Source organism: Schistocerca americana, chromosome X (genome assembly GCF_021461395.2).
Source record: "Schistocerca americana isolate TAMUIC-IGC-003095 chromosome X, iqSchAmer2.1, whole genome shotgun sequence".
NCBI classification, from domain to species: Eukaryota; Metazoa; Arthropoda; class Insecta; order Orthoptera; family Acrididae; genus Schistocerca; species Schistocerca americana.
The window spans coordinates 479590139-479878496 of NC_060130.1; the positions used below are offsets into that span (position 1 = coordinate 479590139).

General features: G+C 38.8%; 1 protein-coding gene across 2 annotated transcripts; it reads left to right on the top strand.

Moving 5' to 3' along the window:
* The first annotated feature begins 37273 nt into the window (after positions 1-37273).
* On the top strand, positions 37274-229529 carry LOC124554808 (uncharacterized protein DDB_G0271670-like). Of its 2 annotated transcripts, XM_047128464.1 has the most exons (9): positions 37274-37590; positions 80539-80715; positions 80793-80971; positions 99459-99577; positions 116616-116760; positions 178798-179100; positions 191398-191846; positions 222682-223184; positions 228276-229529. In XM_047128464.1, exons 5-9 carry the CDS (start codon positions 116749-116751, stop codon positions 228278-228280), a joined length of 1272 nt encoding a protein of 423 aa, XP_046984420.1. In that variant the 5' UTR covers positions 37274-37590; positions 80539-80715; positions 80793-80971; positions 99459-99577; positions 116616-116748; the 3' UTR covers positions 228281-229529. The 2 variants fall into 2 exon arrangements, 1 of the variants encoding a protein (XP_046984420.1); XR_006968457.1 differs by lacking the exons at positions 178798-179100; positions 191398-191846; positions 222682-223184; positions 228276-229529 and adding an exon at positions 146203-146552 and having other exon boundaries at positions 37287-37590; positions 80807-80971.
* Positions 229530-288358: the final 58829 nt, after the last annotated feature.

Sequence of the window (288358 nt, forward strand, 5' to 3'; positions counted from 1 at the left end):
GCTGACGTGCAAAACAAAATGAGGAAACGTTCCTGCTCGAAATAAAAAAAATATATCTGAGCTGCTAGCAACAGATAAAGATGCACCTAAACAAGGGACAAAGAAAAATGAACTTTCGTCTCCAAGAAGAATTTTGATGATTCGAGAAACAACTAAGCACTTGCGAGATGAGTCATTAAGTATGAAAAATAAGGAGGGAGAAATTTACGTACTTTCATACAGCCATGGAAGGGGCTTAGCAGGTTTTATGACGATGACAGAAACGAAATTCAAAGTAAGTGGCATTACCAAGCCTGGCACCTCACTGCATGGAATCAGCAGCAGTGTCATGGAGAGACTCTTGCAAAAAGCCAGCACCAGTGCCATGGAGGGACACTTCCAGAAAGCCAGCAACAGTGTCACTTCCATGAAGACCATATGGTCCTGCGTAAGGAAAGGTAGCAAAAGTGTAGACATGAAAAACAGTGGGAACATAACTGTCGAGAAGAATAAGAGTAATATCATGGACTCATACAAAAAATTTGTAAAGGTGTTACTATTGGGTGAGGAAATGACATCTACAGGAATGAAAGTAGCAATGGGACCAAGGTTCTAAGAGAACTTAAGAACGAATCCCGCATTCAGGTGCTTTTGTTGTAAGTACTTCACAGAGGCACAAACTAATTGAAGCCTCAGTCTTAATAAATAAATGGTCAGTTCAAACAGAAAATTCAAAAAGATATTTAGCTGTTATCAAACTAAGAATTTTATTGAAGCTGTAACCTCAGTGACGTAACATTTCACGAAACGTGACTGCACAGAAATAATTTTGATGAAACAGTTCTGTGCAAAGAAATACTGAAAAACACTAACTGCACCAGATAAGAAATATACAACCCAATTCCATTGTCAACAATGTAAGAAAAAGAAATGATGTCACTATCTGCAGGAAAAGAAGGACCTTCATAGTCTCAAGATGAAACAAAAAAGAAACATCGATGTGCCCCAGAAAAGAAGAACACACAGCACTGATCGCACCAGAGGAAGAATCAGGAAATCCACCAGCAAATTTGAGGATAGGGAAAGAATCAAGAAATGCAAACTGCTGAAGGACCAGGATTTTTTGTACAAAAAGCTGAGTAAGAAGGTAACATGAAAAATTTAGAAACAAAGACAAATGTTTCTACTTCAAGAACTATACACCAGGATTTACTGCATGCCTCAAGTAAATAAGATGAGATAGAAGTACTAGAAGCAGAAAAATTGCCACTATTTTTATAATCGCAGAGCATGGGTTACAAAAGAACTAAATTAGTGTTTGTAACACACAGGATTATAAAAAAAGTGGTTTACTACCAGGAAAGGAAAAACTTATTGCATTAATTAAATAGAATTTTGATAGTGTTTGTTTTGAGGATTTCTATAAATTATATTGACCAACAACTGAAACATATAGAAATAAAATTGTTGAGTATATTAAAAAGAATAATCTGTATAATAATACAGAATGGAAATATATAATATATTAATACTATGCCATGATTAATATGAAGATTCTATTAGAGAGATTCAAGATAAAATTAACAGGTATACTTTATCATAGACACGAAATTAAACTGAGGATTTTATGAAAAAATTTCAGAACAAATTACATTGCAATGCAATATCATATCGAACGTTAACTGAAAATTTCATAAGAGAATTTCAAGCTAAATTAGATTGGAGTGTTCTATCAAATAAAGAAAATTATCTGTAGATGTTACTAGTGAATTTCAATTAAAATTTAATGTCATCCTATTTCAAACAAAGGAAAATTATCTGTAGATCTAATTTGAGGATTTCAAGCTAGAATAAACTGGAATAAAATATCACAACGTAAGTTGACTAAATATTTCATAAGGGAATTCCAAGATAAATTAGAATGGTCTTATATTCCAAGGAAACAACATCTGAAAAATTTATATAATTAAATCTGATGAAGACTAATTATATCATTAATAAATTGTTCATGTGTGTAGTCATCCAAAATACAGAAATTATTGTGCCAACAAACAATGCTTAGTTTTCTCTTATTCACGGGTATAAATTTATTGAATTAGGGTTATAATGTAGTCTTAACATTTTTTCGAAATTTGGAAGTCTTTTTTTGGTTCTATAAAATTACCTTTGTAAATTTTTTCGTTGCGCCCTACTTCCATAGTAATGATATTCATATTTAAATATTATATTTTAGTAAATAAATGTAAAGGAAAATAGTTGATCTTAAATGCTAATTTATCTATTTCTCCAGTTCTTTCTTGTACTGTTTCTAAAGCATTATCAATTATTTCAATTAAATTTTCTATGAGTTCATCATTAATTTTGTTTATATTTTCGAAATGAATTATTTGACCTAAATGCAGCTGTACAATTTTATATCCTCCACATTTACAAATTGATAGTGAAACTTATTTGTAAACCCAATTTTGGAAATTTTCTGCAAAAGGTGTTTTGGATGTCATAGCTGAAGAATGTAGACAGGTCTCATTCATATATTTTATTGATTTTTGTATGTATTTAGGTAGTCTCATTTTAGCAAGGTCAGAACTTTCATATATGGTCTTTGATTGTTTTGCTAGGTTTTCCATGTGCCAAAAGAACAGAAAGGTGATTAGCAATAAAGCATATTTTATTCTTTTCATCAATAATCATACACACTTGCTTACTATTATACATAATCTAGTTGTTGATAGGTTCAATGACTGACTTCATTTAATAAAAATAAGTTTAATAGAATTTTTCATAATTCAATTAATAATTGCTGGGTTAACTGCTAAAACTAGAAGATTTTAATTTTTCTTTGTAAATGGAATTCATCCAATATAAACTGTGTAAATATTCCAAAACACGGAAGTAAACTGATAGTTTTACTTTACAGAAATATACCAAATATAGTTATAGGACTGTGTGCAGACAATGCAAAAGTGAATAATGTATAGAGTATACAGTAGTAAACGAATTTCTTCTGTATGAAAAAAAATTTCTCTGTATATAATTATAAAAATCAAGAATTCTTTGTGAAGAACATTTGAAGATACTGTTGTCTGTGGAAAAAGTTGAACAACAAAATAAGACAGATAACACACAAAAGTATGTGTTGATTGACAATAGGTTAAAGAAACATGATGTTTTTACTCGAATTTATCGTGTAATGGCAAACATACAAGTAGATGTAAGAAATATACTCGAGAATATATCGAAAAAAAAATGTGGCTGCTCTTTTTTTAAAAATTCGTAATATATTTTTATATTAAATTAGTGACTAAACTGGAAGTATTCACGATTACCCAACTACATGATTATTGTAGATGAAATAATTTAACTGGATATAGTGAATTAAATAGAGCAGATCTGATAGTGTTCATTAATAGACTTTGGCTTTGAAATGTTATGAAACAATTACCTTATCCCAAAGCTGGAAATGATGATGGAATTTTTCAAGGTAATGAAGCTAAACCAGTGGAAGAAATATTTCTATTTCTAAAGACATAATTGAGAAATTAATAAACAAAAGAACAATAAGAGATTATCTCACAGATAAAGCATTTAAATACAGACTATAAACTATACATTTTGACAGCAATCTCAAATTGCTTGACCAGAACTTCTTCTTGAATGTCTCTAAAACAAAAATTATGAAAATTCTGAAACATTATCTGGAAGTACATCATGGGTTAAATTGCTTTCACATTTTTTTGCGAGTACAGAATACAGACAAATGAAAATATTACAGAATTTATATTTCAAGCAGAAAATTACAGAATCACTAGAGAAAGACAGAGTTAATAAAAAATGTAAGAACGGAAAACTAAATGTTTTTTCACATGTGTCTAATTTTCAAGCTTGTGGTTCTGGTTGGTCATTAAATAGAAATTTGGCTTGCAGTTAGCAGTTATATATAAATATGAGAATAATAAATAGTACATATGTTAAATATTTATATGGACACAGTACAGTTTTAGCTGTGCCATTATGAGGTTCATCTTATATTGACTTCACAGAAAAAAGAAAAGAAAGCTTGTATTATTGTAAATATAATGATCAAAAAAATTGTCTGTGAGCTATAAAATCTGCATTACATCCTATAAATAAAAATGTGAATAGAGTCATAGTATAGAAATGTTGGTCTTGATCTTGATCAGAAACTCGAAAATTTTGAATTTCCCGTAGTGGTTGATAATGTTCCAAAAATTGAAAATAAAGTTTCAAGTGTACCCATTAAAAATAACAAAATATAAAAGTGAGAATCATGTAAATCTCCTTTATTTTTAAAATGAAGGTAATTCACATTTTTTTATACAAAAAATTATTTATTCTTGTTTCAAGTAAAATTAGAAAACACGAAGAAGTAAAATTTATTTGTGATATGTGTTTACTCCACTTCAATAATAAAAAAATTTAGATAGTCACACACGGAAGTCCCTAGTTAATAACCCAATAAAAGTTGAACTACCGAAGAAAGATGAATGCATTAGTTTCAAAAATTATCAGGATATTTAAAAAGTTCTGTTCTTTATTTATGCTGAATTTGCCTTTTTCCTGTTGAAGATGGATACTACATAACCTGATCCAAAAAATTCATATATCATCAAATATGAGCCAAGTGGTTTCTGTTATTATACTGAATATAGAAATCAGCACTGTAAAGTTCGAGTTGCTTATAGTGGGTCAAATTGTCATAAAAATTTATCAAATGTATGAAAGAAGAGGTTGAAAGAATTGGAAGAATGTATTCTGAAACTTAAGAAATGAGACTATTTATATCTGAAGAACAATCAAGACACGTAAGATCAAAAATTTGTTCATTATGCAGATGTCAATACTCAAAAACAAACAAAACAGTTCGTCAGCTGGATCATTTGACTGGAAAATATATAAATCGATTATGTAATCACTGTAATTTACATTTAAAACACCCAAATTTTGTACCTATTTATCTGCATAATTTATCTGGATATGATCCACATTTCTTTTTAAAAGAATTGGTTGGGATGAAAAGGATGTAAATTTCATACCAAATAATAAAGATAGATTTATTAGTTTTCACAAAATAATGAAAGCAAATAATAAATATATAAAGGAAAGCAAATAATAAATGTATAAAAGAGTACAATGTAAAAAAGGTGTCAAATTATTTAGCATATTTAGACACAAATATATTATATGGCTGGGCTGTGAGTCAATACTTAGCATATGGAGGATTTGAATGGGACGATCCAGATTCATTTAGTTCTACAAAAATAGCTGAAATTTCTAGCACATCAGCATTTGGATAGATATTTGAATTAGATCTAGAACATCCAAAAAATTTACATGATTTAAATAAAGATTTACCACTTGCTCCTGAAAATAAAATTGGGCCTGGAACTAAAGAAAGCAAGTTATTTACTACTTTGGAAGACAGGCATCATTATGTAGTTCACTATAAAAACCTTAAACAGTATCCACCTCTAGGAATAAATATTTAAAAACATATACAAAGTTTTAAAATTTAAACAACCTGATTGGCTAAAAAAATTATAGACTTTAATACAGAAGTGATAACTATAGCCAAGCCGCATCATCTCCAATTCCTCCCAAATTATCCAATTTCCATCAAGTGATACCCTACACAAGTGCTGCCTAATTTGGTGTATGATCCCCAGTGTTGACAGAGTGTTTTACCATGGGCCACTTCGTTTATCTTTCTTCCACACCAGATTTGGAAGCACATAAAAATTGGCACAGAATGGCAAACAACTACTGACATTGTTCCTCAATCAGTCCTTCTATTGATAGTTCAAGAGAAGCTTCCTACTGTACATTGTCTGTAATGGTATCGGTTGTCAGCATTAAGTTGCTCTTCTTGTGCTGTTTCAGCTGTCTGTCCACACATATCTTTGGTATGAGTCGTGGTTGCTCATGAAAATTAGTGATTCAAAGTTTTCCTTGTCCAGAATATGCTTATGATCGTCATCGGCATGTAGATTCCTTTTGTGAACCTGAGTAGCTTTTACCCACTGACAAAAGCTTCATAGTTTAAGTGAGCATCTGGACTAACAACCGGCACTCATGATGTCGACGAGGGGGGCATATCAAGGCCTTCACCAGCAAACAACTGCCCATTACAATCTATGTTATGTGTACTTGCTGAATGGTTTCAGCGTGGAACTCAGATCTTCCATAATCTATGATTGCAATAAGTCCCAGCTGAGAATAACATTATGACTACATCCTGAAAAAACAACAAATTCGATGGGCTGTGCTCTGTTATTGATAGTTATTCTTGCAGTACATGTTCCTCTCAGCTGTCCCAACTTTCAACAAAATCGTTTACATATCACAGAACATAGTCTTCTCTCATTGGTGATAACACACAAACAAAGTTGTAACTAACAAAATGCTGTGTACATGAGGTAAAAAGGTATTCTGCAAGTTTTTGTAACCGTTATTAGACAGTTGATTATGTTACCTTTGAAAAAATAACGCTATTTTTTATTTTCCTGGACAAACAACAAATATCTGCGCAATTACAACTCTGTGCTTCTGAAACAAACTGCTTTTTCTGATTGTAGAAATGTAAACCATATTTTGAGAAAGTGCACAGACAGGTCAAAATACACAATGCTTATTGCAATACAAATCTGCACATGTAACAGGGGAATATATGGAAAAATTTAACACTGTTCTTGTTACATTTACACTAAACAGGAATGGACAGACAAGCAAATGCATTATTCACTTGGTAGTTGCTCAGAGAAATTTCGTTTTTCAGCTGGGATATACTGCCGCATGCCACATAAGGCTTTCTTCTTGGCGGAGGTTTATCATAGCAAACAGGGAAACCTGAAATGTTATCCAGTGGCAGTACCTCTCAACTTCTTTGCAATGCTTAAAACCCGTGGTTGCAGGATGTTATGATGCTTACTTCCCCTTAGTGTCATAGCGTCATCAGATGAAATTTGTAGCTTGACATGTCAGTTATTTTGAATGAGTTGCTTTGCGACCATGACTCTAGTGCACTACAAGCCCAGAAATTCCTTGCTATTATCTTGCAGACAAGGAATCGGTTGTCCTTGGGGTTAGGACTAACTGAAATCGTCGTATGGATGACATACTTGAAAGGATCTTCCGTTCCTCCCAATAAAGGCAAAATCTCTATCACACAGTAGGAAACTGTGCCCTGTGATGAGGAATTTCTGGTTTACAGCAGTGAAATACACTATGTGATCAAAAGTATCCGGATACTCCCAAAGACATACGTTTTTCATATTAGGTTCATTGTACTGCCACCTACTGCCAGGTACTCTGTATCAGCAACCCCAGTAGTCATTAGACATTGTGAGAGAGCAGAATGGGGCGCTCCGCAGAACTCAACAGACTTCGAACGTGGTCAGGTGATTGGGTGTCACTTATGTCAAGCGACTGTACGCCAGATTTCTACGCTCCTAAACATTCCTAGGTCCACTGTTTCCGATATGATAGTGAAGTAGAAACTTGAAGGGACGTGCACAGCATACAGGCAGACCTCGTCTGTTGACTTCCAGAGACTTCTGGCAGTTGGAGAGGGTCGTAATGTGTAATAGGGAGACATCTATCCAGACCATCACACAGAAACTCCTGTCTGCATCAGGATCCACTGCAAGTGCTATGACAGTTAGGCGGGAGGTGAGAAAACTTGGGTTTGATAGTCGACCAGCTGCTCATACGCCACACATCACTTCAGTAAATGCCAAACGACTCCTCGCTTTGTGTCAGGAGCATAAACATTGGACGATTGAACAGTGGAAAAACGTTGTATGCAGTGACGAATCACGGTACACAATGTGGCTATCCGATGGCAAGTTGTGGATATGGCGAATGCCCGGTGAACGTCATCTGGCAGCGATTGTAGTACCAGCAGTACAATCTGGAGGCGATGGTGTTATTGTGTGGTCGTGTTTTTCATGGAGGGGGCTTGCACTCCTTGTTGTTTCGCGTGTCACTATCACAGCACAGGCCTACACTGATGTTTTAAGCATCTTTTTGCTCCCCAATATTGAAGAGCAATTCGGGAATGGCGACTGCATCTTTCAACACGATCGAGCAACTGTTAATAATGCACGACCTGTGGCGGAGTGGTTACACAATAATAACATCCCTTTAATGGAATAGCTTGCACAGTCATGACCAGAATCCTATAAAACACCTCTGGAATGTTTAGGAACGCCGGCTTTGTGCCAGGCCTCACCGACTGACATCGATACCTCTCCTCATGGCAGCACTCAGTTAAGAATCAGCTGACATTCCCCAAGAAACCTTCCAGCACCTGACTGAACGTATGTCTGCTAGAGTTGAAGCTGTCATCAAGGCTAACGGTGGGCCAACACCATATTGATTTCCAGCACTACCGACGGAGGGCTCCATGAACTTGAAAGTTATTTTCAGCCAGTGGTCTGAATATTTTTGGTCACATGGTGTATTTATGGACGATCAGATTTTAGAAAAGTGTCCTCATATTTTGAACACCTGTCACTAATCTGCGATATTTAGGCTTACGTTCACATGAAAATCATGTGAATAATAGGTATTATGATCAAAACATTTTAGTTTCGACTATATGTTACACCGCTGCATTAGAACTCTCAAATATTTAATGTATAGCTACAACGTTTTTGGTACATGACTCACGAGAAACTTTTTTTCATTAAGAGTAGCGGTAACACTATTGTTCCACTCACACCAGCAGGGGCCAGTTTTTCAGGAACAGGACAGTTCCTGCTTTAAATAATGAAAACCGCTCCAGTTGTATAAATAAGTACAGTTTTCATTATTTAAATCATGAATGACACAGTTGCAGGTTTCCCACATCATATAATATGATGAACGAAATTAAGGACAATTCCTTCTTCATATATCAGGGCATTCACTATGCCTCACTGCCTCATGTTTACTGTCCTTCCACTCACTTACTTTATTCAATTGTTTTTGCGCTCCACCTGTTGTTTGCCCAAACATAGAAGTTTGTAGTTCGACAACGCTAGTACACCCATACCGTGTCTCTCTAACAGCGCCACTTCAGTGTGCACTACTTATGCCATGCCCACACAACGTCCCTACCTCGCCACCACCAGGCATTCGTGCCATGGCATTTATGTGCCAATTGGTCCTGCATGCTTCAGCACAGAGGACGTAGGAAGGAGGAAGCGAGCACAGCGCCATCGCTCTCAGACTAGTCACACTCATGGAACTGCAGCAGGAAGTAAAGAAGCTGAAGTAGGTGTAGCTCTGATGTTACAGTGATGCCTTGATTTCTAAGGTATGTAGCCCTCAACGTTAGACTCATACTCGCTCTGTTTTTGGTAGCTAGTACTTGGTTATCGTTTGATGGCTACAGCATGAGTCCTAACTGGCTAAGTTCACTTTTGTTGTTGTGTTTGACTAGTGGCAGAGATTGGGGCTAATGACTGATGAACATCTTGTTTAACATTTTATGTTAACTTCTATAATAGGGGATTGATATGATTGATATTAATTTCTCCTCTAAAACGTATGTTACAGATTAGATAAATCTAAAAATGGGTGAGAACAGGATTTTAAAGGTTGTTTTCAAAGTTTTTGAGTCTTCTTACAGAAATCAAACTTAAGTGGCACAACCATATTAAATATCTGTGAAAAAAGTGAAGCGCAGCAACGTTTGCCTTAAGAGTCGTATCTGAGAGTATAGAGAGGAGCACAATAAAAACAGCACACTTTGGCTACTTTCATCCACTTATGGTCTATGGAATAATATTCTGAGGAAATCAACTACTAGCAAACAAAAGGTTCTATGCACACAAGCAAGCTATAAGAATAATGTGTGGCATCCAGCCTAGGTACCCATGCAGAAATCTGATGCAACTGATGTGCTTTGTTATTAAAAATAGCAATTTACTCAAAACCAATAATTCATACCATAATTATAACACCCAGAAGAAACTTGATATTCCCCATAATCTAAAAAATATGTTAATGCAGAAGGGGGCTCTGTACAGTTTCACCAAAATTTTAATGCACTTCCACCACAACTTACAGATCTTGCCGAAAACATCTCCAAATTTAAGGAAAAACTATGGCAGTTATATCTAAATCTATTATGGTGAAGAAGAATTTCTTAACCATTTATATATTCCTTGTGAAGTATTTGCATGGTAGCTAATATGTTAGCTTGTATGAGGAACTTCTTCACAAGTGTTTGTTATTCTTACCATATTATTCATGATGTAAGTTCAAAGTACTTATGTGTTAAACAACAATTTGTAAAAAATGACCTATTCCGTATCCAGTGATCTGTTCACACATGGATTTAAGGAACTTGAAATAAACAAATAAAATAATACACATACTTGCTATTTCTTTCTTACACAGTCCAACAGTTCTGGCTTTCATAAAATGCTGAATCTGTTCTTGTACAACCTCCCACATGAGAGAGATGAGGTCATGGTGGTGTTCTTCGAGTGCCACGGGGACCACGTTTGGGAGTTAGTCGTACACTTCGCCATTGTTTTTCTCAATGTGCTAACACCACTTATTAATTCTTCTGTTCTTGACATCATTTGCCAGGAGAACTTGGTGCCTATCCCCTGCAACTCGTTTCAAGTGTGAAATGTTTCAGCTTCTGTAATATTTAGATTCACAGTGTTGCACAAGACCACAACATTCTGTATGTAGGACTGTGTCATATCCCCATGACGTTTGACCCTTTACTCCAATTGTTCTGCTAAGCACACATGCTACCTATTGTCGCCAAACATTTTCTTCAGTTCCGCCTTCACTTTATCCCAGCTATTTAATAACTTTAAAATGTTGTAGGCACGCTTTTTATTATTTCCAAAATCTTCTTCTCATTTCGACATTCCATCATTTTCAAAGACTATAAAATACAACACAAAACTGGTATCAAACGATATGAAAATATGTCACATACCACCATTGATTAGAGACATAATGAGTGGAATATAGTTTTCTAGTTTACCAGTCTTGTATGTACCATACAAAATTTTTTAATAGATATGCTGTGTTTGGTCAACATCCTAAGTTACAGGACATATCTATCTTCTACCGAGGAACAAATTGGAAACCAAGTCGACTAAACTTCCACTTGGCACTGGATATGTAGTACATACTCCATTTGTTTGTTCACAACTACCATTTCATCGTTACATGGTATAAAACAGTGTCATCAGTAAACAGGCTATGGAAATCTCTCTACAATGTTTTACAAAGAGATATTTTTTACAAAACAATGTGTAACAGATCTTTTCAATGGTCGAAAACACAGTGGGAGAGTCCGCTGAATACCGCTAGGGTAGATGAGGCAAACTGTATGTTAACAAACAATTCTTTTGACAACTTACAGTGTATAAATTACTAGCATCAGTAAAAGCTCACAAATACTGTTTTATAAAAATTTACAAAGTAAAGAAGTACCAGTTGAGGATGTAGCACTCACCTATGAAGATCTTTTACCGATGCTGTTACTTTATTCACTCTAAGTTGTAAAAAAAAAAAGTTATTTGTTAACAGACAGTTTACCTCATGTGTCCTAGTGCCACTCAGTGACCTCTTTCACTGTATTATTTTCGAACATTAAAAAGATCTGTTATGCATGGCTTTGTAAATATACTTTTTTATAAAACATTGTAAAGTGATTTCCAAGACTTATTTATTGATGATTTTTTTACGATGTAATGATGAAACTGCAGTTGTGAACAAACGACTGTAGCAAGTACCACATATCCAGAGCTGCCTTTCCTGAGAATGTTGACAGGATACAATGTATCTACTGAGCAATTTTATATGATTGACATAACATTGTCCATTTTATATGATTGACATAACACTGTCAAGCTAGAAAATCACATTCTACTCGTTTCACTGTTTAACTAATCAACTGTGAAATTTAATGTATTTTCGTATTGTTGATACCAGATTTGTGTTGGGTTTAATAGCCTATGAAAATGCCAGAATGTCGAAACGTGTAGAGCGACTTTGGAAATAACGAAAAGTGCTGTCAAGACATCTGAAAGTTACTAAAGTGCATCCAAACAACCACTTCATCCCACAGCATTTTCGTGTAAATTGCAGTTTATTCCAGCTACTGAGTTTCTCTTTGTTGTTCTAAAACCACTGCTAAGATGTGACATCCAAGTGAACATACATATTTGTTAAACATGTTATATCATCCCACAAGTTATGTTTAGCAACTTGGTCAAATCGTTTGAGCCATTTTGTCGCGGCCTGACCAGAGTCTCTGGAAAACACTGATGGCTGTCTGATGTGTACCAGACTTACTGCTGTTTTTCAGTCCTTTGTCCTCCTGAATATATGGGCCATGGAAACGATTCTCTGCCCATATTCCAGTCCCTATCCATGTAGATGACGGCTTTTACATTGCCTAATTGAGACCATGTGGCGCAGATGTTTGGAAGTACCTGGCATCTGCACTAAACAATGTTACATTGTAACCATAACTAATTCTGAATCTGAAAGCAGGGTCATCAGTGAAGTACACTGAAACCAGGTTTAGTACTAACGCCAACGACAGCCGAAAAAGAACAGGATTGATCACGTGGGTGGAGAATGCTGCTATTTGTACAAACACAGAATATTCCAGAAATTACAAACATAAGAAATTTCTAGAGCCTTCCAGACACGCAGATACTAAGTAACTAGTAACTGCTGAGGATTGGATGTGAATAGACGACCTGCAGTATGTCGGCTAACGACACTGAATGCTACATTCCACATTGCACTGCTCATAGCAATATTTTAAACTAACATTATGTTGAAACAGTGGACAAAGTTAGATATAGTGGGAATTAGTAAAGTTCGATGGCAGGAGGAACAAGACTTTTGATCAGTTGAAAACAGGGTTATAAATACAAAATCAAATAGGGGCAATGCAGGAGTAGGTTTAATAATGAATAAAAAGATATGAGTATGGGTAAGCTACTACAAACAGCATAGTGAACGCATTATTGTGGCCAAGATAGACACCAAGCCCACACTTACTACAGTAGTACAAGTTTATACGCCAACTAGCTCTACAGATGATGAAGAAATTTATGAACTGTATGATGAGATAAAAGAAATTATTCAGATAGTGAAGGGAGACGAAGATTTAACAGTCGTGGGTGACTGGAATTCGAGAGTAGGAAAAGGGAGAGAAGGAAACATAGTAGGAGAATATGGATTGGGGCTAAGAAATGAAAGAGGAAGCCGCCTGGTAGAATTTTGCGCAGAGCATAACTTAATCATAGCTAACACTTGGTTCAAGAATCATGAAAGAAGGTTGTATTCATGGAAAAACCCTGGGGATACTAGAAGATATTAGACAGATTATATAATGGTAAGACAGAGATTTAGGAACCAGGTTTTAAATTGTAAGAGATTTCCAGGGGCAGATGTGGACTCTGACCACAGTCTATTGTTTATGAACCGTGGTTTAAAACTGAAGAAACTGCAAAAAGGTGGGAATTTAAGGAGATGGGACCTGGATAAACTGAAAGAACCAGAGGTTGTACAGGGTTTCAGGGAGAGCATAAGGGAAAAATTGACAGGAATGGGGGAAAGAAATACAGTAGAAGAAGAATGGGTTTGACGGATGAAATAGTGAAGGCAGCAGAGGATCAAATAGGTAAAAAGACAAAGGCTAGTAGAAACCCTTGGATAATAGAAGAAATATTGAATTTAATTGATGAAAGAAGAAAATATAAAAATGCAGTAAATGGAGCAGGCAAAAAGGAATACAAACGTCTCAAAAATGAGATCGACACGAAGTGCAAAATGGCTAAGCAGGGATGGCTTGAGGACAAATGTAAGGATGTAGAGGCTTATCTCATGAGGGGTAAGATAGATACTGCCTACAGGAAAATTAAAGAGACTTTTGGAGAAAAGAGAACCGCTTGCATGAATATCAAGAGCTCAGATGGAAACCCAGTTCTAAGCAAAGAAGGGAAAGCAGAAATGTGGAAGGAGTATATAGAGCGTCTATACAAGGGCGATGTACTTGAGGACAATATTATGGAAATGGAAGAGGATGTAGATGAAGATGAAATGGGAGATATGATACTGCATGAAGAGTTTGACAGAGCACTGAAAGATCTAAGTAGAAACAAGGCCCCCGGAGTAGACAAAATTCCATTAGAACTACTGACAGCCTTTGGAGAGTCAGTCCTGAAAAACTCTACCATCTGGCGAGTAAGATGTATGAGACAGGCGAAATAACCTCAGACTTCAAGAAGATTATAATAATTCCGATCCCAAAGAAAGCAGGTGTTGACAGATGTGAAAATTACCAAATTATCAGTTCAATAAGTCACAGCTGCAAAATACTTTACTGACGAATGGAAAAACTGATAGAAGCCGACCTCGGGGAAGATCAGTTTGGATTCCGTAGAAATGTTGGAACACGTGAGGCAATACTGACCTTACGACTTATCTTAGAAGCCAGATTAAGGAAAGGCAAACATACGTTTCTAGCATTTGTCGACTTAGAGAAAGCTTTTGACAATGTTGACTGGAATACTCTCTTTCAAATTCTGAAGGTGGCAGGGGCAAAATACAGCAAGCGAAAGGCTATTTACAAATCGTACAGAAACCAGATAGCAGTTATAAGAGTCGAGGGGCATAAAAGAGAAGCAGTGGTTGGGAAGGGAGTGAGACAGGGTTGTAGCCTATCCCCGATGTTATTCAATCTGTATATTAAGCAAGCAGTAAAGGAAACAAAAGAGAAGTTCGGAGTAGGTATTAAAATCCTTGGAGAAGAAATAAAAACTTTGAGGTTTGCCAATGACATTGTAATTCTGTCAGAGACAGCAAAGGACTTGGAAGAGTAGTTGAACGGAATGGACAGTGTCTTGAAAGAAGCGTATAAGATGAACATCAACAAAATCAAAACGAGGATAATGGAATGTAGTCGAATTAAGTCGGGTGATGCTGAGGGAATTAGATTAGGAAATGAGACACTTAAAGTAGTAAAGGAGTTTTGCTATTTGGGGAGCAAAATAACATGATGGTCGAAGTAGAGAGGATATAAAATGTAGACTGGCAATGGCAAGGAAAGCGTTTCTGAAGAAGGAAAATTTGTTAACATCAAGTATAAATTTAAGTGTCAGGAAGTCATTTCTGAAAGTATTTGTATGGAGTGTAGCCATGTATGGAAGTGAAACATGGATGATAAATAGTTTGGATAAGAAGAGAATAGAAGCTTTTGAAATGTGGTGCTACAGAAGAATGCTGAAGATTAGATGGGTGGATAACATAACTAATGAGGAGTTATTCAATAGAATTGGGGAGGAGTTTGTGGCACAGCTTGACAAGAAGAAGGGATCGGTTGGTAGGACATATTCTGAGACATCGAGGAATCACCAGTTTAGTATTGGAGGGAAGCGTGGAGGGTAAAAATCGTAGAGGGAGGCCAAGAGATGAATACACTAAGCAGATTCAAAAGGATGTAGGCTGCAGTAGGTACTGGGAGATGAAGAAGCTTGCACAGGATTGAGTAGCATGGAGAGCTGCATCAAGCCAGTCTCAGAACTGAAGACCACAACAACAACAACAGTGGACAAATTAATAAATCAATACTCTTCTGTCAAAAAATGGATATGTAGTATTCCTCATAAGACAAGATCTTTATTTCTTTCCACAACAAGTAAATTTGAGTAAGTACAAAAAAAGGGCCAAATGGCTCTCTCTGAGCACTATGGGACTTAACATCTATGGTCATCAGTCCCCTAGAACTTAGAACTACTTAAACCTAACTAACCTAAGGACAGCACACGACACACAGCCATCACGAAGCTAAGTACAATAACACTCAGTTTATAAACAAAAAATACTGATGGCCTACATGGTACATCGACTAAAATAACTGAATGCTGCCTGCAGTGGGCACTAAGGCTTCTAACTCTTCTTGTAAACTAGGTTTGGCAGAAGGAATGTTTACAAGGTGTTTAAAAAACGGTAAAGTGATCCCTATATATAAAGGAGGCAGCAAGGAGTTCCTACGAAATTACAGACCAATAACTGTTTCATTAGTCTTATGTGAAATGGTAGGGAGTGTAATTAAAGACAATATTACATTTTAGTGGAAAATGCATAATTTCGAACAACGCAAAACATTGATTTAAAAATGAGCAATCTACCAAAACAGCAGTTTAGCTTTTAGTGTTTCTAACTAAGACACTAGATGAATAGAAGTAAGTCTGTGGTATATTCCTTGACATTTTAATAGCCTTAGATTGTGTATGCCATAACATAACAGCCGGCCGCGGTGGTCTAGCGGTTCTAGGCGCGCAGTCCGGAACCGCGCGATTGCTACGGTCGCAGGTTCGAATCCTGCCTCGGGCATGGATGTGTGTGATGTCCTTAGGTTAGTTAGGTTTAAGTAGTTCTAAGTTCTAGGGGACTGATGACCACAGTAGTTAAGTCCCATAGTGCTCAGAGCCATTTGAACCAACCATAACATAACATTAGAAAAATTCCAGTGTTACAGTATAAGAGCAGAAGAACCTGTAAACATTACTGGATAATAGAAAAGAGCGTGTAGAAATAAAACATAAAGCTAACAATATTATTACAAATGTCCACTTAAATTTTGAATTTGTTAAAATGGTGTACCTGGAGAAGCAGCGTTTCATCCACTACTTTCCATTTATATACTTAAATGATGTGCCCAAAATAGCAGGTCGATATGCTGTCACATATGCAGATGGCATTACATTCGTAATAAGTAGTATTTCAACAAGACAGCCAAAAGAAAGCTTCTCTAAATATAAAATGATGGAAGGATTACTTAGCGAAAATAGTCGTTTTATGAACATCAACAAAAGCCCATATATGCAAAGTATGCAAGAAAAAATGTAACTTGAACGAGATTGCTGTCAAGCTTGAAGACTGATATAAAAGATGCAGAAAGTCATAACTTCCTGCATGTGATCGTGGATAGATACTTGACATGTGAAACTCTTGTAAATAAAATTTGTCATAAAATAATGCGAAAAAAATTGAGAACAATAAATGTACAAAACCCACTTGACAATGTACCATGGGCTAAAGCATTCACGAATATCATATAGTACCATGCTCTGGGGAAATGCTGCAAATGTACAGATACAGCAAAATTATCGCCTACAGATTTCTGCAGAAACGAATTCAGAGAACTAAATATGTTAACAAAATCGTCCCTATGTGTATATGAAACACAAGGTTGGATGGAGGGGGGGGGGGAGAGGGGATGATTGCACTCCTCCCCTGAGAGGTGAAACTAAATTAAAATTTTCTAATCTGTGTGAAAGTTAAATACACAAATTTAGAGGGTCAGTATACTTCCTGTATTCTATTGTATTTTACTGATCCAAGAAATCACAGTATTGTACAGTTTACACATATGATACTAAACAAGTCAACTGTACATTTTACAAGGAATTTTTACAATTAATTTGTTGCAAGTTTAATTTGTTACATGAAAGTCTGTGCAATATTACAAGCTGATAACTGTATTATCACTTGTTAGGTGGGTTGCAACTTCTTTTTACACTCTTATTAAATACAATGTTACATGGGGGGAGCAAAACAGGAATAAATACAGATCAATACATTACATACTTTAAAGATGTATGCACTATATATAAGTATTAGGCTAAGTGATCTTTTGTTACATTAGTTAGCATTTATAACCCTTTACAAAATTATGATTCAAAGTGTTAGAGTTTTTCTTCAAAAGATTTTTTTAAATTTGTATATGAAGCACGTAGCATTTCTGTTCCTTTAATTTCATCTGGTAAATTATTTAACATCCATATCCCAAGAAGTAGTACAGTCTCTGGTAACCAGTTGTTCTGGACTAAATCATGTATTGGTCAGATTGCTGTCTGTTTAATAGCTATGAATGTGTTCATTTAATGTTAATGATCTATTCTTGTTTAGTACATAGATCCTAACTAATGATATGATGCTATAAGTGGAAACAGATGGCAGTGTCATAATGGCAAATCACTTTACATGTTTTCTGCACGCTTTGTTATGTTTTCGGATTGCAGTATTATATGCATTGCCTTTTTTTGCATTTTCAAGATATCTGTGCTGCAGGGTGATTTCCCCAAAAACATCTACATCTACATCTACATCCATACTCTGCAAGGCACCTGACGATGTGTGGCGGAGGGTACCCTGAGTACCTCTATCGGTTCTCCCTTCTATTCCAGTCTCGTATTGTTCGTGGAAAGAAGGATTGTCGGTATGCTTCTGTGTGGGCTCTAATCTCTCTGATTTTATCCTCATGGTCTCTTTGCGAGATATACGTAGGAGGGAGCAATATACTGCTTGACTCCTTGGTGAAGGTATGTTCTCGAAACTTTAACAAAAGCCCGTACCAAGCTACTGAGCGTCTCTCCTGCAGAGGCTTCCACTGGAGTTTATCTATCATCTCCTTAACGCTTTCGCAATTACTAAATGATCCTGTAACGAAGCGTGCTGCTCTCCGTTGGATCTTCTCTATCTCTTCTATCAACCCTATCTGGTACGGATCCCACACTGCTGAGCAGTATTCAAGCAGTGGACGAACAAGCGTACTGTAACCCACTTCCTTTGTTTTCGGATTGCATTTCCTTAGGATTCTTCCAATGAACCTCAGTCTGGCATCTGCTTTACCAACGATCAACATTATATGATCATTCCATTTTAAATCACTCCTAATGCGTACTCCCAGATAATTTATGGAATTAACTGCTTCCAGTCGCTGACCTGCTATTTTGTAACTAAATGATAAGGGATCTATCTTTCTATGCGTTCGCAGCACATTACACTTGTCTACATTGAAATTGAATTGCCATTCCCTGCACCATGCGTCAATTCGCTGCAGATCCTCCTGCATTTCAGTACAATTTTCCATTGTTATAACCTCTCGATACACAATCGCATCATCTGCAAAAAGCCTCAGTGAAATTCCGATGTCATCCACAAGGTCATTTATGTATATTGTGAATAGCAACAGTCCTATGACACTCCCCTGCGGCACATCTGAAATCACTCTTACTTCGGAAGACTTCTCTCCATTGAGAATGACATTCTGCATTCTGTTATCTAGGAACTCTTCAATCCAATCACACAATTGGTCTGATAGTCCATATGCTCTTACTTTGTTCATTATATGGAGTGAAACAATGAATAATATACTTGTAGCAGAATTAATTTAGTGACTGATTTACTGAGTACTCTCAGAATATATCATACAGTTGACAGCTTATTTGAGATGTAACTGACATAAGTGTTCCATTTAAGACTTTTCTGGCCATATACCAATAAACTTAACAGAGTTCACATTGGATAGATGTCAGCTGTTTGGTGCATGTCGGCGATTTCTAGCTTTTGAGATGAGAGGCTGAAAGTAATATAAGTTGTTTTTTGTGCATTCATAATGAGATTGTTACCACTGAAGCATTTGCTCAGTGATGATGTAAGTGGTTCAATCTTTTGGTGATAGTAATCTTTGTCTATACTTATTATCAGAATACTTGTGAAATCAGCAAATAGCGTTGTATGACCTGTAGTAAGCTTCATGCGTATGTGATCAATACATACATTGTGAAAACAGCATGGGCCCCAGAATGGAACCCTGTGGTTCACCACACCTAAGAGGCATCACCTCAGAGGAGTGCACAGTACACAGACGAGCATTATAATTTTTTTTCGAATTTCTTTTCAACTTTTTGCTCTCTGACAAACGTGATTGTAACCACTGGTTTGCATTCCTTCTTGCATCTTGGATGGGGCCTCCTGGCCAACAATGCCATACACTCATTTCATTTCACTTCTGAATCCATGTTGATGCTTCGACATTAAAGAGAATCTGTTAGGAAAACTTTCGAGTCTAGGGAAAAAGACTATGTCAAATATTTTTGAAAATGTGCTGTGTTGTACAACAGGCCTGTAATTAGCTACATCATTTTCAGGTCCCTTTTTATGGAGTGGAGTAACTTTAGCAATCTTCGGCGGTCAGGGAACACTTCATTACTAAAGGATGCATTTATTGTATGAGTTAGTGGTTCTACAGTGTATTCTCCACACTTCTTTACAATTAGCACTGGAATGGAATGTTGTCATTGCCAGTGGAGAATCTATTTTTAGTCATGTCATAGCTGTGAGCATTTCAGTGTTTGAGGATTTGTGGAAAAACATTGATGCTTTTATGGTTTCTGCATGTGCTGGGTGTTGAGTACTGGCTCTATGGCAGTTCTCCTTTAACAAATTTCCAGGTATTTTACTGACTTAGTCATTAAAGGCATTTACTATTTGATCTGGTTCTGGTGACAACTCATCATTTAGATTTAGTTTTAAAGTTTTGTTTATAGCATGTTGTTTGTTGTTAGTTTCATTTTTCACAAGTTTCCAAATATCTTTCATTTTATTATTAGATTCTTTTTTTAAATTCATTATTAAATAATTGTTTGCTTCTCGAATTACTTTTTTATAGCTAGCACAGTAATACTACTAGTATGGTCTAAACTTAGATGTAATTCTTCAGGTAACCCTTATTTTGGTTAGAGATTTTTATCCCTGTTATCACCAACGAATCTGTGGTTTTGTTTCCAATTCTCCTTGACTTCAGTGGAAATTCAGCATCGAAATAGTGGAGAACTGTTATATGAAAGTAATTAAACATGTTGTCAGTGTCATTGTCTTCTTATAGCTCTGTCCACTTCTCAGTTAATTAGTAATATTTAGCCACTCATCTTTGTTTTTTCAGGTTTATGGAAGCCAATATTAAACTCTCCACATATTAGCAAAGTTTTATTGAGTGCATAAAGTTTATTTAGTGGTGCATCCAGGGAATGAATGACAGTCTGGAGATTTCCAGTAGGAAATCTATACATGCAGTATTAGTATGTTAGAGGCTGTCAAGGCACTTATAGAAAACTTTAAATTTTTTCCATTAGCGTATCATTGTGCATTATGACGAATTTGTAGTTCAGATTCTTTTTTACATAAATAGCGATAACATTTCCCTTACTTTGATTTCGAAAACGATAACTTGCTAGATTATATTCTCCAACTGTTGTTTTTCAATTTTTCCTTTTGTTTGCCAGTGCTCAGTGATACAGGGAACAAGTAATTGCAAATTAGTTTTCAGGACTAGCTCCGTTTCTAATCATTTATTAAACATCACCTGTACATTACAGTGTTAATATTTTAAGAGGTACTAGTTTTTGTTTTCCATTGGGTCATATGACTTTGTTATGTGCTTTAGACTGTAGATAGGTTTCGGGATGCTACTCACCAAGTTCTCCTCTCATTTTGGTTTATGGAGTATATTTTCTGCATCTGTTGTATTTTGGTGGGCTGCTATTTTGGAGCTGTTGTCGTTCCTGCCCACAGAAAATCCTGGTTATAGGCTGTAGGCCTGTATTTTCATGTAGAAGATCTTGTCACAGCGTCCAGTGATGCTGATCCAAATTTCAATTGCACATTTTTTATTGTTTTGTCTTGAGCATATCTTGACATAGAACTTGACTGAGTTTCTTTTGCTCGACTAGGTACTGGTATCTCTTCCTAGTTTAACTCTTGAGACTTTTGTTGCGCTTTGTCTTCTTTAAGTGCCGATGGTGTTCTATGGTTATTTCTCGTGGCTCCTCGTTTTTCTTTCATTACTGCCGACTTGGATAACACTGTTTTCATGGTGAATTTTTCTTGTGTTTTCACTTTCATGTTTTCTGAATTGTATATTTGTAATGCTGGTATTTGCAAACTGGTCTCTACTGCGTTAAATGGCTGCACAATTTCTTTTTGCCTTCCATTCGTATGTGAAATCCATACTTTGTATAACCGATTCCGCTGGGAAACGCATTGACGTCCATCACCGTTACATGCTCGTAATTTTCGACAGTGCTGATTGAGAATTCGTTTGCAGCATGGATTTTATTCTTCAGTTTTTGTAATTCGCATCTGTGTGGAATTGTGCACACGATTACTTTTGTATGGATGCCTTTTGAAGAGAATCTGTTAGGGAGCATTTGACATCCTCAAGTTTCTCGGTGATGTCGTTCGCCCGACCTAGAATGATGACACTGTCATTTTGCATATTCTTGCGTCTTCCCGTCTATGTTACAGACAACATCCTTTACCTCAGTGGTAGGTCTTATAGCATAAAGATGTAGTATTCTGAGTTATGAAAATTATTCAGAATTTTAGCGTACTGACGTCTATGACTGTCAGAAAGAATTAATACATTCTGACTCTAGTTATGGCTGTGTATCTTTTTCGAGATTCTGGACACCCTTTTTTTTATAATTTCCACCTGTAGTAATACCGTTGTTTCTACCAGGTCACTTCATAACACAAACACTTGGGTCCATTGCTGTAGTATTTTTGCTTGTGACACCTATTATTCTCCGTTTCTTCCTCACTATTTAGAGTTTTTGTTGGTTTAGATAACCGAACAGTTCAGCATTTTCATTTCGAAGTTTCATTGCATCACTCTTTGGAATACGAATCGCTGATTATATAAGATACATTCTTTTGAATGTTCAGTATTACTTACACATTTAGTACCACATGTATTTTTACCTTCAATCGCTGTATTTTCATTCGGTGGAACATCGTGCACATCATACACATGAGTAATATCACTTTAGTTCATATACATACCAGTAGTTCACTATTTCTGCACCTTTTTTTCCGACACTTGGGTTATAATGTTATACTCACTGTGCTTAAAATCACAATAAAAACAGATTTTTGCACATACACTATTGGCCATTAAAATTGCTACACCACGAAGAAATTCAGATGATAAACGGGTATTCATTGGACAAATATATTATACTAGAACTGACATGTGATTACATTTTCACGCAATTTGGGTGCATGGATCCTGAGAAATCAGTACCCAGAACAACCACCTCTGGCCGTAATAACAGCCTTGATATGCCTGGGCATTGAGTCAAATGGAGCTTGTACAGGTACAGCTGCCCATGCAGCTTCAACACGATACCACAGTTCATCAAGAGTAGTGACTGGCGTATTGTGACGAGTCAGTTGCTCGGCCACCATTGACCAGACGTTTTCAATTGGTGAGAAATCTGGAGAATGTGCTGGCCAGGGCAGCAGTTGTACATTTTCTGTATCCAGAAAGGCCCCATACAGGACCTGCAACATGCTGTCGTGCATTATCCTGCTGAAATGTAGGGTTTCGCAGGGATAAAATGAAGGGTAGAGCCACGGGTCGGAACACATCTGAAATGTAACGTCCACTGTTCAAAGTGCCATTAATGCGAACAAGAGGTGACCGAGATGTGTAACCAATGGCACCCCATACCATCATACCGGGTGATTCGCCAATATGGCGATGTCGAATACACGTTTCCAATGTGTGTTCACTGCAATGTCGCCAAACACGGATGCGACCTTCATGATGCTGTAAACAGAAGCTGGATTCACCCAAAAAAAGACGTTTTGCTATTCGTGCACCCAGGTTCGTCGTTGAATACACCATCACAGGCGCTCCTGTCTGTGATGCAGCATCAAGGGTAACCGCAACCATGGTCTCCGAGCTGATAGTCCATGCTGCTGCAAACGTCGTCGAACCGTTCGTGCAGATGGTTGTTCTCTTGCAAACGTCCCCATCTGTTGACTCAGGGATCGAGACGTGGCTGCGCGATCCACTATAGCCATGTGGATAAGCTGCCTGTCATCTCGACTGCTAGTGATACGAGGCCGTTGGGATCCAGCACGGCGTTCGGTATTACCCTAATGAACCCATCGATTCCACATTCTGCTAACAGTCATTGGATCTCGACCAACACGAGCAGCAATGTCGCGATACGATAAACTGCAATCGCGATAGGCTACAGTCCGACCTTTATCAAAATCGGAAACGTGATAGTACGCATTACTCCTCCTTACACGAGGCATCACAACAACGTTTCATCAGGCAACGCCTGTCAACTGCTCTTTGTGTATGAGAAATTGGTTGGAAACTTTCCTCATGTCAGCACGTTGTAGGTGCCGCCACCGGCGCCAACCTTGTGTGAGTGCTCTGAAAAGCTAATCATTTACATATCACATCATCTTCTTCCTGTCGGTTGAATTTCGCTTCTGTAGCACGTCATCTTCAAATGGTTCAAATGGCTCTGAGCACTATGGGACTTAACATCTATGGTCATCAGTCCCCTAGAACTTAGAACTACTTAAACCTAACTAACCTAAGGACAGCACACAACACCCAGCCATCACGAGGCAGAGAAAATCCCTGACCCCGCCGGGAATCGAACCCGGGAACCCGGGCGTGGGAAGCGAGAACGCTACCGCACGACCACGAGATGCGGGCACATCATCTTCGTGGTGTAGCAATTTTTATGGCCAGTGGTGTATAATAGGTATTTTGCTCAGTTTACGTCTATATTTGCAGAGCTAACACCCTCGCAATTTATACTGCCCATTTAGTTATTTATTTCGGTATTCTCCAAGCCACCACACTTTGTGTGCCTGGGAGAATGTACTAACTGTACTAGTGTCATCTACTTCGATCCTCTTCAGCCCTCCAATTGTGTGTGCCAAAGATCAGCAGCATCTCCCCATCTGTCATAGCAGTGCACTCTTAATGTCACCCTCACAGCATTAACTGCTTTGCCCCACTATTGTCAGTGTTACTGTTGTTACAGAGCTCGACCAGAATTCAGTACACTATCCAAACAGTTGGTCTTGATGGTATAGTGCTTTTCAGTTTTGTGTAACATGTAACAAGTTTCAAAAATAACACTTTTCTTCTCTAAAAAACAGAAGACAACATCTAATTTTGTTACAACATAAGACTATTGTTCCTTACGTATTATGTGGACCAGTGTTTTTTGTTCCTATATTGCCTAATTTCGGAAATTAGATTGTTAAAGTAACATTATTTGAGATTACAAACCATTCTTAGATCTTCTCATCCATAGTAGACTGTTCTCGACATGGCACCTGTAAAGCTAAATTAGAAACTAGAGAACATGTCTGCTTCAAGCACTTCACTTATAAAGCATAAAGTATTTTGATGGTCATCATCTTTAGACAGTAAGTCGATCAGACTAACTGATGAAATTGAACTAATTTTATTTGCCTGGACAGCAAAATGTGAGCTTTCATTAGCAGACATATTTGTTAATATAATGAGTCTTCTTGAGCCAGACGTAGCATATCCTTCCTTCCATATTTCTGAACAAAGATTTGGCTGAGCATTGTTTAGTGTGCTGTGGGTATATGATTTTATTTAAATAATCATCATAAATACAGTTGCATATAATTACATAAAACAGAGGTATTTTCCTTGATTGTTTCTCTTTTTCTGATAATTTCCTTTTTTTCCATAGGTGTACAGAAGTTTTCTGGCACACTTGTATCAGAATCTCCTTACATCTAGGTATGTTCTGTCCATGTCACTCTATAACAGAGCAAGTCTCCCTTTACAATCACATTACTATTTTCTCTCTTTGTTTAATTCTGAGGTTACATATACATAGGCACCATTTAAACAGTTAGCCTTGAGTAATCAGTTTAACCACAACTTTCATTCGAATTCAAAATTAAATTCTGTCCTCAAGCATTGGTATCGTAAACAGCAAAGTTAAGTAGTCAACGACTTTTTTTGTACAGAAAGCATAATATTCACAAAAGGTGCAAGGCGTAGAGTATAGTTTTTTAATCTCCTCCACATATTTGGTGTAGGATTGGTCATTCATAGTAAACTGTGGGCATTCCTACAGGCCTGTGGGGCCAGAGGCTAACTGTTTATTTACGCCAATAGCTGTTTGGACATGCCAACTGCAGTGTATACACTTCAGAATCACTGGGAACCTCCTGCTGAATACAAATTACCGCATTCTACACACAACAAGGGAGGAATGCCTAAAAAACGATTTTTGTAAAAAGAGCATTTAGATAAAGACAAATCACAGTTAGCATTATCACCATTTAAACAATGCCTATTTTACAACATATATCCTTTTTTTGTGCCTGCTCTTATGGGTGTTCATCACGGAGGAATGAAACTAAACCCATTAGTGATCGTATGACTTACAAAGTTCTGTAAGTTGCTAGGAAAAGATTGTGACTTGGAATGCCACAAAAAACGATTTATTATCAGCAAGATTTAGAACATGCTAACTACTTTCTGATTTCTTAAAACACCGTGAGAAATACACTGGGAGTCAAGTGGATACATACAGAATGAAAACATCAAAAAGAAACTGAAAACATTTCTGCTTTTCTTTGCAAAACGTTATATTTCTCGAGATGCGGAACATATATTTTAGAAGGCATTGTGATGATGGCTCTGTTCTCTCAAAAAGAGTCCAAAGCATCAATAAAGGTAACTTCAAAGAACTGATGAAATTTTGTGCTGCCAAATGTGGGGAAACTGAATTAGTTCCAGAGTACAGCTCTAATAATAAAAGAGGTACATTACTTAACTAAAACTGTGCAAAAGATTTGATTGAATGCTGTGCCAACAAAATAATTTCGCAAATATTACACAGAATCCAAAACAGTAGGTTCTACGTTACTGGGTTTGGTGAGGCTGCTAATACTGGTCACAAAATTCATATAGCCAGTTATTTCAGATATATGTCCCAATAGATGGTCAGAGAAGATTTCATAGGTTTTATCAGTCCGTGGAATCCACAGAAAAATCTGTGGAAGCAATCTCTCAAATTTCACTACAGATGTGAAATAAATGAATGTTTCTGATTCAGCTTCTGAAGGTGACAGTGATCAACAAGATTCTTTTGAAGATGACAGAGATACCAATACTGGCGACAAAAATAAAGCAGATGAAGAGAATAAAAATCCATGAATCAATGGAAAAAATAGGTAAAATTGTGTTAAAGCTTGTGAGAAGTCTTATTCTCAATCTTAGTAAATACAATTGTATCGCAACAGATGCATGCTCTGTTATGAGTTCTAAGGCTGTGGGAGCAGGCACTAAAATAAGGAAAGAATGAACTAATTTTGAATGAGCCACTTGTTTTTATGATTTCCAAATGCTCTTACATGCATTCAGTGTGTAATTCAATTGGTATCATTCAAGAGGTTGTGTCTTTGTTACAGCTTCATGAAATAGAAAGCTGTACTTGTAAACATGAAGGGAATCAGCTAGTAGCAATATGTGGAACAAGATGGGTAGAAAGACATCTGTCTCTGCCGTCTTTTCTAAAAATAAAACTAAAAAAACACATTGAAAAAAGCTGTATCATTCCTTGAGGAAATTTCGCAATGGTCACATTTTTCAAAAGAACCTACAGTGTAACAGCTTTCAGATGCACTCAGTAATGGAGAATTAATCATGACTCTTGTGGGCTTTGCTGGTGTATGCAGGCAAGCAAGACCTCTAAGCAGGTTTTTCCAAAAAAGGACTATTAATATTATTAAATCAACTGAGATCTTGACTGATACTTTCTCAGCGTTAAAAATAAAACGAGAAAATGTGGTTGCAGAATTCAGCCTGCTTTATAATCAAGCCAAAAAACACTGACATTTATTATAGAAAGCGCCATTCAAACATCGAGAATCACATCTCAACAAGTTAACATGATTAATGTCGCTTCATCAAGTGCAGAACGTTATTTCAGGGTGATTGTCTTTGTCCCTACCTTTGGCACAAAAAACAATGATTTAGAAAACAGATTCTTTAAATTTTCAATCTGAAGACAGAAATCAAGCTGTGTGTGACAAAGTGGAAAATCGCTAGGCAGCTGAGTGTTTACAGCTTCGTGCTCCAGAAATTTTCCCTTCAGTTAGATCTTCAGTGTTGATCTTTTCTTCACTTCCTGTGTCAACTACAACAGCAGAAACATCTTTCTCCATACTGTACTTCATTAAGGTTTGGTTGAGAAACTATTGTGGTCAAAACTGCTTAACTGGACTTGCCTTATTGTACATCCATAGAGACATCATTATTAATTAAGAAAAAATTGTAGATAGGTATTTTGATAAGGAGAGAAAGAAAATAAAATATGTTATCTCGAGTACATTAATTAGGAGTCACACACTTAAATTACTCTTTGCGATTTTATATAAAAACTGCAAACAGTGCAAATCAACTGCTAATATGCAGGATGCATGGAAAATATATACTGCATGAGTAGAGAACTAATATGAAATATATAAACATGATAATTTTTTGTAAAATGTCTTCTACATCTGATTTTATGCTCTCTGTGCATTAAAAAAATAGAAATTTAATTCAAAACTAAGTTTTTATGCATGTTAAGTAAGTATATAAGTTCTTGTAATACTGTAATATCATTTTAATTGTTTACTTTGTACTTCTTTGCAGATGTTAGTGTCAAATGAATTGTTTTTCTAATATTATTCAAATGAATATTGCATTTTTTTCCTACTATATTTGTTTCAAAATTAGTATCATTGTAATTTCTAATGAAAGAAACTTATAAAAATATTTAAGAATCTTTTTAAGACTTAACAAATAGTATTTAACAAATATGTATGAACAAAACTGACAAAAATGTAACTTTCAACAAATTACAAATTATTATTTTAAAAATATTCTGTTCGAATCTCAGTTTAGTATCTTTTAATTTCCTTATCAGGACTGTGTTGACAAAAGTCTTACAGAGTTGGTGGTTTTCGTGTTAACGATTATATATTTGAAGATACATGTGAATGGTATGCATTTCAATATATTTGATCCACGTATGTCAAAAATAAGGCACATTTTTGCACTTCTTTGATATTTTAAAGTATCAGATCAGCTTAGAGTAGCACTTTCTGGAGTTTTTTCTTTACCTTTTAAGGGGATGGCTTATAGATCTTCCTTTTCCATTCAACTGCCCCCTCCCACAAAGTTTCATTAACCTGACACTTTAAACAAATATTTATATGAAAACAAACCATGCTGCATTGTTTAACAGACCTATACGATTATAGCACAAGGAGTAGAAATGCTTATCAAACTGAAGGAAATCACCTCAAATTAACTGACAAAGTGTTTGCAAATGTAGGATACTTTCTGTTGAACAGTTTTTCTCATGATATGAAGGTGATAGGGTGTATGGCTGTTTTCAAAAGCAAATTTAAATCTCACTTGGTGAAAATTTGGCCATGTAGTGTTAAAGAATATCTTCAAACGAAAATTAAAGTAGTAGATTTAGATGTTACAATATATATATATATATATATATATATATATATATATATATATATATATGGAATTTTTTCACATAAAATGTGAGCTATATGTATTTATTTTTAAGTTTGTTATTTTAAGATGTATAAGCATTTCTTCCATTGATATGTAGTTGTGTAGCTCCATGCAACATACTAACAAAAATCTGTGTGTATATCAGTAATTTTAGATACTTACATTAAGATAATCATTCATTTTACTGAAATATTTTTGAACTCCACATAAAGATGACACATCTAGTACTGTTGTGCAGAATAGTTCACAAACATATTATATAGTCTACAGACGTGTTCACAATAGTAGCACTTAGTGAATCACTGAGTCTACACTTCGATTTTACATAGTGTAAATTATGACATTGTCAAAGTCGGTATATATAAATTTTTTGCTATTACGGTTCTCGAAATTCCAGAAGAATGCTTTTCAAATGCTATAATTTTTTGAATTACAGTTTCTTGATCTTATGCTAAAGTGAAGTACTAAGCATCACTCTAAACAAAATATTATTATTATTTCTTTCTTTTCTCAGACGTTATGTCTGGTCAAAAATGGAAAGTGACGCAGACCTTGAACAAGCGTAACTTCCTTTTGACTGTACGGTATACGTTATATTGCATTTAGGAACTTTCGGGTAATTGAACATCTATCAATAATTACAGGTTTCTGTAGTTGTATATATAATTTTAGATGTAGCTGTATTGCATTGATGTACTGGTGGATATTTTGTGGTATGACTCCTGTAGTTGATAGTATAATTGGTATAATGTCAACTTTATCCTGATGCCACATGTCTGTAACTTCCTCAGCCAGTTGGCTGCATTTTTCAATTTTTTCTCCTGTTTTCTTTTGTATATTTGTTGTATTGGGTATCGATATTTCGATTAGTTGTGTTAATTTCTTCTTTTTGTTGGTGAGTATGATGTCAGGTTTGTTATGTGGTGTTGTTTTATCTGTTATAATGGTTCTGTTCCAGTATAATTTGTATTCATCATTCTCCAGTACATTTTTGGTGCATACTTGTATGTGGGAACGTGTTGTTTTATAAGTTTATGTTGTAAGGCAAGCTGTTGATGTATTATTTTTACTACATTGTCATGTCTTCTGGGGTATTCTGTATTTGCTAGTATTGTACATCCGCTTGTGATGTGATCTACTGTTTCTATTTGTTGTTTGCAAAGTCTGCATTTATCTGTTGTGGTATTGGGATCTTTAATAATATGCTTGCTGTAATATCTGGTGTTTATTGTTTGATTCTGTATTGCAATCATGAATCCTTCCATCTCACTGTATATATTGCCTTTTCTTAGCCATGTGTTGGATGCGTCTTGGTCGATGTGTGGCTGTGTTAGATGATACGGGTGCTTGCATGTAGTGTTTTCTTTATCCAATTTACTTTCTTCGTATCTGTTGATGTTATGTGATCTAGAGGGTTGTAGAAGTGGCTATGAAATTGCAATGGTGTAGCCGATGTATTTATATGAGTGATTGCTTTGTGTATTTTGATAGTTTCTTAAATTGTCTACCTGTCCATAATGTAGGTTTTTTATGTCGATAAATCCCCTTCCTCCTTCCTTTCTGCTTAATGTGAATCTTTCTGTTGCTGAATGTATGTGATGTATTCTATATTTGTGGCATTGTTATCGTGGAAGTGTATTGAGTGCTTCTAGGTCTGTGTTACTCCATTTCACTACTCCAAATGAGTAGGTCAATATTGGCATAGCATAAGTATTTATAGCTTTTGTCTTGTTTCTTGCTGTCAATTCTGTTTTCAGTATTTTTGTTAGTCTTTGTCTATATTTTTCTTTTAGTTCTTCTTTAATATTTGTATTATCTATTCCTATTTTTGGTCTGTATCCTAGATATTTATAGGCATCTGTTTTTTCCATCACTTCTATGCAGTCGCTGTGGTTATCCAATATGTAATCTTCTTGTTTAGTGTGTTTTCCCTTGACTATGCTATTTTTGTTACATTTGTCTGTTCCAAAAGCCATATTTATATCATTGCTGAATACTTCTGTTATCTTCAGTAATTGGTTGAGTTGTTGATTTGTTGCTGCCAGTAGTTTTAGATCGTCCATGTATAGCAAATGTGTGATTTTGTGTTGGTATGTTCCAGTAATATTGTATCCATAATTTGTATTATTTAGCATGTTTGATAGTGGGTTCAGAGCAAGGCAGAACCAGAAGGGACTTAATGAGTCTCCTTGGTATATTCCACGCTTAATCTGTATTCGTTGTGATGTGATATTATTTGAATTTGTTTGTATATTAAGTGTGGTTTTCCAATTTTTCATTACTGTGTTTAGGAACTGTATCAATTTAGGATCTACTTTGTATATTTCCAATATTTGTAGTAACCATGAGTGGGGTAAACTATCAAAAGCTTTTTGGTAATCAATGTATACGTAGTGTAGCGACCTTTGTTTAGTTTTAGCTTGATATGTCACCTCTGCATCTATTATCAGTTGCTCTTTACATCCTCATGCTCCTTTGCAACAGCCCTTTTGTTCTTCATTTATAATTTTGTTCTGTGTTGTATGTGTTATTAATTTCTGTGTAATGACTGAAGTTAATATTTTGTATATTGTTGGTAGGCATGTTATGGGGCGATGTTTAGCTGGGTTTGCTGTGTCTGCTTGATCTTTAGGTTTCAGATACGTTATTCCATGAGTAAGTGTATCAGGGAATGTGTATGGGTCTGCAATGTAACTGTTAAATAATTTAGTTAGATGTGAATGTGTTGAGGTGAACTTCTTTAGCCAGAAATTTGCTATTTTATCATTTTCAGGGGCTTTCCAATTGTGAGTAGAATTAATTGCTTGGGTGACTTCATGTTGCAAAATTATCACTTCAGGCATCCGCAGTATCATCTTGTATGTGTCTGTTTCTGCTTGTATCCACCGAGCATGCCTGTTATGTTGTACCGTGTTTGACCATATGTTGCTCCAGAAGTGTTCCATGTCTGTTATGCTTGGTGGATTGTCTATTTTAATGTGTGTGTTATCTATTGTCTGGTAAAATTTCTTTTGGTTTGTGTTGAATGTTTGGTTTTTTTCCCTTCTATTTTCACTGTTTTTTTATGTTCTAAGTCGTTTGTCCACTGCTTGTAATTTCTGCTTCTTTTCATCTAATTGCTCTATCGCTTCTTGTTGTGAGATTTTACCTAACCTTTTTCGTTTTTTTTCTGACATTTCATTTCTTATAAATTGTGTTAGCTGTCTGATGTCTTTTCTCAGTTTTTCTATTCTGATCTGTAGCCTGTGTTGCCATGCTGGTTTTGTGGGTTTCTTCTGTGTGTTGGTTGGTTCTGATCTCTGCCTAGTGTGTATATTTAGTGTAGTGAGTGCTCCTATATAAACCAGTAGTTGCAACTCTTCCATAGTTGTGTTTTTATTTATTTTGTAGTGTATGATTGTGTTGATAGTTTTTATTGTTGTTTCGACTTGTGGGTTAATTGGCGGGCTATGCAAGAATGGTCTAATGTCTGTATTTGTGTCTTTCTATTCTATATATGTCAGCTGAAATTTCTCTTCTATATCTAACATGTGTGTCACTTCGTGTTCTATTTGTGCTTGTTCTGGTTGCTGTCTTAAGATTTCGTTTTCCTCGTGTTGTTTAATTGATGCATGTTGGTCTTTGTTTGTTTGCTCTGGGATGTTTGAGTCCATTACTGTGTTTTCTTCTTCTTCTGATTGCACTTTATTTTGTTTCAGTATTTGTTGTACTTGTTTGATGTTTTCTAATTCTGACTGGGGTATCCTGTTATTTTTGATTATTACACGGATCTGATCAGCTAGTCGTTGTTCTGTTTAAAATTTTAATTCTGGGTATTTGGTAATAAATGTTGTGTATACTTGTGATCTGTATCCAGTTGTGTTGGTTCCTAGGTTTGTTGCTTGGTAATAACAGAACATGAGGTGTCGATTAACTTCGTCTGACCATCTCATCCTCTGTCTTTGTTTTCCTTCTAGGGTGGTTGCAGGAAGCATATCCTGCAAAACACCTCTCTTTGGAATTAAATCATTTTCCAGTTGGCTAGCAGTGTCGTTACCATAGTGGGCGGGCATAGGGTTCAAGTGTCATCCCCGACCATGACGGCGCTTGTCCGAGGCTTCTTTATTTCTGTCCTGAACCAAGTAATCACACTAAAAGGGGGGTTAGCCCCATTAGTGGTTTGTTCTTTTCGTCGCCTTTTACGACTGGCAGGACATACCGGAGGCCTATTCTTTTCCCGGGCCTCCACGGGATTTATTATTATTATTATTATGTTGAAGTACTTAATATATTTCATTATTATTAAAATCGTTGGCTTATCATGTATTCTAAAAGTGAGCATTGCAGCAAGTTATATTCTGTGAGGTCAGAGAGAAGAGAGAGAGAGAGAGAGAGAGAGAGAGAGAGAGAGGGAAAATGACATCCCATTCCTCCTGCAGACTGCAGAACCATACCCTGGATCCATATTTGCTGATGACTATTTAAATAGCGTCAGAAATCTTTGCTGTCCCGAGACATCGCACTGTCTCTCACTCTGCTTCTTGATTAAGTAGATTTTAGCAGCTGCCTTCGAAGGGCAGTTAATATGGAGCATTCTGATAGCTCATCTACCCATCGTTTAGGATATAAAATGCCTTACAAAGACCAAATCATATAACGAAGTACATTAGTTATAAATTCTATTTGAAATATTCACAATTTTTTCATGACTAACTTAATCTGAGATCTGTACTTAGCAGTTTGACACATGGATTAATAGACTCATACCAGGAATAGCCTTAGTATTCATTCTATGGACAATGTTAGAACACCTGTCTTCTCAGCCAAGGTACACTGTTCCAACATCAGTAGGTCTGTAACATTTGAGCTTTGAGTTAGACGTGACAATGGCTCTGATTTCGTCAGACTGAATCACAAATACTTCAGAAACAACAAGAATGGTGAACTAATTGGATAGTTTCATGTTTCATGGATCATTTTGCATGGTACATCATAATAATGTAGAATGGGTCATTTTACTATCACATTGCTAATTAATTTGTAAATATGCCTACATGCTGTACATTCATAAAGATTTTTTTCTTTTTTTGAACATATATGTGTAAGTTAGCAAGTCCTACCCACCACATATTACACATCACAATAATAGAATTTCTTCAATGGAGTAGAAGGTGTTGCCATGAAGAAACTTTCACTGTTTGTTTTCAAATTTTATTTTGGTCTTTGTAAGGCATTTTATATCCTTGGGTAAGTGATAAAACATTTTAGTTGCAGCATTGGACACCTGTTTTTGTGTTTGATCCAATCTTAATGAAGATTAATGAATGTCATTTTTCCTTCTGATATTGTAATTATGGATATCATCGTTCCTTTTGAAGTACAGTACAGTGGATTATTTACAATAGACTTCATGAGACAATAAATATACTATGAAGCAAAAGTCCGAATGCCCAACTCCTCAAACAGATGTCTGCAAAATAATTGTGGGTGGGCACCATATATTCTTACAGCACGTTTTTGAACTATGAAGACATTCTTTCTTAAAGATGTGTTAGACCAAAACATTATTCCACCATGACATTACTGAAAATATGCAAAATATGTCACCTTACTGATTTGTCTATCCCCTAGATTTACAATGATTCTAAAGCCAGGTTCACACACACAACTAATGTGGTGCGACAGCTTGTGACTTTCTATAGTGACATAGTGAGTCACCATTCACACAGGACGCCACAAATTCTATGTAGCTGCAAAGCTTTCAACACAGTGTCGGTTGAAATCATATGGATGAGTATGAATGTTATTGTGCATGTTATGGGATTAAAGCTGTGACAAGAGTTAGATATAAGGAAGACAAAACCCAAATGTTTCATCTGAAAATAGATTTCGCATACGGATAAATCAGGGGCCACAAAAACATTTATAAAAGAAATAACAGTTGGAGACGAAAATGCTGTCTGCAGTAGCAAGCCAACCAAAAGCTGGCATGTAAATATCATCTGAAGATATGTAACTCTTCCAAGATTTTAGAATCTTATTATATTCGTCGATATAAGCATTTTGAATAACTAATTTTTAGTTTAACAGCTGTCACATCACACTTGAGGCGCTTCATGCATATAAGTAAATAATCCACAATTGATACAATGCTTGGATTGCAAATCATGAAGTTTAAGCAACTCGCTTTTTTGGTTACGTATATTAAGTTTATTTATTTATTCATCCAAAAATCTTTTAAGGTTGTGGGATACATCATTAGTTCGCAAATATTGCCCTCACACACACACACACACACACACACACACACACACACACACACACTGCTGCAGGAAATCAAACACAAGTTGCTGTTCTTGTGGCGCCAGATGCTGTGAAAATGTAACTGCCAATCACTGTTTTCATTTTTTTCGGTAATAAAATGAAAACACATTGAAATCGAATGGAGTACAGCAGCAATTACTTCACAACTGTGACAGGATGCTCTTGTTCGAAATATTGCCACCAGGGAGCAGTGGCGGAAGGGAAGTGCCGCAACAAATTACAACCAAGCTGAACTTTTTGTGGCGTTGCGTCTATGAAGTTGCATCACTATAACCTGGGAGTTCACACAGGTAACTGCATCGCATGTTTGTATAGCACTAGCTGTGGCGACACTTTTGTTGCGTGTGTGAACACGGCTTACGCGCAAATGCGGCTGGACTAAATTGTTTTAATCATTACTTCTGCCTTCATGCTGACTGGGTCGCAATGGTAAAAGTCAAACATCAGGCAAAGAATGACTTTATTGCTCATATGACGCATTTCGGACTTTATCGATCATCAGATTTGCAGGACAATTGTTGCACTTAGGTATAGCATTTCCAGTTGTGTGTGAAACAATCCTTCACAGACTCGTTTTTAAAATTCAGAACCATACACAGAAAACCAATCAATGATACGTTTCGTAACATTGTTTACCATTTCCTCCATTTCTGTGTGTGTGCTTCTGTGAATAGTTTGCAAATGTTGGTTTCACATAAACTGGAAACACTGTTTCTACATGCAGCAATCGCTCCTGGATATCTGATGAGCAATAAATTCTCAAACAAGTCATACGAGGAATAAAGTCATTCCTTGCCTGATGTTTGACTTTTACCATTGTGACCCGGTCAACCTGAATGCAGAACCACTGATTATTATAATACTGGTTGTCTGCCGCATGCATGGCACATTTACAATAAATTGCTTTAGAAGTTCCAAAGTCTGCATTTCCCAGTTTAAATTCTCATCTGTGTGGACTCCTAAAAATTTGAAGTATCCGCCATATTTATTATTTCCTGACCATGTGTTACACTTAGCATCTGTATTATCCCAGACGAGCAGAACTTAATATACTGTGTCTTTTCAAATTAAGAGGAAGACCTTTCACAGGAAACCATTCAGTGATACTTATAAGAACATTGTTTAGCATTTCTTCTGTTTCTGTGTGTGTGCTTGAACTGATTACTGCTAGTACCATCTGCAAAAAGAACTAGTTCTGTTTGTTGTATGTTAGAAAGAAGATCGTTTACATCTATGAGGAACAATAGTGGACATAAGATTGAGCCTTGGGGAACTGCATACATGATTTCTCTCCGATCAGAATAACGTCACCGGAGTATATTGATTGAATTACTAAGTACAATTTCTATTATGTAGGTGGGTCTAAGAATGAAAATGATGTAGAAAGTACATATTGGAACAGCTACAGAGAAATCAGCAAAAAATTAAATCTATCAAGGACAAAACGATTATGAGAGCTGAGTTCATCACATTACTAGATTGATATTCAAATATCGGATATAAAATGATCATCTGTCTACGCATTCTCTTTGCTACAGGATAACCGCCCTGATAAAATGAACCCGGAAACAGAATTAATGTGACTGTTATACTTCGGTCCCAACGGCAGCACATTTTTGATCGTCGAGCCTATGGAGGAGTTATTCCAATGTAGTCTAAAAAGAAATCAATGTTGACCATACTGCGAAGGACAATTTTGGCAAGGCAGTCCGATCGCATAATATTGATCGCAAGTTTCATCGCGTGTAGTATCTTTCTTGCTTTGTTCTCTATGTGTTTTGTGTTTAGTCTTCCGGCGTAGAGTGGGATGTCATGGCCGGCGAATTTATTTGGTGTTTGAAGTATCGCGTTATATTTGTAATCGGTTTTTTCGGGTGCCCGTATGTGCCAACTTGAAATGTTTGTGCATACTATGCAGGTCAGAAATATTGTGGACAGAAGAATTGGGCGACTTGTTTAGCGAGTGCACTTTTTCGCTACCACAGATCGTAAAGTGAATTTCGGATAAAGTGCTAAAAGCAGCTAAGCTCTTCAGTCAGTTGAAGTTTCATTAGTCCCTGGGGCCAAGATTTGAGGTAATTTCCATATATCCTTCTCGTAGGAACAGAATTACTATAAAAGTTTTCTAATTACCGGTTCAGCTGTGACATTTGTCATTAGACGAGAACTTTATTATTTGATTACGATCCATCACTCCCACCTTCGCTCTGACGATTTCGTTAATACTTTAAGAATGTTTATTTTTCTTTAGTGATTACCAGAACTTGTAAACGCATGTTTTACCCCTCGATGACGTTTTAACTTTTTTTTGCAATTTTCCTTCCTTCGCTTACTTGGTCAACAAAATTTTACTCTCGGCCCATATGTCGTTGATAAAAGTTATGTTTTCTTATGCGACGAAAATAATAAGGAAGAAACGTAACTGTTCGTAGCTGTTACCGTTGTTAAATTACGTGTTTGCACTCGACCTTGTTTACATATAATTGGTGTGTTCCTCCGAATAGAGGAATGCACAGGCCTAGGAAACTAAATTAAATTGTCGATAGTAGATATTGTCAATTATTCCAAATAGAAACAATAAATGAACAGACGTAACGTTTCCAGTTAATGTTGTTACATATAATAGAAAGTCGTCAGTGGAAGTTAAAGTAAATTGGACACTGCAACAAAGGTATTATTGAACAGGCCTGGTACATGCTTTGTGAGCAGTGGTTGGTAGTTGCATTCTTATGGCATGGTCACTGTACTTTTAGTTCCTCTCCTAACCCAACCATATTGTAGAAATTCGTTATATTAAAGTGAAGTTATACAAACAACTAGATCATCCCTGCAAAACAAGTCATATCAAATGTAGTCAGAAGTAAATCAGTGTATATGCTGACAAGTTTTGAAAACTTGTGTATGTGTGTTACTATCTGTGACAATATTATATTGGAGATAATATGGAGAAACTGTTTTCCAAGTAGTATGTTGGAATTGACACGTGAGAATAGACATAAACATTATCAGCCTCTTTAGTTTGGCAGAGAATGTATTCCTTGCTGGAAAACTGGTTTAGTGAAACATTTTGTAACAGTTGAATTTATATGCAGTATTAACATATTTGTAATATTCATTTTATTTAATGGTGGAGCATTAATTGGTACTTTTTCTGATTGTGGTTGATCACAAACAGTTCTAAAAGAGATTCGGTTCCTATTCATGCTTTCTACTGTATGACACATTCATGTGCTCTTTTTCCATCCCTCCTCTTCTCACTACCTTGCAAATGGATAGGTGGATTGATTGACTAAGTTAAACAGATGGTGTCTAGGAAAAAGTTGTTGCAGGAGGGTGCCAGATTGAAGATTGTTTTTTTTTTTTGTCAAGACCTGCAAGAGAAATGTGAGCTGAAAATAGGGTCTGGCTCAGCAGCAAGCACCCGGGAGGGTCGGGGGCACATGCTGCCCCCCCCCCCCTCCCCGAAATGTTTGGACTTATGCTACATGCAGTGGAAATTTTCTAGTACCAACATGCTTTCTTAATATTATTGATTCATGATTATGGCTGAAAGTAAAGTGAAAGAAGTTTCAGGTGTAAAGAGATTGGTGAAAAACTGCAGAGGAAGATTCACGGAACTATGAGAGGCTGCAACTGTCACAAAGCGGAGAAGGTGGTGAACAGTTTCATAATGTCACCATGTCTGTATTGTGTAAAAATTTCCATCTAGTTGAAAATGGATCATCCCAAGCACAAGTTTGAGTTAATTAGCTTCCTTTGTGTCCTCAGCCATACAAGGAAAAATTAAGTTCAACATGGCTGTGTCTGGGCTGTTTCAGAACTAAACAGAATAGACTCAAGGTTAATATCTTTGTTCGAAAACTTGTGTAAAGTAAGTGGGTGCCTTTCAGGGGGGGGGGGGGGGGAGGGAGGGGGGGGGGGAGATAGCGATTGATTTTGAAGTTATTTTTGTAACCTTCTGTTAGTTCATTTGAATTTTGCGAGGTATTTGCTTTTCTATATGAGATTGATACCTCAGTAACACTGCTGTAAATTAAATATTTATCTAGTGGTTTTGAGAAATTTGAGCTTTTAACAAGTTTAAGGATCATTTAAGGTGAATGAAAACAGCAAATCAATTCTTGTCCACGTGTTTGGTATATTAAAAGGTTTAATCGGAACTTTATTTATGTATTTATACTATGAGTCACACAAAGTAAAATTAGCTTTCTGATATCCCCCGCCCCCTCTGTCCAATAAATAGTCCTGTGTGTGGGCCTGGCAAGCACCAGCCCATTTATTTTGTAGCAGAGCATGTGTTTGACTCCAGAAAAATCATTGGTGTGTTGAATATTTATCAGGTTATTTCAGTTTTATGTCATGGTACCTATTGCTGTTGCCAAAACATTGTCAGATATTTAGATGAAAAGGTGAGAGTCTCAGTTTGACAGAAGCTCTGTAAGCAGTTGTGGGACTAAAATAGATACGTGAGATTAGTTTCACTCCACTGCCGTTGTTAAAAGATGGGTGCCATGAGAGAGCATTGACTGTTGGGTTAATGTGAGTTGACGGGGGTGTTACAGAGATTTGTATCTGGCTATCGTCAGTATAATAATTATGACACAAATTGATGTCTTTAATGTGTCATGATATTCTTAATGTTATTTCTAAAAATATAACTTGTTGTGTTAAACGTCTTTATCATTAGAGCAGTAGATTATGTGTCAGAAAAAATTGCATTCATAAGTTGAAGACTATGCATAAAATAAAAATTGTGACAACCCTCAAGCATTCGTCAACTATAAATTACACTTTGATTAATAATTATGTTTGTTGTCACATCTTTAGTGATGGTTCACTTACACTGTGGAAGGAATACTGAGGCTCAATCTGCCTTCCCTACAATGTGATTTATATTCGTTTTTATGCCCCCCTGAGACTCTGTCTTAGTGGTAAGTGCCAAACTATGGAGTCATCTGGTTTGATTTCTAGTCAATCCTAGGATTTTTCTGTCACTTATCACTTATTTCACTGCTGGCTTTATTTGTCAATGTGATAAATGCAGAGTTGCACCATGATTATGAATTCACACTAAACTATAGGTTCCCTTATAGTGGCTGGGTAACTGTTTGGAGGTCAGGAGAAGGCAATGACATGATATCTAACAGCTTTGTGCATAGTAGAGCATTGTGTTGTTCAAACCAGCCTTTGGGTTGATGACAGCTTTACCTCCTTGTCACACCAAATGGATACTCCCAGGTAGTTAATGCTATTGCTGATTGTACTTTAAAGTAGACTACAAACAACATTGCAGCTTAGCATTTTTCACATCAATAAACATTGCCAAAGGTGAAAGACTTAATAATTGATGGACAAAAGTCCTAGGACAGACCGGGAATTGAATCTGAGCCTTTTGTATTTTAGCTTTAATGTTTAGATTGTTGTGTTGTAAATTACATGTTGTTGAGAAATGAATTAAGCAATAGTTTTAGTCTTGATATGTGGGCCATACAGTTTCTGTTCCTTAAAATAAATTAGCACCTAGAATGTGTATGGTTAATATTCTATCTGTTGACAATAATTAAAATTTGGATTTCCTAATGCCTACAGTTTGACATGAATAGTTGTCATTTGATTAAGTTTAATCAAGGTATTTGAGAAACTGTTATGTCTAGCAAAAACATAGTTGGTTTATTGTGAAGTATTAACAAAAAAGACTATTAAAATATCAGAACCTACTTCCAAGAGCCATTTCTCTGCTTCTTTCCCTGTGTACTGGTATTTTACGGTGCTGTTCGCATTGCTTAAGAATGCATGCTCATTATTTGACATCAAAATTTGCTGGGTAAAGAGGTTTATTCGATACTAGTAGTCAGCTTTGACCAGTGATGTGTGGAACATGTGACAAATGTCTTAAACAACATAGTGATTGTAACGTAATATTAGTGGAGATTTTTTGATATGGCCGAAGTTACAGACCAGTGTCACCACAGCAAGGATTTTTGCTTTTACATTCATTGCCTTTGTCAACTAACAATCAGACAGTGAAAATATGCAGCAAAATGCTATGTGACAGCTGCCATTAATGTTACATTACTGATGAAACCTGATGATGAGTATCGAATACTAATCCTTATCCTATTTGCTTAATGCTGACATATGTTCCTGCAGTGCTTACTTATCATGTATGTGAAAGTTTAGGAGTACTGATAGTTTTTACATTTGCTTATAAACTTTTCAGGAAATGGAAATTGTGGCAGCTCAAATACCGGATTTTGAATTAGTCATATAATGTATCACTTTTATAACATAAACAGGAATGACTGCAGACTGTTGTTTGGTAGTTGTTAGTGGGCAGTACTCGTTCAGCGAAAGGGCCATTATAGCACACTGCAAGGGAAGGAGTATGTGCTTAAAGATAACAACCATAATATATGAGCTGAAAGTTGTTTCATAAATAGTATTCTTTAGCCCACATATGCCTTTCCCGTGTTGCTAAAGGCCAAGAGTGGATGATGTGTTAAGTAAAGCAGATTGTATTCACATAGACATGACTGAGAAATTGCTTCCACACATAAGTACAAAGGCAGTTTTGCATAGAGTTTTATGTTGTACAGAATACTTAATTGTGAATGGTTCATCTGGAATTACAGAGATTCAATTATTTTGGCATTATCCAGGTATGTTTTTCTCTGATTGGATGGTTTGTGTGATACCATATCTGTTCATAGTACCAAACTGGGCTCTCACGCTGTTTTGAAAACTGTTGATCAGCTTGCTCTTTAGATGCAAAAGTTTGAGATCAGATCTCAACACGAACTTTTCAAGAGTATATTGAATATTTCTACATGCCAAATGTGCTTTTTTGTCACCAGTTTTCTGACTGGTTTGATGTACCCCACCACAATTTCCTTTTAGTTCACATTGTTTGTAAATTATGATTTTGATTGTAGATTCTCCAATTTTTGTTTCATCTTGTTGTGTAATATAACACAAGAAATCTTGTTTGCAAGTTGAAGAAGAAAAAGTATCTCTCTGTGTGTGTGTGTGTGTGTGTGTGTGTGTGTGTGTGTGTGTGTCAGTCAGTCGTCCTTCTCAGCTATCAGAAATTATTCATAAGATTAGTTCCATTTGCAAATGTGCGAGGAGGATACTATTGCAAGCTCTTGTCAGTAGGTAAAAATGTCTTGTTCAGGCTATAATTAAAAGTAAATACTCTCTGTGTGACCTTCCAAAGAAAGAAGGAAATTGCATGGGGTGGTGATACGAAAAAAAGAGTAGTCTGATCAAATCATCAAACCCTTTTGAAATCTGAGCACTGATGATAGGGTGGATGTATGTGCCATAAAAATAGATATTTGGGTGAAGAAACTTGTACAATCCTCTTTTCTTCCCACACTTACCTGGTTATTATGTAAGCATGCGGAAAAATGTAGAATAAAGATTTCACTAACAAACTTTTTCTCTTCAGTGTAATCCAAGTGGGCCCAAGCGGCCATGTAGAACAATAGTTCAAAGGATAATATTAGTTTGCTACAGACTTTGCTGTTACTGTGACTGGTGCACATGCTTGCATATCCGTGGCATTACTGTGTGTGAGTTTGGCAAATGTAGTGCTCTCAAGCTGCTTAGTGCTGTTATTTCTCTAAAACCATCACTGAACATGCTTCACTGACCACCACTAGGTGGTGGACTATTGAGTGTGATGGAGGAGGAACCTTGGCTTCACTGTCCTGATCAAGGGGATGCTACAAACCTCTGTTAGGAAATTTCAATGTCGAGGTCTACATGAGTTGATGGGATTGATGATTGTGAAGCTGGATGGTATTAAGCTGTGCTTTTCCTGAAACTGCACAAATCTTGAGAGAAGCTTACAGTTACTTCATAATATTTAAACCTGCTCTAGGGCCCTGCAGCAAGTGAATGTTAGGGATATTGGTCTATAATTCTGCATTTTTTACCTTTTTATGAAGAGGAATAGCATTTGCTGTTTTCCCGTCCCCACAGGAGTATTCTCTGCACGATTAATAGTTCAACTTTGTCTTCATTGTTTAATTTCACAGTTTCCTCATCATGGCAGGAAGAGATGGAAAAATACCAAATAAAACCTCATTTGTAAGGTGATTCCTATTTTAGAGTAGAATGTAAATGGGTTCAGGTGGCATTTGGAGGAAGAGAGACATGTTTGTAACTGTGTGCTACAGGAGTGTTCCTTCATCAGGTGGGATTATCTTAGTGTGGTAACGGCTAAAGAATGGTTACGTCATTTTTGTATAGGTGTACAAACATTTTCCTCTCTCTTCCACCACCACCACCACATGCCACCAACCTGTGAACGGTTGTTGTAAAAATAAAGGTGCATTAGAAGATAGCAGTATGTTCCCCTATCTAGCAATGCATGAAACAATTGACCAAGAAGGTCTCACTAAATACAACCTTTTTTATTCAGTCATGCACATTGTAGGCAAGTGTCAGCTTCAGATAAACAGTTCTATTAGTTTTATTAGCTGACTTCAGCGGAAAAGCCCTGATGCAATGGTCTCACTTTTTACAGAAGTACCTTTAGTGGATTCATCTCATCACGTACAGGTCTGAGGCTGACAAGTGTTGTCTGAGCACGCACTCTAGTACATGAGTTGTGTTTCTTCAAACGAGTGAGTTTTTTTAATTGCCCCCCCCCCCCCCCTCTCTCTCTCTCTCTCTCTCTCTCTCTCTCTCTCTCTCTCTCTCTCTCTCTCTCTCTCTCTCTCTCTCTCTATATATATATATATATATATATATATATATATAAAATCTCAGTCTCCAACTTTTTGCGGGAGGATATTGAGGACTGGGCACTAGACTCAGCCATTTAAAACCTACAATATTCTGACAGTACATTGAAGGTGCGTTTATAGTTTGGTCTCATGATTTGGACAGCTCCTGCGAGTTTCTTTAACATCTTAACTCCATAAATCATGACATTAGCTTACCATGGAATAGTGTAAAATGGGTGTTTGCCAGTTTTAGATATATTGGTGTGACGTGAGGCGGTATTCCTGGACATTGAGTATATTGAAATCCCACTCATAATGATCTGTATTTGTAGCCAAGCATTTGCCACCACCCGTTATGGACAGTGAGCATTCTTAAGACCTGCAGATGGAATTGGAACATCTGCAAATTAGGTTTGTAGAAAATGGATGATCATCCTGTCGGATACACATCGTGCTACAGTTGTACAAATGCCAGCACAAGGCTCAGGATGAGGCGGTCAAGACATCTTACCTGCCATATGTCTAGAATGTTTGTGCAAAAATATATAATTTACTGAGGAAACATCAGGTTAAATGGTATTTTGTCCTCCAGCAAATATCTTACTACTTCTGTGATCAGTCAAAGGTGACTTAGTGCTAGGAAAAGTAGGGTTATACAGGATTCTTTGCTAGAGATGTAGAGCTTATATTGGGTCAACAACATAAACTATTCAGGAGCACAGTGTAGAGCACCTCAAGCGTACTCGTTTCGTACATGCCAGCCTGAAAATTACTTATTGCCAAAAACTGTATTTCTGATTGTCATTTTAATGTAATATAACAGAATGAAAGTTTTCGCCTATAAGTCAAATATGTGTGGTTCCATTAGTAAAGAGTCAGTGAAAATATGACTGACTGAGTATGTGATCAGTTAGGATGGTTGTTTTGAGCTGGACACCGCAAGGAATACTGCCACTGTGGAACTTTCTGCAATGTGTAACATAGTGATATACACAGCAGATAATTCTTTATTATAATTGAAAATATTTTAAAATGTCACGTGGCACCATGGCTTGAAATATTTGTGTAGATTGTGTACTGTTTTGTGTGCACCACCACTTACTACTGTTTGTTAGTTCGCATGTGCGTCATCCTTGGGATAGAACAGGGTTCAGAATAATTGATTAAAGTTGTTGTCATATAGATTGTGTTTAATGTGACTCCTGCCTAAATATACTGCTTATCTGAATTTTACACTCACATCCCAAGATAAGGTTTAACATGTTCCACTTGAACATACTTTGCAATTATTTTCAATTAAATGGACTAACTAGTTTTTATTCACATTCTTAGTAGTAGATTACTCAGTTCTGTATAACAATTAATACTCAGTTTAAATATATTTCATCAGTCTGTTTCAAAACCAAAGATACCATTGCTTAGAACAATTTTTCTCACTGCTTGGATGTCAAATTTGGTTTTGATGTCATTAGTTATTTGTAATCATAACTTACAATATATTACTTCAAAAAATATTGACAACTCTGAGAATTTGTTTTTTATTTTAGCAAACACTAAGCTGGTTTATTTATTACCACAGAGTACAAGTAATGGCGCACATTAAAAAGCTTTTGGTACTTCTAAACATACATGTGAATTGTACTGTGGCCACAACACAGCAACATTAAAAATTTTTAAGCACATTTTTGTTTCATTGCCAGTAATAATAGCTGCAAAAGATTTGACATGGCTTGAGGATTTTTGCAGTAGACAGCTGTAGACCCAGTGAAGATCCAATCCAATGTCATGAAATTCCCGTGCTGCATTAAGAATAGCCCTCAGCACTTGTTGAATCTCTGTATCACTCATGCAACAAACAATGAAAAACAAAAACTTGATGGTCTCTACTATAAAAGTCATTAACATTCATATGTAACACATTATATACCATACTTTACTCTTTGTTGTAGAGGCGGAGTTCAGTCATACAATCCAAATTCCATATCACTACAGCAATCAACTTCCTTCTGTGATTTTACCAAATGAAGACAATATCATTTATATGGGCCAAGCATTTGCTGCTGAGTGTACTCAGATCCATGCACAGACGTGCAACAGAAGCACGTTCACTCAAGTATTGAATGCAAACTGACTGAAGTGTACACCATGCTTGTAATGGCTGGGTCTTAAATAGAGCAGCTTAGTGTGTCTTCACAAATACATACCTAAACCTGACCAGAAAATGCTCCAAAATATCGTGGCAGCGAGATATTGATGTCCGGCATTTCTTCCAGAATTACATAGAACAAACCAAAAATTCCCAGTCAAGATTGTAGCTCCAAGATATTATTGTACTTGCCTCCCATTTAAAAACGGAATTGAAGGGGCAAGTAGGAAGAACTATGTTGTTGGACATATTCATTAGTGATAAGAAATCTAAAAAGTAAATTCCTCCGAAAAAGGCCATGAAGGCTCAATGGTACCGACCAGCCGCTGTGTCATCCTCAGCCCATAGGTGTCACTGTATGTGGATACGGAGGCGCATGTGATCAACACACCACTCTCCCGGCCATATGTCAGTTTCTGAGACTGAAGCTGCTACATCTTAATCAAGGAGCTCCTCAGTTTGCCTCACAAGGGCTGAGTGCACCTCGCTTGACAACAGCACTCGGCAGACCAGATGATCACCCATCCAAGTGCTAGCCCAGCCTGACAGTGCTTAACTTCGGTGATCTGACAGGAACCAGTGTTACCACTGTGGCAAGGCAATTGGCTTAGTAGTAAGAACCTAACAGCTAAAACAAACTAGGAAGGCTAAATACAAAAAGTTCTGGAGCCGCCTGCATTGTACCACTGTGCAGTGTGACCTTTCGTGATATTGAAGATCGTGCCAGTGGAGGATGGGCTATTGAATTTGAGAGACAGTGAATGCAAACTTGTGAAGTTGATAATGTGACAAAGTGTATAATCACATGTCACTCAAAGTTGTTTTTGTCACAATGGTGTGCACTGGATGTGGATACGGAGGGGCATGTGGTCAGCACACCACTCTCCCGTCTATATGTCAGTATCTGAGACTGGAGCTGCTACATCTTAATCCAGCACAGCTTTGACTGCTCCAGGAAAAGGCAGTACAGTCCTCATACCATTTTCAGTGTACATATTAACTACAAATGTTTCAGTTCATGCCATAATATAAGGCCCTCGTTTGGCCTTGAATTGATTTTGTCAGGAGTGTCTGCCTTTTAAAATGTCATAAGTGCTGGCTGGTATTCTTTCTTACATGAAGCAAGGGTTCTACTGCTTCCCATACTTGTTTAATATCAGCTGGTACTCTGTTGACTACTACCACCACCACCACCACTACTACTACTACTACTACTACTACTACTACTACTACTACATTTTATTAGTTTATTTTATGTAATGAACTCCACCACTCATTTTTGCACCCAATTCGCGTTCAACAGTTAGCATTTTAGCTGGCTTTGTACTGTCTTATTACTTCATCTCGGGATTTGACAAACACAGTATTTGGCTGAATTCTTCATACATCTGTTGTTTAAGGACTGAGGAAGGTAAGAGACGATGAAAGTGCACAGATAGTGTAGGGGGATTTAACATGTGACAATGTACTGTAAGAGGAAATGACACTGGATTTTGCAGCTTGTGGGGCTTTTGCTACATATTCTGAAACTAGACAGAAGGTACTTTAGAAAGACATTGGAGTAAATGCACAGTTTCTGCTGATGAAATGAAGCTGCTAAAGAGAAGAAAAAATTACAGGATGTGTGTGTGTCTGTGAGTGTGTGTGGACTTAGATTCAAGGGGACCAAGGACTGAAAAAATACACACTATTAGACTAAAAAGGAACTTTACTGTGAAAAACAAAACATAAACCAAAATAAAGGCAGTCTGCTCTTAAGCACAGACCTGTGAAATCAGAAGCTGCTGCTCAGTAACATCTAAGACTGAGCTGTTACTACATTGTGTGCATTGTAACATACTTGAATCCTTCTTAGAATGCTGTCTGAAAGGTGGAGATGTTGCTGCTCTAGCCTGTCCCACTCCACGACACTTGAGGCCATTCTGTGTATGGGGTGGTTTCTGTGAAGACACCTTTCTAATTTCAAGTGCTCCCAAACATACCAGTCATGTTGCTGTCAGTAGATACCACATGTTATTGTGCTCCTGCTTTCAGGAGGAAGATGTTAATGAGGTGGGCATGGTGTGCTCATGCGTCTGCTAAGACATATACCCACGACTATGTGGGGGCTTTAGAGCAGGAAAAAAAGTTGGAGAATTGTCTCTTCATACTGCACAGCCTTCAGATTACCCTCAGTAGTGGTGAGAGGCGTCTGTCTCTGTATGTGATACTGGCTCAAATCATTATAGACCCACATCCATGATGAACCCATGGGTCTGCGTGCCTGGGATCTCCATAGTTAGTTGGCAACAACCACACTATTCTGTGGCAGTCATCAGCTGTCAGACAAATCCCACTCTTGTCAGTGAAGAGAACCCAACACCATTAATCCAGATTCCATTTAAGACCATAACTTAGAGCACCATGTGGTGGTATGGTTTGTCCTGTGATAGATGTCTAGATCATGTAGAGATCATTGCAAGCATTCTGTCGACAAAGACCTAATTGCCCCCAAATAGGCAGCAAGCATTCTGTCGACAAAGACCTGCTAGTTGCCCCCAAATAGGCAGCGAGCATACCCCTCAAGCTACCTGTAAGCCATAATTTGTAGGTAACGGTGGTGTGGTGTTGTTGACTGCAGGCCACCAACAGTAGGCACGTCTTCATTGTTTAGTCCTTAATGATAGTAGTTGAATGTTCAAATGGTTAAACTGTGATGTATGCCATTTTGATGGGCAACATCTGGTGCTGACAACCCTTCTTGCTGAAAAGTGACAACATATGTACGTATGTAAATGAAGTGAGAATGTGCATTTAAATAGGGGCTGGCTCTGCTTAGTAATATGCTGTGGTCAAAAGAATATTTCGAAAGATGTTTCCAATAGGGGGGAAAACTGCAAACTATGCAGGGGATGGTGCAGAACTTCTATTAAGCAGTTAGTCTGTAGTTATGTTACTTTGATTTTCATATTGAAGTCCATACCTTTAAGTTCCCATTAGTTTAGGAACTGTGACTGATTGTGGAACTATCTGAAGGTGTCATTTTTGTATCCTGGATGATTGTGGAACTAGCTAAAGGTGTCGTTTTTGTATCCTGGAGTTTTTAGCCTACAAAAATATTTATTTTGGACAAATTATCTCTGTTTATTCCTTTGTACCCCAACAATGTTTCCAGTATTATGTGACTGCATTAAAATAAAATCGTTTAAGTACTCATCACGTCGATTATGTTGATGGTACAGTACTGCTAATAATGATAATAATAATAATAATAATACCAGTACAATTGTAGTAGTAGTAGAACTACATGAAGTGTTAGTACCTGAAGCACTGTGATACCATCCATCATGGGGGATGTAGGCTGACCAATGCTGCCTACAGGGCCAATCTCACTCACACCTAGCATCTGTGCTGAGGTGGGGGCACTACCTTTTGCAGTTTGACAGCAGCTCTTGTGTTTCATGAGATGTCCAGGTTCTTGACTGCTTCCAAATCACGAGCATTCCAAACCGTGTGCATCGTACCGTGCAGTTGATTTTCATACATTGACTGAGATCCAGAAGGGATTTTACTCTTGAATATGTTTTTGTCTTAATGTTTTGTGACATTTTAAATGAGCACCAATATATATGATAGTCTTTGCACATGCTTCTCAGAAGGGGAAAACTCTTGGCCACTTGAGTTTTGCCTCTGACTCTGAGAGCCATTCCTAGTATAAAGTGCATATACTCTGCATATGAACACATCCAAGACTTCCCTCTGTAACTAAAAGGGCTGGGCAGGTGTCATCTACTGGGTGCCAGACTGCATATGGGAATTTGGATAAACAAGCTGGCTGATGTGGGAACCAGTGAATCATGTATGGCAAATGAAGTGGCCATCAGCTTACTTTGTTTCGTCACTGTTGAAATGCATTATTGTGTTAGAGGTAAGAAAAATGACAAAAAGAGACAAACCACTGTGTCTGGTCAAGTCAACTACTTGATTGTGGCACTCCTTTTAACCCCTCACGTGAGATGAGCTACATCTCAAATGTCTATCTGTAGGGCACACTCGGATAATGCATACCTTCCTGCTATGACAAAAGGACTCTCCTATGTGTGGTGCTTGAAACATAAAGATTTCAGATGCCATATATTAATAGCTTGTATTTTATATACAGACAAGTAGGTAGAGGTTAGTTTACCTGGTGATATGTGATCTACATTTGCAGACAGGTGACCTATGAAAGGACATGAAATTTTTATCTCTGAGGGACTGTTTTGGCAGATAAATGTGTGTTTTTATAATAATAGAATCTAGATATTCTTCATTATTTAAAACTGAAAAGGGAAATTGGTAGGTTGAAGTTAGATATACTGGAAATTAGTGAAGTTTGGTGACAGAAAGAACAAAACTTCTGGACATACAAGTTCAGGGTTGTAAATGCAAAATTAAATAGGAGTAATGCTGGTGTAAGTCTGGTAACGAAAAAGAAAATAAGAATGTGGGGAAGTTGTTATGAGCGGCATTGTGAATCCATTCTTGTACCCCACATAGACATAACCCAACACCTACTGCAATAGTAAGAGTTTAGTACTAGCTCTGCATGTCATGAAGAGACTGAAAGACTGTATGATGAACTAAAAAGAAATGAGGTGGATATTTAAGGGAGGTGAAAATTTGTGATGGGGAATTTGAATTCATAGTAAGAAAGGGGAAAGGAATGAGAGAGGCAGCTGCCTGGTAGAATTTTGCACAGAGCATAATACTTGATGAAAATCATGATTGAAGGCTGTATGTGTAAAAAGAGACCTAGGAAAGTTTCAAGTAGATTACGTAATGATAATACAGATATTTCAATACCAGATTTTAAATTGCAAACAATTTCCATGGGCAGATGAGGACTTCAACCATAATTTATTGGTCATGAACTGCAGATTAAAGCTAAAGTTACAGAAACAGAATATTAAGGAGATATGACTAGGATACATTGAAAGTATCTGAGGTTGTTGAGTTTCAAGGGTAGCATAATGCAATGTTTGATTGAAACTAGAACACAACAGGAAATGAATGGCTAGCCTTTAGTGACATAATAGTGAATGTAGCCAAGGATCAAGTAGGGTAAAAGACAAGACCTAGTAGAAATCCTTAGGTAATACATGAGATATTGAATATAATAGACAAAAAGAGAAAATATATAGATGCAGCAAATGAAGCAGAGAAAAGGGAACACAGATGTCTAAAAAATGTGATCGACAGGAAGAGCAAAATGGCAAAGGAGGAATGGCTAGATGTGAAATGCAAGGATGTAGAAGTACGCATAACAAGGGCAAAGATAAATACTGCCTACAGGAAAATTACACACATCTTTGTGGAAAAGAGAAACACCTGTTTGAATATCAGGAATTTTATAGAATGAGAAGTATTTGAACATGAGTTGGAAGATATGATGCCGTGAGAAGAATTTTACAGAGCACTAAAATCCTAACTAGAAATTAGGACCCTGTAGTAGATGACATTCTCTCAGAATTATTGAGATCCTTGGGAGAGGCAACCATGACAAAATTATCCCAGCTGATGTGCAAAGACTTCAAAAGGATTGTAATAATTACAGTTGAAAAGAAGCAGGTGCCAACATGTATGAGGATTACTGAACTATCAGTTTAATAAGTCATGTATGCAAAATACTTACATGAATTACTTACATAAAAACGGGAAAATGGTAGAAACCAACCTCAGGGAAGATCTGTTTGGGTTTCGGAGAAATGTAGAAACATGCAATGCAATACTAACCCTATGAGAGAGGTTAATGTGTGTTTATTACATTTGCAGATTTAGAGAAAATTATGAAGGGAGCAGGAAGAATGAAAGATTATTTACACCATGTACAGAAATCAGACTGCAGTTATGAGTTGAAGCACATGAAATGAAAAGGAAGCAATGGTTGTGAAAGGGGGGGGGGCAGGGGGGGGGGGGGAGAGAGAGAGAGAGAGAGAGAGAGAGGGAGGGGGGGGGGGATTTGTAGCCTGTTCCTGATGATATTCTATCTGTACATTGAGTAAGGAATAAAGGAGAAATTTGGAGGGGGAATTAAAGTTCAGGGTGAGAAAATAAAAACTCTGAGGTTTGCTGACAATATTGTAATTCTGTCAGAGATGGCAAAGGACTTCAAACAACAGTTGAACAGAGTGGATAATGTCTTGATAAGATGTAAATCAACAGAAATAAAATGAGTACTGAAATACAGTCAAATTAAAGCAGATGATACTAAGGGAATTTGATTAGGAAATGAGACACTGAAATTAGTAGAAGAGTATTGAAATAATCTGGCATTCCTCAAGGAAGTGTTATAGGCCCTCTGCTGGTCCTGATCTACATAAATGACTTGAGAGGCAAATCTGAGTAGCCCTCTTAGATTGTTTGCAGATGATGCTGGCATTTGCCCATCTTGTAAAGTCATCAGATGATCAAAACCAACTACAAAATGATTTGGACAAGATATCTGTGTGGTGTGGAAAGTGGCAGTTGTTCAAAACAGTGAAAAGTGTGAAGTCATCCACATGAGTACTAAAAGGAATCCATTACATTTTGGCAACACACTAAATCACACACATCTAAAGGCTGTAAATTCAACTAAATCTTTAGAGACTATCATTACAAATAATTTAAATTGGAGTGATTACACAGATAATGTTGTGGAAAAGGCAAAACGAAGACTGTGATTTATTGTAAAACACTTAGAAAATGCAGCAAGGCTACTAAAGAGACTGCCTGCACTACGCTCGTCTGCCATCTTCTGGACTATGGTTGTGCAATGTGGAATCCGGATCAGATAGGATTGACAGATGCCATTGAAAGAAATTCAGAGAAGGGCTGCTCGTTTTCTGTTATCACGAAATGGATTAGATATGATACATGAATCGGTGCAGCAATGATTAAGGCATTTTTTGTTGTGGCAGGATCGTATGAAATTTCAATCACCAACTTTTCCTCAGAGTGTGAAAATTTTTTTTTTGGCGTCCACCTACATAGACAGAAATAAGAGAAATCAGAGCTCACAAGGAAAGATTAAAGTGTTCATTTTACCTACACACCGGTAGTGTGTGGAACGGTAGAGAAATAGCTTCAAGATGTTTCGATGAACCCTGTGCCGTGCATTTAATTGTGAATTCCAGAATAATGTAGATGTAGATCATGACCAAAGTAGAGAGGATATAAAATCAAGGCTGAGAATAGCAAGAAAATTGTTTATGAAAAATACAAAATTTGTTAATATCCAGTATAGATTTTTTAGTGTCTTTGTCTGGAGTGTATCCTTATATGATAGTAAAATGTGGCCAATAAGGAGTTCAAACAAGAGGAGGATAGAAGCTCTTCAAACGTGGTGCTACAGAATAATTGTGAAGATTAGATTGTTAGTTTGAATTACTGGTGAGGAGGTACTGAATCAATTTGGGGAAAAAGATATGTATGGTAAAACTTGACTGAAAGAAGGGATCAGTTGATAGGACGCATCCTAAGGCATGGAGGAATCGTCAGTTTTGTAGTGGAGGGAAGTGCGGAATGTAAAAATTGTAGTGGGAGACCAAGGGATGAGTACAGTAATTAGGGTAAAATGGATGTAGGTTGCAGTAGTTTTTGAAGATGATGAGGCTTGCACAGGATAGAGTAGCATGAAGAGCTGCATCAAAATGTCTTCAGACCGAAGAAAACATCATCATATTTCCTTTGGGCTTAGTTACATTGCTTGCAAAGAAAGACATCTTTGTTCCGTTTGGAAAACTCATATTTACCAAGAGTGCTGATAATCTTGCCCTTGACTCTGCTGTAATCTCCACCACCACCACCACCACCACCACCACCACCACCAACAACAACAACATCAAATGTAATTTTGACGTAGTTTGTATTTTTTGTGTAGTTTGTTTTGTGTGTTTCAACCACATTACAGATAAAGCCGTGAAAGCTTACATGATATGATTTGATACTAATACTTATCTCCCTCCCTCCCTCCCTCCCCCTTCCCCTCCCCCTCCCCCTTCCCCTCCCCCTCCCCTCCTCTACCCCCCTCCCCCCTTCCCTCTCCCTCTTGTAGTTCATGATGATAGACAGTGAATTTGGAAAGTTGAGCCTCACTGTATATTAAGCGTCATCCCACCACATGCAGACGACTGTGGAATAAGCAAATATAGACAGCTGGACCAAGTAACAGTCTTGAAGTTTCATTAAAAAGTTCTGAATTCCATTCCTTTTATGATGAATAAGATGCAAAATGAATGAGAATGTAAGGACAGTAGAAGAGAAGGTGAGTAGTTAACTTTGGTTTATTGGGATAGTTTTAGGAAAGTGTTGCTCACCTGTAAAGGAGACAGAGTACAGAACACTAGTATGATCCATTCTGGATTACCGCTGAAGTGTTTCGGATCCCAATCAGGTCACATTAAAGGAAGATATTGAAGCATTTCAGAGTTGTGCTGCTAAATTTGGTAGATAGCTTCAGTCAGCTTCATGCACTCGAATGGGAATCCCTGAAGGGAAGACGATGTTCTTTTCATGAAACACTATTTGCAAAAATTTAGAGAACCTGCATTTACAACTGCCCACAAAAAAATTCTACTGCTGCCAACATACATTTCATGTAAGGATCATGAACATAAGAGATTCAGGGACCGTGCAGAGGTATATAGGCAGTCATTTTTTCCTCACTCCTTTTGCGAGAGGAACAGGAAAGAAAATAACTTGTAGGGGTACAATGTACTGTCCGCCATGCACTGTATGGTGGCTTGTGAAGTATGAATGTAGATGTAAAAATCAACCTTGGATACACGCTCAAAGAAGAGGTTACCAAGAGAAAAGCGTTCAGTTTGTTCTCGAAAATGCATGGTTTGTCACTGACTGCCATCAATTCTCACAGAAGTCTGTTGGATGTATTCTGCAGACTGACACTACCCATTTTCTGAATGATAGACGAGGGCATGCTCCTCATACACACGTCATCGCACTCTTATGTTCAGTGATTGGATACAGCTCTTCCTTTCAAGCAAACATATTTTATGAATAACAAATCAGATAATGTGAAATTCCCAAGATTATTAAATAGTGTCCTACATAATATGCTTGTGAATTGACATCATGTTGTTTGATTCTACACTTTGAAACAAAAAGTTATTATATCTACACATATTTGCCTCGTAAACTCACCTCCAGTACTGTCAAGTAATGAAAGTGTGCAAAGTGAACGAACTTGAGTATACCACTGCTGTTCACTGTTGTGGACAATATGATGTCTTTAATTTCACGTGTCAAGTCAGTTTTGTGCAGGGCATAATAGATCATCCTAACAAAACTGCTTGAGCGAAAGTAAATGAATTACGTTTTGTTAAGATTGATTCATTGTATCAGTTATGAACTGATTTCCTCCAATAAACTCTTTTATTATTTGGTTCCTGATATTAACATTTCAACAGCTATGCTTATATCAGTATGAAATAACAATTTTCGGTACTTCTACTGCAGTGTGTAGTAAATTATCAATAAAATAAGAAAAGACTGGTACCAGAAAAGAATCTTTAGAAGCAACCCAAGTTACAATGCCCCAGTCCAATGTTTCAATTCCTGTTTCGTGACATTGTAAAGGGACTTTGTGATTCCTTTTATATAAATAATTGAAAATAAAATGGTTTCAATAAAAAGCAGCTGTGCTGTCTACTCTGAACTATTTATGAAGTCAAACCATGGTTTTTCGTAAGTTCACTTTTTCAGCAAATTTTGAAAATGTTATTAACAATATTGGCATTTAGTTGCTACCATCAAATGTTTTCTTGTGGAAAGGCCTCACCACTGAATCTCTGGGAAACTGTTGTGCCTGCTGGGATGGTATGACACAAGGAAGAAGTGTTTGCTCTTGCACAATGCATAAACCTTTATAGTCTACTTGATATCATGTCGTAACCATTACTGGCTGTATTTGATATTTCATCATTACGCAAGTCACTTAAATAGTTGACGTTCAAATTAATTAATTGGTGTTTTGCTTCTCATTGTGAACAGTTTTTTATACTTCACTGCACTCCCCCCTTTTTCTCAATATGCTTCGGAAAGAAACATGAATTTCCACATCATTCTTCTCCTTATCATATAACTCTTTGTAGTTACTACCTTAATTTTTCGTGCTTAGACATCTGAGGTACCACCCTGTAGGGCATCACTTCTCTGTACATTCCAGCTTTTTTATCCAAACATTTGACCTTTTTCCATTCTGTGTTGATTAACTTGTCTTCATCTCTGCCATGATTATCACCTCATTGGTCTTGCACATAGTTGCACATTGTATAATTGTGAATTAGCAGCACAGTCACAATTAGTATTCCACTGGAATTCGAAAGGGAATTCATGAATTTATAAAATAAAATTTCTTTCATATTCCCATGTATATTACCAGCTGGTCCAGTTTTTATGAATAATATGTATCTTAAATGTAATTTCTGTAGCTTGTGGGTTGTTGTTGATGAATTGATACTGCATTTTGTCACCAATGGGACTGGGCACCAGTATGAAATTGCTGTGTGCACTGTGTGGTTTTATTATAATTACTTCAATGTTCTATTTCTAAAACTTCTATCATTTGTGGTGCAGTATTTATTTAGTTGTATTAGATATAGGCATATAGTAATTTCATTTGTCTTGCAACGTGGTGAACAATTCTGTTGTCATTTTTAGGGTCGGTCTTGAGTGGCTGTCAAAAGAATGTAATACATCCAGAAAGGTCTCTTTTGATGAATACTGTAGGTCAGCATTTCAGTTTAACACATCCCATCAAGCTTCCTCCTTAGGATCCAGGCCTTGGTTTATGGGTGGAAGTGTTGGTGTTGGTGTTTTGACAACGATATGAGCAGCAGTTTTAAATTTTTTCATGGAATTATTAACTATTGCTTGATAGGCTTTCTAGTCATGGTGTGATGGTTGGATTAATGTCCTTGGACAATTTTGAGACCATTGGAGATGGAGTTGTAGCTGGAATAAGAATTTAGAGGAAATGGTCTGTGGGCTTGTCTTAGATACAGTACTCAACTCATATGATTAAAGGAAACTGTAGAAACCTAAATCAGGGTGGTTGGCTGGGGATTTGGGCATTACTTCTGAATAATAGTTTAGTGTCTCAGTAGCCATGCCATTACACTCAGTTTTATGATTAAAGGAAACTGTAGAAACCTAAATCAGGGTGGTTGGCTGGGGATTTGGGCATTACTTCTGAATAATAGTTTAGTGTCTCAGTAGCCATGCCATTACACTCAGTTTAAACGCAGCCAAAACCTCTCAGACAAACAGAAGCTAAACAATGTCAAAGTTAGCGTAAGGAGGGCTATGCGTGAAGCGTTCAGTGAATTCGAAAGTAAAATTCTATGTACCGACTTGACAGAAAATCCTAGGAAGTTCTGGTCTTACGTTAAATCAGTAAGTGGCTCGAAACAGCATATCCAGACACTCCGGGATGATGATGGCATTGAAACAGAGGATGATTCGCGTAAAGCTGAAATACTAAACACCTTTTTCCAAAGCTGTTTCACAGAGGAAGACCGCACTGCAGTTCCTTCTCTAAATCCTCGCACAAACGAAAAATTGGCTGACATCGAAATAAGTGTCCAAGGAATAGAAAAGCAACTGGAATCACTCAACAGAGGAAAGTCCACTGGACCTGACGGGATACCAATTCGATTCTACACAGAGTACGCGAAAGAACCTGCCCCCCTTTGAAAAGCCGTGTACCACAAGTCTCTAGAGGAATGGAAGGTTCCAAATGAGTGGAAAAGAGCACAGGTAGTCCCAGTCTCCAAGAAGGGTCGTCGAGCAAATGCCCAAAACTATAGACCTATATCTCTGACGTCGATGTGTTGTAGAGTTTTAGAACATGTTTTTTGCTCGAGTATCATGTTGTTTTTGGAAACCCAGAATCTACTATGTAGAAATCAACATGGATTCCGGAAACAGCGATCGTGTGAGACCCAACTCGCTTTATTTGTTCATGACACCCAGAAAATATTAGATACAGGCTCCCAGGTAGATGCTATTTTTCTTGACTTCCGGAAGGCGTTCGATACAGTTCCGCTCTGTCGCCTGATAAACAAAGTAAGAGCCTACGGAATATCAGACCAGCTGTGTGGCTGGATTGAAGAGTTTTTAGCAAACAGAACACAGCATGTTGTTATCAATGGTAAAGTAACCTCTGGCGTGCCACAGGGGAGTGTTATGGGACCATTGCTTTTCACAATATATATAAATGACCTAGTAGATAGTGTCGGAAGTCCCATGCGGCTTTTCGCGGATGATGCTGTAGTATACAGAGAAGTTGCAGCATTAGAAAATTGTAGCGAAATGCAGGAAGATCTGCAGCGGATAGGCACTTGGTGCAGGGAGTGGCAACTGACCCTTAACATAGACAGATGTAATGTATTGCGAATACATAGAAAGACGGATCCTTTATTGTATGATTATATGATAGCGGAACAAATACTGGTAGCAGTTACTTCTGTAAAATATCTGGGAGTATGCGTGCGGAACGATTTGAAGTGGAATGATCATATAAAATTAATTGTTGGTAAGGTGGGTACCAGGTTGAGATTCATTGGGAGAGTCCTTAGAAAATGTAGTCCATCAACAAAGGAGGTGGCTTACAAAACACTCGTTCGTCCTATACTTGAGTATTGCTCATCAGTGTGGGATTCGTACCAGATCGGGTTGACGGAGGAGATAGAGAAGATCCAAAGAAGAGCGGCGCGTTTCGTCACAGGGTTATTTGGTAACCGTGATAGCGTTACGGAGATGTTTAACAAACTGAAGTGGCAGACTCTGCAAGAGAGGCGCTCTGCATCGCGGTGTAGCTTGCTCGCCAGGTTTCGAGAGGGTGCGTTTCTGGATGAGGTATAGAATATATTGCTTTCCCCTACTTATACCTCCCGAGGAGATCACGAATGTAAAATTTGAGAGATTAGAGCGCGCACGGAGGCTTTCAGACAGTCGTTCTTCCCGCGAACCATACGCGACTGGGACAGGAAAGGGAGGTAATGACAGTGGCACGTAAAGTGCCCTCCGCCACACACCGTTGGGTGGCTTGCGGAGTATAAATGTAGATGTAGATGTAGATATGGTATTAATTATTACGGTCTGTCAATGGCCTTGGCTTTTCTAATTGGGGACATAATTTTGTAACACTATGACATTTCTATTTCAGCACATTACTCAGTGTTGGATGTTCTGCCTAAATCCAGAATGAGATTTTCACTCTGCAGCGGAGTGTGCGCTGATATGAAACTTTCTGGCAGATTAAAACTGTGTGCCCGACCGAGACTTGAACTCGGGACCTTTGCCTTTCGCGGGCAAGTGCTCTACCATCTGAGCTACCGAAGCACGACTCACGCCCGGTACTCACAGCTTTACTTCTGCCAGTATCTCGTCTCCTACCTTCCAAACTTTACAGAAGCTCTCCTGCGAGTGCTAGTTCTGCAAGGTTCGCAGGAGAGCTTCTGTAAAGTTTGGAAGGTAGGAGACGAGATACTGGCAGAAGTAAAGCTGTGAGTACCGGGCGCGAGTCGTGCTTCGGTAGCTCAGATGGTAGAGCACTTGCCCGCGAAAGGCAAAGGTCCCGAGTTCGAGTCTCGGTTGGGCACACAGTTTTAATCTGCCAGGAAGTTTCTGCCTAAATGTTTCCAGTGAAACCTAATAATAGAGTGAAAAAGTGTGTGGGCTGTCATTCACCTAAACTCAGATTTTATTGTGAATTGATCTTTAGGACTGTGGCTGACATGCATTATTCCAAACATATACGTCATTATTACTTGTGGTCACTGTATGCTTAGGAAATATATTGTAATTTTCACATTCTTAACATATGTCATTAGTAATTTTTGAGAGCATATGTAAAACAGAGGCTTGAGCCTCAGTTTACATTCTTCTTTTGTACACAATCTTAAGTGGTGACTAATATGAATATTGTATTAATGGATCTACAGCAACAAACCTCCTCTCCTCCCACCTTTTTCCCCACCATTACACATTTTGGAGGCTTAATTCACAAGGGAATATTCCCAGGAGTAAATAAAAGATCTTGATGAATTTTGGTGGATATTTGGAGGGTTCAGATAATGCAATATGTATTCTTTTTTGCCCAGTTTCAATTTTAAGGAGTAAAATACACCCCTAAAGAGAATTTGGAATACTAGGTTTAGAGGGAATAACTTCAAAACCATGATATATATATAAAAAATGTGTTTCATACGAAAGTTGAAATATACATGTAATTAATGTTCTTGAAATAACTTTTGTAATAATTTGAAATTTTTTAAAATAGCCCACCACAATTAATTCTGAAAAATGAAAACTTTTGTTACAGTATTAATTGAAGCTGCTTTCATGGCTACATACATCCCTGTGTAATGAAGTTGGTTTTTGGAATACCATTTTTAGGAAATAAGCTGTAGGCCTACACAATGTGCTGTCAGAGTATTTTCAACATACCTAATTAAACTATCTGAATGTTAATGATTAGAATAATTATTTATTTTACTTATTTTTGTTTTGTGTTTTAACCCTGTTACTGCTACAGACATTCTCTCTGCATTCCATGCTGAGAGTTGCTATACTGCTCATCTAATACTGCTACCTTTGCTGAGAGATGGTGTTCCGATTGCTGTGAAATACATATCTTCTTGTTTTAGGAAAGTTATTTGGTGAAAAAATTTGATTTTTGCACATCATACAGTCTGATATCTTCACTCGATAAACTACTGAATTCCTTCTTCTTATTCGTCATAGTTAATGTGCTTCATCAAATTAAGTAAAGCATTGCACAAAATTTAAAGAGTTTACAGAGGTAAAAATACATTGCATAAACTTTGTATATGGTTTATTTTAGCTCATATATTGCTGCATATGAAATGTAGCTAAGATATTTAAATTTTATTTAAAATTGAGAGCGGAATGATATCTCATTCTATTGTTGAGTTACGGGTTCTACCATCCCTGCGCATCGGGAATCGTATTGTCATAGCAAATGTCATATTTCATAAACAGTTAAAGATACTGAAATGAGGCTTTTTGTGAATAACAGCAAGCAAAGAGGAATGTATGTTTTGTGATAAATAGTTGCTAATTTTTTATTCACTAAGGTATAGAAGTTACTCTTTCACACCAGTGAGTTGGTTGCTGGAATGGGACACACAAACATGTCAATAGCACTTAAGGAAAACCCATTGGTTGCATTTAAACATGTCCTCGGTGCCTGGGGAGCAGCAGAGTGTGAAGTGTTAACTCATCTACAGAAGCCAAAGTGTTATATTGCTATTTTACATTCATGTTTTTAGTTCACTGTTTCATATATGTGTATTTTGTTAACTGGAAATAATAAGTAACTCATTATGATACAAAATCATAATAATGACAATCTGTAAAGGAATACTTGAAACATAACTTTTTTTTATACCATGCACATAAAATGGACAAAACTTTTTCACATAATACACATGACAGACAACACAATATAAAACAAAATTTAGCAGGATTCTCAAATTATGGTGGGTGATCCTCTAAATATCCTGGTTTGTTCCAGGCATATTTCAGTACATTGGAAGGCAAATATAATTTATTACATACTGGTGCCTGCAGCTTGATTATGTTGTTTTTCAAGTGAAGATTGACATCACAATGTTTCAGAAGAACTAGATCTAAAAGTCTGTTCAGAAAGTTCTTCCAACATAAAATGCCGTATAATGCCAATGGATGTACCTGTGCCATTGAGCCATTTGAAATCACTGGATGGACAAGTGCCTTGTCCTTGGTTGTGATGCTCAAAATGGTTCTTTTACATTAAGCACCCCAGGAACCTAACAATAATACAGATTTTTCTCCCACACTGGAAAAAAAACTTCTTTCAGATGTCTTTTGTCCTGATCTTATGTTAGTTTACCAGATTTTGATCCTGTCACAAGCACATAAAACAAAAATAAGTAAAATAAGTAATTAGAATAATAATGAACATTTAAATTTGAAAATACTCAGACAGTACATTGTGTAGGCCTGCAACTTATTTTCCAAAACTGGTGTTTCAGAAACTAACTTTTGTCACATATGGATGTATGTGGTGTGAAAGTTTCATTATGTTGTAAGAAAGTTTTAATTTTCAAAATTAATTGTGGTGGGGTATTATGCCAAATTACCTTTCGGGGTAAAATCGAAGTTGGGCAAAAATGGGGGAAAAAAAAGTATTGCATTAATGTGACCCCTCTGCATACTGAACAAGTTTCATAAAGATACTTCATTTACAGTTGGAAATGTTTCCTTGTCAGTTGTGTTGCAGAGTTACTTTTTCTTACTTCACATTCAGGTTTTTGCTTTCTTTAGTGTTACATCTGATGTTTGCTTTTCAAATTACAAGCACATTCTGTGTCTAATGACCTCATATTATCTCCCCCTCCCCCCTTCCCGGTTGGAAATGGAAACCATTACCTGCAATGCTAAACACAGTAACACCATTTAAAATAGACTCAAAAAATCAACAATTAAAATGAATCCTCCACTTTATAGAGGAGCGTGCAAGTCCTTGAAACTTGTCAAAAATTTAAAATTTGCATTGAAATGTGAGTCAAGCCCACAGCATTGCCTCACATCGGTAATACTTACTAAGTATTCGGGTATGAGCTACAGCTTCACTTGGGCAGTATATGTTGTGTATTTTTCAAACTGTACAGAGGGTTTCTGACTCATTGCCATGGAGAAAGGACATTGTCGGTTTTCTTATCTATGGGATGGAGGTGCTGGAAGATTGAAGTTGGGAGGGGGAAAGCTGAGAACTTTCCTGGGTAGCTCCGATGGCAAGTACACTGAACATTATATGCTAGAGTCTTGGTACGGGTCCTAATGTGACAAACAGTTATACTCATCTAAAAAATTTCAGTACAGCATTCATTCTGCTGTGGAATAAAAGTCAGTCAGGAAACAACTGCTGGACTTTGCCTGTCATTCTCCATTGTGCCCTTTCTCCTAGGGCTACATGTACAACAAAGTATTTTGGAGAGATGCTATGGTGTTTCAATAATAGGATAGATGTACTGCCAGATTGAGCTGTACATCATACGTGGGTAGTATATGGGAAGTAACAGCCTTACATGTTTAGAGGGAAAGGTTTGAATTTGAGTCCTAATCAAGTAAACACTTATTACATCAGCAAGTTTTAACTGTGTTAAACCATTTGAAATTTAGTGAAAGTCCAAAACACATTATAATAAAATAAAGACAAACTTCTGGCTGCTAGAGTGTGTCAATGAATTGGATCTATAGCAGTGATGCTCAGCCACCACCAACAACATAGCTTGAAATAATTATAGTGTTTGCTTTTCTTACAATTTAATACTGTAATATGAAGGTATTTACAACTCATTTAGTGAATCCATTAAAAAATATAATAGGAAAAGTACTTGCACGTTTTGGCAGGGCTAATGTTTGCGTATTATTTGTTACTGTGATGTCTCATTTGTGGTATTCATATTATTTAGAAGCTTCTAGCTTTTGCTGTTTTCTTAAAATGAAAGACAGCTGCCCTCTTCATACTATTTGCTAAAGTCCCATTTAAATCTTCCAAATTGTAGTTAATTTTTCACCCAAATGTTTATGTACATTTTAAAGTATTAATTGTGCACATAAAGCAGTCACAATCCATGTTTTGAACACCACAGTGCTTTACTAGACATGGTCCTGTCGGAGATAGCCATTGCACTAGTAACATAACAGCTCCAGTGCCAGCCTGGTGCACGCTGCATTTTCTCTACCACCTCTTAAAAATTAACTCTATGCAAAAATACTCAGTTCTTATCAGCTTAATATCCGACTCATCCGGCATCGTAGGTCATTCTGGAAATTGGTGGTACTTTGTACCATCCTTCTAGTAATGGAAGGATGGCACGAACTGGCCTGACACTGCAGTTTGACCTTCTTATATCTGTCTCCTGTGCCTGGAAACCTTCTTCTTGAGTTAGTATATCTATTAGTGAAAACTGCGTCAAAATCCTTACAGTAGTTACTGAGATTAGTCCAAACACAGAGACAGAAATGCAGTGGGGGACTTTATTTTATATCTGTATAGAAGGAAGGTATACATTGTATTTATTGAAATTAAGTCTCCAAGGAATGTAAAATAACTTTATAATAAATTACTGTAGCAACAGTTGCCACTTATTGAAAATTAGATGACACTGCTTACCCAGAAATGAGTGTCTGTCTGTGTGGACACACATTTCCCTAACTCCATGTGGGACTTCTGTGGAGTGTACTAATCACATTAAAACCACACTCAGTGGACTGGATGGACCATGGGAGAACATTCACACCCAGTTTAATGTAAAAACTTGAATTCAGTCCACCTGAACACTCGTGAACAAAACTAATACAGGGAAAGTAACTGAACTAAATTCAAATTCCTGAATTTGTCTAAGATTGTAATGAGACAAGAGGGGTGTTTCGTGAAACCATCACCCTTTTATAACCAGAAAACATTAAATTGAATGCTCAGGAATCTGAAATCAGTGAAAAAGGCCCAGAAATGGGACTATGCTGAGACCTCTTCCTCATACTAAGCAACATTACTTTGTAATGCCAAGTGTGTTGTGGAATGTGTAGGTGTGACCAAGCTGCACAGTATACTCATAATTAAAACAAAGGGACTGTCCCATGGAAGGATATTGTGGATATAGAATTATGTTAACAGGAGGAGGAATGGTGGAGAAATTGCAGACCTCAGGAACATTGTGAAGAGGGTTAATGGTGTGCTGCCGAAGACTCCAGCTTTTGTCTTCACTTTTAACATACTTGAGCTCCCAGAGTATATAGAAGCAGGTTTCGGATGTCTAAACACCGAATCCATTAATGTGCTTTAAGTGCCAGGAATTTGGACACCTCATTCTGGCATGGAAGGCTCAGGTGAAGTGAAGTGTGGAAGTCGTGGTAAAGTAGTCCATGACAAAGGAGCCCATATGTATTCCTGCCATCCCGACTTAACCCTTGACATACCAACTATCTCCCAATTGCTCAGGCCATAGTAAGCAAGGAGGTCAGATGTGTATCGAGCTATTGAGCAGTTTAGCCATGTGCTTGAATCTGCGCATAATGCATGCATTGTACAACATTTGTATTTTGGTACAAAATGAGGAATTGTGAAATAATAAACAATGTTTAGGCACAACAAATAGTTTTAAGATGTCCAGTGGCATGCAATCCGTATGTTAAGGATTGTTGGTTTATCTATGGTCGATAAAGGTCCTTTGTCTTTCATAAAGTAGTTATGGCACTGTTGTAATAATGCTTCTACTGTTTTAATTTTATGGTCAGTGTAATTCTGTTTCTTTTTCTTGTTTTTGTTGTAAAGAATGCATGAATATAAAGTGCCATATCAAATGTTTAAAAACAATTTTTTGGTACCCTTTCAATTATTTCCTCAGGGAAACCCACTAATATTTGATCTTGGTAGTCAATACCAATCATTCCCCTGTTGTAATCAATAAATTTTGGTTTGGAAGTAGAATTTCATTGACTACCATTTTCTCCAGTCATTTTTACCATTTGTGCTTTGTAGAAATAATGTGGGTGTCCTGTTTATCCTTCCATTTCAATGCTATTATGCATTGCAACTTCTCATTATATACTCTCCCCCCCCCCCCCCCCCCCCCCCCATTTAAAAAATGCCTTAACAAAATTTCCCAGCATGTTTTTTCTATTAAAATGTACTGTCCCTACATCATTTGTTCCATTTTCAGCTCAAGTTACAAACAGTTTCGGCAAAGAATATCAGTTGCCCATATACAAAGTGTTTTCTTTATTTAGTATTAACTTCGTCACAATAGTTTTGGATGCATTCTAATCAAAATCTGTGTTGTTATTTCCTGAATATATTTTAAAATTGGAGCAATAGCCTGATGCTGACTTCCACAGTTTATAAAATTTTATCCTATGCCATCCTCTTCAAGGTATTAAATTGTTTATAAGACATGCATCCCTTGAATTTCATTAATGATTCGTTGCAATACTATCTTACATTACATATACTTCTTTTATTTTTTTTTTATTAAAATAGTTCATCACAGTTGTGACTGTATGTGTTGGTGTTCCTGTGATGGCTCTTTTAGATTGGTATATCTGCATTTTTTACTTGATCCATTAGTATGCTCAGTGCAAAGTATATTTTTATTTAATTACAATGGACAGAGATCCATGTTTCATTAGTTACTAGTTTTCTTTCATGTATTTTGATAGATCAATGCTTTGCGTACTGATTCATTTCCATGACAATATTGTCCCAAGACACATTGTCAAACATTGTATAAAAAAAGTCTATATCTCTCTTGTTCTTCCACCTAACTGCTCCAAAATTGGTACTCTTATGCCAGGAGTCTGCAGATATTCCCAGATTTTTTGCGTGTAATTTCCTTCTTTCCTAATCCATGGCTTCAGTGATTGATACTGTCTTCACCATAGATGTCATCTTCAGAGATTAATCTTTTTGGGCGTTTTGTACAGGAAACACAGTATTGCTAGCATCACTATCATTATCAGCAGGATCTGATGAATTGGTGTATGCAGTAATCACACACTTATCACTACTAGCCTCAATATTAGATATTCTTTTTATTGATACAATAGGTATATGGGTTGTTTCGTTCTTTTAGATAATTATAACCAACACGAGTGGACACAACAAAGGTGTATCACAACTGAAGTAAGAGACTACAAGAACTGTTGAGACATGAATTTGACTCTTTGTCATTGTTCGTCCTGCATGATGTACCTCAAGCTAGGTTTGTGTTGTTTACATGTGGTCCGCATAAAGTATTGTGAGACAGACTTGGGCTTATTGTTTATGGACCAACTTCCTTACCTCGAGTCTACTTCGGGGCTGTAGGCCAAGGGCTTAAATGTGGTGAAAATCATGCTGTCTGGAGTCAGCATTGCCCTGGGTATTAGGAGGAAAGAAAAATTCAAGTGATAAAGGGTAGCAAGTAGGTATTTTGTGCCAAAGCTTAGATGATGATCAAAGCAGAGCTTATACATGCACTTGCTACTTAGTTTGCATAGACAGTGAAGGAAGAAACAACCAATAAACATAACTGGAGTGACATAAATGCAGGCAACAGTTGCTAACTTTTTTACATGTTCATGTAAATGCAAATGTAGTTTCCAAAGCACTAGATAACTAAATAAAGAGATTTCAGTGATGGACAGTCTTCCACCTCCTCTGAAAAGAAAGGCAGACAAAATAAAACTCCCAGTACACCCCAATCTATGAGGTAATCACAAATATGAATATTTGGAGTCCAGAAACTACAATAAAAGAGAAAATGCACAAAACCTTAAAGCTTTTGTGAACTAGTCATGCTTGATGAATCAGATAAGGACATACAATCTGAAGGTACAGAGGTTGAAGTTTGCCTGAAAGAGCTCATGAGACCCTCTCCATCTCTACTTACTACCAAAAATTCCTCAGCCTTGCAAAGAGGGAAGAGGAAACACCAAGAAAAACCTCCTCACTAACATGCTTTTCGTATGTGAATGGAACATCTGTATGTTCAGGACAACGGTGGAGGAGCTGACCCCTTGTTTGGGGAACACCTCATTCCCTGTGTCTAGAAGACTCACAATTTAAACATACTGATGATTCTGTATTTGTGGCTCTACCCTCCACAGAAAAGATGAGATTGCTGGTGACTGTACATAGGATGGAGTGGCAGTGTTTCTCCAGAGCACACACCACTTTTCACTCTACACACTACAGCTATAATTCATCAGGCCACTGATGTGGTACATCCTAAATTCACCAGGAAAAGGCAACTATGAATAGTTTGATACATTGCCCTGTGGCAAAGAACCTGCTAACTTTTCAGATGTCGAAAGCGAAAGTAAAGAGAACAAATATAAAGAGTACAAAGAGGCCAATCATGACAAGAGTTCCTGAACTCGTATTTATAAATTGCTGGGGAACCTGGCAGTGCTTCAAGTTGCTAAATATGTATTGGAATTTTGGAGTTGGATATATATTTTAATCTCCTTCACTCTCCCTCCTGACCATCTCCTCCCTCCCCCCCCCCCCCCCCTTTTGTGTCTTGTCCTTCCCCTTCTATGTCCATTTCTTCTCCACCATCTCTGTCCATCTCCTCTTGCCCCCTCTCTCAGGTTATGAGACTTGTTTGTAATCATAGCAAACAAAACCTTGGTTGGAAATTGAAATTTATTAAAAGACGTGGGTATATTGGTTGGGATCATTGGTATAAAGGGTATGAGGGAGATCTCTCCACATGCTGGATCTGTGGTGATAGTTGCTTCAGTGGCACTATTTCGCATAGTTTTAATCTGCGAATGGGTGGAATTACAAAGTTTTTGATGATTCGGATTCTGCAGTGGTATACTAATCATACGCCGATAAGCCATAAGTGTGTGTGTGTGTGTTTTTACTGACGAAGGCTGTAACTGAAAGCTACAAGTGAGTGTCTTTTAATCTTGCTTGTCTGCAACTTTACGTGTGTTCTTTATGGTAAGTAGCAATCTGTCTTTCCCTATATTGTCGATATTCTTTTAAAAAAAAGTGTCCACAGTATCAGTGGGTGATCAAAACACAAAATGATTAATTTCTTCTCCATTTTAAGCCCTGTTAATAAATTAAATAGCTGATTTTTCAGTGTTTGGCTTCAGTTAATGTACCAAGTCATGTCTTCATTTAAACTGTTTTCCTTTTCTGATAAAAATACATGGTTCTTGACCCTTTGAAATAGTCCTACAGTAAGAGTCTGTCCTTTCATACAACAGTAATACAAGTTGGATTTTTGTGTGTCTGCACCAGTGCTCAGCAATACAAAGTACTGTGCAATTCAAAGATAGGAGCTCAACTTCAGATTGCTGTATTTTACATTATTTTGATTGTGAAGACTGAAATGTCCCAGGTACTTTTTCCATTGATTTCTTTCTCTTTGACATGCAATGTGTGTGCCATTTGACGTATTAAAATCTATCTTGTGAGTAATTAATGCAAAACTCTTTAAACTGCTGGAGATACTCATTAGACAGGACGACTTGTTGTCAGAGTTTACCTTAGAAAAGACTTACTTCTCCTATCAGTGACAAAGTGTTTGATCATTGTTGCCCGAGATCCAACCTCTATACTTTCGTGACTCAGCAGTACCAATCATCTCTTCCCAGTCATGTATAAGTGTAGGCCATGTCTATTGAAATCCCACATATTGATGGTCATGCTCAAAGTCAGCTGCCATCAGTGTCATTTCTAACCCAACATTAATCTGCCTCACAGTTCCATTAAGGCATGTTGAAATAATGTATGTTGATGTCACTCCTATACAGCGTGGGAACAAACAGATAGAAATCTCTCCTACTTTCCAAGGAGAAGAGGTAAAGGAGGAAGTATAGCTATGAGGGCAGTTGTTAGATATGCTTGGATTACTTCGTTGGTAGAGTACTCGGTCATGTAAGGCAAATGTTCCAGTTTCAAGTTTCGGTCCATCTCACAATTTTAATCTGCCAGGAAGTTTGAAATTGGCACATACTGTGCTACAGAATGAAAATTCATTCTGGAAATAGTTTACTGGACTGTGGCCAAGCCATTTCTCAGCAATATCCTTTCTTCCAGTAGTTCTAATCTGTCAGGTAGTTTCAAACCAGCACACATTCCACTGCAGAGTGAAAATTAATTAGCCGGCAGCTGTGGATAAGCGGTTCAAGGCGCTTCAGTCTGGAACCGCGCTGCTGCTATAGTCACAGGTTCGAATCCTGCCATGGGCATGGATGTGTGTGATGTCCTTAGGTTAGTTAGGTTTATGTAGTTCTAAGTCTAGGGGACTGATGACCTCAGATGTTAAGTCCCATAGGCCATTTGAACCATTTTTTGAAAATTAATTCTGGAATTTTCTGTCTATTACGCAGAATTGTTTGCTAGCATGAGGGCGCTTGCATAGTTGAGACAAGATCATAGCAAGAAATTCCTCATCTGCTCTTGATTCTTGAAGTACCCCTCTTGGTTTTGGAGAGAAATACCCAGCACACGACAGGGTTCAGGATATCCAGGGTGCTGTCCTACTCTTTGCAAATGCAGAAGGGGAGATAATTTGTTGCTAGGCACCAGCACATATGGGAATCCAGAATGAGAATGAACACACTGATGCAGCCACCAAGAAGGTTTGCTCTCTCTGATCTTCAATTTGCTCAGTTCTCCTTTGAGATGTCACCACATATGGGGCGAGGAGGGCTGTATGTTGGTGGGAGACTCAGTGGCTGGAAGTGAAGGGTAGTAAGTTATGGTCTGAAATCTATGGGGCAAGTGTGACTTACCTCCCTCTGGCCAAGAAAAGCTGTAGTAGTAGCCCTCACGTGATTAAGAGTGAGACATTGTTCCTTGACACATTGTTTCTTGCTACAGTGAGAGAACCCATGAGTATGAGTATGCGAAATGTGTGGAACCCTGGTGTTAATACAGCGTATTTTAATTTGTGTGTGTGTGTGTGTGTGTGTGTGTGTGTGTGTGTGTGTGTGTGTGTGTGTGTTTTCTGACCCGAGACGTAATCTGTGTGTTCCACAGGACCTTCCCCCCCACCCCTATTTTAAATGACAGTGTGACTAGTGTAGTACAAGTTTTAATATTTTATTTGTTGTCTGTATGCTTTCCCAAAATATTGGAAGGGAAATAAAAACACATGACAAGAGTGGCCAGGTCACCCATTGCTTTTAATTGATCACCCAATCACAATAATCTGGTCCTTTTCTAAATATATTTGTCCAGGATGTTCTACAGAGCCTTTTATCAAAAGTTATTCTGTTATGTTTTTGTATGTTTTTCATGTCATTGTGTTTGTTCAGCACCAGTAGGTCAGTATTGTATTTTAAATCCTGTTTGATGTATTTGTGTTTTGTTTCTGTTTAGCTTTAGAGGTTTTTTAGCATCTTAGTACCCAAAAATCATAATCACCATTTTTATGTCCTTGCACGGCGGCAAGGATACAGCAAGTACACAGCATTTTCCAGTAACATGCATGAAAGGGTTTATTGCACAGTGGTTAACAATATGTAACATCTAGTATGAAAATACCAGATGGCCTGGACCCAGTGTAGTGCTGTGTTGGGGGCACAGCTGGCACAGGGTGATGTGTGGCAGGCATTCAATGATTGACACTGTGGCGAAAGGGATACAGTGATGCCTGGTGAGACTGGCAGCATTGGTAGCCTTATGAGGGCAATGTTCCAATGGCAGTTGGCAGACGTCAGGTGAATGTTGCTGCGGCGAGAGAGGTGCAACTGGCACCCAGTGAGACTGGCAACATTTGTAGCCGTCACCAGTGGCGGCAGGCATCTCCAGGCATCAGTGGTCTCAGAAAAGGAGCGCTTAATTGGCAGCAATCAATTGGAATGCGGCGAGGCCGACACCAGCCGAGGGCATCTGTGGCAGCTGGGAGGAGGTGCTCGACCAATGGGATCACCTGGATGCAAGGATGCCTATGGAATGAGAGAGCATGGAGCTGGTGAACCGACGACAGTATCAGGAGGCATTGGGGACAGATGGGAGCGACTGCTCAAACACCACCAGCCTCCCCCCCCCCCCCCCCCCCCCCTCCTCCTCCCTGTGTACCTAGGGACCTGGCAGTATGGACGGGTTAGTGAGATGAGCGATGAGGCTCTGATCGGTTTGCTGCAAGCAGCCAGTGTACTGGACAATCGTCTCCCTGCCAGTGGCCTCATCATGGCAGGTGGATTGATGAGCATGTGATCAATCCTGTGATTGTGATTGCAACGCCACTATGGGTGGTGTCCTGCATGTGTGTCTAGCTATGTGATTGCAGACAAAGAAAGTAGTTCAACGATCACAGTGCCACTGTAAGTGGTGTGTGTGTGTGTGTGTGTGTGTGTGTGTGTGTGTGTGTGTGTGTGCAGTGTAGTGAGAAACTGGTGCCTTTGGACACACACACACACACACACACACACACACACACCAAAGTAACAAACTTATATTTTTACGCTTTCAGAATTATTCTGTGTAAGAGTAATCGTCAAGCAGATATGATTTAAATGTATGTTTGAAGTTAGCATAATTCAATCTGTTGTGAAATATCCCCTGCAATATTGACATATTACATATCTGACTAAATATTTGCATGTATGTGATGACTAGGATATTAGTAATTTACTTGAGATATTATCATTATCTATTGAATTCTTCACATTACTTGATTGGGGGGCACATAAATAAAGCTGAATACCTCCTCCTGTGCCACACTAATGCTAAGTAAAGGATAGTGTGACTCCTGTATCTCTTTAGTGTTGTATTTATGAATGTTATTGTTGTTTTTGAGCTGAGGTTGATGGTTTACTGCCAACTTAATAAGGGAGAAAATGTACTGTGAGGCTGTTGTCCGTATGCTCAGTTTTTAAAAAGAAAGAGCTATCTACAAGTGGATCTACGGTGGACTCTGCATTTTATCTTCACTACATACTTCTCTGCAGCTACAAACACTTCATTACTCATTGCATTAGACATTAGCGAATTAACATTGGAAATATAAGTGAACTTCATGTATAATTTCACTCTCCAAACTACAATGGTATCTGTAACGTGACTTCCAGTTCAGCTTCTCATCAATATAAACAAATAAGAATTTTGAATATGGAGCACAGAGTTGTGTGTATTATTATTATTATTATTATTATTATTATTATTATTTAAATACAGTAACAAATTCTTAACAGAAAATGTTTTTAATTTTCAAGAATGTGGATGTTTTTCCATTAGGCTTGATTCTAATACTTACATGCTGTGTTGTGCGCACTCCCCTGTTTGTTGATGTCACACCTAACAGCCTTTTATTTAGACATGATGAAAACTAGTTACCAGCAAAATGTCTGATACCAAAATCTTTTAGGTTCCTTAGGAGAATACTATAAAGTAAGAAATCAGATACTTTGGCAAGTCACAAAAAATACCAGTTGACAATATTTTGTCATTTAAATTCAGTATACTCGTAATTTGTGAATTGAAAAATGGGATGTTTTATGAAGAATCACATCTGAAATCCTTATTTTGCGATGGATGTGTTATTGTTTTTGTGTACATAATCCTTTTCCCAATAACTTCTGAAGGAGATAAGTAATAATATCAGATGGTAATTAATAATATCTATCTTACTACTTTTCTTGTAAGTGGCATATTTCAGGCTGTTGTAAAATATCCCCTGCAGTATTGATACACTATGCGATCAAAAGTATCCTGACACCCCCAAAACATATGTTTTTGATATTAGGTGGATTGTGCTGTCACCTACTGCTATGTACTCTATATTTGCGACCTCAGTAGTCATTACACATTGTAAGAGAGCAGAAGGGGTGCTCCACAGAACTCACGGACTTCAAACATGGTCACGTGATTGGGTGTCACTTGTTTCATACCTCTGTACATGAGATTTCCACACTCCTAAACATCCCTAGGTTCACTGTTTCCGATGTGATAGTGAAGTAGAAACTTGAAGGGACACGTACAGCACAAAAGCATACAGGCTTACCTCATGTGTTGACTGACTGAGACTGCCAACAGTTGAAGATGGTCGAAAAGTGTAATAGGCAGACATCTATCTAGACCATCACACAGGAATCCCAAACTGCATCAGGATCCACTGCAAGTACCATGACAGTTAGCCAGGAGGTGAGAAAGCTTGGATTTCATGGTCAAGCGGCTGCTCATAAGCCACACATTATGCCAGTAAATGCCAAACGACACCTCGCTTGGTGTAAGGAGCATAAACATTGGTGGATTGAACAGTGGAAAAACATTGTGTGGAGTGACGAGTCACAGTACACAATGTGGTGATCTGATGGTAGGGTGTGGGTATGGCGAATGCCCGGTGAACATCACGTGCCAGCATGTGTAGTGCCAACAGTGAAATTTGGAGGTGGTGGTGTTATGGTGTGGTCATGTTTTTCATGGAAGGACTTGCACCCCTTGTTATTTCGCATGGCACTATCACTGCACAGGCCTAAATTGATGTTTTAAGCACCTTCTTGCTTCCCACTGTTAAAGAGCAATTTGGGGGTTTGCACTTGCATCTTTCAACACGATCAAGCACCTGCTCATAATGCACAGCCTGGCGGAGTGGTTACACGACAGTAACATCCCTGTAATGGACTGGCCTGTACAGAGTCCTGTCTTGAATCCTATAGAACACCTTTGGGATGTTTTTGAATGCCGACTTCGTGCAAGGCTTCACCGACCGACATTGATACCTCTCCTCAATGCAGCACTCCATGAAGAATGGGATGCCATTCCCCAAGAAACCTTCCAGTACCTGATTGAACATATGCCTGTGAGAGTGGAAGCTGTCATCAAGGCTAAGTGAGGGGTGGGCCAACACCATATTGAATCCCAGCATTACCAATGGAGGGCATCACAAACTTTTAAGTCATTTTCAGCCAGGTGTCCAGATACTTTTGATCACATAGTGTATATTGCGTATCTGACTAAATATATTGCCTGTAAGTGATGGACAGGATATTAGTAATTTACTTGAGATATTATCATTTTTGCATCTGAGGCAGCTCCTAATGTACTGAATAATCTCCTTGGAAGTCCACGAAGCAATTCTGATTCGCGTATATGTACATTGTGTTTCTTCTTGCTTATATTCTATTGCTTTATCCGTTTAACTGTTCATGCTAATCTTCTGAGCTACTTCCAGGAAATAATTATTAAACATATTGACTAATTTACTGCTATCGTTTGTTGTTAGGATTTTTTCCTTTACTATTTGTTGTAACCATTTCACACATTTTTCTTTCCCTTTCTCTTGCACGTAATATTTCGACTCGTCTTCCAATCCAAGGAATTTTTTACATCTTATTAGTACAATACTTTGTTGTTTTCTTGGAAAGAACCTGTTATAGATTCATGAAATCCATCTATAAATACATTACATTAGGAATCTACATCTGTCACATTATACACATCCCCTCCACTCAGCTTCCTATGAAGCTGCCTTGAAAGTTACTATTGTGTGTGTTTATTAACTATGACAACTGTGTGGGGAACTATACCATTTCCTTATTATCAAATAAGTTCGTAGATGTGGATAGGTACGATATTAACAGACCTTTTAAAAAAATTGCTAGACGACTTGAAGATGATAAGCATCGAGTATTAATCCTTTAACACCACTGATAGCTGCACAATATGACCACATTTAGTCCAGAATCAACAATATGAGTGAGCTCTACTGTAGGCTACATGGTAATAATATGTCAGTGAGCAGATGCATGATGTAAGAATACGCAGTGGAATAATATAATATGTATTTCCCATAATTATTTTAGAGCTTTCCTTCAGTCTGGCTGTGATAATAGCAGTGGATGTTACAAATATGTATTTCTGTTGATTGTTTTTATTTATTTATTTGTAAATTATGTTTCTTCAATCCCCTTCTTGCCAGCTTCAGCTACAGTAATTCAATTTTAAAGTAAAACGGCAGTCTCAGTTGCAGGTATTTATTACTTTCTGTATAAAATATAGAACTAATTTTGTCTAACAAAAGCCGATGACATTTCTACGTCTGTGTTCGGAAAAGGATAGTTCAGCTGCAAACAAAAAATGTTTTTCATATTATGTGATGGGCGGCTGAGTAACTACTTTTCCTGAGTTACCATTGATACTCAGTTTATTTTGTTACATTTTCTATTGACTGTGTAGAAATTGAGGAAAAATTAACAGAAGTATACCTAGAATTAATCATTCAATAAAAGTTTGGTTATTTATTACTTTGCTAAAAATGTATCTTTAGAAAATGAAGGAGAAAAGGAATAAAGATAGTAAGAGTATGGCTGTGTTACGTAGCTTTGCATTGATAATACTGAATAGAATAAAAATTTGTGTGGTATTATTTCAAAGCAGGGCACAGTGCACAATCCTACGTTTTATATTAGCACATGATGCTAGTATCTTATGTTCCTTCTGTTTCGTATACACATTGCAGGATTAGGTATTGAACTGAGAAAGTGATGCTGTGTTAACCAAAGAGGTGCTGCATGGTAGAAGGTTTATTGGATAGTTTTTGCAATATTTCTCTTAAGACTAAGGTGGAATTTAGCCATTGAATCATTTGCCCTGTTTCAAGTTTGTATATTCTATGTGTGTTTGAGATGGACATCTCCAAGCATGAAGAAATAGTTTCTTATACACTTAATGGTTTTCTGATAGTTTTTGTACTTAGGAACATATCCAGGACATCCACTGCCCCCATTGACTCATTGTGGGCAAGCACACTTCAGTTTCTGGACCTTCTTGCCATTTTGTGGTCAGTTGTTTTTTTACCCACTCACTTTGTTATGCCAAAAGTTGACAGGATTCAAACTTCCCTCTCATCAAACATTTGACTGCTAGTAAAATTGTCAGGCGATCAGAACTGAACTACTCCTTTTTTCAGATAGTCTTCCATATTTTGTGTACTGGGCCTGTTTTTGTGTACAATAGCGTGGGCACTTGTAATTATTTCATGCCACCACATAAATAATGCTGGACTTGAGTACTAACTGTCTACATAAATTGTATGCTCTTTTTCAGAGAGATATTTGTAGAAGTATTGACCACTATATCTCCTATTTTCTTCTGGCCATATTCTTGATGCCACTAGACTCTCCCATATGTACAGTGAAATGGACGAGGGCTGACTGAAAAGTAATGCCTCCACCTTCGTAAACTCTTCAGCAGTTGGCAACATTGGTATGCGGCAGGTATTGGCTTGTTCCATAGCCTCTTCTCTACAGCTCCAGTTGGCAGGAAACCGTAGTGTTGAATGGTTGTGTTGTTACAGTGCAAAGTATGGAACCCTGTGCAGAAGGTCGGTCAGTGCGATTTAAGGAACGTGCAGTCATTGAATTCTTGATATCAGAAGGTGCCACCCCGAAGGAGATTCATCAGAGAATGAAAGCAGTTTATGATGATTGTGAGTACTGTGCGTTGTTGGGCGAGTAAGTTTAAAGATGTTGAGGTGGGAACATCTGACCTGCATGACAAACAGAGTTGGATGTCCTGTGACAGCAACCACCAAGTTTCACCAGCAAAATGTCGACTGATTGATTCAGGACGATTGTCGTATCACTCAGAGAGAAACTGCAAGCACAGTCAGCTTTTCACAAGAATGTGTGGGTCACATTATTGCTTTGCTTGGCTATCAGAAGATCTGTGCACGATGGGTACCCCAGATGCTGACTACTGAAATGAGACACTGAATCTCGACACCATACGGCATCCTCCATACTGTCCAGATTTAGCAGTGGTTGTCTTCCATCTGTTTCTGATAATGAAAGACTATCTTCAGGGACATCATTATGCTTCTGATGAAGACGTTGAGAGAACTGTGAGACTATGGTTGCGGAAACCGTGTCAACTTCTTCCGTGACGGCTTCAGAAAACTTGTTCATCGTTGGCAGAAATGTATGCAGTTGGTTGGTGATTATGTGGAAAAGTGAATATCGGTAATTAAAGATCACATTCTAATGATTTATTAAAATTTATTAAAATATTCCCATCCAAACCCAATTGATTTATTAAAATATTCCCATCCAAACCAAATTAACGAAGGTGGAGGCATTACTTTTCATTCAACTCGTATAGTATGTAACAATTCTTGTGATACAACTTTATTCCAAATTCGTTTTTCGTGCTTCAGGAATAATCTTCCCTTGAACAGAAACAAACTTTTATCTCTACATAATTTATTAATTGGTGCAAACACTACTAAAGGTCTGATGTGTTGTACCAATGGCATCTCTTACTTTGAAAAGTTGACCTCCACCCATAGCTAAGGTGGTGTCAACAAACTGCAGTACACTGATAGTCAAATGATATTGATGTCTTGACATAACTTCCCTGAACTTGGCTGTTATCAGCAAATAATCTTTTCACCAGTGTTTCTGATGACAGCTTCTTTACACAAGAAATAAGGAGGTATAGTGGCACACTAAATTCATCTTAGGTTATACCTTCCCACAGTCATACAAGAAAGAACGGGATGCTTCTCTGTAGAGTAACAGAAACTGTTGTTGGTTGCCTTCTTCTAGGATAAACCCGACAAATTATGATGATAAAAGTAACTAAAGGTGTTACAGGACTGATCACAAAAAATCTCTGCAATTTTCTCATGTAAAGGCTGCAGCATTGGATGAAGTTCATTTGGTGACCAGCATGTTTTGTATGTAATCTTCTCTGTTTTCATCGAAAAGTCGCATTTACCAATCACTTTCTTCAGAGCCTGGAGTCGATTCAGAAATAACACACCTTATGGTTTCATACATAATACCTGTGCAGATTGAAGGTTGAGTTGATGTTATTCTTCTTTTCAAGCAAGAATCTTCATTTTTATATATTAGTACAATTTTCACAGCACAGGAATTCTATGACAGAACGTTGCTTCTGACGAATGTCAAGTGTAGCAGCCATCTTGAAGACAGGCAGTGACAGCACCACTCACTGGAACAGGTTCAACTAAGCTTGGAAACAAGTGGGAAGGATGTATCTACACACTGTAAAACTTTCACACATGCAGAATGAAAAGTGTATTTTTACAAAAATAGTGTGCATTTCTTTTGGAGTGACCCTTGTATAAAGATATAAAGATGTTTACCAGTTTGTGGAAGTCAATCCGTTCTGAGCTTTCAGATTGCTGGCAGTTATTGTTCAGCATTTTTTGTAGACATTTAGCTATGCGATCCCAGTAGACAAGGTCAGTCGATCATGTTGTTGTAACAATTGCAATAGTGAATCAGTCAGTGAGTTAATGATGATACGTTGCTGTCCATTCACCAACTGAAAAGCTACATTTTAAGTGAAAGACTTCCGAATGCCGCACCACAGGTGAAATGTGTGAGATGAGGTAAGTGCTGCAGGACTGAATGTGTGTCTTGACAGCTGTTCTGGCTAAAAACTGGGCCTGGCCTTCTTTGACACAGCCTGAGGTGAAGTGTGATGGTGATTAAACCATGTTAATGATAAGGACATCCTGGAGTGACAGCTGGTTTCTGAAGCACATTTGTAAGTCTAAATCATTTTGTGCGCCTCGTTCCTAGAGATGTGTTATAATAAAATAATGCTCAGTTACATACTGCAAAATGTGTTGAAAGTATACCAAATCATCTCTCTTAAGTTCCTTTTCAAATAAGATTGCATCCTGTCGTCAAACAATTCATATGTAATGCCTATGTAAGTGATTTCTCTTTTACGATATGTTTTTTGTACTACTTTTATTACATTTTGTAATGAATATTTTGAGAGTTTTGCAGTTTTAAGTGACTATAACATATGATTTTCACTCACAAAGAAGTTTACGAGAGAAAATGTGATAAGCATCCTAGAAACGTCAGAGTGTGTGTGTGTGTGTGTGTGTGTGTGTGTGTGTGTCTCAGGTGTTATCCAACTTCTCTGTAAATATGGTGTCCCTTTTTAAAGACTTTACATTACATATACGAGGGCATGCTGAAAAGTTATGCCTCCGAATTTTTTATGTAAAAACTCGGACAACTTGTTAAATAAAACAAATATTAACATTCTACGTCTTTATTCTTCATGTTTACATACTAATTCCTTAAATTTTGGAAACAGAGTAAAATTGGATGAGACCAACTTGGTACTGTATTGAGGTTGATCAGTGACAGTGAACCCAATTCGTCAGATTGTTGCAGATCTAGCAGCACCCGTGTGTGTTCTGGAATTGTCATGCTAAAGAAGAGAGTGCTCCATGTTTGGACGAACTCTTTGAATTTGAAATTTGATTACGGCACACTGTTTCTCAAACGTAGTCATAATTATGTAAAAATTTGCAGGTATTACTTTTCTGCACAGCCTCATACATTTGTGCTAAGTGGAAGTAAGTTGAATGTACTAACACAGCATTAATTCTGTACTTCGTGTTACTGCCAGTCACGGCTTCAGGCATGCTTTTGTCATAAGCAACTGGAAGCTCTTGGAAGTATTATCTTCCTAGTTTCATGATGGTAAATTGTGGAGTAGATTGATTGCTCAAAGTTGCCTAAAAAGTATAGATTTTAATGTGTGTGTGTTTTTTTTTTTGAACTCACAGCTAAAATTTCGTTTGTGTATTGTAGAAATTTTGTTTCAGGAGTTCATCAAATGGTTGTAACTACAAGATAATTGCTTTTTCAACTGAATTGAGGAAATGTGAATTGTTGTCAATGTGGCTGGAGCACTGGCAATTACTGTTTCTCGAGGTAGATCTGTTCAAGAAAAAGTTACTCAAGTTAATTTTGTAATGGAAGTAACAGAGTGAATAATGTGGGTAAGTAATTTGATTAAATGTTTATTAGAAATTTGTTTTATTTTTAGTTGACAATCCATTCTGTGATTAGTTACTAGTAATCTTTTGACAGTGCACAATGGCTAACTGCAGTTTCTTAATAAATGGTTACATGAACATGAACATTGCTTAATTCGAATGTGTGACAAGATATTATTTGGGTACATGCCTGAAGAAGAATGTAATCTGATGACTGCCATTACCTGCATTGATGAAGCTCATGCACCTGTCGTCTGCAGTGAGTATCAGAATTCACGATTCATCATGAGACATTAGTTTAATCAATGATAATTGTTAAAGTTATTAGATGTATTTGACAACTGGAAGTTTTTAAGGAGAAAGTTTTTTATTTTATAACCTCTGTAGTTGCATGGGTACAATCATGTGGACTTAGAGGTTTCATTTCATAAAATTAGAAAATGATTTTTACCAACTCAAGACCTTTAGTACACATTCATGTAGGTTGTGTAGATTCAATTTTGGCCACTATATCACACTGTGAAATGGTAAAGGATATTTATTAATGTTATGAAATGGAACCTTGAAGTCCACGTACATGTATCCATGGACTGAAGAGGACAGATTATATGATTTTTTTTAATGCCAGTCAGAATTTTGATTTGCTAAGAACATTAATACAAAGGAGAATACTATTCCACTGGGATGTTACAGAGCAGAGTCCATAAAATTTAACTGGAGATGAGGCACAGAGAGAATTCCTTTGCAGTCCAGCACATAGATGTAATTGATCATGAATATTTTGTTAATGCTAGTTTTTGTAGCTGCTGCGTGTTGTACAAATGACAAAATCATAGCTACACTACAGAAAAATTGCAATGTATTTTGAGACAGTGCAGTCATAGTGTAACCCTGTGTTTGTGACAAGTGCATATTGAGAAGTGACATTCATCAAATGTCAAATTTCTTTGTGGAATAGTTTTCTGTATACAGCTTTCCAAAGTATTGGTTTTCTGTGTATTTTGTTCAAATAGTTATACTGGAATACCATACTACAACTCCTCAGCTCTACAGCCTTTGAAGGGCCTTGGCCTGCATCACAATATCCTGCCATTGTATCTGATCCATGGCTTTCTGTCTCCAACTTTTTCGTGTCCTCTTCAACTGCATCCACCCATCTCTTTCTGGGGTGTCCCCTCTGCCGTCTGCCTCCAGCCTTGCCATCAAAAATCCTCTTACATGCTCTGTCTTCTTCCATTCTGACCATGTGCCCTGCCCACTGCAGTCTTCTTATTTTAATGGTAGTACAATGTCAGGTTCTTCAAAAAGGTGTCGTAGTTCTGCATTTGTGCAAATGTGCCAACCTTCTTGATCATATATTGGGCCATAAATTTTACGTAGCACCTTTCTCTCCCAAATGCTAAGGATCATTTCCTCATTTACAGTCATGGTCCACGTTTCAGCACCATACATAACAACTGGTCTTATAATTGCTTCGTAAATGAGGATTTTGGATTTTCGTGGTAGAAGCAAACTCCTAAGCATGGGTAATGTGGCAAAGTAGCATCCGTTACCTGCTACTATTCTGGCTTTCACCTCACTGCCAATGTCATTTGTCTCAGTGATAGTCGACCCACGGTAGTTGAAGCCTCTCGCCCTTTCACACTCCCTGTAGACTACTCTGAGATTTGATAGGGTTTGTTGGTTGGTCATTGCCATATACTTGGTCTTTTCAACATTGACTGTCAGGCCAAGTTCCCTTGCACCTTTCTCCAGTTGTTGATAAGACTTCACCTAGCACAGCAGTGTTTCGTGTGAGTAAGCCACATTGTCGGCATAGGCTAGGTACTGCAGTGAACAATTTAAGAAGGTTCTTCCTTTATTTAACTGTATCTGACTTATGACTTTTTCGAGGCAAAGGTTGAATAGCAATGAGGAGATATTTCACCCTGTCTAAGTCCCTTCTTCACTTCTACTTCTCTGGAGATTTCGCCCTGTATTTTTTCTTTACAGTTGGTTTCACTGAGGGTCATCTTAGAAAGTTTAATTAGCTTCTTAGGTATTCCAACCTCTTCCATTACATTCTGTAATGCCACTCTTGAGATGCTATCATAGGCTTGTTTAAAGTCGAAATAAAGCTGGTGTATGTTAATTTGATGTTCGTAACATTTTTCAAGTAGTATACGCAGTGTGAATATCTGGTCAGTTGTTGACCTATTTCTTTTAAAGCCACTCTGATAGTCTCCCACTCTCTCTTCCACATTTGGAGTAAGCCTTTGGTTAGAATCTTGTAGAAAGCTTTATATATGTAGTATTTAGTAGGGAGATTCCTCGATAGTTCTGACAGTTTAATTTATCTCCTTTTTTATGTATGGGGCACATTATAGCTGTTATCCACTCCCTTGACATGCTCTCTTCTTGCCAGATATTCAGTATTATTTTATGAATTGTTTTCCACAGCGTTTCTCCACCCTATTTGAGAAGTTTGACCTGGATCTGATGTTCTCCAGGTGCCTTATTGTTTTTTAAGGTCTTAATGGCTTGCATCACTTCCCCCAGTGTAAGTTCCGGTGTTAAAACCTCTGGTCCATAGTTAGTTAGTTCCCCCAGTTCCTCCCATTTTAATCCTTCCACTTTTGGGTTCAGTAACTCTTGGAAGTATTCTGCTCACCTGTCAAGTGTTTTATTACTCTCCCCTATCAAATCCCCTTCTTTGTTCCTACACATATTTGTTCTGGCTTGGAACCTGGTCTTCCTTCTTTAATCTTTTCGTACATTTCACGAATTCACTTCTCTTCTGCTAGCTGTTCAATTTCTTCCAGTTTTTTCTTTTCTAGAGCTCTTTTCTCCTGTCTGCAGACCCTCTTCGGTACTTGGCACTTTTCATTATATTCATTCAGATTTGCTAGATTTCTTCTCTGCAATAACTTCATTCGTGCTATATTACGTTCCTCAGTTCTTCTCATACATTCTTTGTCAAACCAATCTTCCTTCCTTTGAGCCCATTCATGTCCCAAAACCTCTCCAGCTGCCTCAAGGATTGCAGTCTTAGATTGTTTACACATTACTTCTATATGTTCATTTGACGCGTCGGTATCACTCTTATTCCCCTCTTCTAATTTCATCTGATATGCTCTCCATATTTCTTCTAACTTCAGTTTCTTAATGTCAAACCTCTTTTGTTTGTGACCTTTTTGTTTACTCAATAGTTAGATCCTTTGTCTATATTTAATTCTCACTAGATGGTGGTCTGAAATGCAGTCAGCTCCACATTGGCTCCTAACATCCGTTATGTCCGATCCGTGTCTCCGATCAATCAATATATGGTCTATCTGATTTCTAGTTTGTCCATCTGGTGAAATCCGTGTTTCTTTGTGTATTTTTTTTTTTTTTATGTTGGAAACATGTACTGCCGACAGTCATGTTTTTGCTTATAGCAAAATCTACAGCCTCCTCTATGGGTGCATGTACATTTATCATTGTAATGTTGAAAAATTTTCCCCTTAATCTTAATATGGACATCCATTCATTGGTTGGTTGGAAGCACATCACAACATGTTTCAGTTCTTTAGTGATCACAAAACCTGTTCCAAAGGTATTCATCCCCCTGCCACTATAGAAGATAATGAAATTTCCTGAGTCCATTATGTCATTCCCCTTCCACCTAATTTCCTGGAGAGCCAATATTTTTATACTGTAGTTGTTTAATTGCGTTAGCAGGTGACGTAGGGCTCCAGCTTGGTATAGGCTCCGCACATTTCATGTTCCTATGTACATGTCTCTTATCCTTTTTATGTTTGCTGGAGTCATCATCAAAATATCTGTCCGGCTTATTCCTTTGCTAGCATTTGCAACAATTGATTTTTTACAGGGGGAGATTGTTAATCTTCCACCCAACCATTTGGGGGGGCTGCCTCTTACAGCTTGCAGGGTAGCTGGCTCCATGTTCAGGGGAGCATCCTTACCCTTTGTAGATACCTCTACTAACTGCAAGGCAGCAGGTGATTTTGTATCTGGTTTACTCCCTTAGGGAGTCCAGTATGTGTGGCCCTGCTCGTAGCTACGCTACTGCCAGCATAGCCCTCTGGATCCAGAGCATGCAAACCACCTCGCCCGCACAGACAGTGCTACGTTGAGGCGGTGTCCCCTGAGGAGGATACTGGAATACCATGCTGTCATTAAATTCTTCATTTTGACTGTGTTATTGACATTAGAAATGTATCCGAAGTTAGTGAAGGATACATTCTTAATTTTCAACACTTAATATGTCTTCTTTTCTTGTATCATTTATTTGAGTTCACCACTAAATGCAACACAATATTCTATATTTGACATGTTTTTGAAATATTTCCATGGTTAGTACTTCTCGCTCACAACATTATTATTTTTTTTTATTTTTTTATTTTTACCATGGAGTTGTTATATTGTGGGTGTGTTGCCTGTATCTCTGTTAGAGTAATTAATGCTTTGAAGCTTCCTGGCAGATTAAAACTACGCCTGACTGAGACTCGAACTTGGGACCTTTGCGTTTTGCAGGTAAGTGCTGTACTTACTGAGCTACCCAAGCACGACTCACAACCTGTCCTCACAATATTACTTCCGACAGTACCTCGTCTCCTACCTTCCAAACTTCACAGAAGTTCTCCTGCAGAACTTGCATGACTAGCACTACTGGAAGAAAGGATAGTGTGGAGACATGGCTTAACCACAGCCCGAGGGATGTTCCCAGAATGAAATTTTCACTCTACAGCAAAGTGTGCACTGAGTTTGAAACTTCTTGGCAGATTAAAACTGTGTGCCAGACCGAGACTCGAACTTGGGACCTTTGCCTTTCGCGGGTAAGTGCACTTGCTCGTGAAAGGCAAAGGTCCCGAGTTCGAGTCTTGGTCCGGCACGCAGTTTTAATCTGCAGGAAGTTTCAAAATTAGCACACACTCCTCTGCAGAGTGAAAATTTCATTCTAATTAATGCTTTGTTTTCCACAGCCCGCTTGAAAACAGAAGATGTTCACTCTTTTCGAGTTCCATGGAACAATTCACTGCATAAGAGATTAAAGATAAATACAATCTAGAAAAAGGGTTAATTCCACTATGTGAGATGTTATATTGGCATTCCATCAGAGCCAGATGCCTTGTTCACTGATTTTCAGTATTGCGGGAGCTAATATCAATACCTCTCATTGAATGGGCGTATGTCGCTGACTTCTGTTCCCTAAAAACAAAAAATCTATTTGTAGTGCTGTGGACATCTGTTTCAGGCTTCTTCTTATTTCCTAACCTTTGATATATGGATTTGGTTTAATTGCTGTGTAGTTCACAGTTAGTTCATCTCAGAGAATAAAATCAGTGATGGTGTTTACCCAGACACATCACATAAAGGAAATGGTTGACAACCACCATTATGTAAAGTAAACAAAGTAAAATCATCCTGACTCTCTACTCTCATTCACAGACACATGTTGATTTAAGAAAATACAACAATTATTCCCTGTGATAAGTCATAGTTTTTTCCTTGTGACTCTGGTTTTGGAATTGTCACCAAACATCTGAAACAAATGATCGAATCTCTTCAGTCTATGAAATTACTCATCATATATTGAAAACAAATGATCGAATCTCTTCAGTCCATGAGGTTACTCATCATGTTATAAGAATGTTGTGTACCAGGAAAGATTCTACTGACAGAAGTGGCAAGATAGTCTGGGACTTCAAAAGCTGGTGGAAACTGTACTACAAAGTAAGCTATCTCAGAAGAGACAAAAAGCAAATACAAAACCATAAATCACCCCGAGAGGGCTTGCTGCTCTTTGACAGGTTCGTGCTTGGCTACAGTGGAGCCCCAGCCTTTGCAGTGTCTTTTCCCTTCCATGCTGCATGTCTGTCCTCTTGCTATTCTTTTTCCACTCCCTTGAGGAACATGTCTGGGATGTTTTCGAAAATGTATTCTGCATAATCAGTAGCTTATATCAGAACAGTTGCTCCACTGTTTTTCGTTCCTTTTTTGTTTCTTCATTCCCCTTCTATCCTCCCTTTGCTTCGGCTTTTGAGGTTCCCCTTTTTCTTCTTCCTCTGTGTGCTCCTGAAGGCCAGCCCATGCATCTGACATGTAACAAGTGACTGAGGAATGCGTAATTCCCAGCCCTGGGTTGACAGGTAGGGTTCAGGGTTCATGCGTACCCCCTGGTACAGGCCAGGCCCAGGAAGGGGTGATTTTCTGAGCTGCTACCTTCCCAAATTGCCAATTGGTTCCTCTGTCAGGTGAGCCCCTTTTGAGGGGGGGTTCCCCCGGTGAATGAATATGCCATCAGAGACACTGGCAATAATGGGGGATTTCTCGCAAGAGCCAATCGTCATGCTCACGGTCGACATCTACCAAATGTAAATGGAATGAGGCCAACAATTCAAAGACCATCCCAGCTGCATCACAGTTCCTCATTGTTCCATGTACTGAAGACGGTTAGGCCTTTACTACAGTAAATCCGTTTTTTATTCAGAAAAGTGTTGATGCAAGAGCTGGATCTGTGAAATCCTGCTCTTATTTACAAAATGGCACTTGGCTTTTGGTGACTACTTCAGATTCTCAAGCACAACTACTACTTGCAACTTTGCTCCTCCATGGCTATCCTGTTCATGCCGAGGCCCATCAAATGCTGAATTCTTCCCGTGTTGTTGTTTACACTAGGCTGCTTGATGGTCTGACTGAGGCAGAAATTCAAATGTGTCTGATCAGAATGTCATTGCAGTCCATTGGGTGACAAAAAAGGTAGATACATCCATAGTGCCTACATGCAGTATCTTTCTCACTTTTGATAGAGTGGTGCTTCCGTCAAAGATCAGAGCAGGCTATGAAGTTTTCACAGTCTGACCATACATTCCAAACCCAATGGGCTGCTACCAGTGTCATTTTTACAACCACACTAAAGAGTCCTATTGACACCCAGCCAAATGTGTAACCTGTGGTAGGGATGCTCATGAGGGGGATTGTCTGCCTTCTTCTCCCCACTGTATTGACTGCAATGGTGACCATGCTACCTCCTCCCAAGATTTTCCCATGTGTCTCGATGAGTAGGCTGTCCAGGAGATCTGGGTGAAGGAAAAAGTGCCTTACCAGGTCCCTTGCAAGCTGTTGGCTAGTCGGAAACCCTGCGTTATACCATCCGACACTTACAGCACTGTCCTTGCTACATCTTGCTCCCCAAGGGACATGGAACGCAGACATGCGACCTCAAATCCAGTACTGTGGTTGTGAAATTGCCCAGTGTCATGGTAGCGTCCCCGTCTCCTCCTCCAGCTGTGCAACAAGCCACTAAACTTTTTACCTCACAGGGCAAAGTCACCTGCTACACAACTGGCAAGCCAGAAAGTACAGATGAAATACTCGCGTGAAGAGTTCCTACATTCCTCCAGCCAACAAACATCTGAGTCTTCCTCTGCTACCAGGAAAGGCTCCAAGAAGTCAAACGAAGTCACAGTTATCTCCTTTGCCAACTCGGAGATCCTCTTTGACGGTGTCACCACATGATACCCTTACCTGGCCGACATCTGTGTCGCCGGCGTGCACCGCCAACTGTTTCTCCATACTGGACTTCGCAGATCGACAGAGGGAGAATGCCGATGCCTGTGTAGATCTTGTGGAGCAGGATTCTCCAGCCTCTGTGCTCTGTAGCAGAAGGTTGGCACTCGGCAGCTGCTTTGGTAACAGCCCTTCATTTTTTTTTCTCCTCCCCTTTCCTCATCATGACTCTCAGTCAGTGGAACATTCGAGGCCTTGAATCAAACAGAGAATTTATGGCAGCTCTTAGAATTGCAGTGTCTGCTTGTTTTCTGCTTTCAGGAAACAAGATTGCGTCCTCATGACCACTTTGAGCTCTCGCATTTCTTCCTGGTCTGCTTCAACCTGACCTCTGAGGATGGCACTTCATCTCATGGGAGAGTCATGCTGCTCCTCTGGGATCACTTTCGTAGTCAACACATGTCCCTGACTACCTGGCTTCAAGTTCTTGCAGTCTGCATTTTCCTTCCTCACTTGACCTTTTCCCTTTGTACTGTACACATCCCTCCGTCATTCGGTGTCACCAGGGCAGACTTCCTCAACCTCATTGGGCAACTCCCTCACCCCTTTTCTGCTACTCAGTAACAAATGAATACTATCCTCATTGGGGCTTGCTGAGAACCTGTAAGAGAGGTGCCCTCTTGGCTGACCTTTTCGATCGCCTTAACCTCTTCTGCCTAAACACAGGAGCACCCACATTCCTTTCAGACTCCACTCACATGTATTCCCATTTGTACCTCTTTTTCTGCAGTGCCCAGTTTGCCCATCATCTTGATTGGTCATTCTCTCTGACACCTACTCAAGCAACCACTTCCCATGTGCTATCCGTTTACTGACTCCTACCCCACCTACATGCACTCCCAAATGACAGCTTTCTAATGCCAACTGGAGACTTTACTCCTTCCTGGCAACCTTTGATGAACACCATTTTCCCAGTTGCGATGAACAGGTAGAATGTCTTTCAAACATTATCCTTAACACTGCAGAGTGTTCCATTCCTTGCACTTCCTCTTTGCCGCACTGTATCCCGAACCCTTGGTGGACTGAGGCATCCCACGATGCAATTTGTGCACAGAAATGTGCTCTCTGCATTTTTAACCGTCATCCTACGATGGCCAGCTGAATTTGTTACAAACAATTGCGTGCACAGTGTTGTCACATTCTTCAGGATAGCAGAAAAGCTAGCTGGATTTCCTTTACTACTTCCTTTAACAGTTCCGCACCATCTTCCTTTCTGTGGGCCTACCTCCGACAGCTGCCTGGGACCAATGTCCATTCCCCAATTTCTGGCCTGACAGTAGCAGATTATGTCCTAATGGACCCTACTGCTATCTCCAGCACCTTGGGCTGCTACTTTACGGACATCTTGAGCTCCAGCCACTATCACCCTGCCTTCCTTCACTGGAAACGAGTGGAGGCGGCTCAGGTGATAACCTCCCCTTCTCAGAATCGTGAGTGCTACAATGCTGCCTTTAGTATGAGGGAGCTAGATCAAGCTCTAACTTCATCCTGATGATCTGCCCCAGGACAGGATGATATTCACATTCAGATGCTGCAGAACGTTTCTCTCGCAGGCAAGCACTTTCTCCTTCATATGTACAGTCACATCTGGGAAGATGGCATGCTTCCTCGACACTGGTGTGACGCGACTGTCATACCTATACCTAAGCCCGACAAGGAAAAACACCTTCCATCTAGTTGCTATCGCCATTAATCCTATTATGGCCTGTCTCTTGCTGGGCATCTCCTGCTCCTTGTTGCCATCTATTGCAGTTCTTCACAGACTTGTCTCTTTAACTAGTGTCGTCAGCGATGTCTCAATCATCTTTACTCATGGAGCATCAACAATGGCTTTTGCTTTCCAACTGACGAAACTGTTTGTATGAATTTCTGGCAGCATAATTGGTTTCTTCTGCTGTCTTTACATTGGGTCTGTTGCTCTTCCATTGGAACTACGAAATTCCTGTGGCTCATGCTCGATAGGAAACTTTCTTGGTCCTTCCACCTGTCTTACCTGGCTGCCTACTGTATGTGATCCTCCAATGTCATACTTGTCCTCAGCAGTACGTCCTGGGGAGCATATGGGACTACCCTTCTCTGTTCGAAACTAGACTGTGGGTGTTTAGTGCATCCCTCTTGTGCCATCTCAGTACTATCTACCATCATGGCATCCATCTGGCCATTGACGCCTTTTACACTAGCACGGTTTAGAGTCTGTTTGCCAAAGCAGCCAAACCATCGCAGTCATAACACTGTAACTTTTTCCTCGGCAGATATGCATGCCGTTTGTCTGTCATGCTGGGCCACCCATCCTATGCCTCCTTCTTTGATGACTCCTTTGATCGTCAGTATGGGGCGCATCCCTCTTCTCTGTTGCGTCCTGTAGTTCGCTTTCAGCTCTTGCTCTGGCAGCTTAACTTCATGCTATCTGCCACTTTCCTGATGGGTGTAAACCCTTCACAACCTTGGCTTTGTGTTCACCTTAGCCTTCATTCACACTACTCCAGCCTCGCTCTATTGCCTTAAGTTTCACAACCTTTGCACAGAAGTTCGCAGTAGTACCTTGTGTACACTGGTGGCTCTCAGACTGACCGTGGTGTCAGGTGTGCCATCGTCATTGACATGAATGATTTTCAGTGTCAGCATCTGGAACAGTGCTCAGTATTTACAGCAGAGCTCTTCGCCCTGTATCAGGCCGCACGGTACATCTGGCAACATGGGCTTTTCAGTTGCGTCTTCATTGCCTTTTCAGAGCTTCAGTGTGGTGTACACCATCCATCCCATAGTGCAATGGGTACAGGAAATCTGTCACTTGCTCACTCTTGATGGAGCCACTGTGATGTTTGTGTGGGTCCCTGGTCACGCCGGTCTGATGCTAAACGAGGCCACTGACTCTGCTGCCAAGGCTGCAGTCCTTGTACCTTGCCCAGCTAGTCCTTCCACTCCCTCTGATGATCTCTGTGTTGCCATCTGTCAGCAGGTGGTGTCACTTTGGCATCACTACTGGTCCTCCCTTCATGTGAACAAGCTCCGGGTAATTAATCCTCTCCCATCGGCTAGGACGACCTCCTCTCGGCCCTCTAGTGCAAGGAGATCATTTTAGCTAGGTTGTATATTGGGCACTGTCTTTTTAGCATTGTCGTTTGTTAAGTGGTGGTCTCCAATCGCTATGTGCTCATTGTCCTCAACCTCTGACAGTTTGCCATTTCCTGACGGAATGCCCTTTTTTTAACCACTTACATTCTCATTTATATTTGCCGTCTGAGTTATTGGCCATTTTAGCGAATGATGCACAGGCTGTTTATGGCATTTTACTTTTTATCCATCGTAGCAATATGGTGAAGGACATTTAATCTTTAGTTCAGGAACTCATTTTCACTGTGGCGTATTTTATGGCCGATTCTCCATGTCCAGTTTTTTTAGCTGTCTTTCCTTCTGTGGATTGGGTTTAACATGTAGTCGTTTTTAACTAACTTTCTTTCTTTCTTTCTTTTTTAAGTATTCCACGATTCTGACATGGGCATGTATGACCCTCGTTGTTTTTGTGCCCTTAAAAAAACCAAACGACCATAATTGTAGATATGACTGAAAGTCATAGTTGAGGCGTGCGACCATTAAAATAACAATTATAAAAATGGCTTTAAAATAGCTTGTTGGTCACAAAGTAACAGTTGCATGATGTTTCAGGACCCATTTATTATTATTTACATGTTTCAGGCCCTGCCCACCTTTATATGACCTGCTGAAAAATTGGTAACAGATATAATTTTTTTCCTACAATCTTGCAAATTTACACAAGTGTCTTAAAAGAGGAACTATGCTAAATCATGATTGAACAACAAAGACTATTAAAACAAAATATATACATTTTAGTGCAGAATGAATACACAAATTTGACAAGCAAGTCAACAGAAACAAAGTTTACTTAGTCTACTCCGCAAATAACTTTATGACCAACATGTATGATGCTTACAGGTGAGTGATGCGGCTTACAGATAGTTCCCATATGTGAGCATGTTGACGATAGGTGGAATAACTGCTGTGGCACTGCTATAAATAGCCAATAGATAATTGCAAGAGATAACAACATTATCTGCTACAAAATTTATACTTTTTGCGGCACAGTGTAACTAGTTGCAGGTGGAAAAGGAGACACCATTTACTGTTGTTGCTCCCGCCCCCCTTCCCCCCCAATATGGAGTGAAGTTCGTCCTCACTACTGACCGCAGGCCCCAGGCTTGCTACTTTGGCCCTTGCTCTAAGCTACAAGATCAGACTGCCTGCTGTTTGCAGAGGTGGGCCCTCTTTCTCAGCAATTATTGCTATGCCATTTGTTAGCAGTTGGTGCTTCCCCCAGTATCCCCACATATCCAAGAGGATGGGGTCCTGCAGGACTCTGTACTCTCTCTCTCTCTCTCTCTCTCTCTCTCTCTCTCTCTCTCTCGTAGCCATCAATGGTCTAGCAGCAGCTGAGGGGTCCTCAGTATCACCCTCCTTTTATAGTGAAGACTTTTGCTTCTACTATTGCGCCTCCAGTGTCTTTGTCTCTGAATGTCGATGGCAAGGCACCATACGAAAGGCGCAGGCATGGGCTGCTGTCCATGACTTCTGTTTTCAGCCGCCAAGACTTGCATCATGCACGTTTGTTGATGACATACTGTTCACCCCCAACCAAAAATTTACCTTGACGACCAACTACTCAGTGTAGTTTTAGCTTTTGGGACTGGTCTGTGATTCTCAGTTGACGTGAACTCCCCTTCTTCACCGGCATAAATGAAAGTGCTGTCTGCACCGTAATACACTTCGCGGCCTGAGTGACATCAGCTGGGGTGCAGATCGCACAACCCTCCTGCAACTTTACAAAGCCCTGATGCAATCCCGTCTTGATTATGGGAGTCTGAGTTACAGTTCAGCATCGCCTTCAGTATGCAGATACTGGATCCAGTACATCACTGTGGGATTAAACTTGCGACAGGAGCCTTTCGAACTGGTCCTGTGAACAGCTTACTTGTGGAGGCTGGGGTTCCTCCATTGTGGATCAGGCACCAACAACAGCTAGTCAATTATGCTACCCATGTTCGCAGCTCACCTTAGCATCCAAACTACCATCTTCTCTATACAAACACAGAAATTCATCTCCCACACCGGTGGCCCAGGTCAGAGATTATGATCGCACTCTGTGTCTGGTCCCCCCTCTCTTAACTCAAGTTGTTTCCTCTTCCACCTCTCCTGTGGGCTAACTCACATATACCTTCGTGGTGTATCCCTGAGCTCCAGCTTAGTCGTGACCTGTCACAAGGTTCGAAAAACTTGGTCCCTCCCGAGGCCCTCTGCCACCAGTTTTTCTCCATCCTTGGCACATTCAGGGGTTCAGAAGTAGTCTTTACTGATGGCTCCACGGTTGCTAGTGATGTGTGTTTTGCTTATACTCACATGGGACGTACTGAACTGCATTCATTGCTGGATGGCTGTAGTGTTTACACTGCAGAGTTTGTAGCCCTCTCTCGTGGTCTTGAGCGTATCCGTTCCTGCACCAGTGGATCTTTCCTCATCTAAAGAAACTCCTTCAGCAGTTTGCAAGCTCTTGACCAGAATTACCTTCGCCATTCCTTGGTCATTGCTATCCAGCATTCCCTATATGCCCTCAATGAATGTGGACGCTCTGTGACCTTTGTCTGGACCCTGGGCCATGTCGAGATCCTGGGGAATGAACTTGCTGATAGCCTGGCGAAACTGGCTCTTAAGATCGGTATTCCGAAAGCAGACCTCCAGTGGGTATTATGCTGTAAAGTTTTAGGAATCTGGAGTATGGAATGGGTCACTCTGACCTCATCGGAAACTATGAGTGATAAAGAAGACTACAAATTTGTGGAGGTCCTCCATGCAGGTCTCTCAAGAGGACTGAATGATGGCCATGTCTTCTGTTGCGAGGACCAGCCCAACTGTCGTGCTTCCAGTTTGATGGTGGTCCACATTTTGCTGAACTGTCCCAACCTAGTCACCCTTTGGTGGACTCCTAATCTTCCTGACTTGCTGCCCCTAGTGTTAGGTGACGATGCCTCAGTGGCTGACGTAGTTTTACATTTTGTTCATGAATGGGGCTTTTACAGCTCTCTTTAAGGGAGGGCCACTTCAACTTATCAGCCCATTGAGGTGTTGGCAGCCCACTCTGTTGCCTCCTCTGCCCAGAGACAGGGTTGCGGATATCCGTTCTTGATGGTCCAGCCCGGCCCACACCCTATCTGCTCTTTTACTCTTCTCCTCCCTCTGCCATGATCTGTTAGACTTGTTCATCTTTTGTCTCTCTGTGCTTCTCTTGTCCTGTCTGAGTTGCTAGTTGTTCCTTGGAAATCTCTGGATGATGTACCTCTGGTAAGTGGCAGGGGATGGGGGTTGTATGTCCCCTCATTGCACTCTGCTTTCAGGGGCTTGTGGCTGCCCCGTAGACATAGCACCTTACCTGCCTTTCTTCCTCTGTCTGCTTTTCTTCTTTTTATACCTTGTCTCTCATTTATTGACCTTTTCTGGACCTTGGGGTTTTCTTCCACTGGGTTTTGCACAGTGGGCTACCTCTGTTCTACAGTCATGTAGACCCGATGACCTAGTAGTTTCATCCCTTTTAACCCTTAGTGTTTGGGAAGGTGAATGGAAGATTTAAATTTGGTAGAAGACTTCTGACAAAGTGCAGTACATCTTTAAAGGAAATCACATACAGAACACTAGAGCAACCAATTCTGTTATATTTCTCCAGTAATTGTGGTTCTCATCAAGTAGGCGTTACAGCATATATCAAACAAACCCAGAGATGTGCTTCTCAGTATAACACATACTAAAATGTAAGGTAGAAGCTCAGGAAATTTAAATAGGAATGTGTGGAAGGAGGATAGTGTTGTTCTTGCAGTATCTTAGCAGTCAGGCTGCAGTGCTGGACAGTGTAACCACCCCACGCATGTCCTGTCAGCACTCCTACACATGCATCCCAATACACCTATATCCATTTATTTATCTACAATTACAGTGTCCCAGCACTACAGCCTGATTGGCCAGGGTTTTGAAAAAATAAAATAGTTTTCTTCCAGATATTCCTGTTTAAATTTCCTGAGCATATCCACTACATTTTAGTAGTACAAATTTACACAATTAGCAGCACATCTCTGAATTTCTTTGATATCTATAGTCTTGCTTACTATACAAGAGTCCCAATTGCTGTAACAGTACTCTGGAAATTGTTCCACCACATTTTGTGTGTATATGTGTGTGTGTGTGTGTGTGTGTGTGTGTGAAATATGAGCACAAGCATGGCTAGCATAGGGCCCTCAGACATTATATCATATCTTATTATTTACCTGTACCATATCTTACCACCTCCATGCCACAGTCATTCCCCCCTCGGTCAGCCCTCCTTGTCTGACCCATAAACCATGATGAGTTCTTTGATGTATACTTACTGTGCCCAGGGACTTTGACTTTGGTCATTCTTCCACTCCCTCATCCTGTATCTTATTACTGTCTCTAGCTAACGAAGTACAACCTCCGTTGTTGCAAGTTTGATCTTCCTGTTTTCAAATTTTTTTATTTGTAGTATTGGCTTTGTGGAGAGGTTGCGCAACATGGCAGATGTCCTACCAGATAAGCAGTTACGCTGTATTTACATACTGTGTGTGATACATGCAACCTTTTGGGGGCGGGTGGGATGTCATCTAGTACCTGCATGGCTGTAGCCCCTTATCCATACAGGGGTCGCACTGTTAATGCTTGTTCGTCAACTTCTTGTGAATCCCAAGGAGTGAGCGTTTCTCCTATCAGGGAAATCTGTGCAATATACCTGTTCTAGGTAGCTGTTGCTGCATAGGGTAACATCCATGGGAGGGACTCAGTTGGAGTGGATGACATAACATACACGCAAACAATACACAATGAAGGAACCTACCTAAACTGTCAGAAAATCGTTGTCATTGAGCTCCATCACTCTCATGTGATATATCAGCTCGATACAATATAGTGTGTTGCAATCCAAAGACATTTTCTCCCTTAATTATGCCATGGCAGGAGAACTGATTTCAGAAACAGTTCCTAAACACAGGAAGACTGAAAGTATATCTCTGGACACCCAGCCTCATTGGAATTCCAGGAAAAAGACATGTAGCCAATATGGCCAAGGAGTTCCCAAGAGGATGCCTGAGAATTAAAGTTACCAGGACCTGACTGACAGACAACCCTATACCAACAATTCCTAGTGTCCCAGAATAGTGACGTCAGGCAGCTACATTTCACAAGAAACAGTGTAAAAGTCTTCGTGCAAAAAGTATCTCTGAGAGTCTATAGGTACCTAGCAACTCCACATTGGCCACACTAGAATAATCCATGAATACAGTTTTAAACACTCCACTCTACCGTATTGCAATTGCAGAGCTCCTTTATTAGAGATATTCTATATTTTCCATGATAAACTGAATTTGGAAGTTAGATGACCTCGCACAATAGCGACGGTCAACCAGCCGTTCCCATGAGAAAATGTATCATTCAGATCAATACTGAAGTTCAATCTACATCCACAAAAGACGGCGGGTCCATCAAGTAGTGAATGTGCGGCGACAGACTTTATAGTATTCTTCTTCTTGTCAGCAGCGGATGTTGTCATTTCCACGTCTTCAATTGTTTTGTAGATTGTCTGTCTTGCACGGCGTCGATATCTTCTGTCTGTCAGTCTTCAGCAGCTGGAGCGCTGCCAAGATGGCCTTGAGCCGCCTTATCGGCGGGGTCAAAGGTCAATCGCTCAGAGAGCTGACGTAACATGCTGTTGCATACTCTATGTCGACAGATTCTAGATGTACCCTTGTCCGTTATTAAGCTACGCTACAGATCAATTTATTTATGAAAATACAAAGTACAGTCTCCAACAAATTTTACATATTCACATGTTCCTTTACCTTTAATCCAAATAAATAGTTTCATTTACAGATATTTTACGTCTATTACGTGTATACAAAGAACAAGGTGAGGGTGACATATATGATGATTTTCCAAAGTCTTTATTTGCATTTTCACAAACATGGTATGTGCGATAGGCTATGATGTCACGATCGACGAAGCTTTCCAGTCCTGATACATTTGGTACGCCTGTACCACCTCGTACAATAGCGACGGTCAACCAGCCGTTCCCATGAGAAAATGTATCATTAAGATCAATACTGAAGTTCAATCTACATCCACAAAAGACGGCGGGTCCAGTCCTGATACATTTGGTACGCCTGTACCACCTCGTACAATAGCGACGGTCAAGTTCAATCTACATCCACAAAAGACGGCGGGTCCATCAAGTAGTGAATGTGCGGCGACAGACTTTATAGTATTCTTCTTCTTGTCAGCAGCGGATGTTGTCATTTCCACGTCTTCAATTGTTTTGTAGATTGTCTGTCTTGCACGGCGTCGATATCTTCTGTAGGGCATCGTCGATCGTGACGTCGTAGCCTATCGCACATACCATGTTTGTGAAAAGACAGACAATCTACAAAACAATTGAAGACGTGGAAATGACAACATCCGCTGCTGACAAGAAGAAGAATACTATAAAGTCTGTCGCCGCACATTCACTACTTGATGGACCCGCCGTCTTTTGTGGATGTAGATTGAACTTCAGTATTGATCTGAATGATACATTTTCTCATGGGAACGGCTGGTTGACCGTCGCTATTGTACGAGGTGGTACAGGCGTACCAAATGTATCAGGACTGGAAAGCTTCGTCGATCGTGACGTCATAGCCTATCGCACATACCATGTTTGTGAAAATGCAAATGCCGCCGATAAGGCGGCTCAAGGCCATCTTGGCAGCGCTCCAGCCGCTGAAGACTGACAAACAGCGTACGCGCGCACCTAGTGCTGCTAGTGCGCGCGTACGGGATAACTCATGGCTGGCACTGTGAAATATTGTAAGTCCGTTATCTGGCGCCGCGCCAGTGCGCGGCTATATAAGCGAGCGCAGTCCGCGGAGCGGATCATTCGCGCTGCTGCTGCTGCACAGGCAACTGCATTGAACGCTGCCAAGATGCCCTACAGAAGATATCGACACCGTGCAAGACAGACAATCTACAAAACAATTGAAGACGTGGAAATGACAACATCCGCTGCTGACAAGAAGAAGAATACTATAAAGTCTGTCGCCGCACATTCACTACTTGATGGACCCGCCGTCTTTTGTGGATGTAGATTGAACTTCAGTATTGATCTGAATGATACATTTTCTCATGGGAACGGCTGGTTGACCGTCGCACAGGCAACAGGCAACTGCATTGAACGCTACATTTATCTGATTCCATATAAGCAGCAAATCTAGTTTTACATGTTATCTGGCAGTGCAGTTAATGTACGTTTAGGTCTGATAATGTTGCCTTGCATATCTTCTAGTGGTATCGATGGTGGCAACTGGTTGCCTTCCAATGTAGGGTTAGCCCTGGAGGGTCTCTGGCCATTCGTAGCTGACCGGTAGGCCTGTCATCCAAACCTGTTAATTCATTTAAGTGTTTACATATTTTTATTATAATTAGTACAACTTCATTGACCTGAGTATCTTCTGGTGTCTTACAGTGACTGGAGAGTTTGCCGAATGTGTGCCTCCTGCCGCATGACAACGTCCAAAGGGTTTCCGACTGGCCTATCCCCCCTTTCCCTCCCCTCCCCTTTCACCACGTATTATGGTACTTTACTCTCTCTCTCTCTCTCTCTCTCTCTCTCTCTCTCTCTCTCTCTCTTTCTTTTAGCTGGTGTTATCTTTGTATTGGTTTGATACTCTCCAGTTGCAGATACTAATTAATCATAGGTTGAGTCCTTAAACCCATTAAACAATTAAGTTGATCATATTTCTGTCTGTCAGCACCTCACGGTGAGTGTTGGTGTTTTTGAAGTGTTTGCATTTCAGATTGTGCCGTATTTGTTAGTTTCCTGCTATCGGAGAAGCCTGTGACCATTCATATATCTTTTCTTTCTGTAAAGTGTGTGTGTCTCCTGTCAATTGAACTGATAAGAATCGCACATACTAGAGCAGTATTCTAATATTTGGTGTAGAATGTTGGCATGTAGGATTTATAGTAATGCAAAAAGGCTATAATGTACAGGAGTAATGTGTATTAGAATGCAGTAGTGTACCTCTCAACTTTCAGAATACACATGCCTAATATAGAGATCATAAAAGTATGTATGTTTGTTTATTTTTCGCCAGGAATGGTGGAATTTTTTTCACAAAAATAACTGGTGGTGGAATATTGATGTACCATGATCCAAAGGAACTTCTAAGTAATTCCTAATATTGATACGGAGCAATGAAGGCAGTCATACCAAGTGAGTCCTTGTTCAAATTTTACTCCATCATGTCATAACTTGATTCTCTTCCTGTAACATCAGGTTAATACTAACTTTTCCTCTAAATTTAACGTGATGTTTCTTTTTAAAATGTTATTTTTGAGAAAGTTTAAGTGGTTATTCATTTATTTCATTGTGTTAATAACATGCAAATTAATTAATTAATCTATCTTATTCGGTTGTTAGCTTATTATTTCTCACAGGCACAAACTTGAGAGCTTCATAAGGTAGCCACATTATGAAAACTTAGCCTGAAACATGCATCTGTTCATAGTAACAATTGGTTCTGGAAAAGGACCGGTAATTATTTAATATCAAGATGTTCTTGAAAGTAACCAGCTTCTTTTAACAATGTATATGGGTATTGCTCTTATCACACATCCTTTGATCTTGCAGTCCTTGCCTACTAGGTGCTGTTCCATACTTCACTCCTACACACACACACACACCACACACACACACACACACACAATATACCTCCTAATCCACTCCTCGTTGTCTTTGAGTGCGACTTGCAATTCCTTCTGCCTGCACCAAAGTGAGCTCACTTTCCTAACCATGCAGTTGGTGCCTCTTCCTCCCAGTCATCAGCAACGCTTCCCTCCCAACCTTCGTCCCAATCCCCATCCCATTGCTCCACTCACCCACTCCACTTTGGTACAACTCTTCACCCCCAGTTGAGCTACAGTACCAGTGCAATGTACTCAGTTGGGACAATGTAGCTGTGCATGTGTGTGCGATTGTGTTTTGTCACTTCCAGCTTGACAGTTTGCACAAGGATATAAATTTTGTAATGTTGCTCTGTTTAGTGACATTGTATCAAGTCTTTGCTTTGACTTTTTTGGGTGTATAGTTTGTATATCTATTAGTTTGTTATGTCTATATAATAGAGGGAAACATTCCACGTGGGAAAAATTTATCAAAAAACAAAGATGATGTGACTTACCAAACGAAAGCGCTGGCAGGTCGAAAGACACACAAACATACGCACAAAATTCAAGCTTTCGCAACAAACTGTTGCCTCATCAGGAAAGAGGGAAGGAGAGGGAAAGATGAAAGGATGTGGGTTTTAAGGGAGAGGGTAAGGAGTCATTCCAATCCCGGGAGCGGAAAGACTTACCTTAGGGGGAAAAAAGGACGGGTATACACTCGCACACACACACATATCCATCCACACATATACAGACACAAGCAGACATGTGTGCGAGTGTATACCCGTCCTTTTTTCCCCCTAAGGTAAGTCTTTCCGCTCCCGGGATTGGAATGACTCCTTACCCTCTCCCTTAAAACCCACATCCTTTCGTCTTTCCCTCTCCTTCCCTCTTTCCTGATGAGGCAACAGTTCATTGCGAAAGCTTGAATTTTGTGTGTATGTTTGTGTTTGTTTGTGTGTCTTTCGACCTGCCAGCGCTTTCGTTTGGTAAATCACATCATCTTTGTTTTTTGATAAGTTTGTTATGTCTCTCTTATATAATTTCTACAGCCTCCTTGATGGTTGAGTTACAGTAATTTGAAGTGTGTGAGTGAGTCCCTATCTACTCAAATGTGAAGACAACACTCCATAGAATGGAAGGTAAATAATGTTGTGTTAGTCATATGTTGGTTTTTCTGATAAGTCTTGCTATAGCTTGCTTTTGAGGTGTCATAGTCCTCTGCAAATATAGTTTTAGGCACAGTTCAGCACAGCTGTCCTTAGATTGGTATACACTGTATCTGTGATACACTGGCTGTGCCCAGGATCACAGTGTAAAAAAGCACATCACATCTGATGTAGTGAATGATGTTTTATAATGATGAGCTTTCCAGTAGTGAAGAAGAGATGCAACACACAAGGTACAAATAAAATGTTAATGGCTACAGTCCACATAATCCTAGGTTTTTGTAAAGGAAGTAGATCTTTCCTTACTACTCCCATATTAGCTGTTCCTGCTGCTTCCAAAACCAGAAATTGTGCCCTACATTCTCTAGCAATTTCACCATTACATTCCTCATTAGGAAATAAAGTGTCAGATACACTGCATAGCGATCCACTATTTGTGAACTTATGGCAGCTCCCATAATTCTGACTTACCGAAGAATTAACAAAAATGAGAAACAAAAGAAATGTGAGGTGATTATGCCTATTTGATATTACACAAAGATTGTACAATGAATTTGGAACTTGCACACAATGTGATCTACAAATATTTTTCAGGTTCATGAGTCGGATGCTACTGCACTCAGTACTAAATTATAATGGGAGCTGGTTTACTGTCAGCTCACCATTGTAAACACCACTGACCGATTACATTCAGTGCTTGAACCTTGGAACAAATGCTTGCACTAATAAACTTCTGACACACTGAACAGTTAACTAACTACAGAAAGTTTGTTCCTTCACATAGGAAACTGGATCTGGCAAACAAGTACAGTACTTATGACAAATTGTTGACAACTAAGAAGCTAGGATTGAATCTGAGTTGTAATGCAGTGCAGTGCATAGGGGAGTTATGTAGGAATTTTATGGAGTAGGATCAGATAGTGATAGTGGGTGGAGCAGGGAATAGTTTTAATAAGGATGGGGAATATGACATAGGTGGTGACCTGGTAAAGATAGCTACTCAAACTGGTGGCACTAATGTGCATTTCATGCAACTGTTTCAGCATCATGATCAGCCTGATCTTAATGTGGCTGTTAGGCGTGTTAACATGGGGCTGGGGAAGGCACTGATGGCAGAGGGCATGGGTCACATTGCTGTGGTGCCAGTTGAGTCTATCAGTAGATCGGGTTTCACTAGGTATGGATTGCACCTCAATAGGTATGGGAAGGGGAGACTGAAGAAGGTTATAGGTGACAGTGTAGTGGGTGGTGGTGGGATCACTCGTGGAAAAATTCCTTTAGTAGTTGGTGTTTGAGCTGCACCTTTTTTAGATTGAAATCAGCTGATAGGTATACCTGGTTGAAGGAAGTCCCTCTAACTAATGAATCACCTTCATAGGATGTCATGTTCCCAAGTAGAAAAGGAATTAGCATATTTCATCAAAATATAAGAGGCATTAAAGATAAAGATAGTGAACTGCTAATACATGCTGACTCAGAAATTATTGGTCTATTGGAGCACCACTTAAATAATTTGACAATTCAGAGACTTCTTTACCAGGATACAGATTAGCTGGCTGATTTTTCAAGGAGTTTCTTGCAGGGTGGGGGAGTGGCCATGTACGTAAAAAAACAGTATTCCACTTGAGTCCATAGATGGCACTGCACTGAACAGATATTTGAATGTTGTGCAGGGACAGTTGAATTTAGTGAAGCTAAACTTCCAATTGTTGTTGTTTATCGGTCCCCTGAATCTGACTTCAGAGCATTTCTGCTCAAGCTAGAGAGGGTTCTTTATTTACTTTATAGGAAGTACGAGAAATTAGTTATATGTGGTGACTTCAATATTAATTTTGTGTATGATCGTGCAAGAAAGAGGATGCGGTAGATATCCTAGATTCATGTGATCTGATGCAGGCCATTTTCCTTCCAAATTGGGTGCAGGGGAACAGTAGCACAGCCACAGACAGTATTTTTATTCATTCTTCATTACTAGATGGGCATTCTGTTAGTAAAAGGGTGAATGGCCTTTCAGATTATGATGCACAAATTTTAACACTAAAAGGCTTTTGTACAGAAACAAATGTCATATATAATTACAAACTATGTAGGAAAGGTAATCCAATGGAAATAGAGAGTTTTTTAAACATTGTAAAGGAACAAGAATCGCAGGATGTTTATAGTGCCGATAGCTTAGTGACAAATATAATGCTCTCCTTAACACATTTCTCATGCTCTTTGAGAGTTGCTTTCCATTACAACATTCTAAATTGGGTACTAGCAGTAAACTCAGTTGTGCAGTCATCAGTGCCTGCCAGCAGTAAAAGGCAGCCTGCGTGGCTGACTAGTGGGATAAGGATATCATATAGAACAAAGCAGGAATTATATCCAAATGTTAGAAGTAGTCACAATCAAGCTACAGTAGCCCATTGCAAACAGTATTGTAAGGTGTTTAACAATGTTGTCAGGAAGGCAAAGACTATGTGGTACAGAAATAAAATAGCTAATTCACAGGATAAAACTAAAACCATGTGGTCAGTGTGAAGGAAGTGTCTGGTCAGCAACACGAGATTGACGATATAGAGTCAGTTCGTAATAAAAATATTTCTGTTACTGATAAATCAGATATATGTGCAGTATTTAACAACCATTTTCTGAGCATTGCTGGTGAGTGAAATAGAAATTTAGTTTCTACAGGGAATTGCATAACACTCTTGGAAAATGCCTTTCCAAGATTGATGGCTGAAATACTCCTCTGTGATACAGACAAGGGGGAGATTGAATCAATAATTAAATCACTGAAGACTAAGGACTCTCATGGATATGATGGAGTGCCTAGCAGAATACTAAAGTACTGTGCTGCACATGTTAGCCCTATAATTAGCCATATTTGTAATTTTTCCTTCAGAAATGGTCAGTTTCCTGAACAATTAAAGTACTCAGTAGTAAAGCCGCTTTATAAAAATGGAGAAAGGGATAATGTAGACAATTTTATACCTATTTCTATGTCATCAGTGTTTGCAGATGTTATCGAAAAGGCTGTGTATCTAAGGATAATTGGTCATTTTATATCACATCATTTGCTATCAAATGTACAGTTCGGCTTTAGAAGTCATTTAACAACTGAAAATGTTATATTCTCTTTTTTGTGTTAGGTACTGGATGGGTCAAACAAAAGGTTTCGAATGCTAGCCATATTTTTTTGATTTAACTAAGGCGTTTGATTGTGTTGATCACAAGATATTGCTCCAGAATTTGGACCTTTACAGAATATGGGGAGTAGCTCACAATTGGTTCACCTCTTACTTTAACAACAGACAGCAAAAGTTCATTATTCACAGTGTTGAGAATGGCTGTGATGTGGGGTCTGAGTGGGGTACGGTCAAATGGGGGTGCCCCAGGAAACAGTGTTGGGGCTACTCTAGTATTACGGGTAATTCTAAAATACTTCTGTTTGTTGATGACACTAGATTTGTAGTAAAGGATGTTGTGTGCAACATTGGCTTGGTTTCAAATAGTGCAGTTCATGACATAACTTCCTGACCTGTAGAAACTAAACTAACGCTAAATTATAGCAAGACTCAGTTTTTGGGGATATGATTAGTGAAACTGAACAGTTCAGATTTCTAGTTCAGATTTCTAAATATTCAGATAGATATTAAACTGTTGTGGAAAGCCCACATTCAGGATCTTGTTCAAAGACTTATTGCTGCCATTTTTACTATTCAAGCAGTATCTGAAGTAAGGTATCATTTAAGAAACAGGCGGTTCAGGCAATAAGTGGTGTAAGTTCGCGAACCTCTTGTCGACTACTGTTCACTAGTCTGGGTATTTTGACATTAGCCTCTCAATATATATATTCTCTACTATCATCTTGTTATCAGTATCAGCTTATTCCCAAGAATTAGCAGCTTTCACTCAGTTAATAAGTGTCAGAAATCCAACCATTATTTGGATTGAATTTTGTGCAGAAAGGAGTGCAGTATACTGCTGCATCCATTTTCAATAAGCTACCACAAGAATTCAAAAATATGAGCAATAATCCATGCACTTTCAAATTGTAACTGAAGAGTTTTCTCATGGGTCACTCCTTCTGTTCCGTTGAGGAGGTGCTTGAAAAATTAAGCTGATTCTTATGTTATGTTGTTGACTGCGTTTACTTTACCTCATGGCTTGACTTTTTTTTGGGTTCATAAACATTTTATTTTTATCTGTTCTTACTTTTATGTTGTAATTTCATGTACTGACACATTCCATGACCTTGGAAATTTGCTCCTGAATTTAGTCCTACAGAACATGATGTGTAAATAAAAAATAAAAAAGCACAGTAAGCCATGTATTGTACCACTTTAAAACCTAAAATTAATTACTATCAGTCAAAGATTTGGCATACAAAACTGATTATTAAATTATAAGACAATTACGAATAAAAATTCTCAATACAATGGAAAAACAGCCAAAGTTGCAAATTTCAATTTATTTAGTTGATCAGTAGAGTTGGATCAGGGCCCATTTTAAAATCCTTCAGTTAGTCAAAATGGTATTTTCCAAACTGCAAGAACCATGTCAATATAACAGACATATATGTATAACAGAGTGCGAATGAGTAGTTACAGAGCATACAGATAACTATACCAAAAAGTGTATCTTAGGTAAGTGTGATAGTATGCAGAATCTCACTGAGTTCTTTTGAGCTGTTTGTTAGAAATTTAACTATTGCTGATGTCAGCTCTAAAGAAACAGGTAATCGTTTTCAATGATAGGGATGTCAGTTTCTTTAAATGATTGGAATCAAAATGTTTCAGAAGCATTATTGTGTTTCTACCTTTTGGTTGTGAAATTTTCCTGCTGTTTAGAGTAGGATTCTAATATCTTGACTGAAAACGCATTTACAGGGAATGCTAAAAGGTTTCTTACTCTTTCTCAGACATATACACTATGTGATCAAAAGTATCCGGACACCTGGCTGAAAATGACTTAAAAGTTCGGGTTGCCCTCCATCAGTAATGCTGTAACTCAGTATGGTATTGGCTTGCCTTTAGCCTTGATGACAGCTTCCACTCTTTCAGGCATATGTTTAATCAGGTGCGGGAAGGTTTTTTGGGGAATGGCAGCCTATTCTTCATGGAGTGCTGCACTGAGAAGAGGTATAGATGTAAGTCTGTGAGGCCTGACGCAAAGTTGGTGTTTCAAAACATCCCAAAGGTGTTCTATAGGATTCAGGTCAGGACTCTGTGCAGGCCAGTCCATTACAGGGATGTTACTGTCGTGTAACCACTCCGCCACAGGCTGTGCATTATGAGCAGGTGCTTGATCGTGTTGAAAGATGCAAGTGCAAACCCCCAAATTGCTCTTTAACAGTGGGAAGCAAGAAGGTGCTTAAAATATCAATTTAGGCCTGTGCTGTGATAGTGCCATGCGAAATAACAAGGGGTGCAAGTCCTTCCATGAAAACATGACCACACCATAACACCACCACCTCCGAATTTCACTGTTGGCACTACACATGCTGGCACGTGATGTTCACCGGGCATTCGCCATACCCACACCCTACCATCAGATCACCACATTGTGTACTGTGATTCGTCGCTCCACACAATGTTTTTCCACTGTTCAATCCACCAATGTTTATGCTCCTTACACCAAGCGAGGTGTCGTTTGGCATTTACTGGCATAATGTGTGGCTTATGAGCAGCCGCTTGACCATGAAATCCAAGCTTTCTCACCTCCTGGATAACTGTCATAGTACTTGCAGTGGATCCTGATACAGTTTGGAATTCCTGTGTGATGGTCAGGGCAGATGTCTGCCCATTACGACCCTCTTCAACTGTCAGCTGTCTCTCTGTCAGCAGATGAGGTCAGCCTGTACATGTTTGTGCTGTACGTGTCCCTTCACGTTTCCACTTCACTATCACATTGGAAACAATGGATCTAGTGATGTTTAGCAATTTGGAAATATTGCATACAGACATTATGACACAAGTGATGCCCAATCACCTGACCGCGTTCGAAGTACGTGAGTTCCACGGAGTGCCCCATTCTGCTCTCTCGTGATGTCTAATGACTACTGAGGTCACTGATATGGAGTACCTGGCAGTAGGTGGCAGCACAATGCACGTAATGTGAAAAATGTATGTTTTTAAGGGTTTCCAGATACTTTTGATCGCATAGTGTATGTCTAACTGGAACAGTGTGTATAATGAACGTAGTTTGTATCCATATTCATATCTGTATAAAATGAATAAGGAGTGCTATGTGAAATCAACACTGTCACCAAAGATACTACATTAAAACTTCTAGTAGCTAAACCTTACTAACTACAGATAACCCCTTTTGGACCAACATGTTTTGTCCTTTAGAAATTAATCTTCTTTTAGGTTCCTCATCTTTGTTAACCAAAGACATTGTAGATAGTGCTATTTTCACCTACACCTGGATTCCCCATGGAATCAAACCTGACTTTCTTTTCAGTTTTGGATATTTGTGCCTATAGTGTACAGTAAAAATACACATACATGGCATTTAAGTTACTTTTTTGTCATTCGTACATGAAAGATTGACTAATAATTTATTAAAATGTCGTAAGTAAAACTTTGTAGAAAGTAAAATTATGTTTTTTGCATCGATGTCAACATTATCCTTAAGACATTTCAAAGTTGATTTTTTTTTGTGTTGTCCACATCATGTCTGCCCCTCTGCTTTCGTCAAATTGTGTCTATGATTATGATATGATATGATATCTTGCTTCTTATGGCATTTCCTTCTCTGAGACAGTTTGCAAGAGACCTTCTCATAAAATGTTTTTGCCAATACTTAGCAAGTTCGTCATAGTTACCCATTGTGTGAGTGCATCAGGATGTTGGCATTCTTTCATGGTTTTTGTATTTCACATAAAGAGTTGCCAAGCATTTACTGCTGACACATTTAAAGGGAATATTATGAGTTACCAGTACAATGTTTAACTTTTACTTTGTTTTCTATATTTGACAGCATTTTCTTCATATAAGTCTATTCCTTCCATAGGTTAGGTTATTTTTTATACTGGGTAACATAGTACAATTGATTTTGATTTTTTTTCTTAGCTGCTTGATCTATTGTTTGGTTTTCCCAACAGGCCTGTGTGAGTCAACAGTGAAACTGTCATTAACATTTTATATAGACTAAAGTAATTATTGGATTCTGATCAGCTGAATGGCAAAAATAATCTCTTCCACTCTTAGGTATTTTCTTGTTGTCCCCCAAAGGAGTGGTCCCAACTCTTCGATCTTACAATCTTATTGTTATTATACCATGATCTCTTCATAGATCTGCCAGCACCTAGTATTGGGATAGTGTTACCTATTCTCTCTCGTTGATATATAGCAGATTGCACCAAATTGCGAGGATGAGAGAAAAGGCATGAGGCCTTATAAACTGTATCTTATTGGATTACCATATGTATATTGTTTTGCTCCCTGTCTCCCATAAAATGGTATCATTGTCTTGATCAGCAACAAATTTACATCCTGATGATAAAATTACATCAGTTTTTAATCAGTATTTCCACAGAGGCCATTCCTTAGAAAAATTTTGTTTTCTGAATTATGTTTGTCATGATTTACATAAATATGTTCCATGCCATAACAGAAATAGCCTTCTTCTGAAAGTAGTTAATCATTTCCCAGTATAACATTGACCTAACCTACAAAGCTGACAATAACCAGATACAAGTGAAATTGGGGAAAAATACTGTCAGTCCATTAGCAAGTAACATCTAGCTTCATATTTGTAGCTATTTTTTGGCATACTAGCTTGTGTTAGCAGCAGTCATGGAAAAGAAGGTCTTCACCAAAGAAAAGTTTAAACAATTTAACAGAATTGATGCTTTTTCTGAAATTAATAGAATTAGTTGGGAGTCCACTCCTTCCCTGTTAGATAAGATCAATAAACCCCCGATTCTTTAAAGAAACAAATTCCCATGTATAAAAAATTTTCAAACAAATTGTTACTTTGCAAATGAATTAACTTTTTAAATATATACCTTTAAGCATGTAAGTGAGGAAAGGTCAAGGAAAAATTTGAAATTATGCTAATAGTTCGTTGGAAATCACTAAGCGTGCTCATTATGAAATGCTGGGTGAATATAAATGGAGTAATTGGCTCATCATTTTGGGCAAAAGGTAGTTTTTTATGCATCTCAATGTTTATAACATTGTATCTCCTGAACTAGTATGTCATACAATGATACGATTTTTTGGGTGCATTAAGTGATACTTTGAGGATATTGTATGCAAAACATGTTGTGAATAGGATTAGTAGTAAAGAAGTAATAAATTAAATTTTTGTGCCTAATGGATTCAAACTGTAATATTTGCCTCATTGTGTTAAACTGCTCACATAATATTGTAAGTCTTAATGAGTAGATTATGACAGCATTTTAAATTAAGCAATAATTACACAAAATATTGAAAATCAATTTCCCTCCCCCCCCCCCCCCCCCCCCCCCCCTCACACTGCAACTGATACTGCATTCTGAGCTAGCTTTTTAGTAATATAAATAATTAAATGGTCCGTAGATCATTTGCACAATTTTTATCAAAACAGTGTGGAAAAAGTCACTTTACAGTTTCTGTATACTTAATAGGTTTGCGAGTGTCATCGCATCATCCTTTTTCTTTGGCCTTTGTCCCGCGTCTATGTTGGGTAATTTAAAGGGTGGCGGGATGCCCTTCCTGTCACCTGTCTCCTCACTGCTTTCAACTTCGGGTTTTAACCAGCTTTCTGTGCCTAGTATTATGTGAGATGCACTGTTTGTAGGAGTGGTTCAAACTGTGGCACTTTCTTGCAAATGCTTAAACAGTTAATCACTAGGATTTTAATACTCTTACTTGCAGTGGTTATTTCTTTGTATCTTGTACTGACGCTTCCGGGCCTCTTATAGCTATTGTTACCTGAACTGGCTGAAGACGCACTTAATGCAAAAAGACTCACACAGTCAGCCACCTTGATAACAGCCTCTGATGTGTAGTGCACATCAGACTCATTTAGTGGAACTCTACAGTTCTCTACCTTACGGCACAATTCTAAAAAGTTGCTACCATGCTTGTCCCAGAATCGTCAGTCTCTGGTTAAAGTATTCACGTGTCTCAGAATAAGGGGCCACAATCAGTTGTGGGGACAATGCCACAAATTGTCAGCTTCATTGCAACTCTGTGGTCAAAGCTGGTCTTCTTAATCTTCTTCTACTAATCACTGGAATTATCAAAGTATTACTTCAGAACTCAGATGACGGGGATCATTTGTTCCAGTGTGCACCACTATTTGCAGTTAGTTCCACTCTGTTTCACTGGAATAACCTCTTCAACGTGTTAAATGAGATCTTTAGGCATATGCACTGAGTGTATATGATGATCTTTCTCATCCCTTGCTGCCATTTTGTTAGGGGTACCATTATTTGTCATATGTTTGAATTGCCAATGATTAATAGGCTCTGACCCTTTTGCATTTGCTTCCTCTTGATACAGGACACAGCAGGTATCCCAGCAGGTGAACTGAGTCTCACTAGTTCAATTTTGGTGTCATTAGAAGACAGGACCTTGAACTTGTTAGGAGGATGGGTATAACATCCTGAGTTTTCTTTGGTCCCTGTCTCCCCTGTACAAGGCACCTAGCCCTACCACTGCCACACTACTCACAGTCAAGTGGACAAATAGTGATAGATCCTGTATTTCTTGCAGAGGACAGTGCTGATGTACCTTTGGTATCTGGTACACTGTTCTCAAGAGTCTCCCCAACACATTCATTTGCAGCAGCTTCCAGTCGCTTGTCAGTAGTTTGAGCAATTTCCAGCTACGTACAAAAGTTAAAAAACTTGCTCTTTGTTTAAGAACAGCATTTGCAGTGGGGCTGCATTGTGTCTGGTGCAATGTTTTGCAGAGCACTGAACAAATAGCCTTAAAATAAGCTTGCTGAATCTCTTTTAATTTCTGGATCCGCCAAGCTAAAAGTATTACTAATTCCCTTTAAATTAGTGCACAAATGAAATTTCTGTTACGCCAATAGAAAAACGTAGGACAAAAGTTTACTTATTTCCCGAAACACTTTTGGATTATACTCACTATTCAACCCGAAAATAGTGTTAATTTTTGATAAAAGCAGACAGTATATACTTGTATTGAAAGAAAAAACTAAATGTGACATGATATGTTAATTATATGATGTGCTGCACTAACTAAATCACAAATACTGATTTAGTATCAGATAATCTGCATGATACAAGTGAGTGTTGTTATGAACAACCCAGATGTGTTTAAAGAACCATAAAAGCAGAATATAGAACAAATATTACTGCAAATTTTATGGAATAAAGTAATGATACTTGAGTGAGGGTAGTGAAGCCTAACGTGGGAGCCCAGCATGAAATTGCACAAAAGGTGGGACAAGTGAAATAATGTGGCTTGTTTCCAACTGTGGTGGGCTTTTTATTTATTTTTATTGGTCACAAGGCTGTGACATGGGTCAGCTTAAGTTGGGGCCAGTCTGGTGTCTTTACAGAAGTGACTGCACACTGTGGTATACATACTCTCTAGATCAGGGTCAGTCACAGTGTGCAAAACTGCACAAATACACAATGTGCAGACTGCGTGCAGTTGAAGGCTCAGTCTCTCAGCACTACCTGTATGTCTCGGCTTTGCTCGGTCCTTCTCAGTATAGTATGACTTTTCATTTAGCAGTGTGATGCAACACTTTTTTCCAGAATTTGGTGAAGCTTATTTTGGTCAATGTGACTTTTCTCAATTAGGCAGTCTAGTGATCTGTTGCATTCCTTTCAAAATGAATGGGAATCACAGAGGGGAAGGATGAGAATTCTCTATATCTATTTTGTAGTCACATAATCGGTGGGTACTGCAAATTTGCTATGATACAGAAATCCAACAGCACAGAAAGAATTTAAATAATTGGTCAATGATGAAAGAGCTAAAAATTGTAATGATTGACAGATATGGGATTCATTGTTCCGTATATCAAGAAGCACTTTGTGTTAAATATGCAGGCATGGAACACATGATGGAATTGGTAATGAGAAAAGTAAATTTTGAGCAGTTGTATGCGTTAGTAAATCATCAGTTGCAACAGTTTTTGATGGAATTGAATAGACAGTATGGAGACATGATATATTACTGCAAAGTATGTTGGTTAAGTCTAAGGACATGCCGGGAATGAGTTTGTGATTTAAGCCCTGCTGTTGTTGAATTGCTGAAGTAAAAAAGGAAAGCAAGAATGAAAGTTGGAGGTTACAGGATGGATTGCAGGCCTCAAATTTTAATCGGGGTAGACTGCAGACTGCTCTCAGTATGACGCTGTTAGGAGAGAAGCAACTTATTTTTGATTAAGTTCAGTGGCTTAAAGAAAACATGAAATTTGAGCAAGCCATTGTGGCATTGAAAGAATTACAGCAATAGCTTTCTAAACATTTGGGGGCAGTGCCAATCTTATGTTGGTTTTTGAGCGGTTTTCAAGACAGTTTTCAATTTCAGTTGAAAGCACCCCTGTTTATCTACAGAGGAAACTGGTCAATATGCATTGTAATTCCAGTTAAAAAGACAAATTATATTACATTAAAGCTTTTGAGAAGTTCTACATTGTTTTCCTTAGAAAGAGTTTTCATGTCTCCATAACGAGGTCGCAAACACGATATTAGTGTTTTGGTCATCATAAGTCTGTGCGTGTGCTGATAGTTTTTTGCCACATATAAATTTTGGTTATGTCTTCAGCACACTAAAAACATTTTGTTCGGAAAGCAGTGGAGAGTAATTGCATTTCTTTTGATCACATGACATTTAAAATTGTGGTGAAGTGAATTTTTTACTTTTTACTAGCAGCAGCCTTTGGTGCAACATGGAAAAATTTGTGACTGGCCTCATCTTTGTCTCAGTCGAATACTGTGGTCATGTGTTTCATACATAATGCACTACTTGTCTTGTGGCCTCAGCTAAGTGTTTGAATTTTCTTTTGTAGATTTGGATACGCAAGTAGAATAATCTTTTTATAAGAGAACACATTTCCTGCATAGGCTATATACTTTCATTGTATGTCTTGCACTTAGCTCATTTAAATGTCATTGGTAATTGTGCATCTCTCACCACCCAAACCTAATTATACAGCCTTTACTTGTAAAGCAATATCCAAGATCGTTTTACAATGTGTGCTTCATAATACCAATGAGATTGAAAGTAGTTAATTGTAGAGTGTAATTACAGTTAAAGAATAAAGCCTAAAGCCTATGGAGAAAGAATGTTCTCTTTCAAATGTATGTTGATGATTACTAATTCACAGCTGCATTTTTTTCCTTGGCTGCTTTAAATTATTTGTTTGCTCTCGTGTTCATTCAATGGGGACACTCTTTCATTGCAGAATTATTTAAAGTGTGTGTGATGTCTGCTGTTTGTAAATACAGGGTGTTGCAAAAATGACCGGTATATTTGAAACAGCAATAAAAACTAAACGAGCAGCGATAGAAATACACCGTTTGTTGCAATATGCTTGGGACAACAGTACATTTTCAGGCAGACAAACTTTCGAAATTACAGTAGTTACAATTTTCAACAACAGATGGCGCTGCGGTCTGGGAAACTCTATAGTACGATATTTTCCACATATCCACCATGCGTAGCAATAATATGGCGTAGTCTCTGAATGAAATTACCCGAAACCTTTGACAACGTGTCTGGCGGAATGGCTTCACATGCAGATGAGATGTATTGCTTCAGCTGTTCAATTGTTTCTGGATTCTGGCGGTACACCTGGTCTTTCAAGTGTCCCCACAGAAAGAAGTCACAGGGGTTCATGTCTGGCGAATAGGGAGGCCAATCCACGCCGCCTCCTGTATGTTTCAGATAGCCCAAAGCAATCACATGATCATCGAAATATTCATTCAGGAAATTAAAGACGTCGGCCGTGCGATGTGGCTGGGCACCATCTTGCATAAACCACGAGGTGTTCGCAGTGTCGTCTAAGGCAGTTTGTACCGCCACAAATTCACGAAGAATGTCCAGATAGCGTGATGCAGTAATCGTTTCGGATCTGAAAAATGGGCCAATGATTCCTTTGGAAGAAATGGCGGCCCAGACCAGTACTTTTTGAGGATGCAGGGACGATGGGACTGCAACATGGGGCGCCAGTTCCGTTTATTGACGAAGCCGTCCAGGTAAAAATAAGCTTCGTCAGTAAACCAAATGCTGCCCACATGCATACCGCCGTCGTCAATCCTGTGCACTATATCGTTAGCGAATGTGTCTCGTGCAGCAATGGTAGCGGCGCTGAGGGGTTGCCGCGTTTGAATTTTGTATGGATAGAGGTGTAAACTCTGGCGCATGAGACGATACGTGGACGTTGGCGTCATTTGGACCGCAGCTGCAACACGGCGAACGGAAACCCGAGGCCGCTGTTGGATCACTTGCTGCACTAGCTGCGCGTTGCCCTCTGTGGTTGCCGTACGCGGTCGCCGTACCTTTCCAGCACGTTCATCCGTCACGTTCCCAGTCCGTTGAAATTTTTCAAACAGATCCTTTATTGTATCGCTTTTCGGTCCTTTGGTTACATTAAACCTCCGTTGAAAACTTCGTCTTGTTGCAACAACACTGTGTTGCTAGGCGGTGATTCCAACACCAGAAAAATCCTCTGTTCTAAGGAATAAACCATGTTGTCTACAGCACACTTGCACGTTGTGAACAGCACACGCTTACAGCAGAAAGACGACGTACAGAATGGCGCACCCACAGACTGCGTTGTCCTCTATATCTTTCACATCACTTGCAGCGCCATCTGTTGTTGAAAATTGTAACTACTGTAATATCGAAAGTTTGTCCGCCTGAAAATGTACTGTTGTCCCAAGCATATTGCAACAAACAGTGTATTTCTATCGCTGCTCGTTTAGTTTTTATTGCCGTTTCAAATATACCGGTCATTTTTGAAAGACCCTGTACAAACAATGTGAAGGATTCATATTTTGATGTGGTGATAACTGTGTGCATTTTGCCATGGTACAGAACATAATACTGTCAACTCCTATGACTGTTTAAACTGTTTATCTGCTGCTGGCAATATTTCAAATTCCTGAATAATAGCCATGACTTCCCCCTCATGAGTGGACTAGGTGATGATATCATGTAGTAGGTAGAAAGTCAACATATGACTAGTAGTGTAAAATGGCTGGGTATTTATAAGTTGGCACAAATGCCCAGGATAAATACCTGAGCAAATGCCCAGAATTCATAAATGACGGGCATTTATGCGTTTTAAAGATTGATTAATAGGTGGCACTTATAAAAAAAATTTAAGCTGATATTTTGTATTGAAAAAGGCAGTTTTGCAAAACTGCTTCTTTAGTGGTTGGGTAAAAAAGTTGAAAAAGCTGCTTGAGAGTTGAGGAGAGTTGTCAGGGGAAATAGACCGGACTGGAAACATAACTTTTTACATCTCCAGTGAGGTCAACATGTTGTTGAGTTAGGTGGAGGACACACATTACAGTTGAATGCTACCAAATATTACTGTTTACTGAGCAGTTTCATTTACTATTTCTTAACCACCTGTGATATTTGCAGTTTTAACTGGTGTTTCCGAATAAATTGCAGTACTTCGGACGCCATGCTGATTTACTGCTCAAACTAAAATGTAGTAACCACTTTGCAGACCTAATTTCTTTGTGTTTATCTAAATTAGACATGTTTCATAGTAAGAATAAAAATGAAAATTGTCTTGAGCAAGCCAAGCACAATCGAAAAATCACAGAATTTGGGAATGTTAAACAGATATTAGTTCTTAATAAATGCAGGTATGTAATGAGAGAAATGCCACAAGTCCTGTAGAATTAAATAGCGATATATACTTGCTGGGCATTTTAAAGTTCATAATTGTGGAACTTAAACATGGAGTCTGATATGAGAGCACAGTTTCATGATGGCAGTCAGCTCTCGGAGTAGTTGCCGAGACAAGACATGCGAAGCAACACAGCTGGTTTCTAGCTACAGTTGGCCTTTAATTAGCATTCCTCCATCATAAAGCTGTGATGTGGAGTGGCAGAAGATGAAGGGTAGAGTTGGAGATTGTAGAGCAGATATGACACACTCTGGTAGGCCCTCGGTGAGGTGAAGCTGGCTGGAACTTCCGTCGTTATGTTGTTGTATTACTTGTGCCACCAGATTTTAACTTGTTCCAGTTAGGTGTACTTTATGTTTGGTTATTGATTTTACTTTATAGAAATAAAATAGGTGGAATATGTACTTTTTACATTGTAACAGACTAATTGTGAAATTCTATATAAAGAAATGCATGAGAAAGAACCATGTATTAATAAAGTCCCCCTCACTGTGTAAAAGAGAAGGAAATGTTTGCAGGTGAAATTTGACGCAGCTATATCTGGCAATGTAGTAAAAAACTTAACACTTTGCTTGCTTGCAGGTATGAAGCAGAGACAACATAGTATGATGAAATAAGTGGTTTTTATTCAGAAAGCTGTATAATTTGAAGACTATCTGTATTTGCTAATTGCATTAATTACCGAAAGCACAAACTGCTCTGTAGCCCTGCATTCATGATGATGGCGGTATGTACCAGTGCTTTACAATTCAAGGAAACGTTATTTTTGTTATTGCTTACTTTTTCTGTCATAAATATTAAAACAAAAAACAGCTGATAAGAAAGGTCATAGCACTGTAGATAACTGTGGATGTGTGTCATGTTTGTGATAATGCTAGTAGTTTCAGATAGTAACATAATAGTTGAAACTTTATCACTTGAAATAATAATAATAATAATAATAATAATAATAATAATAATAATTATTATTATTATTATTATTATTATTATTATTAATAATAATAATAATAATAATAATATCATTATTATTATCATCTCATTTGTAGCAGTTTACAGCTTCAAACTGAGGGTGGTTTCCCCCCGCCCCCTTCTTATCACAGATAACTGGAATTTTCAAAGATGGATAAAAGTTGTTGTTACATATTTGTTACCTTTGGGTGTGTAGAGTTGCTGAAATATGGACTTTTGTTACAGGGACGTTACATAAGTTCTCAGATGAAATTTCTTGCTAGCACAACACAGAAACGTGAGAATAATTGATAAGCATGTGTGCCTGCAATGAAGTTATCGTATTTGTTTCGACATAATTTTGAGATTTTTTTCATCTTCCAATCTATTACTCATATTTTTTTGTTTTGAATATCTGGCCTCTTGTTGTGTCCCATGTGTACTCTTTTTACCGTATGCTATCTGCCTGCAGCGAGAGAGAGAGAGAGAGAGAGAGAGAGAGAGAGAGAGAGAGATGCACAGGGTCATTCTGTAGAAAAAGAATCTCTTCTGAGACTGTATCTTTCCAGAGTATAGTCTTCACAACATTCTCCTTCCTTCACTGATCCTGGTTATAGAGAGATAAGTCATAATAATGTATTTCAAGTTGATTTGTTCAGTGATTTTGAAGGACAGTCAGAAACTGATGTCTTAAGTGCAGTTCTGTCTTGTTTATTCCCTGAGATATTAGTCAGTGCATATTTCAAGTATAACCTATTGTTAGTTTATCCTATAGATGAAACAGTGTGATTGAGAGTTGGATAGTTTGTTGCTCAAAGTAGGGGCAGTGTGTAGTTATCAAATGACTGGACACAAAAACTCCTCTAGCAGCAAAGACAAGAAATGAATGGCTTTTGTCCATTACTTGAATGAAAACCATTATCTCAGTTGATTAAGTTGCCTAATCAATTTTTTTCCATAAGGTGGTCAGTGTAGTGCAGATGTTTGATGCACCATTTCTATACTGTGCATGTAGTTAGCCTTCTGGTACACTTATCACGTTACTGTGGAATTTTGTAATAGTGTGAAAGCAGATAATTCTTCACTGTGCTTAGAAGAGCTACAATTTTGATTGGTGGTTGGAAGATCACTCTTTGTTCATGATTCTGTTTATTTTGGAAGATAAAAACATTGATTTGATCACATTTCCATCTTCTTCCTGGGATTGATATTGGGTTCTGTTCTTTAGAGCCTCATTGATTTTATAAGGAAAATACCTATTCATTCTGAATAAAGGCTGTAAGTTACCATTTAATCATGGAGGCAACCATATTGTGGTACATGATCTTGGTAAAATAAGTTTCCAAGGGATCCTACACATGTACAGTATTTGAAAAATAGTGGCATCTCTGAAAACCTAAAGTTAGAATCTGTATGGGTGAGTATGTGGTAAATAAAATCCCATAGATTCCCCACATTTCTCCTGTCAATCTAGAACATCAATAAATGGTAGACATCTGTGTCTCTTCTTTTATGGTGATATTAATTAGATGAATAGAATTGAAATGTGCGAGGAATTTCATCAATTTCCACTTTAATATATATCACACACACACACACACACACACACACACACACACAAACACACACACACACACAAACAGAAGACTGAATTCTAGTGTTTTGAAACAGTGAACAGTGTGTGCTGATGGGGATACATTGACAACACTTTAATAGGATGGCCTCATAACGGAAGGTCCATCTACACTTGTCAAAATGTACTGGATATCTCCCACATGAAAACTATAATATTATGCAGTATGACTTACAGCAAAAACCTGTGTTAATGAACCTACTTGTAAGGAACACCTGTTTTTAATAATGATTTTTGTTGGTCCTGGTGAAATTGTTATAAGAATGATGTATTTGAAATTTGGTTTTTAACTTACCCCGCTTAGAGAAAAGGTCCACTTTTAAAAAATAAATATTAAGCAATTTCCAAACTGAAACCTAGCTGTGATGAAATTCCGAAATATTTTTATCCCTACCATCTCTAGGTGGCTTACCACCATTTCTTGGATTCCTACCAAAATGAATTAGGTAGGTAGGTGCGTAGGCAGGTAGTTCAAAAACGGTTCAAATGGCTCTAAGCAGTGTGGGACTTGACATCTGAGGTCATCAGTTCCCTAGACTTACAACTACTTAAACCTAACTAACCTAAGGACATCACACACATCCATGCCCAAGGCAGGATTTGAACCTGGGACCGTAGCAACAGCGCGGTTCCAGACTGAAGTGCCTAGAACTGCTCGGCCACAGTGGCCGGCCAGTTAGTTAGTTGATTAGTTTCATATTCCATAGAGCATTTAAACAATTCTTTTATTGAAATGATGTGGAATGAGTCTGTTTACAGGCTATGGATACACGATTAGAGTTAACATTAATTAACACTTTTCTTTGTCCTTCTCATGCAGCTACACTTAAAAACTAGATATTAAAACAGAAGTTGGTCTGTGGAATAGGAGGACTTGTCCAGGAGAAATGATTTTAGGTTAGATTTAAAACTTGCTTTGCTACCTGTCAAACATTCGATGTTATTGGGTAAATGGTCAAAATTTTTGTTGCTGCATATTGAACTCATTTCTCAGCCACTGACAGCTTTATTAATGGACAATAAATTTTTTTTTTTTTTTTTTTTCCCTCTGGTGTTGTAGGTATAGACATCACTATTCTTCTCAAATTGTGATGGATTATTTATTGAAGAGGTACCTACTGCTGGTGAACACCACATATTATTCCCACACTGCTTACCTTTGTGCAATCAATACTTTCTTTCTGTGTGATGAGTTAACACAGAAAATTGTTTCATAAGACATTATTGAGTGGAAATATGGGAAAAACGTCAGGAGGTTGGTTATTTATTTCACAAATTAGCAATTACACGAAGAGCAGAAGTAGCTAACCTTAACTGTTTGAGAAGCTCAGCAATATGCTTCTTCCAGTTCAAGTTTTCATCAGTATTGTACCCAAAAATTTGGAGAGTTATAAACTGCAGGACTACCTGTGAAAGCAGTTAAGTTATCTACAAAGTAAGCTGCAACTGCTGTGCTGCATTCTATGTGGGCATGACAGCCAACAAGCTGTCTGTCCACGTGAATGGCCACTGACAAACTGTGGAAATGAGGCAGCTCAGCCATTCAGTTGCTAGACATGCTGCCCAACCAAATGTGCTTCACTTCAATACTGCTTCACAGCCTATGCCATCTGGATCCTTCCTGCCAACACCAACTTTTCTAAATTGTGCAGGTGGGAACCTTCCCTGTAGTATATCCTATGTTCCCATAACTCTGTGGCCTCAGCTTTCACTAGACCCTGCCCTTCCCCCCACGTATCATCTTCTATGCTCCCTCTTCAGCAACACACCAACAACTAGCCCCCTCCCCCCCTCGCTTTCTCTCCCCCCTCCCCCTCCACTTGTCTCCTTTTCACTCCCCTTCCTCCCTCCTCCTCAAACCTCTCAACTGCATCTACCAGCCCTACCCTGTTCCCAGTCCCCACTACATCCCTACATGCTTCCACATGCGACACTACACCCTCCCACACCCCCACCCTGCTGTCTTTTTCCCCTCTCTGCCCCAGCTGCCACCTTGCCCCTACCACTCTGGTTGTTACTCGCATCAGACACACTTGCTTGTGTTCCAGCCTTGGTGGCCAGAGACGCGCGTGTGTGTGTGTGTGTGTGTGTGTGGCAACATCTACTCTATAGTGAGTAGCAATACTGTTGTGATTAAAGTGATACATATATGGCATTAAAAAAATTCCAAGTTCTGGTAATGTATCACTTTGTAAGCGTACTGGAGCTAAATTCTTAGTTAAGGAAAATTACCTTTTAAAGGAAACATATTTTGATTCCCAGAGATTCTTTAAAAATGTTTTACTGTATTCCTTATGAGCCACCCTGAACAGTAATCCATAGGTGTTTTTTTTTTTTTTTTTTTTCATCAATGATCTGAAATAGTGTTCTTCCTATGTGATGTTATCCCAGTAATATTTGCTACACATTTGTTTATAAAATTTTTTATTTCTGTCACTTTGTATCCTCTGCAGGCTCCCTTCTGCTGTGTAGTCCTCCCCCCCCCCCCCCCCCCCCCCAATCCTATTCAAACTAGTTTCCTCTGAAACAGCCCTGTAGTAGATATAATATTCATGTTTTTTGCACTCAGTTTCTGTTATGAATTATATCTGTCGCATATATTGTAACTTCAAACATTTTTCATAAACTTCATAAGTATGTTACCAGGCAGAATTGCTCAGTTTTGTCCAGTAGCGGTAAGAAATGTGACCTTTTCAAGATTTTCCTGACATATACACCATATGAATAATGTTTGGAAACACATCTGCAGAATTGTCCATATCATCTTATATTTTTATGGGAACCTCACCATCACTACCAGTGATCGAGGTCGGAAGATAACCTGTCAAAATATTGGTGGATTGGACGATACTGCTTGACCACATTTTTGTAAGGTAGTTCAGTATATACTGTCAGGAAAGCTCAATTGAAATATTGATGTGCAAAAATAATTGAAAATGAATTGTGCTACTGTCACTGCAGTTCTCAGGGTTGTGAGGCTGATGACCAGTCACAACATTTTTCCTTGGTGTGAGGGTGGAGGTAAGGAGGAGTGACATGTGAAATGTGACACTGGAATGCTGGGATCAGTTTCAGCTAAATTTGGTACACAAAATACTGTGAGACTAGGACACCTGTGGGGGGGGGGGGGGGGGGGGGGGGGATGGAAAGGTGTCGCATGTAAGGATAACTCTGGAGTGCAGAGAAATTTCAACCAAATACCAAGAATTGCTGATGGTGTTCATAGCATCGTTAGAAGGCCTTAACAGCCAAAAGCTAAAATTGTAAGTGTCTTTTTGTTGTGCCTATCTTCGACTCAGCATCTCCGCTATATGATGAGTAGCAACTTCCCTTCTCATAATACTGTTACTCTTCAAATGAGGTGGTTGTGGCCAGTCCTTGGTTGTAAGTATTTTGATGGAAAAATGATTTTTTTCCCCTCTATACTGTCGTCCAGGACTGACTGAAGAAGAAGATAAATCACTGGAAGAAACAGTTTGCATCAAGTAAAGAAAAAAAAGGTGTTGTGAATAATTTCTAGTGGCAAGTATAAGGAGCTAAGTCAGAGTGTTTTGTTTCTGAATGGTGTCCTCATCAGTTTTTAATGGAAGATGGAAATTTTACTGAGGAATTAATTTCTCAAACTCTAAACAAGATTAATAATTATTGCAAACACATCTTCCAGTGTGTTCTTGTTATAAAGAATAGCAAATTATTTTTGAAGTACATATGGGCAGAAACTTATTACCCTGTTCCGCATGATTCTCATTTTAAGGAGGTATCACCATATAAGAAAGAAAGCAAGAATATTGTTAATACTGTGAGAAATGCAGTTTCCTTGTACTGTTCACTCATCTTGAAAGTGAAACCTTTTTATTGGGATAAAAGGTTTCTTCCAGTAAGAAAAGGGGGAGGGGGGGGAGGCAACATTTAAGAAAAAAAAAAAAAAAAAAAAAAAAAAATATACTCGTATAAACACCGTGATACTGAACCTTGTATTACACTGTCACACTGAACCGTGTATTTGACGACAGTTTACACGACAAAATGCCTTAAATGTTAACCTTTTGCTTCATTATACTGTTCTTTTCATATCAAAAAGCAAATAAACTGCGCCACTATGATTAGTGAATTTGGCAGGCTTACTGTACAGAATGGCAGATCAGTCAACCGTAGCTACTGTGCACACAATGTACAAAAATGTTTCGTATTTCAGAAGTGCAAATGTATTGTGGTAATAATATCACACATAGAATTGTTGACTTGCTTATAATATGGTAATGCCCACTCTAGTAGATTAGAAGTGTAACAAGAAATACTTAATCTTTGGATGCCCTAAATACCAATATTGCTGACTTTCTTTTCTAGTTTGATATATTATGTATTAGCATCATATTCTTGGCTTTACATGGGATGATACTCTTACTTTCTTGCGTGCTTCTGAATAAAGGGAAATTGCATACCCAATAGTCATGAAGGTACATGTATATGTAAGACTGTGTTTTCTAACCTACGTGGCATGGGTAGAAACTGTTTGTCGCTTGCTCCGGCGGATACACCAAACCACAAGGAAATGAATATACATTCCTATAAGTCTGCAATAGACTTGAGTACACGTATTGAGCAAAGCACTTAAAAGTCCGGGACATAATGAAGTCAGTACTAATGCAACAGTTCCAAATAAGTAACGATTTGAAACTGGAAACAAACTTAGTCAACTTCACTGTGCAGTGGCACAATTTGAACACCTACAAAGTACAGCAAGGAATGAGCTGCGCCACGAGCCGTGGCCACAGGCTATGGGCGCCACAAGCCGTGGCCACAGGCTATGGCTGAGAAGCAAACAGTTGTCATGGTGTGGCGCCACGTGACATGCATATCTTTGCAGTGGCTCCCCTTATGACGACAGCACACAGCAGCTGCTTGCAATCTTAGTACCATTGACATATCCAGATCTTTGCTTGTCATGCAATACAAATCACTGGTTAGATGCCCCCCCCCTCCCCCCCCCCCCCCCCCCCCCCCCCCGTTTCTAATTGGCATGTAGGGACAGAAATGGCCTCACCTGCACAGACTGCATTGAGGACAAGGAGAAGGAAAAACGGGAATCCCCACCACTGGCTCGAGCAGCATACCTTCCATGGTCAGAGTGGGAGGTGGGACCATGTGCATGGATTGAAGCAAAGTAACGACCTCTGGGAAACAACTAGGGTCAGCCCACAGGGACAGGAGTCGTGCACAGTGTGGTGTGAGGGAGGGGGTCAACCTCATTGGCTCCCATTGCTTGTCAGTATGTAATTCCCATCAGTGCCTTGCACTGGGGTAGGGGGGTGGAGAGGGAAGGAACAGACCCGGAGCCTGTTACAGATTTGCAAAGAGTCCAGCAGTGCTTTCCTATCAGTGCCTGAGGAGGAGTCAGGGGTGTCACACCATGCTGTGGGCAGAGTTGATTGCAGTGACGGACCAGCCACTCCTGGAGGACCGCCACCTCTAGCATCTATCACCCCCATCATTAACCATGCCGCCATGGATGCACCTGAAATTTCGGGCAAACATGTGAGCCCACACATGAGAGCAGGTGCAATAGTACAGCAAGGTATGGGAGTGTGGAGCTCATGCCGCCAGATACAGGTCAAAGAGGGTATGTGGTCAGCGCCTGTGCAAAATCTCAGCTAGGCTACGCCTATTGACAGGCTTTGACTGGCATATGGCCAGAAGCTGGTGAGTGCATCGCTTGACTTTGCCAACATAAAGATTTTCTTCATCGGTGATGTGAATGTCCTGACCAAGTGCTCTGCTTCCGAATTGAATGCCGGGTGAAAAGGAGTGATGGTCAGGTGCTCGACACCATTACGTCTACAAAAATCCTGAAATGCCGAAGCTGTAAATTGTAGGCTGTTATTGGAAACGAATCTAGCTTGGGCCCTTTCTGTAGCAAAGATTGTAGGTAAGGCCAGACCTTGGCCTCAGATGATGATGCAGAATTTTGCACTACATGCGGGAAATATGAAAGGGTGTTAAACAGTATATAAAACAATTGAAAACATAGAACTGACTACATCTGCCGCAGACAAGAAGAGGAATACCGTGAAGAACATTGCTGCTAATGCCCTCGTCGACGGCCCCTGTGTATTTGTTGGATGTGGAATTAATTTTAGCATAGACCTTAATGATACATTCAGTCATGGTAATGGTTGGCTTACTGTAGCTATTGTACGAGGTGGTATAGGAGTACCTAATGTTCCTGGCCTTGAAAGTTTTGTAGACAGAGACATTATTGCCTACCGTACCTATCATATGGCTGAATTGGCATATAAAGACTTTGGAAAATCAGCATATATGTCAACTTCTGCACTAACATTGTATACTCGTAACAGAAGGAAAATATCTGTAAATGATTCTGTATTTGTTTGGATTAAAGGAAAAGGTGTATGTGAATATGTAAAATTTGCTGGAAAGGGCCAGCAAAATCTCAGTGTACTCTTTGCCATGGGTGGTCAGGGTGGGACCACAAATTAAAACATTGTGCTGGGGCCGATTGGTTATGCACACAGACATAGCATTTGCGGACAGTATGTTCATCAGTGGCATTTATTGCCCAGCCAATACACATGGCACTGTGTCATTACATTCGTTCAGCACATTCCCCAATGTGCAATATGGAGGTGATGCAAAATGTGGAAGCGGGGTGCAGGAGGGACAACCACCTGTCATTCTGCATCATCCTTGGCTAACAAAATGACTCCTTCCATAACATTGACTGTGCCTGAGGGGTAAATAAATATGCCACTCTGAGTCCATGTCTTTAGGCAAATGTTCAGGCCAGGCCTGTCACACTGTGGACAACACCCTGAAAAGGAGTGGGTCCTGGCTCCTCTCTGCCCATATGTCACCCACTGTAATGGGAAACTCAAGAGTGTGCCGCTGGTTTGCGTCCATTGCAAAACACGCCAATCAGTGTCTATCAGTATCGGCAAAAGGGCCACACGGCAAAGAAGACAGGGTATAAGTGTGGTCACTAAGAAGCAACGCCTACCTTTACAGCCATTGCGCTGTTTTGTCTGGAAGTTTTGCATAGGGTCCAAACAACAGCAGGGTCTTGTGGTTCATCATCAGATGAAACTCTGTACCAGAGATGTGGAACTTCCCAACACCATTAATGATGGCCAACATCTCTTTTTCAATCTGCAGATAATTTTACTGTGCTGAGTTCAGTGTCTTAGATGCAGATGCAATAGGTTTTTCAGTGCCGTTGGCAAATTCATGTGACAGAAAGGCACTCATATGAGTTGCACGCCTCTGTGGCCATTGTTAACCATTCACCCAGCAACAATGTCACCAGACAAGAGGCTGTCTAAGACACTTCTTAAGTTGCACAAACACCTGCTACATGCCTCTGACCCCACAAAGGAAATACGAGCAGCATTTGGAATGAATTTGGCATAGTAATTGATTTTGCCCAGAAAAGATTGCAATTCTTTCAGATTCTTAGGCACTAGTAAATTAATACTGGCAGTCACATGGTCTTGTGTTGGTGTAAGCCCATCTTTACTTAATACTTGACTCTTGGCTGGAAGAAACTGCACTTCATGAAACAACAGTGGAGGACATTGGCGTACAACCACTCAAATAACAGTCATACATTGCACAAGTGCTACTCCCACGTGGCCCCCCTAACTAAGAAATAATCCAAGTAATTGACACAGCTAAGAATTCCCTGGATGAGATGTTCTAGATGCTGTTGAAAAACTGCAGAACCACTAGCAACCCCAAATATCAATCTGTTATGTGTGTACACATGGAATGGCATATAAATCACTAAAAACTGTTTTGTAGGCTCATTAACAGGTTACTGAAAATATGCATCAGCGAGATCAATTTTTGAAAAATACTACCTGCAGCCAATTTAGCTAATAATTCCTCTTGCCTAGGGTTGGGTACAAACATTTGTCTGGGCATTAATGGTAATCAGAAAATCACCACAGATGTGAAGTGACCCATGAGGCTTTTGTGCAATAACAGTAGATGTCGCCCACTGACTAGACAAGACTGAGATCCAGAGTCTGCAATCCGTCTAGTTCTTCCTTAACTTGTCCATGCATGGTGAATGGTATTGGACGAGTTCTAGAGATCTTTTGGCACTGCTGAGTGTTTCAAAGAGATGTGTGCCTGATAATTTGTAGCACAACATAAAGTAGGTTCAAGAAACTGTTTGAAATTTTCACACAACACATCCAGTTCCGTGAATGAAATTGCAGTAGAAATTAAATTCACCTGATCTTGGATTTGGAGCCCAAAAAGCGCAACAGTGTTGAGACCAAAAATGTTATTAGTCATTCAAGAATTAACTACAAGCGAGGTTAGTTGCCAAGCTATGTTTTTGTACTTAGCTTGCATCGTGATTTGATCCTGCAGCAGGATCTACTGGCCATTGTACAGCACTACTTTGCACTACAATGCATCCAGCAATGGGGAACCATTGTGCAAGGAACTATACCCATTAATAAGGGGCACGGCCATTTCTGTGTCCAACTGGAATTCCACCATCACCCCATCAATGTCCAGTTGCAGTATCACGTCTGCTGCTGTCCCTGGCAAATGCAGGATAACATGCAGCATGCTAGCAGCCGAAGTTGATGCCCACCAGCTGAGCCAGACATTCGCAAGGTGTCCTGGCTTGCAGCAAGCAAAACAGACAATGCTGCGGCACATCCAGTGATGCATGTGATGATGAGGGCCGCACTCTGGACCTGATTTGATTGCACGACTTGTGCTGGGGTTCTCATATGACGACAGGAAGGAGAACTCTTCAGGAGCCACATCTCCCTTTAGGACAAGTTGACGGCAAACTAAGCACTTTTGTCAGTGCGTATCTACCAACGTGGAGGATGAGGAAGCACTAACTGCTGAATCCCATAGCACTGGACTACTGGAAGCATGAGTTGGTGAACCAGATTATGACCTTAACTGAGGGTCATCAGTTGATTGAAGAGTACAGAAATGACTAATACCACTATCAATGTTGAAACCAGAAGAATTATCGAACAGAGCTTGTAGTGAGGCAATCACTTCATAAGTCTTAGCAGTTTTTAATACGTCACTCAAAGTAGGATCTGAAATTTCTAAAGCCTTTGCACTAACTTCATGATGTGGAGCCAGGTGATTTATATTGTCTTGAATTAAAAAATCTGGGTAAGTTGTGCCACACTTTTGACAGGCAAAATCACACTTTTGAGCTAAGCCTTGTAAATCAGCAGCTCCTGCTGCATATGATCATTTACTTTGTTTAACTTGCTGATTGAACTTGAGCCTAACTGCAATGACGTGTGTTTGGTGACCGTAGCTTCAAACTATTGGGGTACGAGAGTAGGCATAATTTTTGCACCACTTCGTTCAATTTACTACCAGATGACATTAACAGTGTTCAACTGCATCCAGGATCATCACTTTGACTTGCCATTCAGTGCAGATCGAAATTCCATAAATAGACCTCCCAAATCTCTCTTGCCTTGATGAAGGAAGCAACGGTAGAGGGGAGGATGGAAACGGCAACTGCCACCTGCTGTTGGTTTTGAAGAAACTTGAAGAGCAATGTGTGCTACTGCTGCAACTGCTGCTGCTGCCACAAGTTGACAGACTCAGGATCCATGGTTCATTAAACTAAACGGCACAGTGAGAAAGTTCCTCATCACCAGTTTTCTATCTTGTGTGACATTAGTAAACTGTTTATCTTCATTTGCTCTGGTGGGTGCACTGAACCACAAGAAAATGAACACACATTTCTACAAGCCCACAAAAGACTTACTTCACATATTGAATGATGCAGTAACAAGTCCAGGATGTAGTGAAGTCAGCATAGTAATAGAATAATTCCAAAACAGTAACCACTCAAGACTGGAAACGAACTAAATCAACTTGGCTGTGCAATGAAGTAATACAAACACCTATGGAGTACAGCAAGGAATTAGCCATGCTGCAAGCCCAGGCCGCAGGTTCAGTGGCAAACAATAACCACCAGGTGGTGCTACGTGATGCGCATATCTTGGCGTTGGCTCTCCTTACAATGATGGCCCGCAGCTGCCACTCACAGCCTTAGTACCTCTGACATGTCCATGTCTGTGCTAGGTGGGGAATCAGAATCACTGTCAGATACAAAGTTTTGGGTATAGGCCAGTGTGATAAAAAGTGCTCTGCTCTCTCTCTGTGGTGTATGCAATGTCAGTCATAATTTGTTAGACCTGAGAAATAAATATTACGTAACTGTCTCATGATGAACTATTACTGTAGTCTGAAGAGACAGAATTTTTTTAATTATGAAGAGAGACCACAGGCTGTTTTGGTGGAAAGAGATCATCAAAAGCTATTTCAATTGAAAAGGCAACTCATGTTGTATACAATTGCATACCCTCAAACAGTGGAAAGCCTGGGTTGGAATATCAACAATATTGTGAAAAGGATAGATCTACTCACCGTAAAGATCACACTCATTTGCAGAGAGGCACAATGAAAAGACTTCCCGCAAGCAGGCACACCTCATGCATACATGACCCACTATTGCTGGTTGCTGCGGCCACAAGTTCAGCATTCTGGTTGCAGTGGCCTGAGATAGTGGTCACATGTCCATGAGGTGTGCCCAGGGTTGGTTTTTGTGTGTGTGTGTGTGTGTGTGTGTGTGTGTGTGTGTGTGTGTGTGTGTGTGAATCTTTTCGTTGTTGTGCCTGTCTGCAACCCAATGCGTGATCTTTACAGTGCGTAACAATTTATCCTTTTCATTACATAGCCTCACTTTGACACTGAATATTTTCTTAAATTGTTCCTATATCATGTGAACTAGCTGCTGGTTGTTGCTGAAGTTGTTCTTAATTTCCACTCATGTCATACAGTCTGGTGTATTTAGTAAATCAATCATATCCCTTTGTTTAGTTAAATACTGGCCAACTTATCTCAAAGAACAGTGATGGTTGTTTTATGCGCATCTGGGTTACCAATATTTTTGCATCCATTTGTCTCTTTCGTAGGCATTTTGAGGAGCAGTGCACAGATCGTGTTAGGGTTTCTGGCTGTGTAGGTGCCTGTTATTCTGTATTGTAACTGTAACCATTGTAGTATCAATTTTCTGTAGTATACAATGTGTACACCAAAATGTGGCAACTAGTTACTTGAATCTTGTAGCAAATGCGAGAGCAGGGATGTCATTGAAATTCAGCGTACAGTGTAAGAACACGTTAACTGTTGAATTTCACTAGATGGCACATTGATTGTGGCAATATTTTTACGTATTACACATAATGTCTATTTTGTTCTGGCTGAAACTTATGAGTCAGTGTTTAGGGAGTTCACATTTGGCTATACCTAGATTATTTAGAATTGTTTTCTGGGAGAATCTTATACATCATAACTGATACAGTAAGTATTTTATGGAAACATTATTTGAGTTAGAATTGCATAAACATATTTTTACATTGTAACTGTTGTAGGATGCAGTACTTGTGCTTAGAATGTCTTTAATTATGAACTTTGCAGTTTCTAAGTCGCCTATGTTGTCATCTACAACAACAACCACTACCACTACCACAATTTGACCTTCACTGCTGATTCTCTTTTGGAATCGAGCAAAGTAATTTCCTGAACCATCTACCACCACCCGATTCGCGATAAGTACTGCCCACCTCCATTTCACTGCAGTCATAATTAAGCCATGTACTTCATTCTTCCTGTCTGTCTAGGGAATCCCAACTCATGTCTCTTGTTTTCTTGCTGGGAAACCCTCAGTTTTTGAATGGATTTTGCATTTTGAGTCCATACGTCACTACTGTACATCAAAATAGCTAATACACATTCATTGTAAACTTTCCTGTTGAGACACGTTGAAAAGTTGGCTTTGAAAACTCGTTTTCTTTTACCAAGCCATTTTAAATTTTCTATTTTCCTGTCTATCCATCCAGGTGTGACCTTTAGCTGCCCTAAATATGAAAAACTTGTCCAGTGGTTCTATGATTTCATTGTTGAGTTGCACAGTTTCCTTTTTGATGAGGTAATTGTGCAAATTACTAACTGAATAATTATAAATAAATGTTTAAAAATTAAATGTAATAAGATTAATGCTTAAAAAACTGGTGATAGAAGAGGGAGAATCTACTGAAGAGTTTCTGAAATTGGGAAAAGTGGAGTAGTGCTGGCAGAAAAACACATTCAGAAATGCAGTTCAATCTTGAGCTTCAGAGTTTTGTAATGTCTTTATGAAAATAAATTTGAGAAACAAGGAATGGGCTGCTATTCCATAGTTACAGTTACTTCCAATTTATTTCCTGTACCCTATGTCTTTGTTGATCTATGTACAGAAGTGTCCCACTTCACATCAGTATCTGTGTTTACTTTTATACCATTAATTTTTTATGCTCTGTTTCATAATTCTGCCACAGAAATTTTATATAGACTGTAGTTTCAAGTTTTGTTCCTATCTGCACTGCACCAGTCATTCTAAATTGACGCTTCTCTTCCACCACAAATATTTTAAAGCAATGTTTATGAAAGTTTGACATATTATCAAGTGGGGAAACTTGTGACAACTGAGTTTCTGTAATATATTTTATTGCAGTTTAATGTTGCACAGTGAATCACTGAGAAAGAGAGAGGTGAACTTCAACATTTTGTGGTGCACATTTTCATAGCCAAATTTTCATGACATCAAAAAGGTTAGAGTTCTGTAACTCAATGATGAATGATAATTCTAATTATTTTGTTTTAGCACTTCTGTATTTCTTTTCAGACACTAGGTACTATTATTATTATTATTATTATTATTATTATTATTAAAGTATTAAGTGTTATCCGGCCAATTTCTCAAAGTGGTTGGTTGTGAGTCACTTTGCAGAAAAAGAGAATACTCGTAACTGCTGTTTGTATTATCAGGGAGTGTTATGATTATAAATGCATAAAAACAGTTGTGTTGTGATTATTTAATTTTTATTTAATTTTTTATCCAGTTGCTGAATTGTTATCTTAGGTAGGAATGCCTCTAAATGTGGCTGTGTGTACACTTGCAGCCTTTGTATGAGACATATTATACAGATTTTCTAAAATTGCACCAAACCATCATCAAATGTACTGTGGTAATGTGTAATCATGTTACAGTGAAAATAATAAATTACTTAAACTATATTGATCAGTTAGTCATGTCAGAGACTGATATGTCAAGAAGCTGTGTGAATTTAAAAAGCTCTGTATACAGAGCTTTTTAAATTTTATCTTCAGATAAGTGTTCTGTATTTTTATGGTTGATAGTATTGACCAAAACTAAATAAACATGTGTCTACAAACAAAATTCGTTTGGTACATTGATCACTATGTTCAGTATTAGCCAACTGTATGTGAACACTACTGGAAGTTTTCTACCAATTCTGAACATTCCCTTTAGCCATTAAAAAGTAGTTGAGTCTCTCAAACAGGCTTAAATGCCCTCCAATTTATTCACATATTTGATTAATACACTTCTGTAGTGTATTGTGTAAGTCTTGTGTGGATATGGCATAAACATTTTTAATATCCACCGAGCTTAGATATCCAAAACCTGAAGATAAGGTGAACAGGAAGATGATGTTTTTGATGTCCCTACCAACTCATCACTGATTAAATGCTTGGATTGGGTGATGTAATAGAAGGTGTATAAAATGTGACAGAGGCTCATTGAGCAAAAGTTACTTCCATTGTCTTTCAACACTCCTTTGTCTGCAGCGATAATTTCTCATGTTAATTTTTTGATTAATAAGTGCTATTAATGTGTCCAGTATAAAGAGCTCAGCCCCCCAAGTCTACATGTCATAGTTGCTGTGTGCCCCTTTTTTAGCAGCGGTACTTGAGTGCTTTACACCTGTTGGCATGTTGTAGCAATTTATTATTCCAATCTGAGTCAGTTCCACACCATCAGCGAGCAATTGGACTGGACAGGACTGTAAACTGGTGTATTGTTTCCTGATAGCTTGCACACGCTGCAAGTGATACAGATAAAATGTTGCAACTGCTCATGCAGAGTTGACCACTCATATGGTTATGTCTGGAGCACATGCTGGCCTTTGTACACTTTTGTTTGTTGCGGTGTTCCATCTTCCACAGCCCCTGTGCAAAGTAGTAGGGCTTAATTTTGAGGTGATGTTTCTGTATGAAAGCTCTCTATTTCCATCTATGTTTGATTTAACAATGAATATGTTTTTGAATTATTGCCTTGAATAAAACACAGTTTGCTGTTTTCTTCCTTACCCATGCATACTTCATTTATATTTCAAACAATAAGTGAATATTAAATAAGGATACATTAAATTTGGATTTTGTTCATCATATTTGAAAGGCTTCAACAAACTATGTTCCTTAATACCACATGATGTTCATTTTGTTGCTGTCTGTTCTCCAGTACAGTCGATAATCAACACAACTTGGCATCAACAACTAATAAGGATTCCCCCAAATTACTATACCAGAAAGAAAATTATGTGTGGATTATTTTGCATGATGTTATGTTATTTATCTTATTACTATTATTTATTTGTAAGTTGTGCTGTCAACACTGCTATGCCTATTATGTTTATGATATGTTTTCTAGGTTATTGAAACTATTCATGAAAAAAGACTGCTCTTTAGTTGAGAAACCATTTTACTCATGATTGACTTTCTTGAACAGTGTTTCTAGTGCATTTTAATTTAATTGGATTGGTGGCAACAGTTTACACATTGTCAAAAATCTATTAACTGTATTCACAGCAGGCACTGTCTCACTATTTATGATCTTTAAGAGAGTTCTGGACAAGTAATACCCACTTTCTCTTTCCTTTGACAGCAAGTTTTGGTGGGAAGGAAGGAATGTGGGGATTGGGGGGGGGGGGGGGAAGAGAGAGAGAGAGAGAGAGAGAGAGAGAGAGAGAGGGGGGGGGGGGGGACACGACGGACGACATGGGTGTCCATATCCATGGGATGTTCTGTGAATGTGGACTGACAGCTGTCACTCATTCGAGAACTTATATGCTCTGGGTATCTACTGTTGGAATTTCTTCTTGTCTGCTCAGTATAAATTGGCTTGCTGTTTCGATGAGTGAGCTGATGAATAACAGGTGTTTTGTTTTCATCTACGTTCATGTTAGTAGTTCTCAATTTTGTTTGTACTGAGTTCTCTGTTCTGTAAGCTATTTTCAGATGTTGTCTTCTGAGTGTTTTCTAACCCTGCAAACTTCTTTATTGTTGTAGATGAGTATGAATTATTTACTTGTTTGTTGTGGAAACTTATTGTTCTGGTGTGTTCTGTGTGAGAAGTATCTGACCCAATAAAGAAAAATTGTTTCCCTACATTGTCTCCTTTCAGCTTGATACACTTTTACAGCGATGTTCAGTAGCTTTGATATGCTGTTTATAGTGATAATTCTTGAACTCCACAGAATAAGCATCAGTTTCAGATTCCACCTGTTCATTTTTGACAAGTTTTTTGCCCTGAAGCCATTTCTTCCAGTTTTTAAACAGAAAATAACCAGAGGAGGCTAAATCTGTGTAATAGGGTGCATGAGGCAGCAATTTGAACTTTAACACATGGATTTGTACCCATGGCAATAATGGGTGGGTGAATCAATGCATTGTTGTGATGAAACAAAACTTCCTTTATCACTAACTGCAGCCGTTTTTGCTTGATTTCATCACTCACACAGCAATAAGTACACAAACACTGGCCATTGCTGGACTTTATTTTTTGAAGATAATCAATGGAAAATTATCCCACACTCATCCGGAAAAAAATTCACGCTATGACCTTACCTGCAGTTGGAACTGTCTTTTCCGCCTTTGGAGTCAATTCCCACTACATAATCCACTGTACTGACTGTTTCTTCATCTTGGGTGTTCATCCAAGGTTATGATTCAATGCAAAAACTGGGCTTGATTGTAGCAAAACATTGCTAAACACTAGACTCGAACATCCTCACAATGCTGTTTTTGTTCCACTGTGAGTAAACACTACACCAATCTTGTGCACAGCTTTCTTGTGTCCAAATTAGGCACTATGTGATGTACAGCACTTTTTGAAATGCCTACAATGTCTGCTACCTCGCACATGATCAGTCGGCACTCATCCAATACCATTTTGTGGATTTTCTTCACAATGTAAGTTGTGGTCAACTCATTTGGTCGACCATTGTGATGTTCATCTTGGCAGCATGTACACCCTCACACAAACTCTGTCACCCAATTTTTTACCATTTTAAATAAACGAGCAGACTCCTCCAGTGTAGAATATAGCCCAGCTTTAATATTAGTTCAACTAACACTTTTCAAATGAAAGTGTTGTATCACATGATAATCACCAGCTTTATCCATGTTTACAAATTCACCAAGAGTGTTCAGTATTGATGGCTGCCAAAGAAATGCTAAACTACATAGCATCATCAAACTTCAAACTTGAACTTCATAATGTTGTTACTTTCTACCACTGTCACTTGGTTGAAACGACTGCTATGTATTTGTGTCAAATGGGGATTGTGATGTATATATAAAATTTAACTTTGTCTTCTCTGTTGCTAGGGAGTATTTTCCCTTTGGGTGGGCTGTTGTGTCATTGTGAAGTAGTTGTATGTGACTGTATGTTTCATCTAGAAGACGTGATGTCGTGTACATATCAATGCCAATATATTATTCTGTGTTGTTTGGTTTGACATTGATTTGAAAAATTTTGTTCTTCATGTGATTTAAGATGATGATAACTATGAATCTTACTGATTGATGATCCTGTGTGTGTGTGTGGGGGGGGGGGGGGGAGGGGGAGGGGGGAGGGGGGAGGGGGGGTGGCCTTGCACCCCTTTTGTGATTAGTTTCAGAATATCTGTCATTTTTTCTACGTGTGGTTCAGGAATGTCGATCTGTTCCCTTATGTGCTGTTTGTTGATGTTGACAGTTTGTGTTGTGGGGATATTGGTATCCATGTATGTTACATTTTCGATGCCATAGTGGCATTTGCGATATTTTAATGTGTGTAACCTTTTGTATCAGCTGTTCAGTATTCTCTAAACTTATGTTGCCTTTGAATATGTAAGGTTTGTCTAATTATGTGTTTGTGTCTAGTTAGGTGTTGTGTATGTGCACTTTTAAAATTTGTCACTGACTTGATGTTTATGTCGTGCTTATGCGCAGAGAACTAAAGACAAAGAAAAGGAGGGAGGCAGCTAATGGTAACAAAGACAAGTATGCCTATTTATGTTGTCCAGAAATGAAGAAATTTTGCTGTTAGGTACACCGAGCACATAAGGCCACTAAAAATTGCAGTTGACACTCCACTTTCGCCAAATGTTCTACTGTTCTGGATCACAGATCAAGAGATATCAACACCGACTTAAAAATTCTCACTGCATTTACATCCCTCCACAGAAACTGGTAACTGTAGAAAGTTGTCATATATCTAAAAAGTTGTATATCTAAAAAGTTGTATATCTAAAAAGAAATCTCTCTCTCTCTCTCTCTCTCTCTCTCTCTCTCTCTCTCGCTCTCTCGGACATGCACATGCAGCCCCAGGGGGCTAGCTGCAATTTGGTGGGTTCGTGCTTGGCTGCCATAGAGCCCTAGCCTTTGCAGCATCTTTTACCTTCATGTTGCATGTCTATCCTCTTGCTGTTCTTTTTCCCTTCCCTTGGGAAACATGTCTGGGCTGTTTTTGGGAATGTGTTCTGCATTTTCGATAACCACTACCAAAAGTACTCTCCACTATTTTTCGTTCCTTTTTTCTTTCTTCATTCACCGTCTCCTATCCTTCCACCACTTTGGCATTTGAGGTTCCTCTTTTTCTTCTTCCTCTCTGTGTACTCCTGAAGGCTGGCCCATACGTCTGACATGTAACAGGTGACTGGGTAACGTGTAATTGCCAGCTCCGGGTCGACAGGTAGGGTTTGCAAGTACCCCTGGTACAGCCCAGGTGCAGGGAGGGGTGATGGCCTGAGCTGCTACCTTCACAAATTTCCAGTTGGTCCCTCTGTCAGGTGTTCAGGAGGTGTGGCCTGAGGTGTGAACAATCACCTAAGGTGGGTGTGCCCCCTTCTGAAAAGGACCACAGTCGGAAGGAGCACACAGTCGGAGACACTGGCAATTGAGGGGGATTTTCTCCCAATGAGACAATCATCTTCACAGTCAGCAGCTATGAAACATAAACGGAATGAGGCTAACGATTCAATGACCCTACCAGCTGCACCACGGTTCCTTGTGGTTTCACATACTGAAGATGGTCAGTCCTTTGCTATGGTAAATCTATTTATTATTCAGAATAGTGTTGATGCAGTGGCTGTCCCTGTGAAATTCTGCTCTCATTTACACAATGGCACATGGCTTTTGGAGACTACTTCCAATTCTCAAGCACAACTACTGCTTGCAGCTTTGCTCCTCCATTGCTATCCTGATCGTGTCGAGGCTCGTTGAACACTGAATTCTTCCTGTGGTGTTATTTACACTAGGCTGCTCAGTGGTCTGACCGAGGCAGAAATCCAAATGTATGTCTCTGATCAGGGTGTCATTAGAGTCCATCGGGTGCTGAAAAAAGTAGATACCTCCTTACTGCCCACACGCACACTCTTGCTCACTTTTGATAGAATGGTTCTTCCGTCAAAGATCAAAGCAGGTGTGAAGTTCTCACAGTCAGACCATATATATTCTGAATCCAATACACTACTACCAGTGTCATTGTTACAAGCATACTCGAGTCCTGTTGACACCCAGCCAAATGTGTAACCTGTGTTAGGGATGTTCACAAGGGCAATTGTTCACCACCTTCTCCCCACTGCATCAACTGCAATGGTGACCATGCTGCCTCCTCCCATGATTTTCACACGTATCTTGATGAGCGAGCTGTCTAAGAGATCTGGGTGAAGAAGAAAGTGTCTTACCCGGTCACTCGCAACTTGTTGGCTACTCAGCAACCCTGTGTTCTACCACCTACAGTACTGTTATTGCTACATCTTGCCCCACGAAGGACATAGCCATGCAGACATGTGACCTGAAATTTAGCACCACAGTTGTGAAGTCTCACAGCGTCATGGTAGCGTCTCCATTTCCCCCTCCAGCTGTGCATCACACCACCAAACTTTTGCCTCATGGGACGAAGTCACCAGCTACACGAACGGCAGGCCAAAAGGGCAGGAGGAATACTCCCATGAAGACTTCCTATGTCCTTCCAGTCAGCCAACATCTGAGCCTTCCTCTGCAACACGGAAAGGCTCCAAAAAGGCAAATGGTCTTCTCCTTTGCCAACTCAAAGATCCTCTTCGATGGTGTTGCAACGTGACACCCTCACCTGGCTGATCTCCATGTCGCCAGTGTGGTGCACACCATCAACCATTTTTCCACCCTGGACTTCACAGGCTGAGAGGAGAATACCTACTATTCTGTATACCTCATGGAGCAGGATCCTACTGCCTCTGTGCCCCGTAGCAGCAAGTCTTTGAAGGCTGGCACTCGGCAGCCGCCGAGGTGTCACCCTTCATTTTTTCCTCGTCATGACTCTCCTCCAATGGAACATTCATGGCTTCGATCCAACAAAGATGATTTACAGATGCTCTTAGAATCTCAGCGTCCACTTGTTATCTCCTTCAGGAAACTAAATTACATCATCATGGCTGCTTTGAGTTCTCTCATTTCTTCCCAGTTCATTTTGACCTTCTCCCTGAGGACAGCATTCCATCTCATGGGGGGAGTCGTCCTGCTCTTTCAAACTGTTGCAGTTCACTTTTCCCTTTGTACTGTGTACATCCCTCCGTCATTTGATGTCACCAGGTAAGAATTCATCCAGCTTATTTGGCAGCTAACTCACCCCTTTCTGCTGCTTGATGATTTAATGTGCATCATCCCCTTTGAGGTTCTCCCAGAACGTGTCTGAGAGGTACCCTCTTGGCTGACTTCCTCAGTCAACTTAACCTCTTCTGCCTTAACAGAGTAGCAACCACATTTCCTTTCAGACTCTATGCACACCTATTACCATTTGGACCTATCCTTCTGCATTGCCCAGCTTGCCCATCATCTCAAGTGGTCATTCTCTCTGACACGTACTTGAGTGACCATTTCCCATGTGCTATCTGTTTGCTGGCTCCCACCCCCCATACATGCACACCCAAATGGCAGCTTACTAAGGCCGACTGTAGGCTTTACTCCTCCCTGGCTACCTTCGACGAACATTTCCCCAGATATGATGATTAGTTAGAATATCTTACAAACGGTATCCTTACCGTCGCAGAATGTTCCATTCTTCACATTTCCTCTTACTACACCGTGTCCCGGTCCCTTGGTGTACTGAGGCGTGCCCTGACACAATTCGCGCATGGAGACATGCTCTCCGCATTATTAACCATCACCCTACGGAGGCCAGCTGCATTTGTTACAGACAGTTGCACGCACAGTGTTGTTATGCTCTTCAGGATAGCAGCAAAGCTAGCTGAATTTCCTATACTAGTTCCATTAACAGTTCCGCACAGGCTTCCTTCGTGTGGGCAATCCTCAGACATATGCCTGGGAACAAGGTCCATTCCCCAATTTCTGGCCTGACAGTAGCAGATGATGTCATAATGGACCCAGTTGCTATCCCCAACACCTTGGACCATTATTTTGTGGAGATTTTGATCTCCACTTCCTATCACCCTGCCTTCCTCCATTGTAAACAAGTGGAGGCGGCTCGGGTGATACTCTTCTCTTCTCAGAATCATGAGTGCTACAGTGCCACCTTTAGTATAAGGGAGCTGGATCATGCTCTCTGTCAGACACCTTTATCCAGGAAAACGGTGTGCCTCAGGGTTCCGTACTGAGCATCGTCCTCTTTGCTATTGCCATTAACCCTGTTACGGCCTGTTTCCCACCAGGTTTCTCCGGCTCCCTTTTCGTTGACGATTTTGCTATCTATTGCAGTTCTCCATGGACCAGTGCCACTGAGCGGCGTCTTCAGTGATGTCTTGATCATCTTTACTCATGGAGCATCAACAATGGCTTTCATTTTTCCACTGTCAAAATCGTTTGTATGAATTTCTGGCAGCACAATTGGTTTCTTCCACCATCTTTACATCTCAGGCATGTTGCTGTTCTGTTCATTGAAACTACAAAATTCCTGGGGCTCATGCTCGATAGGAAAATTTCTTGATCCTCCCACGTGTCATATCTGGGAGCCTGCTGTACATGGTCCCTCAATGTCCTGTGTGTCCTCAGTGGTACTTCCATTTGTACCAGTCCCTTGTCTGTTCGACACTAGCGTATAAGTATTTCGTTTATGCATCTTACGCCATCTCAATACCATCCATTTGGCCACTGGCACCTTTTACAGTATCCTTGCTCAGAGTCTGTATGCAGAAGCTGCCGAACTACCACTGTCCTACCACCATGACTTTCTCCTCAGCAGATATGCATGCCATTTGTGTGCCACATGTGGCCACCCATCCTATGTCGCCACCTTCGATGATTCCTTTGATCGCCAGTATGTGGAGCGTCCCTCTTCTCTGTTACCTCTTGGAGTTCGTTTTCGACTCTTGCTTTGGCAGCTTAACTACATGCTACCCCACAACTTTTCCGGGGAGTGTGAACCCTTCACCACCTTGGCTTTTGCAGTGGTGCATGTTCACCTTGGCCTTCACTCGCTTCCTAAGGACACTACTCCAGCTTCGCTCTATCGCCTTCAATTTCAAGACCGTCACATGGAACTTCGTGATAATACCTTTTTTGTACACTGATGGCTCTTGGACTGACTGTGGTGTCAGGTGTGCCTTCGTCATTGGCACCGACATTTTCCAGTATCGGCTTCCAGAAAACTGCTCAGTATTTACAGCAGAGATCTTCGCCCTGTATCAGGCCACACAGTGCATCCAATGACTCAGGCTTTTCAATTGTGTCATCTGCTCCCACTCTTTCAGTGCCCTTCAAATCCTCTTTGTGCTGTACACCATCCATTCCATAGTGCAATGGCGCAAAGAAAGGTGTCACTTGCTCACTCCTGCCATCCTTGTACCTCAGCCCTCTAATTCTTACATTCCCTCCAATGATCTCTGTGTTACTGTCTGTCAGCAGGTGGTGTCACTTTGACGTCACCACTGGCCCTCCCTTCATGGGAAAAAGGTCCAAGTTATTAAGCCTCTGCCAGTGGCTTGGATGACCACCACGCTGCCCTCTCACTGCGAGGAAATCATTTTAGCTATGTTGCATATTGGCTACTGTCTTTTTAGCCATCACCATTTGTTAAGTGGTGCTGCCCCACCACATTCTACTCATTGCGCTCAACCTTTGATGGTCTGTCATTTCCTGACAGAAAGCTCTTTTTTTAACCACTTACATTCTCGTTTTTGTTTGCCGTGTGTGTTATCAGCCGTTTTGGCGAACAACACGTGGGCTGTCAACCACGTTGTACATTGTATCTGTCGTAGCAATATGGTGAAGGCCATTTAATTTTTAGTTTGAGACCTCCATTTGTCTGTGGCATATTATATAGGCCTTTCTTTATGTCCCTGTTTTTAGCTGTCTTCACTTCCGTCATTTGGGATTAACATGTAGTCGTTTTTAACTCCCCTCATTGTCTTTGTGTTCTACAGTTCTAACATAGATGCGTATGAGCTTAGTTGTTTTTGCATTGTAAAGCAAATCAGAAAGAGAGAGAGAGAGAGAGAGAGAGAGAGAGAGAGAGAGAGAGAGAGAGAGAGAGAGAGAGACTGCTGTCGAAATAAAGTTGAGAATACCTGTCCGGAACACAAAAATCAGGATCTCAGATGACTTGTAGAGGGCGTGCTGAAAAATCTACATCTACATGGTTACTCTGCAGTTCACACTTAAGTGCCTGGCAGAGGATTCATCAAACCATTTTCGTACTACTTCTCTACCATTCTACTCTCGAATGGTGCGTGGGAAAAAGGATCACCTAAATCTTTCCATTCAAGCTCTGATTTCTCTTATTTTATTATGATGATCATTTCTCCCTATGTAGGTGTGTGTCAATAAAATATTTTCGCATTCGGAACAGAAAGTTGGTGATTGAAATTTCGTAAATAGATCTCACCACAAAGAAAAGTGCCTTTGTTTCAGTGACTGTCACCCCCAACTCGCATATCATATCAGTGACACTCTCACTCCTATTGCACGATAACACGAAACAGGCTGCCCTTCTTTGCAGTTTTTCGATGTCCTCCGTCAATCCTACCTTGTAAGGATCCCACACCGCGCAGCAGTATTCCAGCAGAGGACAGACAAGTGTAATTTAGGCTGTCTCTGTAGTGGGTTTGTCACATCTTGTAAGTGTTCTGCCAACAAAGCACAGTCTTTGTTTCGCCTTCCCCACAATATTATCTATGTGGTCTTTCAATTTAAGTTGCTCGTAATTGTAATTCCTAGATATTTAGTCAAATTGACGGTCCTTAGATTTGTGCGATTTATCGTATACCCAAAATTTATCGGATTTCTTTTAGTACCTATGTGGATGACCTCACACTTTTCTTTGTTTAGTGCCAACTGCCACTTTTCGCACCATACGGAAATTCTCTTTAGATCATTTTGTAATTGGAATTGATTGTCTGATGATTTTCCTAGACAGTAAATTACAGCGTCATCTGCAAACAATCTAAGGAGGCTTATCACCTAGATCATTTATGTAAATCAGGAACAGCAGAGGGCCTACGACACTACCTTGCGGAATGCCAGATATCACTTCTGTTCTACTCAATGATTCACCGTATTATCACTATGAACTGTGACCTCTCTGAGAGGAAATCACGAATCCAGTCACACAACTGAGATGATACTCCATATGCACGCAATTTGATTAATAGTCACTTGTGAGGAAAGGTATCAAAAGCCTTCTGGAAATTTAGGAATATGGAATCTATCCGAGATCCCTTGTCAACAGCACTTCTTACTTCACAGGAATAAAGAGCTAGTTGTGTTGCAGAAGAATGATATTTTCTGAATCCGTGTTGATTATGTATCAATAAGTCATTTTCTTCAAGGTGATTAATAACTTTGGAGTACAGTATATGCTCCAAAATCCAACTGCAAATTGAGGTCAGTGATATGGGTCTGTAATTCAGTGGGTTACTCCTATTTCCTTTCTTGAATATTGATGTGACCGGTGCTACTTTCCAGTCTTTAGGAGCAGACCTTTTGTCAAGTGAGCAGCTGTATATGATTGCTAAGAAAGGCGCTATTGTGTCTGCATACTTTAAAAGGAACCTGATTGGTATACCTTTCTTAAGTGATTTGAGTTGTTTCGCAACACGTAAGATATCTACTTTTATGTCACTCATGCTAACAGCTGTTCTGGTTTCGATTTCTGAAATATTTACTTCGTCTTCTTTCATGAAGGAAGCACAGAAAACTGTATTTAGTAACTCCGCATTAGTGGCACCATCATCGGTAACATTTCCATCGCTATTGCTCAGTGATGGTATTGACTGTTTTTTTGCCACTGGTGTACTTTATATATGACCAGACACTCTTTGGGTTTTCTACCATATTTTGAGACAATGTTTCATTGTGGAAACTATTAAAAGCATCTCACATTGACATCCGCACCAAATTTTGAACTTCCATGAAACATAGCCAGTCTTGGGGATTATGCGTTTTTCTGAATTTGGCATGCTTGTTTCATTGCTTCTGCAACAGTGTTCTGACGTGTTTTGTGTACCATGGTGGATCAGTCCCGTCTCTTATTAACTTATGCGGTATGAATCTATCTATTGCTGTCGATACTGTATCTTTGAATTTGAGCCATATCTGGTCTACAGTTACATAATTAGCTGGGAAGGAATGGAGACTCTCTCTCTTAGGAAGGCATCAAGCAAATTTTTATCTGCTGTTTTAAATAGATATATTTTGCGTTTATTTTTAGTGGTTTTGGTTGATATGGTTTTGAGCCTCACTACAATAACCTTGTGTTTACTAATCCCTGTATCCGTTATGACACTCTCTATTAGATCAGGATTATTTGTGGCTAAGAGGTCAAGTGTGTTTTCGCAACTATTTACAATTCGTGTAGGCTCATGAACTAATTGTTCAAAATAATTCTCAGAGAAAGCATTTAGTACAATTTCAGATGATGTTTTCTGTCTACTACCGGCTTTGAACATGTATTTTTGGCAGCAAATCGAGGGTAGATTGAAGTCTCCACCAATTATAGCTGTATGCATTGGAATTTTTTTGTGTGAAAACACTTAAAGCTTTTTAGATAAAACAAATGTTGTTAAGATTTTACATCTGTATTCTTCATGTCTATGTGTTTGCAGCCCTCTGTCACTATACCCCTGTATTACATGGCATTTCACAATGTTACTGTGTTGGTGCGTAGGAAACAGCGTGCTGTAATAGAGCTTCGAATTTGAAGAGTTTGTCCACATATAGAGCACTTTCTCCTTCAATATGACAATGCCAGACCACACACAGGTGCTGTGACGTGCCACCATCTAAAGCCTTGGGGGTCACTGTTATCAATCATCCTCCATACAGTCCTGACTTGGCCCCATCTTATTTTCATCTGTTTCCAAATCTTAAAGATCACTGAGTACTTCACTGTGATTCAGATGAAGTAGTGCAAGCAGAGGTGAGTTTGTGGCTGTCTCAACGAAGTCAAACATTCTACAATAACCATATTGACAAGTTAGTCTCTCGTAGAAGTTTGTCCATCACCAGGGTGATGCTGTTGAGAAATAAATGTGTAGACCTGAAGATTAAAGATGCTGAATGTTAATGTTTATTTTATTTAAAAGCTGTAGGAGTTTTCACATAAAAAAATGCAGGCATTACTTTTCAGCATGCCCTCAGATGCATCACAGACAGAAAAATGTTGCATGTTATGAATAAAATTCATGAAATTTTGAAATACGGAAACTACAACCACACCAAAATTAAGCTAAAACAAATTACAAACACCTCTCATTCTCACAAACATTACCAACTCCTATGCAAGTAAAATGTTTTCTCAACTAACTAACTAACTAACTAACTAACTAGCAAAGATTTTTTTGTTCCCTGTGAACAGTTCCAGTAGCCTAGAAAACAAATTGTAAACATAATTAGCACAGCAGTGTTTGACAGTAGCTGTAACAAACAAATAGTAGCAATAACATATGCAATAATACCAAAGTGCAGAATAGCCCTAACACCAGTAGTTTCATTTTAGGATATTTTTAAATTTTATTCCAAACACTTTGTCAGAAAAATCCCTAGGAGTTCTTCTGACACAGCAATATGAAGAACAACATGCACCATTAATATACATATTTTTCCAGAATCAGATTTTCACTCTGCAGCGGAGTGTGCGCTGTTACATATTTTTTGTTGAAAAATTCTGAATATGATGACTGCAATTTTGAATTAAATTTATTCCCATCTAACATTTACTTATTGTTTGACAGTAATAGAAAGGAAAACTCTCAGACGATAGTGAAACACATGTTGCAAAATTTATATAGTTGAGAAAAAGAGAGAATCTGTTTCATTGAAGTTGGGTTCTTCAAAACGTGTATTGTGTTAAGACTACTGGAATCCCATGTCAGTGGTGCAAAGTGTCTAAGTGTTTCTTAAGTAACATAGATTTTTTATTTATTTTTATCTTCGTATGTTGTGAGGCTTGCAGGTGTTGTTCAGTATACATGGCAAGGGCTTGTCGATTAATATCATTGACTGAGCCATAGCAGAATATGAGGCCTGCCATTTCCCATGTGGAGTAATAGAACTCCATTTCCATATTTATGTCAGTCACATGGTACGGAATCTCTAATCTTATTTTGAAACCACCACAATCTCAATACGTAAATAAGGAATGTCTAATGCAGGAGACAGTTGTAACTTCTATGAGCCACATCAGCACGACAGTCAATAGAATAAATACAGAGACAAACACAACCAATAATAACTGAGCAACAAACTTTAACAGGATGATGGGCTACACTGTTGAATACTGAACATTTATAGCACATGTGAAAAGTATTCTGTGTCTACAGTGGCATATGTTTCTGCACATATTTTGATAGGAACTTTTTTTCTAATTTTGACCAATACAATCTTGGAAAAGAATATGTATTTTTTTTAAACTGCCTGAATGCACTATATCTAAAATAACAGGGAAACATGGAATACTATCATTTGCTAGTTCATAGATTAGTGTGTCCCAGTTTAATTGCTCCTCCTGATGGGGAGGGGGAGTGAGTGAATCTATATTGAAAATGTAAAGCATTTTTGACCAGTGACATGCAGTCTTAAGTTGAAGTTCCTTCCACAGTTTTGACTACTATTTGTCCAAAAAATCTTATACTTTTCTTCTCAACATTTATTCGACATAATCTGTTTTAATTTTGTTATGTAATCTACTTTAGTAACAACAATAGGTAGCAGGCTGTTCTTAGACTTGTAGTGAAGTACTTGAATTTATTTATTTTTTCTGTAGTTCAGTTCACTTTGTTAGTAGTTTCATTTTTACGTTATACATTTGGAGTAATCTTTCTGAATTCTGAATTCATTATTTTAGTTCATTCCTGTATCTTTCTTGTTGGCTACTGTTGTTCTTGATATTATTTTTTAATTTATATTTTTCTCTTTCTATCTCACCTAATTCTCTTTTATGGCTGAGGATATTTATTTCGCTTGCAGGAACTCTTTAAACATGCTTTAGGAAAAAGAAAAACTGAAAAGTGATTGCTACAAAAGTGACATTTCATCAGTTAACCAAAAGTAATAGAGGATGATGCTGTAGTGAAAGTTAGAATTTCACAGGACATGAAAATTAATAAATGTACAGATATATATAAAATTTTGACATTAATATTTTATTTTGTAAAAAGCTATTTTAAGTGAGGGCTTTATTCAAGAGGGGCAAAATTATATGACATTTCCACCCCAGATTGATTTTTTAAAAATTGTAATAGTTTGTCTTCAAATATTGTGTAAATTTAGTGATGATTAGTGTTTGATGAAACTTCATCAAATCTGTTTTCATATTTGGCACAGAGCATTTTCTCAAACTGTTGATGTGTATACATTTAATTTGGTACACACATTGTGAGAAATTGTAAATGATACATATAGATTACAATGAATAAAGAATGAAAAAACTGAATAAAGACATTTTTATTAAAGTATTGAATATGTAAAAGCCCGAACTCTGCTAAACAATTTATAAGTTTTATTGTTTTCAGTCATTTTAATGAAAGACAGACATGGTGATTCTCCACATATTTTTTTTCTTTTAATATTTTGAGACTTTTATGACTGCTTACATAATTTCAAATCTCTTTGTGTTGATGGAACTGCAGTATGTCAGTTCAGTTATAATGTTGTACACCTTGCTACACATGAAATGTTTTAGTGCTTTGACATGTGTAGTCACAGTCCATGTACATCTCTGCAGTTCGGTGTGTGATTGACATGAGCAGCATGGTTTGATCACTTTTGTTTCTAAGTAACAGGAAATAAAGATTTGATGATGTTACCATATTGGTTGTCAATGTTACAGGTATAGAAACTTATGCATGGAGGAGGAGATTAATTCTTGTAGTGTTGATCGTCTTAAGATTCATATGAGCAATCAGCAACTTCTGTCAGGTGTAGGAAATAAAGATGGAATACCTAACAGTAGAACGCATGATCAAAACACAGCTAACATTTTTGGGAAACACTGGTGTGTTTGTATAATGTTTCAGTTTTACGTTTCCTTTTGATTTTGTACATTGTCATGCCTACTGAGTAAGCATTATGAACTATATAAGTAGCTATCTGTTTTGTTTTGTATATCCTGATACAGTACTAATTTAAAGAAGTGAATAATGTTTAAAGTGTGTCAGAGATTTTCCCCTTTCGCTAGTGGTTTCAATGCCACTGAGGAAGTGCACTACTCTTTTAACAGTATAAATGAGTTAATATCTGCTAGTATGCTACTGATTTTAATATGTTAATAATATGATGCTAGAAAGGCAAACCACAGCAAACTTCACCTGTAAATGTAGCATTCTCACAGAAGGCAGGGAAAGACAGACAAAAAATTGTATTATGCTGTGGCCATTGACATCTGCCTGAGGGAACTGGCAAGTCCCTCAAGTAACATCACCATACCCCACACATTTTCCCTCCACAGCAAACTCATCACCGCCAAGGAACAAGAGAACAAAAGAAAGAGGAAAAATGCACTGATAAGATTGCTGCTGTACTTAAATGGAAGTTCAGTGGGTTCAGGGCATGTGGAGGAAATAAGGCTTCTAGGTCAGGGAAGACAGGTGTGTATAATTTTGCTGGTGTCAGTTTGAACTCTCTGATGCCCTCACACTACATACATAGCTAAAGCCTCTGCAAAAACAATGAGCATAGTGGGGAGATAGCTAAAGGAAGAGTCTTTTCACACCACTTAGTGTTTTCCCCATCACCACCAGCCTAGAAGCAGTCACTGTATCCGTGCATGTGCATCCGAGGTTTACAGTATGTTCCCTCTACTGGCCGCCACTTAAGACTTACAAGGGAACCTCCCCATCGCTCCCCCCTTAGATTTAGTTATAAGTTAGCACAGTGGATAGGCCTTGAAAAACTGAACACAGATCAATCGAGAAAACAGGAAGAAGTTGTGTGGAACTATGAAAAAAAAAAGCAAAATATACAAACTGAGTAGTCCATGCGCACGATAGGCAACATCGAGGATAATGTGAGCTCAGGAGTGCCGTGGTCCTGTGGTTAGCGTGAGCACCTGCGGAACTAGAGGTCCTTGGTTCAAGTCTACCCTCGAGTGAAAAGTTTAATTTTTTGTATTCAGACAATTATCAAAGTTCAGGCACTCACACATAATCAACTTCACACTCCAAAATTCCAGGACATGTTCAGATTTGCTTGGACATATGCAGGATTTGATGGTCTAAACACGGAAAAATTTTAAAACGTTAAAAACATATGTTTTGACAGAGCACAGGGAAAATTGTGCGACTGTGAAACTGTTACATTCATGTGTTGCAGTTTATGTGACAAACTCGTATGTTTTCATCACTTTTTTGGGAGTGATTATCTCATCCACAAGAAAACCTAAATCGGGCAAGGTAGAAGAATCTTTTTACCCAATCGCCAAGTGTACAAGTTAGGTGGGTCGACAACATATTCTTGTCATGTGGAACACCAGTGTCGTATAGAATACATCAGACGTGTTTTCCTGTGGAGGAATCGGTTGACCTATGACCTTGCGATCAAATGTTTTCGGTTCCCATTGGAGAGGCACGTCTTTTCGTCTACTAATCGCACGGTTTTGCGGTGCGGTTGCAAAACACAGACACTAAACTTATTACAGTGAACAGAGACGTAAATGAATGAACGGACAGGTCATAACCTTGCGGAAATAAAGAAATTAAAATTTTCACTTGAGGGAAGATTTGAACCTAGGACTTCTTGTTCCACAGGTGTTCACCCTAACCACAGGACCACGGCACTCCTGAGCTGAATGTTTCCTTGATGTTGCCTATCCTACGCATGGAATACTCAGTTTGTATATTTTGCTTTTCTTTTTTTTTTTTTCATAATTCCACACAACTTCTTCCTGTTTTCTCGATTCATCTGTGTTCAGTTTTTCAAGGCCTATCCACTGTGCCAACTTATAACTAAATCTCGGGGGTGCGATGGGGAGGTTCCCTTGTTAGATGAATGAGCTATCATCAGATCATCAAGCAGATTGCCTTGTACACACACACACACACACACACACACACACACACACACACACTCTACTACTACTACTACTACTACTACTACTACTACTCGATGGGAAGTGGTTGTTGACTTTTACTCCAGTAACTGTGTCCATATCTTGATTCACCAGCCAGAAAACAGTGTCTGAAAGAAAGCCACAATAGTTGGTGTTCAGTAAGCCCAACTGGATGCTGTGCAGCCAATTCTAAGAGGCTTCTGTAATGTGAATCACTCTCCAGACCAATGTCCAAGGCATAGCCTAGACAATGGCAGAACATTACACTAGTATTACCAGTAGTATCAGTCTGGGTCCATCTAATTATCTTTTCCATGCCACAGAATGTCCACTGCGAGAGGCAACTGGGACTTCATTTCCACCAATTGAGAAGAATATGGCTGTCCCTTCTTCATATGAAAACTGGATTCTCTATTGTCTACAACTTGTGATTCATCTCTTGCTCATGATTTTTTTTCTTCAACTTGCAACAAAAACAACATTTCAGTTACAGCTGAAAGATAGCTTGAGGAATGAGCGAAAAAAGTTCTAATTTTTCATTTGAAAGGTTTGTGTGTGTCCTCTTTAACCATTCATGTTCTGTTTATTTCTTTGGTGAACTGAAGATGAGGGACCTATTGATATTTTTAAGGAATGAGTGAGGTTTCTGGTTCTCACCTTTGATTTTAAGCTTACCTGGTTTCCATACATTGTGGGCCTGAAAACACTGTTTGTGAAAGCTCTAAATATTTTCGAATGCATTGATAACAGCTCATGGGGAACAAACCAAATCTGTTTACTCCAGGTTTATGAAGTCGCCGTACTGTCATGTCTCAGTTTTGTGTACACAGTGTATGAGTCTGCAAGAGCCTCTAATTTAAAAATGTTCGAAGTGTTGCATAATGAGAGAATTCCCTTGTCTATAATGAGCCTTGAGGACCAGTCTTATTTGTAGCCTTCATGCTGAGACTGGTTAGTAAATGCTTAGCTTGGCATTGCAACCTTATGAAATAATATCCACGCTACAGGCACCTGAATATCCCATTGCTGCTTGACCACCAATGAAAAGACTTTTCAGTTATTAACTTCAAGCAACAATGACAATTGGGATCTGCACAAAGCACTGCATTTTAGAAAAGGATGTGCCTCGTATTTAAGTTTTATGCCCAGGGTGGAGCAGATATCTATCTTGACTTCTAAAGACACCCAAAATTATTTTAGTTGGGACCAACTGTGTGAGGAAATGCACTCAAGGTTAAATTTTTTATGTCCTCGTCTTACAACATTTTAAATGAGCTTCACAATTTTAATAATATAGACTGATGGCTGTTGTTTTACCTTCGCACCATGCGGTCAGGATCTTTCCTACCCGGTGATTATGCCCTATATTTAATGCAGAACCACATGCAATCCTGAAGTCATTGGATTGAGAGAGGCATAATCAAAGCAAAAAAGTTTCTCAAGTACTCCAATTACATATAGTTTTGGATATGGTCTGCCTTTAGCAAAACACAGTTTTGTTTTTTAACCCATACGTGTTTCACTGCAGTTCCAGCATCTTCGGTGGGCTTTTATTTTGTGGCTGTTAAAGATAATGAATGTTCTTTACTGTTTGTATACATGTAAATATTAGTTTTTAAAAATCATAATTACAGATATTTGAAGAAACACACAAAATTATGAGTTCATACCTTTTTACCTCATGGTATGGTTTTCCTGATGTGTAATGTTTCTACAGTGACTGTTTTGTTTCACAATTTATCATCTGCAACCACTTACACCTCAAAGTAGACAAATTATTTAAACAAAACAGTCACTGCAGAAACATAATATATCAGGAAAACCACACCATGTGGTAAAAAGGTATGAATTTATAATTTTGTGTGTTTCTTCAAATATCTGTAATTATGATTTTTAAAAACTTATATTTACATGTATGTAAACAGTAAAGAATATTCTTTATCTTTAACAGCCGTAAAATAAAAGCATACTGAAGATGCTGCAACTGCAGTGAAACATGTTTGGGTTAAAAAAACAAAATTGTTTCCGTAAAGGCGGACCCTACCCAAAAACATACATACTGTTAAAGCAAACACGAGAAAAAAGAGATTCAACCCAAAGATGATTACTCCAACTACCTTAGTGATCTACAGGCATTGCAGTAAATTTACCCAGCATAGAAAATGGGACAAGAAATAAAGGACAAAATGCTCCTCCTTCAGCAAAAGGGGAAATGCTTACCAAGCTACATGGAAGCTTGGGCAAATGAGCAAGCAGCAAAGAAGACCTGTAGGGACCACAATGTGCCATTCCATTGAGGCTGTTATCTCATTGTTGAGTCAAAGTGTCATGCAGCTGTGACTGGCAGTGAGGGACAATAAGTTGCACTCGGTGACACCAAACATCTGACCTTCACATGCCTCATATCAGTCACTCCAGTATAACCTTTACCCACTTCCAAATAGTGCACTATTCGTGTAACTCATGGTTTTATACTTCTTGCAAGACTGCCACCCCCCCCCCCCCCACAGTATGTGATTGCTATGGCACATAAATTGTGGTATGCCACATTCTAACTGAGCGCATATTGTATTTCAGTGAGAGGGTGGAATCAAATTTAAGTGGGAATCTGCCCTGTATTTTAGCTAACAATGAGCAAGTATAGTAAAGCTTTTAAAAATTTGTGTTTTGAGGTCTCAAACCTAAGCTTTTGGACTGCATGTTTTAGTGTGTTGCAAAGTGACTGATACATCCTCTTTTTTTTAGTCCAGCAGTATTTTAATTCTCCTTGAAGTTTTTCTGTTTTACCACAGTAAAACAAAAAAAAAAAAACAAAAAAAAATATGTTAGGTTTCTGAAGACCTAGCTGTCATGCACCCAAACATATTATCAAATGGTTCAAATGGCTCTGAGCACTATGGGACTCAACTGCTGAGGTCATCAGTCCCCTAGAACTTAGAACTAGTTAAACCTAAGGACATCACAAACATCCATGCCCGAGGCAGGATTCGAACCTATGACCGTAGCGGTCTTGCGGTTTCGGACTGCAGCGCCTTTAACCGCACGGCCACTTCGGCCGGCAACATATTATCATTAGTCGGTCATCAGCTATGATAGTCGATGGTTATTGTAGATTGCAACAGTGAATTGAAAAGTGACAGTGTAGCAAATCACTTTCCTGGTCAGTATTGTATAACAACACTGGGTATACAGTCCTACTGTCGATGGTCATCACCTCACTATGAGTTACAGAAGCCACTGTAAGTTCTGCTCATCACATATTGCAGGACACAGACAGAAACTCAGGAAGAGTAAAACATCCGTTGTGTACTCGAAGCTTGCAGACAGCTTCCCTGGCCTCTTAATAAGTTTGGTACACTTTAGGGTTGGGTTGTTTGGGGAAGGAGACCAGACAGCGAGGTCATCGGTCCCATCGGATTAGGGAAGGACGGGAAAGAAGTCGGCCGTGCCCTTTGATGGGAACCATCCCAGCATTTGCCTGGAGCGATTTACGGAAATCATGGAAAACAGAAAATCAGGATGGCCGGACGCAGGATTGAACAGTCGTCCTCCCGAATGCGAGTCCAGTGTCTAACCACTGCGCCACCTCGCTCGGTGGTACACTTTAGTACACACCAGTGTCGGAGTATGAGTGTACTGAAATCCATATGAGGCAGTGCAACCTGCTTTCCAACAGGACATTGTTTAGGCAAATAGGAGAGGTGTTCTGGCATAGGATGTTGACATGGGGCTGTTGATGTGCTTTTAACTGTGTCAGTGGCAAACGATGTAGAAAGCTATTGTCCATTCATGTGAATCCAGTTGTTTGCCTGCTGCACCTCGCAGTTGACATTAATCTTGAACGTAACAATGTGCTGTCCTGTACCTCATGAACTGTTTTGGACCGGTTAGAGAGACATAATTGATGTTTATTGCAAATGCTCTACAAACATTATGTTGCTGTGTGGCCTGTTCAAGTCATTTTGTGTGTCATTGTGTTGAACACACATGGAACACCATTAAGTGACAGGATACACCTTCAACCCTGCTCCAATCAATCTCCTTGTTTAATTACTGTTTACTTGGGTCCACAGCCTTACAGTATTTCGTAGTGTATAAACATGTTAAATGTTACAGGATTTAAGTTAACTTGTTACTTCTGTAGAGAAAATGTGGAGAAAGGAAATTGTTTTAATTTCAAGAATATTGACATCATTAAATTTTGCTGAGAGCAGCACTTAGAAGCTTGTGCAACAGAAATAGTATTTCATAATAAGTCCTTTATAATAGTAAGTATATGCAGAGCACCTTCAGGAAACTTTAACCTCTTCATAAATATCTGGAAGTTCTTTTGTCCCATATCACAGGAAGGAAAAAAAAAGAAAAAAAATGGTTGCTGGTGATTTTACTGTGGATTTTGAAAAGCTTTATAAGTGAACAATTATTGCAATCAGTAACATTGTCATTCAATTTAATTCCTTCTGTGAACTTAGCAACCAGGTTATGTAAATGCTCTGAGACTGCTAATGATGATATCTTTGTAGACAAATCTAGGGAAAAAAGTAATATCACAAAACCAATAGTAAATGGGATATCTGATCATGACATGCAGCACCTTGTGTTAAATGTTGTAGTTTGTCAGGATAAAAAAGTATTAAATCTGAGTACAGCAGGGTAATAAATCAGTCAAAAATTGAGAATTTTAGGGAATTGCTCAGAGACATGAACTGGATGGGTGTTTACAATTCTTCTGACTCAAATGGAAAATACGAAGTATTTATTAATATAGTTACTTCCTCTTTTGAAAATTGTTTTCCCCTAAGGTAACTCAAATCAAACATAAGTTTAAAAATAAACCATTGATTACAAAAGGAATAAGGATATCATGTGGGACAAAAAGGTTGTTGTATCTGCTATCTAGGAACAGCTCTTGTGTTGGCATTGAAATGCATTACAAGGAATAGTGACCACAGTCTCCGGCAGCTGAAGCCAGACTACGAACAGCAGCACATGATGGGAGAGGCAACTGAGTTGGTAAGGAAAAGGCCAGGGCGGGGGAGCAGGTATTGTTTAGGGATGGACTAATATATTGTGTAGGTTCAGTGGGTAGTGGAGGGGGGGGGGGGGGATGGACGGTAGTGGGTAGAGAATCTCATTTCAGGGCACGACGAGAGGAAGTGGAAACCCTGGCGGAAAATGTAATTCAGTTGCTCCAGTCTAGGATGGTACTGCGTCAATAGGGGAATGCTCCTCTGTGGCCAGACTGTGGGATTTTTGGAGGTGGCAGGTGACAGGAAAGATAAGGCATGGGATACCTGATTTTGTACAAGATTGGAAGAGTAATTATGGTCTGTGAAGGCCTCAATGAGACCCTTGGTGTATTTTGAGAGGGACCACTCACCACTGCAGATGCAACAACCACTTGTGGCTAAGCTGTATGGGAGGGACTTCTTGGTATAGAATGGGTGGCAGCTGTCGAAGTGGAGGTATTGCTGGTGCTTGGTAGGTTTGATATGGACAGAGGTACTGATGTAGCCATCTTTGAGATGGAGGTCAACATCGAGGAAAGTAGCTTGTTGAGTAGAGTAGGACCAGGTGAAGCAAACAGGGGAGAGGGTGTTGATGTTCTGGAGGAATGTGGATAGCATGTCCTCACCCTCAATCCAGATCACAGATGTCACCAGTGAATCTGAACCAGGTGATTTGTTTAATATTCTGTTTAGTACAGATTCCCTAGTTCGTCCATGAATAGGTAGGCATAGGATGGTGCCATGCGGGTGCACATAGCTGTACTCCAGATTTATTTGTAGGTAATGCCTTCAAAAGAGAAGTAATTGTGGGTGAGAATATAGTTGGTCGTGGCACCTACGAGGGAGGTTGTTGGTTTGGAATCCATGAGGTGTTGGGAAAGATAGTGTTCAATAGCGGTAAGGCCATGGACATTAGGGATGATAGTGTAAAGGGAGGTGGCATCAATAGTGATGAGCAGAGCACTGTGTGGTAAAGTAACAGGAACTGTGGAGAGTCAGTGGAGGAAATTGTTGGTATCTTATATATAGGAGAGTAGGCTGCAGATAATAGGCTGCTCTACGAGAGCAGAGATTCTCTCAATGGGGGCACAGTAACCTGCCCAAATGGTGTAGCCTGGGTGTTTGTGTTTATGGAATTTGGAAAGCATACGAAGGTAGGTGTGGAGGGAGTAGTAGAGGTCAGGAGGAAGATTGACTCCAGGAAGAGGTTCTGGGATGGGCCTAAGGATCTGAGGAGAGACTGGAGACCCTGCTGGATTTCTGGAACAGCGTCACTGTGGGAGGGTTTGTTGGTGGATGAATCTGATAGCTGGCAGAGTCCTTCAGCCAGATAATCCTTGTGGTTCAAGACAACAGTGGTGGAGCCTTTGTCAGCAGGTAGGATTATAAGGTCGGAATCAGTTTTTAGGTGATGGATTGTGGTTCTTTCTGGAGATGTAAGGTTAGGTTGCAAGTTGCGGGATTTGGGGAACGATGGCGAGGCAAGGTTCGAGGTTAAGAAATTGTGGAAAGGTAACGGGGTGATTTGGGGGCAGTGGGGGTGGATCATGGTTGGATGGAGGAGTGAACTGAGTCAGGCAGGGTTCACCATTGGTGTTCGGTTGAGTCTAATTGGTTGAGTTGGTGGCGAGGAAGTGTTTCCACTGTAGGGGCCGAGAGCAGGAGAGAAGATCTTTAATAAGTCCTGCATGATTGAATTTGGGAGTGGGGCAAAAGATGAGGTATTTGAAAAGGATTGATACTTCTGTTGGGCTAAGTATTTTGGACGAAAGGTTCAGGAGTGTGTTTCGGGTCTGTTTAGGTTCTGCCTCTTTCGTCATGTGCTGCTGCTGTTTGTAGTCTGGCTTCAGCTACCAGAGACTGTGCACGTGTGTGTGTGTGTGTGTGTGTGTGTGTGTGTGTGTGTGTGTGTTTGACAAAACCTTGTTGGCCGAATGCTTATTTTGTGGCAGTCTTTTTAATGTGCCTATCTGGGACTCAGCATCTCCGCCATATGGTGAGTAGCAAAAAACAGAAGTGTTATTTATTGTTAGGGATACAAAGGAATAGAAAAGGAAAATTGAAAAACACAAAATGAAAATTCAGACAGTGTCATTATTTTTATGTTATGGTTTCATAAAATTGTTCCTCAGTGTTTGAAATGTTGCCATGCCCGCATTGTAAACCTAGAAAGAAATTATGCTGACAAGGAGGTATAAAGTTCAATAGGTCCACCATATTCTTTTGATTGCTTCTATGTTGATTTTTTCATGAGGGAAGCTGTTTGAAATTGAAGCTGAGCAACGTTCATTGACATGCATCCACCCCTGTTCACAGAAGCATGCCCTTTCCTCAAATCAAGCTCGTGGATTTCATTGTTGACATTCTGTTCTGGTTTATAAAAAAAAGATGTTCCATGAGATTTGTCATAGTTGATGTGACATATTTTCAGCTATATGCTTTCATTTCCAGCAACTTTATTTTTCTTTTTACCCCCCTTGGTGACACGCCCTTGAAAGTCTTGGTGAGAAAATCTGAATGTTGCCTTTTATTAATCACAAACTTACTCATTATGACACAGTGGTAGCAGACCTGATTCTCACAAGTGTTTGGACATTTGGACATACACCACTAGACTACCAGGGTGCTCAGCAGTTTCGTTCAATGCAAGCGAACTATTGAACTAAGACCCATGTCACTTGTCTGATACTAAGATCTGTGTGTCTAGTAATGGTAAATGGTGTCAGCCCATTTTTCAATTTTTGTGACATACACCACTTGACAACGAACCAGCCCATAAGGGAATACGGTTTGACAAGAGAAGCATGTCCTCTTAATTGGATTGAATATGTATTGATGCATCTATTGTTGAATTATCACTTGGAAATGGCAATCCTCCAAAATCACAGTTGTGAGATACATAAACTGTGTAGGCAGGGCATGTAGTTCCTCCAAATTCCTTAAGTTGGAGGGAGATAGTGGTTGAGTGGTTATGGATCAGGATGACTTCCAAACGTATATGATGTCTTGTGGAATCCATGCCGTGACTTTTTGCCACCGTCATGTGAGGGAATAAGGTAGGTTTGTGTAATTAAGTTGCCCATGAGGGGAAATTTTTAGGATACGACATTGTGTGGATAGAAATTTCCATTGTCTTTCAATTGGATTCAATGACTGGTCCATAATTGCTCACGCTCTTAGTTAATCACCAGTTTTACTCATGTCAGGAAACTGAATTTGTCCTTTTTGCCAATCATACGTAGCAATGGGTGTAGAAGCATCGACAACAAACATTTTTATGCAGATTATTAATTTTATGGATGTGTAGTGACGTGCAGCATACTTACCAACTAGGATGGTTAAGTTTTCAGTTATTCACAGTTTGGAAGTGGTCATTGGTTTAGACAGGCAAATGGTTAGCTATCACACCCACACTATACACTGTACAGTAACTTCCCACACCTTGTTAAACATTTCAGTTACTTATTATGCGTTCTCTGTGTCACTGCTGTATAAGGTAATAAGCTACTTGTTTTCCATTTGCATGAACTAGGTTCCCATATTTTGAAATACCTTTATTTTACATCCTTGCAGTAGATCTGACAACTGTAAAGTGGAAACAGGCTATATGTTCAAATAAAATTATGACAAAGGCTGTGAAGTCTATAATTTAATTAAAAGACGGTTTCAAATGTATGAGTGTGTGTGAATATACATAGCTGATTTTGCCGTTAAAACATAACTCGTAATGCTTTCAAAAAGTTTGTTATTTTTATCAGTTTGCAAGAAGTTTAGTGAGCTGCAAACTTACCAGTTTTGTAGGACAATCACTTTGGCACTAACAATAAGTTCATGATTTTTAAGTACAGTTTTTCATAGCTTTGGCTAAGTCAACCAGTGCTTCAAAAATTGATAATTTCGGCAAATGTTTAAAGATTTGGCTGTATTTTAAAAACATAATTGAACACTATTATAACTTGAAGCATTATAGCTTAAGGTAATGTATATGAATTGTGTGATTTATCAAAATTACCTAAGGAAGATGTCCTTATAAGCCCAGTAGCAACATGTTCTCTTCTTTTTTACGTACTGTCAAAAGAATTGTATCACATCATTGAAAGAATTAATTAAATCTAAGTTTGGTACCACAAAATATGTAACCGTGCAGGGTGAAATTAAACGTATGGTAGGCCCTTTCAGTTTCAGACAAGTAGTGTTTGCTATCACTAGTGTGTTAACAAATGCATCCGCTGATGGGTACATAAGAATAGTAAGAGATCCTTTGCATAGGTCTGTTGTAAAGCCTGTAGAATTGCATGATGTTTCTTTATAAAACAGAACTATTTCCAAAACATTACTTATAGTCAGTCAAACGCTTAGTTATGGATTCCCAACTCAGTCCTTAACTGTCTAGGACAATTTTGAGTTCCTCAGTTACAAAATTAAAGATTGTACTGAAGTAGATATGGAAATGATCTGCTGTGTTTGTGAACTGGGAACTGGCAACATTCATCATTTAAATACATTTTTGATCACTTAGATTTTCTGTACAATAAAATTAAATCCACAGTACATATGTGAAGCTCTTTCGTCAATTTTTTTAATGTTACTTAGACATCCACACATGAAAACTTATATTTACCATTTACAGGAAACAAAAGCTACTGGTACTGTAATCCTTCCAACTTCCTACCACCCACTAAGTCACAAACCTGCACCTTTTCACCTTTATGGTGCAATTCCTCATATCTATTTCCTTATTTGAATTGTTCTTTTTCAGACAGAAGTATGGATGGGCAAGCACATTAATTTCAGCAGCGCCTACAACTCTAATCTGAATCATATGGGAAAACAAAAATTATTAGTATGTCTCTACGCTGGTCAAAAGAAACCAGTCAGCAATGACAAAATAGTGCTCAACTTTAATTTTTCTGACACTCTGGTCTGTGCCAAGATGTTCCTCTAGTGGTTCCTGAGAAATTCATTTTGTTAGTTAGGTCAGTCAGTTTCATCTTCTCTCCAAAATTAGAATTGGAGCCAATAATCTCTCTGCTACACCCCATTTCTCTTCCAATGAAACCATTCACCTATTGGTCACAAACCGATCTCGGCTCTCGTGTGTGACATGTTACCAGAATTACCTAGAAATAATATGCAAAAGAGATTGGGAAGTGGCTGGGTACCAGACTTGTAGAAACAAGGTGCACTGAATCCTCATTTCCTAAACTAAACAGTCTACAACAAGTGAAATAAAAACTGTAAAGTTTTGTGAGACACATTGTACCGTACTGATAGTTAAAGTTCAGTGGGAGAAAAAACAAACCGGCACTGGTTTGTCAACAGTCACTGCAGCTTTAAACTCCACTGATGCATTACATTCACAGCTTTTTTTTTCAGCTCCCCGACTGATTCATGGGTATTGGAAGGTTTCTTCTTTTCACCTAGTACACAGGCATTTCCAGACAGATACAGCTTTTACACAACTAGCTGTTTACAGTGAAGCAGCTGGTCTGACACTAGAGTTGTAAACGTGGTACATAATAAGTTATGAAAGACCACACTTCAAAAACACAACCCACTGACAAGAAAAAAGAAGAAAGAAAAAGGTTTGGGCTACAGAACTGATTACAAGATTGTAAGCCTGAAATTAAATGGAAAAATCTGTTTACTCAAACAAAATCTCAGACCTACTCAAGTTTGCTCCAGTTGCCAGCCCTTTTGTTACATCAAACACACGATTTATATGTTGTGCATTTGACTTCATTTCTATTCCCTTGATGAACTGTTTTATGCTGTTCACTTGATAAAATGAATAAGGCGGTATGTTATACCGCAGGTCTAGTAAAGGTCATTTATCACATTTGTAGGACTGTTTTAGTTATGTATGGATGACACTGCTCACTAAAAACAAAATTACTGCTGTCTCAAATGTGTTGCATTTGCATTGTAAAGCAAATTACATTCCTAATATTTTATAAAATACTGCACAGTGGGCTTAGAGTATTCAGAATTGTACTCAATATATTTTCCCACTCTAAAGAGCAGTTTTGAAGGTACCGTACATTGAATAGGCCTGAGCTCTTCAAAATAAAGAAAAAAACTAAGTAATTGTAAGAGATCTTTACCATCAGTGATTCCTTTTGTTGGAAGTTTGTTACATGTTTTCAGAGTTGGTTGAATTCTCGAGAGATGGTTTTCATGCTAGTGTTCATATTGTGAGGGCTGACAGTTTATTATGGTACTTGTCCTGGATGACAGTAATGTAATATATCTATGTCTTTTAGTGGAACATTTTTAATTTCACACGTTTCTATATCAACTTATTGTGAGCATCAGAAATAATGACTGACTTCCAACACGGAGCATGTCCGAGCATTAATAGATGCTGGGTGCAAACTGCTGAAATACATGGTATGTATAAGGGGAAATCAAAAGGTCTCTTTTGGAGGCATTGAACCAGCATATATGTTATGCGACTTGACTGTGATGCAGGTGTATAAGCACCAGCATATTGGGAAAGGAACAGTGTAGTATTCGTGTCTTTCCAACATGCGTTTGGTAAATGCGGAAACATGATGTATAACAATGTTATTACCAAATTTGTCCAAGCAGGATGAGTGTGCTGTTATTCTTTCTTTGGCTTCCAGATGACAGACACTGTTAGATGTCCATTAGAGAATGAAGAATGTGTATCGGGCAGCATGTCTGTGAAAAACCACAGTTGTGAAATGGTATGCCAAGTTTTGTGGTGGTTGGGATTAAACACAAGATGCTACTCGATCAGGAAAGTTATGTCAACTCAAGTGGGAGACACTGGAGCACCCAACCTGCAATCCTGGTCTCTCCCCATATGATTTTTACACCTACAGTCCCTTTAAAAAGGTCTCGAAGAGTCAAAAATTGCTGTCGGACGAGAATTTGCAGCAGGTAGTTACAGACTTCTTCACACAGCAAGACACAGTGTTTTACGTAATCGTTATCTTCAACCTGGTACATTGGTGTAATAATTGCGTAAATGTTCATGGCTGTTTTGCCTGATTGGCATACTGATACTGGACTGTATGGCCTTCAGGCGGAAACTTTTTGATCGCTGCTCATGTCACTCATTCACCTCAGTATTTTCTAACTAATCGCAGAAGTTAATTACTGAAAGAAGTTGTATAGTGGTTAGCACACTGGGATTCATATATGTGCAAGCTACACTTCCCTGTCCAGCAATCCAGAGTTTGTTTTTTGTAAATTGCTTGAGGGAGATGTCAGGATGGTTCTTTCAAAAAAGACATAACTGAATTCCTTTCCTATCCTTCCCTCAGTCAGAGCTTGTGCTCCACCTCTGATCAGCTTGTAATTTATGGGACATTAAATTCTGATCTTCCTTCTTTCATGGAGACTATGTAGAAAATGGAGATGCTCCGTAGATTCAAAACTTTGGTGACATTCTTGACAAACAATAGCTCTAAATTTAGTTGGATTCAGTGAATTTGAAAGTGAAATAGGTTTTGATTACCAAAATATAACAAGTAACCCATTCTTAAGTATTGTTCATATGACTGGGATTTGTAGCAGACAAATTTATCGGAAGAGAGTAAGTTCAAGGAAGAGCTGCACGATTCCTTGCCAGTTACTTAAGCATATCTATGATGTTATGTTGTGGCACTTATATTATAAACTGCATTTTGAGACAGTAGAAAATGAGCACATTATGAAAACAATTTCTCTCAAAATTGCAAGGTACAGAGTTCTGAAAGATGTTAAAATACATGATGTAATATTCCACTCTCCATTTGCATATCAGGTTTCTCAGTGACATTTCTCATTATTTCTGTGTGGATGTTGTTATGTACTCTATTTTGTGTGCTCAGAGCCATTTGAACTATCTATTTTGTGGGATTACTGCTTTCAAAAGTGTTTTAGAAGAAGTTATTATATTGAAAAGAATAGCAAAAAATGTATTGTAGTATAATTGAATGAAGTTAGGTTATGCTGTTTGAATTAAGTCAGAAAAGAATACTCAAAAAGTAGTAGGTGAGTTTTGCTATTTGAGCAGTAAAATTTATGTATTTATTTATTATGTGTTCCATTGGTCCATACAGCTATAAGTTTGCCATGGATGTGAAATGTGTCAAGATTACATATATTTATGTGTATATTAAATTAAAATTTACTACTGAACAGATATTAGAGTATTACAAGCAAAACAATAAATGTTAATCATCTCCACAAGCACCATATTTGTAAACCCTTTAACTGCTCTGGACATGTTAACGTGTGCACCTTTGCACCTGTCCCTGTGTGCTCTGAACATGTTTACGCGCACCACCAGCCCTTCTACCTGGTACTCTGAACGTGTCTATGTGTAGACATGTTTGGAGTTCCAGGTAGGAGGACTGGTGGCGCACGTAAACATGAACAGAGCACACAGGGACAGGTACAAAGGTGCGCACGTTAACACGTCCAGAGCAGTTAAAGGGTTAACAGACATAGTTGTTGTTTTACTATTGGCCAATCAAAATCATACACACAAAGCACAGTATGTGAATGAAAATAACAAGATCTATATAAAAAACTTACATTAACATTTTGCAAGTTATCGTCGTCATTCTTCAATAGTTGTATGTTCAGAACAGTTTCAGGTTACATGTTGTCATACTATTAGGACAGTTAGTTGAGCAACATATATGCAATGAAACTACATACCCATGCTATACAATGACAGAATGAAATTATGTAATCTATGTGAAATTCTTGTTTTATGATTTGTCAGTTATGAAACAGTTCAGCTCTATCTTTTCTTACTACTCGTCATCACCAATATCATCATAGTTCATGGTGTATGCAGGGTTTTTCTGTGGTGTATGCAGGGTTTTACCAGAAATGAAAGTAACAGTGGTAGGAGCTCCAGATGGTTCAACATTTAGAAAAAACAGCATATTTTGCATAGTTTGGTTGAGGCATGAGCCATTTATGCTAGCATGGTTTCCAGGCAGCAGTCGGCGCAGCAGAACGACTGCAGAACAGCAATCTGGTCATGGGGTCCGATATCTCTGTGGATGGTTTTTTTTATTTTCAGTCTTTATATTACTTGTGGTACAAATAAAATGAAATAATACTCAATATGCTGTTACTGTGTTATCCCTAGGTATTTAGCTGAATCAGACGTGATTTGTTGTGTAACTGAAATTTAACAAATTTCGTTTAGAACTCGTGTGAATGACATAACACTTTTAATTATTTAGAATCAATTGCCACTTTTCACACCATACGTACATCTTGTGTTAAAATCACTTTGCTATTTGTTTTTATTATCTGATGACTTTACTAGATAGTAAATTACAGCATTGTCTCCAAACAATCTAAGAGGGCTGCTCAGATAGTCTCCTAAATCATTTATATACACTGATGAACCAAAACATTATGGCAACACGCTTAATTGCTTGTTTGTCCCTCTTTGGGACAAAATACATTACAGATTCTGCATATCACGGATCCAACAGTTTGTAGGTAGTTTTGTGGAGGTATGTGGCATTAGATGTCAATGCACAGGTCATGTAATTCGTGTAAATAATGGGCCGCTGATTTGTGTACGTGGTAATGGCGCCCAACGGTGACCCAGATGTGTTCTGTAGGATTTACATCAGGCGAATTTGGTCACAGAGACATCGTCAGTTGACTATAATACTCCTCAAACCACTGTAGCACGGTTCTGGCTCCGAGATACGGACAATTACACTGCTGAAAGGTGACATCACCATCGAGGAAAACATCAGGCATGAAGAGATGCAGGTGGTTCACAGCTGTTGGTGTGTCTTCGATTACTGCCACACGTCCCATGCAAGTCCAGAATAATGTCTCCCATAGCATAATACTGCTACAACCAGCCTGCATCCATGACATGCTGCACATATCAAGCTGCTATTCACCTTGATGATGGCATTTGTGGAGATGACTATTGACCTAGTATAGCAAAAATGTGATTCAGTCAGAGCCGAATTATTTCCTTTGACTCACGGTTAAATTCAAATGGTCTCATGCCCACTGTAGTCATAATTGATGATGTCATTGGTTCAATATGTGAACACATACAGGTGGTCTGCTGCAATGCTACATGTTCAACAATGTATGATTAACAGTGTGCTCCGAAACATTTGTGTGTGCACCAGCAGCATTGTCCTCTTTTGGGAGAAATGCCACAGATCACCATCTATCCTACTTTACAGGGCAGACAAGCCTCCAAACACCATGTTCTGGGAAGAGTCGTTGTTGTCCAACCATTTAGTGCATAGTGATAGTTTCTCTCTTCTTCCACCTGTTTCCATAGATGCTCATGACAGCAGCACGTGAACTTTCAACCAGCTTCACCATTTTCAAGATTCTGATTCACAACTTTGCGTAATAGTAATCTGTCCTTTGACAAAGTCACTATCTCAGTGGATTTCCACATTTGCAGCCCATATCTTAGCTACGGTAACCCCCATCCATCTCTGCTGTGCTTGCTTACTTTTCATAGTGTGTCATGTGCTCGCAACGTCACCAGACGACATGCAACCTTTTGGTAGGCAGTGGGCATAATGTTTTGGCTTATCAATTGAGGTCCTATTACATTTCTTTGCAGAACACTAGATATCACTTTTGTTTTACTCAGTGCCTTTCCATCTATTGCTACAAACTGTGATCTTTATGAAAGGACAGCAAAAATCCAGTTGTACAACTGAGATGATACTCCATAGGTAAGGAATTTGATAATTGAGTGATTTAAGCTGCTTCACTACAGCAAGGATATTTACTTCTAAATTATTCATATTGGCAGATTTTATCGATTCAAATTCTGGAATATTTACTTGATCTTCTTAAGTGAAGGCTTTTCAGAAAACCATGTTTAGTAGCCCTGCATCAGTGGCCCTGTCATCTGTTACAGTAACATTACTGCCAAACAGTTCAGGTATTGATTGTCACTTGCTGCTGGTTTAATTTGCATAGAACCAGAATCTCATAGGATTTTCTGCCAGATGCGCACAGTTTTCTTGTGGAAACTATTGGAAGCATGTTTGCATTAAAGTCTGCACTGGAACTCTAAATTTGAAATTCTGTAAAACATCATAAATCTTGCAGATTTTGTGTTTTTCAGATATGGCATGTTTTCCCCCCTTCTCATACAACAGTGTTCTTGACCTGTTTTGTATACCACAGGGGGCGGGGGGTCAGTTATGTGTCTTAGTAATTTATTTGGTACAAGTCTCTTAAATTGCTATTAATACTATTTCTTTAAATGTAAGCCACATTTGTTATATGCTTACATAGTTAGTGTGGACGGTGTGGAGACACTTTTTTAGGAAAGTTTGAAGTGAATTTTTACCTTCTTTTTTAAATAGATGTATTTTTCATTAAGTTTCGGTGAGTTTGGATGTTTTGTTGTTCAGTCTCGCTATAATGAGCGTGTGATCGCTAATCCCTGCATCCATCAAGATGCTCGTTATTTGCTCTTGGTTATTTGTTACTAAGAGCTCAAGTATGTTTTCACAACCATTTACACTTTGTGTGGGTTCACAAACAAATTGCTCATAGTAGTTTTTGGAGAAATCATTAAGTACACTTGTGGACAGTGTTTTATACCTATGATCAACTTTAATCATACATTTTCGTCAACACAACAAGAGTAGATTGGAGTTACCTCCAAACTCACAGGAACTATCTACTTCAGTTTCACTGCAAGATAAACTGTTTCTAACAAAAACAAACGTGCCACTACTGACTGTGTTTAATTTATTCTTTCTGACCACCATGACATTCTTTTTTAAAAATCTCATTGTTTCTCTGTGAATGGAAAGATAAACAGGTAGAATTACAGATACTGCTGAGATGTCAGCTCTCACTGCATGGATTAACCAATCTGGCTGACACATCAAAATTGCTGGTATGATGTGGAATATGGTGTTCTCAAATCACTGGTCCAGTCTTCATTCAGTGTACATAAACATTAGCGCGTTATCTGCAGTTACTAGAAAAAGACATGCTATCGTTGGTGTGCTGCCATCAATGCTGTCTGTAGATAGGAAGTTTTCATCCTTCTTTCAGCATGATGGTGTGCCATCTTATTATGGTGTAGCTGTTTTCCAGGTATGCATACCTTGTAGAAATCTGATAGACTGGTTGCCATGTTCGCCACATTTAAGTCCATTAGACATCTATCTATGAGGATGTGTGAAGGCAGTTGTCTCTGCATTGAAGATCCCAAACCTTGCACGCTTCAGGGAGTGCATTATTGATGGTTGTGCTCAGATTGTGCTACATCTGTTGGTTAAAGTTCATGAAGAATGAGTGAAGCTGATAACAGCCACTTCAGAATGTGCTGTACAACACATCGAGCACATCTATGATATACTTTATTTATTGTCAACAGCATTTGCCTTGGTATGTAAAAAAGGTGACATAACTCAAGAAGGAATAAAGCTATGCTCAATGCTCAAATGAAAGACACCATATCCGTTATAGGTATATAGTTCTGGCAATACTGGCCACGATCTCCTCCTCCTGTGCGGATGCACACACATCCCCCGAACTCTTACGGGACTTGGTAAGAATGTCTTGGACTTGGTAAGAATGGGACACTAAGAATGTAGTGTGTGGACATACAAGGTGAGAATGTGGTTCTCACGGGAGGCATGCACGAGATAGTACCTGCAGTTGCACTATCCTCTGTGCCCTCGTTGGCTCATATGGATAGAGTGTCTGCCATGTAAGCAGGAGATCCTGGGTTCGAGTCCCAGTAAGCGCACACATTTTCACCTGTCCCCGTTGATATATATCAGTGCCCATCAGCAGCTGAAGGTATTAAATTAATTCTGATTTCGTTCTAGATGGCTGTAGGTAATCAGTGGTGTCTGTTCTTTCGGACATGTCCGAAGGAACAGACACCAAATCCATACCTGTAGATCAACCTATAAACCAGATTAGATATATATAAAATTTCAACACTAAAGGGGGAAATTAGGTTGAGCTACTATTGTGTGTCATTCTTACTGTTAAAATTGTCTACTATTACACTGGTCATATCACTGTAAGTGTTTTCCATCAGTCACTACGCACGAAAGTCAACTTGGTTAATTCCCCCCCCCCCCCCCCCCCCCAAATTGTGAGAGTGGATTTTTATTGGTAAGGGAATGTACCCTTAAATTTTAGTTTTAGTCATAAGATGAGCTTGATAACAACTGAAATGTTACTAACTATTTTTGCATCTGTTAGTATGCTCAAACTTTTCTTTTTTGAAATGACTCGAACATGATGAATGATTTTTCACTGAAGAAAGAGTAACAGCATTGTTTATATACTTCATTGCAGGAACAGATTTTTGATGTTTGGTTTATGATTCAACTGTGTCTCTCTTTCATATAAGCATACCTATAGTTGACACTTTCCCAGTGATGCCATACATATTTTGAAAGGTTATGTAAAGGCAAGACATTCTATTACCAAAACCATTTGCTATTCCTATTTCCTCATGGGAAAGTAAATCGATATGTGGTAAACAGTAATCATTATTAATATATGCTAATTCTGAGGAGTGATCAAAACACATTAAAAGTCTAACTTTATTAACAAAACCAATACTCAGTTATAGTGCCTACATGCAACAGAAATATCTCTCCTATGACATTGTCTGTGCTGTGCCTGGATGATGAACCCTTGTGTTGTAGTAGGTGGCAGCATGAAGACAAGGGACATTACTGGGCCAGTAGTGCACAGTTCATGAAGAATGGGTCTCTTGTTGAACAATCTGGTGTGACAGTTAATGACAACAAAACTGAAGCCAAAGTTTTAAATTTCACATGCAAGAAATCATTGACACAGGAGAATCATGCAAACATACCATCATTTGATCATCAGACTGATTCCCATATGGACGACATAGTAATAAGCATTACTTTCATAGAGAAACAACTGAAAGATTTGAAAGAAAATCACCAAGTCTGTAAGGAATCCAGTACTTTATGGCATTGGCCCGTTACCTAGCCTGCATGAATCTCTCGCCCAGTGCAGAGTCTCAAGTGGAAAAAAGTGTAACTAACTTCAGTTGTCTTGTATCTTCCAACAATCACTCAACTTCGACATCTTACTGTACACTACAGCATTATCAGCAAACAATCGCAGATTGCTGTCCACGCTATCCAACAAGATAAAGGGTAAAAGAACAGACCCCCAAAACTATAAACCAATATCCCTAACTTCAATTTGTGGCAGACTCCTTGAATATCACCTCAGTTCGAATATATTAAACTTTCTTGAGACTGAGAAGTTCACGTCCACTAGATGACATGGTTTTAGAAAGCATTTCTTGTGCGAATCTCAGCTTGCCCTTTCCTCACATGATACACTGTGAACTATGGACGAAGGGCAACAGGCGGATTCCACATTTCTAGCTTTCCAGGAAGCACTTGACACAGTGCCCCATTGGTGGCTGTTAATGAAGGTATGAGCATATGGAATAAGTTCACAGATATGTGTGTGGCTCGAAGACTTCACAAGTGATAGAACCCAGTATGTTGTCCTTGACAAGGTTATCATCAGGAACGCTCTAGGGAAGTGTGATAGGACTGCTGTTCTCCACATACGTGAATGATTTGTTGGATAGGGTGGGCAGCAATCTGCAATTGTTTGCTGATAATGCTGTAGTGTACGGTAAGATGTCGAAGTTGAGTGATTGTTGGAAGATACAAGACAACTTAGACAAAATTTCTAGTTGATGTGATGAATGGCAGCTAGCACTGAATGTGGAAAAATGTAAGTTAATGTGGATGGGTGGGAAGAACAAACCTGTAATGGTCAGATACAGTATTACTAGTGTCCTGCTTGACAAAGTCAGGTCGTATAATAACTGGGCATATCATTCCAAACTGATATGAAGTGGAATGAGCACATAAGAACTGTGGCAGGGAAGGCGAATGGTGAACTTTGGTTTATTGGGAGAATTGAAGGAAAAGAAGACCGCATATAAGACACTGGTGCGACCTATTCCTGAGTACTGCTACAGTGTTTGGGATGCGTACCAGATTGGAGTGAAGGAAGACATCAAAGCAATTCAGAAGTGGGCCGCTAGATTTGTAGCCAGTAGGTTCAAACAACACGTTAGTGTTACGGAGATACTTTGTGAACTCAAATGGGAATCCCTGGAGGGAAGGAGATGTTCTTTTTGAGAAACACTATTGGAAAAATTTTGAGGACTGGCTTTTGAAGCCGAGTACCACATGATTCTTTGACCGCAACAATATATTGCACATAAGGGCTACAAAGATAAAATACGAGAAATCTGGGCTCATATGGAGGCATGTAGACACTTGTTTTTCCCTTACTCTATTTGCAGGTCATTTTGAACATTTCCTGTAACAAAGTGTTTGAAGTCATGCTGGTACGTTCTGTTGCTGTGTGTTTCCATTCCATGATTAATGTGATTTGAAGAGAAGTAATAAAATGAGCTCTAACATGGAAAGTAAGCGTTTCCGGACACATGTCCACATAACATATTTTCTTTCTTTGTGTGTGAGGAATGTTTCCTGAAAGTTTGGCCGCACCTTTTTGTAACACCCTGTATAGATTTCTAATTTTATTCTGTTTGTGCCATGAATGAAATTAAAGATTAATAAATAAGAGGATTTCTGAGCAAGTACTTCCTTATATTACCAAAAAAATTTAAGCTTTCAACCATTTTACTTTTTTTTGTCCTATAGAAAAACATGAAAAGTGTATGGTGTTACCTGACACATTTCCTTTAAAATCTAATACTAAGAATCTTTGTAGACTTTGCACAAAGCTGTGAGCACATACTTCGAACCAGTTTCAGTGAGCATTGAAGTTAAAAAATTGCTACGTGAATGAGTTTTGTAGCTGAGTTTGATCTTACTGTATTAATGCATTCAAAATGAACCATAGTTTACAGAGGAAAGCTTTCTCGTTCTCCTTCTTTGGTTGCTTAAAGTGTTCCAGGGATCAGTGTGTGTCAAACATTATGGAGGTCAGTGTGTATGTGTCATTTACTTTATTTCTGTAATTGTAGTATTACTCATTTTGTTAGAAAAATCTTGGGAAGTTTGAGTAGTTATCACTAATTTAATTTCTTGGGTATAGGGGCCCTATTTTCCCTTTCATTGTGGCATTATAAGATGCCCTAGCTAGCAGTTAACTGTCAAGTGCTCCCCAGGAACAAACTGTACATATGGTAGAAATGTTCATTAGATGTGGCAGTTAAAATTGATGTGATGTGTTATGGTATATGAGAGATGGGTGTAGCTGGATGTGGTATGAATACTGTATCCCACCTATATGCTCACTCATTCCACAAAACTACAGTCAGTATTGGGATGTGTTCAATTGTCAGTGATTCAGTAGTGAAATGGAAACATAGGAAAGTAGTACAAAACTTCATTGATTGTCGGGGAAGCTAAGAAATTGGCCCATGATACTTTTTTGAGAGTGACATCAAACTTAATTAAAAACATAGCACTTGCCTAGATGTGTGTACATTTATTCCTGGAATACATAAACCAGGAATTCTGAGATGATATTCCAGGAACTCATGCATAGCAGACATTACCTACAGAAATTTTGCATTTACTTTATGTACTATCTACAAAAGATTGTATCCTTTTCACTTACAATATGTGCAACATGCACACATTAAAGACATTGCTGCACATTTAGGACTTTTCCGCTGCTAAATGCTAATGATGATTTATAGAGGCTAGAGGACCTTCATTTAGCCACATGGAATGGAATTATTTTCAACTTCTTGTAGCCACTCCTGAATCTACTATTCCTAAGAGGAAACACCTGTACCACACTTTTTTCCCATCTGACTGAGGTAATATCATTATCTGGCCAGTGAGATCTCTTGGCCCAACACTGTTTGTGGTTTAGATGAAATGTACAAAAGAATGCTTACATGCAATATGAATTGTTGGGTTACATCATGAATACTGGTGCTCTTAAGAATATAAAGATGCACTAAGACAGGCAACTCAAGATACTCTCTTGAGACTACAAGAATATGTTGAAATTGATGGTGGAGCTTATGAAACACTGTTGTGGGTTGTTTGAAATTGGCTGAGGACAGTTGTAAACTTATTGTGCACTGCTGAAAATACAGCATGAGATGTTAGTTTGTGACCTGTCAAACAACCAATAAGTCATGAAAATGAGTGAAAGTTAGCTTCTCATAATTATATTAAACAGTTACCAGCATTCATGTCTGAAACCGTTCAAAATATAGCATATGTTTATACGAACATGTAGCTTCAAATGACAATTTCTATCACCTTCTGCAATATTTTCCTTTCCTCCTGCCACACTCCATAAATATTGCCCTTTCCTCATGCCACGCACCATACAGTATACAAGCTATTATCGAGGTAGGTTCCATAGTGGTAATACACTGAACTCTGACTGTGGAGATGGGAATTCAGATATCTGTCTGACCATACAGACTTAGGGTTTCCATGGCTTTCTCAAGTCACACGAGACAAATGCTAGGATGGTTCCTTTGAAAATGTTACAAGTGCATGCTGAAAAGTAATGTTTCTGATGTTGTTGTGTCTACATATTTATTTCTCAACATAGTCACCCTGGTGAAGAACATGCTTCTCCCAATGAGAGACCAGTTTGTTGATATCATTACTGTCGAATGTTTGACTTTGTTGACAGAGCCAGAACCTCACCTCTGCTTGGACCATTTCATCATTAGCAAAGTAAGTCCTCAAAGGTGTTCTTTAAGTTTGAGAAACAGATGAAAATCAGATGGGGCCAAATAGGGACTGTATGGAGGAGGATTGATGGCTGTGAACCCAAGGTGTCGGATTGTTGAAGATGTCATAGTACTCTAGTGTGGTCTGGCTTTGTCACTCTGAAGTAGAGGGTGGATGAACTCTTCAAAACTTGATTACAACATCCAGAAGGGATGCAAGAAAGCCATTCATTCTGTATCCAGAACTTTTACAAATATTTCTAGAATGAGATTTTTACTCTGCAGCAGAGTGTGCGCTGATATGAAACTTCCAGGCAGATTAAAACTGTGTGCCGGACCGAGACTCGAACTTGGGACCTTTGCCTTTCACGGGCAAGTGCTCTACCAACTGAACTACCCAAGCATGACTCACAACTCATCCTCACAGCCTGCGAAAGGCAAAGGTCCCGAGTTCGAGTCTCGGTCCAGCACACAGTTTTAATCTGCCAGGAAGTTTTTTACAAATATCTTTATTAAACTGAGTTTAATGTGCAAATTCACGAGTGGTTCCTGTTGTGTGTTTCTAGTGCCACAAACAGAGTTTTGCCTTGAGGCCACTGTTTACAAATGTAGTGATTTCTTTTTTCTCTGTCACAGTTGTCCCATTCACGGAGGAAGCAGCAGAATGTAGTGTATCCATGTTGCATGCCTGTCAGTATCCCAGTGACTTCCAAATATACACAGATGTGCCATCTGAATGTACTGTACTCAATTAACTTCAGTATAGCACTCATCACTGCATATTTTCCTTTTATTTGTAGGATACGCTATAGTAAGGGGTGGACAAACATTGTCTATGTGGAGGAGCACTGCTTGGAGACTGCATTTGGATGAGTCAATAAACAAGCACCCATTTGTTGGATTATGTTCATGATCCAATATCTGAAATAGGCCATTCACATCAAAGCATTATGTGATGTCTTCTTTCTCCACAAAATAGTCTACAAAATGGGTTTGTTGTCTTCTAAAAGAGCAAATTTTTGCACCTTTATTTTACAGATTCTAACCTCGAAGCCTAGAATACGGTAATTCTGATTCCGTTTGAGAGAGTATTAAGTCCCCCATACATGATTGTTAAGCTGTGCCTGTGTGATTTCATGATGTGATGTGAACATGTCATAGATGTAGATGGTTGAAAGTCAAGATCTTGATGGTTTGGGGCATTGAAGACATCTTCCTCTGAATCAACAGTATATTTATCTGGAGCTGTAGGCATAGGAAGGTCTTCAGAATGAGGAACTGGTTGCATTGCAGAGTGTAAGTTTGAATACTGAATACAATGTTTGTATTTTGAAGAAAACCCCTCGACATCTGTCAGACAAGTGACAATCTGTTAGGTGATTTGTCAGTTCATACCAAACCATAGGACTGCAAAATTCATTCTACTACATTTTCCTTGTAACCAATTTCTCAGATTCCTGAAACATGAATTGCGGCATATATATATATAAGTCCAGGATTTATCATGGTCCCCAACTCTATGTCCAAGGTACAGTTCCTTAGTCTTTCTAACCAACGGTGATGAGAGCTACATTCTTGAGTCTTCAGTGTAAGTTCACCACAGACGCAATGAAATAAGTCTGGCTGATTTTTACATGGAAGAGACTTTATGGTGATGCAATGAACTTAATTTGATCTTGTCCTAAAATCACTCCTCCACTCCACCCTTATTGTCACTAGAATTTTCCAACTAGCAACACTTCAGTCAGCAACAGAGGAAACATCTGGAAAAAAAAATTACGGTTAAAATGCTGACATAGTTGAAACGTCAGTTTGGCAGTGAATGTTTGTAATAGATTTCCATTGGTAAATGTGTGTAAATCTATACCTTCAGTGGAAAAGTTGAATAGAATCATCCAGTTATTAACAAATTAAATTAAGAAAACACGCAAAGTTATTGATAAAATGGGTAAAACACTAAAAGTGAATTTTTGGGAAAAGGGTGCATAGTAGACAAAAAATAATTACAGATTCATTATTTTCAGCTATACATATAAGATACACATATTTTCATCTAAAAGACATTTTTCGCATTTTTCAGTGTAATTTTTCTGATGGTAAAAAAATGTGATAAATGAAACAGATTTGTTACGGTACTGTTGTTAGTGAGTTTTGTTTTTTCGTAGTCATTCCCTAATGTGCCGATCTTACCTTTTATCCTTAGAATTCCCTCACAGTGTGTTACTGTAACACTGTGTAATGTAGCAGATGCAGTATACTGTCTTTTAAGACTGCAGCACTTTATCATGAGAGGAGTAAGTTAATGTCAACAGTATAAGAGAATGCCTACTTTTTGTTCATGGAAATTTTATTGCAGGAACAATCAAGTCTTATACCATGGACTGTCTGCATGAAGTAAGAAGAGAAAAAAATGCTGTATCTGTAAACATTATCCTGTGATAGTACTTGGTACTTGATCTCACCTATGCTTTTTATACAACTCATCTACCAGATCTTGACTTGTAAGATGGACCATCTGGCATATTTGTGTTCGAATCTCACAGTTTGGGACTGTGATTGCTGTGTTCTGAAACCAACTGAATTGGTGACCCCTCACTCACAGCTCCAGGTGTTGGTGGCTTCAGTCACGCAGCTTGAGGCTGTTGCCAGAGGGCATCACTGCGGGGGGAGAAACATGTGGATCCAAGGGACATCCAGCAAATCTCACATGTCCCTCTCCCAGTAGTCTGTTGCTGTGGCTGCCCCAGTTACTGCTCACACTGAAGTTGACCCCCTCACCTGGTTGAGTGCGAGTTCGTTTCAAGGTGTAACAGCAAGCGAAAGACTTTACAGGTGGCTGATCACAAGGCCTACCTGGTTCCTCTGACAGACAGGTTTCAGGTGCTATGTGTGACTGATAAATATCTTGAGCCAGATGCAGTAGCTTGTCTAGTTTAAGAGAAAGCCTCCCAGCCTTCAAGATCTGGGTAATCTCAGAGTGTGGGATTATTGATAGTTGGGAGCTCCAGTGTTAGGCGTGCAGTAAGAGTGTGGCTGCCAAAGAGGGGAAGAAGTCCAGTGGGCAGTCTGTGTGCATACTGGGGGAGATATCCCAGATGTGAGAAATGGGTGCTTCCTGTGCCACAAAGAACACAGCGTGCAGCAAACTGCAAGTGGTGGCACATGTTGGTACTAATGATCTGTGTCACTTCAGATAGGAAGAGATTCTCTCTGGTTTTGGATGGCTGTTTGAAGTGGTAAAGACAGCCAGTCTTGCTTGAAAGATGAAGGCAGAGCTCACCATCTGTAGCATCATCAACAGGACCTTTTTTGGATTTTTGATACATAGGTGAGTGGAGGGTCTGAATAAGAGGCTCAGAAGGTTCTGCAACCATGTAGGCTGCAGATTCCATAGGGTGGTGGGGTATTGGGTTCCACTCAATAGGTAAGGGGTCCATTACACACAATAGGTGGCTACATAGGTAATGGGGGCTGTGTGGAGTGGACTGGATCATTTTTTACATTAGAGGACACCGAGAAAAGGAGCAGATGAAACACGGAATGAGGGTAGACCTAAAAACCAATCATAGTTGTGTTGGGAAAGAGCCAGACCTCCAAACCCTAATGGGAAGCACTGAAGCTCAAATCATTATGAGTACTGAAAGCTGGCTACAGCTTTTATATAACTTCAGCCAAAATTTTACTAAGGAGTTAATGGTGCTCGGAAAGGATAGATTAAATATAGTTGATGGTGGCATGTTTGTTGCTGTTAAAAGTAATTTATCTTGTAGCTCAATTTTAATTTATAATTGATTCTTTATACCAACATCACCCCCACCTCCTGCCCTCCTCCCCTCTGCAAGACTCAGATGATACAGTTGCTGAAAAGTTCAAAGAAAACTATAGTCTGATTTCAAATAAATATCTCTCTCATACAATTGTAGTTTGTGCTGACATCAATTTGCCCTTTGTGTGTGGGCTGGTGGTAGCTATAAAATGTTATCCAAAACCGTACTAAATACTTTTACTGAAAATTATTTTGACCAGTCAGTTCAGGAGATCATTCTTAAGTGTAAATGGTCATGAAAACATACTTGACCTCTTAGCAACAAATAATCCCAAGAAAATACGAAGCATTATGATGGATTCAGGGACTAGTGGCCACAAGGACATTTAAGCAACACTGAGGACAGTAACATCCAAATCCACCCAAAATTGATGCTAAATATATCTGTGTAAAAAATCAGAGAAAAATTTGGTTGATGCCTTCCTAAGAGATAGTCTGTATTCATTCTAAACTAACTATGTAAGAGTAGACCAGATGTGGCGTAGACTCAAAGAAATATTATTGACAGCAGTTGAAAGGTTTATACCAAATAAATGAACAAGAGACAGAACTGATCTCCCATGGTACACAAAGCAGGTCAGAAACAAAAAAGACATGCCAAATTTAAAACAAAGCAAAATGGTGATTGGTGAAATTTTATGCACGCTCAAAATTGAACCCAGATTTCAATGCAAGATGCCTTTAATAGTTTCCGTAGCAGAACTGTCTCAAAATCTGGCAGAAAATCCAGAGAGATTCTGCTCGGATGTGAAGTACACCAACGGCAAGAGACAATCAATATCTTCACAGCGTGATAGCAATGGTAATGTTCCTGAAGACAGTGCCACTAAAACGGAGTTACTAGATACACTGTTCTGACATTCCTTCACCGAAGAAGACAAAGTAAGTATTCCAGAATTCACATCAAGAATTGGTGCGAACATGAGTAACTTTGTAGTAAATAGCCTCATTGTAACGAAGCGACTCATATCACGTAATAAAGGCAACTCTTCTGGTCCAGATTGTATACCTATTAGATTTCTTTCACAGTTTGCTAATATGCTAGCTCCGTAGCTAGCAGTAATGTACATCTGCTCGTTTGACAAAAGATCCATATCCAAAGACTAGAAAGATGTGCGGGTCATACCAATACCCAACAAACAAAATAGGTGTAATCTACTGACTTATGGACCCTATCACTAAAGTCAATCTGCTGTAGGGTTTTAGAATGTATACTAAATTCAAACACTATGAATTACCTTGAAGAAAATGATTTATTGACTGATAACCTCAGAAGTTAAGTCCCATGGTGCTCAGAGCCAAAATGATTTATTCACACATAGCCAGCATGGACTGAGAAAATACCGTTCTTGTGAAACACAACTAGCTCTTTATTCTCATTACTGTGCTATAGACAGGGGATCTCAAATTCATTCTAGATATCCGGGTTTCCAGAAGGCTTCTGATACTGTTCCTCACTGTCTTTTTGCACTCACTCTTAGAGAGTGGAGTGGTAGAGAAATAGTGTTAAAGTGGTTTGTCTTATTTGTGTAACCTAATTCGTGGTTTCCTATCAGAAAGTTTACAGTTTATAGTAATTGATGGAAAGTCATAGAGTATAATGGAAGTGATATCTGACATTCCCCAGGAAAGTGTTACTGTCCCTCTGCTGTTCCTAATCTATGTAAATGATTTAGCAGACTATCTGAGCAGCCCTCTTAGATTCTTTGCAAATGATGCTGTCATTTACTGTCAAGTAAAGGTATCAGAAGATAAAAACAAATTGGAAAATAATTTTGGTATAATATCCACCATCCATGTGAATTCCAAACGAATCCAATAAATTTTTGTTGCATGACAAATCACATAAATCTGAAGTTTGTCAAGTCAACTAAATACCTAGGGATAACAATTATGAGCAACTTAAACTGGAATGAGCACATAGGTAACATTGTGGGGAAGGCACACTATGTTTTATTCGCAGAACACTTAGAACATGCAACAAATCCACTAAAGAGGCTGCTTACACTGCACTTGCCCATCCTGTTGTAGAGTATTGCTGTGTGGTATGGAAACATTATCTGATAAGATTGATTGAGGACATTGAAAAAGTTCAAAGAAGACCAGTCTGTCTTTTACTATCACAAAATAGGGGAGAGAGTGTCACGAGTATGTTACATGAGTTGGAGTGGCAGTCATTGAAACTAGGGCATTTTTTGGTACAGCGAGATGTTTTCGGGAAATTTCACTCTCCATCTTTCTCCTCCGAATGTGAAAAATGTTTTGTGATGCACATGTGCATAGGGAGAGATGATCATTGTAATAAAATATGAAAAATCAGACCATGCCTGGAGAGATTTAAGTGTTGATTTTTTTGCACTCACTCTTAGAGAGTGGAGTGGTAGAGAAATAGTGTTAAAGTGGTTTGATGAACCTTCCGACGGCAGTTAAGTGTGTGTTGCAGCATACTCTGTAGATATAGATGGTAATGTTTGTTGTTTGTGGATTTAGGATGCACAACACTGCACTTATTTATGCCCTTCTACCATTTAAACGTTGATCTACATCTCATAATGTTCTGCTTTTGGATCATTTTGAGTTTCATATCCAATCCTTTGAAAACGGAAAGCCTTTTTTCCTCCATACCCTTCATGAGGCACCTCACATTCTGAGAAGTTGAGAGTATGTCTGTACGTGACTGTCATTGTTTCCCTCTGTCTGATATTAAAGAACTCAATGTCAGCTGTTAAAACCTTGAAGAAAGTGTACTTACAATGTTAATTTGAATTTGTAAGTTATTATTATGAATTATCATAATAAACCACTTGGAAAACCTACCACTAAAATAGGGACATTTCTTAGCTGCCCTCCCCACTTTTACAGAATAAGTTTTGCACTGTATTGAGTAACTGTATGTTATTACAATTCTTTTGTGTTTTGTTATTTAACTTTGAAATGATAGAATATATATATATATTTTTCCTTTTTGTTCCAGGATGAGAGCAACGGTCGCGGCACAGTGTACTTTGAGGTACACGTTGCTATCAATTTTGTCACATCTTTCATGAACAAGGTTGTCCCACAAGGCCGAGTAAAAATTTTTGGTGAGGCTCTTGCAAGGGCATTAATGAACAAATATGAAGGGCATTGGTTCCCAGAGAGTCCTCTAAAGGGCTCAGCATATCGTTGTTTTGAATTTGGGGCCTATATTGAGCCTGAGCTGAAATTTGCTGCTAGGCAGGCAGGACTACGTTGTCGAGATGTATTGATATGTGTTCCCTCAGAAATGTCAATTTGGGTAAGTCTTTTGCAGTATTATTAATTTTAATATTAGCTTATGGTGTCTGACTCTTGGTCCAGCACAGTGTTTTAATCTACCAAGAAACTTTTATTACTAATTACTTCTGAAAACTATAATGTATACATACCATAGGAGATGATGAAAATTGTGAAGACATTAAGTATGAGTAAGGGCATTTTAAACGGTAATTCAGATGTTATTATAGCAGGCCAAGCAACTTTTATTGAATGCTGCAGTACCCTTTAAAGTGACACAGATACATGATGCTGTTTTTTAGTGTAGTCACAAAGTCTCTGTAAGCAACAGTTGGAACTTCCTGGCAGGTTAAAACTGTGTGCCAGACCGGGATTTGAACCTGAGACCTTTCACTTCATTGGCAAGTGCTTTACTAACTGAGCTACCCAATCATTATTCATGACCCATCCTCACAGCTTTACTTCCGCCAGTACCTCATCTCCTGCATTTCAAACTTTTCACAGAAAGTTGTCAGGCTGGGTCGTGACTCATGCTCCAGTAGATCAGTTGGTAGGGCACTTGCATGTGAAACACAAAGGTCCCATGTTTCAATCTGCCAGGGAGTTTCATATCGGCACACACTCCAGTTTTGAGTGAAAATTGATTTTGGAAACAGACAGAAAATTCTATCAGTCATTCAATTCTTCAGTGATAAAAATCCATTCCTTTGTTACGGAGCCATTCACATTCTTTCAGCTTGTCAAAAAGATGGAAATCACATGCTGCAAGATCTGGACTGTGTGGCAAACCACCATCACTTATGTCTGTGCAGCCTTGGTCAAATTTTTGCCATTTCAGTACAGCTGAACATGTCGTAGCATTTGGTCCACATACTGCCAAAATTTCATGATGAGTCTCTGTGCAGTTTAGACTTTTTGCCCACAAGAATCGTACTGTCCACACTGTGCTGATGCGCAATGGTCTTAGTGTGGGATGACATGTGTAATTTACTTTGCAAAGTCCCTTGGTAATTAGTTGTGAGAAGAAATAAAGTTGCCTATAAATGGTTTTGATCATTATTTATATATCGTATTTTGGATATGTTACTTTATTCTAGCTTTTGTCTGTGATTACCAGGTTATTTGAAAATTTGTCATAGGTTGATCGTAAAATGACAGTAGATGGCTGTATTGTTTTGTTGGTGTACAAATGCAGAGTAACTGTTTGCAGACAGACAGTGTAGGTGCATATAGTGTCAAAGACAGCCAACCTATGCAGTAGTGCTAAAGTATGAAAATGTTTTGTAAAGAACTGTTAAACATGAAATAGTTAGAATGACATGATGAGAATTTCATGTAGTTACAGTATTAGTATTAAGAGGAACTTATGCTGTAATATTTTTCTTTGTACCATCTCATGACTATCCACCTGTAAGTGGCACATTTTATGTAACATGCAGTTCGTAAAGATTTTTGGTTGCTATTATGTATCTATAAATTTTTGGGCTGTTGCTATGGAATCACCTACTTAGTATGTATCCAAATTTGGGGGGGGGGGGGGGGCACTCAAATAAGGAAGCTAATTTTACCTATAGTGACTTTTTATATTATTATAGAAACAGAGATTCAGTAAAATCTCTTAATTGATTAGACTGACCAGACAAGCAGAGAAGAAATGATTTACTGTTTTCATTCAACTTAAGTGATCCATAAATGTGTTAATAGATCAAATTTCTGCAAAACTGCTAGATAACTATTTAATTTATAGAAGTATTACAGAAATATCAATGTCACATAGTACACAGTAGAAAAACAGATACCTTGAAAAATTGAAAGTTAGGCATTCCAACTTAAAGTGGACCTAATGAGTGATTTCTTAAATCTGTCTTACATAATTGCAAATGCTGTGTGTAAACAGCTTAAGATTCAGATTCCTTCCAAGTAAGCTTTGTTTTAATAAATATTATGTAGTAGCTTAATTTATATAAAAATTTCTTTTGGTCAGTCTTCAACAAAATATAGAACAGCAAATTTGTCATCATAATGTAGTCTGCCTTGTACTCAAATTAGCTATAACAACCCTTATTTTATTGCAACATACTACAGTTACTGTGAATAAGGAAATAAAGGACTTAATTATAATCGGTTTATAAGTATGGTGTGACCGTAATGCTCATTACAAAAACATGATAAAAGTTTCTATAAATTCCTAATTTAAAATAACAGGATAATGCATTTTATGGAAGTTAGACTGACCATGTGATATTTAAGAAATTAAACCACAGCTATAAAAATATTTAATAATTACTGGGTAATTTGCTGTAATATTCTTTTTTGTACTTAGTGTTAAATGATTTTGTACTGATAATTACGTGGCATCTGTGTGTGCCTTCCAGGTAAAATATTACATAACCTGAAAATATTACACTGAACTACATAAAAATAATAATTTAAGTAGTTTACTTTAAAAAAATCCAAGCTGCATATTTTCAGAGACATAAGGAAGATGTGATTGAAAAATGTGCAGTCTCTCAGGTTGACTTTGCAGAAAATTATTCAGTGGTGCCACAAGATGAAATCCAACGTGCTAATTTGGGTCATAATAAAATTTCGATCTTCACTTGTGATTTATGGTTACATAAAGGTATTTTATGTTACTGTTCGTAAGACCTGTCTCACAATAAGTATTCTGTATGTGCTTTTCTTGATGAACTCATCACAGCTGTAAAGAGGGAAGTGCTTACGGTCAATTGTCTTAAAATTTTTAGTGACAAGTGTGCAGGACAGTTCAAAAATAAATTTGTTCTGTCAAATATTTGCCACTTGAAATGTGATTATGGTGTTGAAGTGGTGTGAATTTTTTTGCCAGCAGCCCCATGGCTGCAGATGAAATTAGTGGCAGTGTAAAGTAGTGTTTGGACGGCTGTGAAATCTAGAAGAATTATTGTTTCATTAGCAGAAGATTTCCATACTAGCATTAATAAGCATGTTGAGGGTACAGCATCAAAAGTATATACGTTGACAAAGAGAAAGTTCGTCAAAAATCGTGTGCTGTATACCACAAATACAGGTGTACCATCTCTTCAGGCAGGATAACTAGAAGCCTTTGTAGTTATCTAAAGTATCTCAGTCAGGAATAAAAAAAAAATTTTTTTTAAATATGGTATTTATGATCTGGAAGTTGAGCAACTAAGTGCAAGTAATATAATTGTTGGTGTATGCCAAACCATGGATAAAGAAAATAATGTGAAAATAATGTTTTTGCAATCTTGTGAAAGTAGTAAAACATTACTTAAACCAAAAGAAAAAAAAATTAAGTGATATAACGAGTAAATTACCTATGCCAAATATTAAAATGAAAGGAGGAAGAATTTTTTATGACTGTGACAAAAACATTGATTTTTCAGAAAAATAGCTTTCATAAAACTGTATTGCTCTCAAAACCTTGAAAATGGTACCTTTGTTTCTTCTAGAGCATTGAATTAATAACGTTAATGTAAAAAATTCTCAGTAGCAGTGTACAATGAAGAAGAGTCAAGCGTTCTGAAGAATGATGTAGTATGTAACACCCGTTACAATCTGCATAACACCTGACACATGAGATTTTTTTAAATATTAAAATTACTTGCTCTGCAGTAAAGAGTAAACCTGTTTGTTCTTTACTTGCACCTCAGAATTTTATCATCAAGACTGAAAATCTCACAGAACTTTTTAACTTCTTTATCCTGATGTGGTTTTAGAAGTCCAATTTTAGTAACACCAGTTACACAACTTTATACAGAGAAAAAGACATTATTTTTGCAAAATTATGCACTTCTCACATCAAAACTCAATTACAAACAGCAGTTCTACTGTCTCATACAATTCTTATCAATCATCATCTTTTAAATTTGCTCACAAATGTAACACCCATTGTAATGGAATGTCTAAGGTACTAACAGAAGATTACAGAGTAAAGTCAAGAAATCGTGAGGATCCAGCGAAAGTGTCAATTATGTTGTCGGGGTTCACATTAATATATCGATTAATGGACAGGTGTGCCAGTCCATTCAGCCCATCTTCTTTCATTGTCGAGCGCAAGAAAGTTTTCAGTCGACGCAGACAGCTAAAACTTCGCTCACAACTGTAAGTTGATACAGGAAGGACAGTAAACATCTGAAGCAGTATTTGAATGTTTGGGAAGAAAGTCTCCGAGCACATTTCTAATGCTTCAATTGCATCCTTCGGCTTGTCACTCTGGTCAACATTTTCCAATTTCTTCTTCCATCACTGGAATTCACTTTTTACAATGCTTTCCAAACTTGGGAGATCACTTCAATAGATGCAAATAGTGGGCAGAGTATCTCAAAAGTTGACTTAAGAAATGAATTTCACAAGGTGTTGCAACTTAAGATGTTCATTTTGATGTCTCAAAGAAAGTTCTGTTCATCTACGTCTACATGGATAATCTGCAAATCATATTTAAGTGCCAGGCAGAGAGTTCATCGAACCACTGTCTTAATTCTCTGTTATTCCAATCTCATATAGTGCACAGAAGGAATGAACACCTATATCTTTCTGTACGAGCTCTGATTTCACTTATTTTATCATAGTGACGGTTTCTCCCTATGTAGGCCAGTGTCAACCAAATATTTTCTTGTTCGGAGGAGAAAGTTGGTGATTGGAATTTCATGAGAAGATTCCGTCGCAATGAAAAACGCCTTAGTTTTAATGATGTCCAGCCTAAATCCTGTATCATTTCAGTGACATATTCCCATATTTCGCGGTAATACCAAATGTGCTGCCCTTCTTTGAACTTTTTCGATGTACACCATCAATCCTACCTGGTAAGGATCCCACATCGCGCAGCAGTATTCTAAAAGAGGATGGACAAGCATAGTGCAGGCAGTCTGCATAGTAGATCTGTTACATTTTCTAAGTACCCTGCCAATAAAACAGTCTTTGGTTAGCCTTCCCCACAACATTGTGTATGTGTTCCTTCCAATTTAAGTTGTTCATAGTTGTAATTCCTAGGTATTTAGTTGAATTTACAGCCTTTAGATTTGGCTGATTTATCATGTAACTGAAGTTTAATGGATCCCTTTTAGCACTCATGTGGATGACCTCACACTTCTCGTTATTTAGGGTCAGCTGCCATTTTCGCACCATTCAGATATCTTTTCTAAATCATTTTGCAATTTGTTTTGATCTTGTGATGACTTTATTAGTTGATAAATGACAGTGTCATCTGCAAAAAACCTAAAATGGCTGCTCAGATTGTCTCCCAAATTGTTTCTATATATAAGGAACAGCAAAGGGCCTATAACACTACCTTGGGGAACACCAGAAGTCACTTCTGTTTTACTCGATAACTTTCCATCAATTACTATGAAATGTGAACTCTTTGATGGAAAATCTTGAATCCAGTCACATAACAGAGACTATATTCCATAAGCACGCAATTTCACTACATGCCGCTTGTGTGGTACAGTGTCAAAAGCCTTCCGGAAATCAAGAAATACATAATCAATTTGAGATCCCTTGTCAACAGCACTCTACACTTCATGCAAGTAAAGAGCTAGTTGTGTTTCACAAGAATGATGTTTTCTAAATCCATGTTGACTGTGTGTCAATAGACCGTTTTCTTCGAGGTAATTCATAATGTTCGAACATAATATATGTTCCAAACTCCTGCTGCATATCGGCGGATGATATGGGCCTGTAATTTAGTGGATTACTCCTTCTACCTTTCTTGAATATTGGTGTGACCTGTGCAACTTTCCAGTCTTTGGGTATGGATCTTTCGTTGAGCGAACGGTTGTATATGATGGTTAAGTATGTAGCTAGTGCATCAGCATACTCTGAAAGGAACCTAATTGGTATACAGTCTGGACCAGAAGACTTGCTTTTATTAAGTTATTTAAGTTGCTCCACTACTCCAAGGATATTTACTTCTACATTACTCATGTTGGCAGCTGTTCTTGGTTCAAATTCTGGAATATTTACTTCGTCTCTTAGTTCACTATGTAACATCTCAATGTAAGGGATGTAAGTGTTCTCGCAGGGTCGTTGTCTCCCAACCAGATGTGGGAATCGGGTTATTGTGTTCAAATTGGAGCTGTATGTCAGTGTAGAGAATGCAGACGGTGTTATTCAAATTATATAAAAAGTTTCGTTTGGGTTTAATCATTAAATTAAATATGCTACAATTGTGTTATATGAAAAAAGATGTACTGGGAATTGTTATAAAAAATTTCCTTTAGCAGTTTTTATGGAAACTTGTCATTATGGAAGCCGTTCTCGGGTTGACGAGCTCTTAATATTTACATGGTGTTCTTATATTTGCACAATGGTGTTCTGACAGATGTCTGTAATTTTTGATGTACACCTTTACCAGCAGCTTCTTTTGCAACAGAATACACTTCACACAGAAGGCACCCTCTTTAACAGTGCTGTACGCAAGCCATGGAAACAAATCCAAGCATGAAAGTTCGAAATGCCTGGAAGCTGATGACATTTACTTTGGAACATTCGTAATAGGTCTTCTGATTTTGAAATAAGTGATCTTTAATAAAAATACAACTGATATTAAATTTGTTGACTTCTTATCTTTTCTTTCTTGATTTGGTTACAGCTGGAAAGTTATATGTCTCGATAGGTTTACAACAGTTTTTCAATGTAGTGGCCTAAATCACTGATGTCCAGGTGTTCCTTTTGTAAAACTCTATACTAGTGGTTGAAGATGGTAATGCTATATTAATCCCTACATTTGGACCTTCAGACTTTAGTTCCATGCCTGTTGCACTTGGTTGGTAGATATAGGGACAGTTAATGCTGTTTGTGGATGATGCTGGAGTATGTGCTCGATTGGAGACAGATCTGTTGATCAAGCAGCCCAGGGAAACTTGCTAACATTCTGTAGATCCTCTGACGTGTGAATTTCAATATCAACTGCAACTGCTTGCAGGTCAGTAGCCATGGGGAAAACAGAGGAGTGGTGTGCATTTTTTTACAGACACAGAAACCCCTCTTTTGGTCCTTTCTCCAATCACGTTATCCTCTTGATAGACTGTATAGCCCTGTAGCACAGAGGCATCAAATGCTTTAAAATGCATTTTCTGCAAACAGATGCACACTTGACATTCGTTTGCTATGATTTTCGGTTGCTCCACTTGTGTCCTGAACCCATTAACCTTCCACTGGAGGATGGGAGCCATTTATCAACTTTCACCCTGTCTTTCCACCTGGCTAGGGGAGCCTACCACATGAGAGGGCTCAGTTTTGGGGTGAGTTTTGAGTCTGACATCAAGATCCATTAGCTCTGATGAAGAATCAAGAGAGATGAAGAATCAAGAGAGACATCACAAAGGATGAGTTTGATATCGTCAGACAGTCGATTTCCCGGCTTTGTCAGTGGTTGGCGCTTTGTTTTGGATTACTTGCCCTCTGAGGGCTTTGGGACCACAACCGTCGTTGTGGTGGTAGTTGCACTGGATGGTGGACCAAGGTGAACCTTTGGAGGGGCAGGGAGCTGTGCAACATAAGCAACCACAGCCTTGCCTGAAGTCCTGGGTGGAGGTATGGGCCTCGAAATTACTGCAGCAGAACAAGTGCACTAGCAGATACAGGTACTAGTGCTAACAATGGCAACCTCTGTTTGTTTAGCAGCATCGTTTTTAGGGACTGGCTGATTAAGAACAAAAGCAAAGGAGGTAGTGAAAGTCGGGCTCCGCATGGCCTCATAGATATTTTTTTACCTCTCCATACAAGATACGTTTAGTTGTTTTTATTTCCTTTCTTCAAGGAAGACACTGCAGTCCCCACTTCAGACAGGGTGATCCCAGAGTAGTTTCATACTTCATAGGAGATGAAGGACCAACTCTTTATGGGTGGCCTTCCCACATTTGCCACAAGTGACTTCTCCCTTACATCTGACAGTAGTGTGCCCAAGTGCTGGCACTTAAAACAGTGCACTGGGTCCGGGAAATAAGGTTGCATGCTGAGGTGAAAGAAACCTGCCTTGACAATCTCTGAAAGTTTCATGCTGTTGAATGTAAGTATAGAAGAGTCAGATTTCACTAGATTTCCATCCGTCCTTTTCATTATATTTTGTACATAATAATTGCTTCTTGAGCCCACTCATTTTTCATTTCTTCTCTGGGAATGTCAACGAGATCCATAGGAGTCCCAATACTTTTACTGTAGTTCAAGCTGTTATGCAATTCTGTCTCTCTTGCATAATCCCCAAGACATCTAGCTTTGGAACGTAACTGCTTCCTGGGAACTAGAAGTTTAAGTGCTTGACTGACTTTAAAGAGCCACAAATTCCCTCTAAGCCCTTTTGGATATAGAAGGGTGAAACCTTTTCAAAACTATCCTGTTTCCGCTTGCCGATCAAAAACACGTTCTGGCCAGCAGCATATGTTTTGTTCCTATAAATACCACCACTCTGAATAAGTCCAGTATCAGGAGGACTGGCTACATGAGCCCTCTTGTTCAACTGGGTGTTGGTAACTACCAGCAGTCCACTCTTTCTGCTGGGAGGAGGAAGAGAAAACTGCTAATGATCCATCCCGGTCCCACAAGTAGCTAAGAAAAGAAAAGTCCACCTGGACAGAGCTCCACATTCCTAAGTAAGCCTTATACAGCTGAGGTGCAGCAGGTTCTTCAGAGGTTGCCCGCTAACAACTGTTCCACCTCAACAGCTACGCATCTCATCAGTCTGCAACACACCTTAATATTGAGGTTTTTTTTAGGTTTGTACCAACCTGAAAACTTTGTTATAGAATAAATTAGAGAAGCTTTCACGCCACATCCATCCATGTGTAATAAAGCTGATTTCTGAAATACCATTTTTGGTAAATAGGCTGTACACTATGTGCTGTTAAGAGTATTTTCAACACACGTAATTAAAATATCTGATTGTTCATTATTATTCTAATTGTCTGTTTTACTTATTTTTGTTTTATGTTATAAATTATTATCCTACATTTTAAATTAAGGTTTTATGTTTTTTACACTTTCACATGTTCATTTTGTTAGTTGTAAATAATAAGTAACTCATTATTACAATAAAAAATCATTACAATAATAATTGTCTATAGAAAAATGCTTAAAACACAACTTCTTTTTACACCATGCACATAAAGTGAACGAAATTTCTTCACGTAATGTACACAATGGACAACTCAATATAAAACAAATTTCAGTAGGACTCTAAAATTGTGCTGGGCGATCCTCAAAATATCATAATTTGTACAAGTCACATTTCAGGACGTTGGTAAAGAAAATTGATTATGTACTCGTGATTGCAGCTTGATTATATTGTTTCTCAAGTGAAGATGACATGGCTGTATGTGTCCCATCAAGCCTTTTGGGATCACCAGATGAACAGCTTCTTTGTCCTCAGGTGTGACACTAAAAACAATTCTTTCACACTGACCATCCGAAGAATCTAACAGTAATACAGATTTATCTTGTGCACTGGGAAAGAAAACCTCTCTCAAATATCTTTTGACGTGGTCAGACATCATTTTACCAGATTTTGATGCTATCACAAAAACATTTGGAGCTTCAAAAAGAGAGTTTCGAATTCACAGTCCAAACATTCCATTAGTTTCTTTTAAAGCTGTTGAAAGAGGCTGATCAGTGTGAAAAAGACGTTTTGAGCTTTGTTCACCTAGTCTTCCCAAAAGGCTTGGCGGGGCAGGTACAGCCACTGGATGGATATAGCTTTCGATGTTGGAAGAACTTTGGAGATTTTTCAGCTATTGTTCTGTTGAATATGATGATGTCAATCTCAACTTGAGAAATAATGTAATGAAGCTGTACTCACTTTGACAAGGTATTCCACGTTCTAAAATATGCCTGGTAGAAATAACGATATTTAAAGGGACACCCAGCACAATTTGAGAATTCTGCTGCATTTTGTTTTATACTGTGTAGTCCATCGTGTGTGTTATGTGCAGAAATTTTGTTCATTTTATGTGCATTGTGTAAAAAACATTGTTTTAAGCATTTATTTACAAGTAATCATTACTGTAATGATGCACTAAAAAAATTGAATAATAATGAAAGTTTAGATATTTTAATTAGGTGTGTTGAAAAATACTCCTTCAGTGCACTGTGTACAGCTTATTTTCCAAAAGTTGCATTTCAGAACCCAGCTTTATTACACATGGATGAATGTGGTGCGACAGCTTCTTTATATTGTAACAAAGTTTTCATTTTCCAAAATTAATTGATGGTGGTGGAGTATTTTGCAAAAATTCAAATTATTACAAAATTTCAAATTATTGTAGAAGTTGATTAAACAGATTTCAAGAACGCTTGTGGCCTTTCAACTTTTATATGAACACACTTTTTTTTTATATGTATCAAGATCTTCCCTCTACAGCTAATATGCCAAATCACCTTCTGGGATATGTTACCCCTTAAAAGTGAATTTGAGCAGAAACGAAAAAGTACATCCTGCATTATTTTGACCCCTCAACGTATGCACCAAGTTTCATCCAAATCATTTATTTACACTTGAGCCTGTTCACTTGTTAGTCACAAAATCTGTTTTGTAGGCACATACTTTCCAACAAAAATGAGTAGTCAGAGTATCAAATGGAATACAAGAGCAGCAGTCTTCTTTCTTACACTTACAATATGTTTCACTTCATATACATTTCACTGTAAAAGCACACTGTTTGTGAAATGTTTGGGCTTATACTACATACAATGGAAATTTTATGATATTAGAATGTTTTCTTAATATTATTTAGTCTTGATTATGACTGAAAGTCAAGTGAAAGGAGATTCAGGTGCAAAGAAATAGATAAAACTGTGTGAGGCTTCAACTCTTGTGAAGCAGATAAATGGTGAGCAGTCACTGTAGGCACTAGGGGTTGCTGAGGCTTTGCAGAGGAATGGAGTTTCTGCATGTCAGTGCATACTGCCCTCAGCAAAGATGGCTCTTGACTGGCTGACCACAGCGTGGTGTGGACTGCAGACAGGGATTGGATTAGAGGTAATGGCTAACAGGTCCCAAGGGTCGACACAAGTGGGCACAGGTAGAGAGAAACTGCTGCTCAGACAGAGGGCTGGTCCAGGACTGTACTGACCTGTGCCTCAACTGCGTGCAGTGTGTGGTCCCTCAGTTATTACCGTTAGACCAGATTTTGGCAATGGTGCGGCACCCACAGGTGCTACGGAGACAAAGTAGCCATCAGTATTCTGTGGACATTTACGCTGGTCTCGGATTCCACCAGCCGCGGACCACGTGCGTTAAGCACCACGCGTGCTCCTCACTGTTGCGTACGTCAATTGAACGGGCACCGCTCGTTCACTCTGTTCTGTCACATCTGCGAATTAGACGGCATCCCACGTGACAAAAGGTAATTTGCACATTCGACTGGACACGTGTCTGAACACAAGACCATACTGCAAGCCCAATCACTCAGGAGTGTACACCCTCCAGGGTCAGTGGTCAAGCCACTTAACCAGGTCAAACACCTTGCTGCCCGCTTCAATATCATGATACTAGTGCTACAAAGCACATTGCAGGCACATCATTTGACTGTGTGTGGTAGTTCAAATAACCCAGACTTTCTCTATCAACTATTAAAGTAAAGGCAGTAATTACATAAGTTTATCCAATTTTCAATACGAGTGAAAAGGGGAAAGGGAAGAAAAGACATATCTCTTTGACTGAGCTGTTTGCTAAAAACATAAAGGGACAGACAGTGTATGAACAAGGAGAAGTGCTAAGACAGACCTTGTTGTTTGGGACTGCATTCTAAAGGTGGTTTCTGAAATATGAGTGGCTGATGGTCTGATCGATAGAGACAGCGGCTTCACTCTCAGTGAAGCATGGGAGCCATCCCTTAGCCAACTGAAGTCACAGAGTCACCTGAAAGTGACTTCTGCACCCAACTTGGGCAGCAGAAACACTGAGGGGCTGGAGTGGGTTCTGATGATTCAGTGATCACGTCCCACCCACCGTTCCATCCAGTGCATTGTGCACCAGTGCAGAAAGGGTACAGATGGGGTGTGATGAGAGTATAAAGGAGGCACAATGTAGTGAAGGTGCTCATTCTACACCTACCTTCTGAAGAAGGCGGCAAGGTACTCGGCCAAAATATTTTGTTACGTAAATGACTGCACATGGCTGGACACCGAAGAGTAATACGAACAGTTGATTTGTCAGGAAAGCTTAAGATCGCACATGTATGTTTTATTGGCATGTCAATCTGGGAAAAAATATCCATCCAATTTACCACTGCAATATACATGTAAGAGAGTTCACTATTGCATCCTATGTTACATGTATATTTTGTAAGTTGTGTGTACAAAATAGTTTGTCTGTTATCCACAGGTGGATCCAGGGACAGTAAGCTACCGTATAGGTATTGAGGGCCCTGTGAAACCTGTGCTCAATGAATCTGGATGTGTTGTTACATGTTTCTTTGATCCTGATGTGGAAGATCCTGAACCTGACCCACCTGGTAACTCAAAAGCTGTAAGCTCTTGTGAGGAAACAGAAACTGTGGAAAAGAGCAGACCACGAAAATTTACTCCAAAGCGTGGAAAGGCCAAGCTGTCAGTAGCATATGAAGATGACTTAAAATTTGTTGCTAAGAATGGCGGTCTTGACTCAGCGACAGACTATGATGACCTTGAGCCCCTTGAGCCATATTTCACCGCTGAAGACATGAAGTCTGGGATTTTATGTGAAGATGAAGAACTTACCAGTAATCAGTTGAAATCTTCTGATGAACCTGCTTACGGCAACAGTCGTCGCAGACGTTCTAGGAGGTCAAAAAAGTATGTACTTTAGATTAAACATAGAAAATATGAGGAGACTCTAAAATGAAATGTGGAAATTTGGCAGTTGTGTAGGAATATAGGTTATCCTTGTTTGGTCATTACAAATTTGATTTAAAAGTAATGCTGATGAGTAACAGTTAAGGCTGTTAACTGTTGTCAGTACACTCCTGTATTAATCATATATTCCTTGTGCTGCCATTTGTAAACTAAAATTTATAGCTAAGAAAGTAAGTTTCCTTGTGGGTCTCATAGTGTGGTATTATTATTATTATTATTATTATTATTATTATTTTGTTGTTGTTACAAAGGGTTTCTATTTTAAGCATTTGAAATACAGCAGTAGCATGTAGATTTATTCTTTATTCACATCTCTTTATAGCAACACTTCAGTATTACAGTAAACATTCATTTAATATTTTAAGAAACCATAAAAACTACTTGTGTTGTAAAGATGATAGACTACTGCATTACTTCTAAGTTACAGTTCCACACTGCCGCCTAGTGAAGAAAATAACAACTTATGGACCATGTGAGATGGCATTTTTTCGGTCTTGGCTCTTCAGGCATTTCCATTGGCACAGTTGGGCCTTAGTTTTGACATCATACCCATATACCCATGTTTTGTCAGCTGTCATAACCTTCTTTAGAAGTTCGGGATCATTGTCAAATTCATTCAGTAATTCCTGAGCAATGTCTATGTGGTTTTTAGAACAGATAAAACAGTCTTGGTTGCACAAGATAGGCTTAGTAAAACTTCGCAGGTGACATGTCTCGCCTGTTCTAGGCATCATCAGGCAATCGATAAAAATTCTTGCTAATCATAACCAAGAGGTAGAATATAATGAAGAGTCCCAAAGAAGTGGGAGATAACAACCAGATAGCCACTGTCAATGCTTCATTACATCACCCATGAAGAAACTGCCCCTAGAACACAAATATGGTCTGTTTACAATACTGTCTTCATGGTTGGTGTAATGAAGTATTGAGAGTGGCTATCTGGCTGTTACTTCCCAGTTCTTTGGGACTCTAAATTGTGTTCAACACCTCGGTTATGATTAGCAAGAATTTTTATCGATTGTCTGATGATGCCTAGAACAGGCAAAATGCATCACATGTGAAGATTTAATAAACCTATCTTGTGTAACCAAGACTGATTTTTTTCTGTTCTAAAGATCTATAATGGTTACAGCACTAGTGCCATTACAGTAGTCACAGAGTGGATTGATTTTAATTTATGTGTATGTGATGTCATTCTTAATTGAAATTCAGCAATGTCAGAACAGACTTCGCTGCTCCACATTTCATGCCCAAAACACTTGTAAATTCTTGACGTACTGTAGTAGATCACCAAAAGCCACAGTCAACATTTTGAATGTGGTGCTGCACTGTTTTCCATTTTTTCAAGCAAAATTTAATGCAGTTTCTTTGATTCCACTTTTTCAAAAGTAAAAATTCATCAAGAACTCAAAAAAAGTACAACATTTTTTACTTTCAACAGTAAACTAAATATTCAAAACAGCTGAAAATACATCAGGAACATGTGTACCCACAAGATAAAAAAAAAAATTGAAAATAGGATATAAAAGCTTGAAAAATTAAAAAAGTCATGTTACTTTTTGATCACATCTTGTATAAGAACAGCATTCTGAAAGTAAGTGGTTTCTTATTCGAAGTGAAACGGTGTGAAAACTGAGAAGATTTTATTCAGTGATGTTGATGTAGTTGCATGACCAAATTTCCCAGTCATATTTGTCAATATGACATCCATGATTATCAGTGAGATCACAACCGTGACAGTTTTTCTGTTACTGTACTTGCCCTGGCTCATTAGTGAGAAACATAGATTGGTGTGTGGTTGGGGGGGGGGGGGGGGGGGGTGCACGCATGTGTTCGTAGCTTGCATGTAACTATGGAACTAGTTTGAGACTTTCTTGCTAAATTGTGTAATCTAAAGAACAGTTCAAAAGTTTCTTTTATGCTGATGTGATCAACATAGTCTCTGGATCTGTTACATGAAATTCATATTATATTGTGTGCAGTGAATGATTTTGTATAGGAATATACTGTTTCACACTTTCCTTTGCCTTGTAATTTTAAGTAAATGATTTTAATCAGTGCTGTGTCCTATTAATGGAATTAATGGAGTGAATCATGTCCTTGCTTGGATTGACATGAGTCAATTTCTACCTTTCCCTTATGATCAGGAAAATAGCATGTACCCTTCATCGCTCTGCCATGCACTTCAGTGTGGTTTGCAGAATATAGATATAGATGTAGATGTAGATGTAGATATAGATATAGATATCCATTCTTTTGTTGTGTACTTGTTCTGTCTCTTGCTTTTGCACCTTGGGTGGTATCTGATGGTTATGTCAGTTATGTGAATTCGCATAATGACAAATATTGAGTCCACACTTGTGGTCTCAAAGGTGTCAGTGAGCTTTGTGAATATACCCCTCAGCACATGTTGCAATAGCAGAATTTTTGTGCCCATTCACCAGTTGCAAAGCTGGTTATTCTGCCGAGGGTGACATTGTGCATTGTTAATTACTTTTGTGTGTGTAATCAGTATGCCATGGAACCAAATCTGATAATTTTGTACACCAGCTTGCTTACTCTTTTTGTGCATTTGCATTGATTTGTTCAGTATAATACTGTTTTTTGCCTCAGTATTCAACTAGGTATCTACAGATGAAGCATTGTTTTATAAATGTGTACCCTATTTTCACAGTTGGGTTTCTCAGACATTTCTACTTCAGTACAAAATACGGTTTTTGGTGTGTCATAATGAACACTATCTAATCTGTTCCAGCACACCACAGGCTTCCCCCCCCCCCCCCCCCAAAGAACATTTCTGGAGATCCCTGAATACACCACCACTGGGTCATTTGAAATGTGATGATTCATGATATTTCTGTGTTCGTCTAATGTCCTATCACTCTAGTGATATGTAAACCAACTTGGAGAGTGGTGGTAAGAGTATCTGCATGGAAAATAGTTCCATTGCTGGCAACCATAACCCCAGAGGCCGCAGACATCGCGTCATGTGGGAATGGTGCTTGGCTTGCTATAGAAAATAAACACCTGGATCACCATACAAAGTGGCGGCTCATGTACCACCATTGAAGCCTTTGTTCATCCACTGTTTGAATACAACTACTACCTTGCTTCTATGGACCTAGACTTTATTTTGATGCTCTATGTTATCATGTATTGTTGTGTCAGACGAGGCTAGCATTGTTCATTGGTATTGGATTTGAGCTCACATTACTAGCAGTGGTAATGTTTGCTTTCCCCTGTGTTTTTGGCATTTGACTTTGTGTTGACCTGAGTTGTCATATGGTACATGGTTCACGACAGTTCCCTACTTAGTTTGTGTTGGGCAACTACACAAAAGTGGTAATGAGGAACTATAAACCTTTCATGTTATTAATGCAACATGAACACAAAGTTTATGGAAATGTGACAGCAGCAGTAGCAGCACTTGATGCTGCAGTAACAACTATGACAACAGGAGCAAATTCAGAGACAATTTTAGATGCCATAGAAAAACAGAATGGCCTGCTGAAGTGCATACCAGAGTGACAATATGACATTACTGCATGATTTCGTTTATATTGCAATCCTTTGATGCAAAAAAACATTCCAAACTAGTTCATCATACTTTTATTTTTCTGGCTTTTCAAAGCAATAATTACACTGGTGTCAAAAATTGAAGCAATAAATGGAAATTTTGCAGGATGCATTTATTTTGCCAGAAAACAGTATAAACAGGTGATAGTAAAGTAGAAACAATTTAAAGAAACAGAAAGTAATCAACTGCAAGAAGCCTAACAGTAGATAAAAATGTTCGTTTTTTCCCAGCTAATGGATTGGCACACACACATTCCTGCAAATGGTTAATGTGTTCAGTATGGGATGTGACCACTTCTGGCACCAGTAAAGGCCTGACAACGATGGGATATGCCGTGAATGATGTCATCAATCTCATGTTGAGCCAATAACGCCCATTCTTCCTGCAGAGCTGCTCGCAAGTTTTGGAGAGTGATTGGTAGATGGTGATGTGGTGCAACCTGTCTCCCTAGTGCACCTCAACGAGCAGGCCGTACCATGTGTGCAGTATCTTCCATTTAAAAAAAAAAAAAAAAAAAAAAAAAAAAAAAAGAAGAAGAAGAAGTCAACCACCCATGCTCTATGAGGTCGAGCATTATCATCCATCAGTATGAAGTCTGGGCCCACAGCACCTCGCAACAACTGTGCATGAGATCCCAAGATCTCTTCACTGTACCTGACTTCAGTTAAATCTTGCTGATTCACCCATATAATTTCATGAACAGGCATTTGAGTGGTCAACATAATCCCTGCTTACACCATTAGGGGTCCTCGTTGATATCGATCTCTTTCCACAATGTCTGGGTCCCAAAATCATGTCCCACATGCCCTCCAGATGCGAATCCATTAAGAATCACTCTCCAGACCAAATTGGGTCTCATCTGCGAAAAGCACATTGGCCCACAGTTTGACCATCCACGTGGCATGTTGACGGTTCCACTCTAGACATTCCCTTCTGTAAAAGCACACCAGAGGTAAACAAACAACAGGTCTCCAACAATAAAGGCCACTCTGCTGAAGGCTTCTGTACACCGTTTGCTTCAATACAACACGTTAAGGAGATACTGCGAGGTCAGATGCCAGTTGCAGTGTAGTACTAAGGCGATACCATCATGCCCTTACTGCTAAATAACAATCCACTCTTTCTGGTGTCACACGTGATTGGCCCTTTCCTGGTCTCCATAAACTTTCGCGTCTTCTGAGAAACAACAGAATGATTCACATAAGCTCTAGGGCAACATCAGTTTTTGGCTCTCCTGCTTCCATTCTTCCTGTGGCCCTCAACAGCAGAGAGTCTGCAGGTGTCTTCTCTGTGCTGTACTGCACCGTCTGTGACTGTGTACACAGCGATTGTGGATGTTGGACTACTCTCATTGCTGACGTGGTTGTGCATTGGTCGGAATGCCATCTTCCATGCGTAACATGATCGTAACAACATCTGTTCACAGTTTGTATGATTATATCATGAATTAGACACATGACGAGGAAATAGCAGCGTTTTGCTTTAATTTTGGACACCAGTGTACTTGATAGCTGACGTCTGTCACTTGCCGTTATGGCATTGCCTCATCAGCCATGAACAACCTCTCGGTTGTAGGTAACACGCAAACATGGCAAGTCACTTCACAAATCCTGTTAATGTGTAATGCAGAGCTGTGTTGGAAGTGGCCACTGCAACATACGTCAGAAATCCAAGATGCTTTGTCAACAGCTGATTTTAAGTGACCAGTGACTGGAGTGCGGCAGGAGATGAGATGAACCTTGTAGCCCTGAATTTAAACTTGTGTCTTGAGCTAACCACAACCTGGTGACGTGTAATGTGTCCAAGAAACCAGTGGTCAGTAGTCTACAGCAAAACAAAAATCACATTTGCTTTGTTTACGTTGATTAAAGCTAACTTCTATGAGGAAACTAGAGACAAAAATTTCAGTTTCAGTGCTAAAAAATAAACTGTAATGTCTTGTTCACATTCATTGGTTATCTGAAACTATCCTCACACTGGCTACACGAACTGCTGCTTTACCAATTGATATGCAGTCCTGGATGGCACTTGGTTGTATGTTATAGATGATGCAGGCAGATTCCAGATGAAAAAAGAATGATAGGAAGAAAAGAAAGAGCAAATAAAAATGGCATGGCAAAGAATGAGCAATAAAAAATTACATTAAAACCACTTAGTTGAATTGAAAATGATGGTAAAACTCTTTTGATTGATTTAGAAATAAATTTTCACAACAGTTGACGAGATTCGAACCGATGACCTTCAGCATAGCGGGTTAATATGCTAACCATTGCACCAAAGTACAACACTGAGTTAACTCATTTTATTTTTTACTGTGTTCACCCATTTGCAATGATGAATTGCAGCCTTCAAAAACTTGGTTCCACGCAATGTTGTGCAAAGTTTATCTATTGTAAGCCAATCTCTGTGATTATGATAACTGCATATGCGACGCTGAATCATGTCTTGGGCAGAAGTGTCCAACAGTGTTTAATTAATGCTATGTATGAAATGTGTGTATTTCATGAGCATTGTTATGTGTGTGTGTGTTGTTTGTGATGTGGTTATCATGTATGATGAAATGTCACAATCAACATGTGCCTACTCACCAAGTCAGAATCAAACTAACTTGCTGAGTAGACACATGTTCATTGTGGAATGCGTCTACAATTACTTTATAAAGCATGTATTCCCATTTTTACGTTCATTATCAAGACCAGGCACTTTCAGTGCTGCATCAATAGGTCAGGCTCGAGAATGAACCATTTGGCTCTAAACTAATCACCAAACATGTTTACTGAAACTGTGACAGATTTGTTAATAAACACTTCATGAAATAAAAAAAAAGTTTCAGTGTCCAATAATTCTTACAGTATATTGTGTAATTAAAGTGATAGGGTTAATTTAGTAAGAACAACATATGGCAGTCAATAATGTAATTATTTGCTTTCCTAGCTGGTCACAGTCTTGAAGAGAAGCTTTAACCATTTACTTTTTGACCTCTTTTGGCACCAAGTTTGGCAAGTTGACTCGTAATCAAGTGGAATTTGTGAAGCTGGAATTGACATTGGGGAATATGTCAGTAATTTAATGTTCCATGCGTTTTGAGTAGACAACCATCATAAGGTTTTTAAATGGAACTCTGAACCATTTCTACAGTACTTTGAGTGCTCCCACAAAATCTTTTAATTTACTCCGACAGTTTTTCAAGATGGCTTCTGTCTTTTATGGGGCATAGAAAAGGACATCCTCCTTTATCTCCAAGACTAACATCCATCTAATTGTTGTCGCCCCATGTGCTATGAGCTGGAATAACTCACAGTTTGAGTTGGAATCTCAGAGAAGACAGCCTGATGAGTACATTATGTATGTGGTATTCCTCAGCTGATGTGTGTGGCCTTTCTCAGCTTCTCCAGCAAGTCAGCACCCTGATGACAGCTAATGTAGCTCACTATTGCATTTTGCCCTCTCCCTAAACTGTCAGCCTTCTTCTGACAAAGAAACATTCTCCAGCACCTTTCCCGCAACTCGGCCACCATTTAGAGATGTTTTGTTTTGTGGTCTTTTATACTATTCATTCACTTATATAACTCTTTTGAGTGGACCAGATTCTTACAAAAGAAGTTCATGTTATTTCTTTACTGAAATAAATCATATCTGTGTATAATTACCAAGAGTGCAAAGGCGTAACACAATAAAAGAAGTCTTGCAGTTTGAATTGGCCTCCTAGTGTTTCCACATATGGTAGGTATCTTTTTGATTTTGAATGGAGGTTGCCTCACTGTTTCTGTGTGCATGCTATGCAAAAGACTCGGACAGCTCCATCTTAGTGTGCATTAGTTATGTTAGGCAATATTAGTGATGAAACAGTTTGGGGGAAAAACTGTGCTAGCCAAGTCAGTTTGGGGAAATTAATGCTGAATCTTACATGCCTTCGAAGTTGCAGAAAAATGAAAATATGAATTCATCTTCATAATTTAAAATGAGATTGTGGTGCCATAATATGTACCATTGAATACAGCTGTTAAAAGTGAACACAGTTTAGCAAAAAGAAAACTGTAATTTTCATTGATTTGGCATAAAAAAAACTGTGAATTTCATTGTCTTCATAATCTTCTCCATTTCTCAGAAATATTATGTGAGCAGAAAAACTTCAGAGAGTAAAAGCTCCACCGCTAAACCTAAACTTCTTTATTAACTTAACTTCCTAATGCAAAGCTTATTATGAAATGCTTCCATACAAAATATGCATAGGAGTGGATCTCAGTTTATAAACTGTTTATGTTATTATTTATGGTAATCTAAAATGAAATTTTCGATCACTTAATGACTCACATCCTATAAGGGGCAGTCAAATGAAAATGAAACAGATGGAAAGTAAGTAAACTGTTTATTATTTCACCAGTAATTACCGTAACTGTTGGTACATGTATCCCACTGTGAGGCGAGATGGTCATTGTCTTCATGGAAAAATATGTGCTGTTGGCCATGGAACCATGATTGTAGCCAGTTGTGCACCTCTTTGTCCAAATGAAATTGATGGCCACGAATGTCTTTCTTCCGGTCTCCAAAGTTATGGAAATCTCATGGAAGAGATTGGGTTTCAATGGAGAATGTGCAAGGGCTTTCTAGTTAAACTTCCGCAGTTTAGCCAAAAATAACCTTTGCTCTCCCCATGCCTTCTCCATTATTTTTGGACCCCTGAAGAAAGACATATGTGGCCATCGATTTGCTTAAGACGCAGAGATGCATGCCGGGGTACAATCGTGGTTCCACAGGCAACCGCGAACATTTTTCCATGAAGGCTCGACAAGACGCCTCGTGAGACGCGGCAAGGTAGGAGTAGGCAAAATGCAACAGGGAATAACAATATTAATGTGCTAATAGTAAACTGCAGGAGTGTCTATAGAAAGGTCCCAGAACTGCTCTCATTAATAAACAGTCACAATGCCCATATAGTACTAGGGACAGAAAGTTGGCTGAAACCAGATGTAAACAGTAATGAAATCCTAAACTCAGATTGGAATGTATACCGCAGAGACAGCCTGGACAGTGAAGGGGGAGGCGTGTTTATAGCGATAAGAAGTGCAATAGTATCGAAGGAAATTGACGGAGATCCGAAATGTGAAATAATTTGGGTGAAGGTCACGGTTAAAGCAGGCTCAGACATGGTAATTGGATGTCTCTATAGGCCCCCTGGCTCAGCAGCTGTTGTGGCTGACCACCTGAGGGATAATTTGGAAAATATTTCGAGTAGATTTCCCCACCATGTTATAGTTCTGGGTGGAGATTTTAATTTGCCGGATATAGACTGGGAGATTCAAACATTCATAACGGGTGGCAGGGACAAAGAATCCAGTGAAATTTTTTTAAGTGCTTTATCTGAAAACTACCTTGAGCAGTTAAACAGAGAACTGACTCGTGGCGATAACATATTAGACCTCCTGGTGACAAACAGACCCGAACTATTTGAAACAGTTAACGCAGAACAGGGAATCAGCTATCATAAAGTGGTTACTGCAGCGATGATTTGAGCTGTAAATAGAGATATTAAGAAATGTAGGAAGATTTTTCTGTTTAGCAAAAATGACAAAAAGCAGATTACAGGGTACCTGATGGCTCAAGACAAAAGTTTTGTCTCAAGTACAGATAGTGTTGAGGATCAGTAGACAAAGTTCAAAACCATCGTACAAGATGCGTTATATGAGTATGTGCGAAGCAATTAAAATCGCTCAAAAGAGGAAAGGCTGCTGGACCTGATGGGATACCAGTTTGATTTTACACAGAGTACGGGAAGGAACTTGCCCCCCTTCTTGCAGCGGTGTACCATAGGTCTCTAGAAGAGCGTAGCGTTCCAAAGGATTGGAAAAGAGCACAGGTCATCCCCGTTTTCAAGAAGGGACGTCGAACAGATGTGCAGAACTATTTTGGAACACGTATTATGTTCGAGTATAATGACTTTTCTGGAGACTAGAAATCTACTCTGTAGGAATCAGCATGGGTTTCGAAAAAGACGGTCGTGTGAAACCCAGCTTGCGCTATTCGTCCACGAGACTCAGAGGGCCATAGACACGGGTTCACAGGTAGATGCTGTGTTTCTTGACCTCCGCAAGGCGTTCGATACAGTTCCCCACAGTCGTTTAATGAACAAGGTAAGAGCATATGGACTATCAGACGTGATTTCAGGTGTGCCGCAGGGGAGTGTCGTAGGACCATTGCTATTCACAATATACATAAATGACCTTGTGGATGACATCGGTATTCACTGAGGCTTTTTGCGGATGATGCTGTGGTATATCGAGAGGTTGTAACAATGGAAAATTGTACTGAAATGCAGGAGGATCTGCAGCGAATTGACGCATGGTGCAGGGAATGGCAAATGAATCTCAATGTAGACAAGTGTAATGTGCTGCGAATACATAGAAAGATAGATCCCATATCATTTAGCTACAAAATAGCAGGTCAGCAACTGGAAGCAGTTAATACCATAAATTATCTGGGAGTACGCATTAGGAGTGATTTAAAATGGAATGATCATATAAAGTTGATCGTTGGTAAAGCAGATGCCAGACAGAGATTCATTGGAAGAATCCTAAGGAAATGCAATCCGAAAACAAAGGAAGTAGGGTACAGTACGCTTGTTCGCCTACTGCTTGAATACTGCTCAGCAGTGTGGGATCCATACCAGATAGGGTTGATAGAAGAGATAGAGAAGATCCAGCGAAGAGCAGCGCGCTTCGTTACAGGATCATTTAGTAATCGCGAAAGCGTTATGGAGATGATAGATAAACTGCAGTGGAAGATTCTGCAGGAGAGACGCTCAGTAGTTCAGTACGGGCTTTTGTTGAAGTTTCGAGAACATACCTTCACCGAAGAGTCAAGCAGTATATTGCTCCCTCCTACGTATATCTTGCGAAGAGACCATGAGGATAAAATCAGAGAGATAAGAGCCCACACAGAAGCATACCGACAATCCTTCTTTCCATGAACAATACGAGACTGAAATAGAACGGAGAACCGATAGAGGTACTCAAGGTACCCTCCGCCACACACCGTCAGGTGGCTTGCGGAGTATGGATGTAGGTGTAGATGTAGACGGCATTTACCATCTTATCTCACAATGGGATAAATGTCTTAAGAGTTCTGGCAATTACTTTTGTTGCAGCCAAATATGAAATGCTCTGAATGCAGTTACACTCATATTAGTCACTCTAGTAACCAAGTAACACACTAAATCAATCCAAGTTATGCAAATATGGCTTTATTCATAAACCTCTGAACAATAACCAAAATAAGCCTGTCATGCCTCCACACATAACAAGTCAAAAGAATCATACAGAATATGCAACATAAGCGATACACAGAACAAATGATGTGAGTGATGCAAATTAAAAGAACACAGTGAGAGCGAGTCAGCACTGCTCCACTTGTATGTAGGCGCAAGTTGCTGGTAAATGCCGTGACAGGGACCATGCTGTGTGCACACCACCTACAAGTGGCCTCAAGTGGCCCACCCACACTGAGAAAACTGAGCATTGTGCTGTTGGAACAATTTACAGCATCTGCCTCTTACAAATTTGTGGTTCATTCTATTACATTTTTGGTGGCTGTAGATGCCGGTGTTGTTGACGATGGATGCATTTCAGATATTATGATTTTCTATCACTGATGCAATTCACCTTGTATCTGATCAGGTACCATATTATCAATTGGAAACACTGTGTGAGGAGTTTCCAGACTTGTTTTCAGAAGATATATGGTGTGATATGAATTTTTCTCCTCATATTTTGTTGAAATCCATGGTTCAGCTTTGTTTTTGTCATGCGTATCCTATGCCTGTCACCCTGAAAGATCAAGTGAAAGCAGAATTGGACAGACTTCTATCTCTAGGGGCGGTGCAACCTGTTATGCCTAATGGATGGTCGAGTGGCTGTAGTCTGTAAGCGGTTGGGGAAACTTCACCTCTGTGGCAACTTCAGTACTACTGTCAATGCGCAGTTGATTGTGGATATGTATCCTCTCCCGTGCCAGGAGGAACTAACTGTTGGTGAAAATATGGGATGGCCAGGACTTTTTTTAACATTGATTTGTCTGATGTACGTTTGCAGGTTTCAGTGGATGAAGAGTTTCAGCGAGTTCTGGTTTTGAATACTCATTTTGGTCTCTTACAATATTTGGGTTGTCTTATTCGTGTGGCAAGCTCCCCAGCTATTTTCCAACTATTTTTAGAGCCAACTGACTAATCCTGTCCTCAGTTGCATTAATTATCTGGACGATATCGTTGTCATGGGCTGCTCCACAGCCAATCACTTGAAAAATTTGTGCACTTTGTTTTCTGTCTTGCAGTCCACATGTTTATGGTGTAACCTCATGAAATCTGTTTTTCAACTTTCTATTGCCTATCTGTTGTTTGAGGTCTCGCGTGATGGAGTTTGCCCTCTGCCAGACCAGATCTCCACTGATACATCTATGCCTCACCCCTTGTCCATGAAGAAGCTTCAGGCCTTCCTATGGAAGATAGCCTACTGCCATAAGATCATGCTGGGGATGGGCACACTGGCCCCACGTATTGCATGGATTGTTACACAAGAACGTACCTTTTTGTTGGAGCCCAGATTGCATACGTGCTTTTCAAATCTTGAAATCCAAACTGTTCTTGCCCCCTTGTGTAGCTACATTCTCTCCAGACCAGCACATAGTTTTGGTGACTGATGCCTCACGATATGGCTCGGCACAGTCCTAGTGCACGGATATGATGATGGCTCTTAAATATCAGTTGCTTTCGCCTCTAAATCTCTCACTCTGGCCCAGCAGCTTTACTCTCAAATGGAAAAAGAGGCTCTCGCCATAGTCTATGCTCTCCAGAAATTTCGTGTTTTTTTGTATGGCTCGAAGTATCACCTTATTACTGACCATAAACACTTGGTTTCCTTGTTTAACACCCACACTTCCTTGCCTGACACGGCAGCACACTGGCTACAGTGCTGGGCACTGTTCTTGTCTCACTACAATTACAAAATCCATTTTTGAACTACATCTAAACATGTCAATGTGGATGCCTTATGCCACTTTCCTGATGGCCCTGATCCTGACTTTGATCACAAAGAATTGTTTTGCATCCATCTTGATAGTGAAACGCAGGTTATGGTTGAGGTTTCCCAGTTGTGAGCTTGCACATAGCAGCTGCTGTTGCCACAGACCCGGTTCTCCACCAGGTGATTCGGTTGTCCAACAGGCCAGATAAACTGCCAGGCTGGGCTTCAGAACCCCTGCACAACTATTTTTCCTTATGGTATTGCCTCTCTGTTTTGACGGTGTTTTGCTGTTAGCCATGGAAGACTCCTCTCCCAGAATAGTCATTCCCATCCTCTCACGGCACGAGACTCTATGCCTTCTCCACCAGGGTCATTGGGGAGTTTCATGCACTAAACTGTTAGCTAGAGTATATGTTTTTTTGTCAGAGATTGATGGTGAAATTGTCCATTTTGTCATGGCTTGTGAGCAATGTGCTAACAACAGGCAGCCCCCAGGTCACCTCTGTCCCCCTGGCCTGCTCCATGCCAGCCATGGGAACTCATCCATGTAGACTTTGCAGGTCCCTTCTTGACTTCCTATTGGCCATTCGCTGTGGATGCATTTTCCCAGTTCCCTTACATTCTCCATCATGTGTCAATGTTAGCTGAGATCACAGTTCGTATGCTTTTAAGGATTTTTTCTATTGAGGGGCTGCCTTGTACCTTAGTTTCTGATAATGGGGGCCATTCTGATAATGGGGGCCAGTTAGTTTCTTACACCTCTCAACTGATTTGTTCCTGTCATGTTATGGCTCTGCCATTACACCCTCAGTCAAATGGTGAGGCAGAATGACTAGTGTGTATGCTCAAGGCCCAAATGAAAAAGTTAGTTGTGGATTCTATGCCCATCTCCATTTTCTGAGCACTTATTGCTTCACACTTATGGGATAGCTGAGCCTGGTCAAGTTGCTTCACGGCCAGCAGGCATGCACACTCCTCCACCTTCTGCAGCCTGCACTGCACCTGTCGTGGTGAGGTTCATCAGGCCGTTTTGTGCCGGGATCACTGGTGTGGCCTGAGGGTTTGGTCGCCGGTCCGAGTGGATACTGGCCATTGTTGTCTGCCTCAACGGATGCCATCTTTGTGTTTGATCAGTTGTGCCTTCACTTGCCAATGGAAACTACTGGTTCACAGGTGTGTCTCCTGTCATCACAGCCTGCCCCACATCCCTCCGCCTCGAGCCTGTTGTCTCCTGCTGTGGAGACACCCCTGTCCCATTGGCTGCCTCCTCCACGTGTGGCGCCCTGGGTTTCCAGCCTCCCGACGCCGGGTGCCTGTCTGTCCCTGGCCTTGGGTCTGTTGTCACAGCCTGCTGTTCCTGTTGAGCCACCTCCGCTGCCCCCTCACCATTATCATCTCAGCCATCATTGCCGGTGGGTCCACCCCTGTCTCCTCCGCACTGGGACCTGCCTGTTGATGATGACGCAGAGATGGCAATGGCACCCTCCTTCCCTGAGTTGTCATCAGGCGCTGCACCGGCCCATCGCTCTTGGGAATGCCAATGTCTCAACATGTTCCCGCCCTATGCTGCCTGGCACATTGTCCCATCCCTGCTGTCAGCACCAGCCACCACTGCTCTGGATCCAATGGATGTGTCTCTCATTGGGCTGCCGGCATCTTCTCCATTGCCTGGGTGCCCTCTTCACACAAGGGAGAGGTGTGCTGTATACTGCTATTAGTACATGTAGCGAGTGTGATTGCACCAAGCGTAGTGTCACCACACGTGTGTCCTTAAACCAGCCACCACATTTTTATTCCATACTTGTCAAGTTTGTTCTTTATGGCAACACAGGCAGGAGGCCTTGCCTGCAGCTATTGAGTGTGCAGGTTGCGGTCGTCTGCAAGTTGTGGCTTACTTTGGCTCCTTTGATGCTTGTCACATGGGTTCTGAGGCCATTCTCAGTTCATACAGGCAGCTGTCGGAAGTGGTGAATGCTGCTGCCTCACACGTGGGGTGCAAGCAGAGCTCACAATATGCAGCTTTGTTGCCAGAGTTAATTGGGATCCTTTGGTTTGGAACCAAGAGCAGGGTCTCAACCAAAGGCTTCGTCAACTCTGTGACGGTCTTAGCTGCAGATTTCTGGACCTGTGTTATCAGGTGGGGAATTCTAAGACTCCGCTTGAGAGGTCAGGAATGCACTACACAAAGGAAGCAGCTACTAGGGTAGCAGAGCTATTGTGGAGTGCACATGGGGTTTTCTAAACTATGTGGTAGTCTGAGATACTCTGATGAGCACTCGCCAGGCGACGCACAGATAGCAAAATCAGACTGCATTCAGAGCAAAGAAACTTCGATTCTCAAAATTTTATCAATAAATTGTAGAAGTATTTGTAATGAAGTTCCTGAATTTACTGCCCTCCAAGAAATTTGTGTCACTCAAGTTATTCTTGAGACCGAGCGCTGGCTGAAGCCCAAAGTAGAAAGCTCTGAAATAGTTAGCAGTTCATGGAATATGTATAGGAAAGACAGATTAGATGGCATAGGAGGGGAGTGTTCATTGCATTTGACAGAAACATTATCTCTATTGATGTTGAAATTGAGTGTTACAGTCAAGTTACCTGGTCACATATAACATGTCTAGGTGAAATCATCTTCATTGTTCGATGTTTTTACCAGCCATCCGATCCTGTTGTCACAGCTTTGGAGCCACTCAAAGATAGTGTACTGTGAGTAGCATGGAAATATCCAGCTCATGCAATATTAGTCCGAGGCGACTTTAACATATTGAGTATAGACTGGGATGTCTAAGATTCACTGTACAGTCAGGCAGTCTTGTGAAGTACTTTTGAATGTCTTCCGAAAATTTTCCTGAGCAGCTAGTTCAGCAGCTCACACACAATGGAAATATATTAGGCCTTGTAGCTACAAGCATTCCTAACCTTATGGACATGATTGGTATGAAAAACAGGGAAGAATGACTGTAATGTCGTCACAGCTACTATGGTAACTAAAGGTAATAAATCAGTTAAGAAGGTTAGGAGAGTATTTCTGCTGGAAAGAGCAGATAAGCAGTTGTTAACATCCCACTTAGAAAATGAATTGACATCATTTAGTTCCAGTATGATGAACAGAGAGGAATTATGAGCACAGTTGAAATGGATTGTAAATTGAGCTGTTGAGAAATATATCCTGAGTAAGTTGATTAAAGATGGAAAAGACCCACCATAGTTTAACAGTTCAAAACAGAACGCACAAATGACAACAGGCTAAAGTTTGTAGAGATTTGTGCGTCTGTAAAAAGATTGATGCACAAAGCGTACAATTACCACCACCATCATACGTTAGCAAAAGATCTTCTCGAGAACCCGAGAAAATTATGATCCTATTTAAAATCACTAAGCAACTCTAACACTTCTATCCAGTCACTTGTTGACCAATCTGGTGAGGCAGTAGAAGATAGCAAAAGGAAAGCTCGAGTTTTAAATTTCACATTTAAGAAATCATTCCTGCAGAAGAATCGTACAGGCATACCATTGTTTGACCATCACACAGACTCCCATTTGGATAGTAATAGACATAGAGGAAAAACTGAAAGAATTGGGGGGCAAAAAAAAGTTTCCAGATTCGGATGGAATCCCAATTTTGTTTTGCTCTACATCATTGGCCCCTGACTTAGCTTGCATTTATTGCTAGTCTCTCATCCAGTGGGAAGTCCCAAGTGACTAGAAAAAAAGTGCAGCTGACTCCTGTATATAAGAAAGATAAAAGAGAGGACCAAAAAATTACAGGCCAGTATCCTTAACATTGGTTTGCTGCAGAATTCTTGAACATATTCTGAGTTGAAATATAATAAATTTACTTGAGGCCGAAAAACTTCTGTCCACAAATAAGCATGGTTTTAGAAAGGATTGCTCGTGTGAAACTCATCTTGCCCTTTTCTCATATGATATACTGTGAACTATGGATGAAAGACAACAGGCAGATTCCATATTCCTAGATTTCCAAAAACCATTTGATACCATGCACCACTGCTGATGTTAATGAAGGTACGAGCATACGGAATATGTTCCCAGGTATGCGAGTTGCTCAAAGGCTTCTTAAGCAACAGAATCCAGTACACTGTCCTTGGCGGCGAGTTTTCATCAGAGACAAGGACATTGTCAGGAGAGTCCCAGAGAAGTATGATAGGACTGCTGTTGTTTTCTGTAAACATAAATGATCTGGTGGACAGGGTGAGCAGCAAGCTGCAGATGTTTGCTGATGATAATGTGGTGTACAGGAAGGTTTCATCGTTGAGTGACTGTAGGAGGATACAAGATGACTTAGACCAAATTTCTGGTTGGTGCGATAAATGGCAGCTAATTCTAAATGTAGAAAATTGTAAGTTGAAACAGATGAGCAGGAAAAACAAACCCTTAATATTCGAATAAAGCATTAGCAGTGTGCTGCTTGACAAGAGTCACATTGATTAAATATCTATCATTGAAGTTTCAAAGTGATATGAATTGGAATGAACATGTAAAGACTAGTAGGGAAGGTGAACGGTTGATGCTGGTTTATTGGGAGAATTTTGGGATAGTTTGATTCATCTGTAAAGGAGACCACATATAGGCATTTAGGGCACCGGTACTACCCATTATTGAGTTCTGCTAGAGTCTTTGGGGTCTGCACCAAGTTAGATTAAAGGAAGACATTGAAGCAACTTGGAGGCGGGCTCCTAGATTTATTACCATTAGATTTGAACAGAATGCAGAGATACTTCAGTAACTCAAATGGGAATCCTTGGAGGAAAGGCAATGTACTTTTCGAGGAACACTATTGGAAAAATTTAGAGAACAGGTATTTGAAGCTGACTGCAGAATGATTCTACTACTGCCAGTACAAATTTCACGCAAGGACCATGAAGATAAGATATGAGACATTAGGGCTCAAATGGAGGCATATACATAGTCATTTTTCCCTTGCTCTATTTGCGAGTGAAACAGGAAAGGAAATGACTAGTAGTGATACAGGGTACACTCCACAGTGCACCATATGGTGGCTTGCAGAGTATGTATGTGTAGAAAATACTACTCATCCACGAAATCCACACATGCCTTTATCGGTGGTGAAGTTTTCATATGAGTAAAATGACTTTTTAAATTCATCTAATGAGAGATAAAAAAGGCTTGATTTTATGATTGTTATCATGCTGAGGCTAATCCCTGGGAGTATAGGTAGAATTATCATTCAAATGTAAATTTGAAGATATTGGGCTTGAACCAGTTTCAGCTATTTTCAGACCCTGGGAAAGGGACTGAGAGAAAACTTTTGGAGTTTTTTGGTTTCTTCATGAAATATATGTAAATAATTATGATGAAAAACAAATACGTTACATGAAGTTTTGCACCTACCCACAAATACCAGATACTGTGTGACTTCAGTTTGGATCCTGCGTTTCTCCCTCTGATCTAGAATCATTCAGTTTGCCCTCAAGAGTTTCCAAAATTTCGCTCAACAAACATAACATATTTGCTGCTGAATTACAGCCATTGTAAGGAAACAATTACTCAGTTAGTTCCGACAACAGCTCTTATATTCCCAACTGATTCTAGAGACTGACAGCAGAGGACAGCACCTATCAAGAGTCAGGTAGTTAGACATTCATACCTTGTTATCCTACAAAAGCAACCTAGTTTTCAAGTGATAGGCAACCTGCCCATCATGAAACATTGTGGCTCAAGTATACTCCGGTACGATCGTTTGAACACCAATTTTGTGTTCGAAGTTGTGCTTGGGGTTGGTCGCCAAAGTGTATACAACTTTGTATCTTGATTTTAAACAGAGATTTCCTCTTTATGTATTTTATATACAAGAGCATTTGATAATGGGGCTTTAGTCTCAATACTAGTCATGACAAAATAAGTAAATAAAGAAATGTAGGCATAGAAGTTTTATTTCCTGAAGTTTGTTCACACATAACAAAAAAAAGTAAGGATTCAGTTTTTAATGTTGCAATAAAGAAGGAACTTTTGTACACTTCTGACTACTAATAAGCCTTATTAACCATTTGAACAATTACAGTTTTTTTAGAAAATAATGAAGTTTCCTGTTTTGTTTAGCAATAGTCCGAATTGCTTTTTTCCATGTTCTAAACACAATTGTACCTGTCTTTGTGGAGTTTGAGTTCTCCAAAGTATTTGGGGATGATAAGCATGTATCACAAATTCAATCTTTCATATTCTCTCTCACTGTAAGATACTACTAATATAAAATTTCTCTGGTATGTTACTAAATGAAATGTGGTGCCCTGATGGCCACATCAATCACCTGATGGCCATCATCAGTGGCCCTCCTGTGTCGAGACATCATTTGGGAAAATAGCACACTAATAAAAAAAAGTTAGGAAAAATTTAATCTAAGATACGCCTGACCACTACTGAACATCACTCTTGTTGGCACTGCATCAACAGCTGTGTTATTTGTGGAACATCTTCTAGCAACTTTGTCAGTGCATGTTAAAACACTGTCCTTTGGTGATGCCATAAGATTAAATTATGAACTGAGTATGGACAGTTATTTTTATGTATATCATAGAGAGAAGCCTCAATAAGCTACAGACTACTGATGAGAATGTAACAGACAGATTAGAAAGTGAGTTGAGTAGAAAAAGAAAATTCTTGCTGCTAGGCAGCAGTTGTGAGAGGGATATAGGCAATAGCTGCAGGAGAAACTAAGATCAAGTTACAAGGTCATGAGTATCATAAGCCCATGTGCCTTGGCCAGGTAGCAGAGGATAATGAGGCACTGGTTAGGGATTTGAGTAAAGAAAACCCAGTATTAACAGTAGGGGGAGGAGACAACATCCTGCCCAGTAGTACAGAATACAGCATTATGAGTGACCTGGATAAGTTACAGAACACAATCTAACACAAATTGCAGCTTTGTTGCAGTTCTGCAGTGATATGATCAACCCTGGATGAGCAGTCCATCGGGCATATGATCCCTGGATGTTTTTACTATTATTATTATTATTATTATTTATTTATTTATTTTATGACCTTCATTGGACCACTCTAGTCAAAAATACAAAGTTGTAAACAAGTTGTTACACAGGGATACAATTTGTCTCAACAATAACTTAATATGATATTTAGGTAATATAATTATTAGAATCTATTCTTATATGAAAGGTGTTTTGCTCTTCTGTCTGCCCAATATTTCTTCATTCTTTCAAATATTTTCTTTCTTTCCTCATCTGAGACCACTCTTCCTGTACTCCTTTTATTGGTTTTCATTTGTAGTCTGGTTTGTGGGTCCTGCAGTATTCTGGTTTTTTCTGTCTTCTTTTTTAGACCATCTACTGTGATTTAGAGTTCTTTTATCTCTTCCTTAATTTCTGTGATGCATTTAATGTCGCTCTTGCTATTCCACAATTTTTGTATTATTTTTTTACTAATTTTTTTTTTCTGGAGTTCTCATCAGATGTCCAAAGAATGAGATGCGTTTCTTCCTGATCGTGCTCATGACTGGTTCTATTTTCTTATATACTGTTTCATTTGATGCTATTCTTCAATGTCCATTTATTTTATAATGTTTATTTATACATGTCCTAATTATTCTTCTTTCTGTTTTTAGTATTCTGTCAATTGCTGCTGTATTAGTTGTTTTGAAGATAGTTTCAGCTGCATACATTATTGCTGGTTGTGTAACTGTTTTATAGTGTTTTAATTTTGCATCTATAGATAGGCTTTTTTTGTTGTATGTAGTTTTGGTAATGTAATTTGCGTAGTTCAGTTTTTTTAAAATTCTATTCTGCCATGATGGCTTCTCATTTAGATTGTATGTTATTATTTTGCCTAAATATTTAAATTTATCTACAATTTTGATTTCCTGTTCTCCTATTGTAATTTTGTTTGCAAGTGGTGGATCAGTTAGCATAATCTCCATTTTTTTCAAATGATATTCTAAGGCCTACTTTCTCTGCTATTTCTTGTAGTGATTTCACTTGTTGCCTGGCTTCTCGAACGGTGTTGGCTAGGAGAGCAAGATCATCAGTGAATCCCAAGCTTTTTAAGTTAATATCATCTTTTGCACTTCTAATTCATATCATCTTTGGATTGTCTTTGTACCATTCTCTCATTATGTATTCCAGTGCACAGTTGAACAGTAATGGTGATAGGCAGTCACCTTGTTTTAAGCCTGTTTTTATGAGGAATGGTTCCAAAATTTCTCCTCTAAACTTCACTTTTGATTTGGTGTTGGTTAGAGTGAGTTGTATTAATTGGTTTTGGATGGAGTCCTAGATTTCTTAAAATTTTTAATACTGAAGGTCTGTGGAGACAGTCAACTTAAAATCTACAAATATTATTGCCAGAGGTTTGTTCCATTTCTTGTAGTATGCCATAATCAATTTTAAACTAATTATCTGCTCTGCACAGCTTCTCCATGGTCTGAAACCTCCCTGATATTCCCCTAACTCCTGTTCTAATTGCTCCTTGCTGGATGAATTCGTAACTAAAACTAGGAACTGATCAGGTTGCTGCTGACTTCGAGTTGCCTCCCATCGATGCTGTGCCATTTGCTGCAATTTGGATGTTGGGATACACAGGAGTGGGAAAGTTAGATTACATGAAAATATAAATGGTTCATAATGGGGAGAGGGGCAGCAGTATCATTACAAATGGTAGAATTCTTGTGATTACAGGTGAGAGAGATTAGCTCTTTAAATCTAAATAATGTAGCAGGCTATTTCCGAAGTGAAAATTTGGAGAAATGAGGAGTTGCTGTGTATGTTAAAAATAACATCAAGTCATATCCTTTGGAACCAGTAAGTAGTCTCTGCATATAACAACAGTTGAATACCTGTGTTTGCGAATTGTCGCTACTGGGAAAGTAATTTCTAATAGTTACAGCATATAGATCTCTATTGGGCAAGTTCAAAATATTTTTAGAAAGAAATTAGTCATTATTATGTCACCTAGCAAGCAAAAGAAAACAATTGACAGTCTGGTGGAGATTTTATTACTAATTTTCTAAAAGATTTTGATAAAAGAAATGATTTGGAACTATTGCTTATTGCATATAACCTGCATTACATTGTTCATTCTCCAACAAGAATTACACAGGGAAGTGGTGTACTAACACTCAGTGTATCTGTATGTGGACATGTATTCAATTGCATAAATGTTTAGCCAGTAGTTGATGACCTCTCTTGTCATTATGCTCAGCTAGCCATACTTACTAACTTACATGATTACAAGGAAGTGGTATCATGGGGAAGAGCTAGAGTAATTATTGAACTAAGATTACAAGAAGCTGACTGGAGGGATGTGTATCGTGATGGTCACGAATTCCAAATTAAATGTATGTGTAGATAGAGTTCTATCAATTTTTAACAGTTGCTTTCACGTGAAAACAATAAAGTATGGTACTGATAAGACACAGCAAATGCCTTTAATAACAAGAGCAGGTAAGATTATATGTGCAAGGAAAAGGAAATTATATGAAATGGTTAGGACAAGCAGAAGTGAGACTGATTTCATATTACGAGAAATACTGTGATGTCTTAAAGAAAGGCTTAAAAATCAAAATACCTCTGTATAATGTCTAAAATGTAAACAGTAAAGGAATGTGAGGACTTCGTTACTGAAGAAAAAGACAATAATAATGTATGGCATTCTGGTAGCCAAAGTATTTAATAACCACTTCCTTGAAATGACTCAGAAGATTGGCATGGAGAGTTAAATGGATAAAGCAGTAGAACACATGCAAGAAGCAATGCCATATGCTTATAAGCAAATCACAATTACTCCATGCTCTGCCAAAGTAATTAAGAATATAATGAATTCCCTCAAACGCAAAAACTCTTGCAAGCTTGATAATATCTCAAATAATTTACTAATATCCCAATATTATCCATCTTAAGGATTGAATATAATAGTTGTGAAGATTATCATTATTGATTTTTGCATACAACACACAAATGTGAGGAATGTTATTCATAGCTATGTGCTTCAAGCATCGTGCTTCCGTCATCTGGCTATCTATGTTCAGCCCTTCATACACACAATGTATAAAGCTGTTTAAAGAGTGTGTGTGTGTGTGTGTGTGTGTGTGTGTGAGAGAGAGAGAGAGAGAGAGAGAGAGAGAGAGAGAGAGAGAGAGAGAGAAGGGTTGAAGGCACACGCCATATGGTAAGAGCTTGACTCTCAAAATGAATAGCTGTGGTAACAGTCGTCACATTTGTGTGTTTTATACTCAATAATGAAACTACTAATATCCTATTCTCCGCATATATGCGACGTATTCAGGCACATATGCAACACATTATTAATAGATATTAAGTCACAAACTGTCTGTGATTGTACTTCTAGTTTAGATGTGCATTTCATTAATAATATTCCATCTTTGATCAAAATATTTTTATTTTCTAAACTGTGCACTACATTTTGGAGCTATAACTTCATTTTCAGGGGCTGTATAGACAAATGGACGTTGCATCAGATTCAGTTTTTCACTCAACAGTGACAGGATGATACAGTTCATAGTTTTGTGAGGAAACTAGCCCAGGCTGGATTAATGAGAGAAATGAAAGTTTTGTAACATAAAATCTATATCTGACCACATGAAATTCATCTTCTGCATTGGAGAAAAACTTTCACATTTGCACTTACATTTTGAACACCTTAGCATGTTTGTGACCGTATTATATGACTTACATAGATTAGCAAAATAACATTAAAAATTACTTAAAGGAATGAAAGTTAACATTTTTTGTTTTAATATAGTGGGAAAGTTTTGGTAGAATGTAAATAATTTAGGATTAAAGGAGACCACTGACCAAGTAGTAGACACACAGAGTCATCGACAGGCACACACAAAAGAGAAAGGAAACTTGGCAGCTCCCAGAATAAATCCTGTATTGAGGTGTTGTACAAGTACACACATGCCTACTTATACTGTAATTCAACAAAGGATTTATTCAGAAAGCTAGCAAGTTTTCTTTCTCTTTCATTTGTTCCTGTCAATGACTCAATGCTTCTCGTTTTCAGTGAGTGATCTTCTTTACTCCTAAATTATTTACATTGTCTTTTTTCTTCTTCTACATCCTTACATATTCAGCACAAGACTTGACGTGCATATTTGTATACAGTGTGACTCAAAATATTAGTTCCAACTTAGTGCTTCTGTTTCTAATTTTACTTTTGAGATTGTAACATAGTAATAATATCAAATTATTTAGATTTCTTCATAAAAATTGAATGAAAAAAACCTACTGCAAAATGTTAGCGAGTATAGTACAGTATAATATATTATAGTATAATATGGGAGGCAATGGAGGGGAGAGAGGGGGGGTGGAGAGAGAGAGAGAGAGAGAGAGAGAGAGAGAGAGAGAGAGAGAGAGACTAGGGTAAGTGGAACGAGATGGAGATGAGAGAGTTTATTTACACTATCTGATCAAAATCATCCAGAAACATGCTAGTGGACAATACTGTGGCATGTGACTACCATTTGCCTTTATGATGGCTTGAACTTTGCTGGGTACACATTCAGTTATGTGTCTCAATGTCTTTGGATGTATTGCAGCCCATTCCCCCTCAAGAGCCAAAACCAGAGAAGGTAGTGATGTTAAATGCTGGTGTCTGAAGAAAAGTAGACATTCTAATTTATCCCAAAGGTGTTTCATTCTGTTCAGGTCAGGGCCCTGGGCAGGCCAGTCCATTTCAGGAACATTAGTGTCAACAAAAAAATGCTGCTTTATGACAGTGTGCATTGTCATACCAACACAATCAGTCATTATCTCCGAACTCTTCCTCTTCTGTACACAGTACACAAATACACAATGCTGTAAAATGTGTTTGTAACCTACCACTGTTAGCATTTTCTTAAACGCAATGAGGGAACCACATCTTAACCATGAAAGGCACCACCTCCTCCGTACTTCACTGCAGGTGAACTGTTGCAAGCTTTCCGTAAAATTTTCAATTTTTAAATCATTAATTGAATGCACTACTTTGGAGGACTGTTTTGCGTTACTGCATAGAGCTATGTCATATACTATAATTAGCTGTGCACCATGAACAGACAGACCATTCTTAACAGGAAAAGTTTTTATTTTATTAAATTTATCTTGGTCTATAATAACATTATCGATCAGTGTGCTGCTTTCCTGTACCACCTGAGTAGGAAAATCAATAACTGACATCAAATTGAAAGGACCAAGTAATACTTCAAGGTCAAGCTTTCTGTCAGACTCTTTCAGAAAATCTACATTGAAATCCCTACAAACAATAATTTGCTTCCCTCTGACAGATAGCACAACAAAGAATCCAGGTTTTTCAAAAGTAGCTGAAAATTTCCCAATGTGGACTTACACACAGCTACAATTGTGAAAGTAACATTATTTAGTTTTAAGTTCAGATGCACATGCTTGTACATGTTGCTCTGCACAAAATTTTTTAGTTCCTAACTTTTTCACAGTATGAAAGATTTTAACATATTTGGCAACTCCTCCTCTCTCCATAGTGTGTCTACTTGCATGTGCTGAAAGCTTATATCCACCTACATTTACCTTTTCCATATCTGTGACAGTAAGCCTGGATGTGGTTTTTAAGCAGCTTCTCACATACCAGTGTGTGAATATTTTGCTGGTAGTCAATTCACACTGCAGTTTCACAATTCACAAACATTTAGAAAAATATTTGCTCACGTAGGATGGACCTGATCAGCCAAAATGGTCACATAATCCTTGGCTGTAATACAACCTTGCAGAGTAACGAATGTGTCCATAGAAAACCATGATAAGGGTGCCCAAATCATCACTGAACCCCTGCTATGTTTCACTCTTGGAAATTCCCTGCTTATGGAGCTCCTTTCATGTTTTGGTGCTGACTGGGTTCACGCGCACGACATTCGCTTCTGAAGCAACGTTTGCAGCTGTCGTATGCTTATTTTCCATCACAATTATCTTCAGTGACCATCTGTCTGCACTCACAATTGTCCATGTTGTGACTTAGCAGATGTTTTTCTGCTTTCCCTGTGTGTGGTATAAATCTTTGATAATGTGCCTCTTAAAACACCAAACACTTCGCCTCCCTTGGTTATGAAAGCACATACCATTTGAGCACCAACACTTGGCACACGTTCAAATTCACTTAGCACCATCATAATGCACTCATAGCTACACAGAACACTGTTCCTCTTTCATAATGAGTACATTGCATAGGTGCCATTTGTGGTCAAATACAGCAGTTCAACCTGCAGGCTTGGCTAGCATTTGCATTTATGTTCAAGTGTGTTTGTCATGGTGTTCCCATATGTTTGTCCAACTCCCGTATAGTACCATCCCTGATACATTTGTTGAGATATGTGACCAGTGCTAAATGTGACCGGAGAGGGCCTTTCATCAGTTTTGCCCCATTTCTGATATCTCTGTTTATTTGGAGATCAAAGTAGTGTAGCCACATTTAGGGTCATAATATTTCAGCACCAGAGATGTTTGACAATTGACGATATAGATATATATCTGTTGTTCAGCTACTGTCCTTAATAATGGAAGTTACTGATGGTGTCTTTCAGCCTTGTGTGCAACCCATAAAAAATACAACAGTGGCAAATTTGAGTGAATACTCACTACAGAATCTAATTGAAATGTTTTGAGGGCAGTGACTTTTCATCTGTTTCAAGTCAAAGTCAGTCCCACTATAATCACCCACCCAGTCTTTCTAATATTACAATAATTTTAACTGGTTGATATTTGTGCAAGGACCAAAGCTAGTTGAAATCAGCTCCACTTTACGACTATCCAGTACTGTGGGTGTGTGCAATTTCAAACAAATGAAATTAATAGTTGGAAATTATACAGTCTTGCCATTAAAAAAACCACACACACACACGCACACACACACACACATATATATATATATATATATATATATATATATATATATATATATATATATATATATATATATATATAGAGGGAGACATTCCACGTGGGAAAAATATATCTAAAAACAAAGATGATGTGACTTACCAAACGAAAGTGCTGGCAGGTCGATAGACACACAAACAAACAAACAAACATACACACAAAATTCAAGCTTTCGCAACAAACGGTTGCTTCATCAGGAAAGAGGGAAGGAGAGGGAAAGACAAAAGGATGTGGGTTTTAAGGGATTGGAATGACTCCTTACCCTCTCCCTTAAAACCCACATCCTTTCGTCTTTCCCTCTCCTTCCCTCTTTCCTGATGAAGCTACTGTGGGTTGCGAAAGCTTGAATTTTGTGTGTGTGTTTGTGTTTGTTAGTGTGTCTATCAACATACCAACGCTTTCGTTTGGTAAGTTACATCATCTTTGTTTTTAGATATATTTTTCCCATGTGGAATGTTTCCCTCTATTATAGCGTATACCTGTCCCTTTTTCCCCCTAAGGTAAGTCTTTCTGCTCCCGGGATTGGAATGACTCCTTATGACTGGTGTAAGTATTACTTGGCTGTATATAACTTCAGTAACAGCAGAAATTATATTTGTCATAATCTTTTTAACCTAAGTAATTTATGGTAATGTACAACCCTAATAATATCTCTTTTACACTTCACAATATCCAAAGCGAATGACCAAGTTCCTCTTTTGCTTGCAAAGCTGTCTGCAGTATGTAACATTTACTAATACTTAACTTTAAAATTACTATGGTTAGTTCCAAGTCTCTCTCGAAATTAACAATCACTCATTGTTTCCTTAATACTGCAGGCATGTAATATAGCATAATGAGGATGCAAAGAAGCATGCCTAAATAATATGAAGATCAAATGTTTTATCTACTGAACAAAACATAAAACATTAATAACTCTTCTTTTTTGATCACTTCTGAGTTCACTCAATATCTGCTTCATGACAAGAACCTGCAACAGTTTTACATTTTGCAAAGTGAGTGATAGAAGTATATTTTGTATTCATAAACACTATCTCTACATTTGAAGTTAACCAAAAACTTTTACTCATGCCATGCACACAAGAACAATTTCTGAAATGCAGAATTGTCTAACAACTAGTTTGTATTGTCGTAATGACAGAAGCACTCCTCATTTTAAGCTTCCACATATTTGTCACAAATGTTCACTCTATACATTTCACACAATAACTAAAATTACGCGGCACAATACCTGAACTTGTGATGTGAGCCCATTCTAGTCTCTCTCTCTCTCTCTCTCTCTCTCTCTCTCTCTCTCTCTCTCTCTCTCTCTCTCTCTCCCCCCCCCCTCTCTCCCCCCCTCCCTCCCTCTCTCTCCCCCTCTCCCCTCCTTCCCCCCCTCTCCCTCCCTCTCTCTCCCCCTCTCCCCTCCTTCCCCCCCTCTCCCTCCTTCCCCCCCACACTCCCCCTATCCCCTCCTTCCCCCCTCTCTCACTCCCCCCCTCTCTCACTCCCTTCCCTTCTCCTTTTCAGTGAAGCTATTACTTTTCTTCCATGAATCACATTTAGTAGAAACACTTTAATGTTGGCAGGTGAACTGGAAATATTTTCAGTTATTTCTTGACAGATAGTGTAACATAGTTGTATGCACTGTAACAGTATTTAGCACTTTTACTTTTGTTAACAAACTTTAAAGTGAGAGTATAAAATATATACAAAAATCGTAATATGAAAAAAGTCCTTTTTGCCAATTAGTCCACTACAGGTAATTTCCTCCACTTGGGAATGTAGTAGTAGCAGCAGCAGCAGCAGCTTTATGGATATGGGACATGTCAAAGTATTTACAAATTTAGATCAATTTAAAATAAGCTAATTTGTATACACATATATTTACAGACTTCTAGTTATAGACAATCATTAGATTTATTCCTGGTATACAATACATTTTTAACAAATACTTATTTAATAATGTAATGCCACACTGTTCACTCATATCTCACTATCAGTCACTGCATAATTTGCTATCCTGAAAAACTGAGTCAGCATCCCTCCATAATGAGTGAGATGTTGAGCTCAGAAAGAGGAAGAGGTGTTAGTATTGTGCTATGCATAGCATGGGGGTAAGTATTTCTAGAAAGGAAAAAAGAAGGGAAAAAAAACATTAAGTGAAGGTGTTACACGGAATATTGGATGTTTTGTAATCATTATTATTATTATTATTATTATTATTTATTTGTATAACATTTTTTATCAAATAATTGTACCTCACATACGATTGTTCTTCCGAGACTGTAGGCAACTTTTTTACCAGTACTTTTGCGAACTCCTGTTACTTTAATTACATTGCTTGGTTGGATTCTTCATGTATAACTCCTTTCAATTTATTTTCAATAAAGATATTCACGTCTAGTATTCTATTTTCCATTTTTTGCCCATTCATGTCATCTAATAAAACTACTTCTTCATGCAGTTATATGGTAGACTATCTGGAATAATCTCACATCAAATCCAAAGTTCTTACTTCTCTGGTAGTGTTGCTAATTCCCACCAGTAAAACTGCGTGTTTGTGGCTATTTATGCCTGTTATTAACTTTATGTAGAATGATGATGATGTCTTGGCCCAGGGTCCAGATAAAGGTTTAGGATTTTAGTTGGCACCCAAGATACTAAACCCTTCATCTGGTTCAGGTTCATTGATGATACCATCTTGATCTGAACCCTGGGTGAAGAGACAGTCCTCCTTCCACCACAACCTCAACACATTATCTTCCATCTGCTTCACCTGCTCTTCCACAGATCACTGCGCCCCCTTCCTTAATGTCTAGCTCCACCTCCGGAACGGCTCCATAAAACCTCTGCTGCTCCCATCAAGTCCATCACCCATCGACAGTACCTCCGATTTGAGAGTTGCCATTCCTTCCACACAAAAAAGTTTCTTCCATACAGTCTTGCCAACCATGGAGGGTGGGTATGCAGTGATGAAAAACTCCTTGCTCAGTACACTGAAGGTATTCAGTTGAATTCTAATGAGATGGAATGGTAAAACATTTGCGTTTTCAATATAAAGAATGCCCTTTTTGTTGCAAACATTCAAAATCGTTCAAAATTTGTGTTTCAAATTTACACAGTCTCAGAAACTGTAAAATTCATTAATGCCTCATAGGATCGGTGCTGGACTTTCCAGTTACAGTTATCACTGTAAATCCACAGTTTGCCTGATTAATACCAAATACAAGTGAATTCAGTTTATAAAAAACACATTTATATTTTATGTTCTTTTTTTCTGCAGCATTGTAAGGGGCAGTCAAATGAAAACAAGACAGATGGAAGAAAGTAAGTAAACTGTTTATTATTTCAAAAGTAATTGCCATAATCATTAAAACATATATGCCAGTGATAGACAAGATGCTCAAAGCCTTCATGGAAAAGTGTTCATAGTTGCCTGCAGAACCAAGAGGTACTCGGGCATTAACCTTGTCATCCGAAACAAATCGACAGCCACAAATATCTTTCTTCAGTGCTCGGAAACTATGGAAATCACATGGGGAAAGATCAGGACTGCATGGAGGACGTATAAGGACTTCCCAATGAAACCTTTGCAGAGTAATCGAAACAACGTGCCAACAAAATGGCCGCATGCTGCAGATATTTCACTGTGAATCCCCTACACATCCCCATACTGTCCCAATCTCTACTCATGCAATTTCCATATTTTTGGAACCCTGAAGAAAGACATTTATAGCTATCTATTTGCTTCAGAATGTGCATACCTGGGCACAATCATGGTTGTGTAGGCAACTGTTAACATTTTTCCATGAAGGTATTGGCCAGCCTGTTCCATTTTGAAATAATAAACAGTTAAATTACTTTTTTCTTCATATGTCTCACTTTTATTTGACTGCTCCTTATATTACAGGGAGTTTGCAGAAACCCTACAATGCACAAAGCACCATGTTGTCAGTTTCCTTTTAATGGAGATTGTGGAATGTAATGTGCTAAAATAGGAACGGAACTCACATTGTGAATTGCAACAACAGTAACAATCAAAATTTATATTTCAGAAATTTAACTGCTTTTAAATCCTAGCTTGTCCATCCTGGTTTAGTTTTTCAGTACTTCAGAGAGAAGCAATTATAAACAAACTTTTAAAACTGAAGGGTGAAGACGAGAGAAGACAGGGTAAAAATTGCTTCTGTAAACAATTTTAGTCACTTGGTTACATATAACAACAATTTTCTCCAGTAATTAATTGTTTCATTGTTATGAAATTACTAAACTGCTTTTTGTGACATTAGTTTTTTACTTTCCAGAAAATCACCAAATAAACCCGGTAACAGTAATGGGAATAGAGGCCGAAATAGTGGTAAGAGGAGACAGAGCAATGACAGTAATAATAATAGTAAAATCTGCAGTAATAATTATCAAAACAGCAGTGGTTCGGCCAGTGGCAGTGGTAGCAGCAGTGGTGCAAGCAGCAGTGGTACGAGCATTGGTGGCAGTACTTCCAGCACCAGCGCTAGCAGCAGTGGCACCAGCACAAGTGGCACCAGCTGCAGCAGCAGCAGCAGCAGCAGCAGTAGCAGTGGCGGTAGCAGCAGTGGCAGTGGCAGCAGTGGCGGTGCCAGCAGCAGCAGTAGCAGCAGCATCACCAGCAGCAGTAGCAGCAGCATCACCAGCAGCAGCAGCCTCACCAGCAGTAGCAGCAGCGGCTGTGGTGCCAACAGTGGCAGCAACGTAAATAGGAGTACTGCCGTGAGCAGTGGAAGAAACAACAGGGGCAGAAACAGCAGGGGCGGAAGCAGTAACAGCAATGGTAACAGCAATCCAAATAACACTAACACCAGCTCCAACAGCAGTCGCAGCAGTAACCATCACCGCAATAGGAATGTTTTGCAGCACCAGTCCATTGTCATCAGCAACTCGTCTTATTCGTCAAGAGTTTGAGGCAGTTGAACTTCTTTATCAAAATTATCAGTATTTCTATTGGATATCTTCCAGTCAGTCACACTCACGGTCAGAAAACTGTAATCTACAAAGATTGAAACTGAGGAATGGTCTCGTGTAATATCAGTGACTACAGCCACTTTATCTGCACACATGATTTTACAAAGGATTTCAGGACTGCGATCAGGTAAATTTGATGAAATACCTGTTTTGCAACTGAAGAAACACAAATAATACCAACTGCTGAAATATAGTGACAGTCTATTCGGCCCAGCCTGCTGAAATTTCAAGAGCCATTCCTGTGGCTACAGACCTGCTGAAACAAAAATGTTTATCGAGATCTGAGCATTCGCTACAAAAGTAACACATGATACGTATTAATCCTGAACTAGTTTTTCAAATAAATGTGCTGACTGTTGAAATACGTTTGCTGTAATTATTAGCAATGTTTAAACAGCACAGTACAGATTTTTTCCATTGGTTCCATTGTTTGGGGGGACTCTTCAGAGGACTTGCCGCAACTGATGAAAGTTGGTGATAGTTGTGGCTTGTTGAACTGTTACAGAATCTTTTGGATTTTAATCCACTACATCCACTGTATCATACTACAGTGCATAATCACAGTTTTGTTTAATTTTACTGTTACAGTGATACTCATTGTTCCGAAGTGTCAGGGATTAATTTCCTTGGCTAGTACCTCATGCTAGAAGTTCATATTTGCAGTGCACCTGCCCTGTGAATGCAACTCAAGCAGCCTTTTCCTTGACATGTCTCTTTACTGTGCTCATTCCTTTTGCACATTTTTTGCATTGCCTAATCCTGGGACAATTCAGCTTTTTTTAACCTTTGAACTTGAGTTTTTCCCTTATATATATGCTGCTGTTCACATCAAAACAAGTAGCGGTTATGTAACCATAAACAGAATATGTCAATCTAAAATTGGAAGATAACTTATATATTGAAAGAAAAATTACATGGAGGCAATGGTTGGCCAGTGCTTACCTTCAAAAGACGAAAATTTCAAATACTTATTGGGAGTCTGAGTGGCCTGACCCTTCTGTTCAACACCAAGCAAAAGGACACAGTGATAATAAACTGATACCACATTCAGGAGGACAGTGGTTCAAATCTCTGTTTAGCTGTCCTGATTTAAGATTTCTTTGGTGCCCCTAAACTGCTTAAGGTAAGTGTTTGGATGGCTCCTTTGGAAATGACGTGTCTGATTCCCTTCCCTAACATTTCCCAATCTGAGCTTATGCTCCATCTCTAATGACCTTTCCATGGATCGGAAGTTAAACCACCTAATCTTCCTTCTTCTTTTCCAACCTTTCCCAAACTATCCCTCTGTCATACCTGAGGAAGGAACTACAGGTTCCAAAAGCTGGGTATAATTTTTCCTACTTTTAAGTGGTGTGTGTAGGAATTTTGCTTCCTGAAGGTAAGTACCGGCAATCCATCTCAGCTCCTTATAAGCTAACCTATGAGACATCATTCATCTGTGTTTTATTTCTAGAAAGTTTTCTTCATAATTATTCTGTGACCTGGCTGATTTTCAACATTAATGGGGGCTGTAAATACAGACTTTAATACAAACATTCATGCATATCACTGAACAAGAAATAAGTAATGCATTGTTTGTTCATGTCAGAAAAAATTCATTATGTAGAAAGCAGTGAAAAATATTGTTACTATAGAGTAATTGTATCTTCAGTTTCCAAGTATTTGGAGTGCCATACTTTTAGGTCTGGCAGTAATTGCATTTTTATAACATTTAGTTATTTATGAATAAAAATTTCAGAGAATCTTAGTTTGGTATTACATATTGTCCCATGATACTGAGATAACAAGAGTATTGCTTTTGTTGTTCAGTGGTCACTGAAAAAATTTAATTCTCCACTCCTACCTAGCTCAGGATCAGATTGATGATGAAAAATTGATACTGCTTTTAAGACATTTTAAAAGTATGTTATAAAATGAGTGACTATAGGTCATCTTATGCACAGAAGACAAGAATACTTGAAAGAGAATTCATAAGCAATACCAGAACATTGCTCTGTTTTTGATTCTCTTTCAGGTTTAATCAGACTTGCTTGTAGTCAGTCATGTTAAACATGTCCCCAAATGTTCTCTACATTTACTATTTTATTAATTCAAGCAGTTCTTAAAAATTTGTTCTTCTTTGGGTAGAAAGGTATAAGTATAATTCCCACAATTTCAAAAGATGCACTGATCATTATTTATATTTTTGCGTGTTAACCCCAAATCAAAAAAATATTTCCGGGTTAAAGTATTCAAAATAGGTTTATATGTTTTGGTGAGCTAAAGTCACCACTATTGCTTGCAAGAGTGTCATAGATCACATTTTTCCATATTTCTAGACTTTTACCTTTCTGCCTTGAGAAAAGCAAATTACTGTAGGCTGCTGGAGGGGCTATTGTGGTTACCTTACTTTATACATGCCTCTTCTGTTTAGTTTCCTACTTTTTTGTGAAGCAGTCAGTAATAGATGATTTAAGCGCACAAGCATTTTTCTCTGTTTGATCCTGCACCCCCGCCTCTCCCTCCCACCTAGGTGCTTCTGTTTTGTTCCTGTGTATTTATTTCCTTCAGTATTTATTTTTAAAGAAGCCCAAGAATATTGCATTATAATGTCTTCTGGGAAGCAGAGTTTTTTCAAATACAGGTTTAAGCTCTGAATTTAATGTCTTAAATTTTTTTGAAAAACTAATAGGATTTTTGGATTGACATTCAATATTGTAAAAGTTGTATAATTTTTGGCTGCTTATTAAATGTGTATTCTTCCAATTTTGTTATCAGCAGTTGATACATCAGATAATTTGTAGCACAAAATGTAACATGCACTTCACACAATTTGACACAGACTTGAAAGCCATACATTTGTATATCATTAAAGTTATTTTACTACAAATATAAGAATTCTTTTGGATATATTATGGAAAACATCTAAATATCCTAGAATAGGCTACATCGCAAAATCAGTACCAGCTAATTCGAATGGTTTCTAATAATTTTGATACAATTTCCTAATCTTTCTTTCCACTTGACACATCCTGTACTTCATAATCGTTTCTCTTATTCCATTCTGTACCTTTTTTTCCGATCTTGCACTGATAGTATGCCAATTTTTAACACTTTCAAACTCAAGTTTTCGCAACTGTTACTTCCTGGCATCTCTTTTCTAAGAAGTCTTCTGAATCCAAGAATGTATATGCTAGTGGCACTCTCAGGTGTTGTGTCAGTATGTGTCACTGAAACTTTGCCATTTTTGTTGGGAAACCTGAATGTGATCTTGAGGTAATGATATGAGTGGAAAAAGTGTGTTAATTGACATAGTGAAATATGATTGTGCATGTGCCAAGCAATGACTTGTGGCTGTGGCACTCTGAGAACAAAACATTATTGACTGGAAATGAAAATTAAACCATCTGCTGAAACTGGAAGGGTGCTGAGCAGAAGTTTCATCAGATGTTGAAGAGTCTAGTGATGACATCCAACACAATGCTTGAGGGCCTGAGCAAAATTTATAATGCTCAGAAAGTCTTAAAGACCATGTGAGGTATGTATTGGGACAGGAGAAAAATGAAGCAAAAATGACTTGTGTACTGCTTACTTTCTAGCAATAAGCCAGATTTTCTCCTTCAAATGTTCTGCATTTGTGGCAGAATTGTGAAAGAGCGTCATTTGAAGCCTGTTCTACAGTATTCACTATTTCCATTGGTTGCATCAGTAGACATTCATTTTTGTTAAAGGTGATGACTTAATTACTTTCCTCATATCTGACAGCTTCATAGAAAATGAAAAAGATACTATTATCGAAAAAAATTGCACTGTGCTGTATCTTTACCTTTTTTTTTTTCATTTAGAAGAATTTATGTATCTGAAGTAGTCTTTTGTTAATCAGTGCTCTCATTAGTTGACCAAAATGTTCATCTGTTCAGCCTTGCACTATATAAATTGAAGAATTTTTTTTTGAATCCATACTGCATCCACACCTATAACGCTTCAGTGTGAACTACCATATCTCACTGTAAGTCATGCTGTAAGCTCATATTCAAATGAACTATTGTTATCCGTGAATGTGTATTCCATCTCATTTATTTGTCTCACATGTTGCTTCATTTTGTAAATCCGATAAGTACCTTAGTCATTAAACCTTAAAAAACATTTTAACACTATACAATGGTTTCTGCACACAATTCAAATGTTAATGGCCATACAAAAAATAAATTTTGTTTAAATGTATACTGTCTCATGATTGTGCCAGTTTCTGCTATCAAATTATTGTGGAAAACCATATTGAAGTGAACTAAAGTTGTCCATGCTACACATTTCATCAACTAATTGGATAAGATCAGGTCACATAGTTTTGGCTAATAGCAAACTAGTTGATTTTTACTTACTGATCTCATATTGTCCTTGGTTTCCAGAAAATCCAACTTCTGTAATTTTTGTCCTGTTCTCCCTCTAGCATCCACTTCTCCATAGTGTAGGATTTCTGCACACCATTGTTAATCCAAGGAACAAAGAATTCTTTGATGTTTGTCCTGTGTGATTCTATAACTCTTTTGCCTAACATGAATGTGGTATTCTTAAATTTCTGTATGGATCCCATACATTTTTCTTTGTGATTAAAGATGGTATTTGACATAGGTTGGTGAACAGTAATTTTTTTTTAAAAGCAGCTTGTGATGATATAAGACAAACTACTATTCAGACACTTTCTTAACTACTATTCAGACACTTTCTTGTACACAAACTAGCTTAGCTGTGAATGAACCTGAATGGTTAGGCTTAATAAAGACATCTCAACTGGGAATGATTTCTCTCTTTATGAATGATGATATTACTATTATTTTGATGTTGTCTTCATTTTTCATGTCAGCAGTAGTTAAAAGTTATTTCATTTCTTATGTTCATATTTTTTGTTTCTTTTAAAAAGGGTGATGTTGATTAAAGGCAGCAACATATGAGTGAAGGATGATTTTAGAACACTGGATTTGACCTGTTCACTATACGTACATTGTCAGTATTGCAGCTGTGTGTATGGGACACCAAACAACCTACAGCAAGTAGTGTCTTGTCCCACACAGCCACCTTTCACAGCTAGAGCAAGTTGCTTTGTGTGTCCTCAAGTCAGTGGAACAAATATTAAAATGAACATAATGTGTCCCTTGTGTCCTATACATGACATAATCACGTAATGGGAAATCAAATGATGCATGTGCGGTGTGCAACCTGACACCTTGTAAGTCAGTTGCAGTGGGAGTATCATTGTCAGTGCCATTGACATGCATAACTTTGTTTGTAGAAGTACATCCAGTACACCATACAGTGCAACTGTGAACATTGTTTGCTAGTTTACATGTGATTAAAATGATATATACAAAATTGTGTGTATTGAGACTGATACCATTAAATGTTTCCCATAAGTGTTATGTAGCTAAATTATTTTTTCCAGTAACTGAAACTGTGTTGTATTCAACAGTTCATTTTATTTCATACATCCAGTTTTTTTTTTAGTTCTGAGGGCAACAGCTTAGTTGGTTCTAAGCAATTATAAATTCTTTTACATTAAGAAGAGCCCATTCATTTTCTTTTGAATATACAGCAAAAGTATTTTTTAAAAAGTATACTTTGAGCTGTATATGTTGTTGTTACATTTGTGAATACACGTGTTTAGCTTTGTGGCAAATGTATGATGTTTATTCGGAACTACTGCTAATAAATATTTAATGCATGTAGATAAATATGTTTTCGCAGTTGTTGTGGCTAAACGTACAACAGTTTCAATGAATCAGTGGGTCTGTACTCAGAAACTTCTATGTTATCAGTTACCATTCCATATCCTCTAAAATGTTGAAATTTGTGTCTTTTACTGTATTGATGTTCATTGATGTGTCTCTTACGTGTAATTGGTGTTAGTTCCATACTATGCTATGCAGAATGTTGATGATTGTTAACACAAAAGTCATTGGCAGCACAGATTCTGTGAGAATTAACAGTTTATAGTTATAACTACCACTAAGAGTTTGACATAGCTTTTTTTTTTTCAATGATCTTGTGCTGTCTGTCTTTTGTTGAAGAACAGAACTTGATGGCAGACTGTGGAATTATTCTGATTTGCTTGTGATGGAGTACTGTCTATTTCTGCTGTTAAAAGGAAGTGAAATATACAGACTTTTCTGAAATGTAATTGTGTTTTATTTAGGACCTAAAATAACAGGTGTTGATGGGTAAAGGAAATATACTTAGGAATTTTAACTCTGTAGAAAGAAAGGACAGGGTGTGATACCAGAACTTCCTTATTTTGGAGGAAAAAAAAAGAAACAGACGGTATTAGAAGTATCAATTTAATTCTCTTACCCATTATATTGAAGTAAATTTAAAGATTTATTCCATTAGGTTTTGAAAATGATATATTGAAGGTGGCCTCAGCTCTGTTCAATGAATTTGGTTAGTTGAATTTGGAAGATGTGGTCCACTTTGTTCAGCATGTGTCTATCTTATGTCGGCAATAGCAGCACAAATATTGTTCTGCAGCTGACCCAAGGTCTGTGGACAATTGGTATACACCAAGGAAGACAGCCCAATCAGAAAAAGTCACATTGGGCTAAATCTGGCACTGAAAATCACCTCTCAAAGAGATCAGACGGTTGGGGAAGTGTTCGCACAAGAGTGCCATTGACATTCATGCTGTTTGAGCTCTGGTGCCATCTTGATGGAACCAGATATCCCCCACATCAATTTCTTCAAGTCTGGGGGGAAAAATCCTTAATCACCTGGACATAACATTCAGAAGTGACCATAACTACCGTATCTTTCTCTTCAAATAACTGTGGTCAAAACACCAATTTTTTATAGTGCACACCAAACAGTCTCACATTCTGTATGCAGGGACTGCTCATTAAGTTCTCGGAGGGTTCGTGCCACTCCAATACCACATTTTTTTTTTTTTTAATTTTTTATTCACACATCCACACAAATAAAAATGAGCCTCAATGCTGAAGAAGAACATGAGGCATGTTTTTGTTCAAGACTCCACATGCATTTTTTGGGGAACAAAAATCATGTGGATTAAGTTTGTGCACCACTGCCAGTTTGTATGGATTCAATTTCACATCTTTGTGAAGAATTCTTTCTCAGTGTATGATCAGAAATAGCAGCAGCAGCTGCATCGCTTGGGGAATTCCAAAATTACCAGCCTGACTTCCTCGACATTTTCTGGTGTCCTGGTGATTCTTGAAGGCCCTGCCAGTATCCGTAAACATGTCCACCCACATTACAATCTATTTTTGATCAGGAAAACAATCTGCAGGTTCAATAATAAACTGTTCCCTGAATGCACGCTGGGTTGCGATGACAGCACGACCATCAGAAAAGTGAGTTGCCATGGCAAATGCACGCTCCTCTCTCATCCACTACAGGATTGCTACTTAACTAACCTGGAAAAAAGGTTAGGTCCTGCCCTTTCCAATGCGCTAAACCCCACACAGCAATGGGTAATGGCCACCGTGTGACATGAATTTCAAATAAAGAAGTTCCTGTGCTGCACCCTGTACTTATTTTACTCTTGCCAAGGTTCAGTGGTTACCCCACTCCTGTTCTTGATGTACATAAATAACTTGTTCAGAACATTGAAAGACTCTTCAAAAAGCATGATGTTTACTGATGACACAAGAATACTGGTAGAGGCCCCGAACACAATTATAGCATTCCCAGTCGGGGGAATGGTAGAAAATGTTTACAGCACACAGCTTAACACTTAATCATAGAAAGAGTTGTATTATGCAATTCCAAACAAATAAAAATTGCTTATAGGTTCCTAAAATAGGTGTCTTAGAGCACACACTGGAATAGGGCCTTATGTGTGAAATTCCTAGGCATTCAGGTGAATGTCAGAGGCCATCAAAACATATTTTATTACTTTTTTTAGAAACTGGCTTCATTCCATAGGTTTTTGGCACTGAATCTATAACTGACCTAAGTTTTTTTCTATAACATAAAATTTGTAGCAATGTGATTTTGTGAGAAACTCAAATATTATCAAAACACATTTAACTGGAATCAAAAGTAATTTAATTTTTCAATATGAACAAAGGTTTTATGGAAGTATAAATTTGAAAGTGCCTACTGACTGCGTAGAAATTGTATGTGCATTCAATTATATTTCTTTTTTCTCTTCTCCTTCAAGCACCTAATATAGTGTTTTCTGTAATAAATTGCCTGTTGTGTGTCTCAGTGAAGAGACTGACAGTCTCCCATCATACTGGTATTCTAGCAACCCTGATGTCATTTTTTGTCACTTTGTTGTCTTCGTGAAAGTGCTCACAATGTTCATCACTGTCATCACTCTAATTTTCAGGGAAAAAAAGTAACCATTCCAAAAGTGAATCTTGATGTTTATCAAACTGCCTAACTTTTTGAACTTTTCAAATATAATGTGAGTTCTTTCAATTGACTAATGTATTTTACAGACTATAAGAAACTACGGACTATAAGATGCATCGTAATTTGTAAGCATTTTTATTTTAAAAAAATCAACATTTTTGTTATTAGATTTCACTACTAGATTGCAAAGCCAGAAAAAAAGAAATTCTCAATTTATAAAATCGAACTGACCTTTAAAATCCCTGAAAATCGTCATCTGAACTTCCACCTTCTTCTTTCTCTTCTTCCTCCTCCTCTTTGCCATCATCGTTGTCCTCTTCATATATAAGATGGTCTACACTGCCATTGAGAGAGTTATTTATGCCGCACTTCTTGAATGATTTAACCATAATGTCTTCTGCCACTCTAAACCATGACTGTTTTATCCACTGACACACTTGTTTGATTGTAGATCATTTTAAAGCTCCCTTCAGTTTTAATTCATGTTGGGTTTCATCCATCATCTATATGTTCCATTCCTCTGTCAAATACTTTTTAAATGGTGTATTTATCAAGATATCAAGAGGTTGCAATTGTGAAGTAAGGCCTCCCGGAATAACAGCAAACTCTGCATTTCCCTGTCTCAGTTTCTATTTCACAGAATTTTCCAAATGACTACTAAACTGATCTAGCACAAGAAGAGAACTCTTCTTCAATAAAACATCTTTTCTTCTCTCCTACACTCTTCTAATCCGTAATTTCATACCAGCTCCATCCATCCAATCCCTGTCATGTACAGGAACACCACCACCTGTCAGTATTTTAGGTTTTGGCACTGTTTTGCGACTGAAAATCATCATTGGATTAAGTTTAGTGTCATCACAAAATTAGAGGACAACAGTGTAGTGCATTTTTTCATGTCCACTTGTTTTTATAGTTACAGTTTTAGCACCTTTCTTGGCAACATTTCTATTACTTGGCACATTGAATGTCATAAGAGTTCCATCCATATTCACTGTTTGTCTTAGTTCCACACTGATTTTCTTTCAATGTTGAATAATAAAGTGATGGAAAGATAATGTTTTCTCTTCATACTCTTGTATTATTTTCTGAGAAATTTTGATTTTGGCTCACACAACACTACATAAACTTGTAGTACGAACCACCTCCACCATTAAAGTCTGTTAAGTCCCACTGCAGCACTAACTTACAAGCATGTATTTCAGTCATTTTTGTGTTAATTCCAGTGCTATTTTGATGGTGTCCTTGAATTAATTTCAATACATTATCTTCTAGTTTTGGCCATTATGCATTCAGTGCTCTATTTGTACATTTAGTCTTCCTCACTTTTTTCAGTTCTTTATTACTAGCCCATCAATCACAAATGGTTTTTTTTCTGTTGGTGGAGGGCCAAATGCCACCCAGCTGCTCTGTTTCCATGTTGTTCTGCATATGCTATTACTTTCAATTTATAGCCCACATCATATGAATACCTTGTATTTTTTGCCATTACGAAACTAGCTACTAACAAAAATAGTTCTGCAAGGTTCGCAGGAGAGCTTCTGTAAAGTTTGGAAGGTAGGAGACGAGATACTGGCAGAAGTAAAGCTGTGAGGACCGGGTGTGAGTCGTGCTTTGGTAGCTCAGATACTAGAGCACTTGCCTGCGAAAGGCAAAGGTCCCGAGTTTGAGTCTCGGTCGGGCACACAGTTTTAATCTGCCAGGAAGTTTCATATCAGTGCACACTCTGCTGCAGAGTGAAAATCTCATTCTGGAAACAAAAATATTGTACTGTTACCAGTAACACAAATCACTTTCAGTTCAAGTTCACTAGCACTGTAGACTACAATGACACATCATAGACTAGACAGTGTTCTGGGTTTGTGGTGGCGGGGAAGAAGGAAGACAGTGTTAGCAAGCTTTTTGAATCCCCGCAACTCATGTTCGTCGCATCAGTGCACTACTACTGCCAGTCGAATCCATTGTTGCCAGATAAAAAGAGGTTTCCTGCAGCCTCGAATATATGGCTATATTTAAGACTCGTGGGAGTTTTAAATATAAGATGCACCTGGATTTTGGAGGAAATTTTTTGAAGAAAAAAAGTATGTCTTATAGTCCATAAAATATGGTGAGGACTTCTTAAATGACAGCTGAGCCACCTCCTTGCACACAGTCATTTTTAATTCAGAGTTAGGACTGAACATAATTTTTTGAATATCATGTCCAACAAACAAGCCTTTTTCCAATTTTGATTCTGATAGTTGAGTAGATTTATTGCAGTGATATTTGAATCATTCTCCACCTTTGTGTAGAGCTTTTTTCTTCTGCAGTATGTTTTTCACTCCAGACCTCAAAGATTTTCTTGCAGCCATTTTATTGATGATGATGGTCCTTTCCCCTACTATCCCATTCACATGAAGACCTTGGGGTATTTAGAAAAGTCATCACATATATTCCAACCATGTGTAATACTTTGCTTTATTTAAAACATTAATATTTTGCTTTATATGTGGCGAATGAACAACAGGCACTGATGCATAGGTGTTACCATTATGTAATAAAACAGCCTGTAGGCCAGTTTTAGACGGAGTCTCCAGTCCTCCTTTTTGTATTCAGTCCCAAGTTCATTCATCAGAGTCTCAGTATCTGAACAATGCACTAAATTACCTTCTTCTATGAAACATTGAGAAAATGCCTGTCAACAAGTTCTTTTCTTAGAGTGTGGAACCAAGCAGTTCAGCTTTTCCCTTACTGGGCCCAGATCCCTAACAAGATCAATTAGCGTAGTTTGTGTAACAAGATTTGGTTTTACATTGCCCAATGTAAAATGATACTTGTCATGAGCTTGTTCATCTGCATCACACCAGTAATTATTTCAAATATGCAGGCTAGTATCATTAAAACATTCTAGGAAGATGGGGGCCAGGAGCCACTGACTGAATGGCAGATAGCAGGTTAGTCTGTCTTACTACTTTTTGAATTTTTTTTAGTTGGAAGAAGTAACATCACTGTTACAATAATAACAATCACTAGACTGGTTTCTTCACTGCGTCCATATCATTTGTATGTTTTGAAATAGTGTCATATATCTATGTGGTAGTAAAGTTCTTGTAGAAAGTAAATACTTAAGTATTGAAGGAGATAACTCTCCGAAAAGCAGAAGCATTGAGTTATCAAGGGAACGTACAAAAGAAGGAAAACTTGCTAGTTTTCATACTTATATCCTGATGAGCTAGAGTAAAACACGCGTGCGCACACACACGCACACACACCTGTGCCTCTTCATGGTGCTGGCTAGACTAACAGTGTGAATGCTATTTTGCAGCAAGTGAACTGGTTATGGTACGGGTAGAGGGAGGGGACTGGAGGTGGGTGGTTAGCGGCTGGGAGGGTCGCAGCCAGTTAGGAATGCAGGTGTATGAGCCGCCACAGTTGTAGTGGCTGATGGGAAGTAGTGCATGCTGAAGGCACTGGGGACATGAATTGGTAAGGGGTGACAAGATGGAGGAAGGGTAAACTGTTGGATGGAGGGTGCGGGGAGAGTGGATTACCCGAGATTGAGACCAGAATGATTACAGGAGTGGAGGATGCGTTGTAAGGATGGCTCTCATGTGTGCAGTTTAGTGCCCTCCACTATAAATCATCATGTTCTTCTTCAGAGAAACTGGTGGTGGAAGGAAGGATCCAGCTGGTTCGGGTTGGGAAGCAGCCATTGAATCTGAGCATGTTACGCTTTCTTCTTGACAACAATTTGGCTGTGACCATTCATCCTGGTGGACAGCTTGTTAGTAGTCATACAAACATAAAAGACTGTGCAGTGTTTGCAGCAGAGTTGGCATATGACATGGCTGCTTTTACAGGTGGTCCGGTCTCTGATGGCACAGGATAAGCCTGCGACAGGACTGGAGTAGGAAGTGCTGGGTAGGGTTTGGTAGTCGGAGTGGCTTAGGGTGGACTAGGATAATGTGTATGTTGGGTGGGTCATGGAACACCAGTTTAGGAGGGGTGGGAAGTATTTTGGATTGGATGTCCCTCATTTCAGGGCAGGAAGAGAGATAATCAGAGTTGTGATGAAGGATATGGTTCAGTTGTTTTAGTGCATGATGATATTGGGTGACAAGGGGAGGACGTTCCTTTGTAGCTCATTCTTGGGGTTGGTGGGAGGATTGGGGGTGTGCTGGGTTATGGCATGGGAAATTTGTTTGTGAACTAGGTTTGTCTGTGACAACCTCTGTGAAGCCTGCAGCACACTAGGAAAGGGAATTCTCATCTACATCTACATCTGCATTAATACTCCGCAAGCCACCCAACGGTGTGTGGCGGAGGGCACTTTACGTGCCACTGTCATTACCTCCCTTTTCTGTTCCAGTCGCGTATGGTTCGCGGGAAGAACGACTGTCTGAAAACCTCCGTGCGCGCTCGAATCTCTAATTTTACATTCATGATCTCCGCGGGAAGTATAAGTAGGGGGAAGCAATATATTCGATACCTCATCCGGAAACGCACCCTCTTGAAACCTGGCGAGTAAGCTACACCGCGATGCAGAGCGCCTCTCTTGCAGTCTGCCACTTGAGTTTGCTAAACATCTCCGTAACGCTATCACGGTTACCAAATAACCCTGTGACGAAACGCGCCGCTCTTCTTTGGATCTTCTCTATCTCCTCCATCAACCCGATCTGGTACGGATCCAACACTGATGAGCAATACTCAAGTATAGGTTGAACGAGTGTTTTTTAAGCCACCTCCTTTGTTGATGGACTACATTTTCTAAGGACAATCCCAATGAATCCCAACCTGGTACCCGCTTTACCAACAATTAATTTTATCTGATCATTCCACTTCAAATCGTTCCGCACGCATACTCCCAGATATTTTACAGAAGTAACTGCTACCAGTGTTTGTTCTGCTATCATATAATCATACAATAAAGGATCCTTCTTTCTATGTATTCGCAATACATTACATTTGTCTATGTTAAGGGTCAGTTGCCACTCCCTGTACCAAGTGCCTATCCGCTGCAGATCTTCCTGCATTTCGCTACAATTTTCTAATGCTGCAACTTCTATGTATACTACAGCATCATCCGCGAAAAGCCGCATGGAACTTCTGACACTATCTACTGGGTCATTTATATATATAGTGAAAAGCAATGGTCCCATAACACTCCCCTGTGGCACGCCAGGGGTTACTTTAATGTCTGTAGACGTCTCTCCATTGAGAACAACATGCTGTGTTCTGTTTGCTAAAAACTCTTCAATCCAGCCACACAGCTGGTCTGATATTCCGTAGGCTCTTACTTTGTTTATCAGGCGATAGTGCGGAACTGTATTGAACGCCTTCCAGAAGTCAAGGAAAATAGCATCTACCTGGGAGCCTGTATCTAATATTTTGTGGGTGCCATGAACAAATAAAGCGAGTTGGGTCTCACACGATCGCTGTTTCTGGAATCCATGTTGATTCCTACAGAGTAGATTCTGGGTTTCCAAAAACATGATACTCGAGCAAAAAACATGTTCTGAAATTCTACAACAGATCGACATCAGAGATATAGGTCTATAGTTTTGCCTATCTGCTTGATGACCCTTCTTGAAGACTGGGACTACCTGTGCTCTTTTCCAATCATTTGGAACCTTCCGTTCCTCTAAAGACTTGCGGTACACGGCTGTTAGAAGGGGGGCAAGTTCTTTCGCGTACTCTGTGTAGAATCGAATTGGTATCCCGTCAGGTCCAGTGGATTTTCCTCTGTTGAGTGATTCCAGTTGCTTTTCTATTTCTTGGACACTTATTTCGATGTCAGCCATTTTTTCGTTTGTGCGAGGATTTAGAGAAGGAACTGCAGTGCGGTCTTCCTGTGTGAAACAGCTTTGGAAAAAGGTGCTTAGTATTTCAGCTTTACGCGTGTCATCCTCTGTTTCAATGCCATCATCATCCCGGAGTGTCTGGATATGCTGTTTCGAGCCACATACTGATTTAACGTAAAACCAGAAATTTCTAGGATTTTCTGTCAAGTCGGTACATAGAATTTTACTTTCGAATTCACTGAACACTTCACGCATAGCCCTCCTTACGCTAACTTTGACATCGTTTAGCTTCTTTTTGGCTGCATTTAAATTTGTAGTTAAGCTCTCTTTGCTTTCACAGTAGTTTCCTAACTTTGTTGTTGAACCACGGTGGGTTTTTCCCGTCCCTCACAGTTTTACTCAGCACATACCTGTCTAAAACACATTTTACGATTGAACTTTTTCCATAAACACTCAACATTGTCAGTGTCGGAACAGAAATTTTCGTTTTGATCTGTTAGGTAGCCTGAAATGTGCCTTCTATTACTCTTGCTAAACAGATAAACCTTCCTCCCTCTTCTTTAATATTCCTATTAACTTCCATATTCAGGGATGCTGCAATGGCCTTATGATCACTGATTCCCTGTTCTGCACTTACAGAGTCGAAAAGTTCGGGTCTGTTTGTTATCAGTAGGTCCAAGATACACTGTAGATACACCAGCTACAGGTGGCTAGGCTGGGTGGAAGGGATTTTTTGATTTGGGAAGGGGTGTGGGCAGAGGTGTAAATGGAGACAATGAGGTGGAGGTCAACATCCAGGAAGGTGGCGTGTTGAGTAAGAGGAGGACCAGGTGAAGCAGATGAGAGGAAAAGTGTTGAGGTTGATAACAAAGGTGGATAGGGTGTATTGGCCCTGAGTCCAGATCATGAAGATACCATCAGTGAAAGTGCTCCAGACTAAGGGTTAGGAGTTTTGGGAGACTAGGAAGGTTTCTTCTGGATGGTCTATAAACAGGTTGGCATAGGACGGTGCCATGTGGGTGCCCATCACTGTGCCATGGAGTTGTTTGTAAATTTTCCCTTCGTCTGTATATGCACTGAAGACCCAAAGAAACTGGTACACCTGCCTGATATCGTGTAGGACTGCAGGGCTATCCATAAATCCATAATAGTATGACGGGGTGGAGATCTCTTCTGAACAGCACATTGCAAGGCATCCCAGATATGCTCAATAATGTTCATGTCTGAGGAGTCTGGTGACCATCTAAAGTGTTTAAACTCAAAAGAGTGTTCCTGGAGCCATTCTGTAGCACTTCTGGACATGCGGGGTGTCGTATTGTCCTGCTCGAATTGCCCAAGTCCATCAGAATGTGCAATGGACATGAATGGATGCAGGTGATCAGAGAGGAAGCTATCGTACACGTCACCTATCAGAGTCATATCCAGACTCATCAGGGGTCCCATATCACTCCAACTGCACATGCCCCACAACATACAGAGCCTCCATCAGCTTGAACACTCCACTGCTAACATGCAGGGTCCATAGATTCATGAAGTTGTCTCCATCCCCTTACACATCCATCCACTCAATACAATTTGAAACGAGACTCGTTCAAGCTGGCAGCATGTTTCCAATCGTCACAGTCCAATGTCGGTATTGACAGGCCCAGGCAAGGCGTAAAGCTTTGTGTTGTGTAGTCATCAAGGGTACACAAGTTGGCCTTCGGTTCCAAAAGCCCATATCAATTATGTTGTAGGAGATTTGATGTTTTACCGGATTCCTGATATTCACTATATGCTCGTGAAATGATCATAAGGGAAAATCCCCACTTCATTGCTACCTCGGAGATGCTGTGTCCCGTTGCTCATGCACTGATTATAACACCATGTTCAAACTCACTTAAATCTTGATAAACTGCTATTGCAGCAGCAGTAACTGATCTAACAACTGCGCCAGACATGTGTTGTGCTGTATAGTCATTGCCGACCGCAGCTCTGTATTCTGCCTGTTTACATATCTCTGTATTTGAAAACACATGCCTATTCCAGTTTCTTTGGTGCTTCAGAGTAAATGGTAAGGTGTATAAGGAACGAGGTGGTCGATTTGTAATCTGAAGGACACTTTAAGAGATAGCGTTCAGTAGCAGCAAGCCCATGGGTGTGAGGGATGTTGGTGTAAAGGAAGGTGGCTTCAACAGTAACAAGTAGGTATCCAGAAGGTAAAGGGTTGGGGTGGTGAAAAGTGGGTGAAGGAAGTGGTTTTGATATGGGAGGCTAGGTTTTGTGCAGTTGGTTGGTGGTGGTGGTCAATAAGAGCGGAAATTCTTTCAGTAGGAGCATAGTAGCCAGCTACAATGGGGTGTCTAGGATTGTTGGGTTTGTGGGTTTTGGGAAGTATGTAGAAGGTGGGTGTATGGAGTGTTGTTGGAGTGAGAAAGGAGATTGACTGAGGTGAAGGGTCTATGGATTTCAGTAGGAACTATAGGTTATGTTGGACCTATGGGATGGGATCACTCTGGCTGAGCTTGTAGGTGGAGAAGTCAGGCAGCTGGTGGAGGTCTTCCCTCATGTAGACATTTTGACCGATCACAACAGCGGTGGAGCCTTTGTCTGCAAGGAGGATGATTAGAGCTGGATATGTTTTTAGGTTGTGTATGGCTGTAGTTTCCTCTGCTGAAATGTTAAGAGTTCCAGAGTAAGGATGGTGAGGCCAAGATGGAGTTAAGGAATTCCAGGAAGCTGAGTTGGGGGTGGATAGGTGGGCGGAAAGGGGGGGGGGGGTTGAAGGTCACAGTTGGATTGTGGTATGAACTGGGAGATGCAAGGTTCAGTGCTGGGATTATATTGGCATTGGTTGGAGGGATTCGTGGCAAAGAAGTGTTTCCACTGTAAGGATTGAAAGGAGAGTAGGTCTTTGGGGAAGTCCAACACGGTTAAATTGGGGGTAGGGGAGAAGGTTACTCCTTTGCATAGGACTCAAAATTCTGTGGGACTGAGGTTTTTGGTGGAGAGGATAACAGCAGTGTTTTGGATTTTCTTGAGGTTTGTGAGAAGAATGGGTGTTGATGGATAGTGGTGACCTGTGGTGGGAATAAGATATCAAAAGGTTGGAAAGTTCATGGAGGTGGTGTCTGGAATGCTGCTTCAGATGTTAGAGTGGAGGGGTTTCTGTTTCGGAGATGTTGTGTATGTAGTGAGGGTTGCAGGGTAACAGTATCTTTTGGAGGGAATAGAGGCAGTTCTGGAATGTCTGTGCCATGGAGAGGAGGTTCTGCAGTACCAGGTTGGTGGAATATGAAAAGGTGAAGGTCTTTGTGAAAGGAGGGGGTGGGCTCCAGAGAAGGGAATTTTTGTGGTTATGCCACTCATTGGAGGGGAGGGATGGGGATTCATGGTTTAGGCAGCATTTAAGGAACAGAATGTGGGGCTGGATTTTAGGCAGGGAAAGAGAGAATTCTTTGAATTGATGCGGAAAGATGGAGCAGGGGTCCACTGGGTTAGGGATGATGGTAGGAAATGAAAAATAGATGGCTGAAAGTGTTAGGTGGTTATAAGGGGAACTGAATAATATAGCCTCAGTTCGTTAAGTAAAAAGGATGGAAGAAATTGTGCTGTGAGCAATAGGATGGTTTTGTGGCTGGACGATACTTAAATCGTGTGTAAGTTGATCATCACATGCAGGAAAAAAAGAGTAAAGTTGTGATGGGAGGAATGTGTGAAGAGCGATGTGTCAATTTGGAGGTTAAATGCAGTGGTTGGATGCTGGTAGGTGTTACAACTGTGATCTGGTGGGCAGGTGTTATGTATAACAGCGTGCAGTGCAATCTTAATGGCCAGAACAAGTGCTGCAGGATGTCACAAATGTCTCGTATGACCCCAAGGGTTGTCATGGGCAAAGTGCGTGTATAACAAAGGCGGGTGGGAAAACATAGCAAAAGATATGGACAGTCAATACTGGAGAGGAAAAAAGGATGTAGATTATGAATAGCAGAGATGAAGTGAGGTTTGGAAGGAAGAGAGCCACTAGCCACTATAAATGATGTAGGAAAGTTCTTGTAGAATGTAAATACTTTGGGATTAATTTATCAGTAGGCGCACACAAAAGCAGGAAAATCAACTAGCTTTCAGAGTCACACACACACACACACACACACACACACACACACACACCTACCGATACTCTTACATGATGCAGGCTAGACTGACAATGCCAGTGGTATTTTGTGGCAGGTGCTAGTTGGTGTGACAGGTGCTGTAGTTTTTTCCATGTGGGTGACTGTAGTGGTGTGGTAATAGGGGAAGTAAATGAGACTCATCATTGGTTTTGCAGGATATGTAGTAGAGATAGGATGATACTAGAACAGGAGGGGAAAATTGCCGCACTTCAGGCTGAGTTAGACAAGGAAAGGGGAGATCTTGACAGGTTAAGGAGGGAGAAGGGTAAAGAGAGGTGGGAAGTGGCAACAGGAGGAACAGGCCCAGAACTTTGTCTGACAGCTTCGTGGTGAATGTGGAAAATAGATTTGACCTGTTGCTTCAGTTAGAAGCTGGTGAGCCTCAAGCAGTTGCAGGTGTAGACAAGGCACAACGAACTTTCAGCAGCAAATTGAAAAGTAAGAATGTAGGGAAATCAGTAAAGAGAAAGAAGGTGTTGTTGTTGGGTAATCACCATGGAAGAGGTGTTGGCCAACTTTTGCAGGATGAACTAGGATCAGAATACCAGGTCACCAATTTTTATAAACCTAGTGCTGGTCTGGAGCATGTGACAGAGGATTTAGGAAACACTTTACAAAGATTTCACTAAGGAAGACACCGTGGTTGTAGTGGGTGGGCCAGGTAATAGTATCGACAGAGATCCTGGGTACGGTATAGAGTCTGACCTGGAAAAGATTGCATCAGTATCGAAGCATACTAGTGTTGAGTTTGTATCTGTTCTTGGGCGCCATGACCGACCTCATTTGAACTCTTCTGTCAAGGGAGTTGATTTGGAGTTGGAACAGCTGCTTATGTCGGGTGCAGGGTCACACATTGGTGTGGTTCCTGTTGATTTTCTCAGTAGGTGGGATTATACTAGGCATGGCCTTCACCTCAACAGGAAAGGGAAGGGTAAACTGGCTGGGAAAATAGCAGGAAAGTTAAAGGGGGGAGGCACTGCCATGAGTGATAAAATACCAGTGGTTATAGGGTTCAGAAAAGACCCCTTTTTAGGGTATGGAGGACAGAAAGAAACCAAATTTTAAGAGAGGTTAGGACTGAGACAAATCTTCAGTTTGAGAAAGAAACCAAAAAACATAATTCTAGCTTCTAACATTAGCATAAACAGCTATTGGTTAAGAATTTTTAACAATCAGCAGTTATTTCAACTCTACCCAATTTTAACTCAGTCAATGTGAAATGTCAGCTATCTTTATTGCATCAAAATATTCAAGGACTGAGAAATAAAATTAATGAATTAATTATCTGCATAGATGAATTAGAGTCCTCAAACCCAGCTGACATAATCTGCCTCTCTGAACATCATGTGACCACTGGTATAGAACTTTTAAGTGTTACAGGGTTTGGGTTAGCATCTCACTTTTGTAGAGCAGAAATGGAGAAAGGAGGAGTTGCCACATTCATCAGGAACTGTAAAAATGTAAGAACATAGAAATTCATAAATTTTGCTTAGAACAGCATATGGAAGCATGTGCAACAGAAGTAGAATTTCACAAAAAATCCTTCATAATATTAAGTGTATATCGAGCACCCGCAGGTAACTTTAACCTGTTCATAAACCACCTTGAAGCTGTACTGGCCCATTTAACAACCAAAAACAAAGAAATAGTGGTTGCTGGCGATTTCAATGTAGATTTCCTTAAAGACTCTCCCAATGACAATATCATTCAACTTAATTCCCACTGTAAGGTTCTCCACTAAGGTAGCCAATTGCTCACAAACAGCCATTGATAATATCTTTATAGAAAAGTCCAATGAACAAAATTATATTACAAAACCAATAGTCAATGGCCTCTCAGACCACGACATGCAGTTCCTTCTGTTAAATGTTAATACTGAACAGGATATAAAATCTGTTAAATCTGAGCTCAAGAGGGTAATCAATAATCCAAAAATTGATTATTTTAGGACACTCCTGAAAGACTTTCACTGGACTGATGTTTACAGTGCTCATGGCATGAATGAAAAATATATCACTTTTGCTAATAAAGTGCTTACCTTATTTGAACACTGTTTTCCCCCAAAACTAACCAAGGTTAGACCAAAGTCTACAAAGAAGCCATGGATTACTCAAGGAATAGGGGTATCTTCTGAAACAAAAAGAAAACTGTATCTGTTAATCCGAAACAGTTATGATGTTGATGCTATAGCACATTACAAGAAATACTGCAAAATATTAAAGACAGTAATACGAACATTGAAGCAAATATATTAAAAGGGAAAGATAGTAATATCAGATAACAAAATAAAGACAATATGGGATATAGTGAAGGAGGAGATGGATAGAACCAGACATCAAGAGGGACAAATAGCATTAAGAGTAAATGATACATTGGTGACAGATGTGTATAGTGTTGCAGAACTTTTCAACAAACATTTTATAATTGTTACTGAAAAGATGGGGTTGTCAGGTTATGTAGATGCTGCTGTGGAATACCTCAGACCAGACAATTCAAGTATCTTCCATAATATGAATTTGACCCTCACTACCCAACAGAAATAATGTCCATCATAAAATCTTTAAAATCAAAAACATCTAGTGGGTATGATGAAATATCAACAAAGTTCATTAAAGAATGTGATTCTGAGTTAAGTAACATATTAAGCTATCTGTGTAACCAGTCATTTATCAGTGGAGTATTTCCTGAATGGTTGAAATATGCTGAAGTTAGGCCACTGTTTAAAAAGGGGGATAAAGAAATAGCATCAAATTTCCATTCAGTTTCACTTTTGCCAGCATTCTCAAAAATTTTAGAAAAAGTAATATACAGCCGGCTTTGTAACCACCTTATCTCAAATAACGTTCCAACTAGGATCACTAAATCCTCAAGGACATCCATTGGTAACATTTTTGTAGCTAAATGGATATCATGCAGGGTCTACCACAAGGCTCTGTGTTTGGACCTTTACTTTTTATAATATATGTAAATGACTTGCCCAGCACCATGTTATGTAAATCCACACTCTATGCAGATGATACAACTTTTGTTACAGCAGGGAAAGATTTAGGGAAATTAAACGAGGAAAGTGAGGCTCATCTCAGAGCACCCATCAAGTGGTTCCAACTCAATGTCTTGCATATAAATCATGATAAAACTGTAGATATTCTCTTTAGCTTGTGTGTTAAGAGTGATAAGATTGATTGTGTCTCAGCTAAACTACTTGGGATCCATCTTGACTCAAAATTAACGTGGAAGAGTCATACCGATTATATTTGTACTAAGTTAGCACGTGTGGCATATTTGTTAGGTAAACTAAGGTCATGTGTTAGTGATAAGTTATTACTCAATGCATACTATGCCTTTATCCACACCCATTTAGCATATGCCACTTTGTTGTGGGGAAACTCACCCGGAGCAAAACAAGTTTTCATTTGGCAAAAGAATGCAGTCAGATGCATCCATGGAGTCAGAAATAACAAGTCTTGTAGAGCATATTTCAAAAATCTAAAAATACTAGCAGTTGCAGCCCTCTTTATACTAAGTTGTCTGATACACACACAAAAGAAAACCAACACAGTCACAAACTATGACAATCTATCCATCACCATGACACACGTATAAAACAGCAAATTGACATCCCAGTTGCTAGACTAAAGAAAACTCAAGATAGTTACAGGTACATGGAAGTAAAACTATTTAACATGTTGCCAATAGAGGCACATAATGTGTCACTGAATGAGTTTAAAAGTGTCACAAAGAAATGGCTTAGAGAAAAAGCTTTTTATACAATAGAAGAGTTTATAATGTACACTAAAGATGATCTTATGTACCGGTACTAATATAGTTTCACTTAGATTAAACTTATACATGTAAATATAATGCAAATACCTTGTGCAGCATCAAGGACAAATTTTTGTACCTTATTAGACAATAATGATCTACAATATATTACACCATTTCTGTTAGTTATGTAAACTGTATATGTACACAAATGACGACATCAATTGCATTTTTAATGCCTAAAGATGGCTAATAAAATAAAATAAATAAAAAAACAAAATCATATAAAACCTATAATAAATGGACTATCAGATCATGACATGCAGCTCCTTGTTTTAGATGTAAATTCTAAGCAGATTATCAAGACTGCTAAATCTGAGTACAGGAGAGTAGTCAATCAACCAAAATTTGTTTTAGAAAACTGGTCAAAGATATGAACTGGAAAGATGTTTATAGTGCTCATGACATGAATGAAAAATATAACACATTCATGAACAATGTCAGTACCATGTTTGAAAACTGTTTTCCTCTAAAAGTTACTCAAATTAAACAGAAGTCCATAATAAAACCATGGATTACACAAGGAATAAAGATTTCCTGTAAGACAAAAAGGAAAATGTATCTGTCAACCAAGAATACCTCCAATGCTGATGATTTAGCTAAATACAGGGAATACTGTAAAATATTTCAAAAAAAAAAGTAATTCAGACATCTAAACAAATGCACTACGAGAAGAAGATAGCAATGTCAGGGAACAAAATAAAAACAATATGGGATATAGTGAAAGAGGAGACTGGTAGAACCAGAAAGGAACAGGAGGAAATAGCATTAAGGGTAGATGACACATTGGTAACCGATGGGCATAGTGTGGCAAATTTATTTAACAAGTACTTTATATCCATTACTGATAGAATGGGATTGTCAGGATCAGTAAATAATGCCCTTGAATATTTGAAACTAGCCTTTACAAATAGCTTCAGGTAGATGAATACGTCACTCACTTCACCAAAAGAAATAACTTCCATAATAAAATCTTTAAAAACAAAGCATTCTAGTGGTTACGATGAAATGTCAACAAAGTTAACTAAGGCATGTTCTTTTTATTTATTTATTTATTTACTCATCTGTGGAACAATAAATATTGTATGGATGTCGTCAGATTACAACACATGAGCACACATTTACATTTACAATTAAACAGGTTTCTCATATTTTGTGTAGTTTTTATAACTAGTCCTACACATATTTATAATTACATAATATTTTGGTGATAATGTCATATGTTGCTAATAATCTACATCTATGTTAAATATTCTTTTACAGTATAACAACTTTTACTTACTAAAAAGGTTTTAAGCTTTTGTCTGAAAGTGAGGGGCTCATTTATTTCTTTAATTTCTTGTGGTAATTTGTTGTACAGTTTTATCCCATTGTAAAATATACTTTTTTGCGTCTTTGCCTTGTTCTTTCTATCTAGATGGATGTGGTGACAAGCTCTTGTTTCATGGTCATGTATTAGGCTGTTTGTGTTGTACATGTTAAGATTTTTCTTAATGAACATTATGTTCTGAAAGATATACTCACAAGAAACAGTTAGAATTCTTAGCTTTCTAAATAATTCTAGACAGTGGGCCCTGTTGTTGCTACTTGTTATTATCCTTATGGCTCTTTTTTGTACTTTGAACACAGTTTGTATGTTACTGGCACTTGTTCCCCAATTCTAAGTTACTTGTGTAACCAGTCAATTACAACTGGGACATTTCCTGACTGGCTAAAATATGCAGATGTTAAGCGTCTATTCAAGAAAGGGAATAAAGAGATACCATAAAACTACATACCGATTTCACTTTTGCCAGCATTCTCAAAATTTTTAGAAAAAGCAACTTCTCAACCATCTGACCACAAATAACATATTATCAAGAACACACTTTGGATTTCCGAAGGGTTCTGATATGGAGAAGGCTATTTACACCTACAGTGAAAATGTACTTAATTCATTAAATAACAAATTACAAGCAGAAAGTATTTTCTGTGATTTGTCAAAGGCATTTGATTGTGTGAACCACAACATCCTTTTAAATAAATTAGAATTCTATGGTGTCACGGGCAGTGCTGCAAAATGGTTCAAGTCATACCTCACTAACGGGAAACAAAGGGTGTCAGTGCAAGGGCTAGTGAATTAAGTCATCAGTCATCATCAGAATTGGAATAAATTACATGTGGTGTCCCACAAGGATCCATCTTAGGGCCAATGCTTTTTGTTGTGTACATTAATGATCTGTCATCAGTTACACTGCCAGAACCAGAGTTCGTTTCGTTTGCAGATGACACAAGTATTTCAATAAATAGTATTTCGAGTGTAGTTCTAGAAAGATCTGCTAATGATATTTTCATCGATATTAATAAATGGTTTAAAGCCAACTCACTGACATTAAACTTTGAAAAGACTCACTATATGCAATTCAGAACCTGTAAGAGGCTTCCACCCAGCATATGCATAAAGTATGAAGAAGAGCAGATAGAAGAGGTTGACAGTCATAAATTCCTGAGATTACAACTTGATAATAAATTCAGTTGGGAGGAGCACACCACAGAACTGCAGAAACGCCTTAACAAATCTGTATTTGCAATTCGAGTGTTAGCAGACATAGGTGACATAAAAATGAAAACGCTTGCATACTTTGCCTACTTTCATTCCATAATGTCATATGGTATAATATTTTGGGGTAACTCTTCAAGGCAAACAAAAGTTTTCTGAGTCCAAAAGCGTGTAATACATATTATTTGTGGAGTAAATTCACGGACGTCCTGTAGAAACCTCTTCAAAGAACTGGGTATTTTAACTACTACTTCTCAGTATATTTAATCCTTAATGAAATTTGTCCTAAATAATATATCTCTTTTTCCAACAAACAGCTCAGTTCATACATACAATACCAGGAAGAAAAATGATCTGCACAAGTGCTTAAAAGCACTTACTTTAGTTCAAAAAGGGGTCCACTACTCATGAACACTCATCTTCAATAATTTGCCAGCAAACATAAAAAATTTAGTTACAAATAGATATCAGTTTAAAAGAATCCTGAAAGACTTACCAGTGGCCAACTCCTTCTACTCCATTGATAAATTTTTTAATAGAAACAAATGATGTATTGTATATACTCATACTATTAGTATTGTTATTTCAGCTTAAAAAATGATGTATTGTATATACTCATACTATTAGTACTGTTATTAAGCTAAAAAAAATTGACATGTTCCACATCCACGAGGATCTCCTCAGCATGGATCTATGGAACGAAAAACTAATCTAATCTAATCTAAACATTGTCAAAGTCGTGCGGATTTCTAAAGGGTTCTGATTTTGAGATGGTTATCTACACTTACAGTGAAAATGTGCTTAATTCATTAGACAAAAAGTTGCAGGCAACTGGTATATTTTGTGATCTGTCAAAGGCATTTGACTGTGTAAATGACAATATCCTTTTAAGTAAATTAGAATATTATGGTGTAACAGGCAATGCTGCAAAATGGTTCAAATCTTATACCTCTGGCAGGAAACAAAGGGTGTTATTAGGAAAGAGACATGTATTAAGCTATCAGGCATCATCCAATTGGGAACTAATTACATGTGGGGTCCCACAAGGTTTCATTTTAGGGCCTTTACTTTTTCTTGTGGGGTATCAATGACCTTTCATCAATAACATTATCAGATGCAAAGTTTGTTTTGTTTGCCAATGATACAAACATTGCAATAAATAACAAATCAAGTGTAGTCTTAGAAAGATCGTCTAGTAAAGGGGCAAGATGGCGGCGAGTGTAAAAGTAATTCGTGTATCCCCGCGAAAAAAAGTAAATTTCGGTAGTAAAAATAATGCGTGTGTAAATTGTAAGGGCGAGATCTCGAAGCTAAACGAACGAATATCCAGTTTACAAATGATAATCGGTTCTTTAAAGCTGGACATACAGAAAGTTCATGCAGAAAAACGTGAGTCGCTGAAGAAGCAAGAAGACTCGACCTCTGCACACAAGTGGCAAACAATGACGGGAAAAAACTGCACTCGGAAAGTACAATCCCAAAATAGCAGTTAAACTTCAGTATGTATAAACAGTGAAACTTAAATGCATAAAAACTGCATTCAGAAAGTACAACCTCAAAGCAGCAGTGAAACCTCAATGTGTATAAACAGTGAAACTTTAATGCATAAAAACTGCACTCAGAAAGTACAATGTCAAAGCAGCAGTGAAACTTCAATGTGTATAAACAGTGAAACTTTAATGCATAAAAACTGTCAAACTAGAACGTATAACGACCTTGTGGGAGTATTCACTACTGAAGATTCAATGAACACGCCAGCCGAAGTCGAAAAATTTCGAAATGAACCACAAAAAGTAAATAAACCGTTGCACGGTGAACTTCCGAGTGCTAACATTGTAAAATACGGAAAAATATGCGTGTTAGGCGATAGCCACGGCCGTGGAATTGCCGCATTGCTAACGGAAAAATACAATTACAGGGCAAACGGTTTCGTGAAGCCTGGGCTCCATTACGTGAACTGAAGAACCTTACAAAATTACGTGAAGTAACTAGTTTGTGTAAGGATGACTTTGTTGTATTGCTGGGAGGATCAAATGACGTATATAGAAATGAGTCGTTCAAGGCTAGAACAGAATTGAGAAAATGTCTCAATACTTTATCTCACACGAATGTACTCGTTGTAAATATCCCGCGTCGTCACGATTTACCGAGGTGGTCGTGTGTAAACAGTGAAATTCATGCCGCAAATAAGAGTTTCAGTGAAGTATGTTCTCACTTTGTAAATACAGACGTTATTGACATAAACAGTTTGGAGCGAAGGCTCCATACAGTTAACGGTCTTCAGTTGAATGCATTAGGAAAGGAGGTACTTAACGGAAAAAATTTTTACTCGTATTTCGCGGTGAAATGAAGTACCCAGGACAAGTGGAAATCAATCGCAAGAAACAAAGCCTTCTTTTCATGCAGCGAACAATATAGCCATCAATCAGTGTCAAATCACGAAATGGTTTAAAACCAATAGGCCAGAAAGTAACATTCAAACTGGGAAACAAACTCAAATTACGAAATGGTTCAAGCCAAAAAGAAATGAAGCACAAATTTTGCAAGCTCCAAAAATACTGGAAGACAAACAAGCTACTGTACGTGTGTCTTCCAGAACAAGGAAAGCTCCAGAGAGGAACAGTGATTTTTTATGGCTGGCACCAGGGAAATCACTTCAGCACCATCCAGATCCAGTGCCATCAACACTCTAACTATGGATGTAAGTACACAACATCAAAGTGACAAAGAAATATACAAGCCAAGTGAGCAAGGTGATGGGATGCTACAGTTGAATCCAGACCTACCCTTTTGTGAGGATGGCTCATTATTAAATATTAGGTCTTTAAAAAATGAAATTGATGATCTTAGTAGTAACTATATAATGCATTGTAATATAAATGGTTTCAGTGCTGAATCCTCATGTGACAGAAGCTCTAAGTTGGATGAGGTACAAGTTTTTTTATCTGAATTTCTAAGTGTTAAAGTAATTTGTGTAAATGAACACTGGCTTAGTAGTGATACCATAAAAATCTTAACTAAAATTGAAAACTTCAAGGTAGCTACCAACTTTTGTAGGACAAATAAGTCACGAGGAGGTTCATGCATACTCATTCATTCTGGTTTAGATTACCATGTAAGATGTGACTTCAATTGTTTTAATGAAGAGTGTATTTTCGAAAGTTGCTGTGTTGAGTTAAAGGACTTAAATGTTGTTATAATATCAATTTATAGAATCCCAGGGAAGGTGACAACTGAGCATTTCCTACGTAAATTTCAGAGTTTGTTAGCAAACCTCAGTAAAGAAAAGAGGAGAAAAATTGTGGTTGCTGCTGATTTCAATATCAATGTGTTGAATGAAACATGTGAGGTATCAAAATTTACAGACTTAATAAAAAAAATACGGCTTCAAATTAAATTTTTCTGAATCTACAAGAGAAAATGCTCAGTCAGCCACATGCATTGACAATATTTTAACGAATTACGTATTTGAAAATGGATATAAATTTTGTCTAGATCTAGGAATTTCTGATCATTTAGCATCATTCATTGAGCTACCCAGAGCAGGTAGAGAAGTCCCATGTAAAAAAGCTTATGTAAAAAGGATCTTCAACCAAGAAACTTTGACTCTATTCCATGATAAGCTCAAGGAGACAGAATGGCACTTTGATAAAAATATTTCATGCACGGCAAATTTTGAAGCATTTCTAAGGGATTTTCTAAGTGTTTTCAATGAAATGTTTCCACAAAAAACTTATTTTAATAAAATGACAAAATTAAAATGGATCACTAAAGGTATAAAAATATCCAGTGCTAAGAAAAGGCAGCTACATAAGGAACTAAGACATAATTAAAAAATTGAATTTATTGAATATGTTAAACGATACAAAAGTACATTTAAGAAAGTTGTCAAAGCAGCAAAGCAAATGACAAATAATAAATTAATCTTAAAACACGAGAATAAATCAAAGGCAGTGTGGTCAGTTGTAAAACACGAATTAGGTATCAAAGCCTCTAGACATGGAATTAGTACAATTAAGCTTGAAGATGAGATCATTGTAAATCCGGCTCAAATTTCAGAATGCTTCAATGAGTTCTTCATTAATGTAGTGAAACCAGATGTTAATGTTGCAGATTATGGGAACAATGTATGTCCCTTTGGACTAAATCATAATTCTGAATGCCTCACAAAATTCAAAACAGTTTCAACAATAGATGTATAAAAAATTATATTAAAACTAGAAAACAAAAATTCTGCAGGTTGGGATGGAATACCAGCAAAAGTCCTTAAATTTGTGTGTAAAATAATAGGATACCCACTATCTAAAATAATAAACCAATCCTTTGAACAAGGAAGCTTCCCAGAGGTGCTGAAGTATGCGGAAGTAAAACCGTTGCTCAAAAAAGGGTCAAGAGAGGATATGGGGAAATATCGTCCCATCTCCCTCCTTCCAGTCCTTTCAAAAATCTTTGAAAATGCTGCTGCTATGCAGATTCGAAATTTTAACAAGAAATATGATATTATTACGGAAAACCAATTTGGTTTCCAGCGTGGCAAAAGTACTACTGATGCAATTAACAAGTTTATCGACAAGATCAGCACATCATTAGACAACCATAATAAAGTTGCAGGAATCTTTTGTGATCTCACAAAAGTCTTTGACTCTGTAAATCATGCACTGCTTATCTATAAGCTTGACAAGTATGGGATCAAGGGTAATGTTCTAAATTGTCTTACTTCATACTTATCAAATAGGAAACAAAGAGTGATTGTCTCATCAAATGCAGCAAATTACTATTCAAAATTGAAAACAGTAGCCCAAGGTGTCCCTCAAGGCTCGATTCTAGGACCTATTTTGTTCTTGTTCTATGTTAATGATTTACCGAACAATATAAATGCTCCATCGATTTTATTTGCAGATGACACATCTGTATTAATTGAAAACCAGGAGTCAGAAAACATCCCTCTCTACATAATAAACACAATGACAAACTAGAAACATGGTTCCAACTGAATGGATTAAGATTGAACATCCCCAAAACCCACATAGTCCAGTTCAGAACAAAACAGTCAAAGCCCCAAGAAATTAAAATAACTCATAAAAATCAGGATATAGAAGAAGTAGATTCTGTAAAGTTTTTAGGGTTAAACCTAGATAAAAATTTAAATTGGAATAAACATGCTGACTACCTGTTAAACAAATTATGTTGCTTTGCATTTGCTATGCAAATATTAGCTGGTGCAACAGACATGAATACAAGGAAAATTGCATACTACAGCTACTTTCAATCAGTTGTAAGGTACAGTATTATTTTTTGGGGAAATTCAAGCAATATATAGCACATACTAAAGCTACAGAAAAGAATAATAAGGAACATGTGTACTGCCCATCCAAGGACATCATGTCGCCCACTATTTGCAAAACAACAGTTATTAACAGTTCCCTCCTTATACATCTATGATATTATCATCTTTCTACATAGCAATTTAGAGTTAGTCGAGAAAAACTGTTTCAGTCACCCATATAACACAAGAAATAAAGACAATTTTATGCTTCCCACTCATCCGTTAAACCTATATGCGCAGTCTCCTCAGTATATGGCAATGAAAATCCATAACAAGCTAATCAAATAGGTAAAAAGAAAAAGCTCAGTAGAAATCCTTGAATAACACATTTGGTATTGAATTTAATTGACAAATGGGGAAAATATGAAAATACTGCAAATAGAATAGGAAGAAAAGAACACAGATTTCAAAAATTGAGAGTGACGCAAAGTGCAAATTGGTCATCAGGAAATGGTAGAGAAGAAAGTAAAAGCAAGCCAGTAGTAAGCAGAGAATGGAAGGCTGAAAGGAATCAGGAATGTATGGAAGGGCTATGCAAAAGAAATAAAGTTGAAGATGATGATATGGAATGGTGAGAGGAAGTAGATGAGGAAAGAGGAAAGATACTGTGAGAAGATTTTGACAGAGCAACTAAAGACTTAATTTGGAACAAGATAGGTGGACTAATTGACATTCCCTCAGAACTACTGAAATCCTTGGGAGAAAATACTGTGACAAAACTGTGCTACCTGATAAGCAAGATATGAGACACAGGCAAAATACACTCAGACCTTACAGAGAATGTAATAATTACAATTCCAAAGAAGACACATGCTGACAGGTATAAATGTTACTGAAGCATCAGGTCAATAAATCATGGTTGCACAGTACTGATGTGCAGCTAAAAGCTAACCTAACAAAAGCTAACCTTGAGGATGAGAAGTTTGTTTTCTGGAGAACTGTAGGATAAATAAAAGCATACCACTGCTTATAGCATTTTTTAGTTTAGAGAAAGCCTTTGACAATGTTAACTGGGACACACACTTTGAATTTCTGATGGTAGCAGAGATAAAATACAAAGAGCAAAAGTTATCTACAACTTGTCTAGAAACCAGACTGCCAGAGTTGAAATACATGGAAGGGAAGCAGTGTTGAGAAGAAAATGAGACAGTGTTGTAGCCTCTGCCCCATAGTATTCAAGTAGTGAAGGAAACCAAAGAGAAATTTAGACAAGGAATTCAGTTTCATGGAGAAGAAATGACAATGCGTGACTCCTTGTGCAGGGATGCCTAAGGACCTGACATTCAGCTGAATGGATTGGATAGCGTCTTCAAAAGAGGTTGTAAGATCAATACCAACAAAAGCAAAACAAGGGTAACAATTCAGTTGAATCAAATCAGGAAATGAGATGTTAAAGGTATAGGGAAGAAACTTGTTAACACTGAATATAAATTTAAATGTTAGGAAGCCTTTTCTTAAGGTATTTTACTGGAATGTTGGCTTTTGGAAAAGTGGAAAGTGGATGATAAATACTTGAAAATTGTTTTCCCCTGAAGATAACTCAAAGTAAGCAGAAGTCTAATATGAAACCATGGATCACACAAAGGATAAAAATATAATGTGAAACAAAAAGGAAACTCTATCTGATATGTAGGGACACCTTTGATACTAGCATTATAGCTCATTACAAAAATTACTGCCAAATATTGAAGAAGGTTATCCACAAATCTAAACACCTCCATTATGATAAGAAGATAAATACATCCAGCTATAAAATAAAAACAATATGGGATATAGTCAAGTCGGAGACAGGTAGGACCACATATGAGGAGGAACAAATTGCTCTAAAAATAAAGGAAACCCTGGTAACAAATGCATGAATTGTGAATTGTATTTTATTCATCTCATTACGTACATTTGCAATCCATTTGGTTTGCGTACAGGAGACATGTCAAAAATTTATAAAACAATTACAGTGATTTTTACATTAACAAATAATAGCACTATAATAAAATAACAGCACTATAAGGTTAACACATTGTACCCAGCTCAAATTTTCAGTTTGTCCTGCATGAATTCATCCACTGAGTAATAACACTTCAGTGTCAGTACCTCATATAGTTTTCTTTTAAGTGAACCTAAATTCATCTGCATCAACTTGTTCCCTTTTAATGTATTACAAATTTTCATTCCCATGTATTGAGGTCCCTGGGCATGCAGTCTGAAGCGGGGGATGGGGAGCATAAAATTTTATTTGTTTCTGGTATCATGTGAATGGACAAAATGGTTTCCCTTAAATAATTCATGTCTGGTGTAGAAAAATATAATAATCTCATATATGTATAAGGATGGCAGAGTTAATATTTTAAGTTTTCTAAATAATTGTCTCCAAGATTCTTTGTGATTTGCAGTGCACATATTTCATATGATTTTTAGTATCTGCACTATGTTTGTCGAGTTACCCCAAAAAACAATACCATACCTAATAATCGATTCAAAGTAGCTTATATATGCTACTTTTCGAGTGTCCATGTCAGTTGCAGTTGACAATATTTGCATTGCAAGTGCAAAACTGCTCAGTTTGTTTGCCAGGTATTCAATGTGTCCCTGCCAGCTCAAATTTTTATCTACATTTAAACCTAAGAATTTGACTGAGTCAACTTCTTCTATACCTTCGTTGTTGTATTCAATCTTAATCTGCTCACATTTTGACTGTTTGGTTCTGAACTGCATGTTGTGTTGCAAACCATTTAAAAAAGTATTTTGTGTCTGTTACTGACAGCATGTGGTTGTCAGGTTCAGTAAATAATGCAATGGAATATCTGAGACCAGTGCACACAAGCAATTTCAGTATAATGAAATTGACACTTACTTCACCCAAAGAAATAGAACCCATCATAAAGTTCTTGAAATCAAAGAATTCTAGTGGTTATGATAACATATCAACAAAATTAATAAAAGAATGTTCATGTGAGCTTACTCATATCTTAAGTTATTTGTGTAATCAATCACTTGTCACAGGAAAGGGGACAAAGAAATGCCATCAACTTACCAACCGATCTCACTTTTACCAGCGTTTTCAAAAATCTTTGAAAAGTTTATGTTTAGGCATCTACTTAAGCACCTTAGTGAAAATAACATACTGTCAAAGTCACAGTTTGGGTTTCTTAAGGGTTCTGATATTGAAAAAGCTATTTACACTTACAGCAAAAATGTCCTTAATTCATTCAACAACAAATTAGAGGCAACTGGCATATTCTGTGACCTGTCAATGGTATTTGACTGTGTGGATCACAGCATTCTCTTAAGTAAATTAAAATATTATGGCGTCACTGGTAGTGCTGCAAAGTGGTTTCAGTCATATCTTACTAATAGAAAACAAAGGGTGTCATTACGTAACACTTCAGCAGTAGACAATCAGACATCATCTGACTGGGAAGAAATTACATGTGGTGTTCCCGAAGGTTCCATACTAGGTCCACTACTGTGTGTTCATAGATTTTCCTGGCGAATGAGATGCTTGAAGCTACCCCTACCACTGCGGCCTGCACATCCCTCAGTCCATACACGGAGTCAGTGGAGGGGAGAGGCGACAGATATATATACCACACCACCCGCCAGCCTAGGACATCAGTCAACAGGAGTAACCTGATGATGATGGCACGTTACGCTGTCGAAAATTCATTCAACAATGACCAGTCAGCCCGGCTGCATGCCCGAGAGATCTTCAAGTAGGTCCACTACTGTTTCTTGTGTGTATTAATGACCTGTCATCTGTTACATTGCCAGATGCTAAGTTTGTCTTATTTGCAGATGATACAAACATTGTAATAAATAGTAAATCAAATATAAATCTAGCAAGGGCAGCTAATCAAATTTTTACTGACATTAATAAGTGGTTCATAGCCAATTCACTGTTATTAAACTTTGAAAAGACCCACTATATGCAGTTCAAAACTTCCAAGAGATTTCCTTCTGGTGTGTGTATAAAATATGATGACATGGAAATAGTAGAAGTTGAGAGTGAAAAATTCTTGGGCTTACAACTTGATAATACATTCAGTTGGGAGCAACATACAAATGAACTGCTAAAGCGCCTAAACAAGTCTGTGTTTGCAATGCGAATGATGTCAGACATAGGAGATATAAATATTAAAAAAACTGGCATATTTTGCTTATTTTCACTCCATTATGTCATATGGTATCATATTTTGGGGTAACTCCACAAACAGATAAAACATTTTTAGACTACAGAAGTGTATAATAAGAGTAATGAGTAGTGTAAATCCAAGAACATCATGACGAAACCTATTCAAAGAATTGGGCATATTAACCACAGCTTCTCAGTATATTTATTCCTTAATGAAGTTTGTTGTAAATAATACATCTCTTTTTCCAACTAACTGCTTAGTACACAGTATCAATACTAGGAATAAGAACAATATGCATAAAGATTTAAAATCACTTACTCTTGCCCAGAAAGGAGTCCAGTAATCAGCAACGCATATTTTCAATAAGTTACCAGCAACCATTAAGAGTTTAGTTTCAGACAAAGCACAATTTAAACATAATTTAAAAGAATTTTTGGTAGCCAACTCCTTCTATTCCATTCATTAGTTTCTCAACAAGTGCAGTAGACCATTTTAATGAAAATTCATTATACTTTAGTTTTTACAATACTTGGTTGTAACAGCCAAGTAACTACCTACTGCGTGAATGATGTATGTATGGGAAGCAAATGTAAGTCTTAAGTCTGTAAATAGTGGAAGTTTAATTTTAAATCTTGTACATAATCTGACTGTTCTTAACTGAGGATCACTGGAATGAATAATGTACTTTAATTTTTGACAATACTTGGTTGAAATAGCCAAGAAACTAGCAAATGTCTGAATGATGGCTTTAATGAAAGCATATGTTAGTATTAAACCTGTAAATATTAGAAGTTAAATTTAATTCATGTACATAATTTTACTGTTTATTGACTGAGGATCATTAAAATTAATGAAACTCAAGTTTTTCTAATTACATTTTTGTAATGTGTTTATCTGACATGTTCCACATCACACCCGGGAGGATTCCCTCTTTTATGGGTCTAAGGAATGAATAATTAATCTAATCTAATCTAATCAGACAAGAATAGCACAGAAATTTTTGAAGTGTGGTGCTACTGAAGATTGCTGATGGTTATAAGGATAGATCTGAGAACTATTAAAGGGAAATAGGATTGCATTAGTGAGAAAAAGAAATTTATGGCACAATTCAGTTAGTAAAAAGGTTGACAGGACACATCCAGGAATAGTCAGTTTGGTTATGTAGAAAAGTTTGGGGAGTAAAAATTGTAGAGGGAGATCAAGGCTTGGCTATAGTAAGCAGGGTCAAATAGGTGTATGTTGGAGCAAATTTTGCATACATGAAGAGATTTGCACAGTATAGACAAGCGTGGTGAATCTCATAAAACCATACTTTGGATTGAAGACCACAATAACATCTAGATAGTGTGGTAAAAATGTCTGTAAGTCTCTCGTGTGTTACTGAGAAAGGAACTAACAGTTTGGAAAGCTAGAATAATTGTGCACTTTTATATGTTTGTGCATTGGCAGTATTTGGAATTTCACCTACTGAAGGTAGGACTGGCCAATCATTCTGTCCCTTATTAATTTTAAAGTTTTCTGAAGGAAATTTTCCTCTTGACAGAATTACAGAATAATCTCCTTTATTACTGTTGCATAAGCATGAATAGAACTTTCACTTGTTATTTGTTTTCTCTGAAGAATTCATCAAAAAATTGGAAAGGCACAGCCTGAAGGCACTTTCTTCAGTAATGTTCAAATGAACATTGTCATTCATTTAATACTGTTTGATAGAGGACTGTAACTCAATCCAAAAACATTCTTCCATCAAGAAGTGCTGTATAAAAAAAGTTACGGATCATGATGACTGAAGAGTTACTTTTGTGAGGCTGGAAGAACCAGTGGATATCTCACAGTGTAAAGTTAATTCTAGCAATGAATGGCGAAACCTCTGTGGTGCACGCAATGCAATTTACTTGGCATCCTGTCCCTTGTGCCAAACCTGTGGCAGTTCATTGTTTCAGGTATCACCATTTTAGTCTTATGGCCTGGCAATGTAGAGAGCCTGTGTGGCTCATTTTTAGACAGACAGAGCGAGCAGGGTGGTGTTACTAGCTGACAAGTGTGCTGCTTGTATTATTTTCTAGTTGTTATTTCTGAGTCGTAAATATTAGTAAGAATGATACAATGGGGAAATCAGAGACACAAAGTGTCACAGGAGAGGATGTGATGCGATCACTAATTACTCAGGTAGTGCATTTGAGGGCAAAAAATATGTCTGTGAATAATAAATTACCATAGAAGGATGAAGAATTAGGATTTCTGAAATCACAGAGTCGAGGGATAGATTCAGCTGTTGTGAACCTAATTTCTCCCTTTTCCAGCAGGTTGTCTGTGGTTGTGCTATCATTTGTAGGGGATCTTGTGGCATTGGCTGACATGGGGGGTTGGTCAGATAAATGTTTGTTACAGATAGCATGATTGCACCTCTCAGATGAAGCAATGTCATTCATGTGTTGCACAGAGGCAATGGACAAAGCAGAAACTTTTGAGCAACTGAAACAGGGAGTGATATAAAGATGCAGGAAGCAAAATAGTGTGCTGTTTTTCTGTGAACAATTGAATAGTATTTTTAAGAGGCCTAACAAAGCCACAGAGGACTTTGTGGATAGATTGGAAAGTTTGATGTATGTATGGATGAATTAACACACAGTGATGAGGTAAATAAGGTGTTACTGCAGGAATGTGAGTGAAGGGCATTCAATGCTTTCCTGAAGGGCTCGGCACTTGAGATGTTTAGCAGGGTGCACATATGGATCTCAACGCAGTAGTTAGGTTGGTGATGGAATTTGAGGAGACTGGTGTTGTGACAAGAGTAAGAGATGGTTGAAGTGTATTCGCAGCAAAATAAGATGTTTTCATTATTGACATATGGGACATGTGCAGAAACATTGCTGCCAGCCATGTAATAATAGGGGAGGCATGAACTATCAACAGTTTGGTGGAAATAACAGCAGTGGTGGTACAGACTAGCAAGAGTATTATACAGGTAATGGTGGGGGTGATCTGGGTAGTAGTAAGTATCCACTAAACTTCAGTGTTAACCACAAACCCACTGAAATTTATTCACACTAAAAGTAAATTCAGTAAAAATGTATGCAGATGCAGAATGTGCTGTTGTGGGTGTGATAGGTGGTAAAGAGTATAAGTTTTTGGTAGACACATGGCCTCACATATTAATATCCCTGAGAGAGTTTGTGGATAAGAGGCAGTGGAAATGACCACCTTATAAGTTTCATGGCATAGGGGATAGTGATATGCGAGCACTAGGGTTGATAATGATGAATTTTCAGTTGGAGATAACCAAGTTTAGGCAGTGTGTGGAAGTGGTGTCTCATGTAAACAATGTCTGCAGCATGATTATTCAGTTAGACTTTCTGTATCAGCATCATGCCATAATTGACCTTTGATGATATATGGCAGAGCTTAGTGGGAAAAGATGCCAGCTATGAGAAGCTGCCATCAGTTTTGATCTGTTGTGAGGAGCATCTGTTATGCAAGGCAATCTAGTGACATTAAGACTTAAATTGCAGGATTGTGTGTCGACTGGCACCAGGAAATCAGTATGAGTGAATGTGGAGCCTGAGTTACCAGTACATATGTTGTGTGTAGAGGAACCACCGGAGGATACTGATATATTAGGTGCAGTAGATTATTTGGTAAACAAAGCATTGTATGTGTACAGAAGGATGAAGGTAAGGTAGTACCCATCAATGTGGATAGTTTTGAAATTTGTTCCTGAAATCTAACTTAACTAATAATAGGTATAGATGTGCTACCTAAAGTGACATAAAATTTCTGCTGGCCCAGGACTCAAACCTGGATTTCCCACTTACTGTAATTTCCCACTTACCACAAGCAGGGAAATCTGGGCTTCAGTCCTGATTTGGCACAAATTTTCATATGTTGATTTAGATAGTACATCTATATCTATTACAGTTGAGTTGAATTTCAGGAATAAATTTCAGTATTTGAAACTGTAGTTCATCATCAAATACAAAAATGGATAATTTTGGCACTGAGGAGGTCAAGTTGTTAAAGGGAACATTAGTGGTGATGTTAGAAATTCCAGAGGAGGACATTAGCTGCACAGAAGATATAGGCTATAAGTGGGTGCAGTATGCTGCTAAGACTGCATTTCATGAAAAGGTGAAGCATCTGAAAGGAGTAGAGAGAGCACACGTGTAAGAGCTCTTGTTGGAGTTCAAGGGGCCGCAGCTCGTGGTCGTGCGGTAGGGTTCTCGCTTCCCACGCCCGGGTTCCCGGGTTCGATTCCCGGCGGGGTCAGGGATTTTCTCTGTCTCGTGCTGCCTGGGTGTTGTGTGATGTCCTTGGGTTAGTTAGGTTTAAGTAGTTCTAAGTTCTAGGGGACTGATGACCATAGCTGTTACGTCCCATAGTGCTCAGAGCCATTTGAACCATTTTTTTGGAGTTCAAGGACCTGTTTTTTCTGCAAGGGCTGTTGCCTGTAACACCCATGATGCAACACAGCATCCTGACAGGGAATGAACCACTGGTGTACTGGAGGCCATACAGAATACCATGCAGCAGATTTTGGAAGAGTTTACTGATCAACAGTTGGCCAATGGCATAATAGAATAGTATAGTAGCCCCTGGGGGGTGCGAATTGTAATTAAAGCAAAGAAGTCTGCAGGCAGTTCGAGGAAATATCAATATTGTTGTGATTGCAATCATTAGAATAGTAAGAGTATATGACAAATAACTACCAAGTTTGAAACATGAGAGAGACAACTGTTAATCTTGGGCAGTGCTGGTACTTCTCAGCAACTGACTTGAAGAATAGGTGCCTTCAGTTAGAACTGGCTCCAGAGGATAGAGCAAAGACTGCGTTTTCAGCTGCTTGGGGACATCATCAGCATAAAAATATGCTGTTTGGTTGAAAGGATGCATCAGCAACATGCCAGCATTTGTTGGGCAAGGTGTTGAAAGGACTGAAGCTTTGTAAATGTCTAGTGTATCTAGATGATATAATTGTTTTTTCAAGGGATATACAGGAACATAGAAAAAAACTGAGGAAGGTGTTCAAGAGCTTCCAACCTGCACATCTAACACTGAGTATGGAAAAATGTCACTCTGCATGAAATAAAGTATTTAGATCACATAAGTAGTAAGGATGGTTTGAGGACTGATCCAAGATTGATACAGATGATGCAAGATTTTCCAGTACCAGAAATGACCAAGGAGTTGCATTCTTTTCTGGGCCTCACACATTATTACAGAAAGTTTATGAGATGATTTTCAGATACAGCACAGCCACTAACATAGCTATTAAAGAAAGGTATTAAGTTTGTGTGGTCTGATGAGAGTCAGGGAGAATTCATTGAATTAAAGGAGAAACTAACTTGGAGTCCAGTGTTGTCATTCCCAGATTTTCGTGAGGTGTTTATATAGACTGATAAGGTGGGCATTAAAGCTCAGTGAATTCGAGTATGAAGTAATCCACAAACTAGGGAGGAAACATGAAAATGCAGACACGTTAAGCAGGAATATAGCAGTGGTATAAAAACTAGGTCAAGACCTTGCTGAGTGGCAAGCAACACAGAACACCAGTGGAGAGTGTAAGCAGTATAGGAAGCAACAGCAGTTTAGCATGTGTGATGGAATATTGTGTAGGGAGTCAAAATTAGGAACACAAGTTGTTGTAACTGCAAAGTTGAGGGAAATGCGTGATCACACTTTATGTGGCTGTGGAGGGTGCAGCACAATGAATTAGAGGGTAGTGGAGAAGTACTGGTGGAGAGGACAGAAAAATGAGGTCAATCAGTTTGTCAGGAATTGTGTACAGTACGCACAGTGAGCAGATTTGAGTTGGAAACAGGTACTATTGGAGATATTACCAGAAACATTGGAACCTTTTAGTTTTAATGGGCTGGATGTGCAAGGACCATACAACTGAATGCCTGGAGGAAATTGTTTTGTATTAACCATCATAAATCATTTTTCTCATTATATCAAGATGGTGCCAAGTAGTCAATCACATTTGCAGAAGTATTGACAAACAAATGGGAGTAAGTTCATTGGATGATTGGGATGATGTTTTGTTATTATGTGAACTTCCACCATACAGACTGGGACACATATTTACTTTTTGTGTGGAGTATGCATAATTCAAAAGCACACATTAACATAGAGTTGTCACCATTCGAGGTGGTATATGGTAAGAAGATGCCATTGCCGTATGTTATGATTAATCAGATTGGGAGCAGGAATTGAGAGTCAGTCTGGGGATTTGCGAGAAGAGAGAGAGAGAGAGAGGTTTGGAAGAAGGTTCAGTAAGTAAACACCAAGTCATTGGAAAGACAAGAAAAGGCAGTGAAGTGTAAAGGGGTTTTACCACAGTACAAGGTGGGCCGGTGGATAATGTTGTCAAGTCCATATACTCCAAAAGGAAAGACAAAGTAGCTTGTGGCATAGTACTAGGGCTCATACCAAGTGATTGAAACCACATCTGCCATGAATGTGAAGCTACAGTTGTCAATGAGGACAACAACTATACATGTCAGGCACCTGAGACTGTTCAGAGGTGTGCCAGAAAAAATCCCCGGGGGAATATTAGTGGAACCAAGGAATAAAGTGAAAAAGGAGGAGCAGAAGAAGAACTACAGGGGGAGAAGGTCCATATACTAGGTGGTTATAATTAAAATGTAGCTACTCGCAGAGGTCCAGTGTGGGCTGTAATTGTCATATGGCAGCAAAACTTGGCAGATAATCAAATGCATTAAAGTGGAACTGATTTAAGCTAGAAAGAAAATTAATTCCAATTTTGACCACCACTGCAAATCTAGTGCTGTGAGTGCAAGAAAGACGTACAGGAATATTTTCACATGTAATGGATTAGAAATGGGACATGGGCGGAAAAGATCAGTCAAGTGAAAAAGGCATGACACTGCTTTTATTGTTCACTGTTGCTTACACAGTTTGTTCAATATGAGAACTGGAGATGTGACAACATGCTCCATAGCATTAGATTTGCACCTGGTGGCCAAAATTGGAACTATTTTTTTCCAGTATAAACTGGTTCGGCATTAATGCATTCACATATCTACCAATTTCACAGCAGCCAGTGACCACATCTTGACGTTGTGGCACCCAACAGCTCCTTCAGTGGCAGCGTCCCCATGCTACTCAATCCCTGGACATCAGCAGCACTTTTGGGTTTACTTTCGACTGGCCTAGGCTGTAGCTACAAGCATGGCTCGTCAGCATCCTACCAAGGATACAGTTGATTCTGATGGCAGGGGAGGGACATCTCACCAGTGTCCATGGTGAACATCCACTGGCAGTGCATCGCTTGTACCATCACCAGCACCCATCCAGGTGGCCAAGCTAAAGTACACGCCCAGACAGTGTGCATGGAGCATATCGGTCCGATCATGACACTGGGAAGGGCAGTTGCAAAAAGTCCAGGACTGCCAGCTGTGAAGGGTCTCCACCAGGCTTTTGCCTTGCAGTAGTGTGGTCCTGCAGGGGCTGAGAAACAGAGAAAATCCTGAGTCTGCTTATGAGTCCACTAAGAACTTTTTAACTGTCTCTCAAAGATGTACGCCATACAGTCCACCTTCCCATTCATCTGTGGGTGAATTGGAGGACACGAGGTGGATAACAGCATTGCAGATGCAGAAATACTCAAACAATGCCAATGTGGACGGCAGGCCATTATCAAAGACAATCGTCCTGGGCAACCCTGGTGAGAGACTTCATGGTAGCTTATATGATGGTGGAGTATATGCAGTGGACATATGAATAACTGGACAGGTTGTTGACCACTACCGACAATGTAAAATTAAGTTGTCAGTCATGCCATGTGCTGCTCAGCACAGTGTTTGTGGTTACAAACAATCTTCACAATTGCCAAATCAATGCCAGGCCAGCAGATAAAATGCCAGGTATGAGGATCTTCATGTGAGTCATACCCCAATGGTCACAGTGTATGAGAACAAGGAGAAAAGTGCTCAGAACTGGAAGGACAATTATGCAGGGGTCATCCAAGTTGGTGCTGAGCAGGAGAACTGCTGATTGCCACCATCTGATAGCAGAGGAGGAAATAGGTGCACAGTGGAACAAACTCCTTGGTGGACAGTTGCTCAGGCTGACTGTTGCACACAAAATCAACTACCTGTCAGAGCATAGGACCTTGGTGGGTGGCCTGCACTGCATGGTGGGCTGTTACCAAAACTCCATCCACTGTATGCTGCAGGTGATCATTGATCTGAAAACAGACATCAGCAGCTTTGTCAAAGGCTAGGTTGGGTCAAATGGGCAAGCACAATACCCTGTCTACATTAGCATGATGTGCTATGGATTTGTAATGAGTCTCTCATGCACTCAAAAACAAAGCCCAAAACTGGAGTCATTGCACAGTTCTGTTGGGAAGTTAGCGAATGGGGGCCAAAGAGTGCCACAAATGGCTTATGGCCAGTGATGATGTGGAATTTGTTGCCATAGAGGAATACGTGGAACTTCCAGATTGCATACACTATAGGTGAAGCTTACTTTCCTATTTTAGAATGATTGTGATGAGTCTGTCAACATTTTGGAGGCATATGTGATACACTGTTCAGAGCTGATAGCATTTCTGTCAGCCAAAGTTGCCACAGCCCTATGTTGGAAAGCATCAACTGCAAGGAGACAAGTGGTTTGCGTGGCGTAAAAGTACCAAGGCACAGCAGTGTCTTTTATTGGGCAAACACTGTTGCAGTCTGCAGATCAAAGAAATGGAACAGCTTGTTTATGCAGCTTATTCAATGGATAAATGATGTACCCTGCGTTAGGCAGAAATTTCAAATAATGATTGACTTTGCCCAGAAACAACTGGAGTTCCTTCAGGTTCTGTTGTTTAGGTAGGTTATCTATAATCTTGGTGCATCGTAAGTTTGATGCCTTCATGTAGAAGGAGGTAGCCAAAAATTTTCGATTTCTGTTTGAAAAACTTTGATTTCTGCAGATTGCACTTAAAACTCACCCACTGTAATTTAGTGAACAGAGTCTAAAGGTTAGCATGATGATCCTGCTGTGGGGAAACCATGACAATAATGTCATCAAGGTAGTTGCACAGCATGGGAGACCTTGTGTTAACTGCTCTAAATCTCTGGAAAATTGTGGCAGCATTTGCAACACCAAATGGCAGGTGCATATAACAGTACAATGCAAAGGAAGTGTTGATGGCCATAATCTGCTGAGAGGCAGAATCCAGCAGAAGCTGCAGGTACACCTCCACCAAATCAATTTTTGAAAAACACTTACTACCTGCCAGGTTCAGGAGCTTTCTTCCAGGTGGGTAATATAGTAGCAATCCACTACTGTTGGGTATTAATGTTGGACTTAAAAAACCATACAAAAGAAGTGCACCCATAGGTTTTCACATAACAACCAGAGGTGTAACCCACTGGCTGTAATGAATGGAATCAATGATGCCCAAGTCATGAAAACTGTCCAGTTCATGTAAAAGCTGGCTACAGAACAAATGGAATAGGCTGAGCATGACAAAATTTGGAAATTGCCTATGGCTTAAGAGTGGAGTGGGTCTCGTAATCTTCTGCAACACCCAGTCCTGGCGAAAACAGAGACACCATCTCATGGTAAAAGTCATCCAATGCCTCGAATGAGATGGAGCCAGGAACAAGATGCACAGCATCCTGAATTTGAAACCCAACAACAGTGAATGTATCAAGACTAAAACTGTTTGGAGATGACACACTTCAGCAGCTAGAAACATGACTGCCCTCAACGTCAGTTGTGAAGTGGTCATGAACGGGAATCAGCTAATCACTGTCATGAACCAAGCTATGAGAGTTAGCTGATTCTTCTGTCAGTTCTTAGTAGAACAACATTATAATAAATTAAAAATATTACACTGCTTATGTTCTACAGGATTCATTTATTGAGTTAACCAGTTTTTGGCTTACAAAGCCATCATTGGGCTTTAACTGACTGTTGTCACCAAAGAAATTCTAGCGTTCGTAAACAACATTGGAAAAGATGTTACACATGTAGAATGAGTAACAAACATGCAGTAAATTTCATCTGTGACAGTGTGGTGGTAACACAATTTAAAATGTAAAAAACGGAACAATAAATAAATATAAAGGGAGCAAATAGGAAAAACATAAACACTAAACTTGAAAACCATGTCTTTATAACAGTTTACATTAGTAACAGCCCAAATGAAATTAGTACTTGACAAGACTACTTCAGGATGTATTAAACAAGGAAGGTGATATACAAACCAATTAAAAGAAAGAATTAACCCTTGTAACAACAGAATATATGGAGCACATAGGCAATCTCAATAAGATATAAAATGAATAAATACAGGAAAACAGAGGAATATGAAGGAACAGACAATGTGGGAAGTATTGGAAAATTGCAAGGATTATGTGAAGCTTAGAAGAGGGGAAGTATTAAGCTGTGTCTATTCATTTAAGATCACATCAGGACTGTGGGCTAGATGTTTGTTGAGTTCCAGGTCTTCTCACAGGCTGAATATTTTACCTTTGGTTGTTAATAGAGGACATGAGGCATTTGGCTGGTAGTTGTTGCCCTCACTCAGTACATGCTCAGCAAATGTGGAGTCATAATTCTGCAACCTCCAGCCCCACTAATGTTCAGCTAGCCTAGTTGCTATGTCTCTGCTTGGTTGACCAATATAAATCTTACCACTATGAGGGCAAGTAATTTTGTACATCCCACTGATGGCTAGTAATTGGGTCCTGTCTTTGTTACTGAAAATACAATGAGTTGTGGTGATCTTCACATAATAGGAAATCCTATAGTCGCAGTATTTCAGTGTTTTTGTACAATCTGTGATCCCTATCCTAGGTATAGTACTGCACACCACTTCCTGCAGACAGTGCAAGGGACAGTGGATGGAGTGTAGAGGAGGAGTATAATTTCCAGTTTTTGTCTCCAATGCAAGATATGGTCAATCAGGACAGGATTGTGGCCATAGGTTGAGGCAATAAACTTTATTATATCTAAGTCTCCTTTGAAACCTTCATTGGACATGGGGAACAGATATGAAATGGTGTACCATTGTGTGGAAAACTACATGTCTGTGTGCTACTGGGTGTCATAAACATGCAGGTATTACTGTGTCTGTAGCTACAGTTTTTCTATAAATTTTGGAGTAATGTGTCTGCATACTAATGTCAATGGTGACATCTAGGAATCTCACATATTTGTTGACAATCTCTATTATGAACTGAATATTTTTATGTTGAGTGTTTAAGTTATGCAGAAATATGTAGAGCTGTCTTGAAGTGCCAGTCCACATACATGGTACACCATCTACATATTTGAACCAGTGTTTAATCGTCGCAATTCCATAGCTTAGCTATGACGTCTCTCCTTAGTTCACTTTTGGCTGAAATATTCATGGACCATATTGAACAATATTTTCTGAAATAAGAATTTTTGAGAGCTGTATGTTTGTGCATCAATCTAGATAGACATTTACAAACATTGCAGCTTCTTTGGTGATAATAGTCAGTTAAAGTCCTTTTAAGCAGAAATATGAGTAAATCAATAAATTAATCCTGTAGAACATAAGCACATTAGTGCTTTTCATTTATGAAACTATGAGTGGTGGAGGAAAGAGAAGGGTGACCCAAGTGATGATATGTTTCAAGAGACACAGACGCCCCAGTATTGACCTGGCAATGGAATGGCTGTTGCTGACTTTGCAGTGTAATGTGAATCTTGCTGGGGATACAGAACTTCCAACTTTACACTGGTGTGTGACAGGCAGCCACAACAAACAGCTGCCACATGGCAATGTTTACAGCAAGCCACACACTGTGCCCGTCAGTGTGGGCAGTGACTATGGGCGTGAACTTGGAAACAATCAGGACATGAAGAAAACCTGCATCATGAAGAGCCACAATCCCATTGCCAACAGTGCAAACAATCAGAGTGTCAGTGAATGACACCTTTGGGAGGGGGGGGGGGGGGGTGACGAAGTGCACCACTGCTCCATCCATTACACCCTCAAACTGTTCATTTTCTGCCTGTGACATGTATAATGTCTGAATGACCTCCTTGACTGTAGGAGCTTATAAAACAGAACTCCCCTCTATCCTGAACAGAACAGACAGTGACATCATATATCAGACAGTTTGTGTGGGGCTGTTTACAATGAGCACAAACAAATCTACACTTCTGACTTAAATCTCAGAGGTCGGCTACCCATGTTTGATAGGACTGGCCTGGTTTGTTTTGTCACTGGTGAAACTTAATATGAGAATCCATAACAGAGGGGTTACATAAGATAATAAGCACTGAGCAACTACAGATTTGAGAAAACAACAATGTTGCTGGGTATGTTAATGGAGCAAGTTCTCTAAAAAAAAATGAAACATTTCCAGCTCAGACAAAGACAAGAAAAAGGATTTTTGTGAAGTTGGATCCTCTACTTGAAACACTGTGAAATGATGCATGCACAAGTACCAATCTTCCTTCATCTTTCAGAATGGTGGAAAATCTGGGACACAGGTGTGTATGCTGTGGGTGGTTATGAAGGGATCATGGCACCATGCAAAGTTGTAACCAACTGACAAAGCAAGTCTATCTGCTGTTGCTGATGTTGCAACAACTGAACTAACAATGGATCCATTGTGTTCTCAGAATGCACAAGGATATGAAATGAAATGTCGTGTGGCTAGGGCCTCCCGTCGGGTAGACCATGTGCCTGGTGCAGGTCTTTCGAGTTGACGCCACTTCGGCGACCTGCGCGTCAGTGGGGATGACATGATGATGATTAGGACAACACAACACCCAGTCCCTGAGCGGAGAAAATCTCCAACCCAGCCGGGAATCGAACCCGGGACCTTAGGATTGGCATTCCGTCACGCTGACCACTCAGCTACCGGGGCCGGACCACAAGGATATAAAACAACCCCATTGCAAAAACCTGTACCATCTACAGTTTTATTCCAGCAACCAAGTACACAGGACACACAAGAGGAATGACTTAGCACCTGACTTACACATGCACATCAACACTGAAATGGAGGAAAGAACAGTCCAGGCTGAGTCCAGTAACAGGTGAAAGTTTGCAATAGTGAAAATCATTGGGTGCTCATGGCACTGGTTGCAGGTGAATCAGGCTCTCTTGTTTTCATCTCTCACCAGCATTGCCAAATATTATCTTTGCACTTGTGGTGCCATGTATGGGTGCCAAGCCACACACAGATATCAGAATGGCATGGTCAGTGGAGGCAAATAAAAAATGTGGTCTAAAGTCTGTAATCACAAAACAAGTTCATTTACAGCATGCAAGTAAGTGGTCTGATCTAGAGTCACAACACTCAATCATCCTAGTAGCTCTCTAAGCAAAAATACAGAGGTTTTTGATATAACTTCTGATCCTGTACCACTGAATCACCCCACATAATATGAGTAGTGGTGTTATTGTGGACCAATCACTCTGCAGTATTGGTAAGTGTTCCACTGTAGTGATGGCATCTGACTGGACACCTCATACCAGAAATTCTGTGATCTTCCATCATTTTGCATCCAGCATCTGAGTTATTGTTATATTCACAGGAATTGACAGAAGCTTTGCCATTTGGTGGAGGAGGGGATCAACAGTGATGTAGGTGAGTCCATTTTGACATCTTTAGGTGTCAGAAACCACATCTCAACATTGGGTGGTGGAGTTATCACTGTTTGATACCAGAAGCCCATCTGATCTGGCAGGTTTTTGTGCACTGAACTGTAATGCTGGACAGATAAGAAGATACTTGGTTTCCTTGGTTTCCTAGTGGTGTGTCTGAGGCACTGGATGTTATCTTCTGTTGGCAGTTGCAGCTAAAAAATAAACTCTGCCCGAACAGGCCATGAAAGCCCAATGGTATCAAGTTGCTGTCATGCCACCCTCAGCCCACAGGCATCACCGGATGCGGATACTGAGGGGCATGTGTCAGCACACCACTCTCCTGGCTGTATGTCAGTTTATGACACCAGAACCACTACTTCTCAATCAAGTAGCACCTCAGTTTTCCTCACAAGGGCTGAATGCAACCTGCTTACCAACAGTGCTCGGCAGACCAGACAGTCTCCCATCCAAGTACTATCTCAGCCTGACAGTGCTTAACTTTGGTGATCTGACGGGAACCAGTGTTACCACTGTGGAAAGGCTGTTACAGGCAGTTGCAGCTGTAGCCAGTGGTATTCGGGCATGTGTCGCTGGAGTTGATTGATATGGTGCATGAAGCAGATCCTATTGCTGTCCACCTCATATCTCATATTGCCCTGATAATGTTGGGGAACCATGCCAATGATCTCCTGAAAGTGTATGTCTAGATCAGTGGTCAAATTCCATAGTGGAAACATTGGGTAGATGTGATGTTCTGGTGCTGGAAGAACCATATCCGGTAATTCATAGTGCCATCAGCCATGGAGAAGCTTCACCAGTGACGAGCCTTTGATTGACATAGTCGTGTAAGATGCTTGGAAGTGGGTAAAAGCATATTCTTTGTTTTTAGGTGGCAACACTTTTTTATCTGTGTTTTAAGTATCCATATACTTTTTGAGGCCATATGGAATCGTGCTGTGGCAAGGTTGGAGATACCATTTCTTTCCCATAAGTCTGGAAATGGGCAAAGTGAAAATTAAGGACCATTATATGATATGACGGTGTGTGTGTGGCACCCTCAGTGGCAATAATCTACTCCAAGGCTCTGACAGCACTGCTGATGTTGTACTGTTAGTACACATTACATATGAAAAGTGTGGGTATGCATCTACTACCACAAGGCACATCACCAAGAAATGATGTATGATGTAGCATAATCAATGTTGAGGCATTTCTGTGGGCATTGTCGAGGCAGCCAAGATGATAACCTTTGCAGTGGTGCCACTCACTTCACTGCACAGGTGTGTGATACTCACTCAATTTCTTTGGAAATACCTGGCCAGTTGTCATTGCAGTGGCAATTGCCTTCACTCTCATGAAGCCCCAGTGGCTGATGTAGAGCATTTGTAGGATACAGGGGCCCAGAACTGCTGGTACCATTATCTAGCATACACCATTGTCTGTTGTGTGGATTGTGCTACCATCTTGAGACCTGCAATAAGATGCTGTTGCCATCATTGTTATGTAAAATACATGACCTGGTGGAGAACAGATTCCACTTTCATAGCCATCTTCATGCATGTGGCTGTAAATGAAAAACATGTTGGTTCTGTGGAATCAAATTCAGGATCTGGAGCAATGGGCCTTCAGTGGGCATATGCATATGCGTACTGGACTATTTGGTGATAGTAAATAGAATACTGATACTTGCTGAGGAATAGCACCCAGTGTCAGTGCACTGTGCAGCATGTTTTAGGACTAAATAAAAGTGACAAGCAGGATTTGATTCCCTATAAGATGGGATTTCATTCCACAGAAAAGGACTGGAATGTCTGAACACCAAAAATGAGGGTAAGAGCTTCCTGATTAATTTGTAATTAATCTGAGTTGAGGTTAATGATTTCAAAGTGAAAACAATAGTCTGTTTAGATCCATCTTTAGTTCCTTGCAACATGCACCATGTTGTTAGGTAAGTGTTGTTAGTATCAGGGGTCATGCCATGTCAGACATGGGAGAAGCTTACTCATGTTATATTATTAGTTCAAATTTTCTATAATTTTTCTGGAGATAATTTAATGGTCAAGATATGTTTGGGTGCTCAAGGACAAATTTTCTGTAGTGATTTATTTGACCTAAAAAAGACTCTAGTTTCTTGATATTTGTATGTGGAAATAGTCAGATAATGTTTTTCACAGGTTTCTGAGTTGGCTAGAGACCTTTCTTACTAATGGAGTGACCAGGTTTGAGGAATTCACATATTTGAAGGTTGTAAACACAGACCATTGGTTTGCAATGCCTGGAACAATTTGCAAAGATTATGAAGATGTCCTGCTTTAGATGTGTTAGTGATAATGATATTGTCCAAGTAGTTTGCAAAACAAGGAGTATTCCATATTAGTTGTTCTAGGTATATTTAAAAATTGCTGAATTGCAGCTGATTATAATGATAGAAATCAAATGGCATGTCAATTAATAGAAATGCTTTAGTCTGATCACCTAACTGTAGCTGACGATATTCTTGTGATAAGTCTGTTTTGGAAAAATATTGTCCAGTTAAGAGCTTCACCATGAGCTGTTCAAGTTGTGGAATTGGGTACATATTTATGACTGATTGAGGAGCCCAGCTGGTTTTCTTAAAAACAGTATAGGAGTCCCACTGAGATGAAAAGAAAAATGGTGTAAGAATGCCTTGTTCTCCTAATCAGCCTAGTCAGCCCTTGTGACCAGGTTACAGAAATGGTATGTAGCTGCTGACTTTAATCAAATATGGACAGAAAAATTCTAACCACTGCCTAGAACTGGCTGGGATGATTTATCAAGTGCACTGCACAGTGAACTGAGATCATCAATAGGTAAGTCTCTTGAAACTGCATGGACCTCATCTAATATTTAAAAGCATATGCCTCAAATGTGTCTAGGTCAACAATATTTATGTGTGTGTCAGAAGGATCAATGAAGAAATTTAGGTGGCATATTACTTGTGTGTATATGGTATTTAGAACACAATGATCACATAAAGGAGTTTGGTGAGGGCTGTAATTTATAAATTGTTGATCAGACAATTTTGTTTTGGTGAAGAGCCAAGATTTAGGATGTAATTTCTTTGATTAAGGACACAGAAGCTTCATTGTCTGCTTGCAGGTCAAAAAAGAAAGTAATGAACACTTTTTGAGGATACTGACCCTTCGACTTCTTGTAGAGGATAGGTTAAGGAAAGGCAAACCTACACTTATAGCATTTGTTGCCTTGGAGAAAGCTTTTGACAATGTTGAGTGGAATAACGTCTTTCATATTCTAAAGGAGGCAGGGGCAAAATACAGGGAGAAAAGGGCTGTTTACAATTTGTACAGAAACCAGATGGCAATTATAAGAGTTGAGGAGTATGAAAGAGAAGCTGTGGTTGAGAAGGGAGTGAGACAGGGTTGTAGCGTATCCCAGATGTTATTAAATCTGTACATTGAATAAAAAGTAAAGGAAACAAAAGAAAAGTTTGGAGTAAGAATTAAAGTCCACAGAAAAGAAATAAAAACTTTGAAGTTTGCCAATGGCATTGTAATTCTGTCAGAGACAGCAAGGAACTTGTAATGGCAATTGAATGGAATGAACAGTATCTTGAAAGGAAGATGTAAGATGAACATCAACAAAAGTAATATGAGGATAATGGAATCTAGTTACATTAAATCAGGTGATGCTGAGGGAATTAAATTAAGAAATGAGACACTTAAAGTAGTAAATGAGTTTTGTTGTTTGGGAAGCAAAATACCTGATGATGATCAAAGTAGGGAGGACATAAATGTAGATAGGCAATGGTAAGAAAAGTGATTATGGAGAAGAGAAATTTGTTGCAATTGAGTGTAGATTTAAATGTCAGGAAGCTCTTTCTGAAAGCATTTGTATGAAGTGTAGCCATATAGGGTAGCAAAACATGGACGATAAACAGTTTAGATAAGAAGAGAATAGAGGCTTTTGAAATGTGGTGCTACAGAAGAATGCTGAAGATTAATGGGTAGATCATGTAATTAATAAGAATTAGGGAGAAGAGAAATTTGTGGTACAACCTGACTAAAAGAAGGGATCAGTGGGTAGGACACATTCTGAGGTATCAAGGGATCACCAATTTAGTACTGGAGGGAAGTGTATGGGGTAAAAACCATAGAGAGAGACAAAGTGATGAATACAGTTGGCAGACTGAGAGGGATGTAGGTTGCACATTTTCTCCTATATTGTGAGATTAGCCCATGTGATGTGACTGGTTTGCTGGCTAGTAGTGCCTTCACAGACAATATCTCCACAGCATCAATAAGTGTTCCACTGCAGTTATAACCTTTGTCTGGATACCTCCTGTTGGAAATCCTGTGAACTTCCACCATTTTGCAACTGATATCTGAGCAACTACTATCTCTTTGAGGTATATGAAACACCATTATATGAATTGCCTAAACATTTCAGCTACATTTTCCCACATATTTTGGTTTTGTGCTCTTGAGAATGTTGCCTCTTTGTTTGTTTTTTCCTGCCATCCATATGTTCAGTTTGGTGTGTACACCACGTTTCTTTTTATTTGACTTTACTTGTTATTATGGGGGCCCAGGGGAAAGAATCTACCGTAACCCCTTGAGCCCTGACAATATGAAAAAATATAGTTTTAAGGTTTTTCACATAATTAACCTTTATTAATGTAGTAAGCAATGAAAACAAGAAAAAAATTGGCAAAAAGTAAACATTCCATTGTTTTAAGGAGGTGGTTTCACTTTAGAATCACTAGGATATGCAGTTTTCAGTCACCCATCATTTCATGTGATATATCTGAAAGGAAATTCTCATTTTACCTAGACACAATCCCACACCTCAAAACTTTCATCAGCACATAATGCCTAAAACAAATTGTAGTCCTAAATAACAAGCAGGAATGGACTTAAAATTTAATACATTTTGTATCAAAACTACATAGTTTCATTTCAAAACCACTTATAAAGGCAACAGTACAAACAATTTACATTACAATAACTTTAGCTATACTTACATTCACTGGCAGTTATCTCCTCAACATGGCTAGAAATAAATAAATAAATAAAAATAAAAAAAGCATGTCACAATCTCATAGTCACATAGCACAATCGTCATGTGAGTGTTGCTTTGGATGCTGTGACTGCTACAATGCACTGCCTTTGTAGAAGTATCTCAGTGTACTACTAGATGTCCCTGTCTTGCAACAGCATCAGTAGTTTGATGCTAAAGGCTCTGGCACTTGAAAGCAAAAGTAATAAAATCGCAGTTTGAGGCAGAAACTTCTGGTAATCAAAGGGTTAGGGAGAAGCAATTTTTAATTCACATCAAAATTTCAGTTCAATAAATATAAATATAATTTAAATACATTTTACTGTCTATCTTGATAGCTGTGAGGTAAGCATGACTGATTGCTAACTGAAGAAGCCCAGATTCGATTCCTGGCCTGAGCAGATATTTTCTCTGCTCAGGGCTTACTGACATAAAGACACCTTCAAAGCACTGTTGTATAATCTTTGCACTACTGAGATGATTACATGGGCATGAACTGAAAGTCAATAAACTGAAATTTAAAAAAAGAACAAAAATATATTGATGTTTGGTTTTTCACTAATTTTTTTGGCATAATGATACTACCTGCAATAAGAGTAAAGGAATAAAGAGATAGGCAACAAAAGAAAACATTTTAGGAAAACTTTATTGAATGGGCATATTATGCTTTAATAAAATATTGTTTACAACAGTTACTTCACTAAGAAAAAGGTTAAACTTTAGTCTTATGCCATCTGGCCAAAATCACAAACACAATTATCTGGAGAATCAGCTCCTCTATATTCAGTGTGTGCCTATATAACATATTGTTTAAAGGTGAATCGAAGTTCATTGAAGCCATATTCTCCACAAAGAGGACAGAGTTCAATATATTTGTATCTTATGTTGAAATCATAATCTGTCTCCACTTGAAGGATCATAAAATTTGAGTCTATGGCTGTTTTTCTTCGATAGGACAACACCTTTTGTTTGGCACATTTTTCTCATTAGTAGAGGAAATTTTTATTTGTTTTAGTAGTTCCTTCTAAACATTTGGTTGCTGCTTGTTTGGCAGTAATTCTTTCAAGACAGTGAGCTACTATGAACAGTTCAGTGATAGGGTTGTTTTCATCAGATTCAATGGAAAACCAACACTGACAACTTTAATTCAGCTATAGATGTCAGTGTCAGAAGCAGGAGATGAAGAGATAGAGAAAGGATATAAGGATACTGGCTATTTAATTCAGTATGTAAAGGGAGATGGAAATCTACATCTACCTCTACATCTACATCTACATACATACTCCGCAATCCACCATACGGTGCATGGCGGAGGGTGCCTTGTACCACAACTAGCATCTTCTCTCCCTGTTCCACTACCAAACAGAACGAGGGAAAAATGACTGCCTATATGCCTCTGTATGAGCCCTAATCTCTCTTATCTTATCTTTGTGGTCTTTCCGCGAAATGTAAGTTGGCGGCAGTAAAATTTAGAGTTAGCTGCTATTCTTTACACCAATCACAAATCCTGTCCAAGTCACCTTGTATCCTCCTACAGTCACTCAATGACGACACCTTCCCATACACCACAGCATCATCACCAAACAGCCACACATTGCTATCCATCCTATCCAAAAGATTATTTATATAGATAGAAAACAACAGCGGACCTACCACACTTCCCTGGGGCACTCCAGATGATACCCTCACCTCCGATGAACACTCACCATCGAGGACAACATACTGGGTTCTATTACTTAAGAAGTCTTTGAGCCACTCACATATTTGGGAACCAATCCCATATGCTCATACCTTAGTTAGGAGTCTGCAGTGGGGCACCGAGTCAAACGCTTTCCGGAAGTCGAGGAATATGGCATCCATCTGATACCCTCCATCCATGGTTCGCAAGATATCATGTGAAAAAAGGGTGAGTTACGTTTCCCAGGAGTGATGCTTTCTAAAGCCGTGCTGATGCATGGACAGCAACTCCTCTGTCCCAAGGAAATTCATTATATTCGAACTGAGAATATGTCCGAGAACCCTGCAACAAACCGATGTTAAGGATATTGGTCTGTAATTTTGAGGATCCGTCCTTCTACCCTTCTTATATACATGCGTCACCTGCGCTTTTTCCAGTCGCTCTGGACTTTATGTTGGGCAAGAGATTCGCGATAAATGCAAGCTAAGTAAGAAGCCAATGCAGTAGGGTACTCTCTGTAAAACCGAATTCGAATCCCATCAGGTCCAGGTGATTTATTTATTTTCAACCCATTCAGCTGCTTCACAACCCCAGGGATGTCTATCACTATGTTCTCCATATGGGAATCTGTGCAAGACTCAAACAGCAGTATGTTTGTACGATCCTCTTGCATGAAAGATTTCTCAAATGCTAAATTTAAAATTTCAGCTTTTGTTTTGCTGTCTTCCATTGTCAAGCCAGACTGATCAGTGAGTGACTGAATGGAAGCCTTCAACCCGCTTACCGATTTTATGAAAGACCAGAATTTCCTTGGGTTTTCAGCAAGATCTTTTGCTAAGGTATGACGGTGGTAGTGGTTGAATGCTTCGCGCATCACTCTTTTTACAGCAGCACGAATCTCTACTAACTTTTGCCTGTCCTCATTCTCCTGATCTTTCTTGTACCGTGAATGCAACTGCCTTTTCTTCCTGAGCATTTTCCGAATTGTGCTGTTAAACCACGGTGGGTCTTTTCCACCCGGAATTGCGCTGTTAAACCACGGTGGGTCTTTTCCACCCGTAACCCGCTTTTTCAGCACATACTTGTCCAATGTGTAATTTACAATGTGTTTAAAATTTGCCCATAATTCTTCCATGTCCATCGTACCGGAAGTAAATGAAGTTGATTCATTTACTAAGTGGGATGCTAACAAATTCTTATCTGCTCTTTCTAGTAAGAATACTCTCCTAGCCTTCTTGACTGACTTTTTAACCTCTGTAACCATAGTCGTAATGACAACACCATGATCACTAATCCCTGTCTCAACAATGACACCGTCGATGAGGTCTGGTCTGTTCGTGGCTACCAGATCTAAAATATTTCCATTATGTGTTGGCTGTCAATTTAGCTGCTAAAGACAGTTTTTGGATAATGTTTTCAAAAGTAATTCACACGATGGCTTGTCTGTACCACCTGTAATGAATCCATAGACATCCTAGTCTATACTAGGTAGGTTGAAGTCACCTCTGACTAATATAGCATGGTCTGGGTACTTCTGCGATACAGAATGTAGACTCCCTTTGAATGATTCTAGAACTGTCATGGTGGAACCTGGTGGCTGGTAATAACACCCCACAATTAACTTTATTTCCCCTAGCCCTGTTAAACATGTCCAGGTAACTTCACAATCACACTCTACTTCAACCTCAGTAGACACAATATTTTTGTCAACTGCAATGAAGACACCACCTCCTATGGTGTCTAATCTGTCTTTCCGATACACGTTCCAACCCTCACTAAATATTTCAGAACTTCCTATCTCAGGGTTCAGCCAGGTCTCAGTCCCGAGAATAATTTGTGCGCCACACGCTTGCTGGAGGTCAGTAAATTCAGGACTTCCTGGAGGGCAGTAAATTCAGGAACTTTATTCTGAACACTCTGAAAATTTACTGCTAATATCTTGATAGCTGAAGTGTCTTTATACTGAGGGCGTCCTGATTTCCCTGCCTGCACGTTGACTGGTGAGTGTTCATCAGGACACCTCTCACTACTGCACTGCATGTGCACGCCACAAGTACTCTGCTACCCAAGTAGCCGCTTCCTTTGTGTAGTGCACCCCTGACCTATCTACGGGTGTCCTACAACTCCCCACCCAATAGCGCAAGTCTAGAAATCTGCAGCCAAGACTGTCACAGAGTCGACGAAGCCTCTGGTTGAGACCCTCCACTCGGCTCCAATCCAAAGGACCCCAATCCACTCTGGGAATGATGCTGCAAATAGAGAGCTCTGCTTGCACCCCATGTGTGAGGCCAGCGGTCTTCACCAAATCCACCAGCCGCCTATATGAACTGAGGATCACCTCAGAACCCAAGCAACAGGCATCATTGGTGCTGACGTGAGCGACTACTTGCAGACAACTGCACCCTGTATGCTCGACAGCCGCAGGCAAGGCCGCTTCCACATCTTGGATGAGGCCCTCCGGCAGACAAACTGAGTGAACATTGGATTTCTTTCCAGCCCTGTACGCTATTTCTCTAAGGGGCTCCATCACCTGCCTGACGTTAAATCTAATAGTCAAGGGGGATTGAAACAGTGTTGTGGGGGAAGGAATAGAAAAAAGGGTTGCAGGAGAACATAGGCTTGTCAGTAGAAATGAGAGAGGAAAAGGTTAATTGAGTTATGTAATAAATGTCAGATGGTAATAGCAAATATTCTGTTCAAAACTTACAAGAGGAGACGGTATACTTGGAAAAGATCCAGAGACATGGGAAGGTTCCAACTGGATTGCATCATGGTTAGACAGAGTTTCCAAAATCAGATATTGGAATGTTCAACACACCCAGGTGCAGATACAGATGCAGATTACAATTGAGTAATGATGAAGAGTACTCTGAGAATCATCTGAAACTATCAAGTCATCACTGAAGAGTGTCAAGATGCATTTATAGTTTGCTAAGAACATGTATACTGCAGTAACAAACACAAGAATAAGCAATTCTGGTGAAGAGGAGTGGACATCTCCAAAAAGTTAATCACAGATGTTGGATAGATAAACTACAATGAAACCTTGGATGGCTGAAGAAATACTTGAACTGGTCAATGAAAGGAGAAAATACAAAAATGTTCAGGGTAAGACAGTGACACATCAACAAATATCCCTTAGGAATGAAATAAATAGGAAATTCAGGGCAGGCCAAGGCAAAAAGGCTACAGAAAAATGTGAAGAAATTGAAAAGGAAATGATTGTTGGTAGAACTGACTCAGGACATGGAAATTCAAACCAATATTCAATGAAATTAAAAGCAATAGTGGTAACATTAAAAGTGCAGTGGGAACTTCACTGTTAAACTCAGAAGATTGAACCAATACATGAAATACTACATTTAATGCCTCAATGAGGGGGGCAACACATGTGATGACATGACACAAGAAGAAATTGGAGTCGATATGGATCTGAGTTTCTAATATCATTGGTGAAAGAGGCAACTGAACAACTGTTCAAGTTGGTGAGACTGGCGGTGTACCGTCAAACTATCAGAAAAATATCATCCACACAATTCTGAAGATAGCAAGGTCAGAGAAGTTCAAGAAGTATAGCACAGTCAGCTTAATAGCTCATGCGGTGGTGGTGGTGGTGGTGGTTAGTGTTTAACGTCCCGTCGACAACGAGGTCATTAGAGACGGAGCGCAAGCTCGGGTTAGGGAAGGATTGGGAAGGAAATCGGCCGTGCCCTTTGAAAGGAACCATCCCGGCATTTGCCTGAAACGATTTAGGGAAATCACGGAAAACCTAAATCAGGATGGCCAGAGACGGGATTGAACCGTCGTCCTCCCGAATGCGAGTCCAGTGTGCTAACCACTGCGCCACCTCGCTCGGTAATAGCTCATGCATCCAAGCTACTGACAAGAATAATATACAGAAGAATGGAAAAGAAAATAGGGGATTTGTTACATAAAGATGAGTTTGGCTGTAGGAAAGATAAAGGCACAGATAGGCAATTGTCATGTTGTGCTTGGTAATGGAAGCAAGGCTGAAGAAAAGTTGACATATCCATTAGATTCATCAACCTGGAAAAAGCATTCAACAATGTAAAATGGTGCAAGATGTTTGAAATTCTGAGAAGAATGGGAGTAAGCTGTACGGGAGGTCAGTAATATACAGCATGTACAAGAACCAAGTGGGAACAATAAGACTGGAAGAGTAAGAACAAAGTGTTGGGAATTAAAAGGATGTAAGACAGGAATGCAGTCCTTTGCCCCTACTGTTCAATCTACGCATTGAAGAAACAGTGACAGAAATAAAAGAAAGTTTCAAGAGTGGGACTGAAAATCAGGGTGGAAGGATATCAATGATACAATTCCCTGTTGACATTACTATCCTCAGTAAATATAAAGGAGAATTACAAGATCTATATGACTGGACGAACAGTCTAATGAGTACAGGATATTGACTGAGAGCAAATTAGAAAAATACAAAGGTAATGAGATGTAGTAGAAATGAGAATAACGAGAAACCGCACATCAAAATTGGATGTTGTGAAGTAGCTGGTGTTATGGAATTTTGCTACCTTGGAAGATACATCAGCCATGATAGATGAAGCAAGGGGAACATAAAAAGCATACTAGCACAGGAAAAGAGAGAATTCCTGGCCAGGAGAACTCTGGTGGTATCAAACGTAGGTATCAAACGTGGGCCATATATGGCAACAGTGTATGTATTCACGAAGCTGCTGCCCACACAACTCACATGTGTTCAAAAATGGAGTTATTGCAGCTACTTCAGTAAGATATTAGGTTGGCAAGTGTTAGCAGAAGCAAATACGCTCCTTGATTGAAGACTTCTGATTTTTGTCCATTTCTGCCAACTGGTTAGTGGGTTAGTTAGTTATTTTTTCCATAGATCAGATTACTGATAGCCATTGTGATGTGTATCATGTCAACAGAACAAACAGAACACTTGTATGCAACTAAAAACATAAAACATTGTATTTATAAGGCTACATGTTGGCCATTTACATTTTTTTAAAAAATAAGACTAATTGTATCTAGTCAAGAATTCCTTTGTGGTATAAAGGAGTTGTTAAGGAGAAACATATTTAATCTACATTTTGTTCCCATGGGTAGATTGTTAAACAGTTTTATAGCTGCATATTTTACTCCTTTTTGTTCCAAAGTTAGATTACTTTTTCTTGTGCAATGAATACTAAGTGAGGAGTTACCCCAGAATATTGTCCAATAAGACATCAGTGAATGAAAATATGCAAAATATATTGACTTACTGACTTCAATATCCCCAAGACAGTAATTATTCTTATGGCAAAAGCTACTGAATCCAAATATTTTAGCAGGTCTGCTATATGGTTTTCCCAGTTTAAGTTTCTGCCAACACACACACACGTAAGACCGTACAATTTTCATCCCTGTTTGTTATTCCTTGTTGGTATACTGGGTTAACAGGAGGTTGGATTTTTTTGGCTCTACAGACTGGTTGAACATCTACATTTAAAGCTACATGATTACTCTAAAATTCACACTGAAGTGCTGGGCAGAGGATTCCTTGAACCACTTTCAGACTATTTCTCTACCTTTCCACTCTCAAACAGCATGTGGGTAAAATGAACACTTAAATCTTTCTGTACCAGCTCTGATTTCTTTTATTTTATTACAATGATCATTTCTCCCTACATAGGCTGTTGACAATAAAATATTGTCACATTCAAAGGAGAAAGCTGGTGATTGAAATTTCATGGAAAGCTCTCACCACAATGAAAAGCGCCTTTGTTTCAGTGATTGGCATCCCAATTTGCTTATCATATCCATTGCAAAGCAGTATGTATGTAAGGATGATAGTTGGCAAGGTGAATGGTCGACTTCGTTTATTGGAGAATTTTAGGAAAGTGTGATTCAACTGTAAAGGAGAGCACTGTTACATGATAAAGTTAGGAAGGAGACATGAGAGTAAAATTTTTTCTAAGTTCAAACAGCTGGCATCATTCAGTCACATGGGAGTATCACTGGTCATCAGTGGGGAAGAGTTAACATTTTAACACTGTTATTAGATCAGAAAGACAGCTACCTAGACACTCTTAAGAGAGCCTGCAAGCAACACAGCAGAAAATGGTTATGACAGTACAGACTGAACTGCCTTTGTTACTCCCATAACATTACATAAGAAAGAAACATTAGGAGTAGTAAGGCAAAGGACATGTGGGTGTATTTTGTTTGTGTGGGTTACATACATTCAGGGGCAAGAATACGTTCAGGGGAAAACTTGATTGATTTATGAACACCTCCCCCTCCCCTTAACCTATTCTTATGCTAATGATTTATGACCCCCTAGGGGTAATCCATCCATTTATTTATAAAATTCATTTCACAAGGTCAGAGCTCTCTTTTATTTGGCTGGGAAAGCTCATCATTCCCTGCTGTTTATTTAATTTTGGAAGATGCAGGGCCTGTAAAATACATCAAAAAGAAGTAATTAAATAAATCATTCTTCCAGATCACTCAAGGAATACCACCATAAAATTGACATCAACATACTTCACCACAAGTAATTACACTGTTAACAATCTTCTGATCACATCTGCACAGCAACCGCACAGCAGACATGCCAGCCACTTTGTGTATTCCTGTGTGCACAGATCAGGAGAGAGGCCTGCACACAGGGCTGACCCACAGTGCAGAAGACAATTTCATACCGTTCCACTACCCCACACAGAATGAACCAGAGGTGTTGACCTTGACGTACAGGCCTTGACTGAGCTAGTTCACAAAACTGCTACATAGGCACTTGAAACAGTTTTTTTTCACACCCTCCACTTCTCTCGGGAACCAATAGTAACACAGCATTTACCCCTCCCCCCTCCTGAAAATTGGTGTGAAATGTGTGTGAAATCTTATGGGACTTAACTGCTAAGGTCATCAGTCCTAATTGGTGTGAGCCAATAGGAATGTGGAAATACTAAATCTGGTCACACGATAGTGATGTTGGCAGATATAAGACGGATGTGCTGCCAGCCACAGCCAGTCATTGGAAGAATGATGAAGAGTCAACAGCAGCCAACATCCTGATATGCCCCTGTATTGTAGAAGAGCTGTAAATGTAAGTACTCATTACATGTCTTTGCTACTGTTACCACACATGGTGGTTCTTTCTCTTCTTTGTCAAGTTCCCTTTCTTGGTTCAACTCCATGTCATTGTCTGTGGATGCTTATTGTTTACTTTTTTTTTTTTTTTTTTTGTTCAGTGGCCTCTAGTGCATCTGGATCGGCAATGACATCCAGCGTGTCTGGACCAGCAGCAGCCGCCACCTTCGGCTTATCAGGATCTGCAACAAACTCCAGCTTGTCAAGGCCAGCAGCAGTAGCAGCACCATGGGATACTATAGAGCGCCTGACCAGTATGTTCAAAGGACAACAAGCTGTTATTATCCATCCCACTCATCAGTTTGTGTAACAGAGACACCCATCCAGTCCACGACTCTCAGAAGAACTCTGCAGGGGGCCCTACACTACACGGTGCAGGTCAGTGCTGGTCTACAACCTAAGCACCATCCCAGATCATTCTGCTGTTACTGCAAGGACGGAGTGTTGATGTGGTGTGTGAGAAGCTGCAAATTCCTCCCATTGCTCTACTCCTTTTCAGTTTAACTTATAACATAACAGCTAGCGGTTCAAAGCACTTAAATATTGGTATAGAAGCATGAGTGGATAGTGATTGATGTGGAGAGATAGAGATTGAAAATGCATCAAGAAGTGTTAAAGTGTGGTTTATGGAGTTGTAATGGGATGAATGCTACATTAACCAACAGATGACCTGTGAGTATTCTCCATCTGCGGTCATTTACTGTGCTGGCCTGATGCTATCTATAACATCATTGTACGATGACATGATATTCATTGTAAGACCTGGAGGTTGATCCATTTATCAGCAACATTCCACCATTACAAACTTGTTTGGTCTATGGAACTTGAATCTAAAATATTCAATCATAAACCTCACAAGCCTGTCTGTTGAAGGACTATTCGAAGCATCTGCCTTGGTTATACACACTCAGAAACTCATAATTGCAACAGTTTACCAACCACCGGCTTCTGATGAGGAGATATTCACAGAAAAACTCTCTGCATTAATCTTACTGTCTACTAAATACAAGCAGTGTAAAACATTTATCACAGGAGACATTAATATAGATGTAAGAGTAAAGAGAAAAACCGTGGTATGCATCCTAAACATCTTAATATCAATGAATTACTACTGCCTAAATGAAAAACTGACCAGAATGGAGGCATGCCTTGACAATATAATTAGCAATGTGTGTAGGAATTAAGTAGAATGGGATACCATCAAATCAGTATTATCTGCCCATGATGGCATATGGCTCAAAATTGGAAATCTGACACTTGATGATACCAGGATACATACATAAAGAGCTCTCAAGGAAGAGAACACTGAAGTAATGAGAAATGAACTGGGTAGAATAGAATGGGCTAGAATAATAACCATTGACAAAGATATAAATGAAAGCTTTTCTGCATTCATATCCAATATAAAAAATACATTAGACAGTAACTGCCCTTTTATTACTAAGAGATGTAACCATAGCAATATGCATAAACCACAGCACACAAAATAGTGGTACACCCTGCACCTCAATAAAATTAGAATCCTTCTACTCATGCTGAAGGACAAAATTGAAGCCAATCAAGAAAACAAGAATGGATTAATAAACTTAAGAAAAATATACAAATCTAAAATTAAAGCAGCAAAAATGAAAGCAAATGAGGAGTATATTTTAAAATCTAAAAGCAAATGTAAAGCTGCCTGGAACATAATTAAAAGTGAGATAAACATGGGGAAGGAAGAAATCAGTAACCCAATTAATTGCAACACTCTCAACAAAAACTTCATAAATTCAGTTAATGCCCAGATACCAAAAAGTGATGATTTAACTGATGGAGAAGCTTTTCTTGTGCAATCACAGAATAAAACAGATAAAAGATTTAACTGGAGTAGAATAACTGCTACAGATATAAATAACTCTGCAAACAAGTTGAACAACCCTAGAACACAAGACTACTATGGATTCAGTAACTTTGTAATAAAGGCTATAATTAAGGAAATTAGAACTCCTCTACTCTACCTTGCAAATAAAATTCTTGATGATGGCATTTTCCCTGATTGCCTTAAAATTACAGTTACACTCCCCATATACAAAAAGGGTGACAGAGAAATGCCAGATAACTATAGACCAATATCAATTGTCCCTATACTCGCCAAAATCATAGAGAGCTGCTCTCACACACAGATTTACATGTATTTTGAGAGCAATAAATTACTTTATGACAGCCAGTTTGGATTTAGAGCTAATCAATCAACCATAAAAGCTATTGAAAACCCGATAACTGAAATCCACAACGCTTTTGAAAGGAAACTGACCACCTGTACAACACTCACAGACTTAAGCAATGCATTTGATTCAGTATCACATGAGATAATTGTTAAAAAAATTAGAATATTATGGTACTACAGACAAACCACTTAATTTGATTAAGTCATACCTAAATAACAGCCAACAGTCAGTGTATGTGAACAATGAAAGGTCAGATTTAATGAAAATTAAGAGAGGAATTCAACAGGGCTCTGTTCTTGGACCCTTCCTCTTTATTATCTATGTTAATGACTTCTCAAACTATATAGCCTGCAAAAATGTTTTATATACTGATTATATGACCATGGTATCCACAGGTGAGAGTATGCAAGAGGTGGTAAACAAAAATAATGAGGTTTTTGAAAAATGTAGAGTGTGGTGTCTTGCTATCGAATTATGTATAAATAACACAAAAACAGAGGAAATTTATTTTAGTCTGAAGGTGCAGAAAGCAGAGAATCAAAGTGTCAAACTATTGGGACTAAAAATAGACCAAAGGCTCTCATGGGATGACCATGTAAGCTATCTGACAGGCAAATTTGCACGTGTAATATTCCTGCTGTATAAACTAAGAAATTATGTCAGTAAAAGTTTATTGATACTTTGCTACTATGCATTCTTTCAGTCACAGCTACAATATGGGATTCTGTTATCGGGTAATTCACCAGGCACAAGCTGTCTATTCAAATGGCAAAAAAAAGCAGTTAGATGTTTACAAGGATTGGGTCCAAGAGAAAGCTGTAAAAGCACTCCAGTATATTAAACATAATGACACTCCCAAGCCTCTATGTGTATAACTGCTTAATATACATAAAAGAAAATATACAAAAATTTACACAGAGAAAGAATTTACATCTGCACAGCACTTGAAACAACTGCATGCTTGATATACCGTATTCTGGATTGTCACTGACACACAACAGTCACAAACACCTAAGTCTAAAGTTATATAATAAACTGCCACAATCCGTCACAACCCTCGCCCACTTTAAATGTAAGGAGATATTAGACACATAGCTAAAAAATAAAGCATATTACTCAATTGAAGAATATCTTGGAAGTAATTTGAAAGGAATGTATAAACAATGAAATAATGTAACTATCATTAACTAAATGCGTAAAACTGTATAATTAATTCTTGAACATAAACTGTATAGTGAT

Excerpts from the sequence above, each read along its gene's own strand:
- LOC124554808 (XM_047128464.1), top strand. Across the intron at positions 179,101-191,397 it reads CCTCAGAAATGTCAATTTGG|GTGGATCCAGGGACAGTAAG; the intron begins GTAAGTCTTTTG and ends TGTTATCCACAG. Across the intron at positions 191,847-222,681 it reads CGTTCTAGGAGGTCAAAAAA|AAAATCACCAAATAAACCCG; the intron begins GTATGTACTTTA and ends TTTACTTTCCAG.